Raw genomic sequence first — 288,358 nt, forward strand, 5'->3', positions numbered from 1 at the left:
CCATCTCCGTAAAAACCTCCTTATCATTCTCTCGTAAAGTTGTTTTGTGTTTCATTTCACGTGTTAATGGCACCGAACAACGATTTGTTTTCTCTATCTCTCTCGCTGACGCATCCATCCGTGCTCAGCTGTAGCTTGGCTAGGGCCGCATAGATCAGAAAAAGCAGCTATAACGACCAGAAGGAGCGTTCGCCTTTGACTTATGGCCTTTTTCTCGGTATGGAATTTGTTGCGTATTAACTGGCACCCATGCGGGAAAACTGCCTCCTAAAGTTACACTAGAAGCATAGCGCGGGAAGGACGATCGGCAAAGACTAGACAGGATCGATCGACTAGATCCACTAGTCGGTCGTCCTTCCCACGCTATGCTTATAGTGTAACTATGTATTACCAACCAGGCCAAGCCTATACTCTTCTGCCTACTAAAGTGCGGGCTATCGCATAACCATACCTACCAAAGCTAAGCTTTGATGAAAGAGAAGGAAGTAAAGAAAGAAACAAAGAGAGAAAGAAAAGCATCTTTTACCAGAGGGGTGAACGGAACAGGAGGCGCAATGAAGGCGAGAGAAAATAAATGCGTTCATCGCGCAACATACGCCTGCGCGCACTTTCTTTCATTTTTTTTATCTTTTTTTTTACGCAGGGCATATATACTTATATGTTGCCCCTTGCCCTAGCGGATTCGACATGTTTCTTAGAAAGAAGTAATTTCCAAAACACTGTTATGGCGACCTTTGATCCCGGGGTTTCTGCAACCACAGTTATATCAATGCTTCGGCGTATGGAGCTTGTCGAGGAACGTCAGGAGTATACGTTTACGCGTAGCATTAAAGTAGCTGCTAAAGACTAGCGTTGTGTCAAGGTGGATAGGGGGGGAGGGGGAGGAGGCTTAGTATATCAGTATTTCGGCCCATGCTACAACTGACATAGCCATAATTTACTGCTGATAAATTCCCAAGCCAAGGCACCTTTGACCGATTGAAGCGTAGTCGTTCGCCGCGTAGAAGTCGTTCTCGGCGTTCCTTTCATACAGAGAACTTTTTTTGCTCACAAAGATGTCAGTCAACGAAGTTCCATTCGTCCCGCCAGCGTCGTTATGCTCTCGTCGCCAAGGTTGTCGCCTTCGTGAGCATCGTGATCGCGCTGCCGTAGTCGTTGTCGCTGCCATCGTCACCCTGCCACCATTTTCCTCGTCTTCATACACCGCAGTCGTCACCAGTGTCGGTATCGTGCAGTCCTCGTCATCGCTGTCAACGTTTCGTCGTTGTCGTGCCGTCAACTGTTGGAACTTCAACTGAATAACGCTGTGCCATTCATGAAGAAAAGCTTCCACAACAAAAGAACGAACGAACCAACCAACGAACCAACGAACAAGATCGGCGCATTTCTTAGCTCAAATCTACAGTTCGCTGTAAAAGGAGAAACAACGTAGTTCAGTCTGACTGCGGCATTCGTGGCACTTGGTGGCGGCAGCCCGCGTGTCGGACGCGCCGCTGAAATAAACGAAGATGACAAACGGAAGCTAAGTTACAGCAGGGGCGTGCTGTGCGCCTGTCATCACGTTCACACGGGTATAGCTTACTATGGTAGCACGTGGTAGCGCGCGGCGCAGCGGCCGCTGACGGCGACCGCCCCTGCTCACGAGGAAGTCGTTGGCGCGCATTCTAACGCCCGCTTCCTTCTGCTGCAGCGCGTAATCAGCGTCGGACAGCGGCGGGACCCGCGAGGCGGACGACGCCGCACGCCCGTCTCATGGGCGGCAGTGCTGGCAAGCGTCCGGCAGGGTCCCTCTGCCGCCGAAGTGGGACGGGGCCAGCCCCGGAGCAGCGAGAAAGAAAAGATGCCGAGTGCATGGCTCGAGGCGCTCGGCGGCGGCTTGCGGTTCGGACCGCCTAGTGGAAGTTTCCTCTGGCAGAGAAAAAAGCGCGAGCCCTTAACAACCGGGTCGTTCTCAATGGAGGAGATTAAAGTACGCTTATTTAACGCCCGGCGGTCGGACAACCTCCGCTACTCCATTCCGGTAAGCGCGTTTTGTCGTGGTGAAAGTCAAGAAGCGAAACTGCGACGTTCACAAAGTGATTTGGAGTCCTTTTCGGGCGACGGTAGAGTCGTCGTGCGTTCTCTATGTCCCGACAAATGAATCTCTCAACATAAGCTGCCCTCGATTGCAGAGCGGCGTATTTAGGGAGAACAATTGTGCTCGTACATTCACTGTGCGTATGTAATGACAAGCTATGGGTAGGAGGAAGGGGCGAGAAAACTGCTCTTGTTATTGCGTAATGTATCGCTAGTCATGGTAACTGCGGCAGCGCCAACCAACAGCGTAGGAAGCGGAAAGGGCGCCGAAAGTAGCGATTGTTCCTCTGTTTTGAAGTAGGAAAACGACGGCATGTAATGATGATCTGGCCGGACATCAGACAAGGCTGTATCATGTGCATACAGTCGCTGAACTCTCTTTTGTTGCACACTCCACCCCTCAGGATATATTTATACCGTACACTTGCAATCGTCACTACAGCAAACTGAAGAAAACAGAGTCGTATGAACATAATAACTTGTTCAGTCCCGAATAATGATCGACTATCGATAAATACGTAACAATTACCTACTTCTTGCCCAGGCGCTAGAGACATCAATGAAATCAAGTCCAGGTGGCAGAATGACTATGCATTTTATGATGAGTCATCGTATTACAGGGTAAACAAATGTATATTATTGTACAGTCACTCACGCTACGTTTATTCATAAAAATGATTGAATCACCTGTTCCAATTACATGCGCAGGTTAATTATTGGCTGCTATCATTACTAGAAAAAAAAAGAATATTTCGCAATTGCTTCTGACCGGTCCCACGTAAAAAGTCTCGTCAAACACGGTAGTGCCTTCACCCTAGCGGCTGTCTGTAGAAATACATATCACTTAAAAGTAATATAGAAGGTACTTCAGCTCTGCAGAATGTCGACTTAAACCTAGAGAGAGAGAGGGAGAAAGGCAAAGCAAATACAGGAAGGTTAACCAGATATTATCTCCGTTTGGCTACCCTGTATTGGGGGAGGGGCAAGGGGATGCGATAGGTGGGAGAGAGAAGCATAAAAAAATTTAAAAAGTTAAAGAGTTAAAAAAAGAAAAAAACCTACACACACACATGCACGTACACACACACGTTCACACGAACTGTTTCTGTGGGCACTGTCACGCAGCCCGAAAAGGCGTTCCTAGTAAACGTTAACTTAATCTTAAAGTTCGTGGTGCATTCCTCGCCGCCATTGGACATAAATGGCAAAAATAAGTCACGTACACAAATCCGCACACCATGACTAAAGGGCATGCATTCCTGGCGCAAAAAAAAATCAGTGGTAATTTAGCAGTAAGTTCCAGAGAAATGCGTTAGCATTGCGTCACACTTCTTTGAGGTCCTGATACATGATTTAAGCCACGTTCATCATTTCTCAAACTAATGTTCAGAAACTCACCAAACACACATCCTGCCTCCTGAAAGAACGTAGTGCAATTGGCGCTGGACATACAGGGTGATCATTTTTAATTTTATGGAATTTTTTAAAAATCGCCTGTGGCAGGTAACATAATGAGCTGGATTATTCGAAGAGGCGGGCGTTACTAGCACGAGAAAGCAACAACATATTCAACTAATTACCCAAAAATGACAACTTAACTTAATTACTTTACGGTACGTATTGCAATTTACGAATTGTAGCCGATCTGTGCGCACGTTTTTCTGTTTTTCTTTTTTGGTTGTTGTTGAAATGAATATTTGCAGAGGTTCGCGCCTTTATGGCGGCACCGGCTACTCCTTGCCAATTGGCAAAAGAAACAAATTTGCGTAAGAAGGGAGAATAGCGACACAAAATATGACACTCATTAGAACACCAGATAAATGACAACTATACAGTCCAACAGTACATGAATCGCAAAGTTTTGTGCATGAGTTATGTACACATACGCATATATAAAGTCATATGTTTTGTACAGCCAAAACACACAACACATGTAATTACACTGCAAGTACAGATCATAATTATACCTATTGCGTAAAAATTACGATCACCACATAAATCAATTTTGAACCCAGAACAATATTTATGTTAATCCTAATAATAATATCAATATGAATCCTTTAGCGTGATTAGATCACCTGAAACTTAATATTTTCCCAAAATGTTGGCGCCTTCTAAAAACTTTTTCAAAGCAAAAAGTGCTCTTTTCTGAAGGCCTGAAGTAGGCCATGGACCGACATGGAACAATGGAACCCATGGAACGACAGCAAATCGCTCTCAGGATCAGATGAACTTCACTGCGCAATAGGGGAAGATTGGTCGTCTCTGCGCTATTGTGCGCTCACTTCGCAGCTGCGTCCACTGCACTATTACCAGGAATATTGCAGTGCCCAGGTTATCCATTGAAATGCAATTACGTGGTTCATCGCACTTGCTTTTATATGTTCTTTGAGCGGCTCATACAATAGTAAAGTGTTCAAATAATTTTTTCTTATTGCTATGTAGTAATGTGAGAGCGGTTGCGAATCGCTAAAAATAACCCATTTTTTTGCGAATGCTTTTCTTATGTTGTGAAACGCAAAGCACACAGAATTGCAAATAGTTCTGCCACGGGTGGAAGCTGTCTGTCGGGATAATGTAAATGTTTGCTCTAGCGCTAAATGTGGAATGGCGGATGCCGAAGTCGAGGAATTTTTATGACATGAACGATCTGTATACACGTGGATGTACTGGGGATATAATGAGTAATTTGGAATAGTGCCAGTTGCTGTGCGGCTACCATGAACATGTCTCACTTGGATATAATCCCGTCGACCGATAATTCTATTTTAGGACTTGTTAACATCCAAGGAGGGTAACTAACATCCACTTTGCTTAATTCAAATCTTGGTAATAATGCTCTATGTTCTTGAACAATATCGTGAATTTTGCTTTTGTTTCTTTCGGTAAGCGCGAGGTTTCGTGGATGCTTCTTGTGTTAAGTTAAGATGCGATAAATATGTCAGCATGTTACAGCCATTCGTATGACTGAAAATGGTGGGTGACGAGCTTCAGCAATTACTAAAGAACTCGAGGTAGCCTGCGGAACCCCAAGACACACTCGCAGCCCCCTTGCTAGTAAACGTTGAAGACGTTCCTCAAAAGTTTGCGATAAACCATGGAAAATAGGTGCCGAATAAGCATTGTTTTATGAGTGCGTTATGAACTTGTAATGGTAAAGAGACTGATACCCTCCACGTTGTGCCAGCGAGTCGCCGAAGTACGTTTATTACAGCATTGGTGTGCTTTTCAGTTGTACGGATGTGTGATGCCCATGTCAGCTGGCGGTCAAGAATAACCCTAAGAAATGTATGCACTTTCACGAACATAAAATTTGCCCATTAAGCGTAAGTTGGAAATTATTCAGCTGTGGTGTAGTGAAAAGAAGTACTGCTGTCTTTGCGTATAAAACACTCATGCCTCCTATTTTAAAAACGTGTTGATGCTACCAAGACCCTCTTGAAACGTTGTTTGAATGTCTTGCATATGAGATCATGAGGCCCATATTCATATACATGTCATCTGCGTACGCAGAATACTGTAGACCAGACGGGAGTATTTGTGGTAAGGCTGCCATGACACAGTTGAATAAAAATGGACTGAGAACACTGCCCTGCGGAACACCCTGCGTGATGATGTGATGCTTACTCTCTCCTTCGATTGTTTCCATAAATATTCTTCTTCTTTTCAATAAATCTTATACCCATCGCAGTGTTCAACCATGTAGGCCAAGCTCTAACATACCAGCAAGGACGTGTATGTGACTTACAGTGTCGAATGCTCTTTGAATGTCTAAGAATACTGCTACTGTCACATTTCCGCAACTTCGTTCATGTTCGACGCATGTGGCAATATCTAATACGGCATCAACTGTACAGCGATTTTGTCGAAGACCGGTCGCGTAGTTGGAAAACGCATTTGTGTGTTCACACCACCAATCCACTCGACTGTCTACCATCTTCTACATTAGTTTGGAAAAGCAGCTTGTGAGACTGACGGGTCGGTAGGAATCAAGACAAAGGAAAGTCTTTCCTGGTTTCAGTACTAGAATTACCCGAGCTAATTTCCATGAATCTGGAAGAGTGTCTTATCCAGATATGATTAAATATCTCCAAAAGAGCCATTCTTCCTGCTGGATCTAGGTTCTTTAACATCACATACATAACACCGCCTGGGCATGCGGTTGATTTTGTGCGGTATGACGAAAGAGCCCATTTCAATTCACCTGAAGTAAACTCACAGTCATGTTGAGAGGTTGTGACATAAAGCACACACGAACCTTCTGTTGTGCTAGTATTGGTGAACTTGTGAATTGTAGGCAAGTAAACGGAATTCCTGGTCTGGATATAAGTTGACAGAATTCGTCAGCAACCGATGTTTCCGGAGTGCTTCGAGCTACGGCAAGGGCTCGGAAAGGATGGCTCTGGGTAACTGGACCACTAAGAGATCGGAAAACTGACCTTATTCTGGGAACTGAAGTAAACGGAGACAACCACGCGCAGTATTCTCGCCATCTTGTTGTACCTAATTTTTGTAAGCGTCTGCGCGAAGTTGACTGAACTTTCTGTGCCATATTGTAGTCATCCAGTTTTCCACTATGGCGGCAAGCACGTTCTGTGCGTCTTCTAAGGACTCTTAGACATTCATATTCCCCGTCAAGTGTAGCGTATTCATTTGGAACAATGACTTGCTTTGTGCAGATCTTGTAAGACTCGCACAATATATTTGCAAAACTTTGAAATTGAAGATTTTCGCCCAATCAGTTATTTAAATAGTGGCGAAAGCTTTGCCAATTAGTATATTTGGGTAGCGCCGGTTCTCTTCACTCCGTATGAGGCGATGTTTTTCGTGGACCGGAAAATGATCACTACCGTGCGTTTCTATGTCCGTTGATCATTCAACGTCATCAAGAAGGTCTTATGAGCATGAGCGTAACATTTATACAGCTTGCGTAACGAAACCCCCACAAGGACGTTGGAGAGCTTTCTTTTAACACGAACCCGCCGTGGTTACCCAGTGGCTATGGTGTTGGGCTGCTGAGCGCGAGGTCGCGGAATCGAATCCCGGCCATGGCGGCCGCATTTCGATGGGGGCGAAATGCGAAAACACCTGTGTACTTAGATTTAGGTGCCTGTTAGAGAACCTCAGGTGGTTTAAAGTCCGCCACTACGGCGTACCTCATAAACAGAAAGTTGTTTTGACACGTAAAACCCCTTAATTTTATATATTTAATTAAAACTAGACGCTGTCGTATACAGTGTTTGTTGTCACACAAGCAGCATTTTCCTTTTTCCAAGAACAATTTTCCTGTCGTTTGTACACCAAACAAACAGCACAAACAAGATATCTTGCTGTTTTTAATTTGATAATGTTTAAACAATGCTTTAGTATTGAAACATAAAGGTAAGGCAATTTAGCTAACATCGAAAAAAGGACACAGCGCACGAAATAGAGGGACACGAGAGAGCGACACGCTCACAGCCCTGACTTGAAACAGTTTATTCGCGAAGCCATGAGGGAATAAATATATAGGGTGCTACCATGGGTAACATGTGAATGACCGGCAAAAAAATTCTGGAACATCATTTGCAATGCTGATAATGACAGCCACATGGCTGTCAGTGCCAGAAGGTCGGTGGATTTGACTCGATGCCTGCGCAAGATGAGTAGCATTCTATGAAGATGGATCGTGTAGCTCGCTGTCAGAACGTTGTCGACCTGAGTGCTTTAGAGCTGCAGAATAGTCAAAATTGTGCCCTTGCTCTTTTTCTTTGTTGGATGTTGGATTTTACGGTATCAAGGGGGCGCCTTTCGAGGAGGCAGCCTTCCGTATTTCAGCTCATGCGTATGCAACTTGGAGGCAGCTCTGCTCTGAGGGCACCCGGAGTAAGAAGCTGTGTGGTTTTTGCCACAGTTAGCACACTTTGGCTGACGCACAGACTTGCGCTCTGAATGGTTGTGGTCTTCTGAGCATACCTTGCAGCTTCGTGAACTGCGGCACTTCTTCGCTAAATGTCCAATACCTCTGGCAGTTGTAGCATCTCAGAGCAGGGCCATGGTGTTCTTCTACGGAATGACTCGTGAAACCCAAGTGCACTCGTTGCGGCATTCGTTTGTCTTCTCTGAAATGGATAGGATAGGATAGGATACACTTCATTGCTCTAGTGTACAGAGCAAATGGATAATAACGGTTCTCAGAGGGCGTGATTCTCTCATGTCTTTTTGGCAAATGTACCGCGCCTGACGACGGGCAGATGCCACGCCAAAATCCTAGGAAGTCAACCAGTTGTTCTTGCTCGGTATAAGATGCCGGAATGAATTGCTTGACTCCCAAACCAGCCACTTCACTCATCGACAGCAGATGACTTGCAGGAGAGACTGAAGTAACGTTGACAGAGAAACTTTCGGCTCTATTCACGCGGAATGACTGTATCTTTTCCTTTGCCGCGGAAACAATTTCTGACGCAGCGCGCTTTGGATTCACTTGCCAGAAGTTGCGGACTTCCTGTGAGGGTCGAAAAACAACTGGAATTCCTTCAGGCCGCTTCTTTTTATACATTACCGAGGAGAACGGCGTATCATCGCAGTCTATGTCTTCATCTTTGCTTAGCCCATAGGTAGATGTCCTGTCTTCGTCAACCCGTGGTTTCTTGGCTTCACTTTCGCTTCTCTCAGCCATATTGACTGAAGCTGCGCTGGAAGGTAGAGCAGCGTCGAAAAGCTGCGTCGCCGGCTTGATGACAGGCGCGTGTGGTGGCATTTCCGAGTGCGGCGCCAATTCTGCGGCACTCATGCGCCTAGGAACGCGCTGTCAGACATATGGCTCGTGCTGATATTCTTTGCTGCCTACCGCCATGTTATGCGTATAGATGCGCCACAGAGCGCAGCAAAACCACGCGATATTGTTCGGGATCTTTAGCACATAGGTATCCCACGGGATGTCTGTTCTCTCTGGACAACAGCACAAAGTCTCAACACAGCACTGATTCATCGAAGAAAACAGAAAATATTATCTCACCGAAAAAGCAGCTGCCGATATTATTTCTCAAAGTGTGGGACAAAATGCGTAGGCGTTCTAGTTACTTTTCTGCTGCAATGCATAAAAGATCGCTTTGGTAATAAAGTAAGTGAAACAACACTGCATTTTTACGGCGAGTTTGATGGCGCGTATCTCCAAATTTGTGTCATTCTGTAATTTCATTTCAACTGGATACGCCAAACAAACTCACCGGTTACAATTCGTAAATTACAATATGTGCCGCAAGGGAATATAAGAAGTTAATTAGCGAACTTTTTTTTAGTTGAATATGTGTTTCGACTTTTCGTGCAAGTAAAGTCCGCCTCTCTGGACAATCTAGCTCACGAACTAGAATTATGTTATCTGCAACAGGCGATCTATAAAAATTCCATAGAACCCCGTATACATATATGTATATTTATTAACGAGAAGAAAGGAAACCGAAGAGGCCCGATTTTTATTAGCCATATCCCAAGAAGCCAACAGACAATGACACCAAGGACAGCCTAGGGGAAATTATCTGCAGTTCTTGATTTTATTAAAGAAATAATAGAAAAACGGAAATGAAAGTGGATGAAAAAGCAACTGGCCGCAGGTGGGATACGAACCCACGTATTCGCATTACGCGTGCTATGCTCTTACCAATTCAGCTACCACGGCACTGCTTTGCCGTACACTTTCTGGGCGATTTATGTTTATCTACCAGAACTAACCCTGGGAGTGTTAGCCAACGTCACTATTCATGACTTTGGTGGCGGATGTGGACCATCCTCTCTGCCGCAGACGTCACGTCTACATGAACTACTTGGGTGAAGGCGAGTGGTCATGAAACCCCCACATGCTACACCTAAAGAGATCAAAGGTGCCGGATTCGAGATCATCGTTATGTAATGTATGTAATGAACGAGAAGAAAGGAAACAAGGAGCCCGATTTTATTAGTCATATCATACGAAGCCCACCGACAGTTCTGTAATTCAATTTAGAACTGCCGACAATTTCCCCTATGCTCTCCTTGGTGTCATTGCCTGTTGGCTTCTTATGATACGACTATATATATATATATATATATATATATATACCTGACAGCAGAATTACTATACTACATGCATGTCGTGCTGCAAAAAAGAGAACAGTACTGCACTGATTTTCAAGGTCCCCGCGTAACACACCTTGCGGGACGCTTATCCGGCCGATGCAATGATGAAGTGAACTACATATATTTGTGTTAGGTGATATATATATATATATATATATATATATATATATATATATATATATATATATATATATATATATATATATACACTTTTTTTCTTTGACACTCCTAATGCTAGCGTATGAAAAACAAAGAAACAATTATGCCACAATAATTAGTGCCCGGTTTAATGATAGTGTGATGAAATTAAATGTAAAATTCGCTCTGCCTGTACTATGCTCCTCGGGTCATCTGCTGGCCATCGGCGATTACGTATCTCTAAAATGCCATGGATCCCTCGAAATCACAATTTGCGCAAAGGTTATAGTGCACTTGTACAACTTAATGTGTTTATTCTGACGAGTGACGCAATCACTTGACATTGTGGTTTCGTCTGTACACTGCAACGAACATGGAAATGCGGTAAATGCGCGTTTAGGCAATTCGACTACACTGCGGAGTGTGTAATAAAATACCGCACTGCGTACTTCATTAATCGACTCCTGTGTGCATTTATGTATGTTTTGCAGGCCTGCTATAACCAGCGTTCCTAAACTGTCTGTGAATTTGCATGGCGGTCAAAGAGGCCTATGCGTTTCACAGTGGGATTACTGATAGCCCTGCTTTGGTTGTGACGAGAAGTAACGTCTCATATATACGAGTGCCCCTCTCTACGCGAAAAGAGAGGCGCTCTTTTCTGGCCTCGATAACCTGGGCAACTATCCACTTTCTCTATTCAGAATCTCCCAGGGCTCCACATACGTCTTCACAGCAGACTCTAAATTCACTGTGCTATTTTTTGATAGATCACAGTTATATATGAAAGGCTGCGATCGCACTCCAGCAGAACATCCCTCGGTTCTTTCTTCTTGACCTTTTCGTCCCATATTTCCATTGCCCTACCAAGGGTAGCAAGCCAGATTACTTCTCTGGTTAACCTCCACAACTTTCCTCCCAGCCTATTTTTCTGCCTATTTCTCTCTCTCTCTCTCTCTCTCTTTCTCTCTCCCTGCACATAAACTTTAGATTGCGTTAACTGCTCATGACTGAAAACGGCGCTTATGAACAAGGGCCTATACCAGTCTCCTCTTTTTTTTATAAACCTGTGTTCAGTCTTGCTTTTCACCAACTCGCCATATTGTTATGCGCTCTCCAAGGTATCGCTCACCATCGAAAATAAATTAATGCACACATCCCCAGTGCTTTTGATTGCATTGCCGCTGTCTAGGTGTTACGTGACCCGCCTTCAGCACATGAAGCTTTCTTGTGGCAAATTTGAATAACTGGGTCCTCATGCCGCCACAGCTAAATACATTTGGTCTCGCCGAGTTCACAACGGAGTCTACGCGCTTAGTCCATGAATGAAGAGGCAACACACCCTAGCAAAGTCAATACAGGCCCAGCAGTAAAACGACGGTATTCTACTCAGTTTTAATGTAGACACGATTCGAGAACGCTTGTGCTCCGTCTTCGTGGGCATAACGCTTTCGGAGCCAATGAGATCAGCACGAATTTGCAAAATTGCAATTTTCTCCACTGGAAGATGCGACGATCGTTAGAACGAACGATATATGGAGCACCAATAGGGCTTTTCCTGGGCCCAGCTGTATAGTTCGGTGAATCCAACAATTCACGAGCAATTACAACGCAGGGGAATATTTTCGTGGTCGTAAGAACAAGTTCGACATTTTGGAGAAACACCCACCTATCAAGCACTTGAAGTAATTCGAAGCACTCTGACAAAACTGGTTCACATGTTGCGGGCAGCATTAGACAGGAGGGTATTATAGTTTCGCATGTATGGACGGCTTGGTACAAGAAGGTGCTGTGCACGAAGAATAAGCGACTCGCCTGATCGATCTGTATGTGCTAAAAGAAGTCAACCTACAAAGACTGAAAAATGAGCGCCTGGACACCGCGTGTGTTGATATAAATGCTTCATAACTGGCTTTTACAAATCACCATACCCATTAATGACTATCATACAGACTTACTTCCAGATTTATTACATCGACTGCAAACTCCAGAACGTTATCCATTTAACAGAACAGTTCCCAGAGTAACCAGTGTAAACTTCTTTCCCTAAAAAACACAACAAAAAATTACCGACGATTACGTTACTTCCTAATGCGAAATTTGAGCGCAGCAAATAAGCTCCGGAAGCGGTTTCACGTCATTTTGGAACCAGAGCCGATCACACACTGAACACAAACTTCCAAACGGATTGTCTGTAAACTGTCGCCGGAAAGCATTTGTTGCACCCTGACTGTTTGCGAGCCTTTGTTTGCGTTTGGCCTCGGCCTCGGCCGCGCGAACGGTAGAGTCTTCTCTGCGACGGCGATAAGCTTCTGCTTCAGCCTCGCTTACTGCTGGTTGCTCTCGACGGCGGCGATGAGCCTCCGCTTCGGCGGTGCGAACGGCAGGGTCTTCTCGGCGGCGGCGATGAGCTTCTGCTTCAGCCTCGCTTACTGCTGGTTGCTCTCGACGGCGGCGATGAGCCTCCGCTTCGGCGGCGCGAACTGCAGGGTCTTCTCGGCGGCGGCGATGAGCTTCTGCTTCAGCCTCGCTTACTGCTGGTTGCTCTCGACGGCGGCGATGAGCCTCCGCTTCGGCGGCGCGAACGGCAGGGTCTTCTCGGCGGCGGCGCTTAGCCTCTGCTTCGGCGACGCGTACTCCTGGATCATCTCGACGGCGGCGACGGTAAGCTTCTGCTTCGGCGGCACGCACCTCTGGATTCTGACGGCGACGGCGCTGGGCCTCTGCTCTGGCAGCTCGTTTAGCTGCAGGATGGACATAAGAACAACACACAGCGCTAGTTTGTGTTGCGCCGTATGTGACCGCTGTGTCTGTTGTCGTTCTTATGACCATTCTTGTACTTTTCAGCGCTATTTAGAATCCTAGTATCACAGACCTACTAGCCCGAATTACCGCCTTTTTCAACGCCTCGAGTCCAAATTCCAAGCCCCATTCGCTACACCCATCTTTGAGAAATAAGAGCACCAAACAGGCATGAAAAGCAACATAAATGCTTCAATTTCTCTCTCTCTCTCTTTCTCTCTCTCTCTCTCTCTCTCTCTATAGCAGCTGAGTTCACGAAAGTAGTGAATTACGTTGCAAAATGCAAAAAAGAAAAACGCTCATGTACTTAGATTTAATTAGGCGCCCGTTAGAGAACCCCATGTGGTCTAAATCGGAGTCCCCGGCGTGCCCCATAATCAGGTCGTCGTTTTGGCCAGTGAAACCCCAGAATTTGCCTAATTAATTGCTTACTCAGAAATTGGCTGGCCTATAGCAAATGCTGTTTAGCTGCAACGCTTTCTTCGGTCCCTCAGATAAGGCTAACAGCAATAGACTTTAACCGAAAGCAACAATTTAACTTTAACTCTACGCTCATTCTGTTGTTATTTAATCACAGAAGTTAAGAAAGACCAACGATCAACCAGGAACGATAAAAAATAAAACGTGGCTGTTACACAGCCACGACTGTTTTATCTTGCCTAGTTTGTGGGCATTTTGCAGTCTTCTATTGCCCCTTCCTCCTCGCCCCGGGAGGCGTGTTTTAAGTATTTTGAAACAAAACAAACAAAAAGCGTTGCAGGTGGTAGTTACGTGGCTGACAAAATTTAACGTAAGAGAATTAGAGAAATATGTCATTCAGGTGAAGTGCCGGCTTCTTCTAATTAACAAATTATTGTAGAAATATACTTTCTTTATTAGGAATCTTAATAGAAAGTTGCATTTGATTGTCTCAGTGAGCAGTTTGATTCGCTGCCCTTGTCTTTTTTTTTTAGTAGCTTGTCATTCAGGCTGTTTGGAGAGATAAACGAGTTTACTCGGCTCTGGTGAACTGAGCTCCTCCCATAGTGGTTTACTGAACCTTTCTTTCACCCTTAGTCTACCTTATTACCGCCCTCTTGACGTTATTACGTCACAGACGCGTTGATTCGCAGCGCGCTATAACATCGTGCGTCTGTCGAGTTCATGCGTCATGCGCCACAGGCCTGCCTTGACCAGATTTCGCGGACCGTCATGCTCCACTTGAATGCGCATCGAAGCATCTAACGGCGCTCGCAGCATGATGAAGCAAGCGCTGCCACGCACGACGCCCAGCTTTGAACTCGGGCATTTCTATCCCTAACCATGTTGCCAGACCATAGGTAACGGCACGTGTCGAGCACATCACCAACGAGTGTATACCACGTGGCTTGATAAATAGTTGGTAGACAGGATCACAAAAACACCGATTCACTGGTAGCCGGTAGCCTCGCGGGCATTAACTTTGACAAAACAGCACGTAGCTGCTTACAAGCAGTTCAGTACAGAACTTTTTTTTTTTTGATAGGTAAACCAATTGACGTACAGCCGCAGTGAGCACTCCATGAACACAAGGAACCCGCTGCTCCATTTTGTGCTGCATTTTTTTCTCTTTTTTTTCTATACGCGTCCAGCCTCTTCCGGACGAGGCTAAAACACCACGTTTTCGTTTTTCGAAACGGTTGTACCAAGCACCAAGAAATCGTTGCACTGGGGGATACCAAGTGGTCGATCGTCTTCATATGCGATCAGTACAGTATCGAGACAGTAATCAATTCTTGATGACCTTTCCATTGATTCGACGAGCTATCTATTTTATGTTTAACCTTAGTAGCCAGCTGTAGAACCAACTTCGGAACTTCCGAGCTTCCGAATTATTCGTTATATTAGGGGCGAGATTTTAAAATGCGTTGCTATGTGCGTCATTATATGTTTTTTTTTGTTCTTTTACTGAAAACGTGCTCATTCTCTCCAACCTGATAACGTATAGTTGAATGCAAGGTTTTGTAGCGAGGAGGTGACGAAAAAGATTTCTAAGGGTGTCTATGACGATCTATGCACTGATGGGATGTTCTCGGGCGATGGCAACTGTTGCGGCTGTTGAAGCTGTTGTTACCGGCTAATAAAATGAACATATTTGTAGCGCTCGAACTTTATCACTCCTACTGAACACATCAACTCAGTGGCGTCATAGTCGTCGGAGCTCTTCGTGCAGTCTACCCAATACGCAGCACTGGTGCGGGTACACATTCCTCGCCTTCCGTCACTTTGTGGCCTTTTCGATCGGAAATTCTATCCAGCAAGTTCAACAACCCCAGCACTATAGTCCCGGACTTCTTGCTACACCCGCGAAAAATTACGTGACATTTCTTTATTGCCTTTTGTTTATTTTTTATTTTGCTTAGCGGATAGAGATAAAAGAGCCGATGCATAGTCTGTCACTCGCCCTACCACAACCCATCTATAATAGAGCAGAACGCAAGTCGTTCGCAGACAATCTGTCAAAGGGCCGCTTGCGTCAGTGTCGCATTACGAACATACGAGGGAACAAAAATAACAAAGGAGGCCGCTGCGTGTTCCGCCGAATCTTCTTGTTTGGTATAGCATCTCGCCACTGTCCGCGTTACATGGCGACCTTTTTCCATATGTGGGCCGCTGACGAAACAACGCGCCCGGCGCGGGTGAACGTCGGCGAGCCAGCGAACGAGGGACGCCTTGGGGCAAAAGAAAAAAAAAGGACGACGCCTGGGAAATCTCAAAGCAGGAAAGCAATTCGGCCGGAGGGTTTCAAACCTTCTCCGGCGCAGTCGAGAAGCAGCAGCCCGTCACCGCGGGATTCTGGAGCGTGAAAACGCCACACTTCTTTGCTCGTGTCGGGTTTACTCTCTCGTTCCGGGCGTGTTACGAGGTTTCCGCGCCGCTCGAGGCGGCACGAAGCAGCTCGCGGCACTCGGAGTGCACGCGCGGCACGTGATGCATCACCTGCCCCCCTCTTCCTTCCCCTCGCCGCGTGGCGGACACGCGCGTGTCCCGTCATTTTTCCCGCGGAAGAGAGACGCACGATGGCTACGAATCCGGCAACGGAAAAAGCGGTGGCTCCCGGCGGTGGCGCGCCGTACAACAGCCCTAATTGAAAGCTTAAACAAGTGCGCAACTCCCAGCGACGACGGCCGAGAAGCGAAACGCGTGCTCTCCTCACCGAGTCCCCGGAGGAGGGGGTGCGAGGGGGGGGGGGGGGGTGCTCGTGATGGGAGAGCGGGTATACGCGCAACGCGGGTCTACCTGGGCAGCGGCGAGGGGCCGGACCGCGGGGAGAGAAGTCCCGTTTTCAGTGTCACGGGTGAGTGGCCGGCTGGCTTGCTCGGTCTCAAGAAGGTCAGTCTAGCCCGAGTAGCGGCTCACACAGCAGCCCCGTCTGCCACAGTGCGCGCTTCCCCTCCGCGACAACGCCGTCACAGTTGTGCGGACCACCGCTGCAGGAGCAGCAGCCGGCATCCCATTGAGAACTGTCGCGTTAGTGTCCGATACCGGCGCCTGTGGAAACGCGCGCGCAAGCCCCGCCTGAGGGAACGGAAGGAGTCGCCCCGTCGGGTTGTACGCTAACTGCAAACCGCCCACACGCCACTGACAGAGCGTGTGGTCGGCGCAGCGACGATACGGTCGCGAAAGTAGCGTCGCGCTCCCCGACCCTTCTTTTCCCGAGGAAATCTCATCAAGCGAAGGAAACCCACAGAGAGAACGCGAGTGGAAGAAGAGAGAAGACGGCCAAGAGCAGGAGGATTACCACCGCCACAGTGTGAGAAGAAAAAAAAAACAACGAAAAAAGGGAGGGAGACGCAACCCAATTCCTCTGCAGTGCACCCGTCATCGCACAACAGCTGCTTCTGACTTCTTTGGTCGCCGCGCGCGTTGTCGCTCCTCGTGTTCGCCGGATTACGGACTGCCAGCGGGGGTCGTGGACCTCGGCACCGAAATCGAAGCGAAATGGTGAGTAAATATGTGCCCTTCCTGCGTCTTGTCCCCGTGTCGCCGCCGAAGCGCGGCTAGAGCCTCAGCTGGCCGAGGCTCTCGCCGCACTTCGCTCGTATCCTACGCGTGTCGTGTACGACAGAAAACTCGCGGGTGATTTTTGTGCGCCAGAAAGACGAGAGCGCCTGGCTGCATGTGAGGCTTCCGGCCCGGCGGGTTAAAACTAAAGCGCCACAATTCGCCTGATGGATTTTTTTCTGATTAGCCAAGTAAATCATTTAATCATGCCTAAGCAAAATGCGAAAGCTCAGCCTTTTCTTGTGGGGAACTTGAATCAAAGTCAGAATTGTAATTCACTTCACTGTAAGAGAAGAAAATTTTTAATGGGCCATCGGGGTGTTCTTTGTTAGCGCCGTTAAGACCGTTTCTAAGGTATCGTTATTGATGGAATTAAATTGAGCGTTCTACTACTGATGTGAACACTTTGCCGCTGAGCGATAAGCGTGGTGCAATACTCGACATCGTAAAATGGATGGGAGGAATAAATAGTAAATTCATTTGTTGGCGTGACATTTTCGCACAGTGCAGTATCGGTAATGGTATCCTACGCCGTTTCGCCTGCATACTGCACGCCCTTACCCGGTCCTTATGCTGGCACCACTGCTGCGTTTCCTTCATGCATACGCTTATCTTTTCGCAGAAGTGGTCAATGATTAAGTTAGCGACAGTCAAAGCGAGCAGTATTATTTGACCACCTATACTGACAAGACGCAGCTCACTGTTGCGGTGTTCCACCGCAAAGTCCTTCATGCACTTTAGAAATCAGAGAGAAAACGCAAAGTATATATGACTTTTCTTACGTCATGGCAAAAATTCCACTCTTCGTTTATAAGCTGCGGGAATTCGTGCAGTTTTACTGTCTAGTTTGTGCAAGTGAAGCCGCCGTAACTGTTGGGAGATCCAAAATGAAACTACATGTCTCGTTAGGACTTGGCACGTGGCTGTCAAGCTCGTTGTCACTGCTCATATAACTGAATTATCAAGGGCAACGGCGAATACGACAAATTGAGACCTTCGGAGAAAAACGGAGCGGTGGAAAAACATCAAGATACATGGCTCGCCGAGAGCAATGTGATCAGTCGGTGAAATGTGGCGAGTATTCAGCAATATCGTTGATCCTTCGCATACGCTTATACATGTTTCGAGTGCAGGTGCAAAAGAGATTATATTATAGCTTGGAGGAGAAGCACTTCATTACGGTTGCTCAATTTTCCGGCGAGAATCCAGTGACTTGACGCCCACTTTCCCGTGTGCGAGCAACGCTGTTGCTTTTTTTTTTTCTCGGCTTGTTCGCGGGATCGGTGAACATTTTTGTTTTGTTTTATGTCGTATCATGTTTTCATCGCGTGTGATGCTAATCTTCGCCGGGCAGCGTTTTCAAGGATAAGACCGAGAGACGCTTAATGAGCACGAGCGAGGTCTAAATGATAAATTTAAACGCGACATTGAGCCAGAATTAGCAACCGTAGCTTTTCGTGTTATTATGGGGTTCCAAAGAAAATTTATTACAGCCTTTGCTTAAGACTATTAGCGAGCAAATGAAAATAAGATATCTGCGTTCCATTATTTGAGAAAATTTAGAAGGCGTCGAGCTATTACTCGGGAAATAAAGGAACATGTCTAGACAACCAGAAACGTGTGCCGAATTATATACCTTCTTTTACATCACTTGCATCTAAACAGCTAACATTTTGGCAAGGGGTTTGTCCCATGTCTAAGGGGTTTGCCTATGGCTAGCGCCCTTATCCCCAAGTCTGTAAAGAAATATATATTCTACACAAAAGCGAGCTCAAACTACATCTGGTGCACCCGCTGGCGCGAACCGAAGTGTCGGACACGCAAGTTTCGCAGCTTGCTGTGAAGACATACAATCACGAACAATAATGTCAAAGTGTGCTTTTAGTAACATCCTTGATTTAATACTCGTTTCTATGGATTCTGATAAATACACATATATGTAACTGCACCTTTCTCACAGCTCAGAAACCACAGGCTCATTGACCACTTCCGTTTGTGAAGCATGGCAAATTTTGTCTCATAAGTTATAACCTTAAGAGGAAGCTTTAGCTCAGGCCATACTCCGATGCTACCTATTCAACTACATGTAAAACGCACAAACGCTTTTCTGACGTAACTACTGGGTACTGGGTCGATTTTAATTAAATTTGTTGCTTTTCAGAGAGAAAGTTAATTTCAAGTTGTATGTTTCAAGCGGAATTTCAATTTAGAGCCTGAATGTTCTAAGAAATTTTGAAAAATTGAGAAGTTCGAAAAATAAATAGAAGAACTAAGTTTACAAGTTTGTAGCTCTGCACCAGAAACAAATATCGCAGGTCTGTAAACTGCATCCGCTAGAGCATCTAAAGCGGAAAAATTGATATGTCAATGGATATCTTACGTGAATGTGTTACATTCTTTACAGTGGTTTTGCAAAAGTTCTACTCACATATTAGTCGTTTATCTGAGAGCCACATATAATATAATGGTCTGTCTGCTGTAGATGTGCTATTAGATGCAGTTTACGGAATGGTGATATCTTTTTCCATTACTGAGTTACAGAGCTGCAAAGCTTGATAGTCTCGTTTTCTAAAAAAAAAATTAAATTTTTGTCAATCTTTTGTAATAAATTGATGACCTAAATCAAAAGTTTGCAACCAACAGTCACTAGATAGATTTTAACCTTTTGTTTTAAATACAAGAAGTCTAATAAAATTTGGCGCACTGGTTGCAGAGAAAAATTATTTATCCTTTTCCATGTATTTAGATAGCAGCCTCCGAGCTGAAGCTTCCAACTGCGGCGATTTTTCGATGTCCACTGACCTTAATAAAATTTTCAATATACGTTCTCTTTTGCACTTTGATTACTTGTACCAACCAATGTGGCTGCGATTGATTTAGTATTCCTGAAAATAAATTTCAAGGATTAGTTTCGTTCCCAATCCATGACTTTTTACTGGCCACTCTGTGTTTGCGACTTCAGAGACTACACCACCTCTATCGCTGAAATCGCCGCTGAAATCGGCACTGTCTAGTTCGGAAGACATGTAAAAGGTCCCTGTGTTGTCAGGAAAGATAACTAGCTTCGCTTCTTTGGTGTTCGCACCACTTGTACTGCGTGTTTAGCACACGTTCTGCGTGTTTACATTAGGGTAGTGCAGGATCTGACGTCATCGACTCATCGTGATGTCACACAAAGCAGCTACCTGTACCAGTTTCGGTATCTCGTTTATTGGTTATTTAATATTACTGATGAATTTCTAAGCAAATTGAATCACCCTACCAGTGACAGGACTGTCAATGCCATTTGAAAATGACAATGTCCTATTATGGTTAAAAAAAAACGCCGGAGTTGCCCTTTAAGTATCTGCTTGCAAGGTATGGAGCGTACGATCAAGGGAATTTGTATTCGCGCATTCATTTGTCCGTTTTCGCGAGCACTGGAAAATAATATCCAGCTAACTGCGAATCAAAAAGGAGGACTTTGAAGACCGGTTTTTTTTTTCATAAAACGAAACCAGGAGCTTTCGACCGAGACAAGTAATACTCCTACGCCTTGCAGCAATAGCCCCGATGGACACGGACCTATAGCATAAAATACCTCTCTGTTGCACCACTGCAGTGTATACGAATGCAACAAATGAGCTGGCGTAAGCTTCTCGGTGTGCAGTCCTATGGTGCTGTGACCTAAAAGAGACTGCAGTTAATTGAACATATCTATAATTACTTCTACCCGGCCGCACCAGCAGCCGATAAATGCAGTTTGCCCGGCGCTTACGGGACGAAGTGAAAACGGGCCCCTGTTGCACGGTAAAGCGGAAAAGGCTGTAAATGGGGAGAAAAATAAAATTAGCAAAAAGAGAACTGCTCCACTAAAGAGCGCCTGTCCCATTTTGATTTCCGTATACGGACGTAATCCCCCAGTTCTTTCGTTGTGTTTGTTATGTTTTCTTTTATTTGTTTCTCTGCGCGCCCGGCAGCAGACTCCGTTTCGACTGTGAACATGTTCGCTTCTTTCCACGTTTGTGCGCGTTACACCGATTGCTCGCTGCCGCGCCAACGAAACGCAAGAATTGCGAGTTTGCGCTGTAACCCTTGCCGGAACTCGGGTCCTCTTTTATCTCTCCCTTCCTTCCCAAGCATGCCTGGAGAACACTGTGCTCTGTCTGTTTTTCTTTAAGTTATGTCTTTCTTTCGTTTTTTTTTTCGTTTTTTACCGCGATTCCTCTATCCTTCCACTTGTTGTGCGTTTCCTTATTCGAAAAAACTGCCCCCTTTCCTCAATTTGAGGTAATTCCCGTGCTCCGCGAGCGCGGAAGTTGTGATGCCAAGCCGCATAAGGGCGCAAACGGCATACACGTTTCCCGGAAGAAAAAAATAATGATAAGAAGAAGAAGAATGACAGAACGAGAAAAGAGAGCTGGACCGCGTTCGCGAAAGTGAACAGAGAAGTGCGCGCGTGCATGCGAGCGCGCGCGGCGCAACAATGGGAGCGTGAATTCGAGGCCCGCGTTCCCGTGGGCTCTCGTCTGCTGCAGGTCTACGGGCCGCCTTCGTTCGCGATGTTCGCCAGGCAGCAGCGCACGGGCGCCCGGTGCCGGCAGCAGCCGCTGCTTGCCATATTGCGCCTCGCCAATACGATGCAGCAGCGGTGCGCGAAGCCTTCTGAGTACTCCGGTATAAGCTAACTGGCGGAAATATTTAAAAAAAAATGGCCCCAATATCCCCGCTGAATAGTCTTCAAAGACTGTGATCCTTTGAAATACAGCACGCGTTTAGTCCGCGGACTAACACACTGCCTGCGCATCACGCGCAACGACGGCACTCTTGAACTTCCTTAGAGACACTGGCTACGATCAGATATTCTTTCTCCTTTTATTCCATTTACCCCTTTCCCCAGCACAGGGTAGCCAGCTGGTACTTACACTGGCTAACCTCCCTGTCTTTCCTCCACTTTGTCTTCTCCTCCTAAGTATGCGGAGCGTTGTGGCGTGTTTGTGTGCATCTGTGACGTGCAGTGTGCGTATCACGTGATTTTGATGGAGCGAGCATAAGAAGGAACTATAGGCGAGGAGAAGCGATAAATTCGACTGATTTAGGAATAATGTTCCCAACGCCGAAGTCAATGCGCCTGCGCGATCACGCACGTCGACCACTGTTATTCGTAAATAATATTTGCTCTTCTGATCTAGACTTTAATCGAAGCGGGTGCTTGTGCTTGTTTCGGGGCTCCGGCGTTCCATGCGTTTCATATTATGCGAAATTACTGGAGTTTTACGTGCCAAAACCACTTACTGATTATGAGGCACTCCGTAGTGGGGGACTGCGGAAATTCGGACCACCTGGGGTTCTTTAACGTGCACCTAAATCTAAGTACACGGGTGTTTTCGCATTTCGCCCCCATCGAAATGCGGCCGCCGTGGCTGGGATTCGATCCCGCGACCTCGTGCTTAACAGTCCAATGCCATAGCCACTAGGCAACCATGGCGGGTTCATGTTACGTGGTTTTCACCCACGATTCGCTCGATGCAAACCCTGTATATTGCCTCAAAACCGCCATCTCGTCAACATCGCCGCCGTCCTTCCCCGTGTAGAACGGTCTTCCGCTTGGTGTATACTCACCTGCGGCCTAGTCGTTTGCGTGCAACAACAAAAATACGAAAAAGAAGAGAACACACTGTATCAGTCCTTGTGATAACACGCTGCACAAGAAAGGGCGTGTATTAAAGATTTGCGGAGTGCAGCGCATACACCAGTCGTCGTCCACACCGAAAAAGCGCGAAATGTAACGAGTAAGGCTTCCACAGTGTGGTGAAGCGAGTGCTGAATCCTCACTTGTCGTGGAACTGTCAAATCAATTATCTGTTATCTCGCCGCGAGAACTAGCAAATGGCACTCTAATATGACGACCACGGCGCCACGTGTGAGTCACGCACGACTTTTACGATTGACAGCAAAAGCGCGCCACCGGCTCTGTTCTCCGCTCCGACGACCGGCTCACCGCCTTAGCCCGTCCCGTAAATTCGACTACACTGCACGGTTTTAGCGAGACAAACGTGCACACTCCGATCTCGCTTCTGCAGGCCTCCCTCGCGCGAACTTTCTTCGTGGGTGGGAGGAAAGGAAAAACTTTCAGACTTTGATCAATTTTTCTCGGACGGGGGGCGGCTTGAGCGCACTGGCGTCGTAGCAACAGCAGCAGCAGCAGCAGCAAAAAGAGTATACATCAGCATATACCCCTCTCCGAGGCGAGCAGCAGCACACCTGCAGCTTCTCTTCGACGCTAATGGAAAGTGCGCGCTGCTGCCGCTGCTGCGCCTGCAGGGGGCCTGTAACCGCCCCGCTGCTCCTAGAATGTCGCAACCTTGAGGGAGACGAAGAAAGACAGGAACGAGCCTACTTATGCGCTCCGTTTCGGAAACGGGCACTTCAAAGAGTGCGCTGGTGTCGTGGGAGAGCCCGCCTCGACAATGCTGATGGGGCTCATCCCCTCTTTGTTCGGCTTGGTGGTCTTCCACCTTTGTTAAAGATTAACGGCTGCGTACCGTGCCTTGACGAAGTAAGGAAGCTCGGGAGATAAACAACTCGTAAAGTTAACAATAGCATAAGTATACGTGCTCTCCAGAGCGAGCGTCTCTTTCTTCCGCTTCCATCGTGAATCGAGCGTCGGAGGCACACGTATATATGTGTGTGTTCGCAGCCTTGAATCACGATAACGGACCCTATTGCGCTACTGCCGTCAAAAGATCAGTTAACTCAGTAGAGAGAAATCTATGTTCTTTAGTCTGCGGCGACTCTTTTACCCGGGTGACATTGTAAGGACGAAGCTGAAGATATGTCGAAGGCTCGCTCATTCCAAAAAGACATCCGAGATCATGTTAGTTTTTCTTGAAGACGCCGGTATTGGTCATGGTAAGGCTGGCCAAGTAAAGAATGACAATAACAATAATGGCAGGAAACGTAAGGTGTTATTGATGGTAGAAATGAAACATCTATGGAAAACTAAGATTTCTAGCCGGTCGCAGGCTTAGCACGCTGAAGAAGGGCAGGGGCAAAAATGGTAGAGATGGAGTTTATTTCGTGCAAACCAACATATATAACTGCGGCTTTGCGCCGTTAGCGGTAGATGTACGAAAGGAAAGCGTAGACAGCCTTATATCGTGTTATTAGTACTAATACATTGAAAAGTAACCTATTCAAAGCTTAAAAATCACAGCAAAATACGTAAATCTAATTGAAACTGGCTGTCCTCCCTGCAGGGATAGCCGGTGAGTTGCACAAAAGTGGAAGATGCGCCCCGACTACGCCGGCTGTCGGGTGTGCCTGTTACACTGAAAGGTTCATTTCTATTTGTTTCCTTGGAAGCGCTATCGAAATTGCGTGTGAGCATTTTAATTTTTGAAACCACGTTACATATGCATGAGCTCGCAAAAGTATAGAGATGATATAAGTTAAGGAATATTTCGATGGTGTTGCGTGGTGATTCCTAAGTTTGGCCAATGGCTATATAGTTTGATAGCCGGTACCTGTGCATACTTGTGTACAACAAGCGGTTATGCATAGTCGCAGAAAGTTATTCTGCATATGCTAGTAATTTTTGTCATTGCAAATAATGAAACTATGGGAAAAGGGCATACCTAAGGGCCGGCTGTCCGAATCCTCGAAAATAAGTTCCAGAAACTGAGGAATGTAGGAAGACACAATAAGAAAAAAACAGAAAGGCAGACAGGAAAAAATAGCGGTGGAATAGAGCAACGTTTAACTTGGGCATAGACTGCTGTACAGTATAAATATCGGCTACATGCGAACGTTCATGTTATAGCATGCGTTACCGGAGCAGTCTCTATTCGTGCAGTTACGGCATGGAAACAAAAAGAACACGTATATAGATAATGTCCCTGCACTCAGCGAAGAATAAAGCACATTGAAAAATATTAGTTAAAAGCTCACATAACCGCGCACGAAGTGAGATACTGGGCGCATCCACAACTGAGCGTACTTCAAAGAGACTGCATAGTCACTATTTACATAAGGGGTCCGTATTCACAAGAAGCTCTTGCGCGAGAATAGTTGCTAAAAAAAAAATTCTAGTGAATCCTGATGCTGGACACAATATTAGCGAAGGCGGCCAGCCAATGGCAAAATACATTTATAACGAGTCTGCTTTCCGCATTCGGCCGCAGAAAGTCATGAAGAGCTGGTAAGTGAACATCGCTGTGAAAGGGTAAGTATGAGATTGCTGTAAGCGACGGATATATATATCACCTAACACAAATATATGTAGTTCACTTCATCATTGCAACGGCCGGATAAGCGTCCCGCAAGGTGTGTTACGCGGGGACCTTGAAAATCAGTGCAGTACTGTTCTCTTTTTTGCAGCACGACATGCATGTAGTATAGTAATTCTGCTGTCATATATATATATATATATATATATATATATATATATATATATATATATATATATATATATATATATATATATATATACGAGAAGAAAGGGGGGTAACCGAGGGGCCCGATATTTATTAGTCATATAATGAGAAGCCAACAAACACTGACACCAAGTACAACATAGTGGAAATTGCATGTGCTTAATAAATGAAATAAAGTAATGATAAATTAATGGAAATTAAAGTGGATGAAAAAACAACTTGCCGCAGGTGGGAACCGAACCCACAACCTTCGCATGTCGCGTGCGATGCTCTACCAATTGAGCGACCGCGGCGGCGTTTCCCCATCCACTTTCTTGGGTATTTATGTGTACTAGTAGAACCCTGGGAGTGTTAGCGAGCGCCCCCACTCACAGACCTTGGCGGCGGACGTGGAACGTCTTTTTTGCCGCAGGCGTCACGAGAACGTGATCTTTTCGGGTGAAGGCAACTGGTCAATAAACCCACATATGCTACCTGAAGGCATCAATGTTGCCGGATTCGAGACCCTCGTTATGTAGTAAACGAGAAGAAAGGGGGTTAACCGAGGGGCCCGATATTTATTAGTCATATAATGAGAAGCCAACAAACACTGACACCAAGTACAACATAGTGGAAATTGCATGTGCTTAATAAATGAAATAAAGTAATGATAAATTAATGGAAATTAACGTGGATGAAAAAACAACCAGTTGCCTTCACCCGAAAAGATCACGTTCTCGTGACGCCTGCGGCAAAAAAGACGTTCCACGTCCGCCGCCAAGGCCTGTGAGTGGGGGCGCTGGCTAACACTCCCAGGGTTCTACTAGTACACATAAATACCCAAGAAAGTGGATGGGGAAACGCCGCCGCGGCAGCTCAATTGGTAGAGCATCGCACGCGACATGCGAAGGTTGTGGGTTCGGTTCCCACCTGCGGCAAGTTGTTTTTTCATCCACTTTAATTTCTATTAATTTATCATTACTTTATTTCGTTTATTAAGCACATGCAATTTCCACTATGTTGTACTTGGTGTCAGTGTTTGTTGGCTTCTCATTATATGACTATATACATATATATATATATATATATATATATATATATATATATATATATATATATATATATATATATATATATATATATATATATATATATATATATATATACCTGACAGCAGAATTACTATACTACATGCATGTCGTGCTTCAAAAAGACAACAGTGCTGCACTGATTTTCAAGTTCCCCGCGTAACACATCTTGCGGGACGCTTATCCGGTCGTTGATGGAGTGAAATGAATATATTTGTGTTAGGTGAGAGAGACTTCTACGTTGAGAGTTGTAAAAGGACCCGCTTCTCTTCTCAATCCCGCTGATGTGCGCTTGTTTCAATCTGGCAACGACGCGCGCCATCGACACCACCTCGAAGCGTTTCTTGAGGAGTGGCTGGCGGACTCCTCCCCCGACTACGTACGTGCCATGATCGAGCTCATCACGACGCTCGGCTTGGCAGACAATTAGAACAAAGCGGGCGAACCCGGACCGGGGTTCTTGAATAAAGTTTATTCTCTCTCTCTCTCTCTCGAAGCGTTTCATAGACATGAAGCGTAATTCTCGATTAAAACAACATGTCACGTTCGCTCTATTTCCGCGTTACAGATTAACGGGCACTCTCTGCTTTGCGGGCGCTAGCAGGCTGGCGTATTTAGGCTGCCGCGACGTCACACTACTGCGTGAACGGAGAGCCGCGTTATATTGCAGAAAGATGCCATCAAAACACTCTAGGGCCCAAACAATGAAACGTTCCTTTCCTTCGAGCGCTTCCTAACCTTACGTGAGGCCTCCTTACAGCGAAGGACCGATGGAGGAAGCAAGCTTACTATGAAAGCTCCCTTCACCCGTCCTCACGTAAGGAGCGGTTGCCGCCATGCCTGGGTTCGAGATTATCTCTTAAAAGCTTTAGGCGAACACCAGAACACCACTATTCAATAAAAAAGGTTGTATCGTCGCACAATCTCTAAGTTGATGAGCTAATGTAGAGAAGCGTGGACGCTATTTTTTAGTTTTGTTTACTAAATCTAAAGAAGCAGTGCATTACAGTGCGAAACTTGATGTGCTCCAGCAACGCTGGCACGCCGGCGTCGTGCAACGCCTAGCAACGCCTACCAACGCTTCCATGCCGCACGCGTGACTGAAACGAACGTGCCTGGCAAAACGTACCGTGCTCGCGCTTCTCCGAAGGTGGGCGACAGCACGCACGCGCAAGCAAACGTCACGTGGTTAAGCAGTGAGGCGAAGCGCTCGTTCAGGGCCAGGAGCGGCGTAAGGACGCATGAAGGTAGCTTGGCCCAAACAATAAAACGTTCCTTTTAGGGGTGTGCGAATATTGAAATTTTCGATTACGAATGGAATACGAATAAGTCGAAGAACTCTCTTCGAATATCGAATCGAATATCGAATACATGTGTAGTATTAAAAAATTGCAAGACAGGTAACAATAGCTTTATTACCCTTTTAAAAATAACATTGCATTTTGCAAGGTTGCTTCAAATTAAAGAGGTACTCAATTATAGATAGTGGATAATGCCCTCAGTCAGTTAAAACGCTTGTTACAGATTGTCGTGAAGGAAAATTAACTTCTCAATATGGCCAGAAAGTAAACGCTCTCTATGCACTGTCACATTTCTACCGGCAGAAAAGACTCTTTCACTAGGAACTGAAGTGGCAGGGATCGCCAAGTACTTCCGGGCGAGTGCACTTAAAAGCGGGTACCTGAAGCGGCCAATGGACTGCCACCACTCACAAGGATGCATGCCCCTTTCCAGAAGAGGCATTTGCGCGTAGTCTGTAACTTCCCTCTCAGGCGCAGATGCCAAATCTGTCTTCTCTTTGTTCATCACTAGATCGTCAAAAGCATTCTATACACTCGATGCCACCAGTGGACACGAAGTCGACGCTGGCACGGTGGTGTCCCCACGGTGTTCCACGACGGCTTCCTGGAGCTCCCTTGTCACAAGGTTTTTCAGCTAGATCATCTGACCAGATGCCTGATGAACTGTGGCCATAAAGAAACATGCCTAGGCTGGCCACTTCATCAAATTTCCACTCCGCACAAAGAGCCTTGATACATTTTGAATCAATGTTAGAAAACCCTGAGTTGCCTTTGCAACCTTCAAGGCAATGGGACATTCCAAAATAATTGGAATTCTAAAGCTGGGTGAAAAAGAAACCGAAACTGATCATGTCTCAAATGCCTGAAGCAGATAGACTGAAACAGAGCATACAGATAATGAGCGGATCATGCGAAGTTCTCAGTTAATAAACATGTTCTTAGGAGAATGCGGAGCAAGCATACAATTGGTTAATTGCTCAATTATTCGCAGTCTATCCGAATATTCGCCGTTTCCACCGTTATTCGGCCGTCCTCGGATATTCGTGAATTTCCGAACATGCATTTCTCGAATCGAATACGCTTCGAATATGGAAAATATTCGATTCGTATTCGAAATTCCGAATATTCGCACACCCCTAGTTCCTTTCCTTCGAGCGCTTCCTAACCTTACGTGAGGCCTCCTTACAGCGAAGGACCGATGGAGGAAGCAAGCGTACTCTGAAAGCTCCCTTCACCCGTCCTCACCTAAGGAGCGGTTGCCGCGTGCCTGGGTTCGAGATTATCTCTTCAAATATTTCCCCGAACACCATTATTCTATTAAAAAATGTTGTATCGTCGCACAATCTTTAAATTGAATAGCTAATATAGAGAAGCGTGGACGCTTTCTTCTAGTTTCGTTTACTAAAGTTAAAAAAAGTTGAGCATTACAGTGCAAAACTTGATGTGCTCCAGCAACGCTGGCACGCCGGCGTCTTGCAACGCCTAGCAACGCCTAGCAACGCTTTCATGCCGCACGCGTGACTGAAACGAACATGCCTGGCAAGACTTACCGTGCTCGCGCTTCTCCGCAGGTGGGCGACAGTACGCATGCGCAAGCGAATGCCACGTGGTTAAGCAGTGAGGTGAAGCGCTCGTTCAGGGCCAGGAGCGGCGTAAGGACGCATGAAGGTAGCTTTGGAGCTACCTTACGCTGAGGCAGCACCAAGGAAGCCTTCACCGAGGGCCCCTCAGTAAGGAAGCTTTCAGAGTGACATAAGGTAGCCTCACCCCAATGAAGGCTTCCTTAGTGAGGTAAGGAAGATTTCATTGTTTGGCTTCTTATGCTGAGGAAGTACCAAGGAAGCACCAAGGAAGCCTTCACCGAGGGCGCCTCAGTAAGGAACCTTTCAGAGTGACATAAGGTAGCCTCACTGCAATGAAGGCTTCCTTACTGAGGTAAGGAAGATTTCATTGTTTGGCCCTAGGTCCATCAACTTAGTTGCGCTGTCAGTAGAATCAAAACGATCCCACATTTTGTTCCACGAATGTGTGCGCATTCTGTGCGCAAACACACTTTGAAGCAAAACGATTAATAACGATTCATAGGGTTTAGAAAATGATTTATTGACTAAAAGTAAAAAAAAGTAATCGAAGACACGACCATACGACGTATACTTCTTGTATTTTTTTTCTCTTCTCTGTTTATTTATCTCATATTTCTTTTGTAACTATTACTTAGCAGCAATGCATGCGTGAACATGTATGCTGTGCTGCGCCATCATGCGAACAGCATTGACAACCGACCTGCGTAGGTACTACTCGTGCGAGAAAAGTTTTCTTCTCGCTTGTTTTTTTTTCGCGTTCATTAATTTATTTCAGAGCTCAATACAAAAATATTTGAGTGCAGGATCGCTTCGGAGCTCCGACGTCCGACTGTTTTCACCGTTCTCGTGGAGGTCTCCACCAGCGAACCGCCTTTGCGAACGAGTTTAGCAAATCTGAGAGCGCGGACACCTCGACAGCGCCGGGAAAGAATTGTTCGAGCCTTCTCAATCAAGATGAATCGCTCGATATTCCTCTCCGCTCGCGCAGCTGCCAACCAGCGCCAAGGCTTTCGAATTAACGCGCCGTTAGCGCATTAATATATCGGCGACTGTACCACGGCGAATGGGGAGACGCAATAACTTAGAGAGGTCTTTGTCAAATGAGCCTGCGCGCTTTATATAACCCTCTGCCATCTGAATATTCGCACATCGATTTCACCAGCTGTCTCTGTTCGTCATCTGGAAGGCACTTGAAGTGTATGCTCGTCGTACTTCATCAGGATGGTGGAACTCAGTGGAATTTTCCTGCTATCGCACGTCTTCGTTCTCTCGATCTTTCGTTGCGCCTTCGACTGCCGCCTATAGTCCGCCTCGTTGCGAAGAAACTTTGCGGCGTCACTCGTTGCGCGTGGGTGTCGCGTGCGCAAATACTTTCCCTTATTGGCATGGGTCATGGACAGTGCCACGGGCAGCATTTGTGGTTGGGACGAGACCGTCGAATGCATCTTCCGCTACTGCGCTCTTCTGATGATGAGCAAGGACAGTTTCTAGGTGCTATACCTAAGCCGATTGAATGACAGACTGCTGATAGTGGAGAAAATATTGGGGCCCAGGACTCGACTCTCATCAGCCAGTATACTCGCTTGTGCGAATTCCTCTGAATCTAGTACAGTGAACGCTTTTGTGCGTGCGCGCGTTGCATCTTATGGTGTGGTTCTTGTTTGTCGGAATCGAAGTGGGGCGGGGCGGTCGCTTTCTATTGTGGCGCTTGTAACTGTCTCTCAGGGGCGAGGACACCTTAACAGTGCTGTTACCAATGTTACCATCGCGTCTGATCACTTTCCTTTTTTATGCGAAAGCGTCAAATGGCAAAAAAAAAGCTAGCGTCTCTCATCTCTGGAAGCGAAACGGCTCCTCATTTCTCATTGGCTGCGACGCCACGTCACGAGCTCGCCTCGACGGAGCCGACCGAGCGAGAGGGAACGCCTGCTGCACCGATAGCGCTACGAAACTCCCGCCAAGCGTCTCAACGCACTCGCCTGCCCGCGAGCAGTTCATAACTGGAAGGACCGCGCAGCGGCGTTCAATAGGACAATAACGCTTTCGCATCCACAGCTCATATGAAGTGCTTAGGTGTCCTCGGATTGTTATTTATTCCATTTCTCTCCCCTGCCCCCTCACCACGCGTAAGGGTAGCAATTCAAGCGCTACCCAGTTCACGTCCTTGCCTTTCCGTACGCTCGTGACTGTAGCTGTAGTGCTGTCCACTTCACGGCTATTAAAAAGACCCAAATCAATTCGCGGCAGGCTATCGGCGCGTCGGCCCCGCCGTGGGCACTGACGGTTTATCACGTAAAATGTAAAGCTTCTTATTGTTTCAGCGGGTGCTCCATTTCTCTTTGCAGAAGAATAGCAAGTCGGGCGGGGCGGGTGCGCGCGCACGGCGTGGGAACCGGGGTAGCAGGCGACCACCAAGAAATGCAGAGGGCTAGTCCATACTGACTGTTAGTCGCTTACGTTATGGGCTGGCCTTGTGAATGGGTACTTCAAGCGGACTCGCATGCATAAACAAATGGTTCACGTTTCCGGCCAGGACTTGAAGGGAGGCGGTATACTGCTGTACCTTTTGCTAAGTTGCAGTTAAGGTTAGTACGCTTTCTGTTCCAAAAGGTGCTTGACAAGTGCTCGAGGACGTACAAATAAACGTAGCTTGGAAAGAAAATAGTAAAATGTTGGCAAATATGGTTTGACTACTCTTGCCTTGCTAAAAGTCCCATAGAAAACAACTATTGACAATTGTTTACGTTGCCCAAACACAGTGACATTCGCTTATAACGAACATTTATGCATAAAGTAAAAAAGAAACCCTATGCCCAAGGGATGAAGAAAATTATAGAGGGGCCATATTCTGTGAAGCTTCTTTTTCTGTCGGTTTTCTAGGCCAGTATTTACAAAATGTTTCCGTTGTAAGCGCCGTCCAGGCTTGGCCACCGCAGCGGTAATGGTCATCGTTAGTGGCGAGTTCCCGTGCGCCAGCCGGTCAGGAAACCTTCTTATGTAGGAAAAAAGGGCCAGAAGAATTGAAAATGGGTTGTTGCAAAATGCGACCGGTGTAATATGTCGCAATATCGAAATACACACCGGATATGTAGGAGCGCAGTGCTACCAAAACTTGCCGGTCTCCCTGCCTCTTAGTGTCGTTGACAGCATCCATGGATGCATGATCGAGGCTAGATGGAAGGCTTCTTTCTATTCACGAGCTAAGCATCTGATCTGCCCCTCCTTTCAAGCGAGTGGAAGTCACATGCATGCGCAGCATCAACTATTAAAAAAAAAAAAAACTGCGCGAGCTGCTCTTAACGAAAGGAATCGGCATTCAGAATCAATTGGCAGGAAAAACAAAGGAGAGCAAAGTCTTACATTCAGAACCTCATATTTAGCAACATTTTCTCTGTCATTACTAAATATTAATAATTTTGCATTGCTTCCTACTTAAGTGCATCCCCATATGTTTGCGCCTAACGCTCTCTTTGAAATTTGCAAGCTCGGCAGATTTGGGCGGAAATCTTAAAAAGTGTCTGATCTCTATTCGCTGTCCAATTCATTTTCTCAGCCATCGAAATACGTTTAATGCCGGGTTGTCGCTTTGCTTTTGCTTTGCGATGAACCTGCGCGAGCGATAGTCTACATAGTGTCAAACGCATGCTGTTGCCGAATAAAGAGTAGCAACACAGCTTAAGCGGCGATCGGCAAGTTGCAGGACACGCTCACTCTGATTCGATGTATGAAATCAGAGTTTAGCACTTCCTGCAACATGTCAAACGCAGCTTTAGCTATGTTATTACTTTTTATTCCGCCCATTTCCAATGACGCTGAATATCGCGTCATGTTGAACGAGAGATTAATAGATAAATATGAGATAAACGGCAGGTAGATTAACTAAAAAACAGTTCGCTACTGCTTGCTGAGTCAGTGGTAGAACAGATGAGTACCAAAGGAACGATAATGTGTAAATTAATTGTCAGTGCACACTCCGTGAGGCACCCGAAAACGATCACAGTTTTTGACACAGTCTCGACCCTTTCAAGACACCCGCCATGGTTTGGAAAGTCACTCAAGAACTAACGTCGGTTGGGTACAGACCCAAGGACCCTGCTTTTCATTGAAATACTGTCGTCGAATGTATGATGGTGGAGAGCGCTATTGTTTGCGTGAGCGACGCCTCCCATGCAAAATTATAGAAGTGTCCCGAATTCCTCATGCAGCTTCGACTCCTCTAAAATTTCTGTGTGCTATGTTTAGTTCTAACGTAAATTGTCTGTACTCCTTGCGGGCAGAAAATTAGACACACAACCATGATTTTTCACGTGATTTCTTTCTGGATACCTATATTATCAAAGCAGTCAGTGACTCATTGACAGGAAATCGCATATATATATATATATATATATATATATATATATATATATATATATATATATATATATATATATATATATAGTTGATGAAGAAAGTGCCGCCCTCCACAGCACTTGCATGATATCTTGGCTCACTTGAAACAATATAGCCGGTCCATACGAAGGTGACAAACTGCCAATGGCTATAGCCTCGGGCACCGCTAAAGGCAGTGTTAGATTTTTCTTCTTTATACGCAGTCGCTCGCGCTAACTTGCAGCGAACGGGGACACGCTCCAGGGCGTGCAGAGAAGAATCGCCACAGGGGCTGCGTATGTATCTACGGTCCGTTTCCTCTAACGGCAAAGTATAGGCCTTCGTCCGCCAGTTTATGACCAGCGTCACGGAAGCCCCGTGCGTTCCACTCTCGCGACTTTTCGTCGCGCGCACACGCGGTTCGGCGAGCGTACCGCGTCTCGGACACTGCACGCGTATACGTACACGTGCCGAGAACGGCACGAGGGCCGCATATAGCGCACGCACAGCTGGAAGCCCACGGGCGCCACTCATGCGTGGCCACGGCTATGCAGGAGGACCACCTCCGTTCGCACGGGCCACCGCAGCCATCGGCGCCGAGCGACCGGCCCGCGAGCCGAGGCACTCGACGAGGAGAGAAAACGCGCGGCGGACACCCGCTTTGGCAGGCGCGTCCCGCGCGCGACGCCGACGTTTTCGCGCGGCCCGGTGCGCGTACATATAATATGCTTCAGCGGGACTCGTTATCCTTGTCCCCGCGGCGCTGGGCGCCCAACGCGGCCCACTGCGCGCAGCCGTGAGAACGGCGCTGCTCCGTAGATGCGGAGCAAATAACGTTCGCCGCACCTATCGGCACCGGCCCCCGCCCACTCCGAGAATACCGAGCCGCGCATAGCGTCCTTCGCGCTGCGAGGAAGACCGTCGCAAACAGAGCGGCCGTCAGTTGCTCGCTCCAGGCGTGCGTGCGCGCGCCTGCTTTGGCCGGGTCAGTTTACCGACGTCATCCCCGTCGCTGGCGCGCAAGGGGCGCGAGGAGTGGAAACTTAAGTATCTTCACAATCAAAACGGGATGCTTCCTTACCGATGAAGAAATAGGGTTCTTTCTTTCTTTCTTTCTGCGTCGCTCTTTTGCGATGCGAGTATTGTGAGGCGCCATATTTTTTCCCCGTAGCCACTCCCTTCTGACAAGTCTCCTGGTTGATATTTTCCAGCAACCAGGTTTCTCAATGGAAGATACAAAAAGCCACCAACTCACTAACGGAAGCATCACGCTTAACTGCACGTATACTGGAACACTCCGAAGCGAGCGCCCTAGCTTAACATTGAGTGTACCCACTTCAGAAATCCTCAGTCATCCTATTTGTTATAACCAACGCAAAGGTACCTGCTTTCCTTTTTAGCTGGAATTTATTAGTGCCTCTGAGAGCCTTTTGGCTGTGGCAAATTCTCATGTCGCATCCGCGTGAGTGGCCAAAGCTAACAGTGAATACGAGGGAGCTTGACCGCGCTTTCACGGAGTTTGCGTTTACAGTAGGATGCAATTTTAAGGTGTGAACGCGTTAAGTGGCTCGTACCCCACACGGCCATAGAAAAACTACCATCATCAGTAATGGCTCATAACCCTGTAGGCAAGCAAAAGTTCAATGACTCTAATTCCCTGTCGTAATGCAGAGACTGCAAGCACTCAGAAAAGTGTAGCCTACAGTGCATATATTCATTGGAATCACGCATTTAATGTACAGAAACGGGGTGTCTAGTCGAGTGGTACAAAAAAAAAAATAACACGTTACCTTCTTAATGACGCCTACCCCGTAAGCAATGGCTCATAACCCCGTAAGCAAGCAAAGAATGCAATATCTCATACCCTAAAGGCTGAGGCTAGAAGCGCTGACCAAAGTGAAGCGTACAGTGCACATATTCATCTAAATCACCTACAACACAGAGAACGGCATACGTTTTAATCTCCTGCGGAGAGAATGCAAGGTATAGTCGAAGAGAGACGCCGTTGACGCGAGTCAGACCCCGCTATACGAGCGCGCGAAGCCGCAGCTAAGCGTCGAAAACGAGCCGAAGACTCCGAACAGCAACGCGACGATGCGTGACGGCGCATTACCAAGTGTGCAGCCGACTTTCGCCTTCACGTATTACAGGAGTGTAACATGCTGCCCAACCTTTTCTCTTGCCGCCACCAGAAACATTTGCATATATGCAACAAGATTCCCCTCGTTTCATGGCTAAACCTTTTTCCCTGCTTCTTATTTTTTTCTCTCTCTCTTCGCAACGGGCAGTCAAATGAACAACGTTCAGAAACCGTATTGAATATGCAGCGTTTAGCATTTAGCGGGCACATGCACGCTCGAGCCTGTTCGGTTCTGTTATACATGGATTGCTATGCAGAGGCTGAGGTAGAAGATACCTCGGCTTCTCTCTTGGTGCTCAGTCACAAGGCGTCAGTGCCATTCAGCGCGCAAGGAGGAGTCCCGCGCCCTATCCGCCAGAAAAGTACGGGACGGCAAAGAAAACGAGGCGTGAGGGCAGCCATCCGTGAGGAGCGAGTCGAGGGCACTTTTGATTCGCTCTGGCGCTGGGCCGCCGCGCACGCGTGCTGAATATGCGCACCGCGCAGTTCTCGGCCCCGCTGACAGGCGCTTGACACTCTGTTCGCTGGCATGAAGCACTTGAGAAATTATTGGTCCTTGGAAAAGGTACTACAAAGGGACTTCGCAGCGCGACAGGCTGCAAGCATAGCGCGCGGTGTCCTTCGCCACGTGTCAAGAACTGACGTGACCGCAAAGCCAGCGTGACTGCACTGGACGTTGACGACGTCTGTACCGTTGCCTTTTTGCTTGCTCCCGCATTGCCCTATATTTCTAAAAGTGTTATTACTTTCGTTAGCCCTCTTTTCTCGCAGTAAACAAGCAGTACGCGTGCATACGCTTAGCGTTTCTGCCGCCTTGGTGTGTCTGCCAAGCACAGCTGTGGCTGCGTTTGAGGCGCTTCGCGAATATACAACCCGGTCGCCCTCGGGAAGCGCGCGCAGACTCCTCGATCTCATGCGCGCTGCCATACTAAGTAGTAGGGGAAATATTTACGATCACAACTGTGACAGCTTCCAATATTGCTTAACCAATAAACAATTTTAGCCTTTGGCGCACAAAGGACACATGGACAGTTTAGAGCGACGTAAACTGCCCCTGTGTCTTTTGTGCGCTAAAAGCTCAAATGGAATACTAACTTGCTCAAACCTTAGTTCTTCCAATAAACAAGTGAGAACGGGACCATAGGGAACTGACGAAAACGATGTTGGCACGTCACGCTTTCTCGTTAGAGCAAGGAACCCGGGCTGACGGCCTGCTCATAGGACCGCCCCAGGGGTTTTCCATCGCAAAAAATGGCAGTGTGAAGCGCGTCGTTGACTCTTCACAGTGTAGTTCGCTTTGACGGAGGAAAAGAAAAAAAATCTGCTGAAGCGCAAAGCAGGAGACAAAAAAGAAGATGAGACGGACGGGATGGGCGCTCCCGTCCGTCTCATCTTCCCTTTGGTTCCATATTTTACTCTTCTTTTTCAAATATATAGTGTGCTGCACAAAACTGGCTAAAAGTAATATTATTCGAACGGATAAAATGACACATGACAGTTGATAAGGGTTGGATCAAACATGAAAGATAACTAACCTGTCGGCTGATTTAACCCGCTCGTCAAAGAGCAAAGCCAAGGGACATAGTGCACTGGCGTTGAATATTACGTAGGAAATAAGATGCTATTTGTTTATTCGGGAATGGCGGCAGGTAACTTTAAACCCTCTACACCCCTCTCTCCTCTCCCTAAAAAATATAGAAGGAAGATGTCGAAAGAAATTGAACTATTGTAACCTGTTTATTTTTCCCCTGTGTAAGGTGGAGGTTGTGGTGGTGCTGAGGCACACGGTAGTATATAAGCGCTTGTTCATAGCCGAATTCTGAAAATTTCGATTGTGTCGAGACAACTAAGATGGGTGAAGCTTTCCGGAACAATACAAAAACGACTGATGGTGGACGAAACAGTTATCCGCGACCGGTTTAAGATGGAAGACCGAGCCATAATTAATAATATTTAGGGTTTTACGTGCCAAAACCACTTTCTGATTATGAGGCACGCCGTAGTGGAGGACTCCGGAAATTTTGACCACCTGGGGTTCTTTAACGTGCACCTAAATCTAAGCACACGGGTGTTTTCGCATTTCGCCCCCATCGAAATGCGGTCGCCGTGGCCGGGATTCGATCCCGCGACCTCGTGCTCAGCAGCCCAACACCATAGCCACTGAGCAACCACGGCGGGTGACCGAGCCATCGGTTAGCAAAACTTTACACCGGATAACATGGGAGGCCTAATTAGTGATCATGTAAGCTGCATGCCACTTCATGTGTACGCTCAATACTCCTCTTGACAAGGCTGAGATACAATCGACCGTAGATCAAAATTAAATTATGGGGTTTTACGTGCCAAAACCACTTTCTGATTATGAGGCACGCCGTAGTGGAGGACTCCGGAAATTTCGACAATCGACCGTAGATCGAAAAGTAAAATAAAGAAGGAGTGAAAGGAGTGACGGCGCTCGCACCACAGAACTAAAGCAGCCACCCTGTTGAAATGTGTTCACAATGCAGGAAAGCTCTGCGCCCGTTTCGACGGCTCCTGTGAGTTCTGTTCACAAAGCGGCGTACTAAATTGATTCTCGCTTTTTGTACACAGCACAGTCGCAAGATGAAGAAACCTAGCGCCGCTTGAACGCAGATGAAACATCTCTAGCGCTCGCTTGCTGTCACGTCACACAAAGCGACACTTGAAAACATTTCCTCACGTTTAACGACGACGAAAAGCAATGGAGTGTTCCGTGCTTGCGCTGGGGGCCTTGACGCAAGAGCCGCGTGACGGTTATACGCTTTGACAACGTCGCGATGAGACATGCGGGTCGTGATGCCTCGGGTGAAGAATACTGAAACAACTGTCGGAGACGTGGCTGCTTTACCCGAATTCTTTCTTACGGAACGTCCTATTTCGTGCGTGGTCATGGTGTCGCGCAAAACTGAAGAAGCCAAAAGAAAAAAAAAAAAAAAGAGAATCCTGCGACAGACTTTTCCACGGGCTGAATTCCTCACCCGTCTAGCAAAACGAAAGCAGACGCTCAGGTTGAACACGTTTTCGCCCTTCGTCGACATCTCTCGTGGGCAACACGGCCAAGTCGGCTCTTCTTTTAAGCACGATTGCACCTAATGGCTGTGTGCCCCCTCGAGCCTAAGTGCTAAGTACTTGTGGTAAGTAGGATTACTTGCGTTACAGCACTGCGCTTTGGCTGTCGCTAAAGACAACCAGTACGAGCTTTTAGGCGGCAGTAAAACATAACGTACTATATTATCAAGAGAGTGTCCGATACGACGCGCTATATATATGTATACGCGCCCGAAAGACGGCTGCCGTCGGAAACCTGTCGGAAGCATGCTCAATGCGTTCACTCGAATACGTCGAGTCCCACGAGGAATTTCCATGTTTCTTTCTTCTATAAGTGACTGGCGCCTTCCAAGTCTCAGAATTTCTCAGAACCATATTAACAGAAAGCCGTAATGTCTTGTTGTGTAAACTGAATCTTATAGCAGCTATTGCTGCCTTAACAAGGGACCTTGTACTGTCCTGTGACTGGCGCAGCATGGCCTTAGTCGCTTTTGCGCCATTGAACTCGAATTAACTAACCAGCTGAATCTTATCATGCAGCTCAAGTCCGCTGTATCAAGATACACCTACCCACTGCTTTGGTGTTTCCATAACGAGATCTTCCCACGGAAAACTGATTCTACCCTTTAAACTTATCGTACTCTGTTGTGTCGTCCAACAGGACAATAGACTGTGCGATGTTAATCAGTCACTCAATTGCTGACGGTGCCATGTTTCATGCTTCCTTAAAGAAATGATAATAAAAGGGCTCCACATGCAACAGTCTTCCTTACGAGTAACATTCGTATGATTCAGTCCTTCGCGATGTCTCATCCATCTTATGGAGTCACAATAGCGTGATGCCTTCATTGAATACTCGCGCTAACAATATTTTGCGGAACCGTTAATCGGCTGGATAGTAAAAACCAAACAGGCGACTCACATTTGTTCTTGACTGTCTGAGCGTCGTAAGCGCAGCGTGCTCTGGTCCATGTCTGAACGACTGCGTTCGTGTTGCCCGAAAAAGAGGAATTGTGGGGAAAGCAAAAACGTTGCTAAGTCATTGAGAGATGTTGCAGAGCCCCTCGCAATAGTTAGGCTGATCAGCCTGAAGGCGAGTGCAAGAAATACTCGAGGTGTAGCTTAGATGTCGGGTAAATATTGTGCGACTCGATACTCGATACGATTCTGCCAAGACCGATCCGCCATGGCCACCATTAGCGCAAGTGTGACAGATGAACCTTTTTCTCGCTTTCGCTACCGAGATTAACCGCTCTCTAACAATATACCGTAGGCGGACCGCCGGCAATTCAAAGGCGATGCGGTGTCTGACAGCTGAGGCCACTGTGTGAATGACAGACGTGCTGAAAAGAAAAGAGATCTGCTATTCAGAGAGCCTGTATGGTGAAACTTAATAAGCCATTTATACACTGTGAAAGGGCGCAGTACCAGTTGCTATTACTCTAAAATTTTCAATAAGTGAACTGGTTGTAATGCGGCCCGAGGTGTAACAGCTTTCCTGTATTGCTGTTCTGTTAGGGTTTGTTGAAGAAAAAACAAGAAATATATTCGGTCATCTGGAGATATATGTGGAAATTTCAACGGGTACACGTAATAGACAACGAAAAGTTGCCAATACCGCTTAACTTGTGTCACATTGTTGCTGTTTTATGACTATCAGTATTTTCTCAAAATGGACGCTGCAACACGGCAGTGCCAAGAATCACTCTCTCCGGAGTCCGGGCGAGGGAATGCCAATACCATAGGGTCTGCTGCGTCGATCGGGAGCTTGTACAGCCCTCTTTGGATGTCGACAAAGAAGCGCTAATGAAACAATAAATAAATAAATAAATTCTAGAACACTGTTGCGTGCCGTGCTGCCCATTTAAAAGATGGAAGAGGTTGTATTCTGTTGTTTCCTAAGCGCCAGCGGCGCGAAGAGTACGCAGATCTATGGCCCCACAAACTGTGGATGGGCAAGCTCATAACGGCGACACTAGTCGGGACCTCCTTGAATTTTCGGCCGACTACTCTGTGCGTTTGTTTTTTTAATTTCTTTTTCAGGTAATAGAACATACATGATTCCGTGTTTTTCCATAAAAGCTGAATTAATGTGCAGCCAACGCTCTAAATTATCTTGCTTTCCACAGTCACTTACATTGCTCCGGTTATAATATGCAAACATTTTTACCTTTCAACGTGACTTACGAGCGGGCACGGTTGACGCAAACTTGGCGCGCTTTCTTATTCATACGATTAACGACTTTTAATGGAATCTGCCATGATATGAGAAGCGCGCATTCTAGCGGGGGAACATGTTTCAGCGACGACAAATTTTGGAATACGAAAAACGCGGCATCAAAGTATAACACGCTTCTTTAAAACTTTCTCCAGTACGTTTTTCCCATTCTTGATCACATTGTCAGCAAACCTCGCTAAGTACAGACGATCGTGTATGCAGAGTGGCAAGTTACAAGCCGATCGGAAGTCCACTATATATAGGCAGGTGGTTAGCTCGAGCTCTCTTAATGATTGCGCGTTTGGATATATCAGACAGCAGGAAAACACTGCATTACTCTGATCCCAAGATCGTAGTAAGAATTCTGCATTTTAGGTAGGACGAGGTGTGTTCATTTGCAGAGAGATGGTATGCGAAGCTCTAGGCATCAGCACATCGACATTCAATCTGACGCAGCAACATCTTTAGGCTGTGCTGATCAGTGTATAAAACATGAAGGATGCCGTGGTAATATGGCGGATATCTGGCTCTTCCGCCGCGGCGCGAAAGACGTACTCGGCGGAAAAGCGTACTTAGCTGCGTGCACCGACATGTCGTCGCAGCTAAGGTCAATTAGCTCGGCAAGCCTGTGCAAAGCACACTATAAGCTTAAATGATCCATGTGCTAAGAAAATAAACACATTTTAAACTCTCACTTAATATCACTACAGAGATACTGCGTATTAAATAGCATTACCGATTACTTTAGCTTACGTGCAATTGTCAGCCACGCCGAATCTTTATCAAGTTCACGCCTTACACGAAATGTCAGGTGACCATAACGCAACAAGCGTTATTGTTCGTTCCGTGGCGCGCACCGCAGCAAGCGTTCTGTGAGTCATCGCCGTCTTTAGCGGTTGCGTTTCGACAATACATATTGTCACGCTGCAATTAGGTGTCCCGTGCGTCAGTATTTCAGAAGGAGGGGTACCGCTCTCAGTGCCGTTTGCGGTGTCTTTTGTTCCCAGAGTGTTTATGTCCTGTTTTATTGTCGTGCAAGTGAGTGCTGACAATATAAGTTATGATCTGGCGACAATGCGTTCTACTACAACGAAGTCTAGATGTTTCCGTGTTGCGTCACTCTTACCTGAGGAAGGAATAAAACGAAAGGATAACGGTTACGTTGCTGTCCAAAACCGTTTCGTCAGCGTATACGTTACTCACAAGCGCAACGATGCTGCATTTAGTCACCAAGTCGCATTGTATTTCATAACCCTATATTCAAATTCCTCAACTATCCTGCCAGCTATCTCCCTGCGCTCTTAGAGAGCTCTTTGGCTCTCTAAGGTAGAGCAGCCGAGCAGGGCAGCCTCCCAGCTCTCTCAGGTGGGTGAGGGGAAAGAGGAGTAAGCGAGGTTAGAGGGGCATGCTCACACCATGTGGTACACGACCGAGAACGCGCACTCACAATGTGGACACTCCATGTTAAAAGCCTGATTGAAATATTTTAGCACTGCCGGGCACAGTACTGTGTTAGGGTATAAGCGAAGGAGCCAACACTTTTCGTTGTTGGTTAGCCCTTTCCCTGGGGGATGAAAGGGGCTATGCTGGGTTTGGTACAATTGAACAATGTCTTTGTAAGTGATAGCCGGATTAGGTTCTGGTACCTCAGGCGGCGGGTGTCGAGGCGATGCCCGGTGGTTGTGCGCGCTGGCTGAAGCGTCTGCAGACTCGTTTCCCTGCAGTCCCGCATGTGCTGGGGTCCAGATGATGACACATTTTTCCGGGCGATCCCGGTACTCGCATCTATGTAAAATTTCGGCGGCGTGTGGAGAGGTGTGTCCTTGTTCTAGATTTCGGCAGGCTCCCCGGGAGTCGGTGATGATAACCGGGGAGTGTGGGTCTGTAGCGGCGAGTGCTATGGCGACCTCCTCCAGTGTGCGATGTTTGGGGCACGGAAGGTGAGTCCTGAACGTACGCGTTGTGATGGGTTACTGCAGCCGTAGATCATACCCCGTGGTTTGGGCTACCAGCATCCGTGTTGAAGACTCCGTAGCGAGAGCCGTAGCGAGAGCCGTAGCGGTCGTTAAGGGCCGTCGAGCGCACGGTTCAACGGCCCTCGTGAGTCTCCTTTGTCGTGTTTTGTGGCAGAGGTTGGACGTGCAGCGCGTGGGGCCAGCCCTCTGGAACCTTGGCCCTTTCTTCTGCCTGTGCTTCGTATCCAATGTGCAGGCGGTCTAGGAGGCGTTTGCCTGCTGACGATTTATTCGAGCGCAAGTAATGGTTGTTTAGCGCTCCTCGCTAGCTCCCCAGAGGTGTTGGTCATACCGAGATCGATGAGCCGTTGATTGGACGTCGTTATGGGGAGGTCAAGGGCGCGCTTATAGATTTTGTGAACGATCACCTCTAGGACGTTCTCGTCGCATTTCCGCAAGTGGAGATAGGGTGCCGATCAGAGTATCCGGCTGGTTACGAATGCCTTAAGGCGTCTTTGCATCTTAGCCCCCTCCCCCACCTCCACCGTTTGTTAAATATACGGTGGACCATGCGGCCCACCTGGTTTCCAGTCTTGTGTCTCCAGTCTTGCGATCTTGCGGTTGCGGTGGACAAAGAGTCCCAAAACTCTTACGTTATCGTGTTCAGGGATGGGGTTGCTGGCAAGGCGAGGTCAAGTTTGGTAGTACATTTCGGATTGGGCTGATGGCGCACGAATTCTGGTTTGGTCGAGAAGCATTCCAGGCCACTGCGGCGAGCGTATCCATCCACGGTAGTTGCCGCTTGTTGCAGGGTGGCCTCGATCGGTCCCAACAACCCATTTGTTGCCCACAGCGTGATGTCATTGGCCTGCAGGGTATGCCTGATGCCTGGGATATCATTAAGCAGTGGAGGGAGATAAGCCATCGTGAGATTAAAAAAGAGGGTAGAGAGAACTGCTCCCTGCGGGGCCCCTCTTGTACCCAGGAGGCACGGGCCATGCTCCTGGTCTTGGATACGTATATAGGTTTGCCGATCAGTGAGAAATTGTCGGATGTACCTGAACGTGCTGTGGCCACAATTCGTCTTTGAGAAATGTGCGAGGATGATGTCGCGGGTCACGTTGTCAAACGCCCCCTTGAGGTACAAGGCGAGAACCACCTTGTCGTCACTGGGGTGTTCGACCACATCCAACACTCCCTTTTGTAGTTGGAGCAGGACATCCTGCGCGGATCGGTATGGACGAAATCCGTACATGGTGACCGCAAATGTGTGTTTGGATTCTAGATATGTTGAAAGTCTATCTGTGATCATAATTTCTATCAACTTCCCCACACAAAAAGTCAGTGAAATAGGCCAGAGATTCTCAATATTGATGGCTTTTCTGGGTTTCAGGATGAAAGTGATTTGTGCAGTTGTCCAGTCCATTGGGAGTGGTGTGCGCCCGTCCCAAATGGTATTAAAGTAGTCAAGAAAGCACAGATACGCCGGGTGCGGGAGGTTAGCAAGGAGCTTAACCTTCACTATTCCGCCCGGGCGCTTTGCCGCGGTTCATTTTTGACAGGGCCACTTTTAGGTCGTAGAGCCGGAACGGTCTGTCCAGCTTCTCATTCTCAGAGCCTGCGTATGAGTATACCGACCCGCGGGAGTCTTGAATGCTACAGAGATATTTATCTCTGAGCACAGTAGCCAATTTGGTAGTGTCCCCGTCGAAACCATGAATAGCTCACTGTCGGTACTTCTGGATTTCGTTGCGTCTTTGAGCCGGATCGATCAAGGCGCGGAAGAGGCGCCATCTGCTCTGATTCGACATTTGTCGAGCCGCAGTATGGCAGCGGTCCTCCCAGTTTGAGTCGGCAAGTTGAGCCGCAAACTCGGCCGCCTCGTGCGTGAGTTCCGCGATGCGAATTTTGAGTTGGCGATTGTGCTTCTGCCGGCGCCATCGGCGGATAAAGCTATGCCGGCCCTCCCAGAGGCGCAGGAGGGGGTTTTTCACCGCCGGCGTTGCCTCTGAGAGTTGAACTTGTTGTTCAACCTTACGAAGCTGGGGCACCAGATGTTGAGAAAAAGATTCATAACCCTGTTGGCCTTTAGCTTCAGGGTTAGTGTACTCCGAGCGAAAGCAAGTCCAGTCTGGGAGTGTAGCTTTTCGGTGTGAGCATGTGAGAGATTTTGTACGGAGTGTTGTGAGGAGGATGCAGTGGTCGCTACCGATGGTTGCCTCGGTGTTGTGCCAATCCACATATCGTATATTTTTGGCGACTGTAAGATCCGGGCATGTGTCCCGTGTTACGGAGTTACCTATTCTGGTGGGGTGAGCAGGATACGGGTGGAGGGTTAGGCCCAATGTGGAGATATGCTCCGTCAGCTTTCGTCCGGATTTCTCCTCTTTACGGTAGCCCGAGGGAGGACTGGGGGCATTAAAATCCCCAACTATGATGAGTGCTTCCTTTCCTGCCATCTTGAGGGCTTTGCTAAATATGTCATTGTGTGTGACACAGGGGAGTTTGGGTGAGCTGTATATGCTGAGTACGTGTCCTGGGGGGTCCTGTTTCGTAAGCGGAAGGAGGGTCACCGTAACGAACGAGTAGGCCACGTTACAGTCCAGATCGACCTAGGTGGCCGTAGAATCTTTGTTCATGCAGAGTGCTGCCTACGCGTACCTGTGATAGACAGTATAATTGGTCAATGTGGCGCTCTCTCCCTGCTCCTGGAGGGCTACCACTGCGGGAATTTCTGTGAGTGTTGTTTTACGTGGAGTCGGAGGGCGGGCCATTTTGTGTGTGCGCGGAAACCCCGACAGTTGCACTAAAGAATTGCGGTTGAGGCCGCATTTTTGAGTGAGTATACGCGTCTGCTAGTGTCGCCTACCATTGTGCTCACTTAGATTTTATATACCACCCTGGAGGAGAGGGGAGTTGATAGGGGCCTGCCCCACGGACCACTGCCGTGCGTAGGACTTCGCCCTCTATTTTCAAGTCCTCGTCCTCAGTGGGGGTTCGAATTCTGGCAATTTTGATGCACGCGCTCGTGGTTGAGAGGGAGCCGACTTGGGAGCCTTGCTAAGTGGTTTTGGGATCTCAGCTGCTATGAGGCTCGCGATCCTATCTAATAGCGTTTGAAGGGCAGCTTTAAATTGTGCCTCTAAGGCATTAAAGCGTCCTATGATCTGGACTTCCATGGCGGCGCTCAACCTCGCTTCGATAGGGCCCTGATCTGGTTGTGCAGCGCCTGCTGCGATGGGGCGCTCTCCATTTCCTCAGTCGTCTAAGAGGGAGGGGGTGTAACGGATTGCATTAGGCCTTGTTTGGTGAATAGCAATTCACGGGTTAGGTATTCGACTTGTTCGCGTAGCGCCGCGATTTGAAGCTGCTCTGGCGTTTTGGATGGCGTTTAGGGTGGGGATGGGGGGTGAGAGAAGGGACTACCCTGCCCGTACCGCTTACCTGTGGCCCGTGCAGCACTCTAGCTGCCCATGACCACTGATCCACTGGGTTGGAGGGCCTGTTGTTGGCACGCACGTCCTTCAGTGGGAGGAGGTAGGCGCTGTTTCCCGTCTGTCATCTTGGGGGTGGGTCCACGATAGTCTGGCCCGTGTTGAGGCGGATCCTTGGCGCCCGCGCCTGGTTGCGGGTCCCGGGATTGAGGCGAGTTGATGGGGAGGCGTCGTTGGTGCGCTTTCTGCCGCGTTTCGGTTTATTCTTTTTCTTGTCCTTTTTTTTTTCCCTGGTGAAGGGACCCACGCGGGGGTAGATGTTCACGGCACCTGGCTGGCGATGATCGAATCCCGGCCGCGGCGGCCGCATTTCGTCGGGGGCGGAATAAAAAAAAACGCCCTTGTACCGTGTATTGGGTGCACGTTAAAGAACCCCAGCTGGGCAAAATTAACTCGGAGTCCCCCACTACGGCGTGCCTCATGATCATATCATGGTTCTCTGGCACGTAAAATCCCAGAATTTAATTTTGGTGAGATTGGTGAGCCCGAAAACGTCGGCGCAGGGGCCCTTCAAGGCAAAGCAGAAGAAAACGAAACAAATACAGTGGGTCGCGCATCCCCTTCGGTCCCACGCGAAATGAAGTGTACTTGGATATTAGGATATCTGCAGGCTTAGAATGGAGTCCACTGATGCAAGAAATGGGTATAATGCGCACCGATGGATGGGACCTCCGTCCAGCAGTAGACATAATAGCGAATGATGCCGACGATGATGACGACATCGTCAGGGCATTTTTGCGTCGCCAAGTGAAAACTTTCTGAGATTGCACCATATACTGTTGGTGGAGACTCAGGTGCGCTATATGATAAAACGTGACACGTACGGGCTATTTAAGATGACCATAAAGTGGTGCACCACGAATTTGTGTCCAAAGAAACTTGGTTACCTTCGCGAATCAAAGTTGCCCACGAGCAGGGTAGGCATGCATAGAAGTCGATATCATTCGCATAACTTCCCAGAGATTTAGCATAACCCTAACAATGAAATTACAAATTTATAATATAAACTCAGAACTTATTAACTCAGGCACTCATGAGAATAAATCATTGAAAGCGTATAAAGCGACAGCATACAAGAAATATCATAAGAAGCCAACAAACACTGACACCAAGGACAGCACAGGAGAAATTACTTGTGCTTAATAAACGAAATAAAGACACGATAAATTAATTGTGGGATCATTCCCCACTTGCGGCAAGTTGTTTTTTCATCCACTTTCATTTGCATTAATTTATCTTTTCTTTATTTCGTTTATTAAGCACAAGTAATTTCCCCTATGTTTTCCTTTGTGTCAGTGTTCGCTTCTTATGATATGACTATTAAAAATCGGACCCCTTGGTTAACCCCCTTTCTTCTCGTTAAGCATACAAGGAAGAATTATTGAATGTGTTGTCGCGGACGACTCTTCCTGCAGCCACATTAATGTCGAGCGATATTTAAAGTAAGCTCAGGGAGTGGCAGAAAAAGACGAAGGAAGTAAAAAAAAGATGCGCTCACAAAGAGAAAAGCCAGAATCATTAATATTAAATTGCCAAACAAATAAAAGACAGGAAAGGCAGGGAGGTTAATCAGGCGCATGTCCGGTTTGCTACCCTGCACTGGGGGAAGGAGGTACGGGGATGAAGAGAGAGAGAGAGCACAGTTTCGCGCACATTTCAAGGTTCGCATCGAGTCTACACACGGTTGCGAAGACCTGTCGACTTGAGGTGTTTGAACAGCGCTTCCGTGGCTTGCTGCGCCATCGACGCGCACGTCCATGGTCCAAAGATTTTCATTGCCGAAAATGGTCTAGAGTCACACTGGTTCCATGTTGTTCGGAGAGCTGCACGCTCGACATTGTACTGCAGGGACAGATACATAGGATGTGCGTGTTCAATCGTTTCTGTGGTTCCACAAGAGTCGCACATGGGCGTATCCCCCATTCCAATGCGGAACGAGTAGGCCTTCGTAAATGCCACCCCGAGCCAGAGGTGGCACTCCCGCACTGTGGCAGGCACGTGCGTTTACGTCGTATGTTATGCATGAAGTGATGCGAGAAGGGCTTTCCGCTGCGGAAGCAATATTGAGAATTTTAAACTGATTAGATGTGTCCCAGCAATTTATGCCAGTGTATGCATATAGGGAGAGATAGAGAGAGAGAGAAAGGCAAAGGAAAGACAGGGAGGTTAACCAGAGATTATCTCCGGTATATATATATATATATATATATATATATATATATATATATATATATATATATATATATATATATATATATATATATATATATATATATATATATATTTCTTATTGTCGATTATCATTCATTTTCCCACATCCATCTTTCTCTTTGTAAGGGCTTTGTGGATCGTAGCCTTATTTCCTGGTAGCCTTGCTCGTCCGGTAAACAATTCATAAACAAAGCAACTATGGTTGAAATGCAGCATGATTAAAGAGAACGAGGACGCGATAGGAGTCAGTGTACGTTGTTTCTCGCAGCGTCTCCAAATCTTACTTAGTTAGGACAGGTGCAGGTACATATAGTGCAACAAATATCAATGTTCACTTTAACTTACAGAGTTTTACGTGAGGAATTCTAAAGCCTGGCTTTAGGGTGCACCGTGTACTTGAGGCCCCGGATTAACTAGAGCCGCTGTAGACTTTACTCGAAATGGCGGCTCACTGGTCGTGGCATTGCGTTGCCGAGCACGAAGTTGTGGGCTCGATTCCCGTGCGTGGTGGCCGCGCTCCGATGGAGGCACAATGCAAATTACAGCGTCGCTCATAAACTTACTTTGCCCAGTTTCGGGACGTTGTAAACTTCCACCATTTATTGTTGCTTTTTTTTCTATTTTTTTTAGTAGACGCGCAGGGATGAGCAGCTGAGGGTATTCTTTCACCTTTATCTCTCTCTGTTTTTTGTTATTTCTTTGCGTTCTGCACAATCCGGCAACGCGGCCGGATCAAGGCGTACTCGCTATCTCGTGTTTAGCAATGGAACTGCATAGCCGCGGAATAATCGCGGTGGTTTCTTACGCGTCTCACTAGACAAGACAGTGTTAAAGAGGAGCCAGGGAGAAGGTATTACTAAACTGCGTCCGTTGAGCAGAATTCGTACAAGAGCCTCGAATGTGAAGCGGCCAATTATTTTTCTCTCACAAACTACAGGACGCACGAGAATTCTGTACGCTTTCTAAAATGCTCTAACCCGTCGCGACGTTTTGCAAGTATACGCCAGAGTGGCGGTTACACTCAGCGGCTAACGCACAGGCAGTATTTACGCCGTTTCTTCCGTTTTCTTTCTTTTTTTTTTTTTTGGCTGTCTCGCTCTCGAGCGAGTGCCACGGTACGTTACCTGGCTAGTGTTAATGCTACGTCGTTTATAAGCGAGCTGATTGACTCCCTTTCGCCTCCCTCCCCCTTCAAAATAAGAAAAAGAAAAAGAAGGAAAACAGAAGAACAGATAGGACTGGGCGAGTACGTTTACCTCTGCCCGAGACTGGCATAAGCAGTTCGCCTTTATTTCGAGCGCACTAGCAGTAAAAGTGCGTCCGCGCGTTCTGGTCACAGGGAAAGTGGCACACGCATACAAGCGCGCCACTCGCATTGCCACACGCTTGCACACGCCCATAGGGGAGAGAGACCGACTGGGCCTCGCGGAGGACGATGTCGTCGAGAGAGCGGCGCGCATTGTGCGCTAATCGCAACCGCTGCCGACCGTGCTCGCTCGGCCGTCCCGAGCATTCCGCGCGCCGGCGGGCTTCCTCGGCGAAGCCGGCAAAGTATCCGGCCCGCGCGCGCATACACACCGCTCGGCTAAAGCACCGGCCGCCCGGTTACGCCACACTTATCAACGCCCACTTTTTTCCGCGGTGAGCACGTGGAGTGCGTTTGTCGAGGCTGCAGGCGAGACCGAGCGCTGTCGGGATGTGCTTTTTAAAACTGGAACCTTACCCGCGCCAGCTAGGTGCGGATGAAAACTGGCTTTGTTCCTACACTCGGACACATATAAGTATACGTATACTTCTTTTCTGCGTTTTTTTCCCCTCGCATTATTGCCTTCCTTCCTTCCTTGCTATATTTTTCTTTTTTTGTAAACTTCCGGTTACAATTAACGCCCACCGCACAGCGAAAACGCACGTTTGCCTCGATGTAGTTGCTCCTGTTTAACGCAAAATGGAGTAAATGGCGTCGAGGAAGAACCGGCGGCGTCATCAAGCGTGAAATTCGAGGGCTTTGTTGAGCAAGAGAAAACTAAACTGTCGCGGCAACCGGCAATCAACCCCGTTCGCCAAACCGCCTTCGCGTTCTCGCTGTGTTCTACCTCAAAAACTAAGGAAACTGCCCGCACGGAGCACAGTAATTATGTAGGTTTACGCGGCATCGTGGCACCGTCTAGCTGCTGCAGCGCGGACGAAATGGGCCCGAACTCGACCAAAGTGGCTCTTCCGACGACGTTGCTGCTCGTAACGACCAAGGAGCTAGATGATTGGAGAAGCAAGCTCGAGCATATTCGAAAGAAAACCAGTTCTCACACCCATGCGAAAAAAAAAAAAAGCTTCACGAAACTATATCAAAATTATGTCGCCCGCACCGTAGGTCCAGCGCTAACACGGTATATTGAGTCCTCAGCGGAAAGCTGTGACACAGTCGGCACAAGGTATAGTTGGATCAACGAGGCCATACTCCTAACTGGAATTACGCTAAGAATTTCGCGAATGCTTTACACTCCTGTAACCATATCCCGCTTTGATAATGAGAGACAGAAGAAAGGGGAAAGGCAGACACCCAGAGGTGAAGATTCAGTTTGCCACCCTACGCTGGGAAGATAGGGGAGGGGGAGGTAAAGTGATAGGAAACTATAGAGAGAGAAAGAACGGCAACCCAGATACACAATCACAGCCGGCCACCATCACCGCACACCACAGTTCCACTTTCTTGTGGCACTATAAACATCATTTCAGCGTATACAGCCGCTTGTTCAAGTCTGTTGTCCTTGAAAAGTGCAACAGTGCCCTCGTCGCCGTCCACTGCGATGGCCTTGTGATGTCGACATTCTGAAATGATTTCCTCTGTTAAAGGTCTCTGACCAAAGCGCGCTATCGCGATTGCGAGTGATCATCTCTGTAAATTGCAGCGAGGACAGACCCAGAGAACGTGTCGAATTAAGAGTCCCCTCGCTACCACAGTCATCGCACTAGGTGTCTTTGGCCCATCCGATTCGGAAAGCAAAGGACTTCGTAAAAGCCACTCCTAGCCATATTCTGATTACAACGAAGGCTCCGAATAAAACAGCGGACGAAGGAAGGCGACACGGGACAACCTCGTAGGCGCCTACGTGATTGTCCCGTGTCGCCTTCCTTCGTCCGCTGTTTTATTCGGCGCCTTCGTAGTAATCATGCATAACCAACCCGCCCACCAGCACGTGCTCAGTAGCCATATTCGACAAAGAAGGTTAGCGTCCCGTCGGCAGAGTGCGGCTGGGATGCGCGAAGAGAGGAGTCTAGGTGGGGCAGCCGGCTGCTTTGAAGACTTCGGGCGTTCCAGATGCAGAATGTCATATCCCGTGTCGCTTTGATGATGGGCTTTAAGAGGAGAATAGTGAGGGGCACACCGTACGATGAAGCATATTTCGCATTCTTGCTCACTATACGTATATAGCGCAGCTATGTATACTTGGCTATATATATGGACAATTCTTTGACGGCGGTATCCAGCTTTGTGATTTAACACTAACGAGTACAAATATTCACGGGACCTTAAGCTTTATTAAGCAGACGCTCCTTCTTTTCACTCTCAAATGGAATCCTGGGTATGAGCCCGCATGATATTTTGTTTTACGAAAAAAGAAAAAAAAGAAGTCGCGAAATCCTGACGCAATACCGTTCTCGATCCGTCAAGAATTCACGTTTAACTGCAAGGTTATTGGGCGCTTACGAAACTAGAGTGGTTGTGCTCCCAACGCCAACATCAAACAGCTCTGCAACTAGTACATCAAAGCTGCGTATGGTGATAAAGAAAGAATTATTGTCCATATCACTTGTCCGTGTACTTCAAAAGTCCGTGTTGGATATTGCGCTAAGCGCCACTTACGTCAGTGATTCCTTAATAATAGGTATTCACATTCACTTTAAGGACGAAGTATTTAGAGATTATTGTATTACATTGAAGGGACACAACTATTTCACCTGCACTGGTAAATTATATAACCCTCTGCAATACCAACACACCCGACTCTTACCTTCAGAGGAGGCTTCACGAGCCAGAAATGACGCAAAAACAGGGGTAAGTCGATTCAACCTCTGGTTGAAGTCGATGAACTACATTGGCTTCCTGGCCAAGTTTGGCGGGAGAATGGGGTATACGAACTGTATAATTTATTGTGAGAGCCGCGCTGGTGCGACAAGGTTTTGATCGACGTCAACAAGAGGGTGAATTACTATCCAACTTTTTGTCAGGAGTTATCATTGTTATCATGATCATCATCGTCGTCGTCTTCATAATCAAAAGGTCTGATTGCTGGCGCACGCGATAATAATAATAATAATAATAATAATAATAATAATAATAATAATAATAATAATAATAATAATAATAATAATAATAATAATCACTCTAGTCATCATCATCAGCTTCATCCCATCTTTAGACTGCACTATCTGCGGGAGCGGCCCACGAAAAGAGCAAAACGTTAGAAACAGACATAACCCATGCAGAAGGGCGTCGGTCTCTCCACAAGGAAGGACCTGCCTTCAGAACAAAAGAGGGGTGGTGTCGCCGCCTTGAAATTTGCGCACCATCTCTCCGCGATGTGATGGATTTTGATGGCGTCTGCTCGAACCCAGTTAATTTTGAATTGCTAAAGATGGACTACACTGTATTCCAAAAGGCTGAGAAACTGAATTTAGCAAGTTTCAAGAACTTCCACTCTCCCACAACGGCCCGCATACGAATAAAAAGAAAAATACTTTGAAATCCGTGACGTCAGACTGGCGTACGAGTGTCCAAATTACGTACGAGTGCACCAAATTTTTAAAAAATGGGACTTTGTAATTTGCTTCTCTGATAATCAATATGTGACCGCGAAATTTACGAAATAATAATTTTGAAAGAATACAAGTGATTTAGTAGTTTCTCATTAGTGTCCCTTTAAGCAAAATCTCGTCTCCTGTTACAGTGTCTTGAAATAAGCGCGTTATTTATAACATTACTCTCAAAAAGCTGTTAAAAGATGACTAAGTAAGTTGTTTTAAAACTGCGATGAAAAAAAATAAAGCTTACAAACTGCAAGAGAATAAGAAAACAAAAGAAACACACAGAAACCATTTTGCGCAGCACAATCTCTCGTGGTATACAAGTATTTGAATGCTTTAGTTATGTCTCAAAGGGGCGCTATGGCGAAAAATAGTTTGAGTCGTATTCGCGAATTGCCCTTCCGTGGACACAAAAATAAAACGCTACTCTCGCCGCGGAAGAAGCCTTAGAACGTAGGAAGCCATAGAAAGAAGGCGCTGATGCACATGAACCGACAGGACGGGTACAAACAGAGTTTACTGAGCGCGACAATCAGTTCTGTTACGCTTTGATACCTGGAAATATGGCAGAGGAGTAATGTTATTATTCTGAATCCCACGGGAGTATAGGATGTTAGTCAATTCCTCAGGTATAGGGGGTGGCGTGCAGCCCTGTTCCAAGCCTTAACTATGAGTTTAGGGCCGCACAGTATAAGAGAACGTCTTTTAGTGGATGACGTTAAAGGATACGTCGTACTAATGGCTTCGAAAATCCAATGGAGTCCCCCATCGGCGACACGTGCGCACATAGCGATTGTATAGAAGTAAACAGAACAGCCATACACGGCGAAACTCATAAGGGATTCTCTTTCGACCAGCTCTTTGTCGACTGTATGCGGAGAGACACGGCTAAAAAAACCTGTACCTAGAGAAGCAACGGCAGAAGCGAACTAGCTGTATCAAAAACGAAAGGGGGCTCATGCACTTTGTCGGTCATAGGGGGCTCTGCAAACAATGACGTTGCCTTCGATTCGCCCGAAAAAGGGTTTAGCGTTATGCTATGGAAAAGTTTGCCGCCACGTGTGCTAAAAAACAAAATCGACCCCGAAACAGTTCAAGCAAGAATATCAAGCTCGGAAATAACATTATCAGCATTATTACGAGTCGTTCTTAAAGAAAAAACATGTATATAGCGTCAATTTGGTATTTTTACAATTTGCTATTTTGCTAATTTGATGTTTTCCGGCACCCTGCATCTCGTTACCATGAATGAAATGGCTGTAGCTGTGTCAGTGCCGCAGAGTTTTCGATCGCCATCTGTAGCCATATAGCTCGGGAATACACAAGACAAAAGCTATTATGAACAATTATTGGGGATGAACGAGTTGAACAGTGGAAAAGCGATAAGTGGCTCTGCCTGACGCCGTGTTCATCACGTAAAGCTTCTTCTATGTCGTGTCCTTAATTCCGAAATAGTTGTATAGCTCCACTAAAAGGACGCCGGACTCAAATCTTATTGATTTTAAAATGAAGTTTACGCTCTCTGTATAGCTCACAGAACGCTGGATGCAGATGCGCACATTCGTGATGTGAAAGATCATTTTCTCTTTCTGTCTTTCGTTCTGTCTGTCCGTCTGTCTGTCTCTGTCTGACTTTTTAAGCCGTGAAGGCTGCACCGTAACTTCCTAACGCAATGCGGGAAACGTGGTTTCCACCTTCTGCCTGATCTTTTTTCTTTGTCACTCCTCACGACGGCCTGTCTAAGAAACGCTCTAAGAAAACGGAATTTAAAGGGAAAGTATATTCACGTTACCGGCTGTGCGGCGTGGTTGAAGACTGCATGCCGACAGAGCTGTTTAAACGAGCATTTAATTTTCTTAGGTTCAATCACTCCTCAAAGCGTTATGCTCGAAAACGTGTTTTCCGGCTCCTTTTTAGACGGCGGCAAGCTTTTGTTGTTATTCAAATATAATTCGGGCACCCTTTCCCATGAACAGCCGTAATTGTCGAGTCGTCTTCGTTATCGTCTCGTCGTCAGATCACCTCCTCGTCCCCTGCTTGACCCTCGCTAGAGAGCATTTGAAAATAAAATTTCATCCACCAAGCAGTGCTAGCGCTGCACACAGTTCAAGCCCCAGCAACAGAGAGATAGAGATAGAAAGGATGCACAGAAAGGCAGGGAGGTTAACCAGACGTAGTTCCGGTTGGCTACATTGCACAGGGGAAGCAGTAGAGGGATAAAAAGGGAACGATAGTGGACGGGGAGAGAGAGAGAAAGAGAGACGCGTATAAACAAGCCGCGGACACTATAGTATGGCATGGGGCGATGTAATTAAAGTCTGTCTTAAAGGCCCGTAGACCTCAGGAACCTAAGCAGCGCTAATCAGGCCTTCTGCGTTGACGTTTTTTTTTTTTTGAGCTATGGCGTAGAGCTTTTAGTTCTGATAGTGGACGGTTGCCCAAGTGGTCCAGCACTCTGCACCTCACTTGCCTCTCGGCACTATAGCGCGGGCAGACACATATAATGTGGGCGAGCGTCTCATCACAGTTGCATGTGTCGCACGTGGGACTGTTGGCCGTTCCAATACGGAAGGCATAAGGGTTTGTAAATACTACGCCTAGCCACAGACGGCACAGCACGGTCTGCTTTCGTCGTGGTAACCCAGGCGATAGATGCATCTGTATATTCGGAGACAACAAACGTAAACGACACATGGTAAAAACGGTCGAGTCCCACACAGGCAAAGTACAGTCAACCACAAAAGTTTGCAGAACACGAGATCTGAGAAAAGGCTGAATATCTGCGCAGCCTCCCCAGGCAGCCTAGTGTTCGCATTTACAGGCTCCACTAGTATATGGGAACAACATTGTGATGATCGGTTTTACAGACTACTGTTACAGGCTGCTCGGAAATTGAACGTTTTCTGAGATCCCCATGCTCCGTAAATTTTTGTGGTTGATTGTACATACGCGGGACATTATTCGCAGGCCAGCCGCAGCCTCTGTTTACGAAAGCGGAACCAAGACACATTGACCATTTTCATGTGCAGATCAGGCGGCTTCGTCAGCGTGGCCATTGCCGCTGATGTTCTGGAAGACATTGAAAGATTATGTTGTGTCCCTTGTCATGGCTGCGATGGTATATTTGTCGAATTTCTGGGGCCATTTGTTCATTGGGTCCATGGCGCATTGGGCTTTGTATGCACTGAAGGGCTGCCTTGGAATCACTGAAACCTGTCCATTGTTGCGGTGGTTCCTGATTAATGAAAGCAAGCGCAGCATGGAGTGCCGCAAGTTCTGCACCCGTCGATGTGGTCACACATGAAGATTCTTATCTTGATTTATTCATATTTTGGTGGGATGATGACTGCAGCAGCACAGCTATTGGGTTTTACCGAACCATCACTGCAGACATGTTGCCGGAACTTGTGCACGTTGTATATGTGTTGCAAAGTTGCTTGATTCAAAGCTTGCAACGGCGCTCTAGCTTTCTTTCTCATGCCTGGAATGCCAATTGCAGTTGTGGCCAGTGAAGACACTACGATGGGCCTGATAATCGTGTGGCAGGCGTGAATTGTGATGTCAAGTAGGACTGATGTCTTACAATATTTTTGGCAAATGTTGAATCTGGCCTCTTTGCTGGCAAGCAAGCAAGATGGTGTGAGGGAATCCGAATCAGGTGTCGGATGTGTGCTCTCAGGGCATCTGTAGCAATGTAGACTGTCATAGAAGAATCTCTGGCAATGGCCACTGGCGCAATTGATTATGTATTTTTGGGGAGACCAAGACAAGTTCTGAGTGCTTCGGCTTGCACACTTAAGTCTGCGAATATTTGTAGTGCTAATATCCTAGTACAGGTAAGCTCTACCGCACAAAGCCCAAAGATACTTGCAACATTGACGGTAGTGTAGCTCCCCTGGACTCCCCGCCCATAAACGTGAGACGGTCCACAATGGCGGCTAAACGCTTTGCCACGTACGAGACGCGAGGGCTCCAAGACAAGTATCTATCAATGATGACGTCAAGAAATCGGTACGTTCATCTACATAGTACATTTTGGCTTTTAATCCACAAAGCATACAGGACCATCGCTTTCCAAGGAATGGCAACGAATGCACACTGCTCAGGTGAAAGCTCCAGGCCTTGCCTTCTTAAGATGTATGGACACAGCCATTGAAGCCTCTTGAACTCATGCGCGGACATGCACACGTGCCATTCCTGAAGCCCATATGCAAATGTCGTCCGCATATACGAAGAGCTGTACGGTTTGTGGCAACGAATCGGCGAGACCAACTAGCACCAGGTTGAATAGAATAGGGCTAAGTACTCCGCCTTGCGGTACACCAGAACTGGTAACTAGACGGCAATGGTCCATCTTCAGTGAAAATAAAGAAAGATCTTCCATTCAAAACACTGCGTATCCATCGAAAAACGTGTCCACCAATATTTACAGCTTCTAAGGCGTCCAGAATCACTTCATGAGCTATAGTGTCGTAGGCACTTTAACATCAAGGAATAAGGTCGCAGTGATTCGTTTGAGGCGTCTCTGGTGCTGCACATACGTTACAAGGTCAATAGGGCTATGTACTGACGAGTGACCGCGTCAAAAGCCAGGCATTAGCAAAAACTGGCTTATACCGTATATAGCACGGCATTTAGACACACAATGTAGTCAGAGCATCTCCCGTTCTGTGAATCAAACTATGAAACACGATGCAGTATATCAATACGTACTATGTTTTCGGCTCATATGTATCTCTAAAGCACACCGACCTTTTAATAGAAAAGAGCATAGTATTCGACGGTTTCTTTATGGAGCTGTAGCAACGAAGTTGTTGCAGCACATTAGGTTTCTAGCCTAGTATTCTTCGTTCCATCGCTATTTGCGCGGTTCTTAACTTGGTCCCAAGCTTCTTTGTCAATTTCCAAGTCTCTGCCCCATATGTCAGCACCGGTAAAATGCACTGATTGTATACCTTCGTTTTCAAAGATAATGGTAAGCTTCCAGACAGGAGCTGACTATGTCTGCCGTATGCGATCCAACCCATTTTTATTCTTCTATGAATTTCCTTCTCATGATCAGGATTCCCTGTGATTAGTTTACCTCGGTAAACGTACTCCTTCACAGACGACTGTAGAGGCTGACTGGCGATCCTGAACTCCTTTTCCCTTGCCAATCTATTCAACATTATCTTTGTCTTCTGCATATTAATCTTCAACCCCACTCTTACACTCTCTCTGTTAAGGTACTCAATCATTTGTTGTAATTCGTCTGCAGTGTTGCCGACAAGAAAGAACAATATGCCATCGGCAAACCGAAGGTTGCTGAGATATTCGCCGTCGATCTGAACTCCTATGCCTTCCCAATTTAATAGCTAAATTCTTCTTCCAAGCAGGCAGTGAATATCATTGGAGAGATTGTGTCTCCCAGTCTGCCCCCTTTCTTTATAGGTATCTTGCTACATTTCTTGTGCAGAATTAAGGTAGCTGTGGAATCTCTAGATATTTTCCAAGGTAAGCGGTCTGTACTCGTTGATTACGTATTGCCTCCATGACTGCTGGTATGTCTACAGAATCAAATGCCTTTTCGTAATATATGAAAGCCATATAGAGAGGCTTATTGTACTCTGCGCACTTCTCGATTACCTGATTAATGACATGGAGGTGATCCATTGTAGACTATCCCTTCCTGAAGCCAGCCTCTCTTCTCTTCTCTCTCTCTCTTCTCTGTTCTCTTGGTTGACTAAGGTCCAGTGTTGCCCACATTCTATTAGATATTATTTTGGTAAATATTTTATATAATACTGGGAGTAAGCTAATAGGCCTATAATTTTTCAATTCTTTACCGTCTCCATTTTTGTGAATTAGTATAATGTTTGCATTTTTCCAGTTTTCTGGGACACTTGCAGTCGATAGAGACTTCGCATATAGAGCCGCCAGTTTTGCAAGCAATATGTCTACTCCATCTTTGATTAAATCGACTGTTATGCCATCTTCTCCTGCCGCTCTTTGAGTGCATCGCTAGTTATAGGAGGAGTTTCTGTATCCTGTTCGTTACTGTTTCTAATTGAGGTATCCTGACTCCTCTGGGTATTATACTGGTCAGCATAGAATTCTTCAGCTGGTTTTACTATACTTTCGAAATCTCTGATGATATTACTCTGCTTAGCTTTCAGTGCATACATCTTGGTTTGTCCTATACCAAGTTTCCTTGAACTCTGATAGAAATTATTCCGGAGCCTCCTCATTACGGCGGCACCCCTCGTAGCCCACTGTGCAGCTTCTGGCCGTTGAACCCCGGTACTTAAATTCTTGCCTTAGTGAAAGCACGGCGTCATTAATACGCCCGACGGCGTTCACAAGGGGTGCAGTACACTGACGCCCTCTCGATTAATATGTTTTGCTACCTTTTGAACGATATCCATACTGCGTGGGACTGACAGTACCATCGTCTATATTTCTGTATAAAAAAAAGTTCACTGTCACTTTAGCACATGTTAAAGAGAGTGAAGGCGAAAGCCTGTGCGCTCACGAGACGTTCATTAAATTACATGACATTCTCATTCGAATGCGTAAATACTTCTTGTTACTTGTTTTCTCCCACCAAAGGTCGTGGGTTCGAGTGCCCTGATTAACTGTGCCTTAATTAACTTAGCCTTAATTAACACCAACGGTCGTGGGTTCGAATAAAAATGGTGGCACCATTAGCTTCAGTGCCATTTAATTTTGGTGCCATAACGCCGGACAACAGATTTTTCGTCCTATGAGCCCCTTAAGGCTTTCGGCTTAAAAACAAGAAAAAATAATAATGAAAGAAAGATTTACAGAAGGCAGGACACCAAGAACAAATATACAATAGAAATTTTTGTCTGGCTCATAAAGCAACTAATAAATAATCTGCAGACTTTAGAAATTCCTGCGGCTCTGAAACTCATTTACTGCGGCAGCACCAGGCTCTCTCACAACGGACATTACCAGCTTTTCAAGAGCAAGTTCTGTTTTGTGATGTACGCTGCATTGTCCGCTTCCACTGAGTTAGTAGCGCGCTCTGCTGGCATTCAAAGTACATGCCCAGACACCGGAAGAAAGCGGGTTAACCGAGGGGCCCGATTTTTATTAGTCGTATCATAAGAAGCCAACAAACACTGACCCCAAGGACAGCATAGGGGAAATTACTTGTGCTTAATAAATGAGATAAAGAAACGATAAATTAATGGAAATGAAAGTGGACGACAAAAACAACTTGCCGCAGGTGGGGAACGATCCCACAACCTCCGCATTTCGCGTGCGATGATCTACCAATTGAGCTACCGCGGCGCCGTTTCCCCATCCACTTCCTTGGACATTTATGTTTCCTGATAGAATACTGGGAGTGTTAGCCAGCGCCACCAATCACAGACCTCAGACTCACAGACCGGCGGATGTAGAACATCCTTTCTACCGCAGGCGTCACGAGAACGTGATATTTTTGGATGAAGGCAGCCGGTCAATAAACCCACACATGCTACCTGAAGGCATCACTGTTGCCGGATTCGAGACTCTCGTTATCTAATAAACCAGAAGAAAGCGGCTTAACCAAGGGGCCCGATGTTGTGAAAACTGCAAAAGAATTATTTGTATAGTTGTTTGTTCATCCATTTTCATTTCCATTAATTCATCGTTTCTTTATTTCATTTATTAGGCGCAAGTAATTTCACCTATGTTGTCCTTGGTGTCAGTGTTTGTTGGCTTCTTATGATATGCCCAGACACCGCGAGTCTCATATTTCTGTGCGGCGCCCAAAACCTTGAACACATGTATAAGCGCAAACGTGCGCTAGAATATAGTGACTACAGCGTCGAGCTCCTGTTGGGCAGAAAATTTAATCTCGTACAGTCTGGTTAGCGCAAGAAGCGAACGAGCCAAAGAATAGAGGTGTACAGGACAGAGTATCTCTCTTGTGTTTTCTTCGCTTTTGGCGCTCAGTGTGCAAGTTAATAAGGCAGCAAACAGCGCAGCGAGCCGGCCAGCGGCGTTCTGGAGAGCGTTGGAGGATGCCACAGCCACATGACTAAGAGTTCTTTTTGACGAGAAACACCTTTCAGTTCGGTCAGCATGGGGAGGGGAGGGGCGCGAAGGTCGCTTGCTAAAAGCGAATGTAACGAAAACTTGTTACAATAATATCGCTTATGTGTTTCCAACCATAATTGTCCAGGGGCTGTACTTGGGCATTGTTGTACAAAGGAAGAGCCTACTGCTAGATCACACATCTGTCGCATGCACTTATGGCGCCGTAGTCGCCCGACGCACGATGTACTCGAAGATAAACTTATCCTCTCGCTCCGCGCTCAGAGAGACAAGCAGCTCGGCAGCACGTTCGTCGATCCGAACAGGAGCCGTCGCCTTTGAGAGATCTCACTCTGCCATAGCAAGTATAACCCACAAAGCTCAAAACGATGCTTAAAAGAAATTCTAAGGTTTACAAGTGTGCAATTTCTTCAATTTTGACGGTTAGTAGCTGAATCATGCATGGCGCCACCGCGTTCGACACGTACGGTCCAGAAATGGCGGGAAGATACCCGGACTGCAAGACAGAGAGATGCCAATTCACGGCCGCCACCTTAATTCACCACGGCGTGCCCGCAACGAATAAGTAGCGAGAACGATTGTAAGATTAGACCCTAGGAACCCCGTAGCGGCACCATAAGTAAAGCATGTAAGCTTTGTAATGTGTGAATAAATGTAACTTGTGTATTTGGTTACTTCATCTTTTGTAGCCTAGTGCCCAGGCAGCCTCAGCAGCACGCACAAGAGGTTTAACGTAGCCCACTGCGGCTGCGTCAACGATACAGCCGACCCAATAAAAAATAATAAATCAAATCGATAGTCTGCCCGACTAATAAATCTTATGTCATCCGTACCAGGTGCTTACTCTGACGCTTAGTACTCTACACGTGATAACGACTAATAGACCTGAGGACAAGGTCGTGCATCACAAAAGCTTCGCAACATCCATCCTTTGGGACGCGTGTCGTTCTTGCGGCGGGCGTATTCGTGTCTCCTCCTCCCCTCACATGCATCGGTGGTAGCATGGCTTGATGACCTATACGTGGGCAGTGCTGCCCGTATTTCGCGAAAATCGGTCCGCCATGCAGCCCAGCCCGCCCCCTTCCGAGGAAAATGGAGACATGGGCCGAGTCGGTCACGACCGTCGCTCTACGGCGGCCCGAGAAGCTGCGGCGGAGCGAGCGCACCGCGGGGACTGCGCCCATAGCGGCGCTATACGATGATGCAGCAAAGGAAAGCGGCCGGGCCGCACCAACTCGACCGGGGATAAATAATAACAATGGTAACAAGCGGCACTCCCCGAGGAAAGGGGATGGTGTTTCTCCCCCATGGGTGATCTCCGTGTGGGCGCGCGGATAGCAGGCGCCGCGCACACCGGCCGGAAAAGCCACCCGGGGTCGCGTGCTCTGGCGACGCCGCGTGATGCAACGGGAGCACGGGTGGGTCCATTGTTCTGCGCCGCTGACCGCACGGCCGGCCGGGCGGGCGGGACCAAGCGAACCGGGCCGAAACCGCGGCCAGCTCGCCATATAGCTGGCGGCGGAACATCGAAGACAATCGACGACGTGCTTCACTCTATAGGCGGCCGCCCTCTGCTGCTCTTGCTGCTGCAGGCGTCGACGCGGTGCCCTCGTATTGATCTAGGCCATCACGGACGGGAGGCCCGCGCGTTTCAAGGCCGCCTCTGACGCTGGCTGACCAAGCGAGGCCGGCGCGCACTGGATGCATGTTTTACAGGGTGTTTTAAGCGGCCGCCGCTCATTATCATCCCCTTGGACAACGTCACCGCCGCGCGCTGGCCCCCTGTATATAGCAGCAGCAGCCAACGCCGCAACCTCGCCACAGCAAATTCTCGTCCGCGAGGAGCAATCGGAATTTGCTCTCGCACCGACGACAACGCAAACCAGTGAAAGCGGCCGTGTCGGCCCAACACTTCTGCTGCTCACGGAGTCGCCAAGGCTTCGCACTTGGCCCGCGCTTCCATCCCCTTTTATCTCTACCATCCGCTCTCCTATACAGTGTGCGAGTAACACCGCTCCCGTGTCTTGTTTCGTATTTTCCCGAGGCACGCCTTCCGGAAGTTGGCCGTGGTCACTACTGCGCGGTTAAAGCTGATTTTATTCAAAAGTGCGCGGGCCATGGGAGGGGAACGGAGCGGTTCAGACTGGCATGACAGGACGCACGAGGAATGCGTTTTCCGCAACTTCGTTGAAAGAGAACCTTGAAATCTGCTCTGATTAGTGCACGCTTCGCGACAGATATACGCTGCTCTAAATTAATAATTTAAAGACCCCATGCCAGCTGCACTTGGTGCACGACTTCGGCGTCTTCATGGCGAACTGTAGAGGATAGAAGCATCGGTGTGGCAATAGAAAAAAAAAGAAAGTAATGATGAACCTTTAAACACAAGAACTCTGAAAATTGCTTGCGTCATTTAAAGCAAAATATAATAGTCGTTCAATATTACGCCTGATACCGGCTGTCATCAACCTGAAAAGAAAAAAGCCAGTTCTATACACGCGCATCGATGCTGGCAGAAGTAAGCAAGAAGTTTTTTTTTTCGTTTGTTTATTGTTTCAGACGCAACAGACGTACTCGCAGACGCGCACACCCAAAAGGCGCACGCATCGATATTAAATAGCGCAATTTTCAGCTGTAGTCTCCGTCGCGAACAAGGAATAATAATAATAAAAGAATATAATAATAATATTTGGGGTTTTACGTGCCAAAACCACTTTCTGATTATGAGGCACGCCGTAGTGGAGGACTCCGGAAATTTTGACCACCTGGGGTTCTTTAACGTTCACCTAAATCTAAGCACATGGGTGTTTTCGCATTTCGCCCCCATCGAAATGCGGCCGCCGTGGCCGGGATTCGATCCTGCGACCTAGTGCTCAGCAGCCCAACACCATAGCCACTGAGCAACCACGGCGGGTAATAATAAAAGAAGACCAAGGCATGGCATCATAACATGGCGCCTCAGCGAACCCCGTACGTCGGCTGGCGTTGGCATGGTACTTTACCTTCTGCTCCAGAGTCCGAATTGAAAGAAACAAAGGACGTGATGAACGAGCAGTCACTGCATGGTCAGTGCCCCGGAAAGTAAGCAGCTGCGGCCGTTATGAGGCGGCGAGTTCGAGGCGTCCAGTATCGCCCCCCATGATCGGCGCGAACCCCTCCGTTGCGCCGGACCACCGCGCTGCCTTGCTTCCGGTAAGAGGTGCCGATACGCGGGCACCTCCGGTTCCGCGACGCGCCGTCAGCACCATTGTGTTCCCCTTCCTCGTTCCGCGGCCAATGAAGAGATTGGGAAGCCGGCGCGTTATTCTCGGAAACATTGCGCAAGAGGTCGGCCCGCAAACTTCTCCGCCCTTGTTGGGCTTACACACCGCACCTGTTCATCCCTGTTCTGTCTGCAGTTCACTGGAGAGGCCAGGCGTGGCTGTGCGATTGCGGACATAGCGCGGCGACGTTAGAAAATAATGAGGTCAGCCTCTCTCACTCTCTCTCTGATCAGCCGCCATCTCACACCAGCCGTGCACAATGCGCGGACCGTCAGCGGGAACTTCTGCAAGCCGAACACGCTGCGGTAGCCGCATGGAATGTCCGCGATGGAAACGAAACTCGAATAGAAAAAAAAAATTGTATCATTTCAAAGCCGGACTGGCAGCAGCTGATAAGGCGCAGCCAATGGAAAGTGCTCAAAAACTAGAAAGAGGTCACATCGATATGTAATTTGGTTTATCGTAGGTGTACGGGTCTGTTCCTTTTTATTCCCCTCTTTTTTGTTTTCGTTTTCATGGTACGCATGCAATAGGTGACGCTCGGGGTGGACAATTTCGAACAAGCGTTTGCAATGCTATGTCAGGATATATATATATATATATATATATATATATATATATATATATATATATATATATATATATATTGTAGCGGGTAATATGCATGTGGCACTGTAGTTGTAGTGGGTAATATGCATGTGGCACTGTGCGGACTGCCACCGCTGCGGCGCGAGACACGAGCGCGGGTTGTTGGTGCGAAGCGCTAGGACTCGTATCTAGAGCTACTTGCGATCCCTCGAACGAGCTACATAAACCCCACTTCATTTGGTGGAGCTGCGGGGTAACCTCAAAAACTGGAACTCCGAAGCAGGACGCTACCGACTGCTGCGACCATGCCTGACGAAACCACCCAGGAAGATGCACCCCAGCCTCCGACGGTCATCGTTTCCGGTGCATTGCGCCAGCGTGATCCTGCCATCTTTAGCGGCACCGATGATCATGACGTGGAGGATTGGTTGTCATCTTACGAAAGGGTGAGCCAGCATAACAAGTGGGACGACGTCACAAAGTTGCACAATGTGCTGTTTTACTGAACCGGCGTCGCGAACCTCTGGTTCCGAAACCACGAACACGATTTCACAACGTGGAGCAGATTCAAGACAAGTTTCACAGAAGTGTTCGGGCGCCCCGCTGTGCGCAAGCTTCGCGCAGAACAACGCTTACGGGGGCGCGCGCAACATCACGGTGAAACGTTCACAAGTTACATCGAAGATGTCATTGACCTGTGTAAGCGCGTGAATCCGTCAATGGCGGAACAGGACAAGATAAAACACATTATGAAAGGCATTGATGAGGACGCATTTCAAATGTTGCTAGCGAAGGATCCGCGTACGGTGGCCGAAGTTATCAACTTGTGCCAAAGTTTTGACGAGCTACGGAAACAACGCATCTTAGCTCGGCGCCCACCGCCTACGGAAGATTCGTTAGCAGCATTGGTTATTGGCGACAACCACGCAACTTTGCTGACGCAAATAAAAGAATTTGTGCGCGAGGAGGTCGCGCGACAGCTCTCGATTTTGCCGACCACGGAGAAGCCTTCTCAATATTTGGCTCCAGCGATCCGACAGGTAATTCAAGAGCAAGTGACCGAAGCTCTTCCACCTCCGTGTCAGCCGGCTCCCGTGGCCGCGCCTCTGACGTATGCTGAAGCCGCTGCACGGGCGCCTCGTCTGCCGGGATTCTCTCCTCCGCCTTCAGCGCCTCTCCAGCCGGTGTTCTCTCATCCGCCCTCGCCTCGCCAGCAGGTCGCTCCCTTTTTCAGCGCACAGCAGCAAGGCACAAATCCTTGGCGTACTCCTGACAACCGCCCAATATGCTATGCCTGCGGTACACCGGGGCATGTAGCGCGCTTCTGCCGCCGGCGCTTGCCGGCCTTCGTGGGCACCGCGCGACCACCCAGCTCCGGATTCCGACCATACCGTATGCCTCAGCGACCACCATCGGAAGTCTACGCTGCTGATGACATACCAGCACCGCAGTCACAGCTCTACAATACTCGTCGCTCGCCTTCCCCTCGTCGGCGCTCACTCTCACCCATGCGTCGTAGGCCCAGTGCCAGTACTACTGAGGCGGAAAACTGATTTCCGCAGTTCCTGAGGCACGAACTGCGTCATCGTCGGAACATCAAAGTCCTCGTTTTTCCCCCGCTAACGTTATTGAAGTGTCTGTTGATAGCATCAAATGTCTTGCCCTCGTCGATACAGGTGCTGCTGTATCTGTGATTAGTGAGAAACGTTGCCGTAAATTACGGAAAGTGACCATGATGCCTTCGGTATTATTGCTTAGAACAGCCAGTGCACAGCAAGTTCAGCCAGTCGCTATGTGCACTGCCAGGGTGTTGATTCGAGACATTTTGTATCCGATTGATTTCTTTGTGCTAACTTGTTGCTCCCACGATGTGATTCTCGGTTGGGATTTTCTGTCGCGCCATCACGCCGTCATTGACTGTGCACGTGCTGAGGTTCAGTTCTCCGTTCTGTGCGATATGCCATCTCACGACGTTAAAGTTCATGATGTTACCAGGATCTGTGTAGCTTCCGATACTGACCTTCCCCCTCACAGCGCGGTATTTGTCCCTCTTTCATGCGCATCGCTTGCCGAAGCGACGGTCATGTTTTCACCCGCTGCCGTCTTCATTCGCCGCCAGCCTATATTGTTGCCTTTCGCTCTCCTCACGGTGCACCATGGGGCTGCAGAAATACTGATTTCTAACCCAAATTCGTACACTTTGGCTTTGCACTGTGGCGAGACTATTGGTACCATCCAGACTGTGGACGCTGACGTTATTGTGCATTTCCCTGTTCCCGACGACGTGGATACTGCCAACGTAACAGCACTGGCACCCCATGTGCCATCTAACCGAGTACCACCGGATGTTTTTTGTCGCTCTATTGCCGCTGACCTCGAGCCGACACAACGTGAGCGGCTTATTACTCTTTTAAATGATTTTCACGCCTCTTTTGACTGCAACCAAGCATCATTAGGCCGCACAAGTACCGTCTCTCACCACATTGATACGGGACATCACGCACCATTACGCCAGCGTCCGTACCGCGTGTCATCCACCGAGCGTCGTGTCATCGCCGAGCAAGTTGAAGACATGCTTGAACGTGGTGTTATCAAGCCATCCTGCAGCCCTTGGTCATCTCCTGTAGTACTCATTAAGAAAAAAGATGGCTCGATTCGTTTCTGTGTGGACTATCGTCGCCTCAACAAGATTACACGAAAAGATGTCTATCCTCTACCGCGCATAGATGACGCCTTAGATTGTCTTCATGGTGCCGAATTCTTTTCTTCTTTGGACTTGCGATCGGGCTATTGGCAAGTGCCAGTGGATGAATCCGACCGCTCCAAGACAGCTTTTATTACGCCTGATGGCCTGTATGAGTTTACCGTAATGCCATTCGGCCTCTGCAATGCACCCGCGACATTCGAAAGGATGATGGACAATCTTCTACGAGGCCTCAAATGGAAGACATGCTTATGTTATTTAGACGACGTGGTAGTTTTCTCCCCTGATTTCACCACTCACCTCTCTCGTCTACGCGAAGTCCTTACTTGCCTTACCACCGCCGGCCTTCAACTTAACTTGAAAAAGTGCCGCTTCGGAGCCCGCCAGCTGACCATACTTGGCCATGTCGTGTCCAAAGACGGCGTCCTTCCCGACCCTGACAAACTTCGTGCTGTCGCAGAATTTCCGCGGCCGACTACAGTGAAAGAGCTCCGCAGTTTCGTCGGTCTTTGCTCTTATTTTCGCCGCTTTGTGCGCAATTTTGCCTGCATCATCGCTCCCCTGACGAAGCTCCTGGCTGGCTCTGGTGACCTTCGCGACTGGACTCCTGCGTGTGACCAAGCCTTCACCACTTTGCGTCGTCGGCTTACCTCACCGCCTGTTCTACGCCACTACGACCCGAGTGCACCGACTGAAGTTCATACCGACGCCAGCGGCGTTGGTCTTGGGGCCGTCCTTGCACAACGGAAGCCTGGCTTTGCAGAATATGTGGTTGCATATGCGAGTCGTGCTCTCACGAAGGCAGAATCCAATTATTCTGTCACGGAAAAAGAATGTTTAGCTATTGTTTGGGCCTTAAACAAATTTCGCCCTTACTTGTATGGCCGTCCGTTCGACGTTGTGACAGACCACCACGCGCTCTGCTGGCTTGCGTCACTGAAAGACCCGTCGGGGCGTCTTGGACGTTGGGCTCTTCGGATCCAAGAATTTGACATTCGCGTCATTTATCGATCCGGGCGCCAACATTCTGATGCAGATGCGCTCTCCCGTGCGCCCATGCGATCCGACGAAAGGCCACCTTCATCCACAGAGTGCCCGGTTGCTACGCTTGCTGTTACTGACATGCCGTCTGAACAGAGAAAATATCCGTGGATTGTTTCTCTTATTGACATTCTTAGCAGTTCTTCAACGTCCACATGCCCTCGAGCCATTCGTCGCCAAGCCACCCACTTCGTGCTACGGGACGCCATCTTGTACCGCCGAAACTATCAGCCCGACGGTCGCAAATGGCTACTAGTCATCCCTCGCCATTTGCGTTCCGACGTATGCACGTATTTCCATGCAGACCCACAACAAGCTCATGCTGGCGTCCTGAAAACCTACGAGCGGCTCCGCCAGCGGTACTACTGGCGCGGCATGTATTCTTATGTCCGCAAATACATTCGGTCATGTGCAGCCTGTCAGCGACGCAAGACATCTTCTCATACGACAGGCCCTCTGCAACCTTTACCGTGTCCTGCACGTCCTTTTGATCGGGTTGGCATCGACCTTTATGGGCCTCTTCCATGCAGCGCTACCGGAAATCGTTGGATAATTGTCGCAGTAGACCACCTGACAAGATATGCTGAGACTGCTGCACTTGCTTCGGCTGCTGCTCGCGACGTCGCCGCATTCATCTTACGGCATTTCGTCTTACGGCACGGCGCACCGCGAGAACTGCTCAGTGACCGAGGCCGCGTCTTCTTGTCCGAAGTTATTAATGAGCTACTCGCCGCGTGCCGCACTATTCACCGCACCGCTACGGCGTATCACCCACAAACTAACGGTCTAACGGAACGATTCAACCGCACCCTTGGGGACATGCTCACCATGTATGTTGCGTCGGATCATTCCAATTGGGACGATGTCCTCCCTTTTGTGACGTACGCATACAATACCGCTGTTCAGGCTACCACAGGCTTCTCACCATTTTTCCTTCTTTATGGGCGTGAACCATCCACTACCCTCGACACCGTACTACCATATCACCCGGATGCCTCTGAATTCACCCCTCTTTCCGAAGTTGCTCGCCATGCTGAAGAGTGCCGCCAACTGGCTCGCTCGTTCACGTCGGATACCCAAGGAATCCGCAAAGATCGCCACGACAACGATCAGCCCACACAGTCCTTCGCCGTGGACTCTCACGTCTGGCTTCGGCTGCCCTTCCAAGCTCCAGGCCTTAGCCCAAAGCTTGCCCCGAAATATCAAGGTCCGTACCGGATCGTCGCGTGTACTTCGCCTGTGAATTATGTGGTCGAACCGGTGACGCCATCTTCGGACAAACGCCGCCGTGGCCGCGAGACTGTTCACGTCAGCCGCCTGAAGCCGTACCACGACCCCCTTATCGTATCATCGCCTTAGGTCGCCAGGATGGCTCCTCTTCGCCCCGGGGGAAGTTGTAGCGGGTAATATGCATGTGGCACTGTAGTTGTAGTGGGTAATATGCATGTGGCACTGTGCGGACTGCCACCGCTGCGGCGCGAGACACGAGCGCGGGTTGTTGGTGCGAAGCGCTAGGACTCGTATCTAGAGCTACTTGCGATCCCTCGAACGAGCTACATAAACCCCACTTCAATATATATATATATATATATATATATATATATATCCTACGCAACTCTACATTTGTGAGGTGCTTTCTACCATAAACAGGACGACACTTCCATTTATTCTATCCTGCCACACCATGTCTGGCCTAGAAGCATTATGTCAATGAATTTTGTGTACGATGAGCTCCTTGCCGTCGCCAGTGGACATATATAAAGTGTGCGCCCACGGAAGGCGGGCGGTTTTCCCATCTCAGTCACCGTGCGAATATATTTCAAACCTGTGGTTCCAAGCTTTTTCAAGTTTATTTTTACTGAAGACAGTCCTGAGCTGTCCCCATGATTATACGTCAGACGAGGTACTCAGCAAGGCGAACGGCTCAATTTTACGTAGATAAGCCAAGCCATGCATTATCCCTTCCACGCCACTGTTTTAAGGATTCCGTCAAGTTTTCCGTCCTATCGTGAACCAGGGTCATCTCGGGAAAAAAAGAAAAAAACTGCAGCCTCCGAAGAAATGTGCGTATTTTGGAGAGTCTGGAAAGTAAGCAAGCAACAAGAAAGAAAGAAAGAAAGAAAGAAAGAAAGAAAGAAAGAAAGAAAGAAAGAAAGAAAGAAAGAAAGAAAGAAAGAATGAATGAATGAATGAATGAATTTGCAGAAATAGATTTGTCTGACGTAGCGCATACATTATTCTTTAGTTTCATTCCCATTCCCGCAAGAAAGAATTCTCAGGGACACGGGCAATCAATAGGACGAATAAAAGAAGATGTCCAGTTTTCCACGGAATAAGCATTTCACAGCTTCAAATGAAGTTTTCTATATATTATGAACTTTTGCGCTACTGCTTGGACGATACATTTTTCATTTACCCCTTAAGAAAGAGAAAGACAGAAAGCTTAACCAGATGCCCGTTATAGTGGCTCGTTACCGTGCACATGGCGAGAAAAGGGGGTTAGGAAGAATGGAGCTGGAAATAAATCAGGAACTACTATAGGCGTTTGCAGAGTTTGGCGGAAATCGGAAAGCACTTTAATGCTTTCACGGTCTTCTTATATGGGACGAAGAGTCACGTCAGTGTTGGAGGGTTCTCCCCTCCGACCTAGCGAGGCCGTCCAACTCAGGCACAGCGGTTGATCGACTCTGCACACAATACTGCTGGAACGGGCGCAAAGTATGACGGATAGTTTCCTCTTGACTGCTTGCAGTGATCCCAGACTGCAGCGTCGGCCATGGAAAGAGAGAGAAAAGAGACGAATGAAAAAGATAGTCAGAGAAGGTACACCAGAACGAAAATCCAGTTTGGCACCCTACACTGGGGCGTGGGGAACGTATAAAGAAGGAAATATAGAGACAGAGAAACAGAGCGCATGCACACAATCACTGTCGTTCACAGCGCAGGATAACAGTTAACGCTTGTGTGCTCGAGTGACTCATGCAAATTTATTGTCCGTAAGAACTGCAACAAATGCATTCGTATAGCCCTCTCCTGCGACAGCTTGTGAGGTTGACATTCCGGAACGCCTTGAGGAGCCGATCCGACGGCAGCAATCGCCACAAGATGGCATTATAAAAATTTTAATACTTTCATCCAGTATAGTCTCACAACGTACATTGTACTCAGGAATCGTTATTTGGCCGACCTAAGCTGAATTAAGCACGATACGAGTTTCGAAATTGAAGAAATAAGGATTCAGATATGCAGCGGCTATTAACCTCGTAACTCAGCGTAATTAGTTCGCGAGCCGTTTGCTTTGTTCACTAACTTGATCTAAGTAGAAATTGAAAGAGAACGGCTGCCCAGGTTAAAAAATGTTGCTACATCGCCACCGATCATGTTGCCTCATGCCGCCCCTGATTAGGAACAAGATCCAGCGACCAAAAATAAAATAAACTCGAAAGATTGCTAAATACGAGCGAACAGCGCGAGAGCAGCTAAGCGACGTTCCAGAAAGTTTACTGACCTTCCTTGGTACTATTTTACATTTTTCTTTATTATTTGTAATCCGTTCTTCAAACGACCGAGACAGCGTGCCGAAGGCGGCACGGTAACGCAATGAAGAGAGGATAACGAAACCACGCCGCGTGCCCCGTCGTATATACCGAGCCGCTCTCTTTCTCGCGCACTTGTCCTCTCCCGATTCCATATAGTGTTAACCAAAAGAGGCGGGGAGAGATGGGGGAGGGGGGATGAGGGTAGAGAATCTAGAGGAAGAGGAAAGCAGAACCGCAACGCTGCGTGACAAGGCAAGGGCCGCGGCTTTGCATTCGCCCGAAGGGGCCTCGGCCGAAGACTACCGCATACTTGGCTAGTCTTCGGCGCGTGCACATCGCAGGACGTCCGCTCGCAGCGCCGCATATAGCAACAGCAGCAGCAGAACCACGACACGGTGTCGCGGCGCCGCACGACAACTATGGGTGTGTGTGCAGAGCGCAGCCCGGCGAGTCAGCTCCTCCCGGAAGACTGTACACTGCAGTGACGCGTACGAGGGCGTGCCTTCTTCGGTAACGGTGACACGAGTTCTGGTCACGTACTTCACGCGGTCAGCGCATTCAAGGGCGAACGCGAGGAAGGCAGTCTGGGAATGCCGTCACAGCGCATCACGCTGCAGCGCGCTCGCCGGGCAAGGAATAAATCTCTGCGGCGTCGCCGGAGGAAAATGAAGATCCCCGCGAGCTCGAGGCAACGCGGTTACGACGATGCCAACCTCCTTGCGCAAATGTGACCTCCCCCCCCTCCTCCTAGAGTTTGAACCTCTTCCACGGCGCAACGACATGTTCCCGAAGAAGCTTATGTTTGTGTTTCGGCAGCCACATTCCCGGAATGGGTGGATCGGGCAGCGCTAGAAATTGCGGCTAATACTAGAGATGGGCTTAACTGAGCGGAAGTTTGCTCTCGCGTCGTTAAGCAAAGAAGCAAATCTTTAGTTTTTGTTTTCTTCTGGGGTCGCAAAATGACGCGTGTGAGACGGCCATGTACGTTTCCGCTGCACCCGTACATTTAATTAGTGGCTTTCATTAAAACGAAAACAAAAAAAAACAAAGAAGAAACAGAACGAAAAATCGTTATCTTCTATAGAAACAAAAAAAAAAAGTCCAGAAGGATTAGGTGTTCAGTATCCTATCTCCCCATTTGCCTTAAAGCAAAGCAAATAGGTCCAAGAAGCAACGTAAGGACAATTGCGCCATTGCAAACTGGTGGCAGTAAGTGAGATTATTAATCAAAGCATTTATATTAGAATGAATACATGCTACCTGCTGCGGTAGCTCAGTTGCTATGGCGTTGCGCGGCTGAGCTCGAAGTCACCGAATACGATCCCGGCCGCCGCGGCCGCAATACGAGGGGGCGAAATGCCAAAACGCTTTTGTACTGAGATTTAAGGCCACGTTTGCCCAGGTGGTCAATATTAATCCGGAGACCCGCACTACGAAATCGGCGTTTTGGCACGTAAAACCTCCGAATTGAATTTTACAGTGTAGATATATGCTCAACTAAGTACTGCGCATGAATTTTTCATGCATACTCCAACAAGGAAGCCGACACTGAGCTGGAGTGATTAGAAGTTGGAAGCTTATCACGTCTCTTTAGGTGCAGACATGACGCCTCTCACCACTCACTATATGTCATTGCGATGTGAAACCGTCAGAAATGGCGTTTAAAACATTTATTTTTGTTACCCTCGCAAGCGCTTGCCTTGTACGCGTTAAGCAAATCGGCCCGTAGAGATGCTGAAGCTAATAGTGTTAAGCAGTGTCACTGTTCACGTAGGCATTGATGCTAACGTTTTGCGATGAAAGCTAGAAAAATGCTATATACAGGTTGTCCTACATAACTTGAGCCAAAGTTTTAAAAATGAAAGGCACTCTGGACGCGAGTTGAACCGAATGCATAATGTTCGTACTGGCCTACAGTTACTCAGACTTTTCTTTATTTTCCCCTTAATTAACGGAATATTTATGTTTAATTAATGAACTTTTTAAGTATTGGCTGCAGACCCCAAGTGTGATACGCAAAGCTGTAGAGCACCTTGAGAAACATCTCAATAAATTGTTTCCAACACGATATATCTTACGTGCTCTTTTTTTCCGCGTTCCAAAGAAAGCCCGGGAAATTTAAAGGGACACCACCTAACGGGGCGCTTGCGCACTGTTACTGTGCGGCTCTCAAGCGTTCGATGGATGAATAAGGTCGGCTGCAGTGAGACTGGCCTGCTACAGGGCATTTGCACCGTCATGCGATGAGAGCCGCATGCCCAGATGGGCATGCGGCGAGGCGTAACGCCCTGTCGCGGTCCAGTCTCGCGCTGCAGCCGACTTTGTTCATCCATCGCACGCTTGAGAGCCGCACAGTAACAGTGCGCAAGCGCCCCGTCAGGTGGTGTCCTTTTAAATTTCCAGGGCTTTCTGTGGAACGCGGAAAAAAGACCACGTGACATATATCGTGTTGGAAACAATTTATTGAGAGGTTTCTCAAGGTGCTCTACAGCTTTGCGTATCATACTTGGGGTCTGCAGCCAATACTTAAAAAGTTCATTAATTAAACATAAATAATCGTTAGTTAAGGGGAAAATAAAGAAAAGCCTGAGTAACTCTATATAGGCCAGTGCCAATATTATGCATTCGGTTCAACTTGCGTTCGGAGTGCCTTACATTTTTTAAACTTTGGCTCAAGTTATGTGGGACAACCTGTATAGTACTCGTCCATTACAGAGCTGTCCCCTAGATCATTTCCACCAAGGCTGAGGGCGACACGCGTTTGATAGTTTGCACTCATAACGACTCTAGAACGCGTAAATTATAAAGAGAACATCACATGCATAGCCTTAACGTCAGTGATATAAAACGCTCTCATAATCTTAGCTGACTATACAGCAACAAAGAATGAGTCTGTAAAACGCAACAAAATGAATAAATAACCGAAACAATATGGCATGTTTCTTTTGAGCCGTAAGTTTACGTAGTAGCTCTTAAAATATAACGATGACACTGCTCTGATGGTTTCTGTTTCAACCCTCAAGTCAAACTTAACGGCGAAGCATCTAGCAACTCGGTATTCATAACTTTTCTGAAACATCGTTTATCGAGAAACCTTGATGGAAGTGAAAGTCTCGCAGCTTTGGTTTATCCTTCATATGCAGTACTGTTTGACTTAAACTTTGCGCAAGAATGTGTCAGAGAGAGAGAGAGCAGTTATAAGGGAAAGGCAGGGAGGTTAACCAGGCTGAGCCGGTAGGCTACCTTGCAATGAGGAAGGGGTAAAGGGGATTGAAAGAGGAGAAATTTTACAAAGAGCATTACTTTCTTCCTTTATTTCTTTAAGTGCATGTACTACGAGAGCCTGATTTGCCCGCTAAAGTAGCCGGACCGATACGCAATTCTATTTTTTGATGAAAACTTGACAATTCGGTGAGTCGGTATGGCTGCGCGTAGTTTATAATGACAAGAAAGCTCGGCAACGCAACAGTGTTGCCGCCTGTTCTTCGTCTGTGTACTCGTGTTGCCTCGCCGTTTTGTTGTCTGTGCATGAGACGCGTGGAACTTTCTCGGTCGTTGATTACCATATACATTCCTTTGCGGATGGTGTTAAGCATTTGCAGCGTCTATTTTTAACTGCGGTGCCCATTATTCGGTGTTATCCTTAGCAGCTAGGTGGTACTCATGTTTCGAAGCTTTTTGATTTGTTTCGTTTTGTTTCCAAGAGCGGCCATTCGAGTCACAATCCAGGGAACAACTTTCTGATGTCGAGACCGGCGCTCGGTCATCTGATCGATGCAAGTCCCAGTGCACATATGAGGGCGTAGTAGTAATTGTCCCCTTGACACAACAACAATAACAACAGAAGCAACAAAAACATTGAAAGAGGAATTACTCGGTGTATCGGCGTGCATACCGGACAGTGGCGATAAAGGCGCCATTGTCCCGTAGCTCGCGCTGCTGTAGGCATTTCCGTGGCATTGCCACATATTTCGACGATGCCGAGAACAGTTTGAGCTCCGCATACCGATGTATGCATTCATAGCGGAGGGCACACATCAGCAACCGATCTGTACATATGTATCGTGAACGGCCTATTACACGAAAAAGTACGGAAGTGCATATCTGTCAGTTGCTTCGAGGACAACTACGATGCCAACCCACAAAACGTGTCGAAGCTTTTGCGGCTTCCGACGCACTACTTGCCCTACGAGCGAGCGAGCGAGCGAGCGAGAGAGAGAGAGAGAGAGAGAGAGAGAAGAAGAAGAAGCAGTGCGGACCATGGTGCGGACGCGACGGGTGCGACTGACTGGTGGAGGCCTGCTAGTGACTGGAGATCCGACAACAGGCACAATCGCAGCGTGAGCGCTGGAGTATGCCTGGGTCGTAAGCTGAATGTCAGCGGCAGAAGCGCGCGCTGGAGTACCGGCATTTTCGCCTTTTCGTCCCGTGTAGTGCGGCGTATAGGCTTGGTTCGGTCGACAGCGCAACGAAAATACGTACATACACGGCGTGTCCGGGCAAGAAAGAGTCGTGGTAACGAATGGCAGGCAGGCTAACTAGATTTATGTCCGGTTACCTGTCCTACTCTATGGAACACAGGGAATGGGAGAGCGAAAAAAGATAGACACATAAAGAGAAAAGAAGCAAGTTTTCAGAAAATTTACGTGCAAGAAAAAAAAAAACAGAGATAGAGAGAGAGGGGGCTGAGGGAAAGGCTCAGAGGTCGGCTCTAGCCGTTGCGTTCATGCCAGCTACTCAGTTTTGGGGGCAGGTGAAGAGGCAGAAAACTACAAGAAAGGAAAGGGCGATGACGAGGATTATAACAGGCAATTGTATACATATGAATACGGCGAGCACTCCTTTAGGCCCCACGTCACAGCCGTTCTATCCTTAGGAAACCCACATGAAGCGTTGGATAATTCACGCCCAAGGTATGTATATATGGTCAAAGAGGTGGAAACAATTTAGTTCTTTTGGCAGTCTAGGGTGGCTCACGTGAGCAGGAAAACTGCGGCGGAGTTCTTTCGGGCAAGGCAGCGCAAAAGAACAGACAATCCTAAGGGAGGCGCTCGCTTCCCACTGGAGTTTGGTAGTTTGGATTGAGAAAAAATGTGCAAACGGGCTCTCCGGCCACGTTCACAGCCAAGCGATCTGCTATGGAGTACGTTTACATAGCAAACGACAGTGTTATTTCTACCTGCAAGGTAATAAGGTGTAACAGTCATTTTTTGGTTTTGACCATTTGGCTGCGATTTTACAATGCGACCTCTGCAAGTTGCCCCGTAAATTATGTCTCGCAATTTTAATTTCATTTTGGTCAATCTTGAAGTCGAAAATGATGACGAAATAAGACCAAGACAAGCAAAAAGATTGTCGGCGTAGCATTACACGCGATAGAGTAATGCCGAGATCACAACACAGCTAACGCATAACTCGCTTTAGTTAAAATCGCAACTGCAATCTATAAAGCGACTAATATAAAAAAAATTACAAAATACACACACATGGACGGATGTCATTCCGCGCACGTAGTTCTAATCCATCGCTTAAACGAGTTCATGAATTTACAAGGAGGCCGAGTCACAAAATCGCACTTCCGATTCGCTGGGAGCGCCCAGATATCAGGCCTGAGTTATAGGACTGAGCGCAGTTATATTGATACGTAATGGCTCCGCCAACGGCTCGCAGGAGCCATTTGGCGACTCGCAAAGGGGCCCGAGCGTCGCCTGTAGATCTTGGCGGTCACGCATCGACGTCCCACTATAGTCTGGTATGCATCGTTGGCTCCTGAGACGCTCAGGGCCAGCCAGGAGGGCAGAAAGTGATTCCTCGTAACCGTCGTCGCACAGTAAGCGGGCGCACGCGGGCCCACGTGAGTGTCTCTTTTTTGCTTTCTCTTCTGGGAGCAATTAAGCACTTCCCGTATGGCCACCTGCACAACCTTGGCGGCAGTGTGGTGGGAAGCGAGCCAGAAACGCAGCAGAACAGACGTCGGCAACAAACAAGAAGAGAACATAATAGAATGCGGGTACTTGCAGCCATGGAACGGAACGCAGGGAATGTCATACAAGTTACACGGTGTGGCTGAATGAGTAAAGTCGTTTCGGAAACGCCATGCGTATGAAAGAGGTCACCGCTGTACTGAATATGGAGGACTGCGTTCGCGGTGTTTCAAACATCGGGTAGGCTTTCTGATTGTCATTGCGGCTATCTTGTCTGGCCTTCGATCTTTTCTTTTTTACTTCTTAAGACGTTGGAAAAATACGCGGACTGCTTTATTTATAGTGTATGTAACTGGAGGTGACTGAAAAATGAAAGCAATAATGATAGGGAGGGGGATAAAATGCTCGATATAAAATTTCATATACAGGAATCGCAATATTATAACAGGTATAAAAAGCAAACAGTCAAGTTAGAGCGTAACGATTCTTGTCGCCATATTCTAATATTCTTCTTACAACTCACCGGTCCAGACGGGTCAGTTGTGGTGATATATAACGCATAAGGGCGGAGCACCATTCAGCTCAATGCCGAAGTTCGAGAAGGAATAGAATTAAAATAGACTCTTGTCTTAATTTCGGCGTTTTTTTCGAGCAACCTTTTATTGTTCTGTAGGCAATAATTTACAGTGCAAGAATTAACGGGCAAATTGGTTTGCTTCATCGAATGCGGCTGCGAAGACACCTAGTCTAGGAGTGGTAACATCACATGTAAGCTTTTTTTAGCCGGCAATGGAAAGAACATAGGTCGCAGGTCTCCTACTTTCTTTGTATATCTTGCTGCAGTCAGGTTACGCGAATTTGAACACTTGTATGAGAATGGAAGAAAAAAAAACATGACATCGGCGATTTCTATGGCGCTGGACTTATCAACTGCGACAGCAGCAGGCTGTGACACCGGACACTGTCATCTTCTCATTAACCACTTCTGTACACACCGTCGCCCTCAACACAACAATGCACACAATTTCGGCCACGCTACTGCCTGTCGTGACTTTCGAAACTCGTGCACAGTCACAGAGTCTGTGTTGAGCTCAATATATTGCACAAATTACCAAGCGTCATGCTGTGCGACAGCGTAGTGGTTAGCACATCCAGTTTTTAAGCACACGTTCCCGCAAGATCACAAATTCGAATCTTGACGACGACCACCGTTGACAGGACGGACACAGCAAACCCAGTTATGAGACTTTAGCTGCTGCCGCAATAAGAAAGCTACTTACGCAGCAGTTGGGTTAGTGAATTTGGCCCCTGCTAAACAGTCAAGTTACCTTGGCTGTGCCTCTTCTCTTTTTCTTTTTTTTTTTGTGAGGTCACCTCTACAGAGGCTCAGGTGCCTCTGAGGCTCTGACAGAGCCAGTGACATAATATTCAGCGAGTTAAGGTCACTTGTTACCGCTTAGGCATTGAACCAAATTTCGGGGAATACGTTCTGAAGACGTTCTGCTCCTGTGCTGGCGCTTGTTAAGTCTAGTATAAGCAATAATGTAAAAGTGAATCTTTAGAATTCCCGTTTTAACCCCTTAATTTACAGTGAAGAGTCCTGGGGAGCATCTTGTACCTCTGTCAGCGTTTTAAGGTACAGGGGAATGCCTACAAAGCTTTGAGGCTTTATCGTAAATGCCGTTTCGTAAGTAGATTAAGTAATGGAAGCTGAGTGCTTTCAGATGCTCACCGATAGACTTTGCCCGTTGTCAGGAAATGCGCTGCCTGGAGCTCTTTTTAAGTTTTCTTTTAGACTGAAAAAGGTAGGCAACCAGCATAACTACGTTTTTCGCAAGAAAATAAGCGACAGTAGATAAAGACAATAAAGCACTTTCCAATGTCTTAATTTTTCCTCTGTCTTTTTCTTTCTCTTCGCAATGAAATCCGAAAGAAAGCGGGCCCTAATAGAATTCCTCATTCGGCTTTCTGCACAAATTAGGGACACGGGAAATTTAGGAAATTGGCTGTGACTTAAATGAAAGAGGCCGCGAAGTAGGCAAACACATAGAAAACTTACAAAGCTTCCATAACTAAACCGCATCCAATCTTTTCAGCTTTCATCATGAGATTTTTAATAAAGTTAACAGGAGCTCAAAATTTTTGCATTGTTCTTGTAAAAAAGCGTGTTCATAGACCTACTAGTGCATGGGTGGTGATGTACCTGCAGTATGTAAAAATAAATAAATAAATAAAGAAAGAAAGAAAGAAAGAAGACGGTAGAACTGCAAGATCTAGATAAACTGCGTAATGTATATGCATTATTAGGTCAGATGGATGGAAACTGCATGAGTCAGATGCACAAAGGTTATGCAGTGAAATTTCTTAGTTATTTCTTTAATTACTTTAAGTAATGATCATGCGGCTTATTATTATGTTAAAACCTTCATGATGATCATAACCCACCAAAAAAGCACACATTTCTGGTACCCAGTTATAAGATTTCCCGCATCAAATTTCTCACGGAAACACGCGTTTGATAAATTCTTCTGATATACTTCTGAACCGAAGACTACTGTCTTCCGTTCAGAAGACTCGCGCACTTCAAGCCATGACGTCACGAGGAGGGTCGACAGGTCATGCGTACCAGCATAATGGAAGGGCGACGCTTAACTTCGCCTTCTGCTTTCCGTAACTTGCTTTTAACCATCGAGAGATAGAGAGAGAGATAAATGAGATGCGAAAAGCAGGGAGGTCAAGCGGAAGATAAATATCCAGTTTACTACCCTGCACTGGGGAAGGAGTAAGGGGGACAGAAAGATGAAGTAACATGCACATACATAGAAAGAGAGGAAGGTTACAGGAAAAATAAGGGGGAAAAGAAACACACGCGAAGGAGAAGAATAGGGGTTGACCAAGGGGCCCGATTTTTATTAATCACATCAGGAGAAGTCAACAAAGATGCCAAGGACAACATAGGGGAAATTAATGGTGCTTACAAATTGGATTCAAGAAATGATAAATTAATGGCAATGAAAGTGGCTGAAGAAACAACTTGCCGCAGGTGGGGAACGATCCCACGTCTTAACATTACGCGTGAAAGTGAATGCGAAGCTTTGTTGCTGCATTGGTTCTTGATGGGTTCCTCTACAGCATTTTCGTGAGCCCTGCTAACAGCTTCATCGGCATGTTCGTTGCCCATGATGCCGCAGTGGTTTAACCGTAGATTTTCAACAGACCCGCATTGGTGGCGTAGTGGCTTCGGTGTTGCGCTGCTAATTCCGAGGGCGTGGGATCGAATCCCGGCCACCACGGCCGCATTTCGATGGCGGCGAAACGCAAAAACGCCCGTGTATCATGCATTGGGTGCACGTTTAGGAACGGCAGGTGGTCAAAATTAATCCGGGGTCCCCCACTACGGCGTGCCTAACAAGCGTATCGTGATTTTTGCACTTAAAATCCCACAATTAAATTACAAATGAGCTAGTATGAAACCAGCTATAACAAAAGAAGAAAACTGGCTGGGAGATATGAACGTCAGCAGTCTCTTTCCACAAACTATGGAATTTGTCTAATTTATTTACCTCCAGTAATATGCCAAGTAACTCCAGATGCCAAATTGTGTTCAATAGCATCAGGATCGCTATATCTTCTTTAGTTATTTTTCCTTGTTTGAAAGTTGCGGCACGAGAACGCGATAAAAAAAATTAAATTATTGGGTTTTACGTTTCTGATTATGAGGCGCGCCGTAGTGGGGGACTCCGGAAATTTTGACCACCTGGGGTTCTCTAACGTGCACCTAAATCCAAGTACACGGGTGTTTTCTCATTTCGGCCCCATCGAAATGCGGCAGCCGTGGCCAGGATTCGATCCCGCAACCTCGTGCTTAGCAGCCCAACACCATAGCCACACAAGAACACGATAGAAATTCCAAGTATATGAGCGGCCACGCCCATCGCCTGTGCGACAGCAGCGCTTTCAACAACTTTCGCAAAATTTCCTCCACTGAATGGCGGACTTAGCTATCGCATAAATGTGACAAGGCGTCGATATAACGGTCGCCTGCTGCTAAGAGCAATCGTTACCAAGCCGGTAAGCACAGTTCTAGCTTACAGCGGCACGTGGCTGTTGTCAGCTTGCTCTTAGCAACAACCAGTTGTTACGCCAACGCGATGCTACTTTCACGTGTAACTATAACTTGTCGTTGCACGAATTATAACCCCTGCTTCGGCTTGTCATTGCGACTGCTTTCTAGAGAGAAACAGAAACAAAGGCAGGCACGTTAATCAAACGGACGACTAGTTGCGGAATACTTTATTTAGGCGTAGAACGGGGTAAGGGGCGGGGCGGTGTAAGAATACGGGCACTATGCAAGGTAGAAAAGGAGACAAAAACAACAACAAACCGGCGCGCTCGCCTACACACGTCAGTATTTTTGACACAGTCTCACAGGTCAGACCGAGAGTATCTGCTCGTCATATTATGTAAGGTGACCGTAGTGTGGCCAGTGGTAATGTTGTAATATTACATAAATATAATACACAATGTAATAATACATAAAGATTGTAAGGTGAAAAAAAAACGCGACTAATTTATTATACTTGTGTAATGTTATCGCTGGCTAAATTCATGCTGGCTCTATCATTAGGACCAGTAGCTGACCCTTAATCGCCTCGACAGATGTTTGGAGCACGAAATGCATCTTGGTGGGGCATTCAACATGTGCATCTCACCGGGCGTGAGAGTAAATCGTGTTGTGGCTACTGCCACTGAGAAAGGAAAGAGCAAATATTTCGCGCCTGTCCGGCGTATCCGCGAGGGTGGCACCACGTTAGCGTCTTCGCTGGCAAGCATCAACGTGGCATCCTTTCCGGATTACTTCATTTCGCGCCCTCGGCCTCAGAAAGACGTGCTTTAATCACAGCAAGGACCATATTTATTTCATTTTTTTATAGAAATTCAACCATTGCTTTGAGAATGCCGCTTTCTTGGCCATAGGCATATTCGCCAATCATCAGATGTCAGTATGTGAGTGAGTAGTCACGTACTCAGTACTCATGTCAACGTTATCCTACATCCATTTTGCGATCTGATTTCCCCATTCCCCCACTGAAGATTACTAGCAAAATGACGCACAATAGCTTTCTATAGACCTCTGTGCTTTTCCACAAATAAGTTATCTTACTACACAACACAGCAGAGTGCGCATCCACCCGCCGTGGTTGCTCAGTGGCTATGGTGTTGGGCTGCTGAGCACGAGGTCGCGGGATCGAATCCCGGCCATGGCGACCGCATTTCGATGGGGGCGAAATGCGAAAACACCCGTGTGCTTAGATTTAGGTGCACGTTAAAGAACCCCAGGTGGTCAAAATTTCCGGAGTCCTCCACTACGGCGTGCCTCATAATCAGAAAGTGGTTTTGGCACGTAAAACCCCAACTATTATTATTAGAGTGCGCATCTCTCATAGTCTAATCTAGAGAAACAAAGAAAAACAATTGTGACAATAAAGTACTGCTCCAATGCTTGATGTCAAACATTAACCTCGGTTTAACGTGGCATTCATTCGAGTTTCGTGGCCTGCTTCATGGCCTACTTCATGCTTGAACCAGTGTTTTTCGAAGGTTCGCAAATTCAGACCCTCTCAGCCTCTCATGAGGATTAGGCTCCTTTTCCTCTTAAATCAATGATCACTGAACTCCGTTCAGCAGTTGCTGCTTAGCAGCGTTTCTGCGCTTCACATACACGCATAAATAAGGAAATCAAACTTCCACTGAAACTAAAGTATAAACTTTTTTAAACAGGGTTGAAGTACCTCAGACAGGCTGGCCAACGTTTCGATAGGTGGACCTATCTTCGTCAAAGGCGGCCTCGTCATCCTCGGCGTGTTAGTTTTAAAGGGTTAGTGCAGTGACGTCACGTGCGGGTGTTGTCGCGGGTGTTGTGTGCGGGTGTTGTCGGAGGAAAAAAAAAGGGGGAGAGGGGGAGAGAGGAAGAAAAGAAAAAGAAAAAAAATTTCCTGCCTACTACTCAATTTAATGTACTCTTTCAGGATTTTACGTCTATACCAAGTGTACGATCCCCTTCTTCCATGTACACTTGCCCGCGCCCGCTTCTGCACGCGTCGCCCTCCTGTTTGCTATACCGATTTCGCCCCCCCCTTCCCCCTTACCCCTTTTTTAGTCTTTTTTTTTTTGAAACCCCCTCGACAACACATTCCGAAGTCAATATGCCTTTTTCGGCGCCTCAACCATCGCCTTCTGGATGCCGCCGTAACGACACCTACGTTAAGCGCGTGGGGCAGTGCCCCTTGAAAGACCATGCCGCTGCCTTTCAGTCACCCCACACATTGCACCGCAGACTCCCCGTCACCACCTTAACTATTTCAAAATTACTCGTCCTATTGCTTGACCGGCCGTTCTAATGCCTCAAAAACATGCCGCCAACGACTCCCCCGGATTACCTCCGAACCTTTCGCATCCCCAACACGCTCCCAAGCCCCCGTATTTCTTAAAGATTTCATTTTTCTCTTTCTTTTTCTTTCACCCCCCCCCTTTGTTGTGTCTTGGTACGGCCCTGGCACCCCCCTGCTTTTTTTTTCCTTCTTTTCCCCTTTTTTCTGCTTCTATTTCTTTTCTTTCCTCCCCGCGTGCCCACTCTCACGCTCTTGTCCCTTCGTCTTGAGAATGAGGCTCACAGACGTCGGACGACAGCGCCTGTTCCCTCTTGTAATCTCTCTCTTTAAAACCAGCCACCAGCGACAACACCCGCACGTGACGTCACTGCACTAACCCTTTAAAACTAACACGCCGAGGATGACGAGGCCGCCTTTGACGAAGATAGGTCCACCTATCGAAACGTTGGCCAGCCTGTCTGAGGTACTTCAACCCTGTTTAAAAAAGTTTATACCACAGTGTGCCATTCCATCTGCCAGCCCCTTTCTTGTTTTTGCACTGAAACTAAAGCTTTCTCGTAGCGAGAATTTGAAAGACATTATTGCGAGAGTTTCTTTGTTTTTCCGCTGATGGGACAGTTGCAGTTACCAAAAAAAAAGGAATAGATATACATGAAAAGCGGAAGGAAACAACAAGCATGCATTACTGCGCAGTGGATTATTGCGAAAGAAGTTGGTTTTTCAACAAAAGAGTCATATCCTGTTCGCTGCCAGTTCCGGTTGGTATCTTCCGGTTGCACTACAGGTGTCATTCAGTGGGCGAGTTGTTTAAAACAAAATTTGTTGCACAAAGGAATTTCGGTCATTCCCCGCAAAGGTTACCATGCATCAAGGTATGTGTTTCAGAATCTTAGATGTCCATAACTTCATTGTCACTCCTCCCTTCGACTCCACTGTGCGCGAAACTGTGCTCTTTCTCTCTCTTCATCCCCGTACCCCTTCCCCCAGTGCAGGGTAGCAAACCAGACGTGCATCTGGTTAACCTCCCTGACTTTCCTATCTTCTATTTCTCTCTCTTTCGCTCTCTCCCTTCGACTCTCCGAAATGAATACAAACTGCTTTTGTGGTAAGGAAATACCAGCTGAATGCACAAATAAACACGGACGGTGCTTAGATACAACAATCCTTTTTGACAATGTGTGCACAGGCAGCTAAACCGAATGAATGAAACCCGAATTCACACTTAATACATCATAATGCACTGCAAACCGAAAACTGGTGCTTCCAGGATAATTAATTACGAAAACTTAAACACTTGCATGATTTCATTCATTTAAGGCAGACATGGGTGATTTGATATGAGATTCACTTATGAAGAGAACAGAAAACGCGGCTAGCTTGAAGGCGCCTTCTTGACATACAGGACTCTTATCCCCGTATTCAGAAATGCATCTTAACTTGAAGCCTATGCTTGGCTTGATCTAAATGACGCCTGGCGTGAACGTACCGAAGACGCTCATTGCGTTTCCTTCGGCGCGTTCAAGCCAAACATGGGCTTCAAATTAAGATGCATTTCTGAGTACGAGCGTTAGACGTTTATATTTGCAACGGGAAAATCGCGTGAACCTGCATGCACCTTTAGTTCGGTCGGATGACTCGATTTCCATTATGATTCATGTTATTTCCAAAGTACTTTGAAAGCTTTTGCACGTCTTCATTGAGTTCAGCAGAGATCCAGCCATGGTTGTTCCTATCCTGTTGGCTTGCCTTTCGTTGAGTCTCAGTCGACCAGTGAAAGCCGGCATTGTTTCACCACTTGCCCTCTGTGTTCGATAGCATCAGTACGTCTTTTTTTTCTCTCTCTCTCTCGCTCCGCAACTATTAGACTGCCGTATCCATGTCATAGGCTCGGTATGCCGACACTGACTACCCTGGAGCTGTATGCGTGCGTGTTTTCTTGTTGCTTACTGCTAAAAGAGCTGGAGAGACGACGGCGGCCGGCCTTGACATGCGATCAAGCAGACACGCTGGTCTGGCGGTAGTTGAGTTTGTTGTTTTCACAGTGTGTCTATGCGTGCGTGCTTACGTGTGTGCGTATGCGTCCACGCAGATATCGCTGCTCTATGACCCTGCAGAGAAAGAATTCCGGCCGCAGTGCGGGTTGCGGCCGGTGAACTGCCGATGAAATGCGCACTGCACACTTTCATCGGTGGCGTGCCTGCCTTGCCCATTCGCAACTTGACAACCCATTCTTTCTTCTTTGCCGCGTCTTTGGGGAACAAATGGATGCTTACTTCACTTGCCATAACTATGTTGGTGTTTTGCGGCACGCGGCACATGTGATTGTTTTGAACTTCATCTTGCACAAACGATAAGTTAAAACAGATAATCAAGCCTACTGGCTGCCGCGAAGAAAGCAAGCAAATGCGCTACCGCCGTACCACCTGCGGTTACTCCGACACTCTTTGAAAAAAATTCGCCGATGGCCGCGGGGCGGCGCGACAGTCTACGGAACTTGCGAATAGTTGGCACGGACGACAGCTCACACCGTTAGCCGTGGAACATCGACGACGCCCTAGGTGCGCTAGTGTTTCGGTACAAATTATAGCTGCCCACAACGGCATTTAGGGTGCGATCTTGTACGCGTTCCAAAATAGAACGGAGGCGGTTCGTTCTTTTCGTCACGAAATAGGTGGTATGTTCCGTTCCGTTCATCCGATAGCAGACGACACGGAATGATCGACAGCAGATATCACGTCACAACTGACGTCATGGCGTTCGGCAAGGTTCAAACTGACGAATCGTATTTGGCTCGTTGGAACGAATGTTGCTTTCACTGCTCCCAATAAGCTAGGTAAGATATGCGCTGCTGTACAGAATAAAAAGGAGCGGGTTAGAGGTAAAAAACGAACAGATATTTGTCCAGTGAAGCACAATAAGAACAACAGTTTTACAGAATGTCGTATGGGTGTGGTATATCAAATTCCCCTTAGCTGTGGCCAGTTCTACGTAGGGCAAACGGGACGGTGTATCAATCAGAGGCTAATGGAGCATAAAAGGTCGTTAACCGGTGGATCGCCTTCTAATCTTTCGCTACATTGCCGAGATTGTAACTGCAAGCCAAAGTTAGATGAATGCGCGATACTGTACAGGCATAAGAATGAAGATACGCGTCTTATGGTAGAGGCATGGCATATCTATAATGGTGGAAGTGCGTGCGTGAGTCAGCCTTCGATTACTTTACATAAGGAAGAGATTAAGTGTCTTAACAGTTATCTCTCACGTAGACCAGCACGTGTACCCGATTGACACGTGGTGTTACCATTCCTGAGCATGCGCAGATGAGTTTTGTGTCTTCTTTCATTTTTCGCCTCAGTGCTCCCTTCAGTTGATAGTCGGCGTTCGTGTTGTCCACTTCTCTACTCTTGTGTCCTGTCTGCACGCCTCACTTCTAGTTTGCATAAGGAACGAACCGCCTCCGTTCTATTTTGGAACGCGTACAAGATCGCACCCTTAAAGTCTGGTCACAAAGCGGCTAAACAGCGGTTTATTTCTAACCGCCTTGGGGGGCAAAGTTAAAGCTGAGTGAAGAGCAGGTTTCTTCGCCCTTATTGCTTAAGCTTCGCTTCAGGTCCGGCTATGTCAGACGCATACCCTCGACGGTTATGCTGTACCTATAGTTACCATTGGCTCGAAACACCCAGTGAAAATTGGATTATTTAAAAATCTAGCCTAATCTGAAAACGCAGGGCAGATCCCAAATTCCTATGGGTGCCTCAGGTGGTTCACGGTCTGGCTGGCACGCGCCCTGCAGTGATTACGTGTCCCTCTGTATGTGTGCGGGACAGGCGGGAGGAGGTGGGGGGCTTCCGCGAACGATGCGAGTCAAAGGGAAGCCCTCCTTCCTCGGACCAAACGGGAATGACGGGTTACCGCCAATGGAGGCAAGCACGTGCAACATCGGCTAGGATAGACGGAGCAGCCGCCAATCACCGACTTTTTATTTATTTATTTATTTATTTATTTATTTACAGGATACTGCCGGCCTTAGTCTTAGGCCTTGGGCAGGAGTGGACAGTGCGATATGCAGATGAACAAAAAAATGAACAGCAAAATCATTACAAGAATTCAATACATTGTAATAGACATATTCCCTGATCCGCACGAGCCGTACAGAGCATTCCAACGAAAAAGCTTTACAAAATTTCAATATATTTTAGAATACGGATATTCGATGAACCGCACGACCTGTACAGAGCATATTGATAACAACGCGATATTGATAACAAGGAGTCGCACTCATACTGGTACGCTGAAAGACATCGCGCATGCTCCGTTGGTTGAGCAGCACAAATTACAAATAAATATGACAAACAAGCGAAAAAAAGCACTTGGGTATAATGTAAACAAAAAAAAGAAAGATTATGTTTATACATACTTATAATATCACGTCTAAATGCTATTCAGCATGTTGCAGAATGACTGGACGGTCTGGCATTCCGCTGTACTGGCAGCGAGCGCATTCTACTCACCTATCGTCTGAGGAAAAACTGTTTTTAAATACGTTTGTTCTGCAAGAAAATTCCTTTATTTTTTTCGGATGATTAGATCGTGTTGCACGCCTGGTAACTAAAGTAATATACATACCCTTATCTATCCCCAGCATATCATGATAAAGGAAATATATGTATTTCAGTCGGTCCCTATATCGCCTTAATTCTAATGTTTCCAGGTCGGTTTTGTTAATAAGAACAGTCGGAGATACGTGCCAGCTATAACAGTTAAATACGAATCTAACAGATTTTCTTTGAATGTTTTCCAATTCTGAATCTTCCTCAGGGTGTACGGGTCCCATACTACCGAGGCGTACTCAAGAATTAATCTAATATACGTTTTGTACGCTAAAAGACGGATTTCTTGTGTGGATTGTCGTAGCAACCTTCTCAAGTAACCAAGGTGGCGCGTTGCCTTTTTTGTAATATGAGATATGTGTTCGTTCCATCTAAGGTCGGATGAAATTACGAGGCCTAAGTGTTTGTAGCTACTAACCGTAGATAAATCATTACTACTGAAACTGTAAGAAAGTTTTAAGGGGTGGCGTTTTCGTGTTACTGGTGTATCAACCGTTTTCTTTTCATATTTATATTCATTTGCCATGTGGCGCACCACGCTTCTACCTTGGCTAGTGAAGAATTCGAACAGACCTGATCATTTACACTATTAACTTCTTGATATAGTCTACAGTCATCTGCAAATCGTATTTTCAAGTTCATTTCTTTTATGAAGTCATTGACAAAGATTAGAAAGAAAAGAGGCCCAAAGACGGACCCCTGTGGAATGCCCGACCGAACCGGTGCTAATCCAGAAAGCGCACCGTCGATAAACACACTTTGGCGCCTTAACGACAGATACGCAGAAATCCATGAAATCGAATAAACATTTTTAAGTATTGTTTGTAGTTTTAACAGCACTTTAGTGTGAGAGATACGGTCGAATGCTTTTTCGAAATCTATGAATATTATATCAGTTTGGCCCTGTCTGCCTAAGAACTACTGTGAGTTCGTGGATAGTTTCGAGTAGCTGTGTTGTAGATAGTCCCTTCTGAAACCCATGCTGCCTGGAATCAATTACATTCTCATTCAGGAAGACCGAAATATGGCTTAAATATAATATGCTCAAGAGTTTTTGCACATGTGGGTAACAATGAAATCGGTCTATACGAAGTGATAAGCGACCTGTTTTCTGATTTGGGTATTGGGGTAACCTTCGCGTACTTCTAGTCATCCGAAACTTCTGCACACCATAAAGACTTCCTAAATAGGATGCACAGATATTTCGAGCACCACTCGGCATATCTCATGAGAAAAGCAGTAGGCATACCGTCCATTCCAGGCGATTTCTTTGTACTCAAATATAACAAATTAAATTTTAACACATGGTGTGTACTGCACTGAGTACATACCATGTGACGTTGGCGTGAGCAAACCCACCCCTACGATTTTATCGGACCTATTTAAGCGGCCCCGCAGTGTACCTTTGTGTATTCTCTTCTTTATTTCTTACTTCGTTACCATGGAGTAAACCGTGAAAGTTTCGCACTAGAAATCGTCTCGTTCCTGCTTGGTCGCGATGGTCGACCGGACGCCTGCGGCCTGCCGACAAAGCAACACTGCTCAGTAGTAACGCCGGTCGAGGTTGAAGCAACCGGCGTCGCAACACTGCATTTCGCTGAACGGGATCAACATGGGCTCAGAATTTTAGTCGGTGGCTTGCGAGGGCTAAAGATTGTGCATTTCAGCTTTGGAAACGTTTCAATTTATTTTTGGCACGTATAATGATACAAGTGCGGGCCTTGCGACAATCGTATTACCCGTGGGGTATTTTCGCTCAGCGGCCGATCGCACGGCGACCGGAGTCGAACGACAGTGGGCGTCCTGGCACGAAATACCACTGAGGCGAATTGTGGTCGTTGATCGCCCCGGCGTTGTTATCCTCATAGGCGTGCTGCCTAGGGGGCGTCCTTGGATGCGAAACGAAGATGCCTAACGCGGCCGATGGGCACAAAAACCCATTTCAGCTTCCTTCGTGCAGCCGGCCTGCATGCCTGCGGTTGCGGTGGCCCAGCGCCAGCGGTTTCCCGTGCTGTCCGCAAGAGGTGGCCCCACAATCAGTTGCAAGAGGCGGATTATGCACGCCTTTATCTGCGCTGTTTCCTTGCGCTACTGGCATAAGGAAATTTGACAAGCTGCGTATAAACGCCTGCGCTAGTTGGCCTCTATACTTTTACTTCGGCGTCGTCGTTACACTTGTTCGTTTGTTAGCGCTCGCCCGGAGGCACTGGAACAGTTCGCGTCCTACGGGATTGTTTTCCGCCTGTTTTCTGTGATGTCATGTGGAAGTATTTCAGCTGTGGCGAAGCTCCGCGACCTGGCAACTGTTTCTGCGATTCGCAGCCAAACAGGTGTCCTTTAACATCGGCTCGCTCGCATTCTTTTGATTTTACTATAATGAAACACAAAGTAAACCAGCTGTTTGTTATAGGGCGGGAATATTTCACGCATCCCAGTTTTAAAGCCCAGCTTTCTTTGCGAACCTTCTCAGACTTTCCTGACGAGGCTATATTGGAGTTAGCACATGGCGCACCACGAGTGCACGAGGGCACAAGAGCGCGGGCTAGTCTTGTTTACGCCAACGACGCAGGAATTAAACGGGCATATCTATGCCATTTAATTAACGCTTCATGAAGCTTCGCTTCACATAAATTCCAAAATTTGCAGTGGATCTGCCTAATTTTGTTTTCGTTCTTTTTCCCAGCGTTACTTTAAGCAGCTGCACTAATTTTAATAGCTGTCGAAGGAAGTGGGAGATGTACTACACGAAGTGCAAGTGGCAACGAAGTGTTATTGCAAGCACTGGACGCACTGGAGCTCGAGTACATGCGCACACTATAGAGCCATAACTCGCCGCTGCTGCAGTTATTATATATGCTTCATATCAGGTATCGTGCTTCGCCCCAAACTGTCTTCACGTTCCGTTATTTCTGGTCTGCGTGATCGGTTCGCGTGACGCCGCATCCCCGCTATCACTCGGATCGGCCACTCGGAGGCACGGGTGATAAGAAATATACAGAATTTGGCGAAAACGATAATTAAGGAAGTACAGCACCAGGCTCATGTTTGTATTCCCGAGGGTGAACGCATTCAGAAATCGCCGTCAGGTGTTTCTGTGAATCAGCTCAACGAGAACGGCGCATCAAGAAACCCTCGCTGCATTTTCTTTTCCTTTGGTGAACGGTGCAGCGTATAAACACGAGAACTGCGCGAGCTAACACATTGCGTTGGATTAAAATTAGGAGAACTGTACGCGGCGCATTTAGTTTGAATGCAACTGTCACTCTTAGGGAACTCGACGCACTTTTCGGTATATCTGTAGGTATACATGTAACCATTTGCACGTCGACTTCGGCCACTGAGTAGGTGCCTCTCGGAATTCGGAATGTGACCGAATAGACAGACACCTTGGACCACTAGATATGGGCAACGGGGCGTGTGCCGCTGGGCATGCGACACCAGGTACGCGAACATCCCTGGCCAATCCTCCGGAATGGGTGTCTGGGACAGGGGAGGTACCCGCATAAACAAGCAGAAGAAGAGGCAGGAAGTGTAAAAGGCGGCAATAGACAATTGGAGAAGACAGCTTCAGAGAACTGAAAAAGTCGGCATCTATATGAGCCGAGTCTAGAGAAAGAAGGGAGGTGAGCAGAATGGGACCATGGTGTGCATTCATTGAGGAGTTCTAAGCTACATATGATATTGATAAGAAGAAAAGAAGAAAGCGGTGACCGGAAATTGAAGAAGTCCACTACACAAAAGTGAAGAATTTGTCATGGTGGTGTGTCGCTATAATGCTTCAATGATAATCGCATTAACGTCGACATTCATGGTGGGACGTGTCCTGGCGGAATTCTTATGTTATTTAATTGACCATGCAATCCACAAAGGCTTCGCCTTTCAGATATAGATTCCAACGTGTGCGTTGGGTCCGCATAACTCTTTCTTTAGAGAGATGTAGAAATAAGCTGAAATAAATAGAAAGCACAGTGGCGAACAAGAGACCATTCCGCAGTAATTTTAGACACAATCATCGTAGAAAATTATCATTTTTTTTAAGCGTCAGCTGTCCCGTCGGTATAAAACATTTTCTCCATTTGATTGTGAAGCCTTGCTTCCTGCAAACAGTAAAGAGAAAAAAAAACTCCGCGCAAAACAACTTCGGAATTCTGTATTGACTACTGGACATGCGTATGGATGCCCTCCATTCCTCCTTCTCCTTCATCACTCCTGCCTTTCTCAGCATTCAATACGACCGAATTGTTGCACACAGCAGCCAGCGTTGATTCGTACAACAACAGGCGTCGTATTATGTAAGGATTCCTTTCAATTAATCCTTTTTCATGTCTTATCATCAATCGCAACCAGTGGCTGATACTGACGATAACGTGAGCGTGGCTTTCCTGCTAGCCGATGACGAAGGGCAGGAGAACGGAAAATTAAAGGAATCGTTACATAAACACGGGCCCGGGACGGTTTTAGTGGAACTGGCGTATGAAATATCCAGCGAATCGCTACCATACGCATTGTTGTCCTTGTATACATATGTTGTTGCCAAGCTAAAATTTTCATCCTTTTCTTTTACTTCCTACTAGATAAAGAGAGAAGTGTGATAGTGCTACTTATAGCGTAAAAACAGCCGCGAGCGTGGCTGTGGCGTAGTTGTTTAGGATACCTGACTCGCGAAGGCAAAACAGCCTTAACACCACGTAAAAAACAAAAGAAACAAACAAAATAGTTGGAATCGTGGAATGTGTAATGTCCAGTGGAATATGAGAAGCAGAACTTCGCGGCTATCTTTGGTTAGGTTGTATATAAATCACTGCAAACGCACAAAAGTGCAACTTTCAGCGTGAGCTCACAGGTTGCAGTCGCAAGCGGGAAACAACTTTCATGCATAAATCAGAAGATCATCTGTTTACACCCTATCTCAGTTTTTCTCTACATTGCAAACGTTCACCACCCACGGGACTACATTACACTATATTGTTAATAAGCGTTCTAAATATTCAGGACGCAACAATAACTACGTGAGTGCTCCTGCAGCAGGAGCGCCGAGGAGCTTGCGGCTACGAAATCGCAAAAGATTTTTTCCTCTTGCCTGCTATGTAGTCTCGACGCCTAACTGGAGCCCAGCGGCGACGCTGCACCGGTACCTCATCTTAACTGGTGCCCAGTGCCCAAAGCGACGCAAGCCTCTCGTCTCCACGTGAACATCTGCGGGGGCGACTTTATGAGTCCAGGCGAACCGACCTGAAGCTTTAAAAAATGGAGTGGGGGGGGGGGGGGTATATTATCTCCAGTGCTGAGATGCAATAGCGTAAACGCGCACTTCCTGAGTTGGCAATCGTTAGGGTCCGACCAGTCGTATAGCGGTTGAAAGCAACCTACTTCTGTTATGTCATTTAGGGCAGGGGAAAAAAAAGAAAGCTTCCACACACGCACAAACCCAACCCGTAAGCTACTGACCCTTAATGCGTAAGAAAGAAGTTGCAGCTCGTTGCACGTTCACCCTCCCTCCTCCATTTCTCTTCTATGTGTCTAGGAAATAGAGGACTTAGGCTCTCGTTTTCCTAGTCCTCAGTCACGGATTTTCTTTCCCTTTGTCGGTGACGCTTCCTTCCACGCCAATCAACATAAAAGCGTGAATTCTTTATCTCGGTTTGACTGTTGCGGCAACCCTTTTCAATTCGGCTTTCACTAGTATGAAAACATAAGAACGATGTCTACTTCCATGAGAAAAGAACTTATGATATTATACATATTCAGTGCAGAACTTAAGTGTCCTCTTCTATGCGTTACCTTGACATGGCGCTTGCTGTGAGCACACCACTTGGGGCAAAAATACACTTCAAAACACGGACGCCATACTATCTACTCAGTTCCGTTATATAATGCCGGCGTGTCAGAAAGTAGCTAAGCGTGGACAGCTGGGCTAGTTGGTCTTGAATAGCATTATGAAACATCGTTCCAGACAGGTCTCAATGAGACAATAGTCTGTATGGAGCGGCTTGTGGCGTGGTTTGCACAGGCTGTGTATCTGTGACGTACACTGCATATGTCACTTGACTTCATCATATCCATCTAGAATTGCATGCTAGACATGGTGGCAGGCAAACATGTCCAGAAGGTAATAAATGTATCTTTCTCTCTCTCTTACCAAATGATTTTTGTTTCTTTCTTCTTGCTGTTTCTTTAAGGCTATTTTTAATATAATGCTATCGAAACCGGTCACTCCTCTTTTCTGAGTAGATAACACAGAAAATTCGGCAAGTCACTCAGCGCGATGTGTTCAGTGATAAACGTGACACAAGACGAAGGAAACACACGAACGAAGCGCTATACCATCTGTGTGTAGAGCTTCGTCTGTGAGTCTCCTTTGTTTCGTGTCACGTCCATCGTGCTACAGTACATCGCGCTCAGCCAATATTGGCTAGCCTAATTTTATGTTGCGCTAAGCAAAAGAAGGGACTATAAAAAAATCTAGAAAAAACATGTGAGCTTCACGCGCTGAGAGAATCGGTTTAGACGAAGCTTTCATCGGTGTTTCCAAAAAACGCTGCTCTTCTTTAGCGACCATGTGCACTAGTGTTGCAGTTTATAACCTAAGAGCGAGAGAGAGGAGAGAGGGAGCAGAGAGGGAGAGGGGAAAAAAAGAAAGGCAGGGATGTCAACTAGACTTTGTACAGCTTACTATCCCAGGTAGGGAAAACGGTACGTGAAGTAGAGAAAACGAAGCCAGGAGTTCAGGTCACCCAGTTGAAAAACACAACAGGAAATTTTAACAGTCTGTCGTATTTTGGGACGTTGTTTCTGTAATTCTGTTGCCTGTAGTTCTGTTGTCTGTAGTGTGACGTCCTGTAGTAGAAAGTTCTGTAGTTCTTGATCAATATTTAATTAAAAATTGACAGAGACGTCCGTAAGCTTATGTAAATGTGTTAGTACAAAAAAAGAAAAACATAAAAGTAAAAAAAATTTTAAAAAGACGTCTTCGCCTAGGATTCGAACATGCGACCTCACGATTCCGAGCCCGGCATCTTTCCACTGCACCACCCCTGTTTTTTTTTTCTTTATTACCGGCTTGGCAAGTACATACAAATATTGTCAAATAAAACTGAATCTTAAAAATGTCTAGTCGTTACTAAGACTGACGTGTCATGTTAAAATGGCTTCATCGAAGTCAAACTGTCCAACACTGAAAGCCAATTTGGCGGATCACTTAGCAGTTTCAACACTTCGCTTGTATAATTAACATTCTCAGTAAAATAATACATTGCTGGCCTTGCATCAACATCAGCATTGCGTACAGCCATACGAGTTCGCAACACACTTTGCATACACAATAGCATCAACATGTCCACCGGCACACCCATCAGGTTCAGCACACGGCAAAAACCTTATTCCGAACGTAGTGATAGGAAGCTCCTTTTTTAATGTTCTTTGCAAGATGTCCCAAAGAAAGCGGGCATCGTGGCAGTCAAGAAAAATCTGTTCGACAGTTTCTTCCTTGTTACATATAAGACAGTTGTCTGACCATGGGACAAACAAGCCCTTGCTTCTTAGCCATGGCTTAACAGGCAGTGTGCCGGTATGCAGTTTGAAAAAGAATGATTTTGTGTTAGCTCGTACAGGCATATTATTGACTCGCTTGAAAACATCTCGTTCAGGCCCTAAGTAATACATAGAACGATACACTGGTGTAGGTATAAACACTTCAACAAGATCCTTATACAATTGTTTTCGTGACACTGCAAACAAGTAGTCTTTCGAAAAACGAGCGTTTAGAAGACGTATCGCCATGGAAACTTCACGGAGATAGCCCTTTAGTGGCATCGGTTTGATTGCGTGCGACGATACAACAAAATCGGGCAAAGCGTCGCGCAATCTCACTTGGATTACCGTCCGCAGAAACCCATCGCTTTGGTCGTGGAAGAAAACAAATCTCGATACAAGTTGCTTGAAAAACAAATGCGTTAAACCAAGTCCCCCATTGCGCAATCTGTGAAACAAATTACTTCTGCTCGTGCGTTCCCACACCGAACCCCAAATAAACTCTGCAAAGATTCTGTGTATTTTTGAATTGAAGATCGGCTCATGCATAGCACCTGCAGGACGTAGAACACTTTAGCTACTAAAAAGGTATTACATACTTTGGCCCTAGCAAACATCGAAAAGTTGTGGCCTCCCCATTTGTTAGTTTGCTCTTTCATTCCGTCTCTCTCGCTCGTCCAGTATTCGATTGGCTCACGGTAGGCACTGAGCGGAACCCCAAGATAAGTGCCGGGTAATACACTCCACTGCATTTTGCAAAAGACCTCTGGTGCATCTGGCCAATTCCCGTGCCAAAGCCCTAAACATTTTGAGCAACTTATGGCACTACCGGAAGCCTTGCAAAAAGCTTGGGCTTCCCTCACAGCTTCTGCAATGCTCTGTTTATCGCGACAGAACACTGCTATGTCGTCGGCATAAGCTAAAACTTTTATTTCTCTACCAAGGAATGTGTACCCGCGAATATTATGGCTAAGTAGTAACTTTAAACAGAAAGGTTCTAAATAAAGTGCAAAGAGCAAGGCCGAGGTCGGACAGCTTTGCTTTATGCTAGACATTACTGCAATCCGCCTGCTCAGTTTGTTGTTAATAATTAAGTTTGTGGTGCAACCATCATACATCATTTTTACCCCGTCCAATATGACTGATCCGACATTAACATAATCAAGAAGCATAAACAGGATTTCGTGGGACACCCTGTCAAAAGCTTTGGCCAAATCTAGTTGTAGCATAGCTACATGATCTCCCATCATATCGCAACATTCAAGTATGCTTCGCGCTATATGTATATTTGTGAATATAGTCCTGCCTTTTATACCGCATGTCTGATGTGTACCTACTAGGGATTTGACTGCACTTTGAAGGCGATGGGCGAGCGCCTTCATAAATACTTTGTAATCAATATTGACATGCTTTTCGACTGTACGTTTTGGCCATGTGAATAGTACGACGTGCTGATGCGCTGATGTTTACATTTGCATTTTGAGAGCCAAGATCCGCTATCACTCCACCGCGTCAAGTGCCGCATCTCTAGAAGAGCAAGTGTTCGTACCATCGACAGGTACATCGTGCAGTGCTAGAACATCGATTTTGATGTACGATATCCATATTAAATAAGGAATTCAGAAATAGACAACGTTGACTTTTAGGGTTATTACTGCTAGTTTCGACAGTTGTCTCTCGTTCTTTACACTTTTGAGCGCGCATATAATTCGTGTGTTCAATGCAAAATAGCTACATAAACATTCATGGATGAGAGTTCTTTCTGACAGCATACTGGCTTCTCACGGCAGCACTGTACCAGATTAATGAGACCCGAGCGAGACAGCTTTTCACGCAACTTTGTGGAACAACCCAAATCTTCTTTTCCGCTTCGCATAAGCTTGTGAAATATTCCTGGGAAATTAATTAATGTGTCAGTGTAACAGCACATGTAAGTCCACAGGCCTGTGTGCCACATCTTACCAAAAAAAAAAGAAAACGGATACGCAGCCATTCCCGCAGATGGTATGATTTTGATCAGCGGCCGATTTTGAGGAGGCCGGTAGGGCGTTGCTGGTGCCGCGTCGTCACGGCACAATTATAACTATTCGCCACGTCGACTTTAATACCGGTGTCGGTGCCATCAGCATTGCCTGCTTCAGAGAAGCGCGATTGAATACCGCGCAAGAGAAAAGTACAGTGTACACCACCGATGCGAAAACTACAATTTTAAAGGACCGCGACGGAAAGCGCTTCTGTTGCGACTTCGGAACTCTTGGCCGTCGCGACCGAATGTTTCTGCTGCGACGTCAGAATTGGTGTCGTAACGTCGGAGTCGCTGTCAGAATATAAAGCTGTTGTTCCGACTTCAGAACTCTTGTCGCGACAGAATGCTTCTGTTGCGAAATCAGAATTTCTGTCGTAACGTCAGAAATGTCTCCCAATTAAGAAATGTCAACAACTTCTGTCGTACAACAGAATTTCTGTAGTTGTGACAGGAATTCCTTTTGTCTTTTTCAACCGGGCACTACAGAAGCTTGTCGCATCACACAATTTCAGTGCACTTCTGTTGTCATCATTGGGTACATGCTGCGGCGATAGGTTTCCGTTGTCGAACAGTTCTCTGTAGTACAACAGAAGTTTGTCCATTACTTCAGGAACACTTCTGTTATGACAACTGGGGGCCTGTTGCAATGATAGGTTTCTGTCGTACAACAACATTTTTCTGTAGTACAACAGAAATTGGTCGCATTACTTCAGGAACACTTTTGTTGTGACAATTGGGGGCCTGTTGCCACAATAGGTTTCTGTAGTATTTCAACAGCTCTCTGTAGCACTACCGAAGTTTTTCGGGTTACTTCAGGAACATTTCTGTTGGGACAACAGAGTGCCTGTAGTGATGACAAATTTTTCTGTAGTACTACAAAAATCTGTTGTAGAGCTTCAGCTTTCTGTTGTAACAACAGACATACAACAGACTGTACTTCTGTAGTAGCAACAACAAATGTCTGTTGTACATCAGAAAAGTCTGTCGCTCCATCAGGAATCTGTAGTTACTACAGAAAAATCCTGTTGTAAAACAGAAATTTCTGTAGTACTGAACACAACCTCTGTTGTCATTTTCAACTGGGCAATCACGCGAACCGACAAGGCTACAGACGGACACTCAAATCTATCGTAGTGAGGTACAATGCAAGAGCTCGAGTGGAATCCTCGGCTGATGAGCTGTGAGATTTTTGCTAATGGCCTCCTATCCAGGGCATGTAGCTTTGTAGATAGCCTCTTGCTGTGTATGATGCGCGCACACACAGACACACACACATTTTATATATATATATATATATATATATATATATATATATATATATATATATATATATATATATATATATATATATATATATATATATATAGCCTCTTGCTGTGTATGCTGCGCACACACACACACACACACACACATTATATATATATTGCAGAGTAAAAGATGCTGCAATATATCGTCATCAGCCTCGTCAGCACTTTCCATTGTGAGCAAGAAGTCTTTAGTATAGTGTAGATGCTGCAAAGCGGTTTCTGTAAGTTGTTTCAATAGAGATAATCTTGCTAATAATCTAATCTAATAATAAGATTATAATCTTGATAATCTTGATAATCTTGCAATCTAAAATACATGTCATCATAAATAGCAAAAGCATTAACAAAACAATTTTCCCTGGAGATACCAAAACACGATCCGTTGAAAAAACTAAGCACATTGGCCTCTAAAGGTAGACCTGATGATGCATCATTTTGGTGTGACGTACCCGTAATGACATAAGCAACAACGTTCCCGACAAATTCGCAATGGCTTCGAGCCCACTGAAATATTATGTCATAGCGAAGTTTAATTGCTTTCGTGTGAGCCTTTTTATTGCATATATTAAGTAACTGTCAAGGCTACTCAACGTAGCGTCCTTTCGGCATACAAATGAAGCTTGCGAATCGCAGAATCACCTACCGAAGGGAGAACCATTGTAACACGTGAACGGTAAAGCAGAAAGTGTTCTATGAATATACTGTAAACAAAAACAGCCGAACCATTGTTCTTTGTATGCCGTTATAAATGACGCAGATGTAGAGCTTTGATTCCGGCAAGACCCATCCGGTGCGGAAATGACTATAGCATTTTTTTTATGTAGCACGGAGTTCATTTCTGCCTTAATAATTCGCACATTCAAATAAAGCTCCAAAGAAATGACGAAAAAAGAAATTATGGCTTCCACGTGTCATGACCCGACTATGCTTTGTGTTATGTTAGAAAGTATATAGCAATAACTGAATTCGTGCCGAAAGATGCGAAGAGAAAATAAATATGGGTAACTGTACTGAGGATTAATACAGAAAATGAAAGCGGGCTCTACAAATCCACCATGCCGGACACAGGACAGTGAAAGCTGATAAGCTTTAGAAGAGGCCTTCGATCTGGCGCAGAACAAGGCAACGTCCTCTATGGATGATAACGAGAATGACATGTGCTGAGCATGGCTAGTGCGTATTTTTAAAGTTTATTTCTTCTCCTGTTCTTGGTTACTTAGTAGAGTTTGTCCCTGCCATCTAGCGCGTATTAGATCATGGTTGCTTGGTCGTAGCTTTGCTCTAGCTCTCAATGCCATGGAGTGAAACTGAAAGTGCGTCGCTTCCGTTTGTTTTCGTCTCGTTATATCACCGCCACTTATACCCATAGCCACGTGCCGTACGAGGTCTCTTGCTCAAGAAAAATATTGAGCCACTGTTCGAAAAAATATAATTAGAAAAAAACATAAGACATCTGCAAAGAGATCGGACAATGCGATAACGAGCGAGCACTTTTGTCGTTATATCGAAACTTGAAACCTGCTCTTACACTTATAAATCGATCCAAGTGCCACACGAACGCACTGAACGCTCAAATGAGCCACTCGAGACGACACCCCAAGTCCTACAATGCCCTACGTTGGCAGCGGCAACCATCGCCATCCGCTCGACTGTTTGGTGAGGTCGAGCAAAGGCGGAGCTTCGTCAGCATCCGGAGTGGAACAGACTCGCACAATGCGGACGACACCGCCCCGCTGCCTGCCTCGTCATGAAGCGGCGCTCCGTCAAGCCGACAAACGCGTGTGGGTGTTCGCAGACATTAAAGCGCTCAACTGAACGGGTCTTTGTACCGGGCAGGGCGGCGGCAATGCGGAGTGGCATACTGTGCCGCCTTACTTGCACCCAGGACTGACGACACCGCCCCGCAGCAGCAAGATGAGAAAAAAATTGGCGCTCTCACGCGCATACACAGCACCAGTGTGTGTCGTATCTTCCTTTTGTGGTTCGTCTTAGGTGTTCGCGCTGTAAGCTTAAGTTCAGAATTATGTACCACCTAGGCCCAAATGTACCACCTAGACGAGCCGTATGTAAAAATATTGAAGGATATCTATAGCGGCTCCACAGCCACCGTAGTCCTCCATAAAGAAAGCAGCAAAATCCCAATAAAGAAAGGCGTCAGGCAGGGAGATACGATCTCTCCAATGCTATTCACAGCCTGTTTACAGGAGGTATTCAGAAACCTCGATTGGGAAGAATTGGGGATAAAAGTTAATGGAGAATACCTTAGTAACTTGCGATTCGCTGATGATATTACCTTGCTTAGTAACTCAGGAGACCAATTGCAATGCATGCTCACTGACCTGGAGAGGCAAAGCAGAAGAGTGGGTCTAAAAATTAACCTGCAGAAAACTAAAGTAATGTTTAACAGTCTCGGAAGAGAACAGCAATTTACAATAGGTAGCGAGGCACTGGAAATGGCAAGGGAATAGATCTACTTAGGGCAGGTAGTGACGGCGGATCCGGATCATGAGACAGAAATAATCAGAAGAATAAGAATGGGCTGGGGTGCGTTTGGCAGGCATTCTCAGATCATGAACAGCAGGTTGCCATTATCCCTCAAGAGAAAAGTGTATAATAGCTGTGTCTTACCAGTACTCACCTATGGGGCAGAAACCTGGAGGCTTACGAAGAGGGTTCTACTCAAATTAAGGACGACGCAACGAGCTATGGAAAGAAGAATGATAGGTGTAACGTTAAGGGATAAGAAAAGAGCAGATTGGGTGAGGGAACAAACGCGAGTTAATGACATCTTAGTGGAAATCAAGAAAAAGAAATGGGCATGGGCAGGACATGTAAAGAGGAGGGAAGATAACCGGTGGTCATTAAGGGTTACGGACTGGATTCCAAGGGAAGGGAAGCGTAGCAGGGGGCGGCAGAAAGTTAGGTGGGCGGATGAGATTAAGAAGTTTGCAGGGACGGCATGGCCACAATTAGTACATGACCGGGGTAGTTGGAGAAGTATGGGAGAGGCCTTTGCCCTGCAGTGGGCATAACCAGGCTGATGATGATGATGATGATGATGATGAGGCCCAAATGAAGTTTTACTAGAGGAAACACCTTTAACGATGCAATTTCTTTTAAAGAATTAAGGCAGGAACCATCCTCACTGATTATCTAAGTCAGTGCGAAGCATTTCTCCCCTGTACGCGGTGCAAAGCTCCAACGAACTCGCATCCTCCCGGGAGACACTCGCTCGAGGACTGCCACATTCCAGAGCAGCAATATCCTGACGACGTACTATCGGAATCAGGGGCGGACACAGACGCTACACGGCGCACCAGATTCGTCATAAACGAGGTGGTTTTGAAAGTATAGCCTACGCGGCTGCATCCCGCAAGTGGCGGTCCTCCGATCGGTGCCGCTTGGTTTCGGCGGCCTTTTCGGCGGCCTGTTCAGCGGCCGTTTGCTTGGCGTGCCCCTGTTCTCTGGCCGCGCGTCGCTTCTCTCGCTGCTCGCGCCGCACGGCCGCGGGTATCTCGTCGGCCCGTCGCTTGGCATCCTGCCTCGCCACTTCGGCACGCATCGCATACCTCTGTAGTTCTTGCAGAGCCTCTGCACCCTTGGGCAGGAGACACACGGTACGATTCGCCGTCGGATCCGACGTGCGGCAATGCATGCTCCGGCATGCTAACGGCATGCGGCATACGATGTTTCGGGGCACGCGGTACGTGCATCCGAACGAGCAAGTGGCGCGTAAGCTCCACCCAGATCCAGTGCCCAAGCTTGTGCGCTCGGAACACTTCATATCCACGTCGAGAAACGTAATATAAACAACTTTGCACAACACTGCTTCGCTTCACGCTAACACTGTCAATGAAATTATGCATGTGCGAGTGACGAAACACTTCACCGCAGCGCGTTGCCCAGTGATGGCTCCGCAAGCGCGGTAGGCCTAGCTCGGCGGACGCTGCGGCCGACGGCGCTTGCGATCCAGCCCGAGCTCGTCGAAGATCGCTTATTTTTGTCAAAACAATTAGCACTATAGACTTAGACCGCCCGTAATTAAATACAATTGGTTTGTTAGACGCAGTCATTGCGAAGCCAAGCGAGCAGCCTCGCTCGGGCGGTCAGTTGTGCTATCTGTCCCCGAAATGCCATCGAGTCGCGGCTCCCGATCTCGCCAGTAGTGCTAGTGTACTAGGCGCTGCTTTGCAGATCAGGCACACGTTCTAGGTAATTTTACTGAACTGGTAACTATTTCGTGTCGGGAACGAATTGTAGCCGGCAAGAAAAAAAAAGACGGCAAGAAACCGGCCCGCCGGCACCGCCTCTGTATAGAGAACGTCAGAGAATGTCACATGCCAGCTGCTCTATAATTTGCTGCGGCCAAACGATGGTGCGGTTGTCGGATGCGTCGGATGATGAAAACCTGCCCAGTTTTGTTGCGCGCCAGACATCCGATCCGGCGTTTCGACATGGCAAAACACCTCAATTCTTGCTGCCGTTCCGGCGTGTCGGACGCTGGACCGGACGCCGAATCGGACCGTATGTCTCCCGCTTTACGCTCCTCTGCCACTTGCTCGAGTGGCGGTGTGGCAGCAGGCGCATGGAAGAGTGCACGCATGCATGCTTGGAGCAAGGAGGGACCGAGCCTGTAGAGGCCAGCGAGCAGACGCATGGGAGTGCGCGCGCATCGGCGACAAATTCTGTGACCTTGGACGGTCTCGCGTTTGACCTTGGCTCCGACTAGGCAAATAAATGTTTCGCATTTCAAAGCGCTCTTAAGGGCATTGTAAGAAATGCATTAGCGCTTCATTACTTTTCAATGTGGTAGTTACTCCACTTGGGGTGCTATGCAGGATTCTCCGAGTTTCTCACTCACCCGAGTTTGCTCGAGGGTAGTCAGTGATCAAAGATAGCGCAGAAGGCGCGAAAGTAGGGCACAATAAAAGCCCTAAATAAAGGCACATATGTCAACACGACCGCACCCTGCTCACGCGGCTTCCTAGGCTTAAACAGGAAAGAGGGGCAATGTTACGCGCCAGCGCCGCTTATTGTTATCAAGGCAATATTGCAATATCGCAATACCGCGACCGTCCCTCTATCTATCTGCACACTCGGCGCAAGCCGCTTGCCACTCCTTTCTGGAGTGCGTCACTGGCGTTTCTCCGCTTTTGGAAATTATCCGTCTTTCCACTGTCTCCTTGAGGTACAAGGCAAAATGTAATAAACTTCATATTGTTTTAAAGCATAGTCAATATACTGCTTTACTGAAGTGCTTATAAACTACCAGAGAATGAGTAATAAAAATACGTGAGATTACATTTTTTCTAACCTACTTGCACAGGTGCACTGGGCACTGGGTGGAACGATAAACAAATAAAAAAAAGGAAACAAATTGTTTTACCATGTGAGTCCTTGTTTTTCAGCCGTCCATGAGGCAACGACCGAGTGAATCTAGATAAGCCGATGAAACTGCAGGCGTGCCGACGGTTGTATTTTATTTCTTGATACGATTAACTCATTCATCTGAGGGCATCGCCAGAGTTCGCAGAGGCCTCGAACTTTGCCAAACTGGAGCTTTCCTGCGTAGCTCGCCTCGCAGGAAAGCTCCAGTTTGGCAATTTTTTCGCCTCGCAGACACCTCAGTCAGCTACTGTAGTTTCGATGTGCTCCTCCAAATAAGCCGGCAGCTTAAGTGTTATCCCCCTCTCTCTTTCTTTCTTTTGATCCCCATAATCCCATTTTCCCTATGTAGGGTAGCAAATTGGACGTGCATCTGCTCGGCATCCGTGGCTTTACTCCCCTCCTTTCTCTCTCTCTCTCTCTCACGCACACATTTATGTTGAAAAAGCCTGCGGGAAACTGCCAACATTTCATGTGAATAAATTAAGTCAATATCGTAACCCATACACACGCGATGTTACGCTTGCTTTTGCAAATGGAGGGCACGGGGCACCAGATGCCGCCCAAGTTTCAAGCCGCAATTTGAGGCCATAGTTTCTTGAGAAGGGGGCAAAGCGAAATTAAAGTAAGCGGGGCTTTTGTTACAGAAGGAAACGCGACTGGGATGTTGACTGCTCGGCCAGTTCACTGTTGATGTAACTTGCGGTCCATTTTCCGACACTCACTGCGTAATAGTGACTTGAATCATAACTATCCGGCTTTCAAGTAGCATTTTCTTCAGTGAAGCTAGTCACAGAGCTTGAGCATAACCTACTCAGTCGGTTGCCCATGTTACAAATTTACGTTCAGTAAGTCGTTAACTCTGTAAACACCGAGCACAGTTCATCGACAGAAAGTGAAGGACAAGGGACTTGCTTGACAAGAGGCCACTGTAAGACTGAAAATTCTGCAGTTATGGCCAACAACCGGTAGTCTTTGAGGGTTCATTAAGCATCATAACATGATCTTCAGAAGACGTGAACATGTCGGAGAAGCATGAGGTCTTTACTCTGTGTCATTTGTTAGAATGCACTAATTTACGCCAGTGAATGCTTAGGCGTCCGTGACGACATTTCGTTCATATGAGTGTGTACAAACTCTGTAAACTCCTTCTGATGCGATCGTCCTCTGTAGAGAAGAGGAACATTGCTGTGCTTCGTGACGAAGTATATAATCAGTGACGGATCCCTCTTCTGTTGTGTTTCATGCATGTGTGATAGCCTAAATGCAAATTTGTTTTAACAAAGAAAGTGATCCACCCTCTACTTGAGCCTCAAGGCCGCTAATATCTTCTATATACACGAAAGACCCCGTCTGGAATTACTCAGTTACTCAGTACAAAGATCTGTAGCAGCTATTTAAATTCAGCAGGGCACTTTCATATGCATCGATAACAGCGGTGTTCTGATACAGCTGCGCCGCTAGCATTTTATTTCAGCAAATAAACATCCGAATATGAGCAGCACATTGCACAAACTGTCCTTATTTGTGTGCTCAATACTGTCCTTATTTGTGTGCTCAATACAATATGTTTATATGAGCACATAATGCATACATATATTAAATGATGCATATACGATGCGCATACGATGCAATCTGTATTGCGATGTTAAAATCTTCTTAGCTTCTGCGTTTCCTGTTGCATTTTCTATATCCTCCTTTCGTTTTCCTAATGTTCCCGCTTAGCTTTGGCCGAGTAAGATAGTCTAGAGTAAATTGCTATTTGTAGAATCGAGCTCTACATGTTTATTAAATATTTATCTCTCCGTCTTTTGTTTTGTTTGTTCCAGTTGCGACGAAAAAGATGCCACGGGAAGAACCTGGCGGCCGCGGTAGTGGTGTTGCTCAGTCTGAATTCGATCACTGGAACATCCGCACAGATAGACAGGCCAAACAGAGAGCCGAGTGACAGCGCAAATCGTATTCCTTGGCCTGTTTACCAGCACAGCACCGCATCCAACGCTCCCGAGCTCAATCAGAACAGGCCACAGGAGGCTCCTAAACAGAGACCTCGCCTCTCTGATTCCCTATTACCGCCGTCATTCATTAAAGTAATCAATTCTGTCAGCTCTCCCGACTGGGAAACAACAACGCCAGCAGGGCCTCGAGCCGTTGTTTTGACAACTTCCACGACGACGACCACTACAACAACCACGACTACGCCACCGCCTCCGCCTCCTCCTCCATCAACAACGGCATCATTGCCTACAAGCCCCGCCTACTACCAACGTGGCCAACCACCGGAGGTCGACCCGTTAAGCCCCAGTGCCTGGAAGGCTTTACCAGAGAGCCCTCCCTTCCCCAAGAGGTCCAGGCTGCAGGCAAAAAGACGACGAAAGCTGAGGCCCAAGCAGGAAACGACGGTCAAAGAGCGCACGCTGTTCACTACCGAGCAGGCAACCGAGGCCTCCACTACCGCGCATCCTACGAGAAAGTTTGGCGTGACTCGTCGCCAGCTTCCATCACTCGTTCGTGGCTATAGAAGCAAGCCCACCAAGACCACGCCGCCTACGACGACGTCACCGAGAAGGGCCTACGTGAGACCCGCGTTGCCGGGGAGGAAGTACACTCCAATCATTCCACGTCGACCTGTGCTGGCGACGACGACCAGCACCACGTCTTCCTCCACAAGTAGTTCGACGACAACGACTACAACAACGTCGACTAGGCGGCCTTTCGTCTTCGGCGAGCGCAAGGTTCCGTCCTGGTACGGCCAGACGAGCACAAGCACCACCTCGACGACAACGAACCGCCCGCTGCTGTCAACTCCCCTTTCCAGACTGGGACGGAGACCACCGAGCCTACGCTACAAGGCCGATGACTTGTCACCAGGGTTCGGGCCTCGATCGAGGTTGTCCCTGCGTCCACTGCCATCCGTGATTAGGGACAACGTGCCTCAGACAGTCGAGAAGGACGAGTTGGAACTATCTCAGTCCGTTCAAAGGCCAAATGGTCGAAGGCGCCTGGTAAACGATGTGCCCGCAGGGGTACATTTACATAAGGGTCAAGTACCCGATGTACCATCACCGCAAATAGCCAACAACGAAACAGAGACGGTAAAGTACGAAGGCAGGCACGGTGGCTCTGATGAAGGCGGTGAAGTAGTACGCTTTGTGGCCATACCACATTTCGTGGAAGGAAACGTCCCATCGAGGAGGGCCGATTTCAAGGAGAGTCCGAGAGTTCCTTTCAGGAGGATCTTCAGAAACCCTTTTGTGGTTCCTGTAAGAAGTGAGTATGGTGCTGTACACGTTCTCTATATAAATTGTACGTACGGAAAGTCTACTTGTACGTCGGAAAATCAACTTGCACGGCTAACAATAACTTAAAATGAACGTGTATTTCACAGAACTCTTGCAATATGTCTTATCTGTGCAAAGCACTATGTTTACAAGTATGTCAGCAAATTTTTGTAATCTATCGTCATCTCCTCTTGCGCTAGAATAATTTGTGGAAATACGTGCTGAATGCGCTTTTCGATTATTTTTGAAGGGCTGAAACTAACTTCGAGAAGCAGCAGGTTTGGGTGAACATTTCTATGAGAGTTTTAAAATCATTTAAAGTGACACATGTATTAAATGTGCCCCTTTGGCGTTTACCTTGCTTGCGGATCAGAGAGCGCAAAGTGAAGGGACCTAATGAAAACGGGCAGAATTTTCGCTGGAGATTACCTTTGCTCAGTAGGATTGTTAATGTCTCTTCATCTGTTCTGAACGTGTCATTTGCTATGCTCTCAAACTCAACAATTTCAGGGCGCTTGCATGAAACAAGAAAAATGTTGAGCAGAACTACGCCACATTCTAAATCAACAGTCGAAGAACATCGGCGACAGATCCGCCGGATTCAGTGCATAGACTAAGGAAGCAATTATTCGGAAGGCGACAATATTTCCGAATTTGCCGATAATTTCAAGCAGTTGATATTATTGAAATTCACGAAGTTTTCGAACAAACATCATATTCCTTCAAAGATTGCAGCTACGTTACTATCCAGAGTTAGTGCGCTCTACGTATTCGGGAGCCAGCGTGATATTTCGACATATAGTGTGCATCGTTACCAAATATTACTACACTTCAAAAATGGCGCGCCGTTGCCTCGACGAAGACAAGTCGCCCGTCAAAAAGTTGGCTCCAGGCTAAGGTTCACATTCATTGTTCGGCCACTGTTGAACACGTCAGCTCTTTATCAGTTTGTGAACCTCTGCCTTGTTTGCCTTTTGGAAAAGTGAGATAACTCAGTGGGGTGGAATAATGTTTCCAGTAGCTTTCTTTTTCTGCAATTACCCACACAGTAAGCAGAAATTCTGCATTGTATTCTAGGGAAGAAAAGTCGCAGTTTCACCAGAAAGGGGAAGCATCAAATTTCATACAAAATTTTCAGACAGCTATACGAAGTAAAGATAGTAGTTAAATAGGCAGTTTAAACTTGTAAACATTCGCTTACTAACCAAAGTAACAAGCATGGTGTCATGCGCACCCAGGCAAACCTGAACGCACCTCACTTGATGACCGCGGACACTCGCTGTCAAAAGGCTGGTGTGACGAAAAGCGGCAGAAGCAGCGAGCGAATCGCCCTTCGTGCTGCTTCTCGCTTCAACTTAGACTAAGAGGCGAAAGCACAGCGCGCACGAAGCCATCAGCCCTCGATGGGCCTAGACTGTGTACCTATCACCGATTGCTTTTCAAATAGAGGCCGCGCGGCTGCGCGCAGCCACGCCATACGCAGCCGCAGCAGCCTACGGTGTTCAGTCTTCAGAATTCTGACTACCGAACACTGCAGGTCTTCTATCATGTTTTTTAAATCGTCTTTCTTCCTTGAATAGCTTGGCTAACGTTAGCTGGGACACACGGTATACTCTAGCAAGCCCTAAAAGTACTGTTCACCAGTTGAAAAGTTATCGAGCAGGCTACGCCAGTCATTATGCGAAAACAGCCAAAATGTGCATTGGGGGTGTTACTTGGCTATTCTGGTTACGCCGCATGCAATGTGCTTTTAAGAAGGAACAAGGTGGCACGTGAACGAAACACATTACACAATGTCTCGACAGTGTCGTTACCTCGTAGTCCATGTCAATCAGTGCTCCGTACAGTGGGATATGTCGTACCACCGAGGAAAATATATTCTGTTCCGCTTTGGAAAGGATTTCTGCATAAAATGATCCAAAGCCGAGACAGCCATGTCGTAAGAATCGACTGACCAAGGTGGATTACATATAAAAACGAGAACACTGAGCATTTGTTGCAAAGAAATTGCAATAGCCAGTCGAGAAAGTGGTATTATTGCTCATATACAAGGCAAAACCTTCCAACGGATAAGCACGGCTAACGCTAGAGCTGGTATGGAATCGCAGTGAAAGGGGCTGTGCTGAAAAGACATGCTTCTTTACCTGTAATTTCTGTCGATGTAGTCTTGTCCTGTTTCGCGACATAGGTGTGATCTGGGTGAAGGAAGGTGTCATATGTATATTTAGGTGCCATAATTATTGCATGTCGTAGCGTTCAGCGATAATAAAGCATACCAGGCCATTAAGAAGTACACGTCCTTGAACATGACGATTAGTTCTTACGTCGCATGGATGCATGGACTTTGATATAGTAAAAAGTATGAAAGTTTATGCCTTATATAGCTGAATTTGAACCGTGTGGCGTCCCTAAGATGTTCTTCCGAACGTGCTGTACCGGTTATACGAAGACGGTAGCCATCTCATTAGTCCTTTACTGTTGTCACATGTGTGAAATGAGGAACTTTTCTTCGAGATGACTGGATTCGACAGCCACATGTTAGATGGAACCTTTACGTGCGGGCCAACACTAATTTTCCCTATCAAATACCGCAATAAATGCGATAGTAACATGTTAGAATATTACACGAAGTGTAAGACTCGTAGCTGTAGTGGCAGTATGAATTCAAGGAAACGTAAGCTGACTAAGTAAAAACCAGCTGTTGTGCTAGAGGTCCTCCGTTTGAATCCTGCCATCGGACAATTTCACTTATGTTCATTAATTAAATTACAGCCAATTTCTTAGTGACTTCATCACCCCTTTTCTGTATCGGGTATGTTTAAAATCTCTTTCCTGGCCCGATCCCGGAGGCAGTGCACAGCCGCGGCAATAAAATTACATTCTTTTCATTTTCATTGTTGAGCTCCGTCATTGTTTCGCACGTTTAATATTTAAGTATAAGATTTGAGATAAATGGCATCCGCTATCGGTGTTTTGTTTCATGAAGGGGGAGAGAGAATGAAGAGGAAAGGCAGGGAGGTTAACCAGATATGAGTCTCCGGTTTGCTACCCTACACTGGGGATAGGGGTTAGAAAGATGGCAGAGGAAAACGCAAAAAAAGAAAAAAAACACGCACACATGGAGGCACACACACAAAAGGCGTTCCAGTTAAAGTCGTTCACACAGGCCGGTAGATCGTAAAAAGCGCAATAGCGCGTGCACGGCCTTCTGTGACGGTAGGTCCTTTCGATGTTGTAGAATTCTTTTTTTTCGGATAGCGGTTGGTCGTCCAGTTGGTCAAGATCGTGGCGAAGGCATGCCCTCTGTGGACTGTACTGCGGGCAGGCACACAAGATATGGCCAATTGATTCTTCAAGGCCGCAGTGGTCACAGGTTGGGCTGTCGGTCATCCCTATGCGGAAAGCACAGGCTTTAGTAAAGGCAACGCCCAACCAAAGTCGATTTAAAAGCGTGGCGGCTTGTTTCATGACATTTGTTTGTTGGCTGCCATTCTCAAACTATCGAAGAATAATTTTGCGAAGAATGTAAGACTTGGCATAAGCAACTTTAGTGATAGAATGGTGTTGCAATATCACTCGCACAGACCGCATTTCATAATGCATGGCATGACATCTAGCATTCATATAGCTAAATATATACGAAACCTTACGGTGACATTGATGGCGAGAATTCGCTTTAATTAATTTTAATTATGGGGTTTTACGTGCCAAAACCACTTTCTGATTATGAGGCACGCCGTAGTGGAGGACTCCAGAAATTTCGACCACCTGGGGATCTTTAACGTGCACCTAAATCTAAGTACACTGGTGTTTTCGCATTTCGCCCCCATCGAAATGCGGCCGCCGTGGCCGGGATTCGATCCCGCGACCTCGTGCTCAGCAGCCTAACACCATAGCCACTGAGCAACTACGGCGGGTAGAATTCGCTTGGAGTACCATATAATTGCAATAAAATGTTCTACTCACGAATCAGTAGTATATTTCAAGGCGGTGTATAATGAATACATCAGTACTGTCCACTTTAGTTATCTCAAGGCATGCATTTAACAGAATTGTGATAATGTTTTGCATTGCTGAGTTACGTACTTGAATCTTCAGTCCATAGGTTTTAAGTTTCTCTTAAATACAACAAATTCCATTAAATTTGGTGATGTCGATGCCGATTAAATGAATTCTCTGTTTCCATCACTACAAATTTTTACATCCTTAATCATGCGGGTTTGTCGCATAACTGGCACCCATTTATGGTGTACTCTTAAGAGGTAAGATCGAATCGTTGATGTGGACAAATGAAGCTTTCTTTTTGCCGAGTTTTTGAGGCAAATAAACATGACGACACAAGAACAGTCGATTACCCGCCACGGTTGCTCAGTGGCTATGGTGTTAGGCTGCTGAGCACGAGGTCGCGGGATCGAATCCCGGCCACGGCGGCCGCATTTCGATGGAGGCGAAATGCGAAAACACCCGTGTACTTAGCTTTAGGTGCACGTTAAAGAACCCCAGGTGGCCGAAATTTCCGGAGTCCTCCACTACGGCGTGCCTCATAATCAGAAAGTGGTTTTGGCACGTAAAACCCCATAATTTAACAAGAACAGTCGACACAAAAACGGCATGAAATAAAGTTTCGTAGCTGTCACTGTTATGGTCTTGCGTCAGTTATTTCGGTGCGCATGCCGTACGTGTTTAGAGTTAGTACACATATTTTTATTGTGCATGTATTTAGATGAACTTAAGCTTCCTCTTACCACCGGATTCGATGATTTCGTCAGAAATAGCGACCCATTATTTTAAATGATTTATTACCGCCTTTTTCATGTTCTTTCTGTGATTTATTCTCTCTATGTTGATGACGACCGCCTTCGCAGGGAGGTACCCTTACGCCGGACCAGTAGCCGTCTTCCCGCCGTCCCTGTCCTCCGTTGAAGACAGCAGTAGCCAGGACGAAGAGGTTGTCCGCATTCCGGTGCAAAGGCCAGAGGCGAGTGAAACAAAAGTTTGGAGGATGCTTAAGCTTCGCCTTTATGAGTGGAGCGCGAGAGCATTCAAATATGTCTGACTGCTTCTGATGCTTCCCGGCAACTGCAGCGTTTGTAACCGTAATGTTTACCGCTAAACGCTGGTGGCGAACGCTATGCACGAAAGCGCGCTTACTGGTAGAAACGTCGCCTCTTGCGTGGGCCGCGATGCGAGCGAAGTGAGCGCCATCTGGAGCTGTTGCAAGGAGCCGGGTGTGCCGCTTTTTGGCTTCTGAGATTTGCGAAAGGGGTTTGTGTTTTGAGTTTCCGGGTAACAGAAAGGTTTTCTCGTATATTGAAATTACAATCGGACGCTATCATGTCCATATGTTGCGTGTAAGTCGTACTTTACGATTTTTCTGACATATTTTGCCTTGAGAAATTCCATTAATTCAGTAACTTCCTTGCGCTTCATGGAGGAGCTGCGTGGTTGGGCCCGTGTGGTTAGGCATGCGTGGATCGAAATAATTTTTGCCGAAACGGTGGTCGACGCTGCGCGTCAGACGCCGACACGGTTTCTTTTAAGCCACCGGGCCCTTCACGCTATCGCGTCAAAATCAGGTTAGTCAACCCGCAGCTCCAGTAGCGTTGTACGGGGAACCTCCATGACAGGCTCCAAATCCGTCACCGTGGCCGGAAGCGGGGCTGCGGTCTACCGATTCAGCGTGGAAGGTGTCTGTATTGTCCTTAGTGAGCATTTATGTATATGCATACATATACGCTATAGGTTAGAAGCCGTACATGCGCATGAATGCCGTCAGAGTTGAACAAGGCGAGAACAAGGCGCCGCCCACGATAAAACAGAGCTCTGAAAAAGTGATATTGATCGCCTTGGATCCACTGATCGCGTGCTGTCTTTCGTCTGATTTTCTCACGAATATGTATCCATAAACGTAAGGTAATCTCATTACCTGATATTTTAGGTTTTTAATGTAGTGTTGGCCTCTTCGTAGCTCAATACATTCAATAAAAGTCCCTAATTTTATTCAAACCTTTTTATGACGCAATTCACCGCCCAGAGCGTCGTTTCCGCACGCGTGTCATAGGAAGGTTTACATTTGCGCCACCGCGTTTTGAGGCATTATTACAACGACGCCGTGTTATAGAGGAAGTTGTACAGCGGCTACTTGTGCCTGACAAGTTTAGGTGGTACACCAAAGAGTGTTGCGACAGGTACTAGGGTTCTATGGCGGATTTAATGGTACGTTATACCTCGAAAGTGAAGCGGGACTCAAAGTATATCAAGACACAAGATAGATAGTGACACACGCAGCGTGCGCGCGTGCACGTCTTTTCTCTGCCCTGTTGTCGTCTGTGCTGCACTTCATCTCTGTAGAACCTGAAGTGAATAAAAGTGCAGTCTTAGCTTTATGCCGTCGCCGTTACGACGAATTCATTTGCTCTCCTGAATGCTTTTCCCCCTCAAGACCTTGAATGGCATGAAATTACTGGTCGAAACCAAATTTACTCGCGAGAGCTAGTTCGCCTCTAGTCCAACCCACCTTGCTACTCCAAGCAATGAACAAAACAAGCCTTTTCCCGAATTTGTTATAACACACTTATAACATATTATATCTTATAGAGGGAACAATTTATAATGTGTGTGAGCCCTAATTAATGTAGCTAAATAGATTGCTCGAGTGGGAGCATTCGTCATTGTTAAGGCAGCGAAATTTAAGAATGTGTTCCATGGTCTGCTCTGATATTTTGTACATCTCGCATTTGTCATGTTTATTAAATTTATTTATTTATTTTGCCCTTGTTATGCTCAGCGTCTTGTGATTTATTTCAATTTTTCTCACCTGACAAGTAGTCGCTGCATTCTCCGTATTCAGTCATGTCAATATTGAAATAAAAGAAGTAAGCAATGAAGTTGCACAAAAGCGAGGGCAAAGTAAAAAAGTCTATTTCGGTCCCCTCATTGCTGAAAGTTTGAGAAAGATTACCTCGAATCTATTTTGCAAGTCGGTACGGGTAAGGGGTGCACTAGTGAAGGTTACTCCTCCTGCATCAATGGCAGCCAACGGCGTCAAAAGGTACTAAAGCGTGCTACGACAAGTTGAGTAACAACAAGACTGCTACATCTGTTCCGGTAGGTCTAATATGTTAATAAGAATCCAGCGCCAGTGAAGAGGGAAGCGTTGTTCCGACGCTGCTTGTCGTCCTTGGCGCATCTCGTTTGAGCGCTGACGTTGGTCGCGGCGGCCGCTGTTTCTTCCACAGAGCGGCACCTACCCAGCGATGCAACCGCCCCCTGCCCTGCCGCTTCGTGTGGTGCGGCCGGCGTATCCGGGAGCTGTGGGGCACCAGGCTAGCGCGCCGGCGCCACCGCCAAACAACGCTGTCCACGAGTCGGCGTACGCGCTACCGCGGCCGCCCATGGGCCTGGGCAGTGCCAACCTGCCCAGCCGCGTGAGCCGTCCCAAGCCGGAGGAGCCGCGCTGCGACCGCTTCTCCGAAGACATCTGCCTCGACGACTTCGAGTACCCGACGTAAGAACCCGGATAGAGTTGCGAACGCGAGCTCCTTTTTGAAATGAGCGGGTGACAAAATACGAAAGCTAATTGAAAGATGGAAACTTGAAGTGAACGATAAGCGATGACTCGGGCTAGAGCCAGCGTTTTGGTGAGGGGACCTGCCTTCGAAAATGTTGACGTGTTATTCCTTGCCCCGACGTAGACAAGTCCCCTTCTCGAAATGTTGGCCCCAGTCTGAGAAATCGCTTGTCCGAACAATCTTACTCATTCCCTACCTGGCCCTCAACTTCAGATAAGAATGAAAGACGACGCAACAGTCTCGCATATGCGCGCGTAAAAACGCATATTGGTGCTCTAACATACAAATGTGAAGTGTTTCGAAAGGCCAGCTTAACGCCTATAATCCAAAAGGTCAGCGAAATTACATTTGTTACTCCCAGTTTGAAGTGGCCTCCAGCCATGCTGTCTCTGCTGGTTTCAAGCGCCTGCAAGCACGAGGTGTATAACATTTCACGGTAGAGGAGCGGTGCTTTTGACGATATTGTAAACCAGAAATATCCCAATACCGGATTATATACCGGTCGGTGGCGCATGGTATTCCAAATACCGAAATTTGAAACCTACAAAAATAAGTTTGACCTCTATCACAACACAAAGACATATAATGTATGTAGGAAACAGGCAAATAATCAGTGATCTTATCAATTGCATGATTTGGTATCGAAAAGGCTGGCTGGTGACATGTCTTATCGGGCCTTCCTACAACAAGCGATCGTCACTTGATGAAACAGGATCAGTTGATGTTCACTAAAACCAATAAGGGTCTTACCATTGGCATGATCCACACGCATATACCAAGAAACATAAAGTTTCGCACTAAATGTATGTGTTACACTGTTAGCACACAGCTACACAAAGAACAATTAAAACGACATATCATGTTCATTCATCCAGGCACAATTCCTACAGTTAAAGAAAAGTACGGCTAGGTTCACCAAACGAGTGAAATGAACACATTAATATGCAAAATATAACCACTAAAATTGCAGCAATATTGCCGCCAACTATGAGAACCAATGTCACTATTTGTTGACCAAGATCTTAAGCTTCTAAGGGCTCATCTTCGCGCTTCGTGTCGGACGTATTATTAACCAAGGTGGCCGGCCAATAGCAACGGCACTTAGGAATGAAAAACTTTGTAGATTCAGCCCCAGGTTAACAAATATCCTTTTTTTCCTTGTGATCTGTTGGTATTTAATGGCAGGTCAGTTTCCCGTAATCTCATCACTATTGCATCTGCTTGACTCTCGCTCTTGCGTATACGAACGTTCCCGTGAACTGCAGCCTAGTGCTACAGTTTGCAGATCCATCATGTGCGCTGAAGCATCGCTCAAGAACGCACTCCGGCGTATCGTCACATCGAACCTAAAGACAATCAGCCAGAAAAAAATGGCTCAGGCAAATAACGGGTGAAGGAGGAGGAGGAAAGAGAAAAGAAGAAGGCAGGGAGGTTAACCAGAATAACGTCCGGTTGGCTACCCTACACCGGGGGAAAGGGGAAAGCAAAGATCACAGGGAGAGAGAGGAGGGAAGGAAAGAAGGAAATTGCGGCAAGTTCGCTGACGCGTGTGGTTTTACAGAAATTGCCTTAATAGTCACAGGTGGTCGCACAAACCCGTCGAAAGTAATCGGTGCGCTACCGATAACCTGAAGTAGTAGCGGCAAACTAAAACAAGTTCCTAAAGAACGCAGGAAAGACACTTCCGCTAAATCAAGGGTGCTATACCGAGCAAGAAGAAAGAAAAGGAAGGGGATGAAGAACGAAAAAACTAATGAACGAACGAACGAACGCTGCTCGTTTTTGAAGAAAGTGCCACCATTATGTCCGTTTCATCAAACGCTCACAAAATATACTCTCAAATATCAATGGTATGTCGTCTTTCTTGAAAACCGTCACATGTGCGCTATACAGCTCTTTAATATGCGGCCGACAATGCGTATTAGGACATATTAATGTACTGTAATAACAAAAATTCATGCGGATTTGCTCCCCAAATATGCGTCTCGATTATGAAGGACGTCGCCATGGTTTGATCCGCATTAATTTGCACCCCCTGGGAATCTTTAATGTGCAAGCAAATCGGCGTATACCGGTGCTTTTGCAATCATCAGGGTGCGGCAGCAGCGGCTGGGAAGGAAGCCTCGACGTCATGAACAACAGGAGAAGTCCGCAGTCGTTATCCACCGCACCAGGATGGCGATGGCCATGGTAGAGGAGGAAGAGAGAAGGATCGAGGGGGAAGAACCCTCCTTTACAGAAGGGAAGCCATCATGCCGGCAGAGTTTACATGTAGCGCACAGAAGTAGTCGGAGATATACGTGCACTTCTCAACGTAAAAAAAAAGAAAAAGAAAAAGCTTTCGCTGCGTTATTTGTCCGAACGACTGTTAATGGAGGTTTCGTGGAACATCTGAGGAGCGGACCAATGATTTTCAGATTGTTCTACGAAGCACCGCTTTCACTCAGGCATGGACCCATGATGCCCCTAAAACAATAGTTCCTGAAGCTAAATAATTTTTCTTGCTCATTTAGCAACTGTTCATTATAGTGTCGCGAGAAAGCTTATCTTCTTTTTTTTTTTTACTTGGGCTCCATTTACGTGCTCCAGTCGGCACGATTTTACAGCAGCCTTACGCACTCCCCCCCTAAGAATAGGAGCGCTCTGTGGAGCTCGTAACGCGCAGAAAATACCTGACAAGTCTCGTGCATATGCCACTGTAGCACGCCTTTGAATGTAAGGATAATTCCTAGAATTTGGAAAGACTGAATATTGCGCACTCTAAAACCCGTACTTCGAAGCTCAGTTACTTCGATCACTGTGCGCAGATCGCACGGGTCTCTCTGATATCCGTGCATGTGCGCAATCGGAGCCTGTCTCTAATGCCTTTCGAATGTGCAATACGCACGGCACCTATAGTTATGCTTTGCATCAGCCCATGCATAAAATAAAGCTAGTGACGTTTTAAATCTCCAGGCAGCTGAATTGCAAAGCGTAAGAGAAAAACAAGCTTTAATGGTATGCGTAACAGACGCTGCGATGGAGTGAGACACGGAAGCATGCATTGTCTGGTAGGCACAATGGTATATTTTTGCCATGCTTGCAAGATCCATGAGCATCACTTAATTCTACAACAAGACGGAGCTTTAGTTAGTGGTTTCAGATACAGCGTTTTATTGCCACTGGCTTATATATCTTTGTTGTTTTTGTTGTTTGAATTAAGAATTGAGCAGTAAATTCTGAAATATCAATCTTCGTAGGCATAAGTTAAGCCCATGTAGGCTGCCGTCGTTAGAGAATAAGAACGTTGTTGCTTTTAGGTTTCTTTTTAATGACAAACACGCCCACAGACACAGTGCTATAAGTAGGTTTTAGATTCACGCCATTACCTGGCTATTACTGTATAAACTTCTACGAGCGTGCAAAAGTGCGGACGTGCAGGTAATCTCTGCGGATTTTAAATTTACGCGCATGCGCTGGCCAGATAACTGAAGCGAAGCGGCATCGCAAAAAAATTTCGGGCCGAATCATTCATATGGTTGCGGATCAGCCAGCGAAGCTGTCGATCGCAGATCGAGCAACTATAGCCAAACTCGTCGTCCAGAAACATTGTCCTGAATTAGGAATTCACCCCGATGAAACTCGAAGGAGGTGGCAACTCACGCTTCTGCCGCTTGGACGCAGACTCGAACGACCTAGCCTGACGCTTACGAGCGGCCTGCAGTGCGCTGTCTTCATAGGCAGCTTGCTCTCGACGCCGACGATGACACTCTCGCATCTGCTCTCGCTGACGTTCTTCGGAGGCAGTCACTGCCCGCATTCTCCGCTTTCGCACGGGCAAGTTGTCGTTGGTTGTAGTCGCGTCTGTATACTGTCGACGCCTCTCCTCGCATGCTTGGCTCGTTCTTCGGCCACGCGCACAAAGCGCGGTTTTCTCACTTTTCCCATTTTCGTTAGAGCTGCAACTGTTGCATTGGTCTACATCCGCAATGAACAATCCGGTTCTTACACACCGCGGCTGCACATGCCCGTGTTTTCCCGCCACAACTGCCGCGCCGTCGTACTGATGGCGGACGAAAGCGTACGCAGCCGGTAAAAACGACGACCAGCGCTGGTGCACTCTTCCACTGCGCAGGTGCGGCGCGCAATGAAATCACTTGGCCTTTCTTTCTTCTGCGTCGTATTATCGTTGGTCATCTTTTTCGTTCCCTTTGCGGACGTTAGCCAGCCCAGCCCTACCAGACCACGAATAGGGCTCATTCTACAGGCCCGTCAGGTAAACAGCTTCGCTGTGATCCTTTCATAAAGATATGCAACGCAAAATCGGAATAACACTTTTGCGGGGGGTGGCACGGTCATCTCGTCAGTATGAGCCGGGAAAGGAACATCTAGCCTACCCGACGTGTTTGCTCAGTGGCTATGGTGTTGGACTGCTGAGCACGAGGTCGCGGGATCGAATCCCGGCCACGGCGGCCGTATTTCGTTGGGGGCGAAAACACCCGTGTGCTTAGATTTAGGTGCACGTTAAAGGAGCCCAGGTGGTCAAAATTTCCGGAGCCCTCAACTACGGCGCGCCTCATAATCAGAAAGTTGTTTTGACACGTAAAACGCCATAATTTAATTTTTAAACACCCAGCCTATCCACGACGCAAGGTTAGCGTCGACCACAGCGTTCAGGCACATCGGAAGTATCTACGAGCGCGCAGAGGATAGACGAATAGTGCAAGATGGCTGCGTTAACGTCCTTAAGGCCGGAATGCATGGAGCGTTTCTGAGGCGATTTTCGTCTCACGGCGCCGATTTGACGCCCGGCGTCAAGAAAAACACCCGCCGCCGCCGATCAGGACCGGCTAGATTTTGACGCGGCGCGCACGAGTCTGACGCTACCGGAAGTGCCTGTCGGAGTCACTTCCGTCTGGTTTCGGCGGGAGCGGCCATCCCAGCCGTCTCAGTCGCACAAGGTCGCCAGATGAAACATTTCCGGCCAACTCTCTCCGCTGAACATCCACAAAAATATCGATACAATACTAAACATACCTGTTAATGTGTATAGACATATTAGTGGGGTATTTATTGCATAATTTATTAATTATAACACAAGCAAACAACATATAAGCATTGTTCGTTCTTTAGTGGTAGCCAAAGCATTTTTGCCTTGTCTGGCCACACTGCGGCGGCGTTCGCCGCTCGTACGCCTCATGTAGCCTGGCCGGCGTCCCGCAAGCGCGCTTTTTTTTTTTTTTTGGCGCGCGATAATCGCAGGAGAAGAACGCTCCATGTAGCCCCCGCTTTACAGCACGATACGAGCGGTGCGGAATATAATGCGCTTCTAGGTGCACCGAGCTTAAAGTCGTGGAAGAAATCGCAAGCGAGGCCTTTCGTCATGTAGCATCTTGTCCAAAATTCCTTGAGCAAACGGCGCATGTTTATCGTAGCCCGTGGATGGCGCTCGATAGCAGCTGCAACTGTCGTCGCCTTCACGGGCTTCGATTTCCCGCTGCCTACCTACGCTCCTAGGGCGAACGCTATTGCAAAACATAAAGAAGAAACGAAAAGTTACGCGCGTCAACCGCTCGAAAAGATCAATCGCGGCGGCAGCTGGTTGTGACCAGCCGTGGCCAGTAGATGTTCCCCCCTTTTTTTCATCGCAGTAAAATATAAGTGTAAACGAAAAATTCCACATGTCTTGAAAGTTGGTTGGTTTTTTTTTTCTTGCGACGTTGCGTCTTCATCAGATGAAAAGAAAGTTCATCACGATGGCCAGGTTAGTGTTTACCGAACCGGCATCTTACGCTTCGAAACAGCTGATCCGCGACGCAAGATTCAAGTTTTTCTGTTCTTGATCTTCATTCTTACGCATGCTCGCTGCTCAGCTGTCTCGGTGACGGTGTAAGCGTTCTCCTATACAGAAACAGCGCGGACACCTCCTTTTAAGCGAAAGTGGTTACCTTTATGTAATCGCAAGAACGACATGCAGAAGGAGACAGGAATCGCGAATAGAACTTATTCGAGCGTAATTGCTGAATGCGCAGGATGAGTAAATAAATAAATAAATAAATAAACGTCATTAAGAAAAAGCAGAATAGGGTAGCATGGGTAGTGAAACAGATGACGCTCAGCAGCACAGTTGATAAAGAAAAAAAGCTGTTCTAAAGGCTGTCACTCGATGGAGTGCAGTGGGGCGTGCGTACCGCGGTGCCTTTTAAGGTTTCGCAGCTGCGAGACCGGTTTTCGAGATTTTCCACATACTGGGAACCGAAGTGTGCGATCCATGGTCGTGCCATAACATGCTCTTTGTTTTACTGCTTCATGGTGCTTCACGCGCGTCTTGCTGTCCTTTCCTGATGATTTATTTTGCACGTAACAAGATTCGTTGTTCATCACAGTTAGTGAGTTCTTTCGCGCAGTCACAGTTGCTTTTGGAGGCTTTTTCTTTTTTTGTCTTGTGAAGGACGTTCCGATGATACGAAAAACGGGGCCGACTGGTTTTGTATAGTGTTGCAAACTTCTCTCCGCTCGTGGAAATCCCACAAAACAACAAGAGTTACAGCATGCTCGAACACGTCCCCCCCTCCTCAGCTTCAACTTAATCTTATCCTCGTTTTATGAGTGTGTTCTTTTGGAGGAAGGGTGGATATAGGCGTGCGTGCGTGCGTGCAGGTCACTCAAAGTTCTGAGACGTCTGTGACCGATAAAATCACGGAGAAGCCAGTATACGTTACCGAATTGTCTAAATCTGATTTCAGAAAGGCGCTGAGAGGCAAGAACTGCACGTAATATGGCTGATTTATGGTCATGTTCACCATGTGAGTTACCCCTGGACCCATACCTAGGGGTGATTTTCGTGGGAATATTAGTAATCTTTATGAATTTAATGCCTAGGAGGAATTTTCGTAGGCATATCAGTCATCTTTATAATTTTAATGCCTAGGAGTAATTTTCCTATAGAAGTAAGATGGTGCATTTAATAGGATTATATATCAACATTGATTTCGGAAAGCTTTTGTAGATTTTTGATGCAAGCGAGTAAATGATATTTGCTGTCAGCCCTGTCTTTCCGACTTCCTCATTGCTCCATTCATTATCTTCACTGCGTTCTCTTGTGTCATGCAGTGAAGATGAAGTGCGGAGCAATGGAAGTCGGATGGCTGCTATTGGTGTTTATTAAATACGTGAGCCTCGGAAAATATTCCACCGAAGGGCCGGCTATCCCCACAAATATCAAGTTAAACCCTGGCCACAGTAATGTAGGAAAAAAAAATCAACAACGTTCGAAATGTTATGACAACCAAAGGAAATAAAACATTGCCTATGTCAAGCGCAGCCTGACATTGCAGATTATAAAGCGGGTACCTTACGCACGCATAGTCAAAGCGCACGATGCATGTGCAGTTGCGGTATTTGGACGTCCAGTTTTATACTCAGCGCACATTACCAGCGCATGGACGCAGATATCGTCAGTAAACATAAAGAAAATGAGCAAAAATAACGTTGTACACAGCGCAGAACACGAGGACATGATTACTTCAGGCAAGTCGATGAATGTACACTTAGAAGAACCAAGAAAAGATTGACTCGAATTCACGAGTTCACACATTGAACGAAAGCGGTACACGAACTTCATTCAGACACGCTCACTGACTCAGAAAGCAGCCTAGTTCCTTTTTCTTAATTTTTCTCTCGTTGAAAAGAAAGATTACAAGAAACCGATTCCGTTAAATGAATGTAGACATATTCTATTATAATTGTGTCATGTCACATGCAAGTCACTTGCTGTAAAATTTACTTCAGGAAATATGACAGAAATGTCAGTTTTATACTCACTCACTAACCACATTTTTGCTTCTATTAATATATATCATTTCTTTAACGAGAAAGGAAATGCTATCACTCAATTCTATCAAGCACGCAACCTCATCACGTTTTACATGAAGTCATGGACCACTTCCGCACGCCATTCACAAGGGAATATAAGGTATGCTCCTTTTCCTGCTGTTCTCGCCGCTGTCGCGAACAGACGCTGCGGCTGGACTGCGATTGATCTCCCGTGAATGTACTTTGCCACTAGGGCCTCAAAAGTTTTCACCATATGTCGCTTGCACTCGCTGTCTTCGGATATGCGGATGCATATACCGCCAGGGTTACCACGACGTAAACAGACCATGATGTACCGTCTGTAGCTAGGCGTAGCATTTACGAACTCGTATGCCTTCCATATTGGAATGGTCAGAGAGAGAGAGAGAGGAAAGGGGAAAGGCAGGGAGGTTAACCAGAGAAAAAAATCCAGTTGGCTACCCTACGCTGGGGAGAGAGGGGAGGGGGAGGTAAAGTGGTAACAAAGTAGAGATAAGGAAAGGAAGGAGCATAGACACACAATCACAATCGGTCACTGTCACCGAACACTGTCATCGCACAGCACAGTGACACTTGCCGCACTATCAACATCTGTTCAGGCTACAGCCGCCTGTCCAGTTCTGTCGCCCTCAAAAACCGCAACAGTGCTCTCGTCGCCCTCTGCTGCGATGGCTTATGATGGCGGCATCTTAAAATAAGCTCCTCTGTGAGAGGTCTTTGGCCAAAGCGCGCTATCGCGGTTGCGAGTGATTGTCTCTGTAAATTATATCGAGGACAGTCACAAAGAAGGTGTTGAAAAGTCTCCTCGTTACCACAGTCCTCACACGAGGCGTCGTCGGCCCATCCAATTCGGTAAGCGAAAGACTTGGTTAAAGCCACCCCTAGCCATAGTCGACAAAGCCGGGTAGCTTCGCGACGGCAGAGTCCAGTTGGAATACAAAGGCGTAGAGAGGAGTCAAGATTGTGGAGCCGGTAGTCGTGAAAACTTCCAGCGTTCCACAAGGATAACGTGATGTGACGGCTGATCATTCGAAATTTTCGAGCAGCATCTGTCCTTGATAACGGTATCGGCTCCTCTTCGTCCCCTTGAAGAGCCGACCGAGCAGCGTTATCAGCGTGTTCGTTCCCTATGACTCCGCAGTGACTTGGAAGCCACTGAAATGTCACGTGGTGTCCTTTCTCAGTTAAGGTATGAATGAGTTCTCTAATCTCAAATAGCAGTTGTTCGTGTGGTCCGCGCCGCAGGGCCGATAGCAAAGATTGCAGTGCAGCCTTCGAGTCACTGACTATTGACCATCTTCGAGGTTGTTCTTGGCTGACGAGACGAAGTGCAGCGCGAAGGGCTGCAAGTTCCGCGGCCATCGGTGTCGTTGGGTGACATGTCTTGAAACTGATGGTGGTGGCTTTCGCTGGGAAGACCATGGCTCCAGAGGAACACTGGAGAGTTGCCGATCTATCAGTATAAATATGTACGTGTTCGGCGTACCTCTCGTGCAAAAGGAGCAGAGTTAGTTGTTTAAGAGGAGGTGATGACAGCTCAGATTTTTTCCTGATTCCTGGTACGGTGGTCAGCAGTCTCACGTGCGACACATGAAGAAGCGATGAGACGCTCCCACAGATTATCTGTGTTTGCCCGCAATCTTTCCCTATCAGAACTAATAGCTTTGGGTCAGCACTAAACTAATAGTTTAGGTCAGAACTAATAGCTTTAGGCGCTGAAGGCCTTACTCGCGTTACTAAGGTCTCTGCGCCCTACGGACCTTCACGATAGACTTTAAAGGGACACTAAAGCGAAACAATAAATCAGTTTAGACTAATGAAGCATTGTTGGAGAACCCCGCAGGCAGTCATTTAAAAAAAACAGTTTGATTATTAGATGAGAAAATGAAGGTCCAAGCATCAGTATTTGAATTTCGCGCCGAAACCCCAGCGCCGGTATGTCAGCGTGACGTCAGGGATACCAAAGTATCTTTTCGCATTTGGGCTGCGTTGGCTGAATAAAGGTTCCTGAAACTTGCCATGTTACCCACCTTCCATGGAGCTTCGTCGGAGGATCCAGAAACATGGCTGGAGACTTTCGAAAGGATCTCGGTCTTCAACAACGTGACCTCTGAGGACAGGCTGCGCCACGTGTACTTCTCCTTGGAAGATGGCGCGAAGACGTGGTTTGAGAACCGGAAGTCAACCCTTACAACGTGGGAGCGGTTCCTAAGCAACTTCTAACGGACCTTCACGAACATCGTCCGGAAAGAAAGGGCCGAGGTTCTATTGGAAGCCCGAGTGCAGCTACCAAACGAGAATGTTGCCATCTTTACAGAAGAAATGAGCCGCCTATTCCACCACGCCGACCCAGAAATGTCCGAGGAAAAGAAAGTCCGCTTACTGATCCGTGGTGTAAAGGAGGAACTCTTCGCCAGATTGGTACGAAGCCCACCGAACACGGTCGACGAGTGTCTTCGCGAGGCCACTAGCATCGAGAAGACACGGGAAATGCGGAACTGGCAATTCAACCACCGCACTAACTCGACAAACTACGCTGGAGTTCAGTCACTGGCCACCGACGACCTGCGCGAGACTATCCGAGCTGTCGTGTGGGAGGAGCTACAGAAGCTGTTCCCTTCAACACAGCCTCAAGTGGCTTCGATTGCCGACGTCGTACGTGAGGAGCTCCAACAACAACTCGGAGTAGCCCCTGAACCGCCGCAGTCTCAGCCGCAAACGATGACATACGCCGCTGTAGCCCGCCATCACACTCCCCCTCCGCGCCCACGGCAGGTCCCAGTGACGACACAGTTCCGTCAACCCCCTCCCCCCCCCCCCCCCTCCCGGTGCCAGCACGCCAACCCGTCGCCCCACGCAGCACTCCAAGGAAGACTGACGTTTGGCGCGCCGACCACCGTCCGCTTTGCTATCACCACGGAGAAGCCGCGCACATCTACCACCGATGCCCTTACCGGGAGATGGGACTGCGAGGGTTCGCCATCAACGCACCGCGCCCACAGGGAAGTGAACGCCCGCGTGACATTGCCGACTATCTCGCTGCCACACAGTATAGCGCTTGACGACCGTCCCGTTCGCCATCACCAGGTCGCTACCTGTCGCCACAGCGCCGTCCATCACTGGCCCAGGCCGGGGCCGGTCCGTCAACCCATATCCGGAAAACAGCAACCGATGGAGGTGCGGTTGATGTTCGTCGAATTGACGAAGATCCTCTGCCGTCGACGAGGACACCGAAAAGACGATCTCGATGATACATCAACGAGACGCCGCCATCCCGACGAAGCCATAAAGTAAAGAATACACCGACGAAAGACGACGCGACGACGCGACGTTCCAGCTTCAGTTAAACACGACGCAGCCGTGATCCGACGCCAAGACATAACTGCAACGCAAGACAAAGCCACCGACCTCGACGTGCTTCTCGACGGCCACGCAGTCACCGCCTTAGTGGATACAGGAGCCGATTACTCCGTAATGAGTGGACACGTAGAAGGCATGTTAGGGCATCGGCGGGAGATTAGTCCGTAATTACACGTAAATTGCCCGTAATTACACGTAAGGGCATTGGCGGTAGATTACTCTGTAATGAGCGCCGACGTAGAAGACGTCATCGGGGGTGACCAACGTCTACTGATAGACCATGAAATTTGTGTCGCAAGAGGGATCGCTCGACTGCATGGAGGAAAAACGAAAGTGTTGCTGACAAACATCAGCCAGGAGTTCAACCACATCAACAAGGGCACGACGATCACGTACATCGAGGAAATTCTGGAAACCAGCAACGCGTTTGTCCTCCCGGGTTCTGCCGCATCTACCCCGGCGACCATAGTTTCCGAACCAGACTTCGACATAAATCCAAGTCTCCGCATGATTAAGCAGCAACAGCTCAGAATTCTGCTCCGACGATACAAAGCCTGCTTTTCGACGTCATCGAGGATTCGACAAACACCAGTCGCAAAGCATCGCATAATCACCGAAGAGTGCGCTCGATCACTCCGCCAGAGCCCTTACCGAGTTTCGACGCGAGAACGTGAAGCTATTACGCTACAAGGCGACGAAATGCTGCGCGACGACATCATCCAGCCGTCGACAATCCCACGGGCATCTCTTGTAGTCTTGGTGAAGAAAAAGGACGGAACCCTACGTTTCTGCGTCGATTATCGTCGACTTGACAAAAGATCACGAAGGACATATACCCCCTCCCACAGATAGACGACACATTGGATCGGCTCTGCAACGCTAAATATTTCTCGTCGATGGGTCTCAAGTCTGGCTACTGGCAAATAGAAGTCGACGAGAGAGATCGCGAAAAGATCGCCTTCATCACGCCAGACGGCCTCTACGAGTTCAAGGTCATGCCATTCGGGCTGTGCTCCACGCCTGCAACGTTCCACCGCGTCATGGACACGGTGTTAGCAGGTTTGAAGTGGCAGACCTGTCTTGTTTACCTGGATGACGTCGTCATCTTTGCCGTAAACTCCCAGGATCCCCTTAGGCGGCTTGCGACAGTACTAGAAGCCATCAAGTTATCACGGCTCACTCTGAAGCCAGAAAAGTGCCACTTCGCTTACGATGAGCTTCTGTTCCTACGTCACGTCATCAGCAAGTCTGGAGTCTGCCCAGACCCGCAGAAGACTGCTGCCACCGCAAAGTTCCCACAGCCCATGGACAAGAAGGCAGTGCATCGATTCCTTGGCATGTGTGCCTACAACAGGCGCTTTGTCAAGGACTTTCCATGCATCACTGAGCTCTGACCATCTAACTAAATGTGATGTCGAGTTCAAATGGCAAACGCCGCCGGCTGATGCATTTCAAGACCTCAAACAAAGCATGCAGTCACCCCCAGTACTTGCGCACTTCGGCGAGGACGCCGATACCGAAATTCACACTCGCGCCAGTAGCCTAGGCCTTGGTGCCGTCCTAGTCCAGAGGAAAGACGGACTTGAACGGGTCATAGCTTACGCTAGCCGCTCGTTATCAAAAGCGGAAAGCAATTATTCTACAACCGAAAAGGAATGTCTCGCCATTGTTTGGGCTACAGCAAAATTTCGCCCTTACCTATATGGCAAGCCATTCAAAGTCGTCAGCGACCATCACGCCCTTCAGGACGGTTGGCGCGGTGGACCTTCACACTACAAGAATACGACATCACTGTAACATACAAGTCCGGACAAAAACACTCTGATGCCGATTGCCTATCACGCGCCCCCATTGACCCGCCGCCGCAAGATGACGATGATGACGGCGCCTTCCTTGCAATAATAAGCGCGGAAGACTTCGCTGAACAGCAAAGAGCAGAGCCGGAGCTAAAAAGCCTCGTCGAGTATTTGGAAGCGCACACCGACGGCTGCCCCTAAGGCATTTAAGCGAGGATTGTCTTCGTTTTCGCTTCAACCTACTAGTAAAGAACTCACCAGTCCGCGCCAACTACCTTCTTGTTGTTCACTCAGCGCTGCGTCCAGAAGTAATGCACGCCCTGCATGACGATCCGACTGCTGGGCCCCTCGGATTTTCCTGTACGCTATCTAGGATACAGCAAAGGTATTACTGGCCGCGCCTGATCACCGACGTTGCCCGTTACGTCAAAACATGCCGAGACTGTCAGCGACGCAAGACACCACCAACAATGCCAGCGTGATTACTACAGCCGATCGAGCCTCCTCCTCGACCATTTCAGCAGATTAAGATGGACTTGTTGGGGGCCCTTCCTGACGTCAACAACCGGAAATAAGTGGATCATCGTGGCGACGGACTACCTCACCCGCTTCGCTGAAACGAAAGCTCTACCGAAAGGTAGCGCAGCCGAAGTGGCGAAATTCTTCGTCGAGAACATCCTCCTGCAACAAGACTGATCACCGACAGAGGAACGGCCTTTACAGCGGAGCTCACCCAAGCCATTCTGCAGTACAGTCAGACAAGGCACAGGAGGACAACTGCCTACCACCCACAGACGAATGGTCTTACGGGGCGGCTGAACAAGACCCTCGCCGACATGCTAGCAATGTACGTCGACGTCGAACACAAGACCTGGGATGCTGTTCTGCCGTATGTAACCTTCGCTTACAACATGGCGGTGCAAGAAACAACACAGATCACGCCGTTTAAGCTGGTTTATGGCAGGAATCCGAAGACGACGCTCGACGCCATGCTGCCGCACGTCACTGACGAAGAGAATCTCGACGTCGCTACCTACCTCCCGCGCGCCGATGAAGCCCGACAGCTCGCCCGCCTATGGATCAAGAACCAGCAGCGTACCGACAGCCGACACTAAAAACTCCGATGATCAGCCAGGCAACCGTGTTTGGGTTTGGACCTTGATACGCCGACGAGGACTCAGTGAAAAACCTACAAGATCATCCGACATATTGGCGAACTGGACTATGAGGTCGTGCCAGACGACATTTCGCATTTACAGCGGCGCTGCGCACTATCTGAAGTGGTGCACAAGATGCGTCTTAAGCCCCTTTTACGCACGCTGACGAACTTCCTTAGTTCGTTGTTTTTTTTGCTACGGGTATTTTTGTTTATTACTTTCATTTGTTTGTAGCATCGGGTCGATGGTTTTTAACAGGGGGTATTGACACGTGTACTTGTTTATCTTTATCGGGCGACGACGTTTCACCGCCTAACAAATGTTATCGCAAAGCGCAGGAAGCGCCTGCATGTATGGGAATTTTCTGGAATGTTATCGATGGTTCCATCCGCTGTCTGTGACCGAACCTTGTGTAATCTGAGTGCATGTATGCGCGATGTGAATAATGTAGAAATTTGTGGAAGACACGCGGATCCCAGCAATTACTCTGGAACATTCAACGACTGACGTATAAAAGCCGACGCGCTTGACACGCTGATCAGATTTTGACGATCGCCGACTATATTCGCCGCTGTCACCATTCTTTAAGTGTAACTTGCTTTTGTGGGCACATGCTCCCCCAATAAAACGCTATTTCCGCCATTCACCATTTTGCTTTCTTCACCGTCACCACCACGTGACAATATCCAATAAGGTCAACAAGAATGGAAAGTAAACAGAAACTTGCCAAAAATAAATGGTCATTGGAAGGTGGTCAAGGTTATTCCGAAGTCGCTCCACCCAATATGGCGCCTCCTTTAGCCAGATTGTGCTCTTGCCGTCCTCAACGGTTGCCCTTCACCGACATGGGCAGGTCATTCCGAGACTTTGGTGGGACACTAGCTAGCTTACAGGCCATCCATTCCTTACTTGGTTGCTTGAAAAACGCGGGTTTAGATCGCAGGCTTTTAGTAGAGCGGCTAGCCACGTGCTTCTCCGCGTTTCTGTGAAGAGGACGCCATCCGCTGCTCACCAGCGATCACTTCGCTTGCCGAGGCATACGGCGCACCACTGCGAATCACGAATGAATCACGTAGACGTAGCTCCGAATCACGAAGAAATTCAAACCCAGTCCCCTCATTTAGCCTTTCCTGCATGTCTTGTTACAGTCGTTACCGAAGTAGCGCAAAACCATATTCCTTATTCACTCAGGTTTTAGTGCATTTGGTAAGTGGCGCTCGTGCGAAACAAATACTGGGACTGCTGGCGCGGCTATAGTCCCGTCCTGCAGATAGAAAAATTCTTCCGGCCACTTATCATAATCAACATATGCCGCTTTATTTCGCTCTTTCCCTTCACCCAGTGCAGGGTAGTTGGTTACAAGAGGCCGACCTTGATGCACTTCTTCTGCATATACTACCCTGTTTTTGTTGTTTATTAAATTAGCTGAGCTTAGGATAGCTCTTTGTTAGGTCGTAGGGCAACGTTAATTAATTTTTTATTTTTGTTGTGAAGTTGAAGCAAGTGGGTTTATGCTTGTACCGTTGTACGTATAGCGAAGTACGCAACCGTGCTGTCGACACACGACAACGCGCTGCTCAATGGTGGCACTCAAGCCACTGCGATACCGCCGGCAACAATTTAGCAGAGGAATCTGTCCCACCGTCCACTCATCGAGGAGCTAGACTGGTCTGATAGGGCTATCGATGAAAGCTGTGAGCAAACTTTTGCTTTTGGCATGCTAACTCGGAAAAATTCGCCTAACTCATATTGCCCACTCCACTCCCGCCTCCAAATTCTTCTTTACCCCTGACCTTTATTGAAGCTTTGACTAGTACAATAGACGACAACCCCGCTCCAATGGAAGTGCTATACGCTGTATTTCTCGTTGCTGGCAGCAGGTGTTTTGAAATGCTTGTTCATTTCTTACTCCAATGGCCGGGGCTGCCATCTATGCGGAAGTAAGGAGGCGATCGACCGCCTCGATTGTCCGGGCCACGAAGTTCAGTGCCTTTATTTCCAAACCACGTTAACCTGATTAGGCACCAGGTCGTTCTCGGGGCCGTGAGATATTGGTGATCCAGCCTCGAATTGAGCTGAGGAACAAAGGCATTCGTGTGGTGCTGAGCAGCTTTCAGTCGAAAGGCTTCAGTGACCGATTGTATAGTGCCTTGAGCGTTCTTTTTAGTGTGTCGCTCACACTTTCCTCCGCGTTCTTCATATCGGCTTTGTGCTATGTAGCGTTTCTCACTTGTGCGTGCACGTACCTACAGTTAACCTACTTTGTTCGTTTTATCTCATGTGTGACGGTATCGATCGAATCTGAACATTTATGTTCTATTTTCCAGTTCTAGTCAGAAGAGCTTGCTGACGACCTTTTCCAACTTGTGGGCCAAACAAGCTGCGACCTCAGTTATTATAGCCTTAATGATCGGCCGCACATTTATTTAATGTTCTACCAAATTAGAATCTGTGAGCGCCAGCAAAAACTTACTGGGACACAAGGCGACACAATTCATTCAGACGACCACTGCTATTTGTCGTAACCAGCACTGCTTCAGCCTCATCATCGTGTGGCTCGCAGCAGGTATGCTTTACAGAAGAGAGGCCCTCGGGACATGGACGCAGTCGTCGCATCTAATGTGGTTAAATTCATGGGCAGTTATTCTTTATTTTTTAACTATATATGATGTTAGAATGGCTAGTGGAATGGCTCCTCACAAAATGATCGAATGACGTTACGTTGTACGTGCGATTGTATGGTAATATGGCATACATGTGTCCGCGGTGCTGATTGCGCATGCTCTTGCGGTTCGTGCGCCTAAAACATCCAAGGCTTTGCTCTTTTCAAAAGACTACTATTGGCCTAGTCAACGGAAAGTAAAGAAAACAGAAAGGAAAGATAATGTAAATTCGTGCGATACACTACTAAGCGTACGTCTCAGACCAGTGGGTCACTAATCTGACCCAGGCTCACTGGGCGTTCGTTTATTATTATTGTAAACAGCCTTCAGAACTTCGGATACTCGATGCGATTGCTGAGCCCGAGAAACTCGTCCAGGGATGCGAGTAATGAACTCCTGGATGACACTATTGCAGTTCTTGAAGTCGACTGTACTGTATGACCCAATGTGTGTTCCTCTGTGGTGTGCACACCACTGACTGGTTGTTCCTTTTCTTATGTTCCCTTTCCCTTTAACGAAGTGCAGCATAGTCAACTGGGCCCCACCTTGGTTAACCTTCCTGCCTTTTGTTCTGGTTGCTTGTGGTTGACGTACACATATGGCTCATACTCAGTATGGGTAATTGGCCCAAAGATACATTTTGATAAGATCAAAAGAAATGTGAGATACCGCAAGGTTTAACAGCTTAGCAAAGAAAGTGTTCTAATTCACCTTCTTCCTCTGCTTTCTCTTCTCTTTCACACTGCGGGCTTCTGTGAGAACTTTGAGTCGTTCATCGTATTAAACCTGATTATAGGCGTGCTAAAACGTTTGTCTTACAAATGACCCATCGTGAATCCCCGGGAACGTTGAATTTTCTACAAAACAACCGTTAGCTTTTCATAATATTCCTCTTCCAAGCCCCCCCCCCCCCCCCCCCTTCACCCCTCCTCCCATTCTACGCGTACACAGACACGCACGGAGACACGCACGGAGACACGCACGGAGAAACGCACAGCAAACACAGAAACGCGCGCACGAAAACTGTACGCATGCACACAATGTACACTCGGCGGCCACCTGTCGATAAGGGCCAAATGCAAAAACGCCCGTATCCTCTGCACTGGGGGCACGATAAAGATCCCTTGGTGGTCAAAATTAATCCGGGGTTTTCCCACTATGGCGTGCCTCATAATCAAATCGTGGTTTTGGCCCGTAATAAGGCCCTAGAATTTAATTCAATTCAACAACGCACACTAACACGCGAAAATTAAGCTATTCGTTTTGTTTACAGCGTTCCAACGAAGTTAACTGACTGGGGCCTGTGTATCTCAAGAACATCAGAAGTGTCATTGCGCGTTTGGCTCTAGGACCGTCCTACCCAAACAAGCGTATATTGTGGCCTCGAATTCGTACACGGCTGTTGTTGTTGTTGTTGCTGTTAAAAACCAGTAGGTAGTCTTCGGTTCTTGATCCATGTGAGTTTTGCAGATATCCAGCTTCCAGCCTCGACTTGCGCAAATTCGGCAACAATGCCATCTGAGCGTCTGTTGACAAGACAAAAATTTGGCCCAGACCAAGTTCCATTATTCTACAGCTCAGACACTCCCTTCGTGGGGCACCCTTGACAATCGCTTTGAAAATCAGTGCGTGGCAAAAAGCCATCCAACTCTGGTTACATCGCCCATTTGGCAGCGCAGTGTATTGCGACAGAGAAAGACACCACTGCATAATATTCTTCTCGCATATATTACAATAATTAAAGCGCCATTTACAGCGTTCATCGCAGTGCGGCACGGATAGACTTCGCTAACATTCTGTGTCACTCACAGAAAAGGGTTCGACGCGGAGACCAGTCTTTAATGTTCTGTCTGCGGCGCATCGTCCTCCGCGACTTCTGTAGCAACCGGCGCAAAAAAAAAAAGAGAGAGAGAATCGTGGGATACGGGAAATCAGAAAGGGAAGAGAAGCCTTCTTGGGTGATTCAATCGTCTGCCGTCTGGCGCCCCGCTCCTTCCCTCCAGCTTTCTACGAAGAGCATATATAACCCCGAACAGTGAGCCTGCTGTACGTTTTGACAGGAACCTTGATAACACCAGAATAGACAGCCTTCGGTTGGAACCATTTCTCCACGGGGGAAAAGATGAACGTACAAATGGAATCGAGCGCAAATTTCAGCAACTAGGAGATAAATGAAAGACAAGCACATCGGCTGAGACTCAGAGGCAATGGAAAAAAGACCGTCTCAGAAAACTGATATAGAAAAACAAAATGGAAAGAAGTCTGACAAAAAAAAAAGCAATTGTCCGTGGGCTTCGTGGCCAAATCGGCGATTGATCGGATCCGGCAGGGAGGGCTAACGCAAACGCATGTGTGTGACAGCGAAATTTGAAGGAAGCAGCTGAAGCTGGGCTAGCGTACATTTAGGTTGCTGAGAAATAAGTTTGAGATTGGACGACACCATGGTTATATATATATATATATATATATATATATATATATATATATATATATATATATATATATATATCGTTCGTCATAGGCATGACATCGGCGCTTAACGAACCATATCCATAGGAGAATGAATTCTTTGAAACTTGGGATATGAGCACAGGATAACGCACAACATCAGTCCGTAATAACAGAAGGTGCCCAGTTCAAGAGTGGCGATGATAAAGAAAGCGCTGGCGATTATGCATACCACGGTGGCTTCGTTTTATGCCACCGAATAAGAAGAGGTCGTGAGAGCATTCCAACGATGGCGCAATGCAAAAGCCGCCCATTCGTCCTTTCTGTAAAGCTTATGTACGTCCCTTCGGACGCATATATGATGCGAAGCAAAAGACGCTGATAACGCATGATGAAAAAATCGGGGCCCGTATTAACAAAAACGTTAAGAAATATGTCAACCATTCCTGATGCTGGGCATATTATTAGTGAAGGCGGCCAGCCAGAAGCGAGAAGCCCTCAAGAACGAAGAGCTTTGTGGATTCGGTCCCAAGGCCCGTATTCACAAAAAGCTTTTTGCATTGGAATTGTTCGTAAGAGCAAATTCCAGCCAGTCCCGATGTTCGACGTATGGTTAGCGAACGTCGCCAGTCAATAGCAAAGAGAACTTATGAACAAACCGCTCCCTTGAATCGGCTCTTAGTCCAATGATATTTGTGCGCTGGTTCGGCGTGTGTTAGACTGACGCGGTTTAAGATAGAAAATTGACAGAATGAGTTTTTTGAGGATTCTTCGTCTCAACGGGAGAATAGCATTTCTTCGACTGCACTATATAGGCTAAACTAACGAAGTTAACTATACCTATTCAGCTTTTACTGTGGGACATTACACCGACCGTAACTTTTTCGTTCCTATAAGTAAATACTAATGTCCACCCGTGAAAACAAATCATTGCTTTTATCGCTCTTGTCGTAAAATTAGGCTGCAAATAATGTCATCAATTATATTTAGTCATCGAGAGAATAGAGACTGATGTACCGACATTAACTTTGATCACCTCGTGCTTCTCACGTAGAATACGCGACTGTTTTGCCGGTGGCAGGTGTCGAGAAATACCTTTGTGTGTATAATGGCTGGTTATATTAACTGTCCCTTCTAAAGAGTCCTCGCCAAGTCTGGCCATTTTGAGCTGAGAAGCGCAGCGCATACATTGCGCGATAACGATTGTTTCTGCAAAATATTACATCGCTACGCGCCGCGGAAAGATGTGAAATTTAACACTGAACGCCGTTTTCCCTTCTCCTCGCGCATACCGCACTCCAAGCCGGAGGATTACCTACACGTGCTAGTGCGCCTACGTACACGCGTTTGAACACCCGTCGTGGTTGCTCAGTGGCTATGGTGTTGGGCTGCTGAGCACGAGGTCGCGGGATCGAATCCCGGCCACGGCAGCCGCATGTCGATGGCGGCGAAATGCGAAAACACCCGTGTACTATCTTAGATTTAGGTGCACATTAAAGAACCCCCAGGTGGCCGAAATTTTCGGAGTCCTCCGCTACGGCGTGCCTCATAATCAGAAAATGGTTTGCCACGTAAAACCCCATAATTTTTTTTAAAAATCTCTTCCGTTCGAATTGTAGATTGCAGCCAATGTTGATGCTAAACATATTATTAGAGATGGCAACCAGTCAGTGCCAAAGAGCAGCTGAGAACGAAAAGCTCTTTGAATTCTGCCCCTGTCGCACTATGTGTTAACGAGTAACTATAAGTGATAATTGATGTAAATGTATGCAGCAGCCGGAAGCATTTGTTTACCTTTACCCTCCACCGGCCATACCTTATACTTCTGTTACCTCAAGGGCACTTTCACATTCCGTAACGTACCCTTGGAGAACTGGATGTCTACGCTCCCAAAGGTAGAAGATTCTCATGAATTAGATACCGCGTACTGTTTGTTATCTGAAGTGTTTCGGTCCGATGTCCAATGGCCACAAATCAGTAAGCAAGTGTCGCTCATTGTTTACAGCTCTTCTACTGCCTTTGCATGGTCTGAAATGGGATTCGCAAGAAAGCTTTTTTCTGGCCATCACTAAATCACAACCCTAAAACATTGATGGGCCTTCATCTACACCTCAAAAATTAATAAATACTTAATAATCTCACAGCTTAGCACCCCGTAGACGATGTTTCATGATTCTGAAACCTGAGTGAGACCTGTTAAATTTTACTTGTCTTGATTACATACTTTTTCTGGGTCTTGCACAAGGTTAGAAGTAACGTAGGTTGTCTTTTTGCATGTATCCTTTTACAGTCTCATACATGCACTTTAATCTGATGGCTTCAATCTAGACAGCTACGCAGTCCAAACGGTGTCGACGTGTCGCGAAAGATGATACGCGTGCGGCTGCGTACGCCCAGGAATTTCGGAGGCGCAGTAGCTCCGAACGACAACTATAGGATCAGCACCGAGGCTGGGTTCTGGGAACAATGCAATTTCGCATTGACAGTGCGCTAAGAACCACAGCGCCCATCCATGTAGCGCCTTCCTGTCTGTGAGGTTGTGGCCTTCGTGACGAATGTACGTACCTCGCAGGGCAGCCATCCTGGACGCGATCAGCCGGCAGCGAGCCCGCTTCGACACCATGTACGCGGAGGTCCGCGATCGGAGCCCCCAGGTGGACGGCGTCACGCGCAAGCAGGAAGAACGCTATACGCAGCGCCACTACTTCGGCGCCGCCGAACGCGACAACCGTCCACGGGATTACGCACCCGAGGGCGGGTTCCTGTGCCCGTCGGAGATCCTGTACGAGCGGCCGCGCCGGGCCCGCAACCACCTAGGCGTGTGGAAGGTCATCGTCAACATTGGCGAGTACCGCCAGACCATGCGCCTGGAGAAGTGCCTGTAAGAGAGCCTCCACGACTCATTAGCCCTTCATTCTTGTAAAGTGCGCACTCGCTTTACAAGTGCGCAAGACGGGACAAGACGACAGACGAGGCCGAGTCTGTCCTTTCGCGCTCATCCCGCCTTTAGCTGCGCAGTTTACCATAGAACGCAGCCGTACCTCTGTCCGGCTGTCTATGCCTGCGTTCCCTTTGTTTTGTGCTACGATTTAACAGCGCAAAAAAAAAAGAACGAAAGAAATGCTAAGCAGTGGAATCATATAAAACAAATTCCAACGTTCGCTTTCCTTTTTTATCATCTCTTACTTGCGTTTTGTGCTCTGCTTTTATGCGCTATGTAAGACGTGTGCGTACTTTTCAAGTGGCCAGCGATACGCAATCGCTAATCTACGGATTCAATTTTCAAAGCAGTTAAGTCAATGTTCTGGCAGCAGAAATTCGGTTAAGCTGGGTTGCCATTCTGGACATTGTCAAGTTCGCCATATTGTCAGCTATGACTGGCTCACAGGGCTGCTACAGCCTCTCCGATTACATCCAAACGCCAATATGGCGGGATTAGGCCATGTCTCCTGTATAATTAGCACCCGTGGATTCACACGGCTGACCGAATTCAGCGGACGAGCATGACGCTACTCTGCGCCGCCGAATCATGAAGTGTACGAGGCTGCAGAGGAGCTGCTAGCAGCGTGATTCGCTGCAGCTATGCCACGTCACCTTCGTCTGCGAACTTTGCTCCTCAGTGATCCGTCCCGTCGTGTGAATCCAGCTTCGGTGTTTAACTCTCCGTTTTAATTTTCCTGACTTGCGATTCCCTAGCGTGAACCGAAATCTGAGTGCACGAGCTTTCTTTCATTTCGCCCCAGTTGAAATGCGGCTGCCGCGGTTGGTATCGAACTCGCGACACATAGTCGCAAAGTATCCGCGACAGGTACAGAAGCGTTGATTTGATGGGCGGCCGCTTACGTAGTGTCGCTTACGTAGCGTCGGCTTTGCGTCCGCAAGCCGTACGTCACTGGTCCCCTTGACAAATTGGCAGGGTTATTATTTTTGAGAAATGGTAGAAACGTACTGTAGCGCGCCTTTAATTTATATTTGTCCAGGTTGTCTGGAACTGCTGCCGTGTCTAGTAGTACCGCTTCCTTGCCTTCTTGCGTCGCCTTTTTCTCTCTGTCGCCCCCCCCCCCCTCCCGGATGCGAGCTACGATCTAAGAGGGGCAAGGCTGTTATTAGACAATTGTATAGCGTACACAACTATAGCGTACGTTATGCGCTATAGTATAGCATATGCTAAACAGCGCACGTTTGTTACAGTTTTAGTTTAAGCGGGCAGCCGACACCGCCGCCATGTTTCGCGCAAGCCATGCAAACCACGCAAAGACGCCAAGGCTAAATCTGAGAAATAGCGTGCGTACGCTGTACGCTATAGGACGTTTATCGTTCTGCGCATGCCCAGTTACGACCCGCTATTTTATAGCGCACGCAATGGTATAGCGTACGCTAAACTAAAACTGTCTATTCACTCGTTTTGTGACTGTATCGGTTTTCCTCATTCTCTCTCTCCTATCACTGCCTCCTCTCTGCTATTCTATCTAACTCCCCTCTGGAACGTTGTATGTTAGTACAAAGATAAGCGCTGCAGTTTCTGCAATGAGTTCGCGGGTGGTCTCGGATAATGCCAGCAGTCGAGAGGCTATTGTGGCGACGCCCAGGAAGCTCCAGGGGACATTGTAGCGACGCGATGGAAAGGTACAAACGAGTTTCTGGTGTCGCCTTGACTCTAATTTTCATAATTTCCTGCCCTGGCTATGCTGCTGTTAGCGTCGTCTCCCTTGGCACGTTGCACTCTGGCGCGTTCCTGCCAATTACGTACGCGCTTTGAACCACCTCCTGACGCGGCATGCAAAACAGCGACAGCAGCAACAGCAGCAGCGGAAAAGTCGAAGGAAGAGACAAAGACAGCTTCGCTTTAGCAAACGCTAATTTCCACACGCGGATTTGCGGACGAAGACTGTCGAGCATTTATTTGCATGACCTTGTGCTAGTCAAGACATGTGGTGAAGGTGGGGAAAACCCACCAGATATCCACACAGCAACGCTGCATGCAGATTACACCGCCAGCACAACACTACCAAGCAGTTAGAGTCCCACCTCCATTCCGCTTGGAGGGCCCAGCCACAAATTAGAGGAAATGTGGGTTTTGCATTTTAGTGCGAAATCAATAAATGCCCCATGACGCTAACATTTGGCGTTGTAGTAGCAGGCGTGACCGAAGGATGGTACCAAAAATGGCCGACGGCAATGAGTAAAACCACATGTTAAAAAAATACTCGATTTGACGTGATATTTCTCAGGGAGGTCCCTGTGAACAAAGCAAATTAATGTATCTGAAAATATTATTAGGAAAATTTTGGTTTGTATGGCAATCAAGCTCGAACCTCCGGGTTGCCAGACGCGCACGCCTCCCCGACGCCACGGTGACTCCAGGGTTCCTGATGACTAAATGGATGCCTAGTGCGTGCATCACTGCGCACGCCACGTCGCAGCCATCTGGCTAACTAAACATGTGGCCTAGTGCATGCGTCATTGGGCACGTGACGACGCAACCAATGGGCAGGAGATTGCGCCGTGTCATGAGTGCATGTATAAAATGAAGTGTATAAAATAAAAAGCGTTGATGCCCATTTGAATGCCGCTGAGCTGTCCTTCGGGCTATAAACTCCTGGCGGGCAAGCAAGCGCGTTGAGGCGCTTGGCGCGTTTTCATTTGGCCATACCGAGGCTCAGTTAAAACGCAGGCGAGAGCTAGCGCGGAAAAGGAACGCGCAGAAAAAAAAGCATTTAATCAAAGCGACTATAATGTTTTCGCATTCCTGCACCTAAGCAGTCTTCAAGTGTATCTGCCGAATTTTAGGAGAACTTGACCGACCAGTGCGTGTCCGCCAAGATAGAACTCTCAATTTGCGCTTCTTCAGCCGCGGATCGCGGAGAAGCGCGACGGAAAACTAATCAGCACGAAAGCAAAATAAGCTTATCGACGTCGCAAACACATCTGAAGGCTTTAGAATACATCGCAATACAGTGCTTTTGGTATTACAAGAGTAGTTTTCTGTGCACTCACTTCGTAGTTCATCCCTGCCTTTCTTATTTCTCTCTCTCTCTCTCTGTCTCTGTCTCTCTCTCACTTCATAGTTCAACTGAGTGCTTCACTATTTCGAGCTCTCTCGTAACTAGCGTAGTATAAAGGTTATAAACAGGGATAAGGTGCCTCAGAAAGGCTGACCAACGTTTCGATAGGCCGACCTATCTTCGTAAAAGGACTTACCTTCGTCTTTGAAGAAGATAGGTCCTCCTATCGAAACGTTGCCCAGCCTTTTTGAGGCAACTTATCCCTGTTTATAATCTTTATATCACTGTGTGCTACTACCTCTGTCAACCCTCTTCTTGATTTTGGATTTTGACAACCATTTAGTTATTTGTGTAAACGTAGCAGCTGCTTCCTTTTGTACCAAAACAGATGTGTCAACTTTATTGCTTTATTTTTTTATTTCTTTTTTTGAGGGGGGGGGGGGTGTTTGACCCTTATGAGATTCGTCATCATTTCCACAGGAGCGTTTGCGCTCCTTCCATGTACTAACACGGATGGCGTAAACGGAGGACTACTTTGGGAAAATGTCTGCTCTACTCCACATAACCTACAGCGCAGTCATTTAGCGAACGTTGGTGATGCGCCTCTCCTCGCAGCAGTATTGACTATGGTTTAGCCAGACCTCGTTTTCATAATCCCGCGCATCGCTGATTTCCCGGTGACAACGGCTCAGCTGGATGCATTGTTTTGTGCTCTTCGGTCTGGCAAGCCCGACGCTCACTCTATGCAGCGGCATGTTTAATAACCTGCAAAATGTCTCTCTCTCTCTTTCTCTCTGGTTATTGAAGTTATGACCTGTTTATCTTGCAATCATGCAGACGTCAAAAAGAATTGCTCTGTCTTTAATTAGCTTGTAGAACTCGATGGCATAAATTTCTGAGCTCTCCGACCATCTATGTTTTCCCTCGTGTTTAAACCACGTTTCTTGCGGATGTTTTGCGTCACAGGAGACCGAATCAGCCATGCTCGTACGTCCTCGAGAAATACCAGAGCTCGTGCAGCCAAGTGTACAGCTACCAGCGGCTGCTCACCTTCGAGAAAGGCAAAGGGCTGCACATCGACATCTTCCGCGTCCCGTCAGGCTGCTCCTGCCACGTGAAGGGCTTCAGCCCCTACCAACGCCACGATGAGCCGGTCGCACCGATACGGCAACAGCCGCCGTTCGAGTATGACCGCACCACGTACACCAGTGCAACTAGCCTGGCAGCTGCCAAAGAGCCCAGCAATGGAGGCGGGAAAGGGAACAACACGCTCTGGATAATCTTGGGCAATGGAAAAGATCTCGATCCGGAAACCAAGGTGATGATCACAGAATGTATGATTTTAGTCGGAGTTCTCATATTGTAACCTATAGGGTGCCGTTACTTCTCGCGATGGCTCTCTCAGTTGGCTTTAGTCTTTTGCTTCTGAGTGCGAGTACGTGGGTTCAACTCCTGGTCAAGGCAACCGAATTCCAATGGGAGTGGAATGCAAAAAACACATGTGTTCAGAGCTTTGGATGCATGGTAAGTATGCCCAGGTGGCCAAAATTATACAGGAGCCATACACTACGGCGTCTCCCATAGCCCCTGTTTTGCTTTGAGACGTTAAATCTCATCAATCAGTCAATCAATCGGGCGCTGCGCCAGCAAGCAAGAGTGGAAGAGCGCAGGGATTGGGGTTTTGATGAGCGAACACATTGAAAACGCAAGTCATTAAGCAAAGTGGAGCAAGAACTAAAATTAAGCAGCTTAAATGAATTTTGGGAAACTAAGACAAAAGTACATTCACTCGGCACGTGTAGTTAGAAGGTCCTGAATGCATATGCAATTTTACGTAGTTCAGTTTTCCTTTGGCCAGAACCACAATAAAAAAACGCATTAACGCTTTGTAACTCCCTCCAATGAGCACAAACAAGCGAGTTGAACATAGCCCAAAGGCCATGTTAGAGAGGAGCGGGGTGGGGGGGGGGGGGGGATGCGGGATCAGTACTTTATCTCGAATTTAAAAAAAAAAAGCGATGAAGTTGGCATGTGGGACATTATGTAAAGCCATATCGCGCACAGGCCGTGTCTAAGTGCCCATGCAGGCCAGCGGCTCTTAATGCAACGGTCCCGATTGATGGCAAGCGGAAAGAAAGGTTCCTGGATCCCTTTTCTTGCCTGTCATCGATTCCTTGTTTACCCATTGCTCCTTCATAACACGTACCGTCTTGAAATGACAGTTATAGGTAATACTTACTTCATTTTCTCTTTATCACTTTCTCGGGGAACCTTAAAGTTCTTTCATGCGGCTGTAGTAAGCCACGTGTTCACATGTTAACTTTTTAAAAAGAAATTACAGTATCGCTTAAGCACGCTCCTGCCACAAGTTTCCAAAGTGCTACAGCTTCCAGAGGGCTCCTGCTACGAGTGTTCAACTAGTACTGCTCCAGATTATGTTTCATGCATCGCCCTTTGCAGCAGCAAGCAAACTGTCCAAATAGACACATGCAATGAAAAAAAAATAGTTGTTCAGCTGAAGAGGTATAACGCAAAAGCAAACAACAGATCACTCTCAGCTCGAAGCTTACCGTTTTTCTCTGAAGAATTTTACTGTTACAGTACCGTGGTTTCGTGGAACTAATAGCACCAATGGATTGCGGGCAAGTACGGACATTTAGCACTCAATTATGGCTGAGCCTCCTTAGGAGGCGAACTCCAATCGATGCCAGGAGAAAAATGCACTCGAATGCTTACACTCCTCTACTCTAGGCGGCGCATTGACCTGTGCGAATGGCGCACAGTTCTTTTCCTTCACTGACACTCGTTTGGCAGCACTCCTAATATCGGTCAAGTTGCACAATCAAGTTGTGCAGCATGGTGGCAAAGGGAACCACAGGCTCGGCCTCCTGTGAAATGAAGCATACAAATTCGCATGTGCCTTGCACGGCACGTGTTACTTATAAGATTCCCCTGAAGTGCGGCAGATGCTATATTGGACAAACCGGTATAGTTGCATTAACGTTCGTCTTCAAGGGGAGTATGGTAGCGCGATTCAAAGACGGGACAAGAGAAGACACAAAGGGACACACACAGCGCTAACTTCCAACACTGTTTATTGTCGAAAACCAGGTCGTACTTATACACTCAAAGCACATGAGTCACATCCACGTGAACAGATTAACAATCATAGCGATACATTTTGTGATAAGTTAGGCCATGCGCAGAAATTTCAGTTCTTTTTCAGAGAGAGCCAATGATGGTTTGCTGATACATGTATCCCCTAGGGCATCAATCTGCTCGGCTTCTATTATAAGTCTAGTGAGTTCGCACTTGTTTCTACCGGTAATGGTTGTTGATTCGAATAGAGGGGAGCACTTATGTTGCTTACAATGAAGGGAGAGAAAGCCATCTGATACAAGTTTGTCGACTTTATTTTTGTGTTCGCGCAGTCTATCATTTATGCATCTGCCCGACTGTCCGACGTAATACTTCCCACACGATAAGGGTATACGATATACAATTGAAGTCTTACATTCTCTGAACTTCTTCCTGTGTTTAACGTGGCAGCTAGGGGCACTTTCTTTCTTTTCTGGTCTTGTTTTCCTGCACAGGCTGATTAGTTTGTTGGGTGCAGAATTTGAGGGTGCAGTTGGGTGTTGGGTGTTGGGTACAGATTGATGCCCTAGGGGATACATGTATCAGCAAACCATCATTGGCTCTCTCTGAAAAAGAACTGAAATTTCTGCGCATGGCCTAACTTATCACAAAATGTATCGCTATGATTGTTAATCTGTTCACGTGGATGTGACTCATGTGCTTTGAGTGTATAAGTACGACCAGGTTTTCGACAATAAACAGTGTTGGAAGTTAGCGCTGTGTGTGTCCCTTTGTGTCTTCTCTTGTCCCGTCTATGAATCGCGCTACCATACTCCCCTTGAAGATCAAAAACAAGAAAGGGGCTGGCAGATGGAATGGCACACTGTGGTATAAACTTTTTTAAAACAGGGTTGAAGTACCTCAGACAGGCTGGCCAACGTTTCGATAGGTGGACCTATCTTCGTCAAAGGCGGCCTCGTCATCCTCGGCGTGTTAGTTTTAAAGGGTTAGTGCAGTGACGTCACGTGCGGGTGTTGTCGCTGGCGGCTGGTTTTAAAGAGAGAGATTACAAGAGGGAACAGGCGCTGCCGTCCGACGTCTGTGAGCCTCATTCTCAAGACGAAGGGACAAGAGCGTGAGAGTGGGCACGCGGGGAGGAAAGAAAAGAAATAGAAGCAGAAAAAAGGGGAAAAGAAAAAAAAAGCAGGGGGGTGCCAGGGCCGTACCAAGACACAACAAAGGGGGGGGGGTGAAAGAAAAAGAAAGAGAAAAATGAAATCTTTAAGAAATACGGGGGCTTGGGAGCGTGTTGGGGATGCGAAGGGTTAGGAGGTAATCCGGGGGAGTCGTTGGCGGCATGTTTTTGAGGCATTAGAACGGCCGGTCAAGCAATAGGTCGAGTAATTTTGAAATAGTTAAGGTGGCGACGGGGAGTCTGCGGTGCAATGGTGGGGAGACTGAAAGGCAGCGGCATGGTCTTTCAAGGGGCACTGCCCCACGCGCTTAACGTAGGTGTCGTTACGGCGGCATCCAGAAGGCGATGGTTGAGGCGCCGAAAAAGGCATATTGACTTCGGAATGTGTTGTCGAGGGGGTTTCAAAAAAAAAAGACTAAAAAAGGGGTAAGGGGGAAGGGGGGGGGGCGAAATCGGTATAGCAAACAGGAGGGCGACGCGTGCAGAAGCGGGCGCGGGCAAGTGTACATGGAAGAAGGGGATCGTAGTACACTTGGTATAGACGTAAAATCCTGAAAGAGTACATTAAATTGAGTAGTAGGCAGGAAATTTTTTTTTTCTTCCTTTTCCCTTCCTCCTCTCTCCCCCTCTCCCCCTTTTTCCTCCGAAATGAAAGAGTAGGTGAGGTTAAGAATTAAAGTTGGCTGGTGGCCTAATGTGTTTTGTGTATTGGTTGATGATATGAGAGTTTCAGATTTAAGTTACAGCTTTTAAAGATTCTAAATTGCCGCGTGCCAAATTAATTCCTGTCGGGTGTAGGCAATTAAACTTGTGTATGAGGTATGATTCCGTGTACTTCCTTTCGCGAGGGGAACGGAAATTTGTTTGTAGTATATAGAGCCTTGCTTTGTCAAACATATGTCCATGTTCATTAAAGTGGCTGGCTACTGCTTTGGGTAAATTGTGTTTTGTGTCCGCGCGGTGACCATTGAGTCTTGTATTGATTTGTTGTCCGGTCTCACCTATGTATTGTTTGCTACAAGCGGCGCATTCTAGACAGTAGAACAATACATAGGTGAGACCGGACAACAAATCAATACAAGACTCAATGGTCACCGCGCGGACACAAAACACAATTTACCCAAAGCAGTAGCCAGCCACTTTAATGAACATGGACATATGTTTGACAAAGCAAGGCTCTATATACTACAAACAAATTTCCGTTCCCCTCGCGAAAGGAAGTACACGGAATCATACCTCATACACAAGTTTAATTGCCTACACCCGACAGGAATTAATTTGGCACGCGGCAATTTAGAATCTTTAAAAGCTGTAACTTAAATCTGAAACTCTCATATCATCAACCAATACACAAAACACATTAGGCCACCAGCCAACTTTAATTCTTAACCTCACCTACTCTTTCATTTCGGAGGAAAAAGGGGGAGAGGGGGAGAGAGGAGGAAGGGAAAAGGAAGAAAAAAAAAATTTCCTGCCTACTACTCAATTTAATGTACTCTTTCAGGATTTTACGTCTATACCAAGTGTACTACGATCCCCTTCTTCCATGTACACTTGCCCGCGCCCGCTTCTGCACGCGTCGCCCTCCTGTTTGCTATACCGATTTCGCCCCCCCCCTTCCCCCTTACCCCTTTTTTAGTCTTTTTTTTTTTTGAAACCCCCTCGACAACACATTCCGAAGTCAATATGCCTTTTTCGGCGCCTCAACCATCGCCTTCTGGATGCCGCCGTAACGACACCTACGTTAAGCGCGTGGGGCAGTGCCCCTTGAAAGACCATGCCGCTGCCTTTCAGTCTCCCCACCATTGCACCGCAGACTCCCCGTCGCCACCTTAACTATTTCAAAATTACTCGACCTATTGCTTGACCGGCCGTTCTAATGCCTCAAAAACATGCCGCCAACGACTCCCCCGGATTACCTCCTAACCCTTCGCATCCCCAACACGCTCCCAAGCCCCCGTATTTCTTAAAGATTTCATTTTTCTCTTTCTTTTTCTTTCACCCCCCCCCCCTTTGTTGTGTCTTGGTACGGCCCTGGCACCCCCCTGCTTTTTTTTTTCTTTTCCCCTTTTTTCTGCTTCTATTTCTTTTCTTTCCTCCCCGCGTGCCCACTCTCACGCTCTTGTCCCTTCGTCTTGAGAATGAGGCTCACAGACGTCGAACGGCAGCGCCTGTTCCCTCTTGTAATCTCTCTCTTGAAAACCAGCCGCCAGCGACAACACCCGCACGTGACGTCACTCCCCTTGAAGATGCATTACCAACAAGCCCACATTGCAACCCTCATTAACGTTCGCTTGCGTGAGCATGAACGTTCCCTGGGGCCTGCTGGAGGATCGAACTTGGCTATTCACTGCCGTAGCTGCTTGGGCTACTCTCCTTTGTTACCAAAGACTGAGATTATCGGCAGAAAAAAAAAATGGTCAGCTGGAAAAAGATTGTAGAGGAGGTGGCCACGCGACGCATTAAGGATGGTGATTGCGTTAGCTCGCCGTCAGTTGCTGTTTCTGAGAAAGAACTTTTGATTCTTTTCATATGATATAGACGTGTTCGGTGCCTCAGTAGCCTTCAGCGTTTATCTTAGCGTTTGTATCGCACCCCTGTTGAAGGTCGGTCTGTTGTTGGTAATTTTTTCATTACTTTCTGGGTGCACACGTGTGTCTGATCTATATAAACTCGGAGTTCATTTCATTAAATCATCAGTTGTCAGTACCGCTTCGTGTTGTCCCTTTAAACTCGGAGTTCGTTTCATTAAATCATCAGTTGTCAGTACTGCTTCGTGTTGTCCCTTTCTTCGTCTCGTGTGTTCCTCGCGGTAACTTCCAAAATCACGTACTATGAAATGTTAAAACTTAGAGGCGCTGTAGGCCATGTAAGTAGATAATTTCCTCGTGGAGCCAGCGCACTGCCTGAGTCATTAACTCAGTTATTTAGCATCCTAAATCGAGCTATAGTCTGCTTCAATAAATAATGCACTAAAAGCTCCGCACAGAAAAGCACGACGCGCCTGCCCTTACTCCATGCGCACTTCGAAATAATTTTCCCACGCATTCTACCAGCATAAAACGCAGACGCCCCAGTTGTTCGGCAACAATGAACTCGCTGCGGTCACTCACTATACGCACGAAAAGCCAAAATCTCCAGCGTGTCTCGGACTATATAGCGGGACTGCGTTTACCCTTCGTAGCTGTCTTCCGGCTTCGCTTTCCGAACGTGTTCCATTTCTATTAATCTTGGATTAGTGTTTATTTTTATTACTACTGTTTAAAAAGGAAAAGTCATCACCATTCTTAGGTGGCTAAATCTAATATTTTTTTTCACCTGTCATTTAAAAAAAAAGAAAATCCAATAAAAAGAAAGGCCTCCCGTTAGGAGGTCCTGACAGTAGCTCCTCACGATTAAATAAAGTTCGTTGTCCGTCTGTCTGCCTCCGGTTGTGGGGTGGTTAAAGAGCTCAGAGCACAAAGTAGACGTTTAGAAGGAGATTCTTTCTCCTTTCCACCGTGTCTCTAAACCAGTACTTACTCGCCAAACAGTTCTCCACCCGTGTTTGGATGCGTGCCACCGCCAACAAGACTGGGCACGAAAGTTCGAAATGGCCTGGCTGATCGTTCCCAGGCACGTGTAGCTGTCCCTCACACCTGACGATCAAACTGATACCCCAGCACGGCGAAGACTTTCACGACAAGGAAGTGCCTCAGCTAATCTAAGTCGGGGACATAGATGCCAAGGATAAGCCAGCAGAGGGACACTGTAGATGAGGTGATTCGCTGCCGCATTTATATATGTTATTTTTGAGGGGCACAATTGCCACCTCATTCTTGAACTTTTATTGACTACAGTTGGTATCGATTCATAATATAGAGCGCCATGAATCCAAAGACTGATCAGCAGCTAAATAAACCACACAGATGCTCGCTTACTTCTTTTCGCACCCCTCTATAACAGCACCTGTCGTATTTATTCCTCCGTAAAGTTCTCGTCGTGTCTTTAATCGTAGTGCTAAGCGCTTCTTCTGACTGTATCATTCAGCACCATTTGACGCACAGTCATGTTTTCATTTAGAGCCCCGTAAATGTCTGACCTCCACATCTCAGGAGCTGCTCGAGTGCTTTAAGTAGCCTACATCATTTCCAATTTCTTTTCACTGCCCGAGGACAGTGATCAGGCTTTCATTATATGAAGAGAGTCAAACATCGCAAAATACTGAACGTAAGGTGTATGCGACTGACAGACAGCACTCACCTCACGTGCCGTATGTTTGCGCTGTTGGATTCCCTTCAACAAGCACCGACCAGCCCGGTTCAGCCCACTCCTCCAGGCTTCCATCAGAAGCTAATTGCCTGAAACACATATCTGTCGTTGATGTAAATTGCGATCAAAATCCTATGTGCCATTACGAGGAGCACCTTGGTGTTCGTTACTACTGCTAATCATACGACAACGCTGACACAGTTCGTGTGTGTGAACAAGCAAGCAAGCGCAATCACTAACACAATACCGAGTAGTCAATGAAAACTCGCTTACGACACGTGGCCATTCCCGTCACATCCAAAAGGTAAGCTCCATAGCTCATGTACATATATACTCATGTACATATATACTCATGTACATATAGTATAATGACTGGCAAGCACTGAAAAAAAAAGCCAGAAATCTAGTCATTGTACCACTTCTGTTGAGCGAACGCACAACTTTCCGCCGACGGCTATAAAGCGCGATCATCGTACTCTAAGTGAGAACATTAAAATGAACTTCGCAGCCCTTCATTTCGTATTCTGAAAACGGGACTTAAATTCAAGCACTCGTTTATGGGTTACGATCGGTAGCTAGAGGGGGCACGCACGAAATTCTTAGTACCTCGACTTCAAATGGGAAAAGTAATGAGCGTCCCAGAACACCTCTTACCATTCGCCTACCTTGTGCGGCAACGAGACTGTTGAAGTTCTCTTTCTGTGCGCGCTCTGCATACAAGTATTTCTATTAAAGATAGGCACTTTAAGCTCCACATCCAATAAGTCTATGTGATCACTTGGGAGTACATCTAAGAGACGAGCATGACTTTATATCTTTATTTATTTCATACTGCAGATCATGTTACAAATCCAAGCATATCAAATACAGAAATTGATAACGTAGAGTCAAAAGTAGCAAGTAAAAACAACAACAACAGCAAAAACATGCAGCATCACAATGTGTTCTCAGTTATTGTGTCGGCGAATTCCATTTTGTGTGATCATATGGGATCACAGGATATAAAGTGTCCAACCCGTAGCCTTTTTCCTTTTCTACATTTGTGTGTGCGCGCGGGTCTGCGTGCGTACGCGCATCCGTTTGTATGTGTTAGAAGCGGGGGAGGGGGGGTGGAGTTGACCATGCATGAAAACAGGATTGAGGCGATTAAGCACCCTTGTGATATACATCTCGAACGTTTACAGCAAAATGAAGTACCCCCGTGAAGCGAACATCTAAGAAGGACTACAACGTTGTGCGATATGCGCTTCTAACATGGGCTTTTTCTTTCATAATCGCTAGGAGATGGCGAAGGCGAACAATGGTCAGCGTCCTCTTGGAGAATTTGTTTATATTGCCTGTAAGAGTGAAATAAACGAGAGAAAAAAAAGGAAAGTAGGGATAGCAACAGCGACGACATTAATGGTCAATTCGGTGCAGATAAAGAAACCAGGGCTACGTGACAGTGAATCAAAATAATGAAATTGTAGCAGTTCCTTACTCCTTTTAGGAGGAGTAAGGAACGACTTTTTTTAGCACTTTTACAAAGAAACATGGAAGGTCCCAGCGCAATTATTAACTCGTACAACTGGATCTGTGTTTAAAAACAAACCAAATGAAGCCTGCATGTACTACATGCTGCCTCACGCACGCGTTCTGCAGGAGCGGCTCGTGCAACAGCTCCGGCAGTACCCGCAGCTCGCCGAGCAGTTGCCGCAGGGAGAGAACGTCCGAGAGCTGGTGAATGAGGCGGACGAGTACCAGAGGCCGTACACGAGGACCGAGCCGACTCGGGTGCCCAGCTACGGGGTCCACCACTATGGCAGCACCCACAAGACGCGAGGGGAGAGACCGCAGCTGCTGAATGCCGGCGCCGCGCCGCCTCGGTGGGCGCAGGGCCCCGTGGCGAACGAGCCCTTCAAGTACGTGCAGCCCAACCGCATACGGAGGCCCCCGCCTCCTCCTCCACAGCCGCCCAGCGACTACGAGGCTGAGGAGGGCCTCCCGCCCGGCGCCAGGCCGCGCTACTATCAGAAGCCCTTTAAAGCATCTGAGGAGGACGCGCTGTTTACGAGGTGAGGGCGCCGACACCGAAGGTCGTGGTGACGTCGTGTCGTACAGCATTTAATTCTCGCTGCAGTATTGAATTTCATCGATACCATGTTTTGACTAATCAAGCAAGTTACCAAGCGCTCCGCCTACTGAATACCTCCTAGGCAGCTGTACAAGGCCAGCAGGCTTTGATGCGTGACATCACGGGAATCGTCCACGAACCTCTTTAGTTCAGTAGAGGCTCCGCCGACGCTTATTACTACCATCTTTTAAGGCGTAAGCGTTCTTTGGAGAGTAACCCGGCAAAATCTGTCTGTCACGCGAAAAGTGTAATTTCTTGTATCTGCACAAAAATGCGTAATTTGTGAACTTAAGACATCTAAACGTTATATTAGTGCAAATGTAGATGATTGATAGCTTTATAAGTGATAAGGAACAATTCAAATAAAAGAAATAAAATGGATCGCAAAGAAAACCGTCCTCGTCAGGCAGCCTTGAAAGCTACCTTTTCCGCATTACGGACCAGTGTGCAGAGAAGACTGCTGTGGGGCTGCTGAGTATACAAATAAGAATACTTGATTGGTACATGTGGTAATAGTTTAAAAAAAATCATAGATGATTGATGGCATAAAAAAAAAACTGGTGATTTCGCCGTGGCAAGGCCGTAACAAAAAAGGAAAAAGAGAAAATGAAATTTAAAGAACGAAAAAGAACAGCTGTGGTGAAACCAATTGTTATGGCGTTCCGGCTCAGTTGATACGGTCGCTTTGAACGGGTCATCTACCTTCCTCGGAACTAATCTCCACACCATTCAGTACACGGATTTCATTTGGTTCGGACCGGAAAAGCGATGTGTAGAAATACGTAGGCTCGGAAAAGCAAGTAAGCAAAAGCGAAGTAACAGCCGAGCCAAAGAAGGCTTATACATTAGCAGGCAATTGTCAGAATTCAGAATTTTGGTGGAATTTCGCACGCCTCCCCCTCCCCCCCAAAGCCCGATGTACACCGGAATCATCGGCCAACCCATACGACGTCACAGTCGGAACGCGAGGAGGTGCTAGTGCTACTGCCACTTTTACACAATACCTCCTAGACAGCTACACAAGGCCAGTAAGCTTTGACGCGTGACGTTGCGGGCCTTGTCCAACAACCTCTTCATTTCAAGAGAGGCTCCACCGACGTTTATTGCCATATTTCTCCTTCCGAAACCCGGTGTACAACGCAATCATCGGCCAACTTATAAGACGTCAACGTGCAGGCCCTCTATAACTGTTACTCAGGAGGTGCTGCCACACGGCCTCTTTCGGACGATGCTGCATATAGTAACATTTGACCAGACTTTTTGCGGCTTCTCAAAGATGAAATAAACGTCGCACGTAACTGACCGTGACATGAGGCAAACGGACTGGCTAACAAGAAATAAATAAATTGCCGCACAAGAGACGCGGGGCCCAAAAAAAGGATGCGGTATCACGAACGCGGACACATGTTCACTGTACTGTGGTAGGTTGCACTGTAGCAGATGCTGCTGTAGACACGCCCCTCTGGTTTATTTAACGAAATCAACATGTGCTCCGGGAACACGAAAACCGTATTGTAGCAGGTTGACCCCATCTGATGGCACGTGCTACGAATTCATGGCGCCATTCTTCTGGTGAATCACGGCGAGGGTTCCTGCGTTTTTATCGAGAGACAATGCGGCTGTCGGAAAGCGACACGATGAAAGAGCGTTGCCATCGTTTGATAGGAAGTGTAAGAAACGGCGCCGTAAATCCCCACATCCGGCTTACGTAAACAATATCACACTTGCATTATTGAAACCCAATCTCTATAAATACGGAATCAACAAGTTTTAGTCCGCTCAGTCTCTCCTATTTTGTTCTATTATAGATGGGTTCCTGTGGAGAGATCGAGGTCAGGTGTAACTGGGCTACGCCATTTCTCTATGTTATACACAAAGAAATAAAGGAATAAATGATAATACTAGAAAAATTGAACGAGAACTGACTATGAGACTAATAGATAACGCCGCAACGGAGAATTGACATTGACGTCTGTTCATTCCGCGAACCGAATAATATATACTCTTCGCCGTCATCATCGATTCGTATAGCACGAGGTCGCGGCGTCAAATTCCGGCCACGGCGGCCGCCTTTAGATGGGGGCGAAATGGAAAACAACCGTGTCCCGTGCATTGGCGGGATACGGTTACTTGTCTTTTTCTTTAAAAACTTTGGTTGGCGTAGCGCTCATTTATTACCCTTTACGAATAGTTGAGAGTAGATTAGAGGAACTTTATTAATCAGCTAACGCTGCAATTTTCACTGCAAGTACATCGACGCATAGGTTTGGTCTAGTCGGTGCTCCATTGACTTAGTGCATGAGCGTACAAATTGAACGAACGACAGGGGACGATAAACACCGACGAGCTCTTGTTCGTGTTGTTCTTCCCCTGTCGTTGGTTCAATTTGTGTGCCACACTAAGTCAACGCAAGTAAATATCCGTCTACTTGAGCAATTCTATTGAAGAGATGGAATCGTGCTATCAGCAAAGTTTTTTTTTTTAACGTGTTCAGGAATACGAAAAACAACGAAGGACATGAGCTATTAGAATTTTAAATTATGAGCCTGGAACTATACGGTGCGAAACGGGAGCTATGATAAAGTACAAGGCAAATATATAAATACCAGTGAGGTATACGCATTTTGAAGCCAGTGATTTCATTCTGTCAATTTCTATTTCATTTTCAGCAGCAGTCGGTACAAACACGTCAAATCTCGCTTGGTTAAACGCTGACGTCTTGGTTGAAGACCTTTAAAAGAGAAGGCTAAACATGATACACTAGGAGTCGGTTATAAAAGACACGCCTATTCGTTAAAATTAGTTCAATATTTCAAGAAATTTGATATACCAAAGCTCGCCTATCAAAAACTTGAACAAAAGTTTATGACCCGCCGTGGTTGCTTAATGGCTATGGTGTTGCGCTGCTAAGCACGAGGTCGCGGGATCAAATGCCGGCCACGACGGCCGCATTTATATGGGGGCGAAATGCAAAAACACCCGTGTAGTTAGATTTAGGCACATGTTAAAGAAACCCAGGTGTTCAAAATTAATTTGAAGTCCCTCACTACGGCGTGCCTCATAATCAAGTCATAGTATTGGCAACTAAAATCCCATTTTTATTGAATTTTTAAAACTTTATGGTGTTTTTGTTATATGCAGTTTTGTTATCTCCAAGGAAGAAAAGAAAATCAAGGAGAAATCCATTATTCAAAACAAAATTATTCGTAGTAGGCAGCAATTCTTGTCGGTTACTTTGAGATGCAGTAAGTTTGCCTCGTGCCTTGGCTGTTTTTAGCGTCATTAAGAATTGCGCCCTCGATGCCTTTGGAACTAAAGGTCACGCGAAAAAGAACTTCGCTGAACTGCCATGAAACAGGCACGGTGAAGTGCAAGTTACGTTATGACGGTGGCAGTGAAAACCGTAAGCTGGATATGTCCAATATCCAGTTCGTTATCAGTATCGGTCAATAATTGTCGCGTGTGCGACATAGAGAATAATTCGCTTTATCGGGGTTAGTTGTGGTCTGGTTTGACTGTAGCTGTACGTATACTCTCAAAAACGAGTCAAGTATGTCTATATCAAATTTATAAATGATGTATTTCATCAATTGTTACCTTTAGTAGGAGTGTACGCGATGGGTTTGATAAAATCAACCAATGGTGACGATTGCTGAGTTCGAGAGTTAATCTTTGCTGCTTCAATATTTATGTCGTACTTAACACTTCAGCACCTGCATTGCTACGACTTTTTTTTAGCACCTGACATATATGGCAACACTTTCTTAGCGCGTGAGTGAACTTGTTTCTGTAACAAATTAACAACTCGAACATGTTTTATGTTTAATATGGGAGAAAGTGGGTTTGGACGCTGATGGTAAAATAATACAAGGTCGGCTCACACTTCAGTCAGCGAAAAGAAGACATGCGACCTCAACCACACTCCTATTCCCAGTGAAATTCATCAGTTAACTTTATATTAGGAGCATGTTTTCTAGTTTACTGCCATTCTATAGATGTGTTTCGCAAAGCTGTCACACTCATTCTAAACTCTTTTCAATTTAAACTTTTTATCTACTGCACAAGATGCACTATCAAACACAACTTCTGATATTTCCATGTGACTTTTTTTTTCCCTACACCTTTGCACATTTCAACCAATCTACCTTACTCTAACTAACTGTAACAAGAAGTAACAAAACAGCCTCAAACAAAAACTAATCGTTTCACTTTCATCTGTTTGGGACTTCGCCAATAAACAGCAGTAATATTTTGAAAACTACTTTCAGCTGTGCCCTTCGGGCAAGTGCAAACACGTCGCAACATAAGTTCACAACGTAACTGGGACGAGAAAGGTGCTTTGTAAAGAAAGAGCACAGTTGCTAAAAGTTGGGTCCCACTCCCTAACCGTAGCGTACTGTTGCTTGAAACAGATTTTGAGATTAGAAACAGAAACGCTGAGGGGAACGAAAGATAGGGGGGGGGGGGGGAGCATGACAGCAGAAGCTCGAAACGGTGGGCACAGCATAAACCGTCGGAGATGCTTAACCAGTATATTCAATTACATGTGGCACCAATATATATGCATTGGCTAGCGTTGGGCAGCATCAATCAAGCTTAATTTCTACGCAATGCACCTTCACTTTTTTTAATGATTATTATCTGAGGATCAAATAAACTCGTTTTTTCTCACACAGTCAGTATAACTAACAAGCTGCCATAACATGGGTTCGTCTCGAAAAACTGACCCCATAATGGGAGCACGAGCATTTGCTCGCTTGAAAAATCCACCTCGCTTTTGTTCTTCTTTTATTTTATTTTTTAATTAAACACCGTTCAGGTCCCCCTCATTCCACTGCATGTAACCACGTAAATGGCCTAAAGGAAAGAGTCCCACTAAAAGAAATCCTAACCTTTAATATACCTGGGCACACTGTTTGCGTTCCTTATTTAGCCTCCGCCAGTTCTCCATAACTCCTCACTGACCTGACTGACTGGTCTCCTGTCTTCTCTTCCCTCCTGGCACGCTCTGCTCTTCCTCTAACACCGACCTCAACACCGAAGGAGCAGCGGGGGCACGACGTTCGTGGTGCTCAGGCAGATAGAGCCGCTGTCACGCAGGTACCACGAGCCGGCGCGGGAGCGGCACCCGCACGTCGGCCAGGCGTCGCAGGGTTCGGCGGACGTGCGGCTGGCCCACGGGCAGAGCGCGGCGCCGCGGGGCGACGTGCTGCTCGTGGAGCCGGTGCGCCAGAGGCCGTACGGCAAGCGCTTCCAAGTGGTCACCACCACCGAGCCGTCCACGACCAGGGACGTGGCGAAGAAGATCAACTTCTCCTATCACCCCATCATCGACTACATCACCAGATAGCCGCCGCGCGGAGCAATCTCGTTCATCCGTTTCGACGTCATGCTTGCCCTTTTGTTGCCCCCACTTTCTTTTCGCTCACACGAAAGTGGCTGATCGATGCGGTAACCGTAGTCAAGGTGTACGCCCTCGTGCGCGGGACACCATGGGATGCACCCGCCGTGTACCGTCCAGCGCTTCAAGGCCGGACTCGACACCCGCAGCATCATAGCTGCACGGTTTATATCACCTGGCACCCCGTGATTGCTTTTTTTGTCGAGCTTACATTTATTGTGCGAGCGAAACGCAAAATAACGTCCCGTAAAGCTTCGAAGCTTAATGGCTTAAAAAAGACCAATGGCGGTACAATGGTCAAACGGTGTTCGGTGATGGAAAACTGAACGCATTTATGATGTAAAGTAACAGTCAACCACGCAGTTCCCACAAGGGCGTCTATTTATCAGCTAAGTGGTACGGCTTTTCATGTGAGAAGGCTTCTGCAAATCTATTAGTCTAAGTTTAACAAGAGGTTCTCAGTGTAACGAGGCCTTCCATCTTTTTTGTATGTGTGCGTTTGCTTGTTGTAATTTCTGAAGCCCTGTGCGCACCAAGGAGCAAGAAAAAGATCTGAATTATAAAATTAGCCTCGTTAACTTGGGGACCTCTCGACATACTGAACATTTGTTTTTTTTTTTTACACTTTAAGCATCCGTCTGTATATTCAAGATTATTATATGGAGAAGACTACTTGACTGACAAGGCTGCCTATGTTTGTGCCTACGAACCCACGAACAGTTCAAATGACCTTCTCACTATGGGCTCAGCGTACTTACGCTTTTCCTTGTGCTTAACTTGATTGTAAAGCATTGTTTCAATCAAGGCTTTACATATGGCGTTACTTGGGCAATAAGCAAGGTAATACTTGCCTCTTAGGTTGATGTTTAGAACATCTACGTGCTGTTTGTGCCGTTATTACATATAACAATCTTCAACAAACATAAAAAACTGCAATTAATATTTCACTCTTCCCTGTTTCGCGAAAGCTATCTGACAATGCTACGTCTTTCAGAGCCAATATGGTGCCTTGGCTGTGAAGAAGCTTTGTGCATATATGTACGCACTTTCTTGTGTTTTTGTTTGTTTGTTTTTAGTATTCCGTCTAGCCGACGTGTAGCTGTATTTGCAATCAATTATGGCGTAGTAGGTACAAAAGTTTTCATTATTTGTGGTTTTACTATTTGTTTAGGGCTGGTTTAAGCCTTAACATCAGGAGCCAAATTCACAAAGCTTTTCTGCTAGCAAGTGACGTGTGCATATGGTTGGTCGCTTTCGCCAATAATATGCCCAACATCACGCATTTGCACTTTCAAGCAGTTTTAGCGAAGCAGCTTTTATTTTTTTTCTGAAATCACAAAAATATATTTAGCTCTGATTGTTTCTAAGAGGAAATTCCACCCAAACCTGATACTGGACACCGCCGGCCAGTGGCGGCGATCACGTACGAACGTAAAAGCATCGTGAATTCGGTCCCAGTTGTCGAAATCACAAAGCTTTTCGTTTGTAAGTTATTTTTGCGATTGGTTGGCTATGTTCTGTAATATTATGTCCAGCGTCAGCATTGGCTCGCATTTGTTCTTATGAACAATTACAGCGTAAGAGGTATTTTTTGTGTATAAAGGCCCAGGTTCTCGCATTTACCAAAAACCTACGCAAACGCATGAAAAATAATTTGATGAGCACGCTACAGCTTTCACCTCATAATGTTTCCACACCTCACGTGTCTTCGCACCAAAATCAGATGATTTACAGATTCTTGAAGCTTGCAATGTAATTTCTGAATAGGAACGTTTGAAGTTTTTTTGAGCAAGCCGAAGAGGCGCGTAATATAAAAATATAAGAGGAAAGTCCGTTGCTACTGTTATGTCTGCTTTTAAAAGAAATATTTTTATACTGTTGATAGTACAGGATATGCACAAAACCAAAGCTTACTAACCGCTGATTGTACGCAATACCTAAATACATATACGGCATTCATGAGTAATTAACGCATTTTTGAGCGACGAGGAGCAAGTACTCTTAAGAAATTAACTTCCTTAGTTCTTTAGAAGGCCTGTTTTGTGAATGATTCACTGAGCTGGAAAAAAAGTATAATGCTATGCTTTTCCCTCAACCCGTCGCCAAGGTGTTGCTTTTACTCTGAAGCCTTTTTCTTTCTTTTTATTTGTGTGTGTCGTGCTGTGTGAATAGTCGTGTTGTGTGCCTTGTTGTACAGTAGTTCCTTGTTCGCTACTACTGCCATCGTGCTTGCGTCGCAAGCTCACGTTTGCACCTTATTTATTGTTGTACCATAGGCGCTCTGTCCTTTTTTTTTTCATGTGATCGCGTCGCTAATCGCAAGACTGTAGCAGGCATTGTTGTATTTCATTTTTAAACGAGTTCATATACGCAAAGGATATGTATATGCTGTTGCTAATAAAGAAGTACACAGCGTATTCAAAACGGATTGATTTATTTCCGTTGTCTGTGCTGGGAGCAAGCTACATGGTGGCTGCCATATCCACGCCGAATGTTCTGCTTTTTAATGAAGGGCTTCCCAGTGGATCTTGTATTGCATTTCAGCGCTGAAAAGACCCACAGAGCAGTGAAGGCTATCCTTGCTGCTTCTCAGTGCTTCGGGATGCCAGAATTTTCAGGAGGAGCTTTGAAACACCTCCTATAGAAACAACACTGACCGCTTGTGATACGGCAGTGACAGGTCGTGTGGTTTTTAAGATATCTTGAGGGCTTGCTCTTCCTCTTTATTGGATGGGAAACATGGGAGCTCGGGCCCTAGAAAGGGCCGGCGAACCAAATATTATTCCTAGGAAGAAATAACAAGGAACAAAACCAACCAACAAGATAATAAAAACACAAAACACTGCCAAAAGTTTATGAATATATATCAAAACGCTATCAGAACAAGGCTGCAGATCAGATGGAAACTATAGAGAAAGTCATAAGTTCGTTATGAGATTACAAGAACAACCCAAGCGTCAGCAGGTCACGGAGGTATTGAGGAAAATAAATATGCATGTAAACTGCTGTTGACAAGAAACTCATCAAGTCACTCTCTGCGAGAACATCCCGTAAAGATTTCATACCAAAAATCTCCCTTTGTTGGGGCACGACCGGCGTCCAAGCACCCTTGGCGCATAGGAATCGCCCGGCTACCTAAGCGTTCAGACGACTGCGAAAGCTATTTTGTTGCTGCGCGAACGGTACAGCGTCACAAAGGACCGAATGGGAGGTTCTGAAATGTGCTCCGCAAACATTCGGTTGAAAGTGTTTACCAAAGGTATTGAATAAACGCTAGAGAATCAATCGCTACGAAAACGTAATTATTAAGACGAAAGAAGATTACTGGAGCCTTGCGAAGTTTGAATGTTTATATAACACAAATAGGTTGCACAATTACAAAATACGCACTTTGGGGCCCAAGAAATATTTTGAAGGGCCCCTACCAATTGTTATTAAAAAAACCTATATGGCAGATGCTATTTATAATGCGTAATAAGCTAAAACAAAAACGACTGAAATAAGTAAGCCAAGAAATTCTGGAGCTAAAGAAAAAGATACACATAAGTAATACATTTTCTAACAATTTTTTTACATCGTCAGAAACATCTTCAGAAGAAAATAAAAAGTGAGGATGTGGGCATGCATGTGAAGTGTAACGCATTATCAATAAATGTTTGTTTAAATTTTTTTAAGGAATGTATGCAATGTTATTAATAGAATTTGGTTAGTATCAAGCCTGTTTCAAACTTGACGTGACTGTAAACTGCAACGTAGTGCGACCGTAAATAGTAGTTACCCTGGGCAATAAAAAACGACAGTGCATGCGTTGTCACCAGAACGAAGTGAGGAGCAGAGAGATCGTTGTCAAGGCGAGTTTTTCATTAACTATTTGATGCATAAGGGAGGTGAGATTGTACGGATATCAAATCGTAAACGTTGACGATGCTCAGGATGCCAATAAATATTCAAGCGTAATTCTGTGTATTGTAGAGTGTTATAATGCGAAGAGCTCTATTTTGAATTGTAAACACTTGTTCCAAATGAATTTTGTACGTGCAACCCCAGATTGCTATGCAGTAGGTGATGTGAGAGTGAACAAGTGCGTAGAAAAGGTCGACATGTATGTCGGAAGCGAAAAAGTTTCGACATTTCGATAGCCCGTGCAAACTTTATGAAGCATTTTAAACTCCAGCTCGCACATTGAGGCAGAATTTTAAATATTTATCAATAATAACACCAAAGAATTATTCAGGAGGTTACCACTAGCGTGCAGTTAGTTTAATCCACACAATGAATAACGCTTTCAATAAGAAATACAAAAGGAATGTGAAATATTTTTCTTATAGTCATGCTGTACTTTCCTTTTTTTTCACCCATAACATTGTTACTTCACTTGAGAACGTGTTTCAGCTATATTTCACGTTAAAAATAACCGTAAATGCAGGAAACGAGCATTTCGGACCTTCCGTAGAACTTGTTCAAAACAAGGTTGCCTATGCGGCTCCATAAAATGATAAAAACTAGCAAACCACATTTCGAGCAATATCTACTTCTTTTTATTACTATATTGATGATAATAATCCGCTAATACAGCTGAGCGACAGAAACATGACGGAAAGAAAGAAAGAAAGAAAGAAAGAAAGAAAGAAAGAAAGAAAGAAAGAAAGAAAGAAAGAAAGAAAGAAAGAAAGAAAGAAAGAAAGAAAGAAAGAAAGAAAGAAGAAAGACATGCTATTTGAAACGTTCATATTGGCAAATAATTGGCGGATTGAAATAAATCAAGAGGTTTCATTGCCACAATACGACGTAAATCCACTTTATGACTACGCAAAGCGTTCGTTTCGGCTGGTTGGCAGCTGGTGGTACTCGCAAGTTGTGACTCTCATATGTGATTTTTCTTTTTCTTTTTTTTGTGCGTGCGTAACTGTATACATAACTTGGATCGGGAAAACGAAAGTAGTTCGAAGTCAGCGCTCATCACGCCGTTTTTCTTGTCCTACTCATTTTCGTCGCGCTGTTATCAGTTACATCTTGCGATTTGTATTGTTAAGGCTGCGGGGGCAACTTTTACCAAAGGGCAGGAAAAATGATTATTTATTTTAAGGCAAAATAAAAGGTCATGGTATTCGTATGGTGAACTTAGCAATCTCAGAGGTTCATTAAGTGCAGGATAGATCATTGACAGGCACACGAGTTCTCATAAAAAAATATTGGAAGTATTTTCCAGCCGTTTTAAGATATAGAAGTTTGAGAAAAGTGCTATCAAAGTGTCTAACAAAAATTGGCTCAAAGAAGTTCACTGAGCGGGATTGACTGCGCCGACTCCTACATATACCATAAAGAAAATAGGGACCCGCCATGGTTGCTCAGTGGCTATGGTGTGGGGCTGCTGAGCATGGAGGTCGCGGGATCAAATCCCGGCCGCGGCGCTCGCATTTCGGTGGAGGCGAAATGTGAAAACACACGTGAGCTTAGATTTAGGTGCACGTTAAAGATCCCCAGGTGGTCAAAATTTCCGGAGTCCTCCACTACGGCGTGCCTCATAATCAGAAAGTGGTTTTGGCACGTAAAACCCCATAGCTTACTTAAGAAAATAGGGAAACAATTGTTTAGAAACCTTCGACGGTGATTGTCAATGTAATCAGATAACCTGAACGAAACGAACGAACGAACGAAAGAAAAAAAGAGAGAGAGAGAGAGAGCGAGCGAACGAACGTTTTCCTTGCCGGGCGCTCCTCAAAGCTCACGCACGACGCTAAGAGACGGCTTATATATGTGGGCACGTAAGCACACGTTTACAGCTGGTAGAACAGCTGCGACGCTAACATGTGCCTTTGTCGCTTTTCGTCTGACGCGTAAACACACGCAAACGTCTGAGATTGGGTTATCCACTATAGGTATACGTACATTTTCTGACCCTCGCACTTTATATTATGGTTTTCACTGGTTTGGGGAAAAAACAATAGCTGCACACGTGTACGGGCGCCCGTCAGTCGCCTGGCGGTAAAACAGGATGAACGCAGCGTGATCGAATGCGAACGAGTAATAAAGTACGAACACTCTAGAAAATCCCGTTCTTTCATGACTAACCAGCGACAAATATGGCGTGCTCTCAACCCAACCACCGGTTATAGCCACGGTATACATGCGCCATCCTAGAACTTCCGTCTCGGGGTATGCGCACCTCACACATTAGGTGTAACTTCAGGGTCCGACCAGTCCGCCATTGCTATATTGCGAGAGAGAATGCGGTGCAAGTTCGGACTTTATCGTTGCCTCACGCCGGGCACAGCGTGCGCGCGTTTTTCGTCCCCGCCACGGTATAAGCGCCGTGACGCGGAAGCGATTGTTGGGCGTTGCCTCGAGTGGATAGCGAATGGATAGGATCTCTACTTGCATGGGAGTGACTCCAAAGACGAACTCACGCTGTGGCAGGGATAGATTGGCTACAAAAATGGGCCTTGTCGCTTCGAGCCAAAGCGGAAACAGCACTGCCCTGCGTTGTAAGATACAATAGCGGCAACGCACGCACTCACGCACGCACGCACACAGAAAACATGCTTGCGTAAGCGACCAAAGTCCGCAATATCGCCTCTTTTGTCCAGCTGAAATTTAAGGATAATGAATAGTAAACGTGAAAGCCTTCCATGGATTACCTTAGCATGAAAATTGAGCTGACAGCGTTTGCACCGACTCGCGCCGCACGACGCAAGAATATCCAGGCTGCCAACTTGCAGTTAATTGCGCGAAGCATTCTCGAGTTGAGCTTGTACCACTTTGGATCACGCTGTCACGGCGGATGGTCATAGTGGTCTTTTCATTTTTCAATACGACCGCATTATATGCCCCATTGCGCGAAAATCCGGCGTCGTCGGCGTCGCCATCAAGCGATGGTACCAAAAATCGCCGACGGCGCAAAGCGTACAAACACGTCAGAAATGTGCGGATTGACGTCAAATATCTCAGGCAGGTTCCTGTAAACGAAGAAAATTAATGGCTTTGAAAATGAACTTTGGCACATCTCGGTCTGCGTGGGAACCGAGCCCTGACCTCCCAGGTGCGAGACGAGCATGCTGCCCAGACGCCACGGCAGCTCCATGGTTCTGGCTGACTAAAGACGTGCCTAGTTTGTGCGTCATTGCACAAGTCACGTCGAAAGGCCTGACCTACTGCGTGCGTTACTCGGCACGTGACGACGCAGCCAATGGTGAGGAGGTGGCGCCACGTCACGAGTGTATAAAATAAAAAACATTAATGTCCAAGTGAATGCCGCTGAGCGGTCCGTCGAAATATGAACTTCTCGCGAGCGAGTGAGTGTGTTGAGACACTTGGCGCGTCTTAATCTGGCTTTATTGAGGGCAAGTTATAACGCAGGCGAGAGCTTTCGCAGACAAGGAACGCGTAAAATACATTTAACCAAAGGGTAATGCTTTCGCACTCCCGCACGCAAGCAGCCTTAAAGGGCTCCTCACCAGGCCACACAGCAAATTTTTGTTATACGTTGGAAGTTCTTACGTGCCCCCCATGCGAGCGTTCTAACGCAAGATTTTCTCAAATTGCTTAATTAGTAGCCGAGATAGAAATATTTCAGTGCCCCGAACCCATGACTTCAGGAGGCGAGCGTCACCGCCAACAAGGACACTCTCTCCACTTGCCCCGTATAGCCTCCGCAAGCGAAATTCCTTCCCTGCGTTCTCGCGTGCCAGAGGTCAAAGATAGCGTGACGCATACGTCACGGGACCCGCCTTTTTTTCTAATTGTTCTTATTTTGTCTCTCGCTTTTTTTTGCGTCGCGGCGTGCTACCGCTGACGGTTCCTCGCGCGAGCTGCTGCGTTTCTCTCGTTTCGCGCCGCGCACCATTTTGCGCGCTGTGCACGAGAACACCCGACTAGCAGTATAAGTCAGTGCTACACGAACACTGAGCGCGACGCAAGTGGATCACAGAGCATGACCGCTCGCTGGAACACGGTAGAGAATGACATAGTTTCGCTCTCAGCGTGCGCGACTGCACGACGTGGGAACAAGCATACAAAGCTCAAGTACATCTCTCTTGCTACGGTGCAAAGCCAACCAAGAACACGCAGACATTCGGTTTGTGTCTTTTATTATTTTTCCAAATATTAATTGGTCTATTGAAGCGGCAGATTACACAAATGACAGATGTTGCCTCGAATAATTCTCGAAGTGTTACAGGTCACTATGAGCGACGTCACAGCATATACATGTACTTAAGCGCACTTGCTGACATACGTCATCCCCCCCGTATTGGAGCGCGATGCTCGCGAGGAGAAGGACAAACGACGTTTAGTTAAAAATTTCAGCTCTTTCCGCTGCGTGTAATGATGTAATTCTTAACAGACACGATCGTGAACGCGCATTGTATGCACTGCGCTTGTCAGCTAAAAATGACCAGACCTGGTGAGGGGCCCTTCAACTGTCTCTGCCGAAATTTTTCTCTTACTTATATTGACAATGTTGGACTGTTTTGTCACTGGCTCTTCCAAAACAATTTAGAGTCAAATGAATCTACAAAAGGGACATGAAAATATAATCAAACGATTGCAGTCTCGTCCGTAATTCGAAGCAGTCAGGCGTTACCTGGCACAATATTATACGCAGTAAATATTTTACTGTTTCGTCTGTTAGCGGTTCGAGTAAACATTATACTTGCGCGCGCAATCTGCTTTCGATGCGAAGAAAGCTTTCTTCAATATCAGTAGTTAGCGCGCTCGACACCCACTGTATCAATTTCTTTAATATCGACTCTATAGTCGACGTCGTCGCGTCATTTGTGTAGGGTGGTGCTCCTTGGCTTTGGCGGCCAACAAATCTAGTGAACGCGACAAATCAATTGGCATTATGTGAACTTACAGCTAGAGAGCAGCACTTCTGCCTTTTCAATGATGGGACTACACACGCACGGTATACACTAGCGGCGAGGGCCACAAACATTTTGGTTATTATTAGATCGCGAAGCAGACGACTTGCGGGTAGCCAGCAGTAAAGTTGGCGCGAGTTCACATTGTTAGGGCAATGTCAACGACGCGCTAGTTGCGCTAGCGTTTCAGTATAAACCATGGCTGCTCAGAATGGCAGTTAAGGCGCGGTCACACTGGGACAACCCACTGAAGACTGTTTGTACTATAATCACTCTATCAAACTGAACTCGACCTTGAAGAGAGGTTGTCGTCGTCCCGACTGCTATACGTTAACTTCAGGTCCGCCGATGGCAGATGCACGCACTCCACAGCTGCTCTAAGCATATTGTTAGGTCTCAACACCACAAAGGCGTCAATTGGACGTTTTCCGCAAGGCAAACCACCACCCATCCATCAGCACCTATCCAGAGGTCAACGCAGCGAGGACACCGACTCTAGACGGGCCCACAAAAGGCCACCAAACTCATACCATTACCTGACAGCCTGAACTAAAGATGAAAAGGGGGGCCCCATCCATGGTGACCAAACAACGACGGCGACCTGGATGCGCAGGTTGCGATCCTGCCGCATATCCATACCATCGGGCTTCGGAGGTGAAGTTACTGCGGAGTGTTGCGAGCATGTGCGTGGTATCGCAACGGAGTCGAGGATTGTGATTTGCTGCTGGGCAGTCTTCAGATTCCCTAGTCGACTCGCCCAGGGAAGACGACGGTATTAAAACCTGAACATTTTCGAGCATAGGACAGAGGGTCCTGATATGAACTCTGGACGTTTAACTTGTTCCTGCATACAATGGGCTTCCGTAACTGCAGCCGTGTAACTAAGCCAATAAACCCTTTTCCTTCATTCTTACAACCTGACGTAGCAGGCGATGGGCTTCGTGTGGATTCCTTGCCCTAACGACACCCTAAGCCACAACAATATCCTCCACTAAACGGGATCGACATTATGCTCAAGCTTCAAGCGGGCGGCTAGCGAGCGCTAAAGTTCGCGCGTTATAGTTTTCTAAATGTGTCTCGATTTATTTTAAGCATGACATTGTGATTGGCCTCCGTGGCTATATATTCGCGAAAAACGGCATTTTCTCATAGAAATAACGCCTGTTTCCGGCTGCCGGCCACTCGGAGCGCTGGCTGTTAGTGTCCCTTATCTTGAGGGTTGAATTACGCACTCGTAAACAGCCAGAGTATATATCGTCCGGAAAATACATCAAATCGAGCGATGGGTTCAGCCGAACACTGATTAATGGCCTCCACCATAGGCGCGCCAAGGCGTAAGTGGCCCACCGCAGAGACAACGCATTTTGTCAGCTGCCCGTGTCATATTCGGTCTGCCCCCAAGTTGGAAAAAAATTTCACCTGGTGCTATACCCAGATACTAGGCTGTCTATTTGCGGCTTACCGAAAGATGCTTCTGATTTGTGCAGCGATGGACATGGCTACTCACTACTACGCTATTAAGGCTATCTCCTTCGCGCTGCTACTACTTTCATATTCCTGTTCATTGTATTCTACTTAATTACGGGCTGTTCATTCTACCATCTCTATGCGTACCTTTCCCTCTTTAGTAAGCACGCAACGCATAAAATTAAAAACAAAATGTGCCACCCTCTCCTCATGTCTTGCTCCTTAAGTGTAAATGCTATCAAGCTGCAGCTCTGCATCAACTGGACTTGCGTCACAAATTACAAGGAAAACCCCGGCGCCCCAGAATTTGCTCCCTGTATTTTGCGGCAGACGGTGACAGCAGGCCGGGTCTCTACACATGTTCTTCTTCGATAATTTATTTGGCTAATGGGTCTCTCCTCTGCTTCGCCATCGTCTTTGAAAACATATGGCCACATGTTGTCGCCAAGTGCAAAATTCTTTTTTTCCAGATTACATCCTTGCTTTCGGCGTCTGTAGGCCTATACTATAACATTAGTTATTAGTTTATTAGAAACCGCATGTTACTGCTTGGATATTTAGTTAGGTTTGGAATGCAATGCTCTTGTGATTTTACTTCAGTTAAACAACATGACAACAACAGGTTTGAAAATGAGGGACTTATTGTTGACAAAACAGTCCATGGTGGGAAACAAATGCCAACGACTGTGATGTTGCAGATACATCAATAGTTTAGTTACCCGAACAGATATGTAAGAAGACAGAAGCTCGGCTGCTTGTGACGTGCAACAGCTACATGTCACAGTACTCATTTACTTCGACAGCAATTGCGTGCAATATCTCCCGACTATACTCCATCCCTCAAGTCGTATGCTGCACTGTGGAAGCTGCAGGACTCATTAGCCATTATAAAGGCCGAATACCCCTCGAGATGTTCGTTCACGTCGCGTCGTATGCTCCCTGCCGAGGTAATTCGCGGTAACGACGTGCATACCAAAGGTCCCAACATGTCACATATCGATGTAAGGTATCTTGTACCAAGCAACAATAAAACTATATAATCTCCCCAATAATCAGACATTTACGCCCTGAACTATATTCTGCTGTGCAGCGATATTAATTGTGCACGCCTTGCACCATAGAGTTTTTTGCAATATTGCCTATAGAGGGAAATCTGTCGCCACGGTCTATGGAAGTTTTATAACGGGCGCTGTGCCATCATGGGTATTACGGTATATCTATGGACCATGGAGGGAGGAGAGCATAGGGGAGGCCCCGGCCAGCACGGACGTGTTGGAAAAAGTGTGGCGGAAGTCACGTACAGTTTCTTTTTGCAAAGGATCACTGGGACTGCGACCCCAAACGTGAACGTCGCCATAGCAACGGCGGTCCTGAAGTTCTCGCTGCTGCGCGCTGCCTCTGAAATGTCAGATAAGGTTTTTCGGCCGTGTCTTTCTCACAGCACATTCCGTTCGCGAGACAAGCTGACTTTGGAGCGTGGTGTAAGCTTGAAAGTTGTGTTTAGGGTCTATGAGTGTGAGTGTCAGCCAACCACAGGGACATTCAAGTAGCTACTGCGCGGGTCTTCATCCTCTTCTTCAACGTGCCACGGTAAACCACAGAAGCGCGTCTGCTTCACTAAAACTGTTACTGAAGTTTCGTAGGCCTTTTCCTGACGCGCGTCGGCAGCGCACACTTCCGGCGGCTCGTAGCGATGCAAGTTCAAAGCTCGCGCTATCTTTTCCGGCGAGCTGATTGAAGGCGCAAAGGAAGATGGCACACCAACATGGCTGCATTTCCGGTTTGAAAAGCGTGACGTCAGGGCCTCTCCTATTTTGGATGCGTTCCAATTCTGGCCAGCATCGGAGCCAGTCTACGTAGACAGCTAAGGAGACAGCCGAGATAGCTTCAAGGCCAAGAAATGGAACGCGTTTCCGGCCGTCTGGAAGACGCTTCTGCGACGTGACGCCACCTCGCGGCGACAAAAATAAGTTTAAAAAAGCACACATTATTTCTGTATTTTAAGTATTTCCACCTGTGAACCCATGAAAAACACGATGTGACTTACATTAAGGGCATAGGAAAGCGTGTCTACGTTTTCTTGTGTGCAGGCGACCTTCCCGTCAAGTTTCCAAGGGCCTTGCTCAGCCGCCATCTTGTTTGGACAGGAGAGTAGCCTGCATCGTTTTTTACTTCGATGCTGTCTTCACGAAGCTGTAGACTTTGACGTCTTCATGAGAATTGGAACGAAACTTAAGATGGCCGCCGTCCGCTTCGCTGTCTACTTTGCCGTCTGCTTCGACTATTGGAACACAGACTTTGTCTCTTTCCTCCATGTTATGGACAGTAGTATATGCGGGTGCGAGGCTTCGTCTAAAAGGCGGATGTGGCTGCACAGATAATGCGTTCTTAAATTAAGGTCTTCATAAAAGGGTTTCCTTGACCCATATTACATCTTTTTATTAAGTTTACGCACATGCAGTGCATAATTGAGTAAAGAAAAGCGAGAACAGATAAGAAACTTTTCCAAAGCAAGCGCCAACCTTGCCGTCTGTCCTCCAAATTTAGCGGCCCGCTGATACGGGTGCCGTGTCGTCATTTTATACCTTCTTTTATCCTTGTCTTGTGTTGCGCTGCAACAAACCTTACTATGAATCCCAAGGAACTGGCCCAACTTGCCGTCTTGATACTTTTTACGTTTCATTTAATTGTACATCCAGCCCCAAGCCCTCACGCTTAAACAAAACGTATTTTTGTGTAATAATAAAGTTAGAACAGCTCTTTACGCGCTTTTTTAGTAGTAAGTGGACCATTGTGTGAGACGGAAGTGTGCCAGTCAGGCGCGTCTTCAATGTATTCTGGCCTTCCGAGAACGATGCTAATCGTATTCCAGAGGAGCCGGCAACACACGACAGCCTTCCCTGCAACGCTGCTTTCTGCAGCTGCCGGCAAGCGGCGACATAAGTTTATGCTTACGCCATCGCAGCAGCAGTTCGCATTCGCATAAGCGAAGGCAAGTTTGGACTTTTTTCTTAATAACCAGGCAGTTAACTATATGGCAAGTGTTAAATTGAACGACGCAGACTCCAAAATGCGATCTCTTCTTAAATTTTTGGCAAGTACAGTGCAGCGGTAAGCGCAAGATCTTTTCTTCGAAAACGTTAAGAGAAATATGCATATCCCTTTATTGACCTTTCTTTCGTATGCGCCGCCATATTGCATGGGCAGTGGCGCCATCTATGGGCATGGACCATGCTTGGCGAGCGCTCCATGTTGTATAACAAGTATATTTTCGGCGTCAGTTACTGGCGTTGTTTCTGCCGTTGTGTCAGTTCTGTGAGACTTACTGAAGAGATTTAAGTCGGCGTTGGCGGAGTTTCTGCTCTCGTTGAGGCGGGCGGAGCACCCAGCGCGATGTGTACCTGCGTGCTTGAGCCTAGAATCATGCATCCTCGGAGATAAGTTATGCATTTCTGAAAATTCGTTTAATGAATGTGACCTTACTGCAGCATTATCGCCGTAGTTATAAGCTGTGGTTTAGCAGCAATGCGTAGTTACAAACCATCAGACGACCTTAACAGCGTGGGTACCGTTCTGCTGCAGAATAAGTACTGCTGCTTACTTTGACAATAGTTCAAATTGCTATCTGTAGATGCATTGCGCGTTGCCTCGTTTGTTGAACGGGTTTCCGCCCACTTATAAAATAGTTTTTCTTAGTAATAAAAGTATACTGTATAGTATTAATTTCACCTGTCGAGTGGTAGAGCGAGCGGCTGCGGTCTTAGGGAGCGTACGAAGCAGTGGTAGATGCTGGGTTACAAATCTGTTTAAGCTTTATGGCGCAGTTGCAAGCATGCGGCATGACAATGCGAGGTCTTATTGCCGCGTCAGCCCGTGTAATGGTAGCAGTTGTTACGATTGGGTGGATGCCTCATTTTCACCTAATTAATCACCTCCCTCCACCTTGCGGGTTTCCGCAGAACTATTACGTCAAACTATTGCCCTTGCTTCGAGTTGTCGAAAAATTCGACTTCGCCCTGCCATCTGCTAGCCGCCTGGTTAGCTCATATGGTAGAGCGGCTGCCTCGGAAAGGCGGTGGTCCCGGGTTCGAGTCCCGGACCAGGGCGAATCGTTCTTCAGCTGCGAGGCTTTCCTTTTGAGGAACCCGTATGGGTTTCCTTTGTAGCAGTTGCTACGATAGGGTGGATGTCTCATTTTGCCTTAAATAATTACTTCTCTCCACCTTGCGGGTTTCCGCAGAACTATTACGTCTTGACGAAAACCGATTTTTTTCCTCGGTCTTGTTCATCCCATCGTCACTGGTAGGCATTTACCCGTTTTACGGAAATTGTGCTCTCATAATTAAATAGCTGTCGGATCCTTTTTATGCGGTTCCCTTAGGCTATTACTGCTTTAGACGGCGAAAAGATAATGCTGAAGCACAAAATTTATATGTATCGATCATGCTGGCTTACCAACCACAGATACTGTTTGCGTTGAGCAACTCCATCAGCCTCACACAGGAGGCTAACGTTTACATAGTATAGTGATTTCAAGTCTACTAGATTTCAATGCGTGACAACGATGCCGGTGGCTGATGCAAATATTTTATAACTATTGGCGGTTAGATGCTTCGGGGTCATTAGGATGGTCGTACACGAGCACTCTTACGTTTCAGTTTTTACGCCCAAGCGATCAGATAATAGAGAGTTATAACTCAGCGAGCCAGCGACCCAGCGTAGACGCCAGTGCGCATGTGTGGTACAACATGCGCAGGGGCGTCTACACTGGCCCTCTCACTCGCTGAACTGTAACTCTCTAGTGACAAGATTTTCCAGTTCAAGCTGGCAATTCACAGACGCCGCTGCTGTTTGTCGAGCGAAAACCGATACAGCCAAAATAGTTCACAATACGCACTCACGCCGCGTCGGTTAATGCGCGTCACATTTTTGCGCAGCCAAGATAAATTTCCGCATACTGTAGCTACTGCTGTACCTAAAGGCTCCGCGGCGGTTGCTCGATGACCTCGTGTGGGCTGACATCTTGTAAATTTCACGGAGAACGAGCTAAAACATTTCCCAGTCGCTCCGCTGCACGCGACGGCCACATATCAGTAGTAGTACTGAGAGATTATGCACCTTTCTTTTACCGGAAATTCAACGGAACAACTTTGTTGATGTCGTTTTGTTCCCGTGCAGTACATTGATAAGAAATGTAACCAGGAGTTTCTTGGAGCCATAGTCTCGGACTGTTATCACATCACACACGCGAAACCGCCTTGACCACACAACCGCGAAGGCGGTAGTGGCATGACGACAATGAAAGACGACGACAACGACAATGACGACAATGACGACGCCGGAGCAGCACGGATACTACACGCTACGACAATATGCAAGCCGTGGCGTAACGGCGCGGATGGAAGGGTGACAGTGTGTGTGTGTGTGTGTGTGCGTGTGTGAGTGTGTGAGTGTGTGCGTGTGCATGCGCGCGCGCGCGCCTGTGTGCGTGTGTGTGTGCGTGTGTGCGTGCATGTGTGTGTGCGTGCGTGTGTGAGTGTGTGCGTGTGCGTGTGTGCGTGTGCGTGCGTGCGTGCGTATGTGTGCGTGTGTGTGCGTGTGTGTGTGTGTGTGCGTGCGTGTGTGTGTGTGTGTGTGCGTGCGTGCGTGCGTGTGTGTGTGTGTGTGTGTGTGTGTGTGTGTGTGTGTGTGTGTGTGTGTGTGTGTGTGTGTGTGTGTGTCATGGGAGGTAAAGGGAGGGTTGGTACAGCTACTGTATGCAAATTGAAGAGTGCTAAAGTATAGTATTGGTGGGGCAGAGAAAACTCTGTTTCAAGCTCTTATATGCAATCACAGTAATACGCTGGGGATGGGTACCTGTATACCATACTAATTAGACGTTAAACGGATCCCGGAACGAGGAACCTTCACTGCTGCGCAAACTAATGGGCTAACGGGACGGATGCAAAATAATAAACAATGTCACATACAACCTGCACTCAAGTAATTAAGTTTGGCCATCGCAGTAGACCGACAACGACACTTCCTTGCGAAACCTTTCAGGTTTCTAACTTTTGCATCACTTGTTCACAACGAAGAACACAAACCAAGTAAGACAAAATGCGGTGACAGTGACATGAGGCTCCACAGACAGGTGTCACTGCTAACGCACTCCCCCGGCTAATTTGACCGTCTTGAGATGCTCGTTGAAAATGACAGCGCTTTTATTGCGGCAGGAGGCTGGTTCTGCGCCTTCACAAAGATAGGAGCTGCTCCGCACGGAAAGGTAGCTAGCATGTTTTAGGTTTTACCGTGAGCCTGCCAACGGGACTCGGTGCCGCCATCCGCCGTCAGAAGAAGGCAGCTAATCTAGTTGCGCGATCCCGTAAGTGTCCGCTGCACGTGTGGCTTAGGGAACACAGGTGCCTCTCTGTGAACTCTGTTGTGCCTGTGACCGCCACTCGAACAAGATTTCTGTCAGTTATTTTGTACACAGCAGAATAAATTGTGGCACATCCCACCTAGACGCGAAAAATAAACCTGAATTACGGTCATTATTATTAACAATCACGCAAACATATACAACACCACAGAGAGAGAAGGAGAAACGTGATACCGATTGCCTCCTGAAAGAGACAACGCACCCTCGACCAACTTGAAGAGGAGAGAAAGAAGAAAGCAAAAGGGAAAAAGAAGGAGATAAAAATTAAAAAATAAGAAGAAGAGGAGGAAGCCACACTACAACACGTCACACAGTCACACGCAGAGTACGAGCATTTGCAGACGAGTGTCTAGTGCCGTGGTTGTCAAGAATTCCAGCACAGCTCCATGAGCCTCGCACCGAGTTCAAGCACCTGAAACCTCATTTATCATAGAGTTCAAAACATAGTTTTTTTGTCTTTTATCAAGAGCGAAATTATACGCCCCATGTTATGCTGAACTCCAGTCGCATATTCCGAGCACTTCCATTGCGAAACCCACTATTTTTGAAGCGAGCCTCTTTCGATGGCAGTGTGAAAATGGCCCTCGAGCCGAGATCCTCTCGCGGAGCTGTCGATACCGCTCCATCATAGAAATCAGTTGATTCGACCGGAAGCCTGCGTGATGTGTTTCCATCAGCGGCCGTTGACTGGGTTAGCATAATGTACAAGAACTCATTACCAATCAGTGGGCGCGCACTTCGTATTATGCCGCAGAGATGGGTCATGATTCGCGTCGTACAGCTGCGTTATAATGTCTTCCACAAAAAAAAAAAAGATTCAGCCTCTTTAATTTAAGTAGACAGTACTCTGGCTCGAACGTTGACACAGAAACTAGCGTTTGCGAAACGCCACCATCGCTCAGATAAAAAGGTAAGTGCTTACTGATTAGATTTTCTATTTCTGCAGTTGTACTTCCCAAAAAAATTTGCTTATACAATGGGGTTTTACGCGTCCAAACCACGATATGATCATAAGGAGTGCCGTAGTGGGGGACTCTGGCTTAATTTCAATCTCTTGGGGTTCGTTAGCGTGCACCACATGCCCTGTACACGAGCGCTTTTGCATTCCGATTGTTTAAATTACGATTGCTAAAATACCACAGACATGCCAATACAGTGTTTCCCAGTACTGGCAACACCTCCTACATCGAAAAAGTATGCGAATCACGTGATACGGCGTCTGCACATCACCAGCCGCCGTCCTTTATGCCTGAGGTCTTATCATTTTTGTTGGCTTCTCCTTCGAACATTCTTGCAGCATGTTTTAATTGGCTTCTTCTACATGCTGACTTGTCATGCAGAGAAACCTCCTTCACCTTCACTGCATGCACTAAAATTCGGGTGGGGGGGGGGGGGTCATGTTTATTTTTCCGTAAAATATGACCGAGACACACATACGCGTTGATTACTTACGGAACGCCCAACTCTTCAACAAGAAGGCATTTATTTGCATAATGTAGCTCGAAGAAGACACAACCATTAGGGTGCATACGTGATGGGCGACAATTATTTACACAACTTACGATGATCGACTGCTTATCTATCCGTCACGACAGGGGGGTGAGGGCGCACGGAGAGGGGCACTCGGTGATGTTAAATTCTATGATGCAAAAAACTTTGCAGTCCTTAGCCACAGTGCCCGTTATAACTACTGTTAAACACATCTAATAAAAATTTTTGGATTAAGAAAGATACACAAGGACAACGTCATATGCAAAAGCCAGAATTTACACTTCCTTTCTAAATCTAATATTATGTACAGCCTTGTGTAATGGTTAATGATGCTTGACGAGTAATATGCGAAAGAACAGCTATCACAGTTCGGCCATGCGAGTGAAGCAGTGAACGCGATAGCAGCATGTTAGAATATTACACGAACTCTAAGACTCTGTAGCTGTAGTGGCAGTATGAGTTGAAGTAAACGTAAGCTAAGTAAAACGCAGTGTTGTGCTAGGGGTCCTTTGTTTGTTCCTTCTATCAGACAATTTCATTTATGTTCATTAATTAAAGCCAACGTCTTTCTTAGCGACTTTACCACCAGTTCTGCGTGTCATGTATGTTTCAATTCCCCCTGCCTGCGCCAATTCCAGAGGTAGTGCACAGCCGCACCAATAAAATGACACCAATGTCAGGTTTGAGCTCTGTTGATGTTTCACACTTTTAATATTTATATCTGAGAACATGAAATTCAAAAACCCATGCAAGAGGCTGCGCACGGTTTTCAGCTTTTCCTGAAATATGAAGAATTTGAAGCTGAACTGCAGGAATTTCGAGTGATTCGCCGGTGGGCTGAAAAACGATACAGGAGAACTAAATCTATCCGCGATCGCACAGAGGCAAGGCGGGTGCAAAAGAAGATACAGCGCCGCATTGATGCACTACAATCCCAAAGATGGAGACGATTCTGTGAGTCGTTGGATCCACGTCAGCGCCTATCTCAGATATAGAGAACCGTGCGTGGACTTCGCGCGTCACCGTAACGGCGTGTTCCTTTCAAATCTCTCGCTTTGCACCAAGGTCGAAGTGAGGTTGAGAATTTTGCTCAAGACTTGCCAGCTTACAGCTCCACACACCCTTACACCCTGGTGACACCTGGTGCCCTTACACCAGGTGTCACTCCTGTGCTTCAAGACACCCGCATGGCAGTAATGTTTTGGATAAAGGAGCTTGAGGCGGCACTGACGACTTGCAGGCGCTCTTCGTCACCTGGGCCGGACGGCTTTGCCTATGCGGCGCTCGGCAATCTTGGGTCGAAATCACGACTCATGCTGCTAAACCATTACAACGAGTCTTGCCGCAGCGGTTTGGTTCCACGCGAGTGGAAATGCAGCCACTTGGTTCCACTTCTCAAACCTGGTAAATCACCGTTGGATATGTCATCGTACCACCCAATCGCTCTGGCCAGTTTCATCGGGAAAATAATAGGAAAAATGGTTATGACTCGCCTGGAATGGTACCTGGAAAATTACAACGTGTACCCAGATGCTGTGGCTGGTTTCCCGCGTGGGCGCTCATCCACAGATAATGTCATCGGCTTGGTTACGTTTCTTCAACATCAAAAACGTCTGAAACTATTCACTTCGGCATTGTTCCTAGACATAAAAGGCGACTATGGTAATGTAGCACATTATCCATTACAAAGGCTCTGATTGAAGCCGGTATCGGTGGTCACACTTTTCAGTGGCTATGCAGTTATTTGACCAGCAGAAATTTCTTCATGACGAACAAGGATGACGCCACGACTAACCACCAAACATTCCGTAGAGCATCGCAAGGCGAGATTCCCCGTATTACAAAGAAGGCCAATCATCCTTCGCCGGCCCTGAGGCAACTGGCGCTCCTATACTGCACTAGACATATCATGACCGCATACACATAACCGATGGTTCGACTTCAACTTCCAGCTCAACTGCCGCATTCATCGTTCCAGCTAAACAGCTTACAGTTAAATTGAAATTGGCACACCTGATTACATCTACGTTGACAGAACTTGAAGCCCTCCATGGCGCTATTAGCTACGTCACCGAAGAGCCGGCACAGAAATGGGTCATATTTTGTGACTCTAAGGCAGCCCTTCACAGTATCAAGTCTGCCTTCCATCACAGAACTTGCGAGCAGATGATATTCGACATCAGGGGATTACACTACCATGCTCGCGAAACAGAGCACAGCATAATCTTTCTGTGGATTCCTGCTCACTGTGGCATCGTCGCCAACGACTTTGCTGACAGGGCTGCCCCATCTGCCCACGAAGACACCCAGACGCGTCTAATAACTTTGGCGAGGACGGACACTGCCAGGGAACTTCGCCTGCTTGTACGCAAAAAGTCACAAGCTTTCTGGAGTTCAAGAGCCTTCAGTAGCTGATTGCATAAACTGAATCACTTGCTACGGCTACAACTGCAATCTAGGTTTTGCCGCAGTGAAAAAACCTTGCTGTGCCGCTTGTGGCTGGGAGTGGCGTTCACGAACGCTTACTCCTATCGTATAGGAATGGCCGAGAGCCCGATGTGCGATACCTGTAGTAGCGAGGAAGCCATCGAGTACCTGTTGTGTACCTGTCGTCGCTACGACGTACAATGCATCTCTCTCCGATTGGACTACACTCCTTAATGGCACAAAAAGCGATTCGAGCACTAGTACACTACTTGAAGTGCACCGGTTTCAAAGACCGCTTATAGTGTCCCAGTGTATCATCCCACGTGCACTGAGTACCCATTTTCTCCCTCTTTTCCTCTTTATATTCCCCTTCCCCTTACCCCCAGTGTAGGGCAGCAAACCGGACGCTCGTCTAGTTGACCTCTCTGCCTTTCCTCTCCTTGTTCTCTCTCTCTCTTGCCTAACACAGTTCAAGTATCAATCTATGCTGACGACATCTACATCTGAGCGTCTGCTGTAACACGACTACAGATACGAGCAAGGCTACAAAACGTAGCTACGTTAACATCACTGTACTTGCGAAAATAGAACTTAGAGCTGTCTTCAGAGAAATACTGCCTTGTTACATTCACTCGGAAGTCAATGAGGCCTTACGCTGTAAGTGTCAATGGGCAAGCAATTGCAAACGCACGGAAACACAGCTTTTTGGGGGCAATTATCGACCGCGACCTATAATGGAGATCGCACGTGTCATACCTAAAGACGAGGTTAGTGACAATAACACATCTCAAATTTCTCGGCGGAAAGTCATGGGGCACATCGGTGCGGTCAATGCTGCAGCGTTATAACGCCTTGTTCCTCGGTTACGCAGAATACAACCTCCCTTTGCTAGGCAACGCCTGCAAAACAAACCTGCGTGTATAGTCCAGGGACTACAAGCTCAAGCACTATGAATATGTCTGGGTCTTCCGAAGTGGGCACTGACGAAATGACTGTTATAATTCGAGCTCACGCAATATCAACGTACTTAGCTACCGACGCTCTCGGGGGGCATATTCGGCACGTTGCCCGACTACTTTCTCACCATCTTGCTTCTTCACCTGCAGAAACGCCACTGTTACGTTTCGCCTATGACGCGCGGTGTAGCCGGCGCGGATTCAACGGACGCCGGGGCTTCGTTCAAAGCGGCGGACATTTTGGCCCGTTCGGAGCGGCCGCGACGCATCCCCGCCGAGCGCGTCCCGGCATGTTCAGTGCCACGTGTCTTTGTGTGTGCGTGTGTGTGTGTGTGCCCACGCTTGTCAAAGCGCGGCAGCCGGGGAGAGGAGCTCCCCAAGTGTGAAGCGAGGAGGTCTGACCGGCGCCGGCCCGGCTGATGCGTCACTACACTCGTCTCTACATGTCTCTCAGTTCATCCGCGCCTCGCTGTCACGTGGTGTCGTCCCGTGACCTTCCTTCTTGCCCGCGACGCCAAGAGTATAAGAGCAGCTGCCCCCGGACGCCAGGAGAGGCGCTCCGATTTCTTCTGTAGAGCTACGTGCTCTCCCGTCTCTCCACTTCGGTCGACCTGACCGGCCGCTCTTTTGCGATGCTAGAATAAACAAGTTCTGTTAGCAGTCGACTCATGCTTTGCCAGGACCTTCGGATGCTTCCAGTTGTGCCCCAGGCCGCCAGGCCAACGCTACCCTTGGGGCTTGCGACCCATTTGCAACAACTCGTGCCAGCGGTGCGACTGCAATAACGGGCGTCAGCACTGAGGTTCCAACAGCTGGTTGCCAGCGGTGAGATCGCGACAACGGAGGCCAGTAGCGAAGATATGCGGTTGACTGTATGCTGAGCAGCACAACAACCATCCGGGAGCAGTGCAACGAGCCCTGTGTGATGACTGGTTGCCTGCAGCGGAACGACTGCGCTGAATTCTTGGCTGCGAGGTTTGGTGAGTGCGGGACTTTCTTCTTCTGAGTTTTGCCAGGCTTTTGTTAGTGTCAGAAACAGAGCTGGTAATTGTGGTTGTCGTTGCTGCCGGGTTAGTCTGCGGCAAGACAACTTCCTTATAACACCTTGACTACTTCCTTGACTACTTCCTTATAACACATGTAGACTTATCAGTTCAAGAAATGTGGTTGTCTTTTAAAACTACAGTAATGCATCTTATCCACAAATATATTCCACTTAGAATAATTCATCAGTCTTCTAACGCCCCTTGGTACAATAACCATCTGAAAAGATTATCCAACAAAAAATCCAGACTTTTTCGTTCCGCCAAAAGGTCATTAAACGCTGATCGGTGGCTAGCATATACATCCGCTGCGAAAGCCTATACAAGCGCTTTAAAGACGTCCAAATTTAACTTCTTTAACTCAACCCTACCGTCTCTGTTGAAAACTAACCCAAAACGCTTTTGGAACGTTATGAAATGTACCAAAGATAGCGCTATAAGTCTCGTAAACGATTCAGGTGATCAAGTTCCGAATCATCTTTGCGCTTCTGTACTAAACAACACGTTTGCCCAATCATTCTGCACAGAAAATTTAAGTGACTATCCCCCTTTTACATCCCTTAACTTTCCAGCGATGGATCCCATTACCTTGGACCCAGCAGGTATCCGAGCCAGAATTTTCACGATAAAGCGGTCATCATCATGTGGTATTGACGGTATTAATTCCAAGTTTCTCCAAAACACTGCAGAATACAGCTCCATCATACTTACCTTTATTTTTACTACATCACTTAACGACAGTGCCCTACCCATTGATTGGAAAACCGGTAAGGTTACCCCGCTTTTTAAATCGGGAAACCCACATCACCCTTTGAATTACAGACCCATCTCATTAACTTCGGTAGCCTGCAAAATTTTTGAGCACATCATTTTCACTCACCTTGTAAACTTTCTTGAATCAAACAATTTTTTTAGCCCTTATCAGCACGGTTTCAGAAAATATTTTTCTTGTGAAACACAACTAATAACATTCACTAATGACTTGCATGCGTTCTTGGACTCGGGTTTTGCAACGGACTGTATTTTTTTAGACTTTTCTAAAGCCTTTGATAAAGTTAATCACCAGTTACTTATCTATAAGCTAAGCCTTCTAAATATTGACCCTTTAATATTCAAATGGATTTGCAGCTTTCTTTGTAATCGTACCCAATATGTAACCATCAATGACAATGACTCACCAGAGGTGCCAGTAGAATCGTGTGTACCACAAGGCTCTGTGTTGGCGCCTTTACTTTTCCTCATTTATATTAACGACCTGCCTAATCAAATCACTAGCTCTATTTGTTTGTTTGCCGACGATTGCGTAATTTACCGAAAAATAACTAATGATACTGATATGCTTACATTACAATCAGACCTTGATAACGTTACAACCTGGTGCTCTCGCTGGCACATGAATCTTAACCCTTCAAAATGTAAATTCATGAGAATCTCACGCAGCCAAGTATCTTTTTCTGCCTACCATCTTAACAACTTGCCACTTGAATCAGTATCTTGTTATAAATATCTCGGAGTGCACATTACAAATAATCTCTCATGGAAGCGACATATCGAACACATTACATCAAAAGCTAACCGCATGCTGGGCTATCTTAAACGAAATTTTTCACTCGCACCTTCTTCCCTGAAAAAACAGCTATATGTCACCTACATTCGGCCTAATCTAGAGTATGCATCCTCAATATGGGACCCTCATCAATTAACATTAATTAACAGCTTAGAAGCTGTGCAGAATCGGTCCGTTCGTTTTATTCTTAACAATTACCAGCGCGCAGCAAGCGTAACTAGCATCAAACTTGCCCTCAATATATCTCTCCTTTCCAAACGCAAAAAAATCGCTCGCCTTCGCCTGTTCCATAAGATATACCACTTAAATCCTACACTCAAATCACGCCTTATCGAACCAGCCTCTTTTACTTCTGCACGCTTGGACCATCGTCATAAGGTGAACATCCCATTCCACAAAACGTCTACCTATGGTAATTCATTTCTTCCAAAATCATGCCAGGAATGGAATCACCTACCGGATCCACTAGTCTGTATAACTAACACAGATAACTTCCGTAAGGCACTTACTAATATTATCTAGTATGCTTTGATATGAATGTATAACGAAGCAATTCCGTTTTCTCCTGAACAGTATTGTTGATAAGTTTTCTTTTTTATTATCTACCTAATCTGCAAACATTGTATATTGTATTAGACTTTATTTTCTATCATTCTGTGCTTATTGTCTCACTCTAACCTGTCCTATACACCATGTATTTATATTTAATCTGTTTTACTGAAGTTTTCCGTTTTTCTTTGTATAATTATATTCTTACCGCATTATGCTTTTTTTTGTGTCGCTCTCGAGGTATTAATACGTTGTACCATGCATTGTAATCTGATTAGTATTCGTGTTTCCTTTCTCCTTTCTTGCATACCTATCTGTATTTATTAGCCCCTCCCCTCTGTAATGCTTCATTGTAAGCCCTGAGGGTACTATAAATAAATAAATAAATAGTAGGCAGTAGAGAAAGCAGCATTCAGAGCAGCCATGGGTTTGAAGTCGTTGCGCAAACCGAAATTGTTGGAGCTTGCAAGGGAGTTGGGTCTGGATGTCTCAGACAAACTCAGAAAACCAGAACTGCTGAGGGCTATTCTGGAGTTAGAAGCTGAGGATGACGAGCTGTCGGAATGCCTTGAGACCATTGAGGAGAGGGAGACTGCAAAAAGACAGGAGCGCGAACTTAAATAGCAAAAAGATGAGCGTGAACGTAAACAACAGATAGAACGAGAACAACAAGAGAAAGAAAAAGAGCAACAAGAGAAAGAAAAAGAGCGTGACCGTCAACACGCTTTGGAAATGAAGCGTCTCGAGGTAGAGATGGAACGCGCTCGTAATGGAAATCAGGCACACGGTGCAGGAGAACGAGTATTGTTCAAAATGACTGACCTGATGCGGCCGTTTAAGCTTGGAGAGGACATTGGTTTGTTCCTGGTTAACTTTGAGCGAACGTTCGAGAAGCGGGGGTTCTCTCGGGAAACGTGGCCACAGCGCTTGCTCACTTTGTTACCCGGCGCGGCGGCCGACGTAGTCGTTCGCTTGGAGAGAGAGGAGGCAGAGGATTTCGACCAAGTGAAATCGAGCCTGCTAAAAAAGTACAGGCTGTCAGCGGAGGCGTTCCGTCGAAAGTTTCGGGAAAATGAGAAAGGCAAAAGTGAGCCGTATACAGAGTTTGCCTACAGGCTTATGTCAAACATGCAGGAGTGGCTCAAAGAAGAGAAAGCGTTTGGTGACCACGAGAAAGTTCTGCAGTGTTTCGGGCTAGAACAGTTTTATAGTCGGTTACCTGAGAACGTGCTGTACTGGGTCCTGGATAGGCCAGACGTTAGTACGGTGGCTAGAGCCGCTGAGCTAGCCGAAGAGTTTGTGACGCGTCGGGCTCGCGGAGCTAAGGACGGTCAAAAGGGTGAATTTGGCTCCAAGTTTGAGAGGCCGAAGTTCACGCCCATGAGAGCAAAGGGGGACACACGTAGTGCGGATGCGAGTGAAAGCAGTCCGACCGAACGTAAGGAGACGGCGGCAACCGAAGCCGAACGCAGAAAGCGGTTCGAGACGAGGCAAGCGCGCGTTTGTTATACGTGTCAGAAGTCGGGTCACTTTTCGGCGCAGTGTCCAGAAACAAAAACAAAAGTCGTGTTTTTGTCATTATGCAGCACTGACGAGAACATGAAGCTTCTCGAGCCTTACATGCGAGACCTCCTCGTGAACGGGAAAGAGTGCCGAGTGCTTCGCGATTCCGCAGCTACAATGGATGTAGTTCACCCCTCTTACGTAGAACCCGATATGTTCACGGGCGAGTGCGCATGGATCAAGCAAGCCGTGGAAGCTCATAGCGTGTGTCTGCCCGTAGCAAAAGTGCTTATTGAAGGACCTTTCGGAGCGCTTGAGGCGGAGGTCGCAGTGTCATCTATGCTGCCCCCCCAGTACCCGTACCTATTTTCGAACAGGTCCGATCACCTCCTGCGCGAGAAGGGGCTTTTGTTTGGTGAGGCTAGCGTTCAGGCCTTGACCAGATCGAAGGTTCGGGAGCTCGCTGCAAAGGCGGTAGTTGCGGGGCCGACGTTGTCGAACGATGAGAAAGGGTCAGAGGCGCAGCAAGCTGATATTCAGAGCACGCCCGAACTGAATAAAATTGAGCCTGTAGCGTTAAAGGCACCAGATACTGGAGAGGAAATTCCCGATGCGGGAAAGTTAGAAGAGCTATCTGCAGATTTGCTCATCGCGCCTACGTCAGACGGAATTAATAGGTTGCTAAAAGTGAGCCGGTCGGCTTTGATAGCCGAGCAAAAGAAGGATGGCAGCCTAGAAAACATACGCTGCATTGTCAAGGAAGGTATCGCCAAGAAAAATGCTCGCTTTGTGGAAAGAGGTGGGGTCCTGTACCGGAAGTATCTAGACCGCAGGGGAGTGGAGTTCGATCAGCTGATCGTGCCTCAATGCTACCGTCAGGATCTGTTGCGCTTGTCGCATGGGGGTTCGTGGTCCGGACACCTAGGAGTTAAGAAAACTAAGGACCGTCTCTTGCAAGAGTACTATTGGCCAGGGTGTTTTCGGGACGCAGACCACTTTGTGAGGACATGTGACACCTGTCAGCGGGTGGGCAAACCAGGGGACAAATCAAGGGCGCCGTTGAAGTTGGTACCTATCATTACGGAGCCTTTTAGACGGCTCGTTATTGATACAGTGGGACCTCTGCCGGTAACAGCCACGGGGTACAGACACATTTTGACTGTGATCTGCCCAGCGACAAAGTTCCCTGAAGCAGTGCCGCTTAAAGAACTCAGCTCAGTTGAGATAGTCAATGCACTACTGTCCATATTTGCGCGAGTTGGTTTTCCTGCGCAAATCCAATCAGATCAGGGCACAGTGTTTACTAGCGCTTTGACGACAGCCTTTCTCGAAAGGTGCGGGGTAAAGCTGTTACACAGCTCAGTGTACCACCCCCAGTCGAATTCCGTTGAGAAGCTCCACTCCGTCATGAAACGCGTGTTGAGAGCATTGTGGTTTGAACAACAAACTGACTGGGAGCTGTTTCTGCCTGGGGTGATGTTTGCATTGAGGACCGCGCCGCATGCGGCTACGGGGTTTTTGCCAGCTGAGCTAGTGTACGGTCGCTCGCTGCGATCTCCGCTTCGCATGCTTCGAAACGGATCACTGCCCTCTCCAATGGCTGCAGACCATCTCTTTCACAAATGGCCGCCTCCTGCGCTGGAGCCTCGCTATGCAACAGTATTCTTTTGAGGTGCGTTACAAAAAGGGGAGTCTCAACGGTCACGCCGATGGCTTAAGTCGAAGCCCCTAACGTGGGAATCAGCCTCAAAATTGTTTGTTATTGATGTTTTTCTTCCTGAGGCAGGATTTTAACATATTGCTTTTGTGCAGTGTTTCAATGTCATGATGTGCTTTCTAGTGCAATTTTCCAATTTGTGGACGCGTTTTGAGTGCTGCTAGACTACTGTAAGGAACTAGGCAGTAGTATAAAAGGGGAAAGAGCCTGGCAGGGCTTAGTGAGGGTTGTGCCGTGCTTGCTGACTGAGCGGCTGAGTTTCGGCGCAGTTCTAACGCTTGCTTGGAACGAGAGAAAAATGACAACTCTCCCGAAGTCGCTTTGCAGTGTCCTGTGTGAACCTGAACGTGAGAACGAGGCCTTCTCGGTGCGCTGCGCTCAAGAAACGCCGAGGGACGACCGACTTCGGTTATGAGCATCATCGAGCAACATCCCTCCGGACAGCGGATGCAGTCCCCTGACAATCGGGATCTCCTTCCCCCGGCGGGACGGTCTGTTACGTTTCGCCTATGACGCGCGGTGTAGCCGGCGCGGATTCAACGGACGCCGGGGCTTCGTTCAAAGCGGCGGACATTTTGGCCCGTTCGGAGCGGCCGCGACGCATCCCCGCCGAGCGCGTCCCGGCATGTTCAGTGCCACGTGTCTTTGTGTGTGCGCGTGTGTGTGTGTGCCCACGCTTGTCAAAGCGCGGCAGCCGGGGAGAGGAGCTCCCCAAGTGTGAAGCGAGGAGGTCTCACCGGCGCCGGCCCGGCTGATGCGTCACTACACTCGTCTCTACATGTCTCTCAGTCCGTCCGCGCCTCGCTGTCACGTGGTGTCGTCCCGTGACCTTCCTTCTTGCCCGCGACGCCAAGAGTATAAGAGCAGCTGCCCCCGGACGCCAGGAGAGAGGCTCCGATTTCTTCTGTAGAGCTACGTGCTCTCCCGTCTCTCCACTTCGGTCGACCTGACCGGCCGCTCTTTTGCGATGCTAGAATAAACAAGTTGTTCTGTTAGCAGTCGACTCATGCTTTGCCACGACCTTCGGATGCTTCCAGCTGTGCCCCAGGCCGCCAGGCCAACGCTACCCTTGGGGCTTGCGACCCATTTGCAACAACTCGTGCCAGCGGTGCGACTGCAATAACGGGCGTCAGCACTGAGGTTCCAACACCACACACAACTTTCTGTCGTATCATTGCTGCCAATCGTACCTCGTTGCCATCGAACTACATGCCTGCAGCAAGACCATCCTCAACTTTATGGCGCCTACACAAGCCTGAAATACGTCTCACCATCGCAGGAATCACGAGGAAAGTTAACATGTCATCGTTTGCCCCGAAACAGGCCACATTAGGACGTTTCATTATGTGCACACTGGCCGCCTGCATGTTTACATCAATGCCTCAATCGCACGTACAAGCTCAGCTGCCGCTGTAGCGATTCCAGCAGGCTCTGCCAAAATACAGCTAAAAACGTCACATCTACCATCAACGACAGATGCTGCACTGGTAGCCTTGCGTGCGGCTCTTCATTTCATTCAGGAGGAACCACCACATGCATATTCAATTTTCTGCGATTCCAAGGCAACCCTCCAAATCGTACTCTCAGCACTGCCCCATGGATCACATGAGCAGCTTTGTCGCAGAGATCCGCATCGCATAGTTGACGAAGGACACGATATGATATGTCAGTGGTTGCCTGGTCACTGTGGCATACATAGCATTTATCGACTGGACGCAGCTGCCCAATCTGTTCATGACGGTGCCAACTGCGTGGTTTGCTCTTTTAAGAGTAGACGCAGCGAAAAAACTTACCACGCTTGCGCGTGATCTAATATTGGATCAATGGAATTCATCCGACTTCACAAGTGCAGACCTTCATACTCTGGACCGTAATTTACAGCTCCATATTCCACCCGACGTTCCACGACTAGACTGCTGTTATAATCAACCTTTCAAATGTGAGAAACGTTTAGACGTGTGTACCCATGACGAGATGACTTCCCTCGTCCCAGAAAAGGCTGTTAGGATGAGCCTAGGCTTCGACCTGTCAAGTGTGAGAAAACTCCAAGCGGGCGTTCCCATGACGAGATAATTGCCCTCTTCCCCGCAATAGCGTCACCCCTTTATGCCCTGAGCATGGCACAAAGAGAAGAACGAAGTGGAGAAGACACGAAGGGTAGGAGCTCGTCGACTTCTCAACCTGACAAAGGCACCTATATTTATACAGATTCCCAGAGTTTTCCAAGAAGACATCGACGACCACAAGACCACGAGGGGTTAGTTATAGCCGTCTTGGCCCTCGTATTAATCAGAACCGCTCGAAGCTCGGATAGAGTCACAACCATATACCAATGAAATAAATACATTCTTTTCTAGTTTTTTTTTCATCATCATGATGCCCGCCTTCGTCGTCATTTCCTGATTCTTGAGGTGAAGATCCACTTCACCCGGTCGAGATTGTATTGCTGGACCCTTCTATTGCGTCTATGGCTTGGATAGCATGTTCAAGCTAAAAGGCAAAGGCCTCCTACTATAACCACATGTTTTCTGATATCTGTCGACGGCGCCCAAACCAAGTTTGGAAAGCCATCAATCAGGCACTGAACCGCAAAGCTGGTCAGAATACATTAACGGAAATAACCATTAACGGGAACAAACTTTCCGGTGTGCATCTAGCCGAGCACTTCAGTGAGCACTTTGCTAATGCGGTGCAACCTCTGGGAAGCATTGCTCATACTAACATTAATTACCATAATACTGACACAATTTTTCTCGCACCCACAGATGAAGCAGAAATAGTATGCACATTTCTTTCACTAAAAAACAGTAAAGCTGTCGATGTCGATGGATTTCAGGTAGAGGCGATTAAGCACGTAATTGACCTCCTTGCTCCTTGTTTAACCTACGTGTTTAATCTAGTCTTTCAGACTGGCTGTTTCCCAAATCTCATGAAAATCTCAAAAGTTTCTGTTATATTTAAAGGTGGGGATATTAATGATGCTAATAATTACCGACCAATTTCTATAATACCTGTATTCTCCAAGGGATTAGAGAAGATAATATTCTGCAGCGTAAATAGCTTCTTCAACAAACACAAAATACTTTCGGAGTACCAGCACGGTTTTCAACGTGGTAAATCTACACAGACTGCACTGTTAGCTCAAAAAGAACTGATAATTAATAACATCGAAGAAAGAAAGCTTACGCTGGGCGTTTTCATTGACTATAGCAAAGCCTTCGATACCCTAAAGCATTACATTTTACTCGGGAAATTAAGTGCTTATGGGGTACGTGGTGTAGCTAATTCACTATTTAGTTCGTATCTGTCTGAGAGAAAACAATGCGTCTCAATTGCTAACTGTTTTTCATCTTCTAAAACCATTTCTTGTGGCGTACCTCAAGGAAGCATTTTAGGACCAATGCTCTTCAATATCTACATAAATGATATTGTTAAGATAAACAATGACGCCTCATTTCTGCTCTATGCGGATGACACTAGTATTTTTGTTTCTGGACAAGATCCAACTGAAATTGTTGCAAGAACTCAAAGTGTACTTGCAGATGTGCTGCAATGGTCTACAGCTAATGGCCTACGAATAAATGCGACAAAAACAAAAGCTGTATTTTTCAGATCCCGAGGCACTGAAGTCGACGTCAACCAATCATTAACGCTTGAGGGAATACCCGTCGAAATAGTGGAGAAACATAAACTGCTGGGCGTGACTTTTTCTGCTCATATGACATGGACGTGTCATATTGAATCACTAACTAAATCGTTATCGCGTGCTGCTGGTGTTCTGTCACGATGTAGGCACTTTCTTCCAGAAAATGCTAAACTTCAGATTTATCATGCTCTGTTTTCTTCCCATATAAATTACTGCCTGTTAGTCTGGGGCACCACAACCCTTAGTAACATAACTACAATTCAGCTATTGCAGAAAAGAGCACTTCGGTATATTGCAAACGTCCCGCGCAATAGTTCTACAGTTACATTGTTTACCCGCTATAAGATATTCAGTGTGAAACGCATGTTCGATTTTCGTTTAATGTATGCTTATTTCTTTTCAAACGAACAATTCAAAGTTTTTATTAAAGATTTATCTAATATAAGCATGCATTACACTGATTCACGCACCCGCAGCACCGACAAGTGGCTTGTTCCTCGTTTCCGCACGACCTATTTTATGCAGTCTCTTAGATTCACACTGCCGTCCCTACTTAATAAATATGAAGAGAAAGACGCCAACTTTTTTACGTTTACAAAAAAAGAAATGCGTGAATTTTTTCTAACTCTAGTCTAATGTCTTTTGTACTGTCCGAACATGATCAAGTATGTTTCATTATTGCTTGTAACACGTTTATTTTCGTCATTTTATAATGTGTGTTCATGTGAACATTGAATATTTCAACTATAATGTACAACTGTTCTGGAGTGTACTTATATACTGACTTTATTTGTTCTATTGTTCCGTTGTTGTATTTGCACAACCTCTTCTTAATTTCTTTTTTTTACTGGATTTTTTTACTTGATTTCTGTAAATTTGTTTTTGAACGTATGAATCGTAATACCGCTGTCATGTACGTGGGCCCTTAGGTATTTTCAAGTGGTGTTACTACCGCTTTTCGCCTAAGGGACCCCCAACTGTCGTTGGAAATAAAGATTGATTGATTGATTGATTGATTGATTGATTGATTGATTAATTGATTGATTGATTGATTGATTGATTGAAATGCATACTTCTTTCTTGTCGGACTGGCCAACAGCCCACTTTGGGACTTCTGCTGGAGCGATGGAACAATCGCGCTCCTTTGTGAGTGCCCTCGTTTCAACCAGCAAAAAGCAGCCCTCTCAGACACGCTACACCAACTGGACAAGCGCCCAATAACGGAAAACAACAACCTTGGAAACTAGCCTACGCGAACGTCAGCACGAGCCGCTATGAAGGCACCACTGGGTTATATAAAAGACACGGGAGTTTGTAACAAATTGTGACTGTACATCTGTGTTACGTAAGATGGGACGTTGACACTGTGTGACACTAGGAACGCCTTCGCAGACTACGTGACAGTGCCCACAGAAACAGTTTTGTATTGTATGCGTGTGTGTGTGCATGTTTTTTTTTCGTCTTTTTTTATTCGTTTTTTCTCTCTCACCTATGGCGTCCCTTTGTCTTTCCCCTGGTACAGGGTAGCCAACAGGAGATAATCTCTGCTTAACCTCCCTGTCTTTCCTTTACTTTTTCTCTCTCTCTCTCTCTTTCTCTGAGAAGAGTTAAGACAAAAGGCATGCGCTGTCAGTGTTTTGTTTTGTGACATTTGTTTGTGGACGGCCATTCTCAAAATACCGAGGAATGATTTTGTCAAGAATCTAAGACCTGGTACGAGCAACTTTAGTGATAGAATTGTCTGGCAATAAAGCACCCGTATACCTATATATATATATATATATATATATATATATATATATATATATATATATATATATATATATATATATATATATATATATATATACGGAACCTCACAGCGACGACGGTGGCAAAAATTCGCTTGGAGTGTCCATATATATAATTGCTATATCCATAAAATAGCATAGCATACCAGTCAGCATTTTACAGTGACAACTGCTATTGACTCCCTCCCGTGGTCATTGTGATTGCGTCGCCAAAATCCCAAAATGCCTTGCGAAGTTTACAAACAAAGAAAAAAATGCGCGGTGTCTTGCGTGGATTTGAACTCTGACCCCACAGAGTGGCAGTTAAAGATTTTACCTCTTAGGCGCTCCGCTTTCATTTATTTTTAGTGGGTTCTTTACCAATCATCCCACTGTTAGGCACTGACGTCCTATACTTACAGCAGGCTGTTGAAGGACGTCCACCACTCTCAGGCAGGCAATGCACAATTAAAATTTCTTCAAAAGTTCCATAGCATCCGAGGTCGCTGCCCATTCCGGAGGCCAGGTAGCGCCTGGTAAATTTCTGTGGCAAGGTTTCCCGCACTAGTCGAACGTGAACGTACGCATAACAAACTGGCATGCTCCTGTACCACTGACTATTAAGCTCATAAGATTAATCATGTCATATGATTTCTCCGCTTCATTTTATATCGGAAGAAAATGTAATCCATATAAGCTCCTTCTTTTTGTATGGGTTGCGAAATGTCTTGGTGTATTATCCGAAGTCAGCATTGAATAAAAACGTATTGAATAGTTTCGATTTATTTTTATAATCGGCAGTCAGTGGTCCAAGGTTGAAACAGGCTCTTCTGCTCAAGCCTGCAACGTGTTGGTGTCAAAGAAAAGGAAAATATTTTATTGCAGGACTTTACTGGCATCTTCATGACTCGGTTCAGCACATCATCTCCAGGGCCTCTACTTTGAGGAGACCTATAGACCGGCATTTGCATCATGCTGTCCAGTATATATTCCTATAGAGACTTTATTTCGTGACACTGAGAAATGCGATCTTAACATACGGTGAGACACAAAGACTTCGTGCGAGTATCCATGTATTGGGCAACATAACACTTCAAAACTCGTGACAATAAAGTCTATTGACCTTCTAGCCAATCTATTCTGTATCACTGTGTGAAGAAAGCCACCACTTTCGTCTGTTAAAAGAGGAAGCGTGACACAATTTGTCGTATAAACAAATGTGACAGACCCAGTCCCTCGTAACAAACTGAAATTAACAAATTTGCCGGTCTCACCTTCTCCCAGCTGTATGCACAAACAAAAACAGTATAGGCTCGGTGCATTTCTCGCGCCAATTTTTCTTTCGTTCTTGCCTGTTAAGCGTATTATCTTTTCACAAAGGAAGAGGGAGCACAACCTGCCTGCAAAATAAAGTGTTAAGGTCAAAATCGCTTGAAGTTCGCCAAGTCATTCAGCGATTGAAGCCACTCAGTATGGATGACGCAGCAGAGAATAATACTGCAGCCTGCAGAGCACGGTCACACCACTAGCTGCTACGGTTCGCTGACGCTGCGCCCTGAGGCGTATTACCTGTAAGCTAGCACCGAGGTAAAAGTAATCAAAAGCCTGAGGTAAAAGACGAGAAGTAGGATGCGAAAGAGCAGGAATAGCAATGCATCTCCACTACTCCATGGAAGAACGCCACCTCGATAATGAAGCTTCCTCTTCTCCGTGACCCGGGATTGTACCGATACCACACCGAACAATGCAAGACTTGCTGCGCATAACACTGCGCATCTGGCTGATGCTACAGCAGAGAAAAAATAATGCGCCTGGAAAACTATGATTTTCTCGCGCCACGCTTTGCAGTTGATCTAAACGTCAGCACGAAGGTAGCGGTGGCTGGAGTCAACCTACAAGAAACTTTTTGTCTCTCCCCCCCCCCCCCAAAAAAAAATGTTTGCTTACGCGCACCTGCTCATGTTCTCTCCAAACGGTATCAAACAGTGCAAGGCTTACTGCGCATAAAATTGCGCTAGCTATCGCGTCAATGCTTCCACTTATGAGCGTAACTGCAACTGTCTTCATTACTCGGCGAAAAAAATATTTTATTATTATTTTGTTGCTTACATTCAGTCTCAAAGGAGTAGTACTGTCATTTTTTTCTTTACAGTGCTTGCTTAATACAACATTCACTGCGCATTTTATTACCATGTTGATAAGCAAACTTGGTTGGTGCCCGTTCACGCAACTCTGGATAGGTGGGACGGTGATCCGAGAAACACAGATGGCGCAGTCTCAGGCCCGATTGATGGTACCTCGAGCTTCCTCCCTGCACTTGTATCAGTGTAGAACGTGCTCTGTTGTAAGCACGATGAACAGAAGTACAACGCACAAACTTCTATAGGAAACTACACGTTGCGAAAAAAAAGTTATCAATCAAAATAACGTGCGAGCACAGATGTATGCACAAGTACGAAGGTATTCTAATTTCATGAGCAGTTTAGTGGTATTGTCATTAAGCGACATGTTTAGGCACTTATAATCAAAAAAAAATCTGCAAAAGCCAGCGGCTCAATAGGTAAATAGTTTTAGACGCAGTATTTATTACTAAATTGTATTGCATCCGTTGTTTATTAGCTCATTAATGCGCTTGATTAGCTTTATTAATACGCTTCATTTCTTCAGGCCGACATTTTGGGGTCATGCTAGTAATAAGCATTTATTTATTTATTTATTTATTTTGTTGACGGGAGAAAGCAAGCACTCGCTCTATATAACGCCCTGTGTCGCACGGCTCAAGCATTACCACATGTCGCGTGGCTGAGTGGCTCAAGTTTAACCTAATCTTGCGCCACCTCCATTAGATGCTTCGACTGTGCCGAGGCTCACTAAATGAACGAGAGGCTGTGGACTAATTTTCTGACCCTCGTTTAGCTGACTTATTCACTATTAGTTGTTCAATATAGGACTAAATTAAAACGGCGCATGCTGCCTTAGTGTTTTTGTGGGCATGAGGCCATCAGGGAATAGCACAAAGCATTGGCTTCGAAAGCGATTTCTCATTGGGCAATGAAGAAAGAAAAGGTTCCGATCTGGCAGACAGTGGTAGTGCTGCTACTTACCAGAACGGAGCACTTTTTAAACAGCCGCCTAAGGATCCCTGCTACGCCGCTAATGAGCAGGCCGGTCAGTGATGACGCACAGAAAAAATGCGCTGGCTTTCTCTCATCTATGAGGGGCTGATACTTGTGCAGCGGAGAAGCTAATAGGAGCGAGGAAGCAAATATATAGCGCAAAACAAGGACAAGAAACACAGCGCACATGACAAGCGCCTGTCATGTGCACTGTATTTCTTGAGCTCCGCTTTTTTTTTTTCATTAAAGTGAATGTTAGGAGAGGTTGGCGCCTTTATGGTGGCACCGGCTACTCCTTGTCACTAAGCAAACGAAACAAATTTGCGTAAAACGGGAGAATGGCGACACAAAATATAACACTCAGTAGAACACCGGATCAATAAAAAATATACAGTCCAACAGTACATGAGTCGCAAAGTTCTGTGCAATAGTTCAGTCCACGTACGCATATATAAAGTCAGATGTTTTGAAAAGCCAAAACACACAACATGTAATACACTGCAAGTACAGAACAGAACTATACATATTGTGTAAAGGTTGCGATCACCACATAAACCAGTTATGAACCACGAACAACGTTTATGCAGCTCATTTAGCGTATTCGGATCATCTGATACTTAATATTTTCCCAAAATGTTGGTGTCCTCTAAATACTTCTACAGAGCAAGAAGTGCTCTTTTTTGAAGGCCCGCAGTTGTCCATGGGCCAAGTATCTTTTTTGAGGGAATGGTCTTCTGTCTAATATAAACAAATTAGCTTACAGTACCATTCTTTGTGTATCGTATTTCGTGCACTCGAGAAGAAGATGATGCACATCTTCGTCTGGATGGCCACAAGAACACTGCGGACTAGAGACACGTTTTATCCTGTACAAGAAGTGTTTCATAAATGCAGTACCAAGACACAGCCGGTGTATCAATGTTTCAAATTTTCTGTTGTCTCTTAGAGTTTCCGGCATTGATAAGTTTACACATGGGTCTGTAGAGTATAACTCCAAGTTTTTAGATTGCTGGTCAAACCAGGTAGTTTTCTTGAGCCGACAAGAAATCTGTCTCAGGATCAGACGGACTTCACTACGCAATAGGGGAAGGCTGGTTGCCTCTGCGTTATTGTGCGCTCGATTCGCAGCTGCGTCCGCTGCAGTATAAGCAGAAATATTGCAGTGCCCAGGTATCCACTGAAATGCAATTACGTGGTTCATTGCACTTGCTTTTGTAAGTTCTTTGAGCGTCTCATACAATAGCGAAGTGTTCAAAGATTTTTTTCTTATTGCTCTGTAGTAATGTGAGAGCGGCTTGCGAATCGCTAAAGATAACCCATTTTTTGCGAATGTTTTTCTGATGCTATGAAACGCAAAGCACACAGAATTGCAAATAGTTCTGCCAGGGTGGAAGATGTCTCCCGGGATAATTTAAATGTTTGCTCTAGCGCTAAATGTGGATTGACGAATGCTGAAGTCGAGGAATTTTTATGACACGAACCATCTGTATAAACGTGGATGTACTGGCGATATAATGAGTAAATTTGGAAGAGTGCCAGTTACTGTGCGGCTACTATGAACATGTGTCTCTTAGATATAATCCCGTCAACCGATAATTCTATTTTAGGGCATGTAACATCCAGGGAGGGTAACTAACATCCACTTTGCATAATTGAAATCTTGGTAATAATGCTTTATGTTCTCGAAAAACATCGTAAATTTTCCTTTTGTTTCTTTTGGTGAGTGCGAGGTATCATGGATGCTTCTCGTGTTGAGTTAAGATGCGATAAATATGTCGGCATGTTTCAACCATTCGTATGACTGGAAATGGGGGTGGACGAGCTCCAGCAATTACTAAAGAACTCGAGCTAGCCTGCGGAACCTCAAGACACACTCGTAGCCCCCTTGCTAGTAAACGTTGAAGACGACCTTCAGAAGTTTGCGATAAACCATGGAGAATAGGTGCCGAGTAAGCCACGTTTTGTTTTATGAGTGCGTTATGAACTTGTAGTAGCGAAGAGACTAACCCCCCCCCCCCCCCACGTTGTGCCTGCGAGTCGCCTCAGTACATTTATTACTGCATTGGTCTATTCAATTGCGCGGATGTGTGAAGCCCATGCTAGCTGGCAGTCAAGAATAACTCCAAGAAATTTATGCTCTTTCACAAACATCAAAGTTTGCCGTTAAGCCTAAATTGGAAATTAATCAACTGTCGTCTAGTGAAAGGAAGTACGGCTGTTTTTGCGTATGAAAGACTCATACCTCGTATCTTTTAAAAAGGTGTCAATATTATCAAGACCCTCTTGCAGCGTTGTTTGAATGGCTTGTATATGAGATCCAGAGGCCCATACGCAGATGTCATCTGCGTACAGAGAATACTATAGACCAGACGGGAGTATTTGTGGTAAGGCTGCCATGACACAGTTGAATAAAAATGGACTGATAGCGCTGCCCTGCGGAACACCCTGCGTGATGCTGTGATGCTTACTCTCTCCTTCGATTGCTTCCACAACAATTATTTCTTCTTTTCAATAAATCTTATACCCATCGCAGTGTTCGACCATGTAGGCCAAGCTTTAACACACCTGCAAGGACGTGTACGTGACTTACAGTATCGAGTGCCTTTGAATGTCTAAGAATACTGCTACTGTCACATTTCCGCAAATTCGTTCACGTTCGACGGATGTGGCAATGTCTAATACTGCATCCATTGCACACCGACTTTGTCGAAAACCGGTCATGCGGTCGGAAAACACATTTGTGTGTTCACACCACCATTGCAGTCGACTATCTATCATCTTCTCCATTAGTTTGGAAAAACAGCTTGCGAGACTGACGGGTCAGTAGGAGTCAAGACGAAGTGGAGTCTTTCCTGGCTTTAGCACTGGAATTACCCTAGCTAATTTCCATGAATCCGGAAGAGTCTCTCTTATCCAGATATCAGTAAATATCTCCAAAAGAGTCATTCTTCCTACTGGACCTAGGTTCTTTAACATTACATACGTAACACCATCTGGGCCTGCAGTTGTCTTTGTACGGCGTGACGAAAGAGCGCTTTTCAATTCATTTAAACGAAACTCACATTCAAGTTGAGGATGTTGTGATATAAAGCACGCACGAACCTTCTGTTCTGCTAGTGTTGTCGAAGTTGCAAATTCTAGGCAAGTAAACGGAATTCCTGGTCTAGATATAAGTTTGCAGTATTCGTCAGCAACAGATGTTTCCGGAGTGCTTCGAGCTACGGCAATTGCTCGGAAGGGATGGCTCTGGGTAACTGGACCACTAAAAGATCGGACAACGTACCATATTCTGGGAACTGGAGTAAACGGAGACAACGACACGCAGTATTCTCGCCATCTTCTCGTACCTAATTTTTGTAAGTGTCTGCGCGAAGTTGACTGAACTTTCTGTGCCATCTTGTAGTCATCCAGCTTTCCACTGCGGCGGTAAGTCCGTTCTTCGCGTCTTCTAATTGCTCTTAGGCATTTATATTCGCCGTCGACTGCAGCGTATTCATTTGGAACAACGACTTGCTTTGTGCAGATCTTGTAAGACTCACACAATATATTTGCAAAACTTTGAAAGTTCGGATTTTCGCCCAATGAATTACTTAAATGGTAACTAAGACTTTGCCAATTAGTATATTTTGAGTAGCGCCGGGTCCCCTCACTCCGTATGAGGCGATGTTTTACCAGAATCGGAAAATGATCACTACCATACGTTTCTATGTCCATTGACCATTCAACGCCATCAATAAGGCCTTGTGAGCAGAGGGTAACATCTATACAGCTTCTGTAACGAAACCCCCGCAAGAACGTTGGAAAGCTATCATTTAACCCGATCTGATTACTTTTTTATGCGGCAGACTCTATAATGCTTCCATGGGAATCATTATATTCACTGCCCCAGATGACGTTATGTGCGTTGAAGTCCCCACAAACCAGCACATGTGAGTTTGCAATAACAAACACATTTACCAAGCTGTCTACTGATATTTTGCTAGAACACTGTAGATAAAGACTGATCACTGTGACGCTTGTATTTCTAAAAGATATCTTGCATGCTACGAACTCCGGTATATTTAAATCGCTCGACTGTATTAAATAGGACGGCAGGTCTTTTCTCACGCATAACATCGCTCTGCTACTTCCACAATGCACGATGATTTAAGACGAAAGTCATCTCGTACGCCTGCCTCCTGTATAGATAAAACAGGAAAGTTATGTTGAGCTAGTAGTTTGCGAAAATCACCTGACTTATTTCGAAGGCTATTAGCATTCCACTGAAATATGAAAACATTGTTATAACGATTATTCATTGCAAGTCTGCAGTGGAGCTGTTGGTGGTTGTGGAAGCACCAACGATTCCATAGAAAGCTGTGCTTTTACCTCTGGATGGATGGATGGATGCAAAACTTTAATAAGGTCCTGAGGTACGCGACTCAGCGCGCAGCGGGCCGCTCCCACGTTGGGACAGTCAGGCCTTGCCCGACCGCCGCATCGTGGGCCCTCTGGACAGCCCATTTATTTATTTATTTATTTATTTATTTATTTATTTATTTATTTATTTATTTATTTATTTATTTATTTATTTATTTATTTATTTATCATACCCTCAAGGTACGGTTGTACATTGCAGAGGGGAGGGGCAAAGTAAGTAAATACAGAGGCAAATCACAAAATAAGGAAGGAAGGCAAACAACATGGCAAAAAACATCGTATACAAAATAAGAATGGTAAATAGAAACTTGTAAGCGTGGCAAGAATACATGGCGTAACAAAATAAAGAAAGGAAAGAACATACAATATAAAAATACAAGCCATAATGTAAAACAATGGCATAAAAGCAGTTAATATACAGAACAAGTAAACGCAACAATAATTTATAACATGAAGCTTTGAAGTGTGCTTTTAAAGTTATTGGTGTCAATAATGCTTGTAATTAATGCGGGTAAGTTATTCCAATCTTTGCTCGTTTGGGGAAGAAATGAATTTGAAAAGCCGACGGTGTTGCAGTGCGGAATGTTTACCTTTTGGCGGTGGTCTATTCGAGATGAAATGTATGGTGGTGGTTGGACAAAGATAGAACGTAAATATGTGTTATGGTAGTAGATTTTATGGAAAAGACATATGCGAGATAGTTTTCTACGGGTTGATAACAGCGGGAGGTGAAGGAGAGCTTTCATGTTAGTGACACTCGCAGTTCTTTGGTAGTTGGTGAGAATGAAACGGGCTGATCGATTCTGTATAGCCTCTAGAGACTGTATGAGGGTGTCATGACCAGGGTCCCATACTGATGACGCGTACTCTAGTTGTGGAAGAATGTAAGTTGTGTACAATAAGAATTTTAGTGATGATGGTGCTTGAGAAAATTTTCGACTAAAGTATCCCAGTGTGCGAGTTGCCTTAGATGTTATGTGATCAATGTGAGTTTTCCAGGATAGATTGCTGGCAATGTGAACCCCCAAGTATCGATATGACGTTACACATTCTAGTGGGATGTTATTTAGCGTATAGGTGGAGCAGATCACGTTAGTACGAGAAATCCTCATAGTCTTACACTTTCTAATGTTTAATTCCATGCGCCACGTACGACACCACTCATGTATGTTATTGAGATCCTCCTGAATTAGTAGAATATCTGAAGAATTATTTATTTTACGATACAAGACGCAGTCATCCGCAAAAAGACAAATGTTCGAGGAAACGTGAGTGGGCAAGTCATTAATAAAAATTAGGAATAATAAAGGACCGAGCACAGACCCATGCGGGACGCCGGAGTCAACTGGGGCTATAGGTGAGTTAGCGTCATTAGTGGTTACAAATTGAACACGTGATGTCAGAAACGCGCGAATCCAATTAATTACGGAGGGGTCTATGTTTAGAACGCCTAATTTATGAAGAAGCAATGCATGGTTCACTTTGTCAAACGCTTTAGAGAAGTCGAGAAATATACAATCTGTTAAAAAACCAGAATCTAAATTGGCATGTAGGGTATTAGTGAAGAGGATAAGCTGAGTGTCACAGGAGAAGTTTTTACGGAATCCATGCTGCATAACTGTGAAGAAGTTGTTATTTTCAAGAAAATTAACCAGATGCGTGTATATTATATGCTCCATAACTTTGCATGGTACAGATGTAAGTGGAATAGGTCTATAGTTCTGTGGATCATGGGTTGGTCCGGTTTTGTGAATGGGGATTACTTTGCCAATTTTCCAATCATACGGTAAGGTGCCAGAGTTGTAAGATTGTGAGTAAATGCATTCTAGTAGGATTGAACAGTATTCCGCTGTGTTTTGCAAGAATATAGTGTTAATTTCATCTACCCCACATGATGCTTTAGGTTTTAAGTTTTGTACTATGGCTTTGAAACCAGTTGAGTCGAAAACGATGGGATCCATGAAATAGTAGTTAGTTGATTTTATCTCGGGCATCGGATCAGGGGTCTGAGGTGATGAGAATGACTGAGTGAAGGTATTGTTAAGCACAGTAGAACACAATAGGTCAGGTAGTGAGTCCCCAGAAGTTGTTAGCAATGATATTCCAGTTTTATGGTTGTTTCCTCGTATGGCTTCCCAGAAGCGCTTTGGATTAGTCTTCAATAAATTTGGAAGTGTACAATTAAGGAATGAAAATTTGGCTGACCTTAGGGCTTTAATATATGAAATTGCTGCGTGTTTATATGCTAGCCAATGTGTCTGTTTTGAGGAATGTTTCGCAGTACGGAATAAACGTTTTTTCCTGTTCGATAACCGATTAAGATATGTGCTGTACCATGGTGCTTTATTGTTAGCATAGATGGATCGAAGGGGTACGTGTTTGGTGATAAGCTCACTTATTTTATTTTTGAAAATAGACCAGTTAGTTTCTACGGAGCGTTGCAGATAAAGGGGTATGAAAGTGTCTAGAAATATGCATAGTTCTCTGTTGATGGCTTGATAGTTAGCTTTATTATAATCTCGGAACTTTTTCCGCTGTCGGTATGTTTTTTGTTGTGTTGTTGTAAGTGTAAAATGCAAGATGTCATGATCGCTCAGTCCGGGCATGTGTGTCACAGCAGAAAAGTTATCGGGCGATGACGTTAGAATGAGGTCCAGGAGTGAAGATGTGTTTTGTGCTACACGTGTTGGAAGTCTGACGATCTGCGATAAGCCGAAGTCAGAGCAAATGGAAAGGAACCGATTGGCCTCGGCCGACGAAGGATTAGAAAAGGGATTGACATGTGACCAGACAATGTTAGGAAAATTAAAATCGCCTAAGAGTATAATTTCGGTTCCGGGGAAACGCATGGTAATCTTATTTAAAGAATCATATAAGTCATCGCAAAAGGATGAGTCGCTTGATGGGGATCGGTAGCACACACCTAGAATTATTTATTTAAAACTAATAGTTATACAGCACCAAATTAGCTCTAAATTGGTATCAATGGTCACAAAAAAACAATTAATACATTCTTTAACGGCGAGCAGAACGCCACCACCAATTCTACCAGTTCGGTCACTTCGGTAAACAACGTATTGGTTCTCGCACTCAAACCGTTAGGGGTTTGTTATTTTACTATTTAACCATGTTTCTGTGAGTACAATGATGTCAGCATTACAGTCGTTAATAACAGCACATAATTCGTCTTTCTTAGGAAAAAACTACTAATGTTAGTAAAAAGAACTGAACACCCGCAATCTTTTAAGGCACCTCCCCTCGGATGGCCCTAACTTGGCTGTAACTTACGGCCAGAACGAAGAGTTGTACCAGGTGTATGCGTTCTGCGCATTTCATAAATACTTTCACTGGCTTCGTCATATGCGTAGCATTTCCCATCCCACATTAGTTTTTATATCTTAGTTTGAAAAGCGTGTTTTTCGATTTGCCATATTCTATTAATTTTTTCCTTATGTTGCGAGTTGCTTGGCATAAATCTTCACTCATTGCTGTGTCCGTGTTTTTTAACAAACCTCGCTTTGAAGAGACTAGCTCCCTGGTTTTATAGGTTCCAAATTTAGTTATTAATGGTCGAGTTTTCGCTGAATCAAAACGACCAATTCTGTGCGCCCGGCATATGTCAGAACCCGTTATGTTAACCTTCAATGTATTAGTTAGCAGGTTTAGTATCTTATTTTCTGATTCTGATGAAGTTTCGTCTGCTGTGTCCGGGATACCATAAAAGATCAGATTATTTCTGCGAGATCGATCTTCTGCGTCATCAAGACGAGAGTGAAACGCACTCGTGTCTTTCTTGAGGCGCTCTACCGTGGCATGCAACTCTTTCATATCTTTTTGGCACTGCTCGAAAACAGAAGTTTGGTTTTCGACTTTCGCTGGTCTGTCCTTTATTTCAGACATCGCTTCTGAAACAGACTGCTGCTGTTGCTTTACTTCAGCTACTGTTTCCAATATTGTTTTTTTGCGCTGATTCAATTCTCTTTGTGCGCTCATTCAAGTCCTTCATCGTTTTGAGGACTTCTGCAAGATTATCGGGGCCAGGGTTGCTTTCAACATCCCCACAAAGAAGAAGCAGCAAGGAGCAAAAAGGCAATAGCACGGCTTCAGGGCACGGATGCACGATAGCGAATGGATCATCTGATCTGAAGCTACGACAAGGTAATTTAGAAAGGCAACTAACCTGCAGGACGAAAAAAGAGGTGTGTAAGCCTTTGGTTCTTCCGCTCATCGTGCCCCCGTGCCCACTGGAGAGATACTGTTCGATGCTTGGTCTTATCCTTTCCAGACGTGATGACGTTGACGTCGCAGCTGCGCACTGGCGGAATTGCAGGTGACGCCCGATGCGCACTGTCAGGTCCACGTGAGCTGTTGCCAGCAGGTGTGGGTCCGGAGCAGAGGCGGCATTATTTATTTTATTTTATTTATTTATGAATACTGCGATCTTGTACACAAGATCATAGCAGGTGGGAAACATTGTGTGAAGATACAGAATTACAGACACAAAGAAAATAAAATTTCACATAGAGATTCAACAAGAGAATACAGCGACAAGGTCAATTAACAGCAACCAATTCAAATGCTCTTGAAATGAATGTAATGATGTCTGTCTGACAACATCATCCGTGAGGTTATTCCAATCTGTGATGGTCCTTGGAAAAAAGGAATATTTCAAACAATTAACTCGCGGATTTAATGGTGTTATAGAAAGAGAATGGCGATTTCTAGTTTGGTACCCCGAGGAATAGGTAAGGATATTGGAGGTGTCAACTTTGAGATTATTATTAATTAATTGATAGAAAAACTTTAAGCGACATATGCGATTTCTGTTAGGAATAGAGGGTAAACCGCTTTTCTTGAGGAGGTCACTGACTGATGCTCGCCCGTAAGTGTTATATATAAACCTTACTGCTTTCTTTAGGATTCTTTCAAGTTTACTTATGTTTACCTTTGTAAAAGGGTCCCAGATAATTACTGCATATTCTAAGATTGGTCTAATAATAGTGTTGTAGGCAAGGAGGCGTGTACCAGGGGTTGCTAGCTTGAGCGAGCGTCGTAAGGAAAAAAAGCTTTCGGAGAGCGTTTGCTGAAACATAGTCGACAGGCCTGGTCCAAGAAAGGTTATCAGAGATCCATAGACCTAGATACTTATATTTTGTGACTTCGTGAAGAAAATTATTATTAGCAGTGTAGTAATATAGAAGAGGGAGCTTTTTAAGTGTTATTCTCATAAATACGGTTTTTTCAAAGTTAATTGACATTTGCCACTTCTCACACCAAGAAACTATTTTTGCAAAATCATTATTCAGCCTAATTTGATCATCAGTCGAACTTATTTTCTCATACAGCACGCAGTCATCCGCATATAACTTAACACGTACTGACAGGTTTTTAACAATATCATTAATAAATATTAAAAACAGTAGGGGGCCGAGGACGGATCTCTGGGGAACACCAGAATCGACAGGAACGTAATTGGAGCAAGTTTTATGCAGTTCGACAAACTGACGGCGATCAGATAGGTACGATTGTATCCATGTTAATATCTGTTTATTATTTATAATAAAACTGAGTTTATGAAGTAGTTTCTTGTGCGAAACCTTATCGAAAGCTTTTCGAAAGTCCATAAAGATAACATCAGTTTGTTTTCCTTCGTTGATTGCTGTCGCAAAATCATGGATTGTTTCGACCAGTTGAGTGCATGTGGAATACCCTCGTCTGAACCCGTGTTGAACAGCTGCCAGTACATTATGCTCGTCGAGGAAATTAGTTATATGCTTCCAATAGCTATGTTCCAATAATTTGCACGTTGTCGAAGTTAATGAAATAGGGCGATAATTTTCAATACGCGTCTTCTCTCCACTTTTATGCAAAGGCTTAATTCTAGCAGTTTTCCAATCACACGGTAGAACACCTTCTTTCAATGATCGAGTGAATAGGACGCACAAATACTTTGAACACCACTCTGTATACTGTTTAAGGAAGGCATTCGGAATATCATCTGGTCCAGGTGATTTCTTAATATCCAGTTTTAATAATAGATTAAAAACACCCTCTTCAGAAATTATAATATCAGGCATGGAAGGAAGGGAAATGCTAAAGGGTGGGAGACGCCCGTCATCTTTCGTGAAAACTTTCTTAAAGGTGTTATTAAATGCTGCTGATACCTGGACATTGTCACTTACATGTTGTCCATTTATAATAAATGCATCGGTAGAACGAGAAACTGGTGCAATTGACCACCAAAACTTTTCAGGTGCAGTTTTTATAAAATCCGGAAGTTCTTTATTGTAGTATTTTTCTTTATCTTTCAGAATGCATTGTTTTAATTTCTCAGAAACTTCATGCATTTTTGCCTCTGAAAAGGCTGAGCTTGATTTGTTCATTCTTTTCTTTAATCGCTTAAGCTTGCGCTGCAATTGCAAAGTTTCTCGCGTAATCCAAGGATTGTGATTGTCTGACTTCTTGCATATCACTGGTACAAAACGCTGAATGCAGTTACGAACAATGTTTTTGAAAACAAGCCACAGGTCTTCCACGCTACAAGTGCTGTGCAGAAAACTATAATAATGAAGATCTAACATATCAATAATCGATTGATTGTCACGATTCATCACAAATTCCGTCCAAGGGTGGAGGGTTATCCCGAAGGCCTACCACCGATGCGCCGGCCGCGAAGACAACGACGAACTGCAGGATGAAAAAAAGAGGTGTGTAAGCCTTTGGTTCTTCCGCTCATCGTGCCTCCGTGCCCACTGGAGAGATACTGTTCGATGCTTGGTCTTATCCTTTCCAGACGTGATGACGTTGACGTCGCATAGCCCAGAGCCAAGAGCCATCAAGAGCCATCAAGAGCCCATAGTTGCGCCCCGGCATCAGGGCTCTTGATAGCGGAGAGCCACTTGCCTTCATTGATTTCTTCTGTGCCTCGTAATGAGGGGCAACGCCAGAGCATATGATCTAGGCTAGCGATGTCATTGCAGTGCCTGCAAGAACTAGTGGCATAGGTGTCGGGATAAATTTTGTGGAATAAAGCCGGGCTGGGATATGAGCCTGTTTGCAGTAATCTGAGGGTCAATGCCTGCGCTCTATTTAACTTCTTGTGTCGAAGGGAAAGTCTCTCCTGCCGAGATATAAGTGCTGCGCAATTTCGTTATATGTGTTCGGTTGATCTCTGTTCTCCACTGCTGCGGGCCGGCGTTGGAGTTCTCCATGGTCGCGGAAAGCGAGACCTCGCGCCTTTGAGTGGGCCAGCTCGTTGAGGTTTGTGGGGCCTCCCATGATGGATCCCATGTGAGCGGGGAACCACGTGAGAGTGCGGGTGGCGATGCTTTTGCCGTCGAGGATGCGACAGGCTTCCTTACACACGGCGCCAACACTGAAGGCGCGGATGGCTGCCCTGGAGTCGCTAAAGATATTGGCATGGCCGTCGTCCAGGAGGGCCAAGGCAATGGCCACTTGCTCGGCCGCACGCGTGGAATGGCACTAAATATTGCACCCAGAGCTGTGAATAGCATGGGCAGGATCATCTGTGCCACAGGTAAATACGCGTAATCACCAAACGACGCTGAAACTCCATTGTGCTCGAAGCAGGTCGCTGAAGAGCTGACTGAGATGGTCGCTGGGATGACTGGTGTGGTTGAGGCGAATGTTGAGGTAGTCGCTCAGATGTTAGGTGAGGTCGCTGTGTCAATGACAGAGGGCGTTGTTCAGAAGGTCGGCGAATTTCACTCGAAGCCTGGGCAAGATAAGTAGTGTTCTCTGGAGGTGGATCGTGTCGCTCGCTGTCAGAACGTTGTCGACCTGAGTGCTTTAGAGCTGCAGAATAGTTCATATTGACCACTTTTTCTTTTTCTTCGTCGGCAGTTGGAGGCGCGCATCTTACAGCATCAAGGTTGGGTGGGGGCGCATTACGAGGAGGCAGCCTTCCGTATTTCAACTCATGTCTGCGCAACCTTCAGGCAGCTCTGCTCTGAAGGCGCCCGGAGAAGGGAGCTGTATGGTTTCCGCCACAGTTGGCACACTTTGGCTGACACACAGACTTGCACTCTGAATGGTCGTGGTCTTCTGAGCATATCTTGCAGCGACATGGACTGCGGCAGTTCTTCGATATATGTCCAAATCTCTGGCAGTTGTAGCATCTCAGAGCAGGGCCGTGATATTCTTCTACGGCATGACTCGTGAAACCTAAATGTACTCGTTGCGGCATTGGTTTGTCTTCTCTGAAATGGAGAATGACAGTTCTCAGAGGGCGTGATTCTACCACTCCGTCTTCTTGGCGTTTGTAGCGTGCCTGACGACGGACAGATGTCACGCCAAAGTCCTTCACGAAGTCAACCAGTTTTTCTTCTGTATACTCAACTGGCACATCGCGTATCTTGCCAACATTCTTGGTATAAGATGCCGGAATTAATGGTTAGACTCCCAATCCAGCCACTTCGCTCATCGACAGTAGATGTCTTGGAGATGAGACTGAGGTAACGTTGACAAAGAAACTTGCATCTCTATTCACGCGGAATGACTGTACTTTTTCCTTTGCCGCGGAGACAATTTCCGACGCAGCGCGGTTTGGATTCACTTGCCAGAAGATGCGTCCTTCCTGTGAAGGTCGAAAAACAACTGGAATTCCCTCAGGCCGCTTCTTTTTATACGTTACCAAGGAGAACGGCGTTTCATCGCAGTCTATGTCTTCATCTTCACTTAGCTCATAGGTAGATGTCTTGTCGTCGTCAACCCGTGGTTTCTTGGCTTCACTTTCGCTTGTCTCAGCCATATTCACTGAAGGTGCGCTGGAAGGTAGGGTAGCGTTGAAAACTAGCGTCGCCGGCTTGATGACATTGGGCGCGTGTTGTGGCACTTCCGAGTGCGGCGCCGATTCTGCGGCACTCATGCGCCTAGGAACGCGCTGTCGGACATATGGCTCGTGCCGGTGTTCTTTGCTGCCCACCGCCGTGGCGATCGTAGATGCGCTGCGGAGCGCAGCAAAACCACGCGATACTGTGTGCGATCTCCAGCACACAGGTATCCCACGGGATGTCCGTTCTCTCTGGACAACAGCGAAGTCTCAACACAGCAGTGATTCGTGAAGAAAACAGAAAACAATATCTCACCGAAGAAGCAGCGGCCACTCGGAGGGACTTCTTCTTTTACCTTAATCCGCTTGCACGATGCATTTGCTTCTTCACTATAAACCAACTCGCCCGAGACGTTTTGCTAAGCAAACAGTACTGCTCGCCGCGTATCCGAAGCTGATGTTGGTAAAAAAATATCGGAGAATAAGCACAGTTGTAATAACATTCGTTAGCCGACAGACATCACCTAACGCTTGCATATATTACCACAATCTATACAGAACATCTAGTGGAAGAAAAAAAAAACCTAGCGGAGGGGTGGGGGTGGTTCTTGTAGAGCAATCGAAATACGCGTGTAGCAGAAGTGTGACTACGCACAACTCACCTATGTGCTGAGGTGCCCCAGCCAAGCTCTGATGCGTCAGCGTACCGTCGTTAGACTACTAACTCTGCGCCTATTTCATATGTCGTATGCAGGAAACTGGCATGCCTCCACGTGCTGTCTAAACACCGTGTGCTTTCAATGTAGCTCAGTCAAGTATATTGTGGAAAAGGAAAAAAAACAGGCACTGAGCCGTCACGAGCGAACGTAAATTATTAAAAGAAACATCGAAGAGTCAAAATTAACCGCGAAGACAAAATGCCAAAACAGGAAAGTGCATGAAGAAATCGCAATGATCTAAGAGCACGCCAAACATCACATTCCTCACAGCCGTATTAAAGGCAAGAGAATCTACTACCCCTCAGAGCCGCTTTTCATACTGTGCCTGGTCATTATCAGACGTTGCTATAATTATGTGTATTTGCTCATGTTGTTTTGCTCATACTAATACCCACAGCGGTGGTTTAGCGGCTATGGTGCTGCGCGGCTAAGCACGAGGTCGCGGGATCAAATGCCAGCCATGGTGGCCACATTTAGATGAGGGCGAAATGCAAAGACCCCCCCGTGTCCGTGCATTAGGAGCACGTTAAAGTTCTCCTGATGGTCAGAATTAATCGGGAAACACCCCCCCCACTTACGGCGTGCCTCATAATGAAATCGAGGTTTTGGCACGTAGCAACCCAGAATTCAATTCAATTCTTGCCAAATAATATTCTCAAAACCAAGGGTATCAAATGCCTTCTTACTTCGGCAAAAAAGTGGGGATCCAAGAAGAGGTCTTTTGTGTACCGGGAGAGTGCTATCGCAAACGTTCCCTAACCTTAGCATTCACAACCACAGCGGACATAAAGGCCAGCGGCGGCGCGATGCCAGGAGGACGTTTGGCTGTTTTCTGCGTGTCAAGGCAGCCTTCGGGCTCATATATCACGCCAGCGTTTGGGAATGCAGCCGCGCGAGACGGCTTTATCTCCGCACTACTTGTGAGCGCGTTGGTTTGAGCGCTTCTGCTATAGACGGTGCCTATTCAGCGACATCGGAAGCAGCGTGATGTGCTGACTGATGCAGGCGTTTCAGAATGATCACTGTTTAATGAACACATTGGGCTGAGTGTTTCCTGATGTCCACGAGACCACAGATCTGGTTACATTTTAAGTTGTGCCTTGGAGATTCTTATAATGCACGTCGTTGTATACAGTTACCCACGCTTCTATCTATCGAGCGCGTGGCTGCAAAGCAGAGAAAGGGACCAGCAGCTGTTAAGACCTCGAAAGGGTCGCCAATTCCATAGTTTTGTGAATACATGCAGGCCCTGGTGCGCACAAAATTTCTGTTCTAAAATCTCAGAAGTAAGTACACAACAACGAAACTAGTACACTGAAGGTCGTAAAAGCTGTATTCGATGAAACTAATAAAAAAAACATCTGAAGTATGATCAAATGAAGCTTAAACCCGGCAAATTGCCGGACAGGCTGTTTTACTTTTCTATTGGAATCACGAAATAGTTTATAGAATGGACTTCAAGCGCGTTTCTTTGTTTTTGTGCGGTGTAAACAATGATGACATTTACCTGTTCTTCACCTGCCCTTTTTTCACCGCATAAATGCAATCAGGGGGCGACAGTCCCTAAGGGTTCAATGCACGTGTGCTCTAGCATGACGCCGCTTCTCCGAGAATTTAGCGGAACGTCATGAGCGTGCGAGCATCTGTGTTCCACGCTACGAGACGAGCGTATGCTACTTGGAGTCGCGGAAGCGTGACGCGTGCACAGATGGTGCCTGCGCCTCAGCATCCGACAAGCAGCCACTTGTAAGCACACAGTGAGCTGTTTCTAGACTGCCACGTCACTGTGTGTTTCAGACGGCAGCAGAACTGTGTACGTGGTATTAGAAGCGTGTAGCGCAACCATCTGGCGCAGAGGTTAGTAGACGCCACAGCGTTACCGATCTGGTAACTTGTTAACTTGTCGTTGCTCCCTTCTTCATCGCTAGCACGCGGCGCAGTCGATTTGAGCGAAAACTATCATGGCAGCCGACAGAACGCACGGGATAGTTTCAGCGGCAAAGCATCAACGCACTGGAGGTGCTCTTCTGCGCGTGTCAAAGTTTTTCCCGCTTAATACTTGTCATATTTGGTACTTACCACTTCGCCTCGCTCTTCTTTATGTTGACTGGAACACACTGCGAATGGCGCTTCAAGTTCGCTTATTCCAGGAATTTCGAGTACGTTACAATTTCCAACACCGTCCAGCCTGTTCTCCGAGAACTGTCTTTAACATTTCCGTTCCCTTGCAAAAAAAAAAAAAGACACAGGGGCATAAACCGCAGCCCATTCTTGTTTTTGTGCTTATCTAGATAGCAACTTTGTGAACTGTTCCTGAACGGTATCGATTTCATGGTTGGGAATAGAAGTGCCTTATTGTCAATACTATTTGTAAGATTTAACCTTGAGTTTCTGTTTACTATCCAACAAAAAAAGAAGCTTCTTGTGGCCTCTTAAACGAAACCTGGGCTGTCGCACTAAAGAAACCGTGAGGTTGCGTGGAGATCGGAAGTATTTAAAAAGATTCTTGATTATCACAGATACTACAGGGAAACCCCAAGAAATCGCAGGGACTGTGGCAAGCAGGCCGCAATTAATATTCTTCTGCTGATAGCTGGAGCAATGCATACCTCGGCTGCCTCTTCTTTCTTTGTTTTTTTAACCGCATTTTTGAACGAAATGAAGTGAAAGTTTTTTCTTGGAACGCTGTGGTCTCGCCTTTTCGATGCCTTTGGAAATATTACAGAAACATTGATTAATCTCAAAATTTGGCCCGAGAAAACCAGATGCACCAGTGCTAAGGGCCCCTCGCCAGGTTTTTGCACCGCAAGCAGACAAGTGCGGTGCGTAGATGTAGATTGCATGCTCACAACCGTGCCTGCACACTATCAAAGCACTGCGCCGGCACGAACACAGCTGAAATTTCCAGCGAAAGCCCACGCGCCCTACCTCACGAAGGAGCCTTGCTTCCAGCACAAGAATCACAGCGACACGCACAAACACCTCTACGTCAGGCGCTCTTTCTGCAACGTCATGGATTATGGCACGCGACTTCGGCACATCGTCCAACGCAGACTGCAGAAAACCACCACTTGAAGTGCGCTTCGCGGCAGGACAACAAGAGAAAAGAAAACGAAAGAAAGAAAGAAAGAAAGAAAGAAAGGAAGAAAGAAAGAAAGAAAGAAAGAAAGAAAGAAAGAAAGAAAGAAAGAAAGAAAGAAAGAAAGAAAGAAAGGAAGGAAGGCGGTAGGGGTTCGTGACGTAAGCTTGATGCGGTCCGTCGGCTACGGTATACGGTATACAAGCAGGATTAAAAGGAATGTCGTTTGCGGGTTCTCTCTGATGCAAAGGAGTTGGAGTATCTTTGCTGGCCGTAAAGCTCGCCTCCTGACAGCATGGCGATGCAACATTTCAATTTCTTGAATTTCTAATAATGAAAAAATTTTTAAAAATATTTAGAAATGCGCTACTCATAGATGGTGCTTTACAAGTTCCAGCGCATAAAAAATTATTCGACCCGCCGTGGTTGCTTAGTGGCTTTGATGCCGCGCTGCTAAGCACGAGGTCGCGAGGTCACATTTCGGCCACGGCGGCCGCATTTCGATAGGGTCGAATTGCAAAAACACCCGTGTACTTAGATTTCGGTGCATATCAAAGAGCTCCAGCTGATCAAAATTAATCCGGAGTCCCCCACTACCCTCTTAAACAAATGTACACCCTTTGGTGTGTATATTTGCCACATAACGATAATCGTCATGTGGGGCGCGATCGGAGATATTTTGTTCGATACGCGTTCTGTTCGGTTGCTGCAACGTCACAAAGTTGCAGTATGCAAAATTTGTGACAGCGGGACGGAGAGAGCAGCCAATCACGGAGCGGTGACTTCCCCGGAAGTTTACTTCCATCGTTTGTCGTCTGCTTGCAGACCATATACTACAAAACGAAATGTTTCTCGTCTTCCAAATGAATGAAATCTTCATCTAAAAAAATACATTTTTTATTCTCAAGCCCAAACACATTTTCACATAGTAGTACGTGTGACTACTGCTATTTATAACTATTTGTTTCTTTGCGTCGTCCCTAGGTGGTGTCGCGCACAGCGAGAAGAAAAAGAAAAAAAGAAACGACGGGAAGAGTGGCGCACTTTTCAAGAGGCAGCGACAACATTCCAGTGGCTCGCTGGCACCGATGATGGGGTCGACTTCTCTGTACAACCAACGAATTATTTGTTTCAAGATACAAAAACGACGCCGGAATTCACTTTCTGCCATTTCTTCAAACGCGTTTCGCACCGACACCCGCTCTCCTCCTTCCTCTAGAAACGCCAGCGCAACAACCTAAGTTCCCAATGGAAGCGTCATTTTCTCGAATTAAACTATGGATTGGATCCAAACGTGCCATGCCGCGGCCGCTGGTTGGATCCAATCCAATCCACCAGACGCTCCATGCAAAGCCGTATGATCGCTCCAAACTTCCCAGCTCCCGTCGCGTTCGGCGCCTAGCAGACGAAATGCTCGGTGGGAGGATGATTGACAGCAGCGTGTCGTCATTTTGACGTCACCAAAAACGTGGCCGCGCCCCGCGGCTGGAGACGTCGGCGCGGAGTAGGCCAATCGCGCGCGCCGGTAACCGAAAGAACGCGCCGAACAACCATCTCCGATCGCACCCCTGCCTTGCTTCGTTTCCTTTCCTGAAAACGCCGCGCCCGTTACTTTCCCGTTGAGATTGCTCTGTCATGCAGATAACGCGCATGCCGTTCGTGACTTCGAAGTACCGTGCTCGCAGCGTTAAAGAAAGAAAATGCGGAGAAGACGGACGACGATTATTGTTGTGTGGCAAGATACGACCCAAAGGGTGCACATTTGTTTAAGAGTATACGGCATGCCTCATAATCAGATCGTGGTTTTGGCGTGTACACTGTAAACAAAAACAATGCCAAATAGGAGTAAACCGCTCGACCATATCGCATTCTCCCTTTTCTGGGTTTTTTATACTACACTCTAAAAACGGTTGCACCCTTTGGGATGTATATTTGCCACACAACAATAATCGTCACCTATCTTGCCCGCATACCCTTTCTTTACCGCTGCGAGCCCGGTACTTCCAAGTCACGCACGGCATGGGTGTTTTCAGCGTGACAGAGCATTCTCGACAGGAAAGTAACGAGCGTAGCGTTTTCAAGAAAGGAAATTAAAGCAAGACAGATGACGATTATCGTTGTTTGGCAGACATACACTCCAAAGGGTGAAACTGTTTTTACACTGTAAACTTTCAAAACTTCCACCCTTTGGGGCGCATATTTGTCCATATATTTGGGGCGTATATCCAGCCATTACCTCTGCATAGACGTTGTGAAATTCCAAGAACCATTCTAACGGTGTAAGGATCATTCTCTCCATTACTTTGCCGACACAGCTGGTCAGTGCTATTGGACGGCAAGAAGACTATTCGAATGAAGAATTGCCAGGCTTGAGGAGTGGAACAAGGCCACCGGATTTCCACGTGGTAGGGACCAGGGCATCACGCCATGATGCGTTTTTTAGGCCAAGAAGTGCATCTCTGGCCTCTTCACCAAGGTTTGGAAGCGCAGTGTATGTGATGCCATCGGGTCCTGGTGACGAAGATAACCTGCACCCAGCAAGTGCGGCCTCCAGCTCTTTGACGGAGACAGGAGCGTCCATACGAGCATCTCGGGAGCAAGAGGGGCTATAGGAACAGGTGTGCAAGGATGGAACGTTGGCCCCACGACGCTTGCGCAGTAATCTTCAGCTAGGTATACTTCTCGGCATCCTTGATGGAGGGTTAGTGATTATAATGGACGGCGCTGTTGAGGAGGTTTTCGAAGTCCGCTGACTGATCTCGAGACAAGCGACAGAGGTTTACACGGGTCGAGAGACTTACAAAAAGATTTCCAGCGTTGATTTTGCAGTTCATCAAGGCGACGCTGAATTCTCTTTTGAATTCGTCTGGCGTCTCTAAGGCCTTAAACTGATTTAGACCGTCTGTACCGTCGTTCCGCTCGCCGGCGGATTGCATGGAGGCTCTGCAGTTCCGCCTCAAAATCCGTGTAATTCTCCAATGGCCGAAATGAACTCATAGCATTCTGCATGGTCTTGGAATTTCCAGTATGGACGAAAAGTCTTCGTGGCATGCGTCTTCCATAAGTGATTTAAATACGGGCCAAACTACGCGCGGGAGTCCGAAAGCGTTATAGTCCCTTTTGTGAAGTCTTTTTTTTTCAGCGCGGCCCTTATCAGCGCAAGCTCTCGCCTGCGTTCTAACTGCGCCTCCGTAAGGCCAAATCAAAACGCGCCAAGTGTCTCAACGCGCCCCTTTGCTGCGATGAGTTCATAACTGGAAGAACCGCTCAACGCCGTTTAAATGGGCATTAATGTTTTTATATTATATACTCATTTTATACTCACTTTATACACTGATGACGTGGTGCCACCGCTTCGCCGTTGGCAGCGCCATCACGTTTGCAATGACGCGCGCACTAGGCACACCCTAGTGAACCAGAACCGTGGAGCCGTCGTGGCGTTGGGGAAGCGTGCTCATCTCGCACTCCCACCGCTAAGGGCCGGATCCGATTCCCACCCCGACCGAAATTTACCAAATATTCTTTTCAAAGCCATTATTTACTTTGTTTACAGAGACCTCCCTGAGAAATTTGACGTCAATTCGGTTTTTTGACATGTTTTTACTCTTTGCGCTGTCGCCATTTTTGGTACCATCTTTCGGTCACGCCAACTACGCCGACGGATTTTCGCGTAAGGGTGCATGTAATGCTTTCGCATTAAAAGAAAACTGAATTGAGCACGTGGTAATGAGCACACGAGAAAATTAGAGTCTCGGGTTTTACGTGTCAAAACGACGACATGATATGAGGCACGCCGTAGTGAGAGACTCCAGATTAATTTTTACCACCTGGGGTTCTTTAACGTGCACGCAATGCAGCGTACACGGGTGTTTTTCCGTTTCCCCCCATGCGAATGCGGCCGGTAAACAGATGGCACCCTATCTTAAGGGCTGGGAAGGTCAAACGGAAGCACGACAATAAAGAGCGGGCTGTTAGGCTATCTGCGTGACACACAACGTTTTGAAATAAAGCTGATGGATTGAAATGTTCGGCCACAGCTATTAAAAGTTACGCACAGTCGCTCAAAAACAAATCAGGGGTGCTATAACGCAAAACTATTCCAAACTTTTCTATTCCAATTCTGCTATCAGCCCTCCACGATTGGTCAAAAACTTTTTTCGACCACCCCCACTTCACTTGTCTGTCACGCGACGTCACGAAAACCGCGATACCTCCCCATCTGATATTATGTGTACACACTGATTATGCATGATTTGACAGAAAAAAGAAAAACAGTTATTTCTGATTCGACCTCTTTTCGCCATTAGCCCTCGCCTATTAGTCAAAAGTTCTCGGGCTGCACCCACTTCCCCAGCCTGTCACGCGACGTCACAAAACCGCAAGAACTCACCGCGTCAAAGTGACGTGTACGTGTTAAAGATGCATTAATATGCCAAACAAAACTGAATTTTTTTCCTGAATAGCCGCAGGCAGCCCCGTTCCGAAAGGAATAAAAGATGGCTGCCGCCGATCACTCAGACACTGGCAATATACTCGCACCTGCCGGTGAGCATGAGTTTATTTGCGTACAATAAACCTTTCTGCGCGGCCGTGTGACGTTTTCGAGCACTTTCGGCAAGTTTACGGCCTCGTTCTGCCAACTCTTCTTTGCTGAGGATCCGTTTTAGTGTCATTCTTAAAGGGAAGCTGAAAGGTTTTCCAGAAAAAATGAGTGAACATGTGTACATTATGGTTTTCAACCCTCCGAATTCGAATATCGTATCGAAATTGAGCGAAAGAAAGCGCAAATATATTTTATTTCGACGAAAAGTGAAGCAGCGGACACGCCCAGCTCGCGCGTCTCGTTTCCGCCTGTGATTGGTCGGGCGACCCGTGACGTCAACTTTAGCGACCGACCGCTGCCGCTCCACATGAAGCGCGGTGTCAGGTAGTTCGGTGCCGTAATGGAAAATTAAGAGGTAATAGAAAATTTAGAGAGACTGCGTTTTTCTGAAGAGTTCGGCGTTGCTCCCTACATGTACGAGCCGATTGCAAAGAGCCGGCCTCTCGAAGAAGCAAACGATGCTGGTGCGAGCAGTGCTTTCGACGAGAACGAAAGCGAAGTCTTGGGATCTCCTCGTGTTGGAAATGCTCTTTGGTGAGTATGTTTTTTGCAAAGCGATCTAGTGATCTCGCCGATCTTTCGCCGATCTAGTGAGCTCGTTTCCGGTCAAACAACTGCAGTGTTGTGTTCTTGCATGCCTCCTCGTGGAACGTAAGCGGGGATGCGATCGTCGGCATTTGTGCGCTGTCCAAAGCTGTCGGCAACCTACGAAGGCGGTTCAAACGCGTGAAAAGCTTCCCGGTTCATGCAGTACGTGTAGTGACCTTCATCTGTGCGCCATCCGCACACTACTCGTAACCGAAGTCGTAAAGGCGGCGAATTCCGTCGGCTACGTGAGACGGTCGGTTTCTCGCTGTGCGCGAGAGACGGGGGGAGCGTAGCGTCCTGGCGTGCGCCGGCTTTCCAGCACATGCAAACTCTACATTTGCACTGCGTTATGCTATAGCTGCATGCAGGCTGTTTTACAACACACGTGCAAATAGAAAATTCGTGGCGCTTTGCGACGAAACCTGCGTCGAGGGCGGGAAATAAACATGCACCTTCCGTTCAGCGTGCTAACATGAAGGAGCTCGCAGTAAATCAAAATCCAGGTTTGGGCGAGTTCGTGTATTCATAAGGCCTTCCAACACCAGTTATCATCAGTCAGTCCGCACTCGTGCCGTCTTTGTTTTCGTTGCTCCGATCTTTTCGCGCTGCGTTTAGAAAGCCTGCTAGTGGAAATTCTGGTGATAATCATCGTCACGGAAGTGGTTGGAGCACAGCAGTGTTGTTCTTGAGGGCTTGAAATTCTTTCGCTTTACAGCAGCCTCCCACTTCCTTAAAAGCTTCTTGTCTTGTGGGAAGCAATGGAAGACAACATCGTCGTGGCCGCTGGTGTTCGTGCAACCGTAGGCTGCACAGAAAGACGGCATGATCGGCCCACCACATCAGTTGATGCTGCGCACGTTGACCACCACTCTACATACACACAGACGCATCAACAAAGAAATGCAGGGTCAATCGAAGCAGATTACGACGGCACGCACGCAGAAACAAGCACGGTCAGGCACGGTCGCGCAGGCTGCGAAGGAGCAAAACACTAAAGTTGACGTCACAACACCGCGGTTTCCGGTCTCCGCTCGCATCGTCAGCGTCAGCAGCAGCGCGCGGCATTCGACGGGGGGCGGAGCTACAGCGCAATTTTAACCGACGATTACGTCGCTCCTATTTGAAAAAAAAAAACAACAAATTTGACCTACATGGTTTATGAGGTTCCCGCATCCGTATATGAGCGTCTTATTGAATTCGACAGACTCTTCAGCTTCCCTTTAAGCTTCCGTTGCATGTCGCCGTGATTTTCGACCAGCGACCGCTAGCTAAGTAAGGGAAAGCGTACCATTCGCAGACGCCGGCACCACCTTGTTCATCTTGTTATCGATTTTCAGTGCAGTGGCTAGGCCCCATGGAATCCCTCTCCACTTGAACGTGCTCCTCGCCTCTTGTCGGCCAATTAGTTAAGACAAGTCGTGCAGTGTAGGTAATGTTATTCGTTTTTCAAGCAAACAAAAGTGACCTATGAACCAGGAGAGTGTTTGATTTGGTTCTGCCCGATGCTTGCGTCGGCGGTTACGCAAATTTGACGTCAGGAAATTGGAATAAAAACATATTTGAAGTTTTACGTTATAGGGCCCCAGTTTGTCAAATGCAATAGTCTCCTAGAATGAAAAACTTAATTTTTTGGCAGATATGCTCAGAATGTTGTAAATAAAAACTTCAATACTGATTTCTTCTTGTTTCGCTAAATGATTATTTATTATTTTTCATGCGCTTTGTGCCCGCCTCTGGTTATAACCTTGCTGAGAAGGCACGATTGCTTTGCCTATAGTAAGAGAGGCTTTAAGAGTGTGTGTTAAGGCTAAAATAGAACGATAATGCTAACATTCTATACAACGAGACCAGTTAATGTGTTCTGTGCAATTACCTTTTGAGTGTGAGCAACCAACTGACCAGCATCAGTTGGCAGATATTCGTCGCCGAAATTGCTGAGATATACATTGGCCCCCGTTTCACGTATAACTTTCCCACAAAGCTAGGCTTCCTAGTGCAATGCGAGACAAAATTGCGCGAAGCATCAATGAATTTCGTAGCATATTTTCAGGATTCCTACTAAACGCACATTCCTTGAACGTTGAAGTAATTATGCCTTAAATCACATGTAGTTGTCTCCTGGTGCTGCTAATAACACGGGTTTCCTAAAAAAAAAGAGACGTTATCTTCCCTACAAAGTCGTCAAGAAAAATTGTTCATCGTTGTTAGAACAAGTGACGCAACCATGTAAAAGAAGAAGAAAAGAAGCATACAAACGAACAAATAAGCAAACATTCACCGACGATTACGATACTCCCTAATGCGAAATTTGAGCGCAGCTGTATACATGCTTTCATTTCGCGATATATTGGCTGGCGCGGACAATCTGTCTCGTGCGATTCGTTACTAACGGAGCGAAATGCAGCTCGACAGCCTCGCTAATCACGATGCGTGGGCGTGATTCACAGCAGCCAGCACAGACCACTCCACTCATGCACCGCTTTGTTACTCTGGCGCCATCTTGCAGCTATCGTCGCCGCAACGACCGCCGTGCGCGGCGCTATGGTTTTATTCTCCCGATTTCGCCATATCCCCCTCCTCCGCTTTCTTCCACCCGCTCTCTTCGCCGTCGCCGGCTTTAATGCGCGCTCCACTATGGCTTTTTCATCATTTTGCTGCGCTCGCTCGCCCGGCTACGAGGACACCGAGGGACGACGCCGACGCTCGCGGCGGGAACGGACGCCGAAGAGGTGCACTGTAAAACAGCAGACGGCAGCGATTCCTTCAGTTCTGAACTCATTTACTGCGGCAGCAGCATTCTCTAACAGTAGTGACCGCCATCTTGTTTGCTCGCTTGCTTTTTCCTCAAGTAACTGCGCTCGCTCACAATGGGGGATTGACCAAGAATCCAGCAGTTATAGATTGGCTTGGGGTGAGGGGAAGCAGCTGAAGAACAATGGAGTAATTGAAAGAAAGTGTACCCTGGCGTGCACAGCCATCCTACATACTCTCACGAGTTGCTGCGTTAAAAGCTTCTCGCTTTTCACGCACGGTGAGTTGTTTCGAAGGCCCCGGCTTAGGATTATCCACCTCGGAAGCCATAAATTCTACGATGGATCTTCTGAGCGAAATGATGATGCGCCGCCTACGAAATTTGCGCATCGGAATACATCATGTAAACGCGCAAACAACAAAGGACAAAGAAGGAAACACACAGGACAGGCGCGGTCCTGTGTGTTTCCTTCTTTGTCCTTTGTTGTCTGCGTGGTTACATGATGCATTCCAATATCGACCACCAACTAGCCCGCTCATCCCTGTTAAGCATCGGAATAAACTTTCTTCCTCTACATTTGCAGCAATGATAAATATGGCAGTTGACCGCTGTGATTCACGTGAATCATGTAAAAGAAGTGTTGTTGCGACTTCTTTGTTGGCAGTGATGCCTTCTATGCTTTAGGCGTTGTTTTCCGCCCGCAGCGTAATTCTTTGCACCACTTTCATAATGGGCATGTGCCATGTTTGAGGCTGAACATCACTGTCATGAACCTCTTATTTGTGCCTTCGACGCTGTCTTTATGACCATGACCAAGAAGAACTGCACACGGCCAGCATCTTTTCAAGAACGACTTTGAAATGCCCACAGCGTAATCCTCGTCCGCTATAATGTATTGCCTGTGGTGGCGTCCGAAATGGCTGAACAGATGCCATGGACCGCCCTCTGAGTTTCTTGAGCGCACAGTCTTGCAGAAGTTACTATATAGTGCTATCGTTGCACAATATAGCAGTGGTTAGCGTGCGCGGCGGCCAACTGTTCATTGCTGATGTTCATAAGTTCGATTGCCAGTGGTGGTGATATTAGCAAAGATTTATTTTAACCGCTTATTGGGCTAGCCTCCGCGCGTTTGGTCCACATTCGATTGTACAACGTGATGAGTTGCCACAAATTGTAGGCGGTCCACCTCTATTATAAACCGCTTAATGTCGCGCGCTGTTATGTAAGTAGCTATATATGTTTTAAGGAGATCTACGTGCTAACTACGTATCATGAAGATATTATATTATGATTTATTTTTTTGGTTACGCACAACAGGCAGGCGCTCACTGGCACCACTGTGTAGATTAATATGTCATTCTATACAAGCCAGATTGCTCAGGCTTGGGCTGACGGTGGTAGACAAAGTTTTATTTTTGTTCCCGTTATGGCGACGGTGAAGCTGACAATGATGAGGTGGCCTGCCGACGACGACAATGGTCGTGGTCAGGGTAACGACATGGACGAGCGGTCGGACGGACAGACATAGCAAACCTAGTTTTGTGAATTTTTCTTTAGTGGTAAATGACACGAACGTTCTGAACTTCCGCAAAGAATACTGTAATTCCGTCTCCCTTCTTGCAGCCGTACCACAGAGACATGCACTCCTCCCGAAATCACAGCTGAATAGGGCATGTTCGCATTTGCTAGAGACCTTCATCTGGTCTTGCAACCACTTATGTTCTGTAAAGAGCCGGCTTCTGGCAGCCTGAAAAAAAAAGTATTTCCCAAGGAACGTATGGGACAGTTCGTTTTCTCGGAACGACCGCGGATAGGGTGCAAGGAATTGTCGCCCGCGCTGTTCGCAATTCTGACCGGTACAGGATTGACCGAATCATGTTGACGTATTCTACACTAAAAAAAAAAAAAAAAACGCTCGGGAGGAGCAATTACCAGCCAAGTCTGCGAGAGAAACCGCGGCTGAAAAACAACATCACCCCCACAACCACCATCCTCACTTATGTGAAAATGCACACCGTCAGCTTGCTATATTTTTTATATAGACAAGTAATAGTTACACGCAGAAGCGAGGGCACATATATTACATGGAACTCGTGCGCCCTCCTAACGCTTCAGCAGCAAATACTTTCTCGTGTTCCTTGCCTTGAATGAGCCAGAAATACTGAAACGCAATCGAAATGACAGTCGCTGTCGTATGTCTTGATGTTAGGCAAACACTGTCTTCATCGCAGAAATTTAATCTTGTTGAGAGCTCGCAAGAAACTAAATGGACTGCCTTGTACCCACGTCAGTGTCAATGTCCTTATCAGTTGCTTATTGCTTGCTTCTTCCCCTTGATGGACAGTTCGCTGTCTTATGATTAGCCAGGTGGCAGTTCAATTTGGACACGAGTAAACATAACTTTAGTCAAGTTGTACAATCAAATATAATCCTTTGCGGCGTCTCAGCATGGAACATGCAAGCAGCCATAACCATAATGATGTAGCTATTTTGATGTCCTGAGATGCCTAACAGGGCAAATGTAATTTAACAGGCTTAATAAAGAAATAGACTGCCACATAACAAAACAATGCATTTTGGTCTTTCAGTGCCTAGTTAGGTCTTTGTTTCGCTCATTGTCTGTCGGTTTAAACTCGAGCAAGTTCAGTAGACTGCTATCTCGTTACCAAAGGCATCGGTAAAAATTCTCAATGTCAATAGAGGATAGCGGCCCCAATGGGTTCAGAATGTGGGCACCCTTTTTACGTAGTTCCATATAACTGGTTTAAGGATACTCTTGCCACTCAGTGGCTGCGCATGGAACGTGCTTTGCTGACTTTTAAGAATACGCAACGTAGCGCAAAGCCTCTGCAACAATAACTAAACGCGCTTCTATAAACGAACATAAATCGAAATCTCAAGCTCCTATTGTTTGAGGAAAAACCCGGCGGTGTGCTGCGTTTACCTAAATGAAAGCAAGCAGAATAAAACATACCTATGACACATGGCTATCATGGGTAAGATGCGAAGGACAATATGAAAGAAGGAAACCAGCAGTGAAGTTGGAGGCTTCAAAGCCGCCGAGAAAACTTCGTAGTTTCTAGTTATGCTCGGCTGACAGGCACTGTCTTTCTGAGCTTTTAATCCACTCAGGGCGCATTAAGAGACTGGAAGAACTTGAGAGTCTCGACACACCAAGGAACAACAATGTAAGGGCACCTCAGCGGACTTGGGCGACCAAAACAATAAAACCCAGAATAAACTAGACAACCTAATTTGTCGAACTATATATACCATGTCTTGCGTACTCTTTTCAATATAACTCTAAGGACGACGCGTCGGAGCCTGGGGCACAAATTATTTTACTAGGAAGAGCAGACTTGAGCTAGGCAATAGACCAATCTGGTTTCTTTTCATTTCTTCTTTCTTTCTTTTGGCGTGTTGGTCCAGGCATGGCACGACGACCTTTATGATCGTTATTGCTATAAGCAGCCAACGAATCGGCGCCGACGAAGTCAATGACACGGGCGCGATGATGGCACGGTAGCCACGATGGCAGCGTGATGACGACGACGACATGGCGCAATAATCGTGGCACAATTACGATGCCATGGCAGTGACGGTGACAGGCATAACACCATCGACGACTGTGACACGACGATGACGGTGGCACTCTAATAGTGACTGTGCGCCCTTTACTGACACCTGTGACGGCAAAGCTCTCTTAGGTGTCTCCTAAGACCGCTTCTAAGACAGCATAGCTGTCTTAGAGAAACGCTGAAAATGACTGCTGTGCTGAAATCTGCTTTGCGTTGGGCTAAGGGGTGAAAAATTCTTGTAACGTTTTAGTAGCATTGAAAAAAAATTGAGCAGCTGTTCCACTCTGTTAAGGTGGATGACCAGCGAAACTGTAGCACCTCAAACAGGGTTAGGCAAGGGTACATGCGCTTATTTTTCATCATTTGGTAATGGTAGCGACGATAGCTTTGTGATTGCTGTGACATACACTGATTGGTTCGGTTAGACAGATTACTGGCCAAAGTCCAATCTATACACGACCGCTGGTGATCAGATCAGTGACTTGGATTGGTGTAGCACTTAAAACCAAACTCTTCTAATACAAACTGAGTGAATCATTTCTTGTCTGTTTTTGAAGTGCCCGCACTGAAGTCGCCAACGATGATCACAGGGGTAGTATCATCACTGTTAACCCGTGCAAAGTACTCGGTCATGTACTTCTCAATATCACACTTGGGTGTGCCTGGAGATATGCATATACACACTGGATAACCCAATTCCGTCTTTAGCTTGCATGGCATAGACATCCCCACAGTCGGTGGCATTGCCCTCTTGCGAGTCAAGGGAGCATGGTTGTATACATACATTTTGTCCTTTGCGTATATGGCAACGCCGCCTGCTCGTGAGTCCATGTACTGTTGACAACCGATTCCAGAATACCCATCAACGTGAACCAATGAATCTTGACTAATTTATTTAATTTATTATTATTTATGATTATTACTATTAGGGGTGGAGTGCTTGAAGCCTGCTTCACCTCCGGCTCGGGTCAGCCCGGTATTTTGCTATCTCCGGGATCGGCCCATCCTCACCTTTTCTTATTGTTCACATGTGGACACGAAAAATACATGGAACCTTAGCCAGCTAAAACTTCGCTGTAAAAAAACTGTTATTGATGAAACACAAGATTTTTAGAAATATTGAAAATGTAGTAAGAACAGCACAGGCTCCAGGCATTCATGTGCCCCAAGCAACAAAAGTAAATGACAGTGTTCACAGGCTCCAGGCATTCATGTGCTCCAAGGAACAAAAAGTAAATGAGAGTGTTCATGTGCCTCAAATAAAGGTGCTCTTACGCAAGGATGTACTTATTCACGCGCGTTCCCATGACCGCCATTCACGACAACCTTCGGCTTAGTAATGAGACGCTCGCCATGGCGATGACCCAGCGCGGATGGTACTTTTTTCTTAATACGGCCACTGCAAATCAAGCCAGAAGACAGTCCGTGTCGTAGTCACTGTCATCGGTACGGCAATAAGCGCAGTAGCATTGGTCGAAGCTGTCTCGACATTCTTTTTGCATTTTTCATAAACAAGCTTTCGAGATGATTGACCTGAGATCCTGCCACGAAGATTTATGCAGAAACTTTTGAAATGAGATTGATTCTGTTCTCGACAGGCACATGATGCTATTATTCTCAGTAGCCGACTTGTGCTATAGTTTGGTGCAAAGGCCTCGTCAGCGGATAAAAACGTAGCTCGACTGCAACAAGGACAAGAAAAACACAAAGCTACATCACAAGCGTTTTGTGCTTCTTCTTATCCTGGTCTCAGGCGCACTGCGTTTTTATCCATGTATGGCCCATATCACCCAGTTAGTGTTTTACTTGTCAACGGGTCGATGTACACGTGCTTTGCGGAGTCTCATATTCCAGTACTGGATAAAATAGTTGTGAAATTGGTTCACTACTAGAACATAGGACCCGGACTAAAAGCAGAAAAGTTGGAATAGGTGACGACCGAAGCACACTGGACATTTCTTCAACGATCATTTCCAGCATTGGAAGGTCCCGCAGCTTACACGAACACAGCGTCGTTGCTTAATACCATATTTGTATGGCTAAAACAGGTTCGTACACATTCTTACTATTTCACATGCTTTGCTTGTCAATGTGTTAGAAAGTTGGGCAATATTTAACAAAAAACAATCGCATATCGTCTGTTGACATTCTTTTTTTTTTTTGTAATGAGCAAGTTACGCCGTCAGAAAAAGCCGTACCGCCATTTTTCAGTGATGCGTGTCATCGGCTTGCATTACTGTAACTAAGCTGTTGCTCTGAGGGCAACATTTAGAGACATTTCGTTTGTAATATATTACGAAAGAATTTGACTGTGTTTTTTTTCTCTGCTGCAGAAAGAAAGAAAAAATATTGGTCTTTACATTTCTAAACTTTGCACACCGCAACATTCGAAAAACCATCTCGAGGAGAGTTCTCAAGTAGGCGTCTTGCACAAAGCCCACGTCAAGTTTCTCCACCGACGTCAGCGCTTGTCACCTCTACAACAGGGCTAACTTTCACAATGTGCACGTCCGTCCCCTCCGCTTATCGCTTCGCTATGTGCGCCGCTATGGGGTTGCACGTGGCCGCTTTGTTCAATTCACGTGAAAAGATCAGCTTACTTTGAAGAAGGGGTGTTTCTCGAGCTTGCTTTTCAACAATGGGACTTGTCTTCGTCTCGAGCTTGCTTTTCAACAATGGGACTTGTCTTCGTCGAGGCGAAAACTGTTGCGGTTGCTCAATGGAAAAACGCAGCCGTGAAAATAGCTAAAGTGGGTGTGCAGAATAAGATTACCAAAGTCGACATGTTCAAAAAGGAATGTCTAGTTGTATTAGTGATAGAAGGGAAGGAGAGGAAGTGAGGCAAGGGGGAGGGGATGTAGCTGATTCTTTAGAGTGACATTAAGAATAAGGGATGGACTAGAATCTTCCGGTGTAAGCTAGCCCTGTGAATCCCAGAGGCCAAATTTTTTGCAAAAGCAGGAAGTAAAGATACACTGTTTTGACAGGTAAAAAACTATTAATAAAAACAGAACAAAAGTTTAACAGAAAGGGAGTTGTCCCAATAGACTTGTATTCGAACTCATTGCTATCATTTAATCTTTTCTCTACTTAGCCAATCCGCTCGGTAGTCATAGCATTGCGTTACTTAGACCGAGGTCTTGGGTTAGATTCCCGGAGACGGCGGCCACATTCCGAGATATGTAATGCACAAAATCCTCGTTTACCATGATTTGGCTGTGCGGTCAAAAACTTCACGTGGTCAAGATAAATCTGGAGGCCTCCAGTCGGCCCTAGTTCACTTTCGAGCTTCTGGACGTTAATTAAACCCCTCAATTCAACATAACCGAACACTTTTCACACTGTTCTGCACTGAAAGAACAACGCAGTCTTACGCAAATTTATCACATGCAGGATAACAGAGGTAAATAGTGTGAATGATCGGTTCATCTTGCACTGACGCCTACATATCATGAAAACAAACGCAGTATACAAAGCGAGAATAATTAAAACACAGCCTTCCTGGACTCGAAGTGTGGATTGCAATTTCATCAGAAAACACATAACTTCAATGAATGCCCACAGTTGGTGCAGACTCCTGAGAGTGTACATAAGCGACTGCTGATACGAATCTTATTTTTATGCATTGAGTTACTAAAGTGTTCATCTTCACCTTCATTTAAGTGGCAATGACAATCATTTCGTTACCTGAAAAATTACCATTAACATTGCGTTACTTGATGCTAACAATTATTCAGGTGGAAAATTACTGCATCAGAAGATAATTTGCCTAAGAGACACTTAAAATGTGCAACGAACTACAGGCAAAAAAAAAGATAAAGAAAAAGCTAGACACAGGCGCGCATTTCCTTCGCACAATCATTTATTTTCATTGCTAGCTCCGAGCCGTCGACGTAACCATGCAGGCCTAGCTGTGCTTTCACGGCATTTGAACAGTGGCAATAATTGTTCGAGCTTGATTCAGATTAGATGGTGTAAATGTCTTCTGACACGAAGAAGTTGCGGCCAACCGTCGCCGTAAAGTTTACGCATAAAAGGGTACCACGTATAATATCATTCTTCCACAGTGCAAGGGAACGGAGGAGGAGCACGTGCTGTACCCCCGGCCGTTGTCAATTTTTGCTCACCGCGACTGGCGCCGCAGCATCCCTGCCCGGCGCTGTCGTTGTCTATGAAAAATGGTGCGTCGGACAGCACGTGTCTGCTCTCGCTGCACGTTCTTCAGATTGCACGGCAGCTTCTTAGTGTTATTTAGAAATTTGTAAGAGTTCGGGCGAACACTGGAACTCTCTGAACGTTTTCTATGTGTACATCAGGATTCTCAGCATCAGGCGGGTGGCTTCGAATCTATAGAGAAGTCGAAGGTTCATCGTTTCCGTTATTAGTAATTGAGTTATTGGAATCAAAGTGAGAGTGGATTGTAGCCAGCGGATCTAGGCGAGTTGAGAGACTGCCATTTAAGATATCGGTCTCCGAATTGTGCTACAATATATGTTTTCGCTGAGCTTAGTTTTATCCCACCATGCGCGACGAAAGCTTTTTCGGGTAATAGTTACTGGAACACCCCATTGGATTCCGTAGCAGACTCTCGGGACAAATATCGCGTAATTGGCAAGCATGTGAAAGGTTTTCTAAACTGACATTACCTATCAAGCTCGGTCCGACTACAATTTATTTCAATTACCTGTGAAGTATTCAAGGAGGCTTTCAGAGAAGAACGCTAATGTTTCATCAGACAATATCACACAATGGTATCTACGTAAACGAGCAGTTCATCCTCTTGCGACTTGGGTACATAACTGATTCTTCAACAATACATTGTGCAAGCCCGACAGTGCACGGCTGCTCGTATGCCGCTGCCCACAACGTTCATAGGGGCATGGACGTATCACAAGAATGTCGTACAATTCATACATCTGTAGTAGCGGCTTAATACGCAACTCATAAGGCTACACCAGCAAGGATATGCGCCAAGCCATTCAAGCCCAACTCTCGGGAACGGTAGCGACACGCTACTTGACTTGTTTTTCTTTTTTGTTTTTTGCAACGCAACAACCTTGAGCAGTTATTGCGCACTCCTGAGCATGTTCCGGCTGTCTGGTGATTCCCTACCTTTGATCACTTATTTCCAGAAGCTGGAGCTTCAAGTTGACTGGAGGCCCACGAAGCTCTTATGGAAGTGTGTCTTCAGCCAATGGATTCGTCCCTAGTCTGTAGGGACAATGCCATGTATGTGCTAAGTGCTGCGCCTTCATCTTCTCCTTTTCCCCTCGTCCTTATTTCCTGTTCAATTGCTAGCCTGCCTTCCTCCCCGCAGAGGCGTCTGCGTCAACAGGCATTTGGTGTGTTGCGACACCACGTACCCGAGCACGCGAGGGTTGGACCGTCTCACGTGTAGCCGTGCGCGGTTTAGCTGTGTCCGGGGAAAGAAGAATCCTGGGGATTGAGCCGATGCCGGGTGCTCGGACCGTTAAGGCCCCCGGTGGAGGCAATACATTTCTTTGGCCTCTGCTTCACGTAGACGGCACCTCCAGACTGACCCACCTGGAGGAAATCGGCAGTCGCCTTTTCCTACTCCCCCTCTTCAACCGTTTTCTTTCCTACCTTCTTTCCTTTACTCTCCTATCCTCTCTTCCATCACTTCCTAATTTTCCTAGACGGCTTGGGTTAACCTTGTGTATGCGCCCTCCCTTGGGTATAATATAGAAGGTTATAGTGGCAATGTACGGTTGGCGCCTGCAGCGTTATGAGTTATGCGCTACAGAGTCTCCTAGTTGGGCTCCGTGGTGGGTGGCCGCCATTGCTGCCGAAAAGAAATCGAACCACTATGGGAACACCGGCATTTCCTCGCATACTTAATTATCACTCTCAAAAGAGGGGCTGCATCGATGAACTAAATACATGTTTCAACCGACCAAAAGAGACCTATCAGAAATTCCATGTTGGACACAGTGAGAACTCTGAAAAACAGACCAGATTCATCTCTCCATTCATAGTTGCAAAATATTTGACCGAAGCCTTAGGGTCAGGTCATAAAGTGATTAAAATGACTAGCGGAGACCTTGTTCTTGACACCCCTCAGAAACATCATTACGAGACACTCGTCAGTCTTGTGTTGTTTGCCAACATACCAATTTCTGTCACACCAGACCGATAAATTAATAGCTCACGCGGAGTCGTATCAGAAGCAGATTTCTTACAATTGTCGGAAGCTGAACTCCTGGAAGGATGGAAAGATGAAAATGTCCCCAATGTAAAATGTATCATCATTAGACGGGATCACAAAGAAATTCTCACCAAACATCTTATCCTCACATTTGTATCTAGCGTTCTGCAGGAAGCCATTAAAACAGGATACATTAGGTTAACTGTACGACCACATATCCCAAACCCTACATGGTGCTTCCAATGCCAAGTATTAGGCCATGGCTCGTAGAGCTGTCGTGGTCAAATAACCTGTGCTAAGGATGGAGTCCAGGGCCACCCCTCTGACAACTGTGGTGGCACACTTCGCTGTGTGAACTGCAGTGGTGACCATGCAGCCTACTCATATTTCTGTCGGAACTGGAAAAAAAGACATAATCACCCTAAAAATCAAGGAAAATATTTCTCTTAAGGAAGCCCGTAAGAGGTGCTCACCTTTCCACAGCGGAACTTATGCTGATACGGATCGTCGAGGGCCGGGGTCGCAGCTGCCACTGCCAAGTGCCCAGCCCGCGCGCAAAAGCTCTCACTTATGGCTCCTGCCCCCTGGGTGGAAGTAGTTCAGCTTACTCCACCCAACCAGCAAACAGGCCCGGCTACCCTAGGGTTGCCGGCACCACAGAATTTCTCGGTGGCAACCTGCGCTACGCGTAGCGATCCCGCAGGACAGCCACCAGCTTCTACGGTGGGCGCAGTCAAAGCTGCCTCACCCTCCCAGGCCCCTGCTGGCGCTGGCAGCAGCCGGCGCAGCTCAGACCCAAAGGCAGCTCCATCGACTTCCGGGCCGGTGGGAGCAGGGGTCTCGTCCTTCGAGGCGAGACTCTCTCGCGGAACTTCTCGCTCGCAAGAACGCGTCTCCGGCGCCTCACAAGAGGCAATGGACACTACACCTATCCTCATGGTGCACTAAGCGCCTAAGGAGTGGCGAGACTCCCTCGACCGCTCCAGAAAGGACAAACCCTCTGTTACAGGACCTCGAAAGGGCTCTGTAATTCAAGGCAACACTTCTGTTTTGTACAGACAGCACCAATTTATTTTTGATAGACAAATTATACAATGGAACGTCAGAGGTCTTCTTAGAAACCTCGATGATGTGCAAGAAATTATCCATGAACACAATCCAAAAGTGCTCTGTGTATAGGAAAAGTACTTAAAATTGAAACACAGAAACTTTCTCCGACAGTATGCTACGTTTCGTAAAGATCACGATGATGCTTTCGCATTATCAAGCGATGTTGCCATTGTAATTCATAAAAGAGCGTGTCAACGTTTACAGCTACACGCGCCCCTTGAAGCAGTGGGAGGGCGAGTCGTTCTCCTAAAGAAACTCATTAGCATTTGCTCGCTTTACGTACCCCCCTCCCATTACCACTTACACAAACTTGAATTTCAGTTCTTAATAGATGAATTGCCAGAACGTTCTCGTTCTTGGCGATTTTAATACACACAGGAGCCTGGGAGGCGACTCTCGTATAGATGCGAGAGGTCGTCTTGTTGAATAGTTTCTTTTCTCTGGCGCGTGTCTCCTGAATAAGAAGGAACCTACATATTACTTTCTTGCAAACAGAACTTTTCTTTCTATTGATCTTAGCATAGTTTCCCGTCTATATTAACTGAACTTGAATGGGAATGAATGAATAGAATTTATTGATAGGAAAGACAGAGAGGTCGACCTGAGCTAGTGCCCTCTAGTCTGGTACTCTGCACTGGGGAAGAGGGAAGGGGAGTGAAAGTATTGGGATGGATGATGATGATAAGAGAAGTGGTGAGTGCTTATGTACATGAGACAGTTGCCTCACTAGAGCCGCTCGTCGAGCTTGGTGTCCTGCAGGAACTTTAAAAATACTTTTGTTGCACGCACTGAAATTGCAGTGTCGGGCCATGGGCCGAGGATAGCTTCCTCCGACAGTAGTTGTCTGCCAACGCTGGCTAGGAAACTGTCTAACGTCCTTCGCTCCAGCATATATGCTGGGCAGTCGCACAGTACGTGTTGCAGTGTTTCGGGCATCTGGCAGTGTACACAATCAGGGTTGTTCGATTGGCCGATGAGGTGTGCGTAGCGACGGGTGAAAGCAACGCCGAGCCGAATCCTGCGTAGCAATGGTGTTTTGCTCCGTGTAAGCTTCGGGGGCAAACAGAATTACCGTCTGGATCAATCGTATGTAGACGTCTGTGAATATTATCAGAGTGGGCTCTGTAAGCCTTTGTAAGGTCCTGCATGAGTGCCTTGATCATGGAGTTGGCGTCAGGTCGCGAGTAGGTAATCCGTACTTCATCAGAGGAAGAGGAGGCCGATCTTGCCTCACTGTCGGCGAGTTCATTACCAAAGACACCACAATGGCTAGGCATCCATTGAAAGGTAATCACGTGGGCACCTAACTCGGCACTGTGATAAAGTTCGACGATTTTCAGCACGAGCAGATAGTATGGTCCTTTCTTTAAAAAAGTATTTTAGCGCCTGTAGCGCTGATTTGGCATCGCACAATATCGTCCATTTATGGGGTGTCTGCGTTCTCATAAAACGGACAGCCTCTCGTATTCCCGCAAGTTCTGCAGCCGTAGATGTCGATTTGTGGTCTAATCGAAATCGTTGAGTAATTCCAAGTTGTGGGATGACAAATGCGGCCGTTGTGGCAGATGGTGTGACCGGACCATCGGTATATACTTGTACACTCCCACTATATGATGTAAATATATAGGACAGGGTGAGCTGCTTCAAGCCAATGGAGGAAACGTGAGATTTCTTCCTAATTCCTGGTATCTGAAGCCTCACTAGTGGTCTTGGCAATGTCCATGGAGGTGTCACGGGGATGTCGGTGGCCTGGAATCTTGCAGGTACAATGCTTGCGTGACATGCAATAGCTTTAGAAAAAGCACAGTCAAGGTTGGTGCTTGGAAGTGTTGACAGTGGATGGTGTGAGTGTCTGGTTAGCAGGCGAAGATAGGTTCGCACAGGTTCACAAGACCTGTATATGTCGACAGGACAAGCCCGTGCTTCCGCTATTGTGAAGTTACTAAAAATCCTTATGGTAGCGACCACTTCCCCATATTGCTGAGCACGTCCAAAGAAAACGAATCTCCACCACAGGCTCCTCGGTGGAAGGTTGATAAAGCCGATTGGGAGAAATTTCCATCTCTTACTAGCGGTATGTTGTGGACTAGCATGCCTTCGTTAGGAACTCATGCTGCTGTGGTGTATTTTACCCCCAGAATAATTGATGCCACTTCTAAGTGCATATCTGAAGTAAGTGGTGTGGCATACAAACGCCGCATCCCGTGGTGGAACCACGAATGTTGGAACGCTCGTTGGAAACAGAACAAAGCGTGGGGGCTGCTAGGAGCTTCTCCCACTGCGGAGAATCTGATCAATTTTAAGAAGGTAAAATCCCAAAGCAAGAGAACGCGCCTGAAAGGCCAGAAGAGAGAGTTGGCAGAAATTTTTATCGGGAATCACTTCCTATGCAGATCAGGCCAAAGTATGGAACAGGGTTAATCAGGTAAAATTGCGACAGACATATTCACTCCCTTTAATAAACACAGAAGGCGATAGCTTGGAAGACCAAGCGAACTTCCAGGGCACAAATTTTAAGCATGTGTCCAGCTCAGCGCACTATCCAGAAATATTGAAACTTCCGGTTGGAAGTACTGTCAGAAGAAACAGGCGTCCCTCTTTTAGAGAATGTCCTAATGGCTCGTGCTCGGCTTCCACCGCCTTGGGAGTGGCAGACTATCCAGTGTGACATCTCTTTCTTCGAAATATCAAAACGAGCACCTGAGACACGTATACATTCGCATTTCCTTGGGCTTAAGGAGAAATATTCCTGTGCTGAATAATATACCGATGCTTCGAAGTCTTCTGCTGGTGTTGTTTACGCAGCTCTAGGACCATCGTCTTAATATCTGGCACACTGAATTCATATACAAGTATTTTTACGGCGGAAGCATACGTGATCGTCTCTGCAGTTAAACACATTAAACAAAGAAATCTCACTGCGGCTGTTGTGTTTACGGACTCATTGAGCGTAGTCCGAGCCCTATTCAGTTTACGAAAATCTAAGAGCAATGTTTTTAACTAAATATATGCATTGATATGCTCTGCTTATATTAATAAACAAGTCATCACCCTTTGCTGGGTGCCTGGCCACAGTGGCATAAAATGCAGCGAAGCTGCCGACAAGAACACTACCTCAATAGCTTTTAGCGACACCGACGCAAACATACGCATTCCAGCCACGGAGCTTAAACCATACTTTCATCACAAGCTGAAGAAGCACTGGCAGTAACAGTGGGTTTCCCAAGCATCCAATCAACTGCACTTGATCGAACTCAACTTAGGGTACTGGATATCGGAGAAAACAGCACGATACGAGGAAGGGCTCCTTTGTCGATTAAGAATAGGTCATACCTTCGGCACCCCCTCTTACCTACTTACTGGAAGTGACCCTCCCTCACGCGATCCTTTAACGGTTCTACAGGGGAATGATGAGTTGTGGGTTTGCATGCCTCATGCGTGATACGTGCCACGTCCTTTTGCCCTCCCTCATAACCAAGGTGTGGCGACAGCCTTACAGTTAATCATGTCCTCGTCCAGTGCAGGGAAATAGGAAATCAGCGTAAAAAGTACTTTTATCCTGTGTATGGTAAGTTTTCTCCAAGTCAACCAACAATTTTCTTAGTAATGAACCGCTTTTTACCCTGGAAAGAGTTTTTAGTTTTTTAGATGAATATTTTAGAAATAATTTGGTGGGGTAGTGTGTAGCAAAGCCTCGCCTTTGAGGCTATAGCTGCACTGACATAACTTTTTACAGAATGTACCTTTCAGCTCTTGCTTTACTTCAAGAGCCCTGTGAAGCCGGGAGTGCTTGTATGCATCCTATTATATCGCCTTCTCATAACGAAGCTTTTACGCCCTTTTTTATTATGATAATCATTGTCATTACTTTGCTTCCTATATATTTTACGCAGTTTAGAGCGACCCGTTTTTAGGCATCCTTGCAGCCACATCATATCTACGTTTGCAACACAATTTCATCCTTTCATTAGTACACAATTCATTACCGTATGTCATGGCGCTCTTTGGCCATAGCTGGCCCTTGCGCCATTAAATGTCCGACATCAATCAAACCTGCATTTCTTTGTCTTTCATGTGGTGTTAATAATAATAATAATAATAATAATAATAATAATAATAATAATAATAATAATAATAAGAAGAAGAAGAAGAAGAAGAAGAGCTCTGTAATATGAAACTTCTGTTCCTAGCTATATATAACTATTCAACAAGCTATGCATTAAAACTTTTTTTTAAACAGTTCATTCAAGAAAGGATGCATGGTGTATGCCAACCCGTTCACGCTGTTAGAGTATCAAATTTGCGTTATGTGGCATGGGCCTACTATCAGGTTTTAAATTTGATCGGAATAAGAAAAAAGCAGAAGTATAGTAGGTAGGCTGCAATAAATGTAAAAGTTAGTGTAACATTTTAATAAACCGGCAGGAAACGCGCAAGCCCCGCAGCTCGTCCTCAAATACCTGCTCGGCCTGAGCGTGCACAAAGCGCACGGAGTAGGTTGCGCGATATATACCGAGAGCGCTACGCAACTTCGTATTCCAAGAAAGTGATGCATTCGCGTCATCATGTAGCCGAAGTGCCATATTTGTTTTTTTTTATTGTTGATTGTTCGTTCTGGCACCCTAGGTTCCGCGACCTTAGTCCTCTTATATGTATCGACCAGCCGTCACATAAGGCGTTGCTGTATTGTACAGAGCAGGTGTAATTGCGATAGAGATAAGTCGGGTATTTTTCACTGCCAAAAATTTTCGGAGCCCAAGGATTTCTGCACACTTAGTACAGAGTTGTCACAGCAACTGAGTAGTGGAACATGACCACTCATCATCAGTCTGGGCGACTATGATCGTTCTGCTGCTGCCACTGGCTCACCTGATCATAGGTTGGCGTTCAAATGGAGAGGTTTGAAGCAGTGGGCCTCCGGTTACATCAATTTGCGTTATACAAAAAATACGAAATTGCTTTAAAAATAAGAAATGAAATGCAGAAATATTTAAACACCTTAGTACGCGCGAACACTAATGCATGCGAGAGAGGATAAAAAAAAGGAAGCATCAACAACGAGCTGCAGTCACTGCATACATTCGTCCCCAGTATTTTGAGCACATGCCTGAACTTATAACGGTCTTCCACTGCAATGAAAGCTGTCCTTTCAAAGCCACTTACTGGCCGTGGTCCAAATATAGTCCCAAGTGACAACGGTTAATTGCCCAGAGCCTGAACTTTGAAGCATAACTTTTGCCATTTTGCTGGACACAAGCCCGGCAACACAGGGGCTATGACCTCGTCCGCCACTGCACATGACGCGGAGATTGCACGATCGATTTTAATTATAAAGCGCGTGGTGTAGGCAAGACCATGGCGAAAGTGGGGAAACAAGGTTTCCACACATCAGTATAACTTCATATACAAACAGAATTTCAGTCCAGAACCAGGATGTATGGTATAAGAAAACTGGAACCAAATTCACAAAAAGATCTTAGGCTAGAATTGATTGAAAAAGAAATAATCAGCCAATCCGGATCGATGCTGGACATATTATTAGTGAAGGCAACTGGCTGATGGCAAAAGAGCACTTATGAAAGGAAATCTTTGTGTATTCAGCCCTTAACCTTTTTGGCCTCTCTCATCAAACCACACCGCAGATGGTCTTCTCACTGAGAGTTTTCGTAACATGCTTCAAACCTCTTGATTTAACAGCGGAATGGTGTGTTCCTTGTTCGTCTGCACGCTTTGTTTATTCGTCCGCTCATCCACTTCAAAACATGCCGGTGTAGTTATGAGCCCATTGAAATGCAATTTTACGACCGCGAGTTCCAACAACGCATGTCAGCTCCACAATGTTCAAGATTATTTTACCGTATGCACTTTTTTTACGTGAGTATTGCAGAACAGCTAAAGTGCAGACTGAATATGCGCGAACTACCCATCTATCTGGAAGCTTTTTTTTTATTGAGATGAATATTAGGAGAGGTTGGCGCCTTTATGGTGGCACCGGCTACTCCTTGTCACTTGGCAAAGGAAACAAGTTTGCGTAAAAAGGGAGAATAGCGACACGAAAGATGGCACTCAGTAGAACACTGGATGAATAAAAAATATACAGTCCAACAGTACATGAGTCGCAAAGTTCTGCGCATAAGTCCAGTCCACGTACGCATATATAAAGTCAGATATTTAGAACAGTCATAACACTCAACACATGTAATGCACTGCAACTACAGAACAGAATTATACATATTGCATAAAAGTTGCGATCGCCTCATAAACCAATTATGAATCACGAACAACATTTATGTTACTCATTTAGCGCATTCGGATCATCTGATGCCTAATATTTTCCCAAAATGTTGGTCTCCTCTAAAAACTTTTTCAGAGCAAGAAGCGCTCTTTTTTGAAGGCCCGCAGTTGGCCATGGGCCAAGTATTTTTTTTTAGAGTGAAAGGTCTTCTGTCTAATATCAACAAATTATCTTGCAGTACCCTTCCTTGTGGATTGTATTTAGTGCACTCGAGGAGAAGATGATGCACATCTTCGTCTGTATGGCCACAAGAACACTGTGGACTAGAGACACGTTTTATCCTGTACAGGAAGTGTTTAGTGAATGCAGTACCAAGACGCAGGCGGTGTACCAATGTTTCAAATTTTCTGTTGTCTCTTAGATTTCCCGGCATTTTTAAGTTTATACATGGGTCTATAAAGTATAACTCAGAGGTTTTAGTTTGCTGATCAAACCAGGTAGTTTTGCTGAGGCGACAAGAAATCTGTCTCAGGAGCAGACGGACTTCACTACCCAAGAGAGGAAGATTGGTTGTCTCCACGTTATTGTGCGCCCGATTGGCAGCTGCGTCCGCTGCAGTATTTCCAGGAATATTGCAGTGCCCAGGTATCCACTGGAATGCAATTACGTGGTTCAATGCGCTTGCTTTTGTAAGTTCTTTGAGTGTCTCATACAATAGCAAAGTGTTCAAAGAATTTTTCTTATTGCTCTGTAGTAGTGTGAGAGCGGCTTGCGAATCGCTAAATATAACCCATTTTTGCGAGTGTTCTTTTGATGCTATGAACCGCAAAGCACATAGGATTGCAAACAGTTCTGTCACGGTGGAAGATCTCTCTCGGGATAATTTAAATGTTTGCTCTAGCGCTAAATGTGGAATGACGAATGCTGAAGTCGAGGAATTTTTATGACACGAACCATCTGTATAAACGTGTATGTACTGGGGATATAAGGAGTAAATTTGGAAGAGTGCCAGTTGTTGGGCGGCTACTATGAACATGTCTCTCTTAGATATGATCCCGTCAACCGATAATTCTATTTTAGGACATGTTAACATCGAGGGAGGGTAACAAACATCCACTTTGCATATTTCAAATCTTGGTAATAATGCTTTATGTTCTCGAACAACATCGTGAATTTTGCTTTTGTTTCTTTCGGTAAGCGCGAGGTTTAATGGATGATTCTCGTGTTGGGTTAAGATGCGATAAATATGTCGGCATGTTTCAACCGTTCGTATGACTGGAAATGGTGGGTGACGAGCTTCAGCAATTACTAAAGAACTCGAGGTAGCCTGCGGAACCGCAAGACACACTCGCAGCCCTCTTGCCAGTAAACGTTGAAGACGTTCCTCAGAAGATTGCGATAAACCATGGAGAATAGGAGCCGAGTAAGCAATTTTTTGTTTTATGAGTGCGTTATGAACTTGTAGTAGCGAAGAGACTGATCCCCCCAACGTTGTACCTGCGAGTCGCCGAAGTACGTTTATTACTGCATTGGTCTGCTTTTCAATTGCGCGGATGTGTGAAGCCCATGTTAGCTGGCGGTCAAGAATAATTCCAAGAAATTTATGCTCTTTCACAAACATCAAAGTCTGTCCATTAAGCGTAAGTTGGAAATTATTCAGCTGTCGTCTAGTAAAAGGAAGTACGGCTGTCTTTGCGTATGAAAGACTCATGCCTCTTTCTTTTAAAAAAGTGTCGATACTATCAAGTCCCTCTTGCAGCGTTGTTTGAATGTGTTGTATATGAGATCCAGAGGCCCATATGCAGATGTCATCTGCGTACAGCGAATACTGTAGACCAGACGGGAGCGTTAGTGGCAAGGCTGCCATGACGCAGTTGAATAAAAACGGACTGAGAACACTGCCCTGTGGAACGCCCTGTGTGAAGCTGTGATAATTACTCGCGCCTTCGATTGTTTCCATAAATATTTTTCTGTCTTTCAAGAAATTTGATACCCATCGTAGTGCTCGACCGTGTAGGCCGAGCTCTAACATACCAGCAAGGATGTGTATGTGACTTACAGTGTCGAATGCTCTTTGAATGTCTAAAAATACTGCTACTGTCACATTTCCGCAACTTCGTTCATGTTCGACGCATGTGGCGATGTCTAATACTGAATCCATTGTACACCGATTTTGTCGAAAACCGGTCATGTAATTGGAAAACATATTTGTGTGTTCACACCACCACTACAGTCGACAGTCTATCATCTTCTCCATTAGTTTGGAAAAACAGCTTGTCAGGCTGACGGGTCGGTAGGAGTCAAGACAAAGGGGAGTCTTTCCTGGTTTTAGTACTGGAATTACCCGGGCTAATTTCCATGAATCTGGCAGAGTCTCTCTTATCCAGATGTCATTTATTATCTTCAAAAGAGCCATTCTTCCTACAGGACCTAGGTTCTTTAACATCGTATACGTGACACCATCTGGGCCTGCGGTTGTCTTTGTACGGCATGACGAAAGAGCACATGTCAATTCATTTAGCCTAAACTCACAGTCAAGTTGAGGATGTTGTGACCTAAAGCACGCACGAACTTGCTGTTCTGCTAGTGTTATCGAACTTGTAAATTGTAGGCAAGTGAACGGACTTCCTGGTCTGGATATAAGTTGGCAGAATTCGTCAGCAACAGATGTTTCCGGAGTGCTTCGAGCTACGGCAAGGGCTCGGAAGGGATGGCTCTGGGTAACTGGACCACTAAAAGATCGGACAACTGACCATATTCTGGGAACTGGAGTAAAGGGAGACAACGACGCGCAGTATTCTCGCCACCTTCTCGTACCTAATTTTTGTAAGCGTCTGCGTGAAGTTGACCGAACTTTCTGTGCCATCTTGTAGTCATCCAGCTTTCCACTGCGGCGGTAAGCCCGTTCTGCTCGTCTTCTAATTGCTCTTAGATATTCATATTCCCCGTCGACTGCAGCGTATTCATTTGGAACAATGACTTGCTTTGTGCCGATCTCGTAAGACTCACACAAGATATTTGCAAAACTTTGAAAGCTCGGATTTTCGCCCAATGAGTTACTCAAGTGGTGACGAAAACGTTGCCAATTAGTATATTTTGAGTAGCGCCGGGTCCCCTCAATCCGTATGAGGCGATGTTTTACCAGGATCGGAAAATGATCACTACCATGCGTTTCTATGTCCGTTGACCATTCAACGCCATCAAGAAGGTCTTGTGAGCAGAGCGTGACGTCTATACAGCTTGAGTAACGAAACCCCCGCAAGAACGTTGGAGAGTTGTCATTTAACACGATAAGATTACTTTTTTCTGCGGCAGACTCTATTATGCTTCCACGGGAATCGTTATATTCACTGCCCCAGATGACGTTATGTGCGTTGAAGTCCCCACAAACCAGCACATGTGAGTTTGCCATACTAAACACATTCACCAAGCTGTCTACTGATATTTTGCTAGCACATTGTAGATAAAGACTGATCACTGTGACGCTTGTATTTCTGAAAGATATCTTGCATGCTACGAACTCCGGTATATTTAGATCGCTCGACTGTATTAAATAGGACGGCAGGTCCTTTCTCACACATAACATCGCTCTGCTATTTCCAGCGATGCGCGATGATTTATATATAACATAGTTTGAAAGACGAAAGTCATCTCTTACGCCTGCCTCCTGTATACATAAAACAGGAAAGTTATGTTGAGCTAGTAGTTTGCGAAAATCAGCTGACTTGTTTCGAAGGCTATTAGCATTCCACTGAAATACGAAAACATTGTTGTAACGATTATTCATTGTAAGCCTGCCGTGGGGCTGTTGGTGGTTGTGGAAGCACCAATGATTCCATAGAAAGCAGTGCTTTTACCTCTGGTAGGTTGTTTGCTTGTGGAATGGCACTTAGAATTGCACGCAGAGCTGTGAATAGCATGGGCAGGATCATCTGGGCTACGGGTAAAGACGCGTAATCACCAAACGACGCTGAGGCTCCATGCGCGCTCGAAGCAGGTCGCTGAAGAATTGACTGAGATGGTCGCTGGGATGACTGGTGTGGTTGAGGCGAATGCTGAGGTAGTCGCTCAGATGTTAACTGAGGTTGCTGTGTCGATGGCTGAGGGCATTGCTGAGAAGGTCGGCGAATTTCACTCGAAGCCTGGGCAAGGTGAGTAGCATTCTCTGAAGGTGGATCATGCCGCTCGCTGTCAGAACGTTGTCGACCTGAGTGCTTTAGGGCTGCAAAATAGCTCATATGGACCCCTTGCTCTTTTTCTTTGTTAGGAGTTGGAGGCGCACATCTTACAGCATCAAGGTTGGGTGGGGGCGCATTACGAGGAGGCAGCCATCCATATTTTAACTCATGTCTGTGTAACCTTGAGGCAGCTCTGCTCTGAGCGCACCCGGAGTAGGAAGCTGTATGGTTTCCGCCACAGTTGGCACACTTTGGCTGACACAAAGACTTGCACTCTGAATGGTTGTGGTCTTCTGAGCATATCTTGCAGCGACGCTGACTGCGGCAGTTCTTCGATAGATGTCCAAATCTCTGGAAGTTGTAGCATCTTAGAGCAGGGCCATGATATTCTTCTACGGGGTGGCTCGTGAAACCTAAATGCACTCGTTGCGGCATTGGTTTGTCTTCTCTGAAATGGAGGATGACGGTTCTCAGAGGGCATGATTCTACCGCTCCGTCTTCTTGGCGATTGTAGCGCGCCTGACGACGGGCAGATGTCACTCCAAAATCCTTCAGGAAGTCAACCAGTTGTTCTTCCGTATACTCAATTGGCACATGGCGTATCTTGCCAACATTCTTGGTATAAGACGCCGGAATGAATGGCTTGACTTCCAAACCAGCAACTTCGCTCATCGACAGTAGATGTCTTGCAGATGAGACTGAAGTGTCGTTGACAGAGAAACTTCCATCTCTATTCACGCGGAAAGACTGCACTTTTTCTTTTGCCGCAGAGACAATTTCCGACGCAGCGCGGTTTGGATTCACTTGCCAGAAGTTGCGTCCTTCCTGTGATGGTCGAAAAACAACTGGAATTCCCTCAGGCCGCTTCTTTTTATACGTTACCAAGGAGAACGGCGTTTCATCGCAGTCTATATCTTCATCGTCACTTAGATCATAGGTAGGTGTTTTGTCGTCGTCAACCCGTGGTTTCTTGGCTTCACTTTCGCGGGTCTCAGCCATATTCACTGAAGGTGCGCTGGTAGGTAGGGCGGCGTTGAAAACTAGCGTCGCCGGCTTGATGACATTGGGCGCTTGTTGTGGCACTTCCGAATGCGGCGTCGATTCTGCGGCACTCATGCGCCTAGGAACGCGCTGTCGGACATATGGCTCGTGCCGGTGTTCTTTGCTGCCTACCGCCGTGGTAAGCGTAGATGCGCTGCGGAGCGCAGCTAAACCACGCGATATTGTGCGTGATCTTTAGCACACAGGAATCCCACGGGATGTCTGTTCTCCCTGGACAACAGTGAAGTCTGAACACTGCACTGATTCTTCGAAGAAAACAGAAAATAATATCTCACCGAAGAAGCAACGGCCACTCGGAGGGACTTCTTCTTCTTCTCCCCTATCTGGAAGCTAATTTCCGGCAATAAACGTCGTCGCTTCCAAAATTGCGTGCAGCTCTGGGGTCAATGGGTGTACTAGAACGACGGAGCTTAAGCATGCGTGGTACTCTCAATGTCGGTATCAGCCTCGTGGGCGACCCATGGCGGCGCTGCGAACGGCGCTCCGGTGACGTCAGACGAGGAACTCGACTTCGTTTTCTGTTACGCTCCGGCGAAAATAGCATCATTTTGATGCTTTTGTTTGCGCTCTGACTGCGTGCTCGCTTAGCATGGCGCCGTCCTATTACTACCTGCATCTTTTGCTAGCGTTAGATATATAAATGCCAGCATTAAGTGGGCAATAAACATTTTTTATTGATATGATATAAGGAGATGTTGACGCACAATTTAAGGTGCCGGCTACTCCTTATCTCTTGAATGGTTCTATCATACAACATATAGGGTACAAGATTACATATCAAAGCACCTTTTCACACAAGCACCAGGACTTAACACGCAATGACTTCACAGGACGACTATGACGTAATAAACAAATGGTACATACAATATACAAGGTAAATGTCCCCACAGTTATATAGATAAATGTCTCAAAAATACAAACGATACTGTCACCTAATAAGACAGTCTCTACTTACCGGGTGGTACATACATTGTTTAAATCCATTATCACATATAGTCACAACAGAACAGTCAACATAGCATAATTCACAAACACATGCATATATACAGCGACATTGAAATGAAAGGAGCAATAAAAGCTTTAATAACGTCCAACAATGCCGCTGTCTTCAAGAAAAGTCTTTAGTGCTTTTAAAGCGCTCTTCTGCAAGGACGTTGTGGGCCAAGGACCCAAAACTTTCTTTAAACTGAAAGGTCTGCGGTCTAATTTAATTAGGGTTGACTGAAGTCGGCATCTCGGTCTGCCTTGATGTGGGCAATCTAGAAGGAGGTGATATACATCTTAGTCTGCAAATCCACAAACACATTCGGGGGTTTTCGCACAGCCAATTCTGTGTGAGAAGTGCTTTGTGTAGGCAGTGCCCGAGTCTTAATTGATGAAATAGGGTTTCCATTGTTCTCTCTAATGAGAATGAAAATTTGAATTCAATAAACGGATCAATATGGTATAAGTCCGAGCTCTTAGAGTTCTGGTCAAACCAAGTGTTTCTACACATTTTAAAAGCCGTTATTTTTATAACGCCACCTAATTAATTCCTTGATACTGGGAGCGAAACCGCATCATCTTTGAGGTGTGCTTGTCGTGCGGCTTTATCGGCTGCTGTGTTGCCAGGAATGTTACAATGCCCTGGTATCCACTGGAATGCTATTGTATGTTTCGCTTCGCTTGCCTTTGTGAGGTGTTTCAGTGTTTCGTGTATTATACTATCACTGAATGTTTTCCCTTTTATGCTGCAGGGTGATGTTAGAACCACCTGTGAATCGCTGAAAATTACCCATTTTTGTGCATCTCGTACTGACAATATAAATTTTATCGCACATAGGATTGCGAATAGTTCAGCCGTTGTGGACGAAGTCGCACGAGATAACTTAAATGATTCTTGTTTGTTGAGGTGTGGTATAATGAATGATGAAATTGAAGAGGTTGCTGTATTGGAGCCATCTGTGCAAACGTGTGCGTATTCAGAATACCGCATATATATCTGGTAAAGTGCTAGTTTTTGAGCAGCTTGAATGAACATGTCTCTTTTTCTGAATATCCCGTCTACTGACAATTCGATTTCTGGGAGCGTAAGCAGCCATGGAGGATATTTGACGTCTGAGTTCGAAAATAAATTTCTTGGCAATATGTGAAGATTTTCTCGAATTTCTCTATGAACATAACTTCTATCTCGTTTCGCTGTGTCTAGAGCCAATGGGTGGCTTTTATGCTGTCTTTGTAGACGGAAATAATGTTGACATGTTTCTGTAGTTCGCATGACTGGAAATGGTGATTGGTTAGCCTCAGATATTACAAGAGAGCTAGAAGTCGCTCGTAGAACTCCTAGACATATGCGTAGTCCTCTAGCTAAAAGTCTTTGAAGCCGCTCTTCTGACGGTGTGAACGTCCGTGTAAGATGGGCGCGGAACACGCAATATTTTGTCGTATTAATGCATTGTAAGCAGTCAGCAAGGACGATACTGATCCGCCCCATGATGTGCCTGCAAGTCTGCGAAGTACCGTCACTATGGCATTGACCTCGCTTTCGGGTTTTTTTGTGTGGGGTGCCCACGATAGCTGCCTATCAAGTATTATGCCAAGAAGTCGATGCTGTGTGACAATCATTAGCGGGTGTCCTTCCAGATTAAGAGTGAATTTTTTTAACTGCCTCCGAGTGAAGCACAATACAGCAGTCTTTGCGTGTGATAGTACCATTCCTCTTTCTGTCAAAAATTGGTTGATGATATTTATGCCGTCTTGCAATGCCATCTGAAGTAGTTGAGCATTAGACCCAGATGTCCAAATACACACATCATCTGCATACAGTGAAAACTTTAACTGTGATGGCAGTCTTTTTCTTAAATTAGCCATGACACAGTTAAAAAGAAAGGGGCTGAGTGCGCTTCCCTGTGGTACTCCCTGTTTGACAACATGTTCAGCACTCTTTCCTTCGCCTGTCTGAACAAATATTTTGGACCTGATAAAAATTTAAAAATCGATCGCATGGACCTGCCAGACAGTCCAAGTTCCAACATATTTAGAAGAACATGAATGTGACTAACAGTGTCAAATGCCCTCTTGATGTCAAGGAATACTGCTATCGTCATGTTTCCGCGTGCACGCTCGTGTTCCACACAGGTTACTATATCTAATATTGCATCCATTGTGCATATATGTTTTCTAAAACCTACTAAGTGTTTGGACAACACCTCCGTTTCATTACACCACCATTGAAGTCGCGCGTCAATTATTTTCTCCATTACTTTGCATAAACAACTTGTCAAACTAAGTGGCGGAAGAATTCAAGGCACAAGGGCGTCTTACCGGTTTTAAAATTGGTATAATTCGAGCGACTTTCCAAGAGTCAGGTACAGTTTCTTCTATCCATAAATTATTATAGATGTCTAAGAGAGCATTTGTGCCTGTCGGTCCGAGGTTTCTTAGCATATTGTACGTAATGCCGTCCGACCCAGCGGCGGAATTTTGGCGACATGATGCAATTGCACATTAAAGCTCGCTTAATGTGAATTATGATCTAGTTGAGGATGTTGGGCCCAGTAGCAAGCAGTGATTTTCTGCTTAGCTGACACTACTGAAATATCAAGTTCTGCACATTGCGATGAAAAAGCATGTCTGGAAATAAGATCACAAAATTCATCTGCAACTATTATCTCACACGTGTCCCGAGCTGCAGCGAGAGCGCGGAATGGGAATCTCTGTGTTACAGGTCCGCTTAAAGAACGAATTACTAGAAAAATTCGTGGGACAGCCGTGTGAGGAGACAGCGTGCCGCAGAAATCGCGTCAGCGCCGTTTGCCCAAACTTTCCATGCGTCTGCGCATTACATTGTGTATTTTCTGAGCATTCTTATATGCTTCTAAACTTCCGCTCCATCGATACGCTCTTTCGGATCGGCGTCTGATGGCTCTTAGGTGTTCATATTTTCCGTCAACTGCAACATAATCTTTTGGAATTGAGACCTTCTTTGTGCATATGTTCATACTATCCTGCTAAAGTTCTGTAAATCTCTCCACTGTTGCATGTTAATAATTTGATCCATTTGGCGGTACCGAAAAGCTTGCCAGCTGGTGAGTCTGCTGTAACGCCTGATATCATAGTGCATGCTAAGGTGATATACAAGGATTGGAAAATGATCACTTCCATACGTTTCCATATCTGTTGCCCATCCCACTCCATTCACTAGATCATGTGAACACAGGGTAACATCTATGCAGCTTGAATAATTATATCCACGAAGAAATGTTGGTGACCCATCGTTAAAACAGTCAAGTTGCATTTATCTTTGGCGCACTCAATAACGTTACCACGTCCATCACAATGATCGCTGCCCCAGATGATGTCTGCATTGAAGTCGCCGCATATAAATACATCAGAATGAGCTATTTTTAAGATATCCACAAGCGCTTCAACTGAAATCTGGTTTGAAGGTTGTAGATATAGATCAATCACTGTTATGCAGGGCTTGCCAAAGAATACTTTACATGCGATGAATTCCGGGAAGTCTGAATCACTGGCCTGAATTTGACAACATGATAGGTCCCTTCTGACGCACATGAGCACTCTGCTAACAGCACTTTGACGATAAGTCTTGTATATCAGATAATTCGAGAGACGAAAGTCGTCATTGATTACCGCCTCTTGAATTCAAAGTATTGGAAAGTTGTATTGCACAAGCAGTTTACGAAAGTCAGCACACTTCCTTCGAAGACTGTTGGCATTCTACTGAAATATGGAGACATTTTTGTAGTGGTTATTCATGTACTACTTGCCGCAGTTCGGCCCGGATTGTTGACACAACAATGCTTCCCGAGGCAACAAGGCTTTCACTTCTGCTACGTTGTTTGCTTCCAGCAGAGCAGATAGGATTGCCTTAAAAGCTGCGAAAAGCATTGGCAAAATCAGTTGTGCCACCAATGCGGTGGTATGTTCGCTATTAGCTGGCGTTACTTTGGCAGTAGGTGCGTAAGGTCACTGAGAAAAATGTGTGCGAATATTGGAGCTTTCTCGTGTATTACTTTCTGCCTGTTGTCGTCTGGGTTTCCGCAGCATTGAGGCGTAAGGCTGGGCTCTTGACTGTGATCCTCTTGATTCTTCTGTTGAGTTCCTGTTGGTTGTTCTCTTGAGAAGGAATAGCTTGTTGGTTCTCTTGGCTGTGGTGGTTCCGGTGCGCGCTGAGGTGGGTGATCTTGCACTAGATGAACAATATCAAGGTTTGGGGCGGGTTCATTGCGTCGCGGTTGTCTTCCATGGATAAGTTCATGTAGACGCATTTGTGCCGCTGCCTTTTTCTGAGAGCAGCCTGAGAAGGAGGCGACTTGTTCCTCGCGCAATTCGCACATTTAGGTTGAAGAAGTGAGTTGCACTCCTTGTGGTCATGGTCTTCTGAGCAGATTTGCGCCGACGTGTGCTGCGGCAGGTTTTTGCAATATGTCCAAATCTCTGGCAATTATAGCAGTGAAGTGGTGGTCCTAGGTATTCCTCCACAGGGTGACTCGTCAAACACAAGTAAATTCTTCCTTTAATAGGGCGAGCATCTCTTAAAATCAGAATTACCGTGTGAAGTGGATGTGACTTTACTGCTCCATCTTCTTGGCGGGAATATCTTATCTGTCTGCGTGCCGATATAACTCCTGCGTCTTTCAAGAAGTCTAGGAGTAATTCGTCTGTGTACTGCAGAGGCACATGTCTTACTTTCCCAACGTTTCGCGTGTATGACTCTGGGATGAAGGGCTTGACTTCCAGGCCGCCTACACTTGAGAACGTCAAAAGGCGTTTTGCGGATACTCAGGAAGCAATGCTCACACTGAAACTTCCATCTCTGGCCGTCCTGAAAGACTGTACTTTTTCTTTGGCAGCGGAAACTATTTCGGCAGACTCTCTGTTTGGATTTACTTCCCAGAAAGGTACCTTCACTTGTTGGGCGAAAGGCAATCGGAATGCCTTCGGCTCGCTTTTTCTTATACGCGTGTCCAAAGTAAATGGTGCATCTTCACCCACCTCTTCTTCATCACTTAGCTCATAATTCGATGGTGTATCGTCATACTTGCTGTCTTCTAGGCGAGGTTTCTTGCTCTCGACTTCACCGTCAGCCATTATTCCTGAATTTGCCGAAGTTGATTCCTAGTTGTGGAGAACCAAACGTGCCGGCTTTATGAAGCTTTGTGACGCTTGCAAGGCCCCAGGCTTTTCATTACGGCGTGTAGCATTATTCATATGGCTTGCTATACTTGGATGAGCATACGGCCCTTAACGATGTTCTCGGCCTCCGACCACCGTAGTGGCAAGCCAGGTCCTCAAAAAAGAAACGGCGTACCTGTAAGGCACCTGGCTCGCTGAATCTACACCTGACGTCTTGTTAATAATCGTCGTCAATGGTAACCTTAAATGTACAAAAATTTATTGTATCTTCTATGTAACCACCCGACGTCTCAACCCAGTGCCTATGGCGTTGCGCTGCCAAGTTCGAGGTCACTTATTCGACCCTGGCTGCATTTCAATGGGGGCGAAATTCAAAACGCTCTTGTATAGTTAGATTTGCATGCACGTTATAGAAACCCAGATGATCAAAATGATTCCGCAGTCCTGCACAAAGGCGGCGCTCAAGATCGTATCATGGTTTTGCACGTAAAACCCCAGAAGGTAATTTTTTCAATGTGAAGAAATTTCTGTTCATATAACCACAGTCCTTGCGGGCAGGAAATGTCATAAAACTCGTGACTCTGTATAAAACAGTGCGCTAACCGAGTAAATGAGTCTACGCACATTTAGAAATGAAGCACGATCGCAGGCTCCATCCGTCAAGTTTCCCGTCGACTATGTAAAGCGGCATTGTAGTTGGATGCAGATCTTAGATTTCGCACATAACTATATCCACTTGGTGTTGCATATATCAAACTTTTTAAACTATAATAATTTTACTGACAAGGGGTTTATTTCTAACATTAGTTGAACTGCGGTCTACCATGTTTCGCAATCGTCAAGCATTCTATGCACTGTTTTCCTGCAAATAAATCTCACTACTACTTTCTAACGGAAAAATATTGTTTTTTTTTCAGGTTAACATAAGACTACCAAAACATCGCCTTATCAGCATTATAAAAATATTATGTTATATAAAAAAACCAATCTGCGGAAAGCCTGTGAATATTTTATTGTGGCTTTGTGCGCGCTTTTAGTGTCTGTTAATGCGTTGTGTCTTTAGAGCTACAGCTACTTGTTCGGTCTAGTACCAGCAAACCTAAGCTTTTCAATTTTATTGTTTTAGTTTTAAATAGGCATGACGCGCTTACAGAAAAAAAATATTTTGAGAACAGAGGTCCAAGCAAATGTTGCTGCTTGTTGCCCATGTTGCCCATGGCAGGATGTTGCCCATGGCAAGAGTTAAGATAGGAAGGGTTACGCCGAGCCAAGTAACATGCAGAGGCGAGTGGTGTCACGGTGAAATAATCAAGTTTAAATACAATTTTATTGCGAACGTCCGCACTGCAGCACTGCAGGTTCCTTCTGCCCACGAATTCTTTCCGCCCTTGCATCAGGTTACGTTCCAGACCGCATTTTGCTGCCATGTCTGTAATGCCGATAAAGCAGCGCATGCATTAACGTGCCTCAACGACCACGCAGTTCCTCAGAACGGCATGAGACGTCTTTCGTGGTATTCTCGACGTGCTGGGCAGCTAACAAAATTAGAATATCTGTGGCCAAGGGAGCAGCCGACCGAACACGCAGCACGCGCTGCAGAGCAAAACACAGTATTACAACGCAGACACAGTAGGTCACCAACTGCTGCAATTCATCTTCATAAAAGGGCCGACTAATCATTATGAGTGCTCCACGGACAACGGAACTGCAATAACGAGAAACCGATGCCGTACAAGCACGTGCACACACTGATCACTAGCAGATGACACCAGGAGCCATCCACCCTATAAGCCTATACTATAGTGACGAATGTGACTCCACTCACTCTCGCAGGGAACAGTGTCCTGGAACATTCCGCGTATACTGTTCTACGAATCTGCCGACTCACATTTCGAATACTCGAGCAGAGCGCAGCGGCCGACAGCTTCAAGTTGCCGTCACGTAGAGAGCACACGCGCGACGCGGCGGCGGATTCCCTCGACTGATGTCGCACGCGAGAGAGCGCCACTCAAAGATCTCGGGCTAATAACAAAAGCACAGGCTGAACTGGCTTTAGTGCGCGCGTCATTTGAGTAGACTGATTGTGCGCAAACAACTCGTAGCTCTCGATATATATATATATATATATATATATATATATATATATATATATATATATATATATATATATATATATATATATATATGATAAAATACTACCATCATATATATATATGGTGGTAGTATTTCATCACTGCGTTGCAAAGTGAGAACGATTGATTCGTACTCGAACACCTGTGAATGTAAGCTATATTTATTTCTGAGTAACCACACTTACAGAAGCTTGTGACGCTGATGCTCTGTGTATATATATACATATATATATATAAATATATATATAGTCACTGGAGGCTCTCGCGCTTCTGCGATGATCAGTTGTGCTCGGCATCGCCTTCAGAAGTCAAAGACGAACTCGAGGGCCTTGCACTCAAAAGGGGCAACTTGTCTCCTGAGCGCTCCCGCACCCTAAAGTACTGTAAAGAATATCCTAAATCTTATGATATAAAAGCCACATAAATATTCAACAATTTGATCGCCTCCCACATCGGCGCTTGCGTTATACGCAGCTTTCTGCTCACTTAAACTTCCTCATGCGTGCCAAGAAATTTCGCATCTAAATGTCACCCTGCCATAACATTTCGGCTCAACTTTATTTACAAACGGCCCTTTGTCGGAGCCATCGGCGCTGGTACCACGCTGTCATTTACTTGATGGGGGCGGTCGACCGCTTTTCGTCTGTAGTCTGAAATTTCATTATTCGCGTGCGCTGTAGGACAACAGTCATTTCAGACCATTCGTACAAAACACGGATATATTTAGGAGCATCTGTAATTTGAACAACTTGTTGTGACAGCTGATGATAAATGTTACCAATGCACATTTCAATACTTCCAATTCCGCCATAGTGCAATGACCCGACCAAAATCACAGCACTGTCAACACATCATAGAGCACGCAATACGCAAACAAGAAGCAATTCGTAATATTAAACGAAATGAACATCCGCTGCCTATAAACAAACAAACAAAGAAATAAACAAACAAGCACTTGGGAGCAAGTATCTTGGTACAACAAGACAAACTATAAAAAAATGAAAACAAAAGAGAAAGAATAATAAAATAGAACAGTAATCAAATCCTAACAAGACAAGATGTGACTTCCACTTTAAAAAAAAACATGGGGGGGGGGACGAGGTATGAAAGCTTCAAATGCATCCACAGTGGTTACAATGAAGAAAAAAAAGTGGTGGCTTGGGCGTCGCAGCATTCCGCTTTAAAGCGTAAATTCGCGGGTGCCACTTCACCCCCTAAGGTATACAGAGAACTTTAACATTTATCCAGCATGTTATCCAGCACCGTGAACGCACGCTTTATTTTCGAGGACTTTCGTATTCATATGCCGTGTAGTTAGCCACAAACATTTTAGTTCCCCAGCAAGCAGCCTGACGAAACGCAATAACACCAAATTTGATAACTTCGTAGGTCCCTCACCCCCACCTCCTCGGAGAACGTACAGATGTTCCTCCTAAAACAAACTTAATTCCTGCTAAATTTCACTTTTGTCGACTCGATATATCTGAAAGAACATCCAGTTGCGTACCTCATGGGGCTACAAAACGCAAATAAGAGATCAGAAGTTTGCAAATTCCATAGAAACCGTCGAATTATCCCAATCACTACATCACCCATGAGAATTCAACCATTCTTTCTATACTTTGTTGTTATAGCTTTGATGGTTCTGCTAACACATCTAAATCAAGATTTGGAGCGGATGTTTGTTGGAGCGGATTGGAGCGGGTGGTTACCAGGAGCGAACAATCTCTAGTGCATCAATAAGAGTTTCGCTGTTGAAGTGTCGTCCAGACCCCGACTCATGCCAGGACCAAAAGTAAAAACAGGGTTATTTCCAGACACAACTGGTCGTCGTCTTCTTCAGTCAGAGAGCTCAGGGATGCCCGCGCCGTGCCAATGCGCGTATGCACAGTTCGGTAGCGGGCGCGATACGGCACTTCCTTCTCCTAAAATCTGTCCGGGGGTTTTCTTTTCCGAGTTGATCGCCTGGGTAGGCTCGGGTCTTCCTCAATACTTGCAGCTTGACTCGTATTCGACCTTATGTCGGTTTGCTCGCAGACTTCATCTGTCGGTAGTTGATCAGGTTGGAAAACCTCCGGCGCTATTCACAATTTCACTGTCCCTTTGTTGCGTTATGGCGGTTTTCTGCTGGACTTCCAGAAGTCGCACTTGGTCTACATGTCACCGCTTTTCTTCGCCTTCCGTGTCGACCGTGATCAAGCGTCCACCAACGGCAGTAGTCACTGTTCAAGGCAGCCATCTCTTTCCCAGTGCGGTTATACTGTCGCGACCAAACCCATCTTCCGGGAGGAAACAACAGGGTAGGTAGTGCCGAGACCTGACTCCTGACTGGAACACTTGGGGCCTGCCTCTTGATCTGAGAAGTGAGTACTTAGTCTGGTCCTTGGTTGGGAGCCCAGCAACATCTAGTCACTGTTCAAGGCAGCCATCTCTTTCCCAGTGCGGTTATACTGTCGCGACCAAACCCATCTTCCGGGAGGAAACAACAGGGTAGGTAGTGCCGAGACCTGACTCCTGACTGGAACACTTGGGGCCTGCCTCTTGATCTGAGAAGTGAGTACTTAGTCTGGTCCTTGGTTGGGAGCCCAGCAACATCTCTGCAGGCGATTTTCCGTCCTTTGTCGGCGTTATCCTGTAGCGAAGCAAGAATTTAGCGAGCCGACATTGCAGCGACCCTGCTTTATTTTTCTGTAATACTTCTTCGACAGTGCGCACCACGTGCTCTGCTGCCCCGTTCGACTGCGGATAATAAGGAACAGTAGTTACGTGCCGCACATGGTTATCTCGGAAGAATGTATTTGTCACTGCGCTGGTAAATTGGGGCCCATTATTCGACATGACTGCGCGAGGCAGGCCCAAACGGACGAAAATGCTCCGAAGCACTTCTACTGTAGTATCAGCCGTCGCAGTTTTGAGCGGCACCGCCTCTATTCATTTTGTACCTGCGTCCACCAAGACAAGAATCATACGCCCCTCCGCCGGGCCAGCAAAGTCGACGTGCAGCCTTGACCAGCACTTGTTGGTTTCCGGCCAACTTGAAGGAACCTGAGCCGCAAGTAGTGGCAAACACTGCACACATTGCGGACAACTTTTTACCAGGCTCTCTATATCGCGGTCTAGCGCCGGATCCTAAAAGACCGTGGGAGCGAGGCTCTTCATTGCTATCATGCCCGGATGGGTTTCATGCAACTCTTGCAGCATGATGGAAAGCGCACTCTCGGGCAAAATAACGCGGTGCGCCCAATAAACTAATCTGTCACTCCCTGTCAGTTCGTGTCTACGGGGGAAAAAGGTTGAAAACACTGTTGTTCTGCACTCAATTCTCTTGGCCAACCATGCAAGATCCACGTGTTTGCCTGAGGAGGCAATCTGTCTTGGGGAGTGTTGGGTGCTAGCTTCCAGGGACACAGCGAAAACTCGTTTAGTTCTTGTGCGTGCAGCACATATTCCACGGACGTATTTACTCCTGCGCTTTCTAGACTAGGCAAAGTTAAGGTAAGCGGCTCAAGGCGTAGGTATTAGTGTTTAGCTGTCTCTTCCGATACTCAAATTCATATTGATATGCGCACAGGAGTAACGCCCAGCCTTGAATCCTGGCTGCGGCCATTTGCGGAATAGACTTATCCTGGTGAAAAAGCCCGGTCAAAGGCTTGTGATCGGTTACCAGTGTGAAACGGTTGTATAAAAGATAATCCCGAAACTTGGCCACACTAAAAACTAAGGAAAGTCCTTCCTTTTCCAACTGCGAGTAGTTTCTCTCTGCTGCTGTCAATGTTCTCGACCGGAAACCTGTCGGGTAATCTTTACCGTTGATGTGATCAAAAAGCACTGCACCAAAACTATACATGGACGCGTCACATTCAAGCCTAAGTGGCTTACGCGGGTCATAATGAATGAGAAAGTTCGCCTTTTTCATAGCATTCTTCGCTTCTTGAAATGCACTTTCTTGTGCCCGTTCCCATTTCCAGGCAACTCCCTTCGTCAACAGGGCATACAGTGGCAGTTGAGAGGTTGGGCAAGAATCGAGGGTAATATGTGATCAAACCCAGAAAAGATTTCAAATGGCTCTCCGACGTTGGTGCCGTTGCGCCTAGTATGGCACCGAGGTTGTCTTGCAAAGGATGCTGACCTTTTTCGTCGATTCGGTGCCCCAGAAATGTCACCTGCTCTTCCCGGAACCTGCATGTGGCTTTGTTCACCTTCAAGCCGTTATCATGCAGTCGCTGGAACACTTGTCGCAGTACAGTCATATCATGCTTCTTTCCCGCGACAATAATATCATCTAGGTAGACTTTCGCCCCTGGAAGGCCCTGCAGAACAGATTCCATGCGCGTTTGGAACAGAGCTGGTACTGAAGCGATTCCAAAGGCGAGGCGATTACAGCAGTACAGGCCCTTATGCGTGTTCAGGACTGCTATCGTTTTAGCTTCTGCGCCTAGAGGAAGCTGGTTGTATGCGTTGCGCAGATACAGCGTACTGAACACTTCACCTCCTTATAGCGCTGCGAAGATATCTTTGACTTTCGGCAAAGTATACTGTTCTACGTAAGTCGCTGGGCTCACAGTTAACTTGAAATCCCCACGGAGTTGTATGTCACCGTTCTTTTTCGCCATGGGAACTACCCGTGTTGCCCATTCAGAGACACTGATTTGCGAATGCACTCCTTCTTGTATTAGGTGATCAATCTCTGCAGAAACTTGTGTACGCATTGCATAGGGCACAGTTCCGGCTTTGCAGAAACGAGGTTGAGGACCTTCCTTAATGTACAGCTTCACAGGTGGACCTTTACAACAGCCCAGCTTGTTGCCAAACAACTGCGAAAATTTTTCAAGTAGCGTTCTCACCTGCACGTCCACTTGGACAAATTTGGCACCTTTGGCATTCAAGAGAGACACACTGGCCTTGCAAAATTCCTCTATGGTACACCGACCGCAGAGAAGTGGTCCTAGACAGCCCCTACCACTAACGTGCTGCTCATGGTTGTCACCCCGGACTTCACGTCCATAGTTAATTTTATAGTGGCGGGCAGGGAGCCAAGAAAACACGATAGCGGCAGGGAAGTTTTTTCCAGAGCTGGCCACCACCTGCGGTGTTTCTTGTATACACTCTTGGGTACCACACTCACCAGCGAGCCAGTGTCCATGATACTGCGCAGCTTCCGCCCTCCATTCGTCAAATCTTGTTCGAGAGGGAGCGACATGGCTCTGTCAGCCGTGCCGTGCGCTACCAGGGCAAGCATAAATTCTTCGCACTGGCTTCCACCTTCATCCATGACGTATGTATTAAAGTGGAAAGTTGGGTGAGTTGGTATACATTCATAATGGGTACAGCGCGAACAAGACGACGACGGAGTTAAAGGACACAGGACGAGGAAGCTCGCCCTATGTCCTTTCACTCCGTCGTCGTCTTGTTCGCGCTGTTCCCATTATGCATGGCGTATGTACCTGACGTCCGGAAACGGCCCCTGTGACACAGCCTAGCCAGGTGTCCTTCCTGGCCGCACTGTCGGCATTTGGTGCTTCGATGTCGGCAACCCTTGGTATCACGCGGCCCGCGGCAACGTTTGCACAGAGGGCAACTGCTTTATACGTTGCTGATTCGTGTTCGTGGCTTCCAGCGCCGCTGTGGATGCAGGACATTAATGGCGCTGCTTTCGTTCCCTATGCTATTCTCCTGCATGTCTCGGACGTCTTCTCGCGCCTCCTCAGAAGTCCTAGCGAAATCTTCAGCCTCTTCCAAAGTCAGTTTGTGACGCGTCAAGAAGGAACGCCGTGCGCCATCGTCGCGGGTACCGCAAACGATGCGGTCTCGTAATATACGGTTCATCACGCTACCGAAGTTGCACCTTTCGGAAAGTCTCCTGAGTTCGGTGACGAAGTCTGGGGCACTCTCCCCTTCCTTTTGCTTGCATATAAAGAAACGAGTAACTGACTAAAATTTCATTAGCCTGCGGGTTGCAGTGATATTTCAAACAAGTCCCAACGTCGTAGCTTAAGCTGATGACCGAGGTAGTAGGATGACATCCTTGCAGAACACGCATGACGCTGTCGCTCAGCGGAGATATCAGCAAGGCGCGGCGCCCCATGGAATCTGTTACTTCATGTCCTTCGATGTAGGCTTCCAGGCGTATGCGGTACGTAGCCCAGCTTGCCGCTGTTCCATCGATAACTGCTGGGCGAGATGCCATGTCTGGGTGTCATCTGTCTTCAGCAGAAGGTTATGCCGGAGTAGAATCCCATCCTTGTCGCCGATGAAGTGTCGTCCAGACCCCGATTCACGCCACGACTACAAGTAAGAACAGGGTTTATTTGGCATTGTTTGGTGCCTACTGATATGGCTCAGCACACTACGGGGGATCGGCCATGAATGGGGAGGCAGTAGCTAAGAAGGGAACAATACTTAAATAGAAATATGTAATTTAGAGATTGTATTAAATGAATACTAATCGTTATGAATTTTCAGGCTGTATTATCTTAAAATTTGAAGTTTATATGTTTGTGTACATATTTAGGAAAGTAAAACAATGAAATTACCGTGGCAGCCTCTTTGTTTCACTCACAAGATTAAATATTACATCACATACGTTCCTATTGCAGTGTCCTAGTGCGGACGCCCCAAGAGGCAGTGTCACAGGGAGCGTAATGCCCAATCCAAGTTGGCCAAGGGGACCTCCCAAAAGTCGTTTTCTGTGCACGTCGAACCTACGACACTCTATAAAGAAATGTTTCATAGTTTCAGTTTCATTGCAATAAAAACAATGAGGAGAAGGTGCCGAACCAGACTTGTGGGAATAAATATTAAGCATCAATTGGCATTCGGCAACGCATTCTCGGGAATGAAACTTTAAATTTTCTTGTTGAACACCACTTGGTATGCCAAGGGGATCTAAGGTGTTGGAAATCGGTCTTATTTAATACCCATGATTTACCATGTTCTTCTTGAACACAAAATTTTCTAAATTTTCTAGAAGTGATGTATACCGAAAGTTTCAGGATCCTCAATACAGGACCTCTAAGAGGTGCCGCCGCCGATGCGTATGCTGGCTCATATAAAGTGAGTCCCATGTGTCCTGGTAGCCATAACGAATGGATGAGGCGTAAATGTTGGGGAATATATGAATTAAATTCTCGGAGAATGATAGATGAATTTGGCGCGGTTAGAGTAGAACAAATGGATAACAGTCGGCTATGATTACGGCTGAAGAAATAGATGAGGGAAGTTTTCGTAGAGCTAGAACGATAGCCAATAACTCTGCCTGAACTAGTGGTGAAATAAGTCGGGCAGTCGAAGAGAGAAATACCAATTTAATGATGGCGAAAAAATGCCCACTCCTGCCTTCTCTTCACTTACAGAAGCATCTGCGGCTATTACTTTATTTATAGCGAGGTTCTCAAGGTGGTCATCTAACAAACCTTTTAGGTATCTAATAAGCAGAAGCTTAGCATTATAGCTAAATTTGGGAAAACCTCATCACGGATTGATACTTGCAATGGTTCTAATAGCTTCAGCACCAAAATTACCTGGGGACGATGCACTCGAGACCATTGATTCGCAAAAATGCAATCGGCTCTCGAATGAACACATAGGAGGAGCGTCTCTGCGGAGCAGCACAGATATTCAGTAATGTCTAGACTGTCAGTATCCGAAATAGCGTTTGAACAGAAGGCAGGTGAGTTTCATGATAAAGAATATTATTCGCTGCAAATTTTGGAAGGCCAAGACATAGACGTAATGGTTCACATTCTAAAAGAACGAGAGGGCGTAATTTATAAGCAAGACTTAATGAAAATAATACGCAACCAAACTCTAAAATGGGGAGGACATACATACAGAAATCATCAGCAGAGTCTCCCTGCGCAGTCCAAAATGACTGCTGCTGACTCTTCGCAATAAACCAACAGCCCGTGCTCCTTTAGATGCGATGAATTCTATGTGTGTTCAATAATTAAGCTTTTCTGTACAAATCATTCCCAGATATTTTAATGATTATACCTGTGGAATTGTCTCCTGATCGTACGTCAGTGTTATCCGGAAGGGAAATTTAAGGGGAAAACTATGATGGTACTTTTGTCGACATTCAGCGACATTTGCATTCCCTTCAGCCACATTTCAATCTGATTCAAATACGACTGCAATGCTTTATACAGGCTATGTATATGGCTCGAGACCGAAAAAAATGCAATATCATCAGTGTATACATATATCTGCACGTCATAGTGTGTAGGACTATGACTCAGTAAAATATTGAATAAAATGGGGGAGAGTACTGTGCCTTGAGGAACACCCCTGAGCGCACGTACATAAAATGTACGTGCGCTCAGGAAATTACGAATCCATGCAATTATATATTGTGGGAGATCCACACTTTCAAGTCTGGCAATCAAGACGGTGTGCTCGACACTGCCATGCGCCTTCGCAATATTTGATATTACTAAGGTCGCGTACTGGTTGTTGCGGCGAGCAAGTTGAAAAGACTCTCCAAGTCAACATAAGCACACCAAATTGAGCACCCAGGCCTGAATCCTATTTGAGAGTCACTTTATATTTGATTGTCGTCTATCCACTTTTCGATATGACCATACAATACTCTCTCGATTAACTTTATAAGATTTGAAGTGAGTGAAATAGGCCTAACGTTATCTATTGTGTATCCATCGCCCGGCTTTTTAAGTAGCGGAAATACTTTGGCATCTTTCCAATCTGGATAAATCAATGCATTCTGATTTGAAAAAAATATAAATTTAAGGAGCTCCTGCGGAGACAATTCGAATATTATTTTTATTATTGCTTATGATATGCCATCAGGACCTGGAGCTGAAGCTGGCAGTGACTTTACCACTTTCACTAATTCTTCTAATGTGACTGCTGTGAATTCATTTGCTTGTTCAGGTGCCGGCATATTATCGGGTAGAAGTGACGTAAATCGACTCTCTAAGCCTTTGCAATCTCCTCTAGTAGCTGCACCAATTCCGTGGAAGTTAAACTAACAGATTCTACATTTGTTGGAGCTGAAACAATTTTTTTAGCCGTATAAACCTTAATGGGGCTCTTTTATTACTGGACTATGGCAGATAACTGTAATGTCTTCCGTTATAATTTTCTTTCGGTTTGTAAGCTGTCTGCCTGAATGTAGCTTCAACAAATTTATGGTCATTCCAATTACGTGGACACTGGTTATACAGTAACATTTTCCTTGCTGCTTTTCTTCTTCCATATTCGCGTTCACAGTCAGGATTCCACCTGGGGGAATAAGTACCACTTTTGTTTGACTGCGTACTGAATCTGTATTTTGTATAACTGTCACTTATAATGTGACACCTATTAAGTGTCTTTACTTCGTCACTTACGCATCCCTGTTTATTTACATTTGATTTCAATGAATTTTGAAATGTGCAATAATTAATATAGGTGAGAACATTCTTATTGACCAAATTATATGACACGCAATTTCAAAAATTATTGGAAGGTGGTCGCTGTTTGTGGCCGAGGTGATAGCAGACCAGGACAAGATGGACAAGTCAGGTCTAGCACTGAACGCTATTTGCCTGATACATAGATTGGGGTTCTAGAATTCACACAGTCAAGGTCATTTGATGAAGTCCAATCTGACAGTCATTTTCCGCAAGGATCGGACCGATAACCCCATGATACATGGTGGGAATCAAAATCACCAGCTATGATTACATTCTTTCTGCATGCTGAAACCGCGGCATCAAGAGAACTTGTACTTTAACTCTTGTAGGAAAATAAACATTGACTATCGAAAATGGGGCACAACTAGGCAGCATTGCGTCCAATGCTAGCACCTCACTTACTGCAGAGAATGACTGGTGACTAATATTAGCTCTATGACAAATTTTCGAAGAGATGAAAAATACTAAAGCCCTCTACGAGAAGGGCGATCCAGACGAAAACTACGATAATTCTTTAAATTAAATCTTTTATCTGTAGATAACCATGTTTCTTCCAAAATAACCAAGTCAGGAGAAAGTTCTTCACAAAAGTATAACAAATCAGTGGCTGCAGCAAAAATGGAACGACAGTTCCGCTGCAGCACTTTTAGGGCCCCTATGTTGACGATATTTCAGCAGTATTAACTGCCGTGTGTAAAATACTACCCTTTGGGAAATAATCCTTTGATAGGTTGTCATTTTGGCTCTTTTTAGCCGTTAGTTTAGGATGGATAGTAGTTCTAGGGTAGTACTGAGAAGCGCGACGTTTACACGTTCGAGCATCCAAATCCGTGTTCTCAATGTTTTCTGAACCGGACTCACAACTGTTACCACCCTGGCGTTCGACATTGGATGTGGAAGGTTCTGTTTCGTCAGCACTGCGGTGCGAGGTCTCTGCCGATAGGCTTGTGTCTATATTCTCATGAGAAACTGTACTCTCAGAAACAACACTTGGTCGCGCAGCAACGTGCAAAAGTTGCGACATCTGAGCAGTGAAAACTCGCCTGGTCCGCAGACGCATCTGGTCGCCGTCTTCTTCGGTCAGAGAGCTCATGGATGCATGCACCGCACTGATGCGCGTATGCGCAGTTCTGTAGTGGGCGGGGATGCGGCCGCTGAACAAGGGGGGGTTGGTAGGAGAGGCAGGGGGAAGAGCCTGACGGTGCACATATGCAGACATGTGCCGGGTCCGGATGTTGTTGTTGCGTTTAATTCAACTGACCAGCTCTCGTCAATACGGCACTGCACTGCCGAACTCGAGGTCGCAGATTCGATCCCGGCCGCGCCGGCCCCATCTCGACGGGTAGCGAAATGCGAAAACGTTCGTGTACTTTGACTTAAGGGCATGTTAAAGAACCCCAGGTGGGAAAAATTAATCCGGTGTCGCCCACTACTGCGTGCCTCATAATAACATCGGGGTTTTGGAGCGTCAAATCCCAGAATTATTATTTTTTCTGTCTTCAGTACATTTTCCTGCAATGTCATTCTGCGCTGACCCCCTTTACATTTAAGACGCAGCAGTCTGCACTTCCTAAATTCATTCAATTGGCTTTCGTCAAGCCAAATATACCAGCCCTTATTTTTAGCTGCGCCCCGCATCCAACCTTTATTACAGGCGGACTTCGATGTCGCGCTCGTTACGGATATCTGGAGCCTTAGAGAGCAGCGAAAAACTACCACAACGCCGTGAAAATGTAAATATTTGAATCTGCCCCACTTTAGCGCTGTGCTATCTGTGCTTTTGAGTTACATGGGAGGCTACGCGGATATTATTTCTTTCTTAGTAATTTATTTTTAAACGTGAACGTCGCTAAACAAGGCGTTTGTCAGTGACCTAGTACTAAGGGATTGCGAGTTCGTTCAGTCAACAGAGCACCGAAGATCTTCTCTCAGCATCACGGACCCTTGGATAGTGGCTTACTTCCGAGAGGGATACACGGAATATTTGCTCCAATCTGCAAGACGGATGCGAAAGCTACAGGAAAAGAAGGGACGTTGCAGTGTGTGCTCCTTTTTGCTTCCACCTTTGTGTAGCTGGTAGTCATGGGCTGTTGACTCCGGGAAGTACAGTTCTGTACGTTTCACGCTCTCTGGACGGTATTTCGGGCAGCTGTTCTTACATTTCCTCGGCGTAAGATCACGATTTTGCATTTCATGCGAAAGCACCATTAATGTCGAAGCTTCGTAGGAGATAAAACTGCGGGATCCAATGATTGAGCTGAAAGAAAGCTGACTTTGCTGACTTTTGCTGCAGAGAATTTTCAGGGGTCTGAGGTATGACGCGCGAACAATTTCGATAGTAAAACGACTAAGCGTAACTTTTCACTTTTTGGCGACCCTTTTAGCAGTGTTGAGAAACACTTGGCCATGTAGCGAGAACATACGCTTTCTTTTGAAACCTTTGACTTGCGGCATTTGTGTGCACTTCATCTAACAGCCTGCATTTTACGGCGGCTTTCTTTCACATATAACCAGATATGGTATACGGAATACGACAAAAGCAGCCTTGTAGTTCTGTGGTTGTTTGTCGATCAATCGAAAAAGAACAAAGCACGTTTGATCTAAATTCTGATATTTTCCCTTCTCGTATATATTATAGTTTACGCGCAGAAGCAATTATTCACACATGATTCAAGCACAACGAAACCGTTAATGTTTACCTCGCCTGACTGGAAGGCACAGATGAAAACAAATACTGTTGAGGCTGTCAAATTATTTGTCAAATCTTCATTCACTTATTCTGGAAGTCTACGATGCTTGTAGTCATCAAGTGACATCCGATGCAGTAATAATTCGGCGATTCTACGCGCCAAAACCACGATATGATCATGAGGCACGCTGTAGTGGGATACTCCGCATTAATTTTGACGAACTGGGGTTCTTTAACCTGCATGCACCCAATGCACGGTACACGGGCATTTTCACATTTTGATCCCGTCGAAATGCGGCACGCGATACAGCATAGCTTATTTATATTACCTCGTACAGCCCCAGCGCTGCAGAGGCAGCGGCGGGTCAGCTTGCGTTATTTTGCCTCTGTGGGCTCGTCTTCAGCTTTACAATACATACCGTCAGATAAAGCTCTTTTGTGCGTGTTGAGTGTTTATATGAATGCAAAGTTGCTCTTCAACTACGGCACTAACCGGAGCGTACGAAGACAGCACAAGTGCCTCCGGTGTGAAAGGCAAATGAATGTGCCGCAAGATTCGCGAGAGACTGTGGTGAACTGTGCGGGAGGTAACTCAATCTTGCAGACACTTTCAGCTGGAGCGTCGGTGCCGACGTGTAGATGTTAGAACAGAAGCTAGAGTCTGCGCTGAAGGGACAAATCTTAGGCCCAAACAATGAAACGTTCCTTTCCTTCGAGCGCTTCCTAACCTTACGTGAGGCCTCCTTACAGCGAAGGACCGATGGAGGAAGCAAGCATACTCTGAAAGCTACCTTCACCCGTCCTCACGTAAGGAGCGGTTGCCGCCATGCCTGGGTTCGAGATTATCTCTTAAAAGCTTTAGGCGAACACCAGAACACCACTATTCAATAAAAAAGGTTGTATCGTCACACAATCTTTAAGTTGATGAGCTAATATAGAGAAGCGTGGACGCTTTTTTCTAGTTTTGTTTATTAAACCTAAAGAAGTAGCGTATTACGGTGCAAAACTTGATGTGATCCAGCAACGCTGGTACGCCGGCGTCGTGCAACGCCTAGCAACGCTTCCATGCCGCACGCGTGACTGAAACGAACGTGCCTGGCAAAACGTACCGTGCTCGCGCTTCTCCGAAGGTGGGCGACAGCACGCACGCGCAAGCAAACGTCACGTGGTTAAGCAGTGAGGCGAAGCGCTCGTTCAGGGCCAGGAGCGGCGTAAGGACGCATGAAGGTAGCTTGGTCCAAACAATAAAACGTTCCTTTTAGGTGTGTGCGAATATTGAAATTTTCGATTACGAATCGAATACGAATAAGGCGAAGAACTCTCTTCGAATATCGAATCGAATATCGAATACATGTGTAGTATTAAAATTGCAAGAGAGGTAACAATAGCTTTATTACCCTTTTAAAAATAAGATTGCATTTTACAAGGTTGCTTCAAATTAAAGAGGTACTCAATTATAGATAATGGACTCAGGTAATGCCCTCAGTCAGGTAAAACGCTTGTTACAGATTGTAGTGAAGGAAAATTAACTGCTCAATATGGCCAGAAAGTAAACGCTCTCTATGCAATGTCACATTTCTACCGGTAGAAAAGACTCTTTCACTAGGAACTGAAGTGGCAGGGATCGCCAAGTACTTCCGGGCGAGTGCACTTAAAAGCGGGTACCTGAAGCGGCCAATGGACTGCCACCACTCACAAGTATTCATGCCCCTTTCCAGAAGAGGCTTTTGCGCGTAGTCTGTAACTTCCCCCTCAGGGGCAGATGCCAAATGTGTCTTCTCTTTGTTCATCACTAGATCGTCAAAAGCATTCCATACACTCGATGCCACCAGTGGACACGAAGTCGACGATGGCACGGCGGTGTCCCCACGGTGTTCCACGACGGCTTCCTGGAGCTCCCTTGTCCCAAGGTTTTTCAGCCAGATCATCTGAACAGATGCCTGATGAACTGTGGCCATAAAGCGCGGATCAAGAAACATGCCTAGGCTGGCCACTTCATCAAATTTCCACTCCGCACAAAGAGCCTTGATACATTTTGAATCAATGTTAGCAAACCCTGAGTTGCCTTTGCAACCTTCAAGGCAATGGGGCATTCCAAAATAATTGGAATTATAAAGCTTGGTGAAAAAGAAACCGAAACTGATCATGTCTCAAATGCCTGATGCAGATAGACTGAAACAGAGCATACTGATAATGAGCGGATCATGCGAAGTTCTCAGTTAATAAACATGTTCTTAGGAGAATGCGGAGCAAGCATACAATTGGTTAATTCCTCAATTATTCGCAGTCTATCCGAATATTCGCCGTTTCCACCGTTATTCGGCCGTCCTCGGATATTCGTGAATTTCCGAACATGCATTTCTCGAATGGAATACGCTTCGAATATGGAAAATATTCGATTCGTATTCGAAATTCCGAATATTCGCACACCCCTAGTTCCTTTCCTTCGAGCGCTTCCTAACCTTACGTGAGGCCTCCTTACAGCGAAGGACCGATGGAGGAAGCAAGCATACTCTGAAAGCTCCCTTCACCCGTCCTCACCTAAGGAGCGGTTGCCGCGTGCCTGGGTTCGAGATTATCTCTTCAAATCTTTCCGCGAACACCATTATTCTATTAAAAAATGTTGTATCGTCGCACAATCTTTAAATTGAATCGCTAATATAGAGAAGCGTGGACGCTTTCTTCTAGTTTCGTTTACTAAAGTTAAAAAAAAGTTGCGCATTACAGTGCAAAACTTGATGTGCTCCAGCAACGCTGGCACGCCGGCGTCTTGCAACGCCTAGCAACGCCTAGCAATGCTTGCATGCCGCACGCGTGACTGAAACGAACATGCCTGGCAAGACGTACCGTGCTCGCGCTTCTCCGCAGGTGGGCGACAGTGCGCATGCGCAAGCGAATGCCATGTGGTTAAGCAATGAGGTGAAGCGCTCGTTCAGGGCCAGGAGCGGCGTAAGGACGCATCAAGGTAGCTTTGGAGCTACCTTATGCTGAGGAAGCACCAAGGAAGCCTTCACCGAGGGCCCCTCAGTAAGGAAGCTTTCAGAGTGACATAAGGTAGCCTCACCCCAATGAAGGCTTCCTTAGTGAGGTAAGGAAGGTTTCATTGTTTGGCTTCTTATGCTGAGGAAGTACCAAGGAAGCACCAAGGAAGCCTTCACCGAGGGCGCCTCAGTAAGGAACCTTTCAGAGTGACATAAGGTAGCCTCACTGCAATGAAGGCTTCCTTACTGAGGTAAGGAAGATTTCATTGTCTGGCCCTTAGGGAAGGTTGAGGGGCGTGCGTCCCTCGTAGCCCCTGCGCGCTTTTGGGGATAAATTGGTCCATCAAGCAAATGGTGGCTGTCCCCATCGATCAATATTCCGGGAGTGTGGGGTGCGTTATCTGTTTTACTGAGAAAATTTGCCCCTTCTTTTGAGTCGGCCGCAAGATGTGGGAGCTTGCAATGGCGCAACCTTGTATGCAACCAATGACGCAACCACTTGCAATGACGCAACCAGCACGTTCAGCGTATCGAAATGAAAAGCGCGCTACAGCCCAACAGATCACGCCAAAATTGTATTTCGAGAAAAAGCGACAGCGAGGAGATTGCCGCGAACAATGCGATGCGTTGAGCGGCCAAGAACCCGTTAGCGCACGGCTATTGCTGGCTGGCGAAAAAAAAACATGATGGTACAACTTAAGAAATCAGCCGACTTCAGGCAATTTCTCCGGTTCTGAACTAACTTAACCAGACAGCAGCTGGCCTCACCCACGCGGTAAGTACCGTCTTCTCCAAAGCTACACACTTCCTTCGCAATACCCTCAATGTTTTTTTCGTGTATTTTCTGTTCTGTCCTCCGAAGGGCATGCGTAGGCGCCTTCCATTTCAGTGTCTGCGAGGCGCACGAATACACGTGCAAATTGCTAGGTGCCTATAAGCGCCTAGCAATTTGTCCGCGTGTTCGTGTGTCTTCACACGCCATCACTGCGCCGTCATAGAGCTGATAAACTGCGTGATGGCGCAGTGGTTAGCGCGTCCTGCGGTGGTATGCGGGAAGGCTAGAGTTAGGCAAAGTTGGGGATCTCCGCGAGCTCTGACGACGCCCTGAGATGAATGAGCTAATGGTATCGAGACACAAAATTCAAGCCTCGACACGACTACGGTTTACTTGGCTTATCTATAAATTCACTATTGGGTTATCATAATTTGGCGGTTACCTCACAGGCGTCCGGAAAACGAGTCCGGTGGTCAAGACGCCGGTGCCTTCCTTTTTTTGTTTACCGTTCCTCAATGTGCAAGTAAGTAATAAAAAAGTGTCATTTTTAGACGTGTTCGAAAGAAAGGAAAGGGTTGGAAAGGAATGAAAAGAATGCGCCACGTCCGCACTAATCGCATTGGATGGTGGATAGACAGATAATGACCGAAGGAGGAGCCCCGTCCGTAACGCGCCCCAGAAATGCGTCGCAAATGGCTTGCGCCGAATGTGTTGATTGCGTGACAGCAACAGTATTGCGATATTGCGTTGATAACAATAAGCGGAGCGGGCGCGTAACATTGTCCAGCCTTTTGTCTTCGGAACGATGAAGCGGTGTGCCCAGTGGCGTTCGTGTTGAGATACGTGTCTTTATGTCGACTTCTTATCAATGCGAAAGCATTATGTCCCATGCGGCGGAAAAGCCAGCGTTGTAGGCAACGAGTTCTTCCTAAAATCATCATATGTTACGCCATCAGCGGCTTGTATGACGTCAGTAATAATGCAGAATTAAAGTTAGAACAAGTTAGAGTAACGTGACTTAAGGTGGAGTAAAGTGAATTAAGTCGAAATAAAGTGAATGAAGGTGAATTTAAGTTGATTAAGGTGGATTAAGGTTGACACAAATTAGAGAGAGGTGAACTTCAAGATGATCGCTTGCCGGGCTTGTCGGTACGAACACATACTTCAGCAAACAGCGCAAAAACGGGTGACAGAAAAGGATCACACAACACCAACACTGTGCCCCGTTTATGCGCTGTTTGCTGAAGCAGAGAAATGTGAATTAAAATGGATTAAAGCAGGGCGTCTACCAAGTTGACATTTCGAAATTCCCTGAGTTTTCCAGGTTTTCCAGGTTTTTTTCTCACTGTCTTTGCGAAATTCTCTGAGTGACACAGAACTTTGTTTTGTGTCAAGACGGGTTGACATGTCAACCGATGGTGTCACTCTCTAGTAAGCAAGCTAAAATATAGAAAAACGACCTAATCCAGCTTGAATAGAAAAGAGTATTGTTATTTTATTCAAAAAGAAAACAGAAGGGAGGGGTCAGTAAAACGCACAACAATAAAAATATCTTCGAAAAAATGGTAAAACCCATTGTTCAACATTCTCAAATACAAATAAAAAGGAAATGCATAGACAAGCAAATATTTTTGAAGATGACCTATTTCTATCAACTGATAGCAAGCTCATTGGTATGAGGCCCGAATTTTGTCACAAGTGAGGTTATCTCTCCGCAGTTGGTAAATCAACCTCGACTGCCCTGACATACTGTCAACCCCTACACAACGCCCCAGTGTTGCGTTTCACTGCTTTAAAGAGTTTCTTTTGGTTTGGATGAAGGACACCTGCATCTCGGCGACAGCCAACACTGTATCTTTAGCTCAAGCTCCTTCAAAGCAGAGGTGGCACATTTCCTTTCCCGATCATTCCTCAATGCGTAGGTCCTTTCTGTTCTGTCCTCCTTCCACCGTGCGTTTGGCCCACGGAGCATTTGAAGCATCCTCTTCGTCAGTTGTAGAGCCAATGTTCGATTTTTTGGACTCCCTAGGGGCCGCGAAAACGTCTGAAATATCAGGCAGTTCGAAAAAATGAATGCGTGTCTTTTACGGCCCTTATGGGCTCAAATCACCGCAGGCACATTGAAAAAAGCTCTCAAGGCCTGCCAGTACCCTTATTAGGCATATTCGGGCTCGTACTTTGACAGCAAATGGCGGGGGCACGCTTTTATAATTAAGGAATACACACGGTGTCCCGTGACGATTGCCCCTTCACGCGCTTGTTATGCTTCACCGCAATACTATTGTGTATGCTTCACCGCGTAACAGTCCTGTACAAAAGCAAAGTTCACTTTCGAGAATGGGCATTATTCAACGCGTTGTGCTTTCCGATCTTCGACGCCAATCGCGAGCACCACAAAGGCGGAGTCGGTGTCATTGCCGGCAGCGGCGAATTCCTTCAATGAAAAACACGGCGAAGAACGCCAAGAAACTTAATAGCGAACGTCTAAGCAGCTAAGCGTTGGCGCGGTGGTGGCTACGGCTGCCAGCGGATCTGCGTGCGAGAGCGCCGGTTTGAGGCATTGAGGTAATCAAGATGGCGGCGGTTTTAGCTTTGATTATTGCCATTTCGGACCTGCGGTCACGGCAAAAAGTCTGGAAAATTGGACTGCGAACGGTTTTTGCGTCCATTTCAGACGCTCTTATGCATTAGCTCTAGGGGGTATGTGGTGGTGCCGCGAAGCTGTCCCAATTATCGGCCGTACGGAAAGCCGGTCGTTGATGACAGAGTGTTAATGACGATTAGTTACGATTCCTCTCTGTTAGTCGAACCAGCATTACCACGACTTTCCTTCCTTTAACCAAAATTACAGCTAATTTTCCCTGATAGAAGCACAAATTCCCTGAGTATTTCCAGACCATTAGAGATCCCTGAGAATACCCAGCTTCCCTGGTTTTCCCGGTTGGTAGACAGCCTGATTAAAGTGGGCTAAGGTGAATTAAGGTACATTAAGGTGGAATAAGTGCGGTTAAAATTATAGCAAGGTGGATTAAGGCGGATTAAGGTAGACTTGTGAAGGACACGTAGCAATGTATGACGTCGCATGCCATGGACGTAACTAATTAACTAGAGAAGCCCCAATCCTTTCGCATTTAAATTACGTAAGGATACTTAAGAGACTGTCAGTTTTCTCTGCTACTTTCGCACGTTCCGCGCTATCTTTGTTCATTGACTGCCGTTGAGCAAACTGAGGCGAGCGAGAAACTTGGGGCATCCTGAATATAACTCCTGCTCTCAACTGCACCTTACGACAGGAAGAGGAGGAAGGAATAGACGGAAAGGCAGAGAGGTTAGCCAGTTCTCAGACCGGCTGGTTACCCTGTGCTGGTTAAATGGGGGAGGGGAATAAAAGATAATAGAAAAGAGATGTTACCAAAAAAAAGGAAAGAAAAAACAGAAAGGGGAATAAGAAAGGAGAATACGGCACTGCTTAAAGTCTGTCTCTAAGACCAGTTCTCCGCAAGAAGCGCAACAACGCTTTCAAAGCCTTCTGTGCTGAGGATGGTCTCGGCTTTTATCCCAGGACCATTTCCTCCAACAAACGGCGTTTGTCAAGAATATCTAACACTCTTGAAAGTTCTTTCCTGGGCGCATTGAAGCGGGGACACTCACAGAGAAGGTGGGCGATTGTTTCCTCGCTGCTGAAGTTCTCGCCTGTAGGGCTGCTGGCCATTCAAACCCGAAATGAGTAAGTATCCGTGAAGGCCACACCAAGCCACAAGCGGCGCAGAAGCGTCTCAACAGCTCTAGGTAGTTCTGACGAAAGGCGGAGCCATAGATTCGGATCCAAGTTGTGGAGACTAGCGCTAGTAAATTGCGTCTAGTTCCACTGTCGAAGTGTAAGTTCACGTGCGAGCGAACGAAGTCCTGTAGCTGCGTCCATTCTGTATAACGGTAAATCTAAACAGTGGAGATCATAATGAGTAAATCGTGTTGTTTTTTTCTCCATTGCGAAGTGATGAAGTCTTATGTCAGCGACTAATTGTTCATTCGGTCCATGACGAAATGGCGACATAATGCACTGGAGACCGGCCTTGGAGTCGGAGAAGATTAACCATGTCTGTGTCGGTTCTTCAATTACAAATTCTAGAGCAGCATGGAGGGCGACGAGCTTTGCAGCAGTCGATGATTTAAAATGCGATGCCTTGAATTTTATGGTGACGGGCTTCGAGGGAATAACCACTGCTCCTTCTGAGCTTGCAGAAGAAACTGAACCATCCATGTAAATGTGAAGGCGTCCGCTGTGCTGCTCATGCAGGAACAGTAGTGTGGCTTGTTGCACGGCCAAAACTGACGATTTTTTTTGTTTTTTTTTTATTCCGGAAATGGTTAGGATGGCTTCGAAGGGATGTAGGCATCACAACACTAATGGTGGTCTTGCTGCAGGCATGAAGTTCGAGAGAAGCACTGAACGATGCCAAGCAATAATATCGCTGAACTCTGTATGTGGCCTAGAAGCAGGAAGTAAGGTAAGAAGGTGTGACAGAATCCGGGCGAAATGCCTGATGTGCATTCTTAAGGCACTGACGGGAATACATTTTGTGATTGGGTGATCACGCGCGATGACAACAGTCGCTGCTGAAGATGCAAAACTCAGAAGCCCAAGACATATTCTCAGTGCTTGAGCTTGAATCAACTGGAGGGCGTGTACGTTTGTTCTTCGCGTCCTGACAAGCACAGGTAAGCTGTAGCGCATGAACTTGAGGGAAAGTACAGTATCAAGTTGAAGCATATCGCCCGCACAGATACACCCCACGATTTTCCCGCAAGAAATCTCAGCCCATGGGTGATCATGGTGAGTTTCTTTTTCATGTAGGCGATATGTGGGATCCAGGACAAGTCGCGGTCTACTATCACTCTCAGAAAGCGTTGGGTCTTCTCATAACTAATAGCCTGTCCATTGATTTCAGTGAATTTTGGCCAAATTCCCTTGCGCGTGAAGGCAACCAGCGAGCACTTCTCAGATGACCGCTCTAGTCCTCGTCGTTGAAAATAGTTTGACGTCAGTGTAGCCACTCTCTGATGCCTGGCACATATATGTAGACGCTTAGCCCCTGATGGCCAGATGCAGATGTCTTCTCCGTATATTGACAGATGCAAAGAACGCGGAACTACATCAACGAGGTCGATGAGCGCAATGTTAAAGAGAGTGGGGCTCAGGACTCCACCTTGAGGCACACTGCGGCAAATACAATTGTGCGTTGTTGTACCAACTTCTATTTGTACAAAGAAGGTTCTGCCCTTCAAATAACTGTAGATTCATTGGTAGACACGGACACCCAATCCCTTGTTCTCCAAGGCATTCAGAATAGCTCCATGCGATACATTGTCGTACTCACCTTTCATGTCCAAGAACATCGCCGCCGATTATCTCTTTAGCTTTTTTTGCTGATGTATAGACGAGACAAGGTCACTCACGTTATCTAGTGAGGACCGTCTACTCGGAAAGCCGGTCCTAGAATCAGTGTATATATCGTTATGCTCCAGGTACCACTCTAGGCGAGTCCGTAAACCATCCTCTCCATCACCTTTCTAAAACATCTGGCAAGTGCGATGGGGCGATAGGAGGCCAGGTCCAGGGGAGATTTACTTGATTTGAGCAGAGGAACGAGGTGGCTGGACTTCCACAAGGGAGTAACGAATCCGTTTCACCACCAGGCGTTGTATATGGTCAGAAGGACACGCCGAGCTGTTTGACCGAGGTTACGCATAGCTATGTAAGTGACACCATCAGGTCCAAATGATAAGGAACGCTTGCATGCTGCCAAAGCTGCTTGAAGCTCCTTTACAGGCTACACATTGTCCATCCGGGGATCTCTTGACATCGGTGTGTTTCCTAGATTAATCGCGGTGAACGCGGACCCCTCACCGGCAAACCCTCGCGCAGAAGTCTTCTGCTATTTCAATTTCGCGATGACCTTGGCGGAGAGCAAGGCACTTGAAGGGGCGATGCTGCTGTGGCGATGTTCGTAGGCCACGGACAATTCTCTCGCAGGGCATCAGTTTCATCCCCCCTGGAGGGGGGCGGCAAAGTTTTCTTTTCCTTCGCCATACGCCGAGAGTTAAGCTGAAGGTAAAGAGTAAATTGCTAACCAGCTGACAACGCAGGCATGGCAGCGACGGTGTAACGAAAAGGATGGACACAACGAAACCACTTTTGAGCTTTTAACTGCTGCCGGGACAAAATGGCCAGGACCAGGACGTTGAGGTGCCTACCCGTATCCTATCCTTTCTTTTTCAGCCTTGGATCACCGAGCCAATATCCTGTCGATCCCGTTGCACGTTCGATTTACCTCATCCAGAAGTCGACTGGAACGTGTGTGTTTCCTAGCATTTCGTAATCAATTTTCACACGTCAAGAATTAAACTGTGCTCATAGGCACGGAGATCGCGCTCCTGAACATAAACTTAGTCTATCCTCAAATTGCTGTGAAACTAAAAGAGGAGTACTTTGAAGTTCGGGCGGGTATGTCCTGGAGTCTACAGACACGGACACTTAACTATGGGCCGTCCAGCAGGAGCGGGGTGCGCTCGAAAAGCACAAGCCTCGTGACCCGCCACAAACTGGCCGAACTGTGGTAGTGCAGAGTAGGGCATAACCCCGGGTCGACGCTTGGCCAACGTCACGACGCGTTAAACCGTCGGTTGCTGGCATTTTTAAAAAGTTGTTCCTATTCTATTCTAAAAGAAGAGTCTATTTAAGAAATTTGAAATGAGAAATTCGAGCTCATTTACGATGCTGACTACACAATTTGTTCTTTAGATGGGTAAGTTTGAGAATATTGCCATCTAGTTTATTTGCTTCTTCATTTACATGATGGCAACTAACCACACTGGTAGGTTGCTTCTCTCACTTTTCAATCTTTTAAGAGGATGTGTCAGAATATAACTGCCCATCATTTTTTTTTATATCGCACGAAGTTATAATGAAGTGGGTATTTAACGGTTTGAGGTAGCAAATTCAGGCTCAGTCTCGCAGAAACCAGTTATATTGCATTTAGGGCGATTAATACAGCCGTGCAATATGCAATAAATGTCTTATACGGTACACAAAGATTCAGCAGGTTTATTTCTAAAAAAAATCATTAGTGAATGGTTTAGTGAGAATTTATCTTGCAGGGGAGGGGGGGGGGGGGACAATGTCACACATCTTTCGGCTGACTTGAGCAAAAGTGTTGGTTGTATAAACAAAATTACTTATCTGATAGAAGTAACCATTAAAAGTGTCTTTGTATTACGATCTGTTTTACCACAGGTTATCATATTGTATTTTAGTTTGGAGTACAACATTCTAGAAGAGTGAGTAAAGATTAATTACCCTTCAAAAAAGAGCGCTGCGTGCAGTTGAAGGATATCACTGTCGACCTCAAGACTTACCCACGCAACCGTTCTTTAACAAATGCCAACTTCTCACAGCCAATTAGTTGTTTGCTTTTCGTTTAATACAATACATTTACCAAATCAATTACATGTTACAATTTCAAATTGTCCCACCACGCAATACCTACTATGGAGACAGAGGAAAGCATAGTTCATGAAACGCGTACGATTTATGGTAGAAAAAAAATTTAATTACTTGGTTCCAACAATTCTAAATAACACTAGTCAAAAATGCAACTTTGATATTATATGCGAAGACTTAAAAAAAGGCATTAAAGAGAGAATAATCCACAATTACTCTGTACTGCTATAATTGCGGTTATGTAGCATTTTGCAACGATGGGCACAGTATTCAGTAGCTTAATGTGATTGCTCTGCTGTAAACGTAAATGTCACCACTGTTCCATTCATTTATACGCTGCTTAACTTTTACTTGGGTTTTCTTGACTATGATGTACCGCTTTTACTGATACTGTGTTATTTTGCTCATGCTAATATGTTTCGCCTTCTTATGTTGCTAATCAACCAATATTATGAGCAACAATATAGGCATTAAAAACTCCCGTAATTTGTACTGCCAGGTTTCAATCTTGTTTTGTAAACCCTTGTCAACTGTATTGTAGAATAGTCGATGCTCCGTCAGCCCAATCCGCCATTTTTGCGGTTCCCGCATTCTTTAAGAAAGTAAAGAAGGTTAACTTTATCTCACTTTAGAATATCATTTTTAAAGGCGATATGTGTACACATGCAGAAGCAGCATCGTGACTTGTTTGCTTCAGAAGGTCTATTGGAAAATAAAATTACATTTGACTCATGTTTTGAAGTTACACACCTGATATTAGAATTTCACTCTTCCTAGTGAATTCACTAGGAATAGTGAATTCACTATTACCTATTACTATTACTATTTCACTATTCACTATTAGCTTTCACAATTCACTATTCACTATTACCTAGTGCACTATATACGCACGGAAAATTGAGTGCACTAAAGAGCTATTTGCAGTTACGCCGGCCAGCAGTGCTTAAAAGGTGCATCACAGAAGGTAAATGATTGCATTTTTGATTTGGGTGTGACGCGTCGTGGAGACGTTTTGTCCGGTCCCGCCTTCCAGCGTTTCTTCAAGTTCTGCTTCAATGTTGAGAGGAAGAGATCTCCACACCATTGTGTACAACTTCTTCACAGATGATCCAATGTGAAGAGACCTCATGAAGGTGAACAGACCTGTGAAGAGAACTGTCACAGAAAGTAATCTGTGTCGTTGCATTTATTTATTTTTATTTATTTATTTTAAATACTTTCAAGGCCCGTAGGCGCTACAGAAAGGAGTGGTACATATACATAGAGAAAAAAAAATTGTCCCATATCTTGTTTTCTTTCAGCTTGTTTTTTTTTTCACAGCTCTAAAAGCAAGCCAGCCGGGGCAATGTGCCAAGTTTACGTCTCTCTGCTTGCTCTGTAGGTTTGCCGGCTCTAGTGGCGAGCCAACTTGGAACACATACTGTCCCTGGCATATTGCTGGGCCGCTTGTTCCATAACCCTCTTTCTTACCGCCAAGAAGTGCAAGGCTAGCGGTTGGGAACAGTCGGGAAACGGGGAACGGCGGTGGCCTTCCCCAGACTATGACACAAGGGCGCCTTCAAATACTGCCGAATAGGTATTCTATAGAAAAGCAGTTGACGTACACGTGTACCAGGTGTATTTGCCACCTGTGTAGACGTGTGCAATATAGCAGAACACTTATCTGGGAACAGTAGTATTGATAAATTTTTGCACTGGAGACATATATTGCACTCCTTTTTTTCCCTTTTACTTTGTTGAAGAATAATGTACAAAAGTACTTCCGGGATGAAAACGTCGTTCCCGCGACGTCTCAACCTTAGCAAATAACTGAACTACAGTTGGTCACTGGAATAAAACTTTTTTTATTTTGCGCTGAACTGGACAGCTTCAAACAATATCGCATTTCGTACCTGCGCCTTCTGCTGTCTAGGCACACGTTTGCGCTACTGCGCCTGCGCTATGCTAAGAATCCCTACGATGTAGGACGACATGCCCTTCGGGTTCATCTACATACTTGATCATTTTTTTGTTAGCAGACTTTGTGCTTGTATTAGGGCAATATTTCTATTTGCTTTAGTGTTTCCTACGAGGAACTTTAAGCTTAACAAGCGAAAACTGCGGACGTGCTGTGTGTGCGAAGTGTGAGCTTCGCATAAAGCATTCGCTTAGTTCTCTTGCATCGTTTTCTGCCTTCTCTGATTCTCCGCTTGCTTGGCGTTATTGCGTAACAAAGAAAGTGCGCTGTCAGGCACGAAGCTTAAGTCTGTTCTTTCCACCGTCGGCGGAATTATTACTGAGACTTTTCTTTTCTCGCTGCTCTGATTTCTTTTGCTCTGCTTACTTTTTGTTTGCTCTGAATGCTCCTAGTTATATACAGCGCTACTAGAATTGTTTCCCGATCGCTATTCAGTGATGTCTCCACCTCTTATACAAACAAACACCACTGTTGCCGCCCCGTGAGTCCAGTGATGTGACCAAGCTGAAGCTTGTGCACTAGTCCGGAGATTCGAGGTATATGAAGCTATAGGTAATAAAATATACTGAAAGACAGCGACGATGAGCACCCGCCGTGGTTGCTTAGTGGCTATGGTGTTGGGCTGCTGAGCACGAGGTCGCGGGATCGAATCCCGGCCACGGCGGTCGCATTTCGATGGGGGTGAAATGCGAAAACACCTATGTATTTACATTTTGGTGCACGTTAAAAAACCCCCGGGGATCCACAGGGACGATGAGTGTCGCAGGAGTAGCCGTTACATTGGCGTCCGTGCTTGGCGCTGTTACTGAGCTGCGCACCGTGGTATTGTGACAGTGGTTCTGCACGGATGGACACGCTGTACTAAATTTTCTTTAAAAAGTCGTCCGGGAGGGAAAATCGCTGTCCAGATTTCCGGGCTAACACTATCTGTACAAGGCTCCAATGATAGTTCATCAGCCCACTGAGCACCTGTTGCCGTGGCTCAGTGACTTTGGCGCTCTGCTTTTGAGCATGAGGTCGTAGGTTCGACATACCGCTACAGATACTGCATTCCAGAGGAGGCTGAACGCGAAAATGCTCGTGTGGGGAGCTTTAAAAAAACGAGGGGTTTAATGTGCCCTAAATTACAGGGAGGTTATGAGTGACACCCTATATGTGGAGGGCTCTGCATCAATTTTGGCCACAGGAAGGTTCTCTAACGTGCAGCTAAACCTAAACGCAGTATATCGAGGTTCGGGGAGGCGCTAAGAGATACATATACCTAGGCGCTCAAAATTATGTCGGATTCCTCCCCTATACGCCGTCTTTTCTAGTCTCTGCTTCGCTGCTTTGGGGTGTGAAACCAGATTAGCCGATCAATCAGGCCATGTAGGTAGCACTGGCTGACAAAAATTAAAGACTATTCACAGCGCTTGAATACCACCCATTTACGTTTTGCTTTGCTTACACAAGAAGATATGCAGCGCAATTTAAACTAAGGTAATCGATTCGCGTGAACACCCGCGTTCGCATGTCGTGATCTGGAAAAAAGGAAAAGACAGAATAAAAAGAAAGATGTCTGAACACTGCAGTAACCGCGACACTGTGATTGAGAAATATGTATACAGAATTTGTTGAATATATTAATGGAATATATTTCTTTTCTCCCTCTCTCTTTTCTATTTGGGGTCTATTCCCGTCATCTTTAATTTCCTCTATCCCTTTACCCCAGCGCAGGCTGGTTTTGCACTGGCTAATATCCTTGTCCTTCCCTCCCCTTTCCTTGTCTGTTAGCTGCCTTGATGGGTGAAACGTGGGTGAAATTGCCGCCTCACACGTGGCTACGGCCCAAGCGGCACGTCATCGGCAGTGCAGCTGTCGGACTTTACGCGATATTTATATATCGTCTGCGTAGCGTGCATGGCGTAGCTGAGAAATTCTTAGATCGCGCTGTCCTCTGGGGTGAAATTAAACTTCGCGCAGGCGGACACATCGCCGAGAGCTCCCGCGCTGATGTGCATTCTGCGCAGTGCTGCGCATCACAGTGATGACTTCCGCTTTAGCAATATACGCACACCCCAGTCTCGAAGTGGGTGGCACTGCCAACCCTTCTTTTGCTACGTAGACGACAAGGAGCTTAAGTTTCACTGTGTAAACACTGCTTCACGCGACGAGTCACGCTTGCTCCGCAGACGGAAGCCAGAGTTAAGGCTTACAATTACAGATAACTAAGGAAGGCAGCTGCTGCGAAAAATATGTCATCTGCAAAGCCGCAGCATACCGTCAATGTAGCTGGTCATTGTTTAACCCTCTACCCAGCTTGGACCCGTTCAGAGCGTGCAATATGTATTAAATAAATAAAGAAAGAAAGAAAGGAGATAAGAAAATGCCATCAGGCCCACCCCCACCCCCACCCAAGAAAGATAATAATAATAGCTCACCGTGTCTTTCACACCTTAGAGAGATGTTCCAGAAAACGCGGGTACCATTACAAAAACAGCGTATGGGCGTGACGGTGTCCCATATTGGTTACTCTGTTCGAACAACGAAGACACGTTAGAATACGCTGTTTGCAGCTATCAAACAAAAACAACACATAAAGAAAGAAGAGTATGCCCATGTACAGAGCTCCACGCGAAGAGCGGCACCACTTTCTTGCCGCGCATTCCTTGTTCCGAAGTCATTGCAACCCCGGAGGGCCGCAATTCCATTTTTTCGCTCACCTCGGTCGTGTCTCAGCGCTCGCGGTATCGCACGCTCCACTGCTTTTGACACACAGGCGAATTTTGTGGGAAAAAAAGAAGGAAGCGAAAAAGAGAAGATCTCGTGTGCAAAGCAACCTCTACTCGACGTCGGCCTTGTCTCTACACGAACCAGTAAACACACAGAAGTAGCGGTCAACGCAAAAATGAGAGAGGAGAGTAAAAGGATGTAGAATGTGGCAGCACCGTGTAGAGCTTTGATGGGTCAAGTAACAGTCCGTGCCTATTTCTTTCCTTCGTTTCTACAACAATCGAATGTACGAACATTTGCAGCGAGGCCCTTCACCGTCTAACCTAGTTTGAAAGCAAGCCTGAGCGGGCGTGAACCGAAGTGAGGCAGCGCGGGGGAGGAAGCCAACAAAAGGGGCGCGAAAAACGGGTGCCTCCGAGAGACAAATGCGGGCGCGAGTCGAGGAAGGCGACAAGAGGGGGGGCGAAAGCGTTGCGAGAGCGAGAGAGAAAGAGAGAAATAATGGAGTGCGCGTGGAACGACAGCCAAGTACGAGCAGAAGCACGGTGAAACGAACACCCAGTGTAGTGACCTCCGTATCCTCTGGAGCGTTTCTCGCGAAACTGCCCCCTCCACCCCGCGACGGGAGCGAGCAGTCACGGCCAGCGGTACAGCAGCAAATGGACCGTCATGCGGGCTCGGCGGCCGAGCATTCGAGCCTGAGGCAGTTGCCGCAGTCACCGACGACGAGCCCGCTGCTAGCCCGCGAAATGCCGTCACCCATTTCGATAAGACTCCTGACGGTGAGTTACTTCGAAGCACGTCCATACGGACTTCCTTGCATTCGCCGCGCCTGTCCTCGTGATCGCCGCAGCTAAGGGCTCTATTCGCGTTGTGCCCTGTCTGCTGCCCGTGCCGACGACGACCCGGGTCTGAGTGTTTCGCAAGCGATGCCTCGTCGCATCCTCCAGGCAACGCGGCCGAGAGAAGCGCTGGCGCGCGTAAAGTGTAGAAATTTATAACCGCAGCGCCCGCGCAAGCCCGGATGCTTAAACGCGGATCACGCGCGCGCACGAGCAGCGTCTAATGGCTCGTGATCAAAAGGCGTTCCACGACGTCATAAGCAGCTCGTTTTATGTTCGCGCCCAGCGTTGCGAAGGTCTCTTTATGACCGCGCGAAATCAGTGTGTGCCGCTGGTGAACCCAAGCAGGCGAGGCGTCGGGGAATGGAGGAGACGTGTGAGAGACAAAAGTTTTCACCCCGCTGGTCTTGCGATGCAGAAAGGAAGCGAGGAAAAAAAAAGAGGGATTGAAACTCGCGGCAATATAAGAGAGACGCTTTGCTAAATATGCATCGCGACACGCTATCCAGGTCATAAAATGACGTCAGGAAAAAAAAAAACGTTGTTTCTCTTCCACCTTCCCCTCTTTTCCGTAGCTTCCTTTTGTCATAGCCTGGCGACTGCCTTCACCACTTTAACGTGACGGATATAAATAGCCTTCCTCAAATGCAAAACAAATGCAAACGAAAGGCCGCAAACTGTTTTGCTTCGAGCGCACTTATGCAGAGCAGGAGCCTGCGTAAGTGCGCTTTCCGCACAAAGCCCTTTTCAAAGGTCAATTTTCTTCTCTCTCTCTCTCTCTTTCCTACTGTGCAGCCGAGCTTCGTTTCTTTAAAAGGATATGCAGTGAGCCTATACATGGTAAAAATTATGAGGAATCTGTTACTGCACTAATAATTGCGTGCGCATATACAGATGAGTGTTCGTCGCAGTTTTTTTATTTCCTCTTGCAATGGTATGATGTTGAAAAAAAATAATAAAATGACGGAACTGTGTGCAACCCAAGCTTTGCAGAATTACTTCTGGTACTGTTTTACTGCAAAGGGACGGAAGAGAAGGGATCTATGCGTCTTTCACTGAGCGGAACAACCTGAGTGCTCGCTCTAAGGTACATTCTGAGAGCTTTAGAATGTCTAAATGCCATAAGCCCACCATGAGGGCACGAAGGATTTGTAGGTTCTCCACGCAAAGACAATGTGAGGTGATTGTCCGTGCTCAGCGTATACCAACGCTCCACTAAGGGTTAAGAAGTAAGGTTCTAAAGGTGAACGCTCTCGATCAATTTTGAGAAATTGGTCTTTAATGGGCCCCTAAAGCTAAGCCCCCCGAGCAGTTTCTTTTTCTTCATTCTCCACAAACTGTAAATGAGGGCGTCGCAGCCGAGATTTGTTCCCGTGATGTCAATCTCGGCGTCGAAACTTCACAATGAGTGAGCTAAAGCAGGGGGCGAGGCTAATATCTCAAATAATTAATTCCATCTCTCGTAGAGCAGATCATCTTTGTTTGAAGAATGAATTTCATTTTTTCTCTGATTTCATGTGAAATAAGCTAAACAGATAAGTGTCAAGGAGAGAACAGTTGCACATTTGGTGAATACGCCCGAAACACCGACGTTTCATATGCTGCGCATAGTAATTCTCCTCCTTTGACAGGAACATTTCGACTTTTGGCACTTTGTCCCCGAGGATATTCTGTAGCTCATTGTTATAGTTCTAAATATTTATTTTAACGCGCGCTTATACGGGCAGCAGGGCCAGCGTCTGAATGCGAAAGTTTATTGCAGCGCTTAAATAATGTTTTGTGCAAACCACCGGTTTTTCATTTCGAAATTCGGCGCTGCGATCAAGTTACGCTGTGCATTTTGTGTAAAATGTATTTAAAATGTTAACTTCTCTCGTCGGCCTGGTAGAAATCAGAAGCGGCTATGACGTGTGCCGCTTCTTGATATGACATGTGCCGCTTCGCTTGACGTATAAAGTGTTTGATAGAAAGGGTTTGTCAACACGAGTGAGCTGGTGTTGGGACTTTCAGGCAAACCTACCTATTGCTTTTACAGGGTGTCCCAGCTAACTTTAGCCAAAGATTAAAAATATGCAAATGCCAGGTAGCTGGACTGAACAAAGGTAATGTTGTTTGCAGTCGCTTGGAAACACCGAAACTATTTTATTGCGATAGCAATTATATGGACACTGCAGGAGTATTTCTGCCGTCGGCGGCGCCGTGAGGTTCCGTATGAGTAAAAGCGTGTGAGGGTGAGCCGGCGAACGCGGTTCAATCTCGCGTGCGCGAGCGAGGAACGCGGCCCGGATGCGTGCCCTCTCCTGTGGCGCGCGAGGCAGTGGTTGAGGCGAGGGAGGGAGGAGGCACCCGCCGCACCGTACAGAGTGGAGACAACCGCGGCGTATACTACGGCATTGGCCATGCTAATCGCGGATGCCTTAGTAGACGCCTCTGGCGGACGCCGTAGGGACGCGTTGCCGGCGCTCGTGTGTGTTGGAAGCGATCTGCGACGTGGCCAAAGTGCGCGCCCACGCGGTCTTCATCTTCAAAGCGATTCGCGATGTTTTGAGAGTGCGCGTAGAGCCGGTAGCTTCGTATGCGCTACGCTTTAGGCGTTTCGTTCGCGTTGAAGCGACAGATGTACGGAGGTCAATTGGCTTGCGGCTGCTGCCGCGATTCCTAATTTCAGAATTTTCACAGCGAGTTTCCGCGCTCATCGAGCGAGATGTGTTCATGTTTACCTGTGTGCGCGTGACGGCGTGCTGATTAATTTAGTTAAAACATGTTGGTGGTCTAGTTGGTTTGAATACATGATAGAATGTGCAAGGGCGACTGAACAAGGACGTAGAAAGAAGCAGACACGCAAAGACAGCACTGTCTCTGTGTGTCTGTCTCTTACTACGTCCTCGTTGAGTCACGCTTACATATTCTATCATTGTTAATTTAGTTAGTAAGCCAATGTTTACAAGTTTATGCGGCCGATAAAACTACTATCCCTACTTCGCACAGCTATCTACTTATCGCAATCGGCGCTTCGCCTTTCGTGCGGGACTGCGGCTTTCTTTTCGTTACGCCAAGTTAGATAAATAATCTTAAGTAATTGTTCAACTTCTGAAACATTATAATTCGATGAAAAGTGTCAATTAGAGAATTGTAGAGTGACATGAAAAACTCCCGATACAGCTTTCTGTTGCTCAATACGTGCTACATAAAAGGTTTTTTCTGAGCATGAAAGAAGCCCGCAAACGCATGCAAAATTGCCGTGCGACTGGCTGCCCGAGGCACTTTGCGTGCATTCGCGGGTTTCTTTCACGCTCAAAACAGTTTTATGTAGCACGTATTGAAGAACAGAAAGCCATATTGGGCGTTTTTCATGTCGCTCTGCAATTTTCTCATTAACACTTTTCATCTTATTTGAGAAGTTGATTAATTAATTAGGACTAATTATGTAATTAGGCAGAATGAAAAAAATAGTTTGAATATCTCCAAGCGATGGCAAAAAAAAATACCTTTGTTCTGTCCAGCAACGTGGCATTTGCGTATTTTTAAACTCTGGCTAAAGTTAGCTGGGGCACCCTGCATATGCATGTTGTTTCGGTTGCCACATGTAAGCAGACTGCAAATTAGTCTACTTGTTACTACGGTTACTGTACATGTTCACAAATATATAGCATATGCATTTCACCGAAGTTCTGTGAAATGGCCCTGGAGAACTTTTTTTCTTTCAATACCTAACCAACGGATAATGGGCTGTCATCCTTAACCGTAACTTTTTCGACAGTGCCGGTTTTCGTTATTCCCTCCAATATTCTTAAAGTTACGTTCAATGATGTCAAGCTTCCCTTTCCCTTCTTCTGTCAAACATTCATCGCAGTCTCTGTATAGAACATAACTCTTAGGAACTCACGGGACCATCGCCAGATGAGTGAATCAATATTTGCAGCGAGTCTCCGTCGCAGGGTTTCGAAATGGTGTGTCTTGGCTCGGGAAGAGCGCGTGAGACCACGCCCCGATCTCAAGCATTGCAGGGCATACAGGTTTCTTGAGTGCAAAAAAACATGACACGCGAGTCAACTATTTTCGTAAAAGAAAACACTGAATTCATTATCATTATTATTACTCAATAGGACTTGTGGAAAGCCTGGAGATCGCCATACGCACGTGGTAGGGCTACATGAAGAGCGATAAGTTGTAGAATGTTTAATTGTTTATTAATGTTTATCATGTGTATGATTATATTATGATGTGTTTATCAATGGCTACGCGTTTTGTTGCACCTTTAAGCAACAAAAAAAAGGGAATGTTTGTTCCTTTCTATCTTTCGATGACCCGTCGCGACGGCACAGTTGTTACGGCGTTTTCTTTTTAAGCACGAGGTCGCCGGTTCCATTTCTGTCGCGGAGGCAGCATCGATGGGAACCGAACGCAAAGCCGCTCATGTACGAGATTAGAGTGACCGATAAAGAGGCTCAAGCGGTCAAAATCATGTAAGAGTCCTCCGCTGCGCCGTCTCTCGTAGACCCTTGTATTGCTTTAATACCTTAACCTCAGCATTATAATCAACCTATTTATTAATGTTTGCGCTACGTAAACAAATCATGTGAAGCAAGATATGGTGCTAAAGTCGGTATTCGAAGCGATTTCTTTAGAACAGTCATTGCTTTGACAGCTTTTGTCCATCTGCAGGCACACTGACACGCATAGGGCGCAAAAACATCCAGAAACTGCTATCTTCCTTGCCTGATCAACATTGTCTTTAATTCGTAGCGCGGTTGAGTAATTTGCACTCACTTTCCCAAATTTGTGAATATTGTAGACTTAGAACTCCGTTGTCGTTCCAAAGAATATTGACCACTTTTTTTTCTTCTTTTTTCTCTCTCTCGCCTTTCAGTAATAGCTTTTCTCCATTGCGGTAGACCCAGAATGTCGCCACAGAAGCACACAGTTCAGCTTATAGGCCTGTAAACATTCACCGAAGATGAATTTTATTTCCCCACTCAAAGATGTCTTTCATCCGAGTTCGAATATTTTTGGTTTTCAGGCAGTTAGGTATGGAGGAACATTCGGGCTGCTAACTATGTCTCTCAAGTTTTTCAAGAATAGAAGAGTACATGTCCCAGATATGCTTGATAGATCAGACAGGCGAGGTTTTGATGTGAGCGAGTGATTTTTCTGATGCCATTGCAAATGTTGGTAACTTGCTTCACCAACTTCTCCACAAAGAATAAGTTGTCCAATGAGCAAAGGATGATAACATTAGCTAGAGAGAAAGGATGCATAGCAAGCCACTGAAGTTAATCAGAGCTAGTTCAGGTCGGCTACCCTGTACGGTGGAAGGAGTAGGGGGATACAAAGAGCAAGATAGCGGAAGTGGGAGGCAGGTGAATTATGGAAATTTGCGTGCCAAAGCCACGCTTTGATTATGAGGCACGCCGTAGTGGGGTACTCCGAATTAATTTCGACCACCTGGGGTTCTTTAACGTGCACCTCAATATAATTGCACGGTTGTTTTCGCGTTTCGCATCCATCGAAATGCAGCCGCCATGGCAGGTGCGTTGCGGGGAGACAGAGAAAAAGAGAGACGAGCACAAACAAATCGCGTACACTAGAAAGCTTACGTGTAGTGTGCGGGGTCTTTAAAGTCTATCGTGAAACACTGTAGACCACAGAAATCTTAGAAACGCGAACAAAGCCTTCTGCGCGGAGGTTCTTTTGGAACAATGGCCTAGAGCTTTTGGTTTTGATAGTGGACGATTGTCCAATTGATCCAGCACTCTGCACATCACTTGCCTCTCGGCGCTATAGCGCGGGAAGATACAGATAATGTGTGCGAGCGTCTCATCACAGTAGCATGTGTCGCACGTGGTGCTGTTGGCCATTCCAATAAAGAAAGCATAAGCGTTTGTAAATGCTAAGCCCAAGCGGTAGATGCATCCCGCAGACAACGTATGCAAACGACACATGGTGAAAACATTCGAGTCCCACTGGGGCAAAGTATATTCAAGGGACATCAATTGCAGCCCAGCCGCAGTGCCTGTTCGGGAAAGCAGAATCAAGGCACATTGACCACTTTCATGTGCAGATCCGGTGGATTCGTCGGCGTGGTCCTTACTGCTGATGTTGCACTGCCTTGGAAGCCATTGAAAGTTATGTTGTGTCCCTTGTCACGACTGCGATGGTATACCTGGCGAGTTTCTGAGGGCAGTTGTTCATTGGGTCCGTGGCGCATTGGGCTTTGTATGTACTGAAGGGCTGCCTTGGAGTCACTAAAGACTGTCCATTGTTGCGATGGTTCCTGTATAATGAAATAAAGTGCAACACGGAGTGCCGCAAGTTCTGCACCCGTTGATGTGGTCACACACGAAGTTTTTAATCTGATTTCTTCAGATTTCGCCGGGACGATGACTCCAGCACCTATGCTGCTGAGTTTTACCGAACCATCTGTGCAGACATGTTACCGGAATCTGTGCACGTTGTGAACGTGTTCCAAAGTTGCTTGCTTCAAAGCTTGCACGGCCCTTTCTTTCTGATCCCTGGAATTTCTGACTGATAATCGTGTAGCAGGCGTGAATTGGTACGGCAAGTAGGACTGTCTTACAAAACTTTTGGCAAATGTTGAATGTGGCCTCTTTGCTGGCAAGCAAGCAAGATGGTGTGAGGGAATCTGAGTCAGGTGTCAGATGGGTGTTCTGAAGACATCTGTAGCTATGTAGACTGTGAAAGGAGCGTTTCTGGCAAGGGCCACTGTCGCAATCGATGACGTAGTTTTTGAGAGATCGAGGCAAATTCTCAGTGTTTGTGCTTTCACACTCTGGAGTTTGCGGATATTTGCAGTGCGAGTATTTCCTAATATGGGCAAGTTCTACAGCAAGAAGCCCCAAAACAGTGCTTTATATAGTTGCAACATTGGTGGTACTGTAGCGCCCCAGGACTTCCAACGAGAAACGCGAGAAGGTCCACAATTGCGGTCAAACCCTTTGTCATGTACTATACATGAGGGCTTCAAGACAAGTCTCTATCAATAATCACGCCGAGGAACCGGTGCGTTCACCTGTTTGGTACATTTTGGCCATTAATCCGCAAAGCATACGTGGCCGTCGCTTTGTAAGTAAAAGCAACGAGTGCACACTTCGCAGGCAGGCGAAAGCTCCAGGCCTTGCCTTCTTTTGTTTGTTGACACGGCATTGAAGCCTTGTGAAGTCGTGCGTGGACTTGTACACGTGTCACTCCTGAAGATGATGACGTGAGGGGATATGAAAAACAAACAAGCAAGTGGCCCGTCAATAAAGCACATTTCGGAAACCTGCTTAGACAACAAGAACCAATATAGAAAAGAAAGTATGGAACAAATCAATGTATAATCCAGTCAGAATGCTACATAATAATAACACACAGGAACGTACAAAGCGTTAATATATAGATACACTGTCACTTTTAGTAAAGAAGGATATTACAGATTTCAGCACTGATAGCTGTAACGATGCGTTATTCCATGGCCATGAAGGTCACGGCCTGTGTGAGATTAGGGCATTGTCTGGTGAACGCCCCGAAAACTTGCAAAAGATGTGGCCCAGAATTCCTTCCGCCAGTGTTTCCCTTATATTACGTAAGAACCAGTTTACAAGAAACTTTCTGCTGAATGACCTGATTTATCACCCTACCGTGTTTCAATTGCGTAATTGAAGGATAGTCATATCTACTTCATAAGGTCATAAGACTATAAGACTAGCACCCCTTTCCAGATGACCGTTTCCAAAATCTCCTTAAAACTGCATTTGCGTCCCAGTGGTGATCATCCTGAACAACTTGATGGTAGCTTAGGCATTGAAAACATTCAACATCATCCTGTAACATGAACATCACAATGTCCATCATACATCATGTCAAATTTACTGTGCTCTCGCTATAAAAAACAGCAAGGTGACATATTGCGTAGCCATGGAGGCGGGACATGGACCACATGTTTCAACAAAAATTAACTGCAAACTCGCCGAAAACTTCTTGCATCGGCTTAAATTTAACAGTTACGCCGTGGTGCTCATAGGTCATATTCATTATATAGGTGCCACTATTTTTATACTCTATGGCCAAGGCCCACTGAACGGTAACCCTAGAGGTACTTGCGGCCCGTGTACACACGCTCACGAGTTTACATAAGCAGTAACACAATGAAAACGAAATAGCAGCTTCGGCTAAAATAAATCGCTGGATCACTTCCTGAAAAAAATGAGATATGTCAATTCTTTTGGCAGCCTCATCCACGAAGTCATCGGAAAATCCAGGATATCGGTGGGTTTTCCAATATTCTAGCACTATTTTGCTGTGCTGTGTAGTTTTTTTTTAGGTAATTGACTGAGCCATGCGACAAAATAAGTTTTGTGTAGAGAATCTTTCGTTATAGAGTTATAATTGCCTTTTACGCGCCCCAGTTTTGCTAGCAGAGGTCCTATGGGGTAATCGGTTGGGGAATGGGTAATTATAGGAAGAATTATTCTTTGCGGCCTACTCACCATTTTTTAATATTACCCGCTGTTGTGGTACCTCAAGATAGCAGACAATACTTTTATTGTGATAGAAATAGGGAGTCGTAAAGTCAATGCATAATCTTCTTCGGAAGGTACTCTTTATCTCTGCAAAAGATATCAACAACTGACGCAAGCTTTGACCAAATATAATCGAAGTGTTTTTCCCACGACGTACTTTCCACAAAAATTTTGCCGAGAGTTTTGAACTCACCCACTAACTAGTTCCACATCGGAGCCACATAACACCACAAAACGTAGTTTTATGCAATCAAGCAAAAAGGTAACTGGAACGCCAATGCATTTCTCTGCAAAGTTCGATAATTAATATCCAGAAACTGGTGTCATCATGAGAATCCGTTCCAAGCGGATCCGCCTTGCAAAGTTCACGGCTAGAATCTGTAAATTGCAATATGAACCACAATTTAATTAGGGTAAAATGCAATTAGTGAATCTTTGTTATTAGTCTATTATGCACTTCCTTTTTTTTGTGGAAGTAGTGTCAGCCGCCTCGAGTACACCACCTCATGAACTGGAATTGTGCTATCTGCCCCAGGCAACATTTAAGATTTTTTGAAACCGTTCGCTGAAACATCCTATATATACTGGTGTCATCTGCGTACATGACCAATTTTGCCTGT

General features: G+C 46.4%; 1 protein-coding gene across 2 annotated transcripts; it reads left to right on the forward strand.

Annotated features, from left to right (window-relative positions):
* The first annotated feature begins 16,340 nt into the window (after positions 1-16,340).
* Positions 16,341-160,687, forward strand: LOC135899344 (uncharacterized). 2 transcript variants are annotated; one of them, XM_065428586.1, is made up of 8 exons: positions 16,341-17,070; positions 107,941-109,381; positions 114,258-114,370; positions 116,631-116,899; positions 138,793-139,101; positions 143,192-143,543; positions 152,391-152,803; positions 157,906-160,687. In XM_065428586.1, the coding sequence occupies exons 1-8, from the start codon at positions 17,068-17,070 to the stop codon at positions 158,210-158,212; spliced, it is 3,207 nt and encodes a 1,068-aa protein (XP_065284658.1). In that variant the 5' UTR covers positions 16,341-17,067; the 3' UTR covers positions 158,213-160,687. The 2 variants fall into 2 exon arrangements, with proteins under 2 accessions (XP_065284658.1, XP_065284660.1); XM_065428588.1 differs by having other exon boundaries at positions 157,963-160,687.
* Positions 160,688-288,358: the final 127,671 nt, after the last annotated feature.

This window comes from Dermacentor albipictus, chromosome 1 (assembly GCF_038994185.2).
Source record: "Dermacentor albipictus isolate Rhodes 1998 colony chromosome 1, USDA_Dalb.pri_finalv2, whole genome shotgun sequence".
Taxonomy (NCBI): Eukaryota; Metazoa; Arthropoda; class Arachnida; order Ixodida; family Ixodidae; genus Dermacentor; species Dermacentor albipictus.

What these genes read in the sequence shown, in the direction of transcription:
- LOC135899344 (XM_065428586.1), top strand. An exon ending in TTCCGGTGCAAAGGCCAGAG is followed by an intron (nt 114,371 to 116,630) that starts GCGAGTGAAACA and finishes TTTCTTCCACAG; the next exon opens with AGCGGCACCTACCCAGCGAT. An exon ending in ATCTCGATCCGGAAACCAAG is followed by an intron (nt 143,544 to 152,390) that starts GTGATGATCACA and finishes CGCGTTCTGCAG; the next exon opens with GAGCGGCTCGTGCAACAGCT.